Genomic DNA, 286481 nt, shown 5'->3' with positions numbered 1-286481 from the left:
AGTTGCGAATTATATGTTTAGGTAAGCCCAGCTGGGCAGACAAGGTGTGGACCGCTTCCTCGTCTGGGTTGAGGCCCACATCCTTGATGAAACTTTGCAGGATACCGAGGGCATCTCTGGACACATTTAACCCCTGACATTGGACCTCCTTGTAACTTTCTACCTCATTATCTGTCTCTGAACAAACCCCAGCCCTACACTGTTCCTCATTCTTCATGTTGGGCCATTTCACAGACAGCTTCTCCTTAACCTTCCCTTTTTTGCCATCTCCCGTGATGTCATCTATGTCTTCCTTCCCTATATTTCCATCCCATACCTGTTCGCTGTTTTCTGCACCTCTGTCCCTCACGGTTCCAGCACAACCCCAGTCCCCACCTAAACTGTCCCTGTTTTCTCTTCCACCCTCAACCCATTCTTTACTGTCCCCTCTCTCACCATTGCTGCTGCCTCTGCCCTGCAAATGTACTCTCAAGTGCTGCCAGGCACCGCCAGCATCAGACTCGGCTGGCGATGCAGCGCAGGGTTGTGTCGGGGAAAGGTGAGGTCCTGTCTCGGGCTGAAGGGGTTGATGGGGTTGTAGATGGTGTTGCTGTGGCATCAAAGAGCTGCGTTGGTACTGATGAGAGAAATTAGAAGTGATTAGAGCAAAAAGGTTGGTATTTAAATTTTTCTAGTTTTGAGTGTGAGCAGTACTATGTTTGACTTTAAATAGTTGTGAATGAAATAAAGTGAAGTCAACAGAGACTGTTTCGCTCAAGAAATGTCACCTTTTATGTTAAAATGAAACTACAACTTAACATGCACACCCATCCATTGTGTTTTGTTTTTGTGTTTTTTTACCATATCTAATTGAATCTGCAGAGTTTAGACACTGATTTGCTGCTATATGAGCAAAGGCACAGGACACGATGATCTGGGCTGGTGTGAAATCAAGGGTAGTGGAGACCGTTTGATCTTAATCTCCTTAGTGTTCACATGTGAGGTGATCTGCAGTGCAGCCACCCAGAACTGATGTCTGCAAATGCACATCAGGATCTGAATTTGCCCATGTGGTGTTGACTTTTCTTGTCAACACTACATGGGCAATGATGCAATGATATGCTAGGCAGTGGGCTGTATGTTCACAAACAGAAGGGTATGCAACCATTTTATCTTTGAGTTTGTCCTATAATCAAGCCATCAATCCATGCACAAGCAATGGAAGGGAAAGAAAAATAACTAATCAGCCTCACGGATCATTGCTTAATGTGGTAATCATCTTTTTTTTTCTGACATCTCTGGCATTTAGCTGTCATTACTCTGCTGCTTTTCCATTGCACGCCCTAGAGATCTATTGGCATTCAATGTGATGTATTCACTTTCAGATTTCTGATAACTTTTTATCCATAACTTTTTTAAATTACAAAATTAAAGTCAGTACACCTTAGCCTCAAGTGTTTTCTGCCATGTATATAGCTGTTTAAAACTCTAATACATAATAGTTTTCTTCTCAAGCAAGATCTACTGAAGTCAGAGTGTCTGTTGATAATAATGTTTGTCACTTTTGGAAGTCTTACCAATGTATTGTCATTGCTTAGCAGGGTGAACCTGTCAATGCAGTGCTGTTGTGCAGTCATGTTGCTGCTCTCCTGTTCGTAGATGGCATCTCTTTCATTCTGGGACAGGCTGAGGAACCGGCGGATCATGCACAGATTCTCCCACAGCGTCCGGTTCTCTGGACTGGGTTCCTCCTTCCAACGCAGCAGCTCGCACAACCATCCCTACAGGAAATATGTGCATATGCACAAGGTGGCTACAGTTGCTTAACAACTCTTAAAATATCTTAAAAGCACATTCACTAATAAAGGGCAAGGGAATAAGCAGCCTTACATTCAGTTAGAATTGGTTTCAATGTGTTTAGTCATGTCACTGGAAAAATTTCCAGCACAAAGTGCTGCTGTTTTCTCCCCAACGACACACTTAGATCACACAACGTGACCATATCAATATGACTATGCTGTTATGTTTGACAACCCCTTTCAGGCTGTTTATGTCTATTTTAAAATGCTTACAGTACAGTACAGCAGACTGATAAGATAAAAAAAGGTAATTTAAAGGTTGCAGAACATGAGTAAACTCACACATTAAAAAAGAGGCTAAGCTGGGGTTCAGTTTAAGCCTTGTAGACTGCCAGCAGAAATTTGAAGATGCATGTTTAGCGACAGCATTTGCAGCCTTACATTTAATTAGCTTATGTATGTTGGCACCCTATATACAGTGAAAGGGATTGACCAAAGGGGGAAAAAAATGAATTCACAATAACTTTCTCTATACATTGACTCCAAACTGGTTCAGTGTGTTCTCAATATACATACAAAATCAAAAAAAATTTTTTTGGATCTGCCAGATAATCTGAAGATTATAGCAAGATTTTCTTATCAGCATGAATTGTTTGTGTATCATGAAGGAAGAAACTTGTGAGTGACAGATTGGGGAACGTAAAGCCAAGCTAGTTTCAGACTCATGAACTGAGGATGATTATGTTTGCAAGCAAGCTGATATGCTCACACGCGCGCGCGCACACACACACACACCTGGCTGTAGCCCAACTCTAGCACACAATGCCATCCAGATGCACAGTGCAGATAGAACAGGGAGATGCTGCATGGCTCTGCCTGCCAAACAACCGGGTAATACGGGGGGTGGGGTGGGGGATAAAAGATAGAGAGAGTGCGAGAGAATAAAGGGAAACAGGGGTGGGGGTTAAAGAAAGTAAGGTAAAAAAAATGGAGGCCAGTGAAAGAACCTCAGGGGTTTTGGACCACCTGGCTGTACTGGCATGACCGCTGAATGACCTCCAAACATCTTGATGATGAGTAGAAAGAAGAGGGAGTTATATGGGAGAAGAAAGAAAGAAAGAAAAGAAAAAAGAAAGCAAGCAAGAAAGAAGCTAAAAATTGGAGATGTGCTCGAGAGGAAGAGAAAATGAGACAGCTAAAATCCCCCCATTCCATGAAGGGAAATTATCCTCAAAACAAAAGGCAATAACAAGCTTATGGGGCCGCCATAAAAATGAGAACAATAAACACTCAAATCGTGCTTGTGTGTGTGTATTTGTATTAGTGTTGCTGTGTCTCTGTGCGCGCGATCACGTTTTACTTGCATGTGCTCTTACTGTATGTTTGTGTGCACAAGCGAGTGGTGTGTATGTGTGTATGGTGACTATTAAAGCGATAATTTAGGACACAATAGCAGTCTGATGCACTGATGATAGTCCTCTGCAGAGTACAGCTGCTGGTTGATTATCTGGGCTTTCCTCCACACACGGTATCCATCGCTGCTTTAACTGAGGCGATGGAGTCATAAATGAATGCTAAAATTGAGCATTTCATCAAGCGATAGAAACGATTGGGTGGTTTGTATGCTCAGATTTAAACTAACAAGAAGCAAAGTACCTGGCTCTTGGAGGCGGCAACCTTCGCAAACAGCGCCTGAGACACTTTGGCTCTCTTCATCTCATGCTGGATCTCCTCATAGATAGAGGCGCTGACATTGAGAACGCAGCTGTCTGTCCGCAGTCCTCTGTCTGCTGTAACTGGGGACAGTCTTGACTAAAAAGAAGCAAACAAGAAGGAAAACCGGGTTTAAATACAGGCTATGCAAAGTAATGGGCAATAGGAGGACTATGAAACAGATAACAGGCAAAGGTTTTTATGTTTTTTTTATTTGAAAATGCTCCACTTTGAGAGCTAACACAGGCATAGTTGAGCCAAGTGACAGAACTCACACTTGAATATTTCAATGCTGTTTTATGAACAACTTTAACCTTTCACAGCTGGTTTACAAGACTTTTGTTTTCATGTCTTTCAGTCTTTTGCTGGCTGACCTGTGAGGACCTCGGTGGCGTGTTGTTGCAGCTGGGTGTGAATACAGTCAGACTTCTCTCCTTCTCCTCTTGGTATATGCGCTCCCTCTCAGCCTCTGGGAGCTGCAGGAAGCTGTGCATTGCCCGTAGGTTGACCAGCAGAGATTGGGAGGCGTGTTTCGGGTCCTCCTCCTTTCGCAGGATCTCAGAGAGTAGGCCCTGATAAACACACAGAAAAATCACCGTAAGTTGATACTTGTGATGGATTTTTTTCCTTCTTCTATAAGCGGCTCCCTTTAGGGGTCACCACAGCAGACCATCTTCATCTCACCCTATCCTTAGTATCCTCTTCTGTCACACCAACCTTGTGAATGTCCTCTCCTCAGAGGACTTCCTCTTTTCCTCCTGCCTGGAAGTTCAGTATTCAACATCCTTTGTCCATTATATCCTCTATCCCATCTCTGCACATGTCCAAACCATCTCAGCCTTTCCTCTCTAACTTTGTCTCCAAACTGCTCAACCAGAGCTGTCCCTGTGATGCCACCTCCAGCTCAGCCTCCTGTCTTTTTGCTAGTCTCCAAACCATACATCACAGCAGGTCTCGTGACTATCTAGTAAACCTTCCTTTTCACTCTTCCTGCTATCCTTCTGTCACAACCCTGGCACTCATCTCCACCAGAGCCATCCTGCCTACACTTCTTCTCACTTTCTTTTTTGCATTTTCCGTTGCTTTGGATTGTTGACCCCAAGTATTTAAACTCATCTACCTCTAAGTCTGCTCCTTGCATGTTCACCTTTCCACCTGTCTCCCTGTCATTCACTCACGTACTCTCTCTTCCTTGAAAAGTGGTCCCATCACACTTCTTCTCCATCCTTGAGGCATCCTCTCATCCTCCAAGATTGTGTTATACAATCTGGTCAAAAAGTCCACTGCCCTCTCTACCGCACATTGTTACCTCCACAGGATTGCCATCTGGCTTCTCAAGTACATGTTAGTAAATGTCCTAGCAGCACATCCTTTCCAGGTCGATCTATATATAGTAATGTATAACATACATGATGTTAGTGGTATAAAAATGGTTTAAGGGACACCAACTTTGCTTTCTTCATTTTATTCAAAACTCACATAATTTAAAACAAGCGGCAACTTAAGATAATATCTCGACCTTCAAGTGAGAAATGGTTAGCGATGATCACCATATATGATAGAAAAAAAGAAACAAGTCTTCACCAGTGCCGTGATGCTGACCTTTATTCTTCTAGAATTACTTATGGATCATTTCTCATTCTTAACGGTAGATAGACATTTTCTGAAAAGGTTTATGCCAGAAGAACTACTGAGTTAAGATAACAATCAGTAATGCTCTTATCAAATATGATAGCAATACTGATGAGCTCATCTAACTCCAAACTGCAACATTTCTTTGAAGCAGAGGAAAAGTAAGCATTCAGTTGTACAGAGGGATGACAGATATTGTAATTCTGCTTTAAAGCTATATGAACTCATAAACCTGAATTCTTTTCCTTCATGTTGAATGTTCAGCTTTCACAAACAAAATGATTCAGGTCAGGTATTAAAAGCTCCAGTCTCTCAGGAACCACAAATGGAAAAGGTCTCATGAAATATTATGTATTCTTTCACTGTCTTCATTTAAAGATGATAAATGTAAAGTTTCTTGTGAAACTAAAGGAATTCAGCAATAGCCTCGTATCCAACTCTGAATCCTATTCAGTGGCATCTTGACAAAACCTTGCAGTTTAGGGTTTCACAGCCAGCTTCTAGTCAGTGCTTAGCATGCTGCTCGCCTGTACATCTAGCATTATTCTGTCTGTATCTGTCTATACAGGGAAGCGTTCAAACACCACATGCAAATTTCAGGGATTCCTTCCCTGAAAGGAAATCAGATTTCACACTGGCAGAGAAATGGCTTTAGAGGAAACAGCCTTCTTATTCAAATAATAGATTGTGGTTGGAGCTGCCCAGCAAACCCTGCCTTCTGAAGAGATGGAGGCTTGATGTGAGTCGTCAAATGACAAATGCTTCCCTCGCTTTTAGATGACGTTTTGGCATCGTGCCCAACTTGTATGGCTGGCACCAGAGCACCTTGGACTTGGCAACAGGGAAACATGGGGGTGGATAATAACTAACTCTGCTTATTGTGATGAAAATGATAATGAAGGTAATAATAATAATAACAACGGGCTTAGCCGGTCCTTTGAGCCCCATTTCTGTGGGCACACTAGTGAATATAAGATGATGGACACAGACAACAAAGCATTTTAGTGTTAGAGAGGAGGCGATAGTAGAGGGAGATATGGATACAAAATGAAGGAGACCAATGGACAAAGTAAGGGAGAGATTAAATATAGATGGATTGACCATGGGGGTTAGAGATTAAATGAATAGAAGGGCTGCCAGAGTGAAAGGTGGTGAGATGGACAGCGAGATATAGAGGTAGAGAGGGAGGCAGCAGTTCTCTGAGGGGTTGTGATTAGTTGGCCCAGCTGCTGCTTCAGTGCTGGCACCGGCTTTGTGCCGCAGAGAGCTGGCACAAACACACACTCACACACGCATACAAACACACATGCACAAGGGGGAGGAGGCACTACGGCAAAGGCCATGCCAGTGTGCCAACCATCTCACACTCACATATTCACAGAACACACTTAGCTATCACCGCAGCACCAGGGCACGAGCAACCTAATCACCACCAAAGAGTTGAAAACTGCTTTAAAATTCGATTTCAGCATCTTTTATTTTGCTCTCTCCTGCAACCATACCTGGGTCCTGTTAAATGCCACCCGGGCAAAGACGGCTTGGGAGATGCCTGCTCTCTTGAGCTCCTCCCTCACGTTCTGGTAGATGTCAATCGGCACCTCTGATGGTCCAGTGGAAGACGCAGCCAAGGTCTGGTTTTGCAGTCCGGCAGAAGAGCTTCCACCCGGGCCGCACTGCACTTGCTGCAGGGCTTGGGGATCAGGAGCTTTAGAGAAGACCTTGGCAGGAGCCCTCCCTACAGGGGGATGGTTCAGATACTGCTGTGGTGACGATGCCAAACCCTGGCCAGCAAGCATGCGACTAACAGCATACTGCTGGTTTAGAAACTGGGCCATCACCAGCTGCTGGTTGACCATTTGGGAGCTCAGAGGCTGGGTTACCAGCCCAGGAGGGCGCAGACTGAGAGGTGGGCAGTTGGATATGTTGGCAACCGCTCCACGAGGGAAAAGGAGAGTTGAGCTCTGGTCAGCGGGGGTACCAGTGGCTGGCTGGCTGAGGGTCATATGTGAGGACTGGTCAGAAAAGTTGTCAATGTCTGGTAAAGGACAAGGAAAGAAGAGGCAGGACTATTTTTTACTCATTGTTCAAGTGCTAATAACATCTCCAAGTCACAGGATGATTTACATTGTGGCAGGAAAAAGTGGGTGAACCCAGGTTTTCTTCAATATCTGGTCACCAGGTCATATATGATCGCAAGTTTAAGTAAAGAAAAACAAAATAAGCTTCTTCAGGTCATCAACTGGCATCTCTGTTAGGTTTAAGCCTAAGTTTAGACTGGACCAGAAGATAGATTTTCTTCATTTGAAGCCATTTTGTAGCTAGTTAAGCATCTTGATGTATCATAATACTCCCTCCACTGTATTCCACCCATGGGATCATGGTTTCACTTTGGAATACAGTCCACTTTTATTGCCCTAAGTAGTGGTTTGTGTTCTCCATAAACAATTTATTGATTAACTGTCTCTCTGGGCTCTGGTTCTTTTATTGTTGTGCATTTTGTATTTTACTGTTTGTCGTACTGGTAAAACCTCATCCCGAATAAAAAAGAAAAGCCAGTTCTGGGAACTTTGGCAGGTTTGGCAGGTGTGTAAGCCTGTCCCTTCATGGTTACATCACAATCATGTACAATACAGTCATGACACTTTGCAGCTGTGTAGCTGACACCAACATCCTGGCCCCAGATGGTAGATGGGTGTTGTCTGGGAACTGATATGATTCCTGTTCAAGATCATCTTTAATTTATAAGTTAAGTTGTTCTAAGACGTACTCCATTCATATTTCAAGGATTAGACTCCATGTTTACTGAGTCCTTGCTTTAAATAGCATTTGTGGTCATCAGCAAAGATATTCAGAGACTTTTTTTTAATCTGTATTGTACATGTTTAGTAGTTGTGACAGGTGGTTTGTGCGGTTTGCACAAACTGGTCTTGGAGACACCTACAATGGTGGGAAACTTTCACTTTATTAAGTACTAATCTAATAGCATGCAATTTCCTACAACACTTCTATCATAAAGTTTGCTTTCATGCAATATTTTCTTTTTTTTTTGTTGACATTGTTGAACAGTTAATGATTTTTAAGCTAAGATAAGCTAAGATTTTTTGCATTTGAGGAGCAGAAGCCACTGACATCACCCCACCAACTCAACACTGGACAATCTTATCCAAATCCCTTGAGGAGTACTGGTAATAATTCAGCTGTATGTGTAATATTGAGGTTATAGGTAACTGGCAGTGGTATACTGTGCTGAATTATAATAAAGGAGCACTTTTAAATTGCATGTTTTGGTGGATGCCTGCGAACTTTTGTCACCACAGTAATGTCACAAATGTGCAAAGCGCACCGAACTGTGTTTGTGTGTAACCAAGATCAAAGGTTTACTTTGAAGAATACAACTATTTTTGTAAAAGTTCATAAAATAATTGTATCTGTTCATAGTTATAACTTATTCAACGATTTGGCTATCTCTAAAAACAAATTCATACGGCTTATTTTAAAGGGTTCAACAGCTTTTCCTGCTACTGCACTGTAAAATTTCCCTATAAAATGAAAATGGTGAAGCATTCATCTTTTTATTCAAGTTGCTAAAAGTGTATGACGCCTGTTAGTAGGACAAAGCTCATATAATCAGTATCTAGAGTGTATCAGACATGCTGTAATACTTCACAGGTGTGTTTTGAGTTCTCTCACCCTTGAAGCATTTGGACTTCTTGAAGTGCTTGTACCATCGGCCAAACTCATGACACTTGGCAGCTGAGACATTTGCATAGTAAGTGCTATTTACAATAGACGATATCATACTCTGAAACAGAGGGGAAAAGACAATAGAAATTCATTACATTTTCTGAGCTCCTGCTATGGGCGGCTTGGGTGTCTCAGCTGTTCACACATCTGATATTAATGAACTCAGATCTGTGTTATTAAAAAGACCCCCAGGTAAACAGGATAATAAAGACAGATGAGAGTGTCAGTGTGTGAGCTGTGTGGGTATGCATGCATCCATGCATACATGCGTGTGTGAGTGTGCAGTTAAACAAAACACTACAGGTCATCAGAGACTATGCCTCTGTCTCTCATTCACTCACTCTTACACACACACACACACACACACACACACACACACACACACACACACACACACACACACACACACATGGTTTGTCCCTGAAGACTATCCTGTGCAATCTTTACATCTTATTACACCTTTCATCTTCTCATATTTATTTTAATCTGCTTCCCGCAAACAAGAGAGGGGGGTTAAGGTAGTGATAGGAGAGGAAGAGAGATGGGGGAGGAAGGATTTGCTTGTATCAGATTTTAACACGGCAGAGAAGAGAGGAATCTGAGGTAGAGAGAAGACGGTGAACAGTTATCCTCTATCAGACTGTAGATGTCCTACGCCTCGGGCAAAATAATAGATCGACCAGGTTGATAATTATGAATATTCATAAAAAGGCCTTCCCCAAACACTGCGTGATTAATGACAATTATTTCTGCAGTTGTGTCTGTATTTGCTTAATTAAACACACAAGAATTGAAGATATTACATTTAGATTATCGCTGAATCAGTCCAGAGTGCAGAAAAGGCTAAACAGCAAAGGACTGAAAATCAACAGGATCAAGATAGGCAGCAAGCAGGCAGCATGGCTTTTAAGGAGATAACCATCTCTCTTTATCTGTTTCTCCCTCCTGTGCTCTGCCCCCACACCTTATCTATCTCTGCATCTGGACTTCCTGTCTAACTACTGGACCCTTTGCTTACTCTTTGCCACATGTCAAAGAGGGCACAGAAGATTAAATTGCATGCATGTTAAATGCTAATTTTGAATTTTAGTCAAGTTTAGATTATTATCTCTCTTTTGTATACCTGGGACAGTGGGCACTCCTTGGCCAGTGAGCTCTGGTTCATGTCCTTGAGGAGCTCTTTCAGAGCATTTCTCACCGTCGAGTGACTCCACTGCTCGGCTGGCAAGTCCTCCAATTTAGGACAGCTACACAAAGGTCAAAGAAAAAAAAGAACTAGATGATTTTAGTATATTACTGTTTAAAGGTATATTTAAGCTCAGCAGTGTTTTACTTTGACAACAAAGTGAAACACTACTAGACCTTCCATGATGTAACTTAATGGCATATTTCATTAGAATCTCTCAACATGGTTATTTACTGAAAAAGCTCCGGTCAGAGCCAGAGAAGCTCAGTAGTATCCCTTCAAGAAGACACCAACATGGATTGTTGTCTAAATGCTGAAGCACATGTACTGTCTAATGCAATAAAGAAATCACAAGCACACTTAAGCTCAAGAAGCTTCAGATAACAATAATGATATCAGGTCCGTCTTTATTTGCAGTACACTGTTTTCATAGAATATATATATAAAAAAAAAACAATAGGAAAAGTACATTTGGTGTCAAAGTGCTGGTATTGCATATGCTGACTCAGTGTCATTACTAAAACCTATGATTTAACCACTTTAAACTTCATCTGAATGTACATTTGTGCAGCAATGTATAACTCACACAAACAGGACAAAGATATGACCCTGAAGGCAAACATACTGATATGAGTGCTGTCTGCTCTCTACCTGTGCAGCTGAATTTTAAGTGTGATAACGTGGTGAACATCCTGCAGCATGTCTGCCACTGTTGCATCTGGAGCGTCGGTTACGTAGGACAGAGGCACCGGGTTCCACCTACCCACCTGGATCAGACCTGAACACACGCACATACATAGGTGAAAATAAGAAAGATTTAGAGTTTAAGCTGCGCTTTCTTTGCACTGCAAGTGTTTTTACCTTTTGCCTGTGCTGCAGAGCTGTGTGAATATCCCAGTGTCAGCAGGGCCATCTCTATCAGCTGGTTAAACAGCAGATCTCTCTTAACCAACACAAACTCAGCATGCTCTTCTCTCCTCTCTCCTTCCAAAGGGCTTTCCGTGTGCTCCACCACACAGAACACCGGCAGCAGGCTCCCTGCGGTGACAGACATGCATGATGCCATACACCAAACCATTTGGGTAATTAGAAGTAATTCATCAACTTATACAAAGTATTTTTTCATACATGCATTTGCATCAGAACTAGCTGAAATTAAAAAAACACATTTAGGGTTATGAGATAAGCTCAATGAATTTGATAACACAGCTGAGCCATAATCACAGAAGATCCGTGTAAAACTAAAAAAATACATATATGGGTTCAAACCCTAGGCTTCATCTTTTCACCCCATGTACCTCTGCTGTGCCAGCTCTTTCCCTGTGACCTCGCTGTGGTGGGTTTCTGTGCCATGCAGGGGTTTTTGGCCACAGGACTACCTTGTCTGCTCCTCTCCTGGGTCGAGGGTCCCCCCTCATGTTGCTCCACTCGAGCCAGCTTAGCAGGAGGAGGGCGAGGGTCTACAGCAAGATCACAGCCCTCAGCTTTCTTGATTCCATTACACAAGGGATCCATCTGTGGTCTTACACTAATACAGAGATAAAGACGCTTAAACATCAAATACTACACTAGGTAAGCTAATAAAAGTCACTTATACCAGTTCTCCTTAAACTTTTATTGACAAACTTTTTTTTTTATATGTACTCATAGACACCAATTAAATAACTGCAAACTGCTCTAACATTCGCATACATAGTGAACGTCAAGAGAATGTGAGCTGGAAACTGCCACATAAAGTAGCCATAATAAAATATATTTTTAAACACACACACACGTGCACGCAAAGGTTTAAATATCCGTCTCAGCATCGGGGATGACCTTCACCCAGATGCCTCTTTGAGGCTAACCACTGAAATCCCTTATAACAAAAAAGATGCAGTGAATGCTACAGCGCAGTTTCCCCACAATAAACTGCCGTCGCCTCCCGGTGCGCCGCTTGTAAGCGCCGCTGATTCGCTTCAATGTTAGCAGCTAAAAAAAAACAGTCCGACATCTGATTCTGCTGAAGTTTGACTGAGGCGAAACCAACCTGTTTCAGTCTGCACAACGTGCATGCCCGACCCGCTATCGTACATCAGCAGCCCATTCCCGCAGACGGCGTCTGTATCCATATGGTTCTCCCCGCTTCCATAGATCTCTAGTTGGAGAACAGATCCGCTTCTCCCGGCTGTATGTCCCGCGACACGCTCCTGTGCGTCCTATTACTCACAATAACCGTTTACCATCTGAATTTTCTCGTTTTCCCCTTGTGTCAGGAGTAACTATCTCGATCGATCCTCCCTTGTTCCCCGACAGCGCTTTGCTTTCCGATTAAACTAGCCTCAGCACAAGTTGTGAGCGACCTCCCAGCCAGAGCACCGGGGCACGCTGCTTCTGTGGATCAAGCTCCACAAAGAACAATGTGCGCCGAGGAGCTCCTGGAGTATATTTCCTGTCATATATTAGACCACTGACTCAGGGAGAGCAGTTGTTGGTTACACTTCAAAGCGCTGTGCGCACGAGGAGAGAGAGATAGCGAGAGAGAGAGGGTGAGAGAGAGAGAAAGAGAGAGAGAGAGAGGTGGGGAGGGGGAGACCTCCCTACACAGTCTCTAAAATCCACGGACCCAGCTGCATTAACATATGGTGTAATAATGAATTCACTAGCGCGCTCCGTAAATGTATTAAATGTGACAATTGCGCATAAATCTATTTATTATGTTCTGCCGCATGCTGTGCACGCACTTATTATTGTCTTTAGGGTATTGGAGCTCTCCATGGTAACAAAGTGGAGCAGGGCAAGGTGGAACTGGCTCACTGATATTAACTTTTGAACGCTGATGTTGTCACAAGATTATCTAAGGCTCATTTTTAATATGCAGAAGATCACTTTTTTCTACTACAGGAAGAGCAGGAATGAGCTCTATACTAAATTTACAGTAGTGTAGGGTGTTTATACTACAGCTCATATTATATGTGTAAAGGTTATATTAAGCTAAAGTATACAGTAGTTGGTATATTGCTGTACACTCAGAATGGCTGTTTCGCTGTTTTTAATGACTAAATTTCATTTTAAAGTGCTTCAAGGGGCTTCACTTCTTCAGTGTACCTCGAAGTGTTGATATGGCTGCATGAGTTATCATTGGAACCAACTTGTCTTCTGCCCTTTTTGCAGCAACCTTAAGCTGCAGCCGAGCGTAAGCATACCTCCCCCATGCGGTCCACTGCAGAGGAGGTGCACTCCATCTCGGAAGCTGAGATCCTCAGACAGTGCTTGAAATCTCTGTGAGGGTATCACAAAGCAGCGGGCGAAGTGTGCGCTCCGTGCGTGCACGAGAGGGAGACAGAAAGAGATGAAGAGTCAGAGATCACTCATGCTGGCAGACAGTCTGTTTTCCACCGGTTCATTATAGGGTGGATGGTGTGCAGTGGAAGTGTATGTTTGGGGAGCGGGAGTGTGCTCTACTACTTTTTGACTAATTAAACAAAGTGAATTAGCTATCTCCCCAGCCAGAACGAGTCATGGCTGGTTACACATCATTCATCGTGACTAATTCACAGAGAGAGATGTCACTCAGCTGGGCGGAAACGAGTGCGTGCGTATATATGTGTGTGTTTGCAGCATTCCCCTTGCACCTCTGGGTATTTTGCTAAGTAAGGTTCGCAGCAGTGTGTCATCTACTAGTTTGTGTGTGCACGTGCCTTTAAGTTTTTATATGTTGAAATTTCTTCCCCTCTGTTATTCTCTGCTCTACTATTTCATCACTGGCCTGATACGTCATCAATGAGGCTGCCGTGCTAAATGATAATTAAGACCATTACACGCTCACAGAGCGTGCTAGCAGTGCACCGCACAGCTCCCTCAATCGGAGCCTCATCTCAGGGGACACCCTGCTGCTTACACAGTCGCGTATCTCAGCCAAATTAGGTTAGATTTTCACGCCACCTCATTCGCCATAGATGTGATGTGGTTATTATAACCTCATGATGTGGTTAGTGAGGTGGCTGCCGTTACATGGGTGGAGGCAACACGTCAGGGTGTTAAAGGGGAAATGGATTACCGGCACAAAGTATTGCACAGTTTTGTTTCGCCTGCTCCCTGATCTTAAAGCGGACCTATTACGCTTCACATTTTTATTCCGGTACTCCACTAGAGTAGCTTTGTGTGATTCACAGTTCAAAATAATACTCGTTAGTCTTGTACTGCCACTTGGTGCTGTCTGAAAGAAGCAATTTTAGCTCCTCACCCTTTAAGGTCATGCTTATTTTGAGCCAGCTTTCTTCTAATTGGCTGCCCCTTTTAAACGGGAGGTTTGATAGGTGGGGCTCCAATACTCACGGCCAGAGCTGTGTGACGGACATTTCCAAAATATTCACTCTCAGTGACGTCATGCAGACCTAGGATTACAAATACTGACTGAAGCAAGGCATTTAGAGCAGCCTGAAGGCTGAGCTTCTGGCTCATAGGGATTACTTGCGCATACAGTGACCTCAATTTTAGCTCAGATGTTCTGGGTCACATAGAAAGAAAAGCAGTCCTGTTGCTCTCTAAGCAGCCATCGTACCTGTGTATTACAGCGTCCTGTTGTTTTACTTCATCCAGGTTTATCACATGATTACATAACATAAACATTACGTGATTACATCTACATAAATGTAAATAGGTCCTTAATCATTTAGAGAAAAGTCTTCATTATCTTAGCATAGATGAAATCTCTTGTGCTTATCAAAGAAACAATAAATTGGGGGAGTTGCATGTCCAGAATACAATCCCACCCAAAAAGCTTTCTTCATGTGCTTGCTCTAAAGAGTTAAGGGGCCAAAAGGCTACAGACTTCATGCAGCGGGGTGTACTGCTCTTTTCACGAAACATCACATCTCTGAAAACATCAGAGAACTTTTTGCAAAGAGGCCCTATGTGGAAAATTCGACAGCATATTTGAAAATTAATTAATTAATTAATTATTTATTTCCAACATCAATTAATTAGTGAAAGATTTAATAAATTAATTATTTTCTATTTTAATCCATTAATGACAGGTTTATTTATTTATTTTTCCAAATTTGATTAATTAATGACATATTTAATTATTTATTCATTTCCATTTTTAATTAGTTCATGCCGCATTCAATTAATTAATTAATTAATTAATTCAAAGTTCACTGAATTAATAACATAATTAATTCATTATTTATTTCCAATTTTAATTAGTTCCTGACACATTTAACGAATTATTAAAATATGTCACTCTTGGTTCTCTATATTTCTGGGCAGAATTTGATTCGGGGCCCCGCCCCCAGCTAAACTCATCACCAACAGCCTACTTCAGTGCCACCATTATTAACTATATGTTGTCCATGCTTGATCAGTATGCATCTAATAAACCATTATTATGTTTTTCTAGTGTGCTGGAAAGAAATAAAATAAACGAGCAGACAGTGCCCTTTTAAAACAAGTCAATTGTTTTTTTTAAATGTGCAAAAGGGCACAACAAGAGTTTATAATGACCTAAATTTAATTTGTCATTTTTACATGACGAGTGCCACATGACAAATGTAAAACAGACAATATTAAACAAATTAAACAGAAAATAACTAAATAGAGAGCTAGCACTAGATTATTAACTTTAATGCCTGTGGTTTCCATGCAGCATCACCTAAGCTCACTACAACTTGACTGAACCAAAAGCTCTTGTTTAGCTAATGTCACTGTTAGCCAGTCTTAATGATTAACTGCTTATATGTGATTATTCTCAGAAACATACGTTTATCTTCCTTTTTTTTTCCTCTGATTTTTTTCTTTTCTTTTTAGCCCCAGGGGATAAATGATTTTTTAAAACTTACTTGGACACCAATCTTCTTACAAATACTTACACTGTGCATGAGCATGATCCTGGCTCTGACAGTAAAAATGATTATAGCAGTAGCATGAACTTGTACTACTGATATGTCACATGCACAAGAAATACATTTAATCAAACTGTCTTTTGTGACGTTTCAAGCGCTCTTGGGGGCCCCCTGTTGGTGTGGGTTCCCCAGGCACATCTTGCTGACAGACAATTCCTTCAATTCCTATCTTTGTCTAAGGTTTTAAGATGTGGAACAAAAAAAGAAAAAGGTGCTGAGGAGGAGGGGTGGGGCTGCCTGATGTCAAAAGCCTAATATAAATATGGTGGGATAAAAGTAGGAGATTTGTACAAGATAAAAGTGATCTTGATAAAAAAGAAGGCTAGCTATGTTATTTAATTCTATGATATACTCCTAGGACACTTGTTTGCTTACAGCAGGATAATGGTCCTATACACAGCTCCAAACTATTACAAAATATACAACAGCAGAAGCAGCTGGCTGTCTTTGTCCAGTGCAGTGGACAAAAAAAGGAATATCAAACATAGTTAATGGATCTCAGTGTCACTGAACTATTGTGGAAACAAGCTGACCACATGGCCTGTAAGAAGTGTGAGTGAAAAGCATAACCATATTACCTCCATAAGCTTACATCTAGTGTCAAAGGTCATTCAGGCTCTGATGCTGCAAAATTTGATGAAAAGACAAAACGATTGTTTTACTTTGAAAAAAAAACTTTGCTTATATCTTTGCTTATTTACTATCAATGTTACAATTTATTTGATGAATCTGAGCATAAGCTCTCATGTCATTCTCCAAACTTATGAGCCGTTATGTATTTGGCAGCCGTAATTATCAGTCATAAATTAAGATAGCACTTAAAAAAAATGACAGCTGGGATGGGCTGCATGACCCTAAATTGGATAAGCAGTTAATAAACTGAATGGAGGGAGAAAAAAAAAATATGATCAGACGATAAAATTCAGCATATTGCTAAAAGTTCTATTTTTGAGCTGTTTGTTTTTGACTCTGTTACAAATGACCCGTGTCTAGTTTGGGCCCCTTAAATGTATCAACAGATGTTTGTGTGTTGCTATCTTACATGTCCTTGGAGTAAACAACTAGCTACACTTTGATTGACTGACAATCTTTATTGAATTTTTGTTCACATTAAAAGTTTGATGATATAATGTAGAATTACATGTATGTCAGGGGCAATTCTCTGCACAACCAAATCTTTTTGTGTCTAAAATTCCTGTTTTGAATGCAGGGCTTTCTCTTGCAATGGGTTTGGGCTGTGAGTTCCTGGTAATATTACTTCATTCTTATTCAGCCACTGTCGTTATCATTTGCTCTAATATGAAACATCTTTACCAGAAAAAATCTCTCTGCAAACATATTAGATGGCCATACTATAATCTTATCTCTAACATTCATATCATAGCTTGGCTTTAAGGCAACTGTCTCTCCTCAGGTCTCTCCTGATCTGGGGCGTGCACAGGCTCCTCAGTCTGTTAATGTACCAGCATGGGTATCAAACACTGCCTGAAAAACCATAGCCTTGTGTTAAGGTGGCTTTGTTAAATGTATACAAATCAGAAAGTCTCTGAAAAAAAGGTTTGAATTTAGGAGCCTCCAGGTTTCAGATTAGATTGTGAGCTCAGGATCAGATGCGAGATGCTGCCCTACTTACTTGCTTGATTGAAAAATTGATGGGTTTTGTTTTGTGGGAATAATGGAAACAAAGGACAAGAAAGAAAGGACAAAAGATAGGAAGTGTAAGTACTGTTTAGAAGAGGGCAGGTGTGATGTGTCATGTGACATTTCTGTAATTGCCTGTATCATTAGATCCCGTGCAGTGTTGATTGTGAGTGAGGACACCAGTATTGATCTGTGGAAATGGGGCTTTGTACATATTTCATGTAAAATAGCCTGTTGCAAAGGTGTGTGTGTTTCTTTCATTAGGTGTGCCTGCACCGCGCATAGCAAAAAACGTGAAGTTGAAATGCTAGCATTGTGTTGCTTTAATGCCGCAAGGGAATCTTCAGTATAAATGCATGACTGTACATTATACAGACACAAGGTCAGATCTGATTAGGGTCCAACTGTTTATACCAAAATAACACAGAGAGACTCAGAGCTGGAGCTGAGATTACTGTAAAGCAGTACAAATGCATATAGGCGTAATGATCTTCATTACAGTTATTATTATTGTGCACTATTCAAACATCTTAAATTCACTTGTAATTGGTGCATATTAATGGGTTCGTGTACATTTTTAAACCAACATCACCATCCAGCTGAGGGATTAATAAAACGTAACTTTGCCGCCCCCTAGCGGTGCTATCTGACTTAGGGAACGGTGGCTGGAAGAAATCTATCCATTGCACCAAATTTTGACAAGGGTTGTCTAATGTTTTCTGCGACACAAATACACATTGCCCCCCTACCTCCACGTGTCAGGATGTCCACAGACATTCTGAAATGCCATTTCAGGTGTAATGAATAATGTAAACAAAGCCTCGGTCTCAGTAATCAATAACAATGACCCAGTGTGCAGCACTCCGGCACTGACACGTCCAAATGAGAGCCATTTAAAACGTTACACCTGAGCTGAGAAAATATCTGCTGTAAGAGAGGTTTATTTATGTCACCTCATGCAGTAGATTAATAATAAAGTTAGGTGTAAAGTTGCCGTGTTTGCAAGCATTAAAAACAATTTGGACAGATGGGAGGTGGTGTGGAGGGAAATACATTTTTTTTTCTCCCTTTGGGGTAAGGTAAATGTTATAAAAAAGCATGGTGATAGCTCTGCAAATATATTTTTCTTTAATATCCCAAATATTTTTTCTCTAGTGCCTTAAGTGTTGTCACAGCTACAGTGATTGATTGATAATTACGCGGAAGCTTAATTGGCTCTAATCTTTGGAGGTTTAATAACATTTCTGGTGAGGTAACGCTGGAATCCACAGCGACTCACTTTGGCTCGACTGTCACTTTGCTATGAACTTAACTGTGAGGCGCACACACACATGCACGCAAGATGTGTATTTGGTGCAGTGATTAGGATTAAACGATGCATTAAGCATTTAATTACTCAGGTGGAGCATCGCAGTGTGTTGGCTGTCTGTTTTAATTTTATTAGCTGACACATTTATGGAAGAAGCTCTGTGTGCTTAACTACTTGGCTCTGGCTCACCTCGGGGACATGACTCACATATTTCTTTATGTGGATCCTGAATGCATTTGTTTGAATGCGTGTACAGTTCGTGAGCTTGTTTGAAGGCACAGAGGAGGCATATGATTCACATTTCGATGGGCCTGGGAGCGCCTGATGACTACATGTTTTCCACATGACATAAACACTAAAACAGCTGCTTCACTTTTGGGAAAGAGCTGAGTAGGAGGCACTGTTTTTGACTTTTGCTGTTTAGGCCCATGCTGTAGCACTGTAGGTAATGGGACTGACCTAGAATGGAGTTTAGTTATGGCTTTTGTTGAACATGTGTGTATTTGTGGGTTCATGAACTTACAAGATAGGTTTCAAGATATTTCCTAGAGGTATCTTGTACTTGCAGCATGAACCTTGAAATTGAAAACTTGGATGTAGTCCTATTTCTTGATTTACATACTGGAGAAAATAAGGATTTGCAAATTGGGATTTTATTACACGAGGCAGTTTCTTAAACGTCTCTTACTGTTAGCCAATATCTCAGTAACTCTGCTCCTTAGGAGCACCTTGAGCTTATGCTGAAATAAATTGCTTTTTATACTGAATGTTTCCTGTTGAGGAAAGGTTTGCATTTTAGAAGATATTATCATGTGGAAAAGAAGCACATCATGAGAAAAATTACTATTTGAACAATATCCAAACAAGTGAAGCATTTGAAGATCTTTTATTTATTTATTTTCTTTTTTTCTTGAGCTTCAGAAAGTATTTACAGGTGTCCTACTCCCATCCATCATCCATCCATCCTCTTCCACTTATCCTTATCAGGGTTTCCGCAGGACGAGGGAGGGGCGCAACAACAAGCAGTGTGGTGGTTTGTAAGGACAACAGCATTTCCATCAAGTTCCCCTGATCACTAGAGTCAAAACATCAGAGCACAGAGTGGTGATGAGAACCCGCACGAACCCAGAAACCACAAGTGCCCACAGCCAACAGAAAAGACCAAGCGCAGCAGCACAGAATGACTTCGCGTTATCATCTTTTAAACAGTATATAACAGTACATGGATTTAAGAAAAAAGGCAGATTTTAATTAGAAAAGTTATTAATGATGTGGAAAAAGTACAAATTTTACTACTTTAGAACCATAAAATTAGGAATTAGGCTTGCAGATTAAGTACCAATAAATAGAAACTTGTAGGGAAAGTGGAAACTGTCTAATTTAGTCCTCTGCCAGTTCTGGAACTGTCTTACTTCTGAAGTGTGCCGTGTCATCAGGGTCTAAGAAGCTCTCTCAGGTCTTTAGAAAAAGGTTGAGGATGTTTATGAGTCTGGTAGTCTGTGGAAAAAAGAACATCAAATCATTCCACTGCAAGAAAATCATCTACAAGCGGCAGTGATTTCTAATGACTGCCCGTTTCTCCGTGACCTACCGCTCCAGAAAATTCAGCCTAAGAACAAAACTGTTTAATGCACAAAGAAATCTCCAGGATCTGTCGCTAATGTTGTTGTCAAAACCAAATCTGAGCTGCATGGGAGTCGTATCAGGAAAAAGCATTTGCTATCTATAAAGAACATTAGAGCAAAGGTACACGTTACTACTGAACATACCAACGTTTTTTTTTTTTTTTTTTTTTTTGAATAACACATCCTGGATCAGTGAATAAGAGATATCACTGTTTGGCCACAATAACAACAGACATATTTGCTGCAGACCAAAAACAGCTTTTCCAGAGAAGAGCCTCATATCAGCTGGGAAACATGACGGTGGAAATGTTTAGTTTGAGGCTTTCTTGTTGCCTCAGGAGCTGAGCAGTGTGCAGCTATTGATTCAACTATAAATTGTGTATCATATCAAAGAATTTGAAGCAGAATCAGAAGTGGGCCTCTCTACAACATAAGCACAGGAGGAAATTTACTAAAGAGTGCCTCAGAAAGACTAAAGAGTATAGTCTATGTTTGAATCCTATTAAAATAAATGTTAAATGGACTCGTACTTAATAGCAGGTGTTACTACAAGCCTTATTCCCCCCAATCACACACAGATAGATTCATACTAGTGCTTTTTTCCATGCCTAGGAAGCAAATGTCTGACTTCCTGTTGGTAGATGACTCACTATACCTCCTGACCACGGCCATGTTAAGCAATCATATAAACATATAAATGAAAACCCCAAACATCTTGCAACAGAAGGATATTTTGTAATTTCTGCTGCCCTCTTGGTTATAGTCTCTCTTAGAAAAGAGATTTTTATCTCAATGAAGCTTTTAGCTGATAAATGAGTGATACACTAAGGAGTGGTCCACTGTAGCCACAAAAAGGATGCTTGTCCAGATCCCTCAAAAACAAAATACAAACAAACAAACATTTTCATGGGATGTTGCTTTTGAAATATTCGACCGTACTGTTATGACATTGATAAAACTGAGTCTTGCCGTTACAGCTTCTTCAATGTCATTTTCATTGTATGTCTCACTAAACGGTTTAAGTGATTTTTTTAGACAAAGACATAGACTTCATTGACATTGGGGAAATTTACACATTACAGCAGCACAAGGGTCAACAAGACAAAGGGAATGAGAAATATATGAGAAAAAAATAGAAAAATAAGTACCTAAGAAAAAATAGTGGACAAATAATAAAAGCCTCAAAACTCTACCGGTATTTTCTACTATTTACAAATGGTTACTATATACAGTAAATACACTCTGATTATTTTTTTCATATGTACATAAAGTGCAGTGTGAGTAATGTTATATACACATATCTATATAAGAAACTGTAACTAGTTAACGAGCATTTATGTGCTGCACATTTACAGGCTTTATGGAGATCTGTATCTTAGCATCCACAGGATGGCGATGTAGCACAGCGGATCCGAGCTGCGCAGCGCTGTTGTGCAGCTCATGGCAGACTTCAGCCCATCTTTCCGTGCCTTCCATGCAGGCCGTACCTTGATCCTACCACCAGATGTCGCTAAAAACAGTGCGGACACGCTTCCAACACAACGACGTGAATGAGTCGTGCACCTACTTAAGTGACTTATTTGCAGTCTGCACAACTGATGTAGTTTATTGGCTTTATTTTAACACCGCGGCGTCCTTAAGCAGAGCACATGAGCAACGGCATAAGAGAAATTCACGACTCACTTGAGTGACGCGCTAAGTGGGAGGAAACTAATTAAAAAGCTGTAAATCAAAATTTCAATAAAAGTTCAGGAGTCAGCTGTTTTTCTCTGTTGTGATGTCACCGTGTCTCCACGCCGAGAAACTGTCAGATTTGCGGCTTTAATCACAGCTGTTAAGAATGCTCGTCTCTCACCGCTGCACGCTGTGGATAGATGATCGTTGGCTCCAACCGACATAATAATGGAATCGCTGACAGGGAGTGTCACCCTGTCCCTCGCTGTTACCTGAGCAGCACCTGTGGTCTCCCTCTTCTCCTGTCCTTAACACACGCAACAGACGCACGGGTGAGCGCATCACGTGCGCTCCCCCCCAACTAGGAGCTTTTGCGTTGTGCTGAGTTGACTGGATAGCTGCTCGGTCATATAGCCATCAGCACCTTCGATGGGAGCACCTCAAGCGTTTGGACGACTTGCACCATCTCTTCAGTAACTTTGATGGGGAATTCGACATTAAGCAGGGAAAATGCCTGTGATGAAGGGATTACTAGCGCCGCAGAACACGTTTCTGGACACTATAGCCACTCGGTTTGATGGCACTCGTAAGTTTGCTTTTTAATCTCCATATATTTTAAATCATTGACTCATTTAAGGATGTGTAATAGTTTGCGATTTAAGTTCCTTTCCCCCCTCTTCTTTATTTTTGGCCGGCTGGGATTCTCCAGAGAATAAGCTTGCAGGCTGATCCAAAACGCCCAACACCTGTAATAGAGAGAATAGGGAGTTGTCAGCGCCTTTCAGTATGATTGCATGCTTGCTGTCCTCGATACAGATAGCGACATTAGATCACCAGGTATTTCACATTTCTTTCTATTTCTTTTTTCCTTGTCCAAAGAGAGACTTCACTAAAGTTCAAGGTAATCCAAAATTGTTTCCAGTATCAAAAGCAGACAGCGCTGAGGCTTTCAGCACCACAGACAGCGACAAAGGTCCACTCCCAGTTTACAGTAGGGGAGACCGGGGATAGTTGTAACGTGGGTTAGTTGTAACACTTCCAATTTCTCCAATCAGGGCTACGTTTCAAATGATGTGACTCATCCTGTGCATGCCCAATTCAGTTCTGCTATCACATGTGAAAAATCAGCACATTTTGTCAAACACAGACAATTTAACATGAAAAAAAGTAATTTGTATGCCAAAAAGTAAGTTTTTCTACTTTATTTCAATGTTTAATAGCATTATCTGCTTTGCAGTTAAACTCATCAAATTTAAATTATGTTATTTGTATGTCTATGGGGATATATTCTGTGTAAGTCTTTAGTGCTAATGTTTTAGCCGTTGGCTGTAATGTTAGCTAGTTCATGGCTATAGGAGTCTGGGTCAGTTGTAACAGCAACAGTCTGGGTTAGTTGTAACAATAATGCAGATGTTACAACTTACCACACTATTACTTTAAACAAGTTGGGGCAACGACATCAGCAGAGAGAGGTTCACTGGTCACTTTTGTATATGCGGTTAATGCCATTGGCAACACAATTCCTCCACTGTTTGTGTTCCCACACATACACATTCTCACACTGTGTCAGAGATGGACCAGTAGGAAGTACTGGTAGTGGAAATAAATCAGGATGGGTGCAAGAAACAGATTTCCTCATCTTTCTGAAGCACTTTGCAAACCACACCAAGGTAAGCCATGATAAAAAGTAATGGAATTGCGATGCTGGTGAACAACTACATTTTTTCAGCTTCATTGTTATGTTCAAAATTGGTGCAAGAGTTGTAGGTTATAATGCCCACTGAGCCAATGAGGCCAAACTCAAGGAAGACCAACCAAAATTAATGAAATATTCAGTTGCAGAAAATTTCATAATTTGTCTTTTTTGGGGGGTTGGAATATGTTCAAAAGCTAGATTTCTGCATTCTGTCACACACACACACACACAGCTACATAAATGGCTCTAAGTGCATTCATGTGTTGAATAAACAAAGATTACATGTTAATGTTTCGTTAGTACCCTTATTTCATTGTGTTACATTTCACCCCAGGATATGTTACAACTAACCCAGACTATGGGGTTAATTGTAACATTTCACTCTTTGTGTTTGAGACCATACCATGCAATGGGTAATTGTGCTGCAGAGAAAATAGCTGCACTATTTAATAGCAGAGACATGTAAATACTTTGCATTACATTTTGAATCCACTACCTTAAACGAGCTCCAATTTACAGACAGAAATGTCAAAAATGTTACAACTATCCCCGGTCTCCCCTACAGCTTCTCGCCAGGCATTTGGGCAGCATGCACACAACTTGCAACCAGTGTTAATATTTGTGTTTTTGAAAGAAAAAAACACACAGCCCAACTTTCTGTGGCTTTCCACTCTTTTATCTTTACAGTGAAGTTAACCTTTATTATCTGGCTAAGTCCTGCAGACGCCGACTGCAGTCGTTCCTCCCGCCGGTCTGAAAGCAGCGGTCACATTTATCAAACTTAATTGGTCGACGGCGACATTACAGCAAGTCCTTCCCCAGGCGAAGCCCACACAGACGTTTCTTCAACTTTACTCTGAACTCTCTCTCAATAATAACCACGAGGATTCCTAAACACCAAGCACCGTATTTCATAACTATCTCGTGTTTCTCTTTGAGAATTCTTTTTTATTTTATTTTTTTCCAGGAATCATCAGCTGCTCAAATAGAATCAATGCACTGCTCTGCTCTCATTTTCCATTCAGCTTTGTTTCAGCTCTGTTGCTGTTTGTTTTGGGCAACTACTCATGTCCTTAGGCGTGGATTATTATGGACTTTGTGGCTGAATTTTACCGTCTTTGCTCTTTAATACAAATCGTTATATCGTAAAGTAAACAGGAATGAACAAAGGCAATGCTGTATATTGACCATTTTCTTTAAAAACACACACACGAACAGTAGCTTTTTGTGTGATTGGTGATTCAAATTTAAATTTACTAGAAATTGTCATGACAACCTGTCAAAAACTCACTTCTGTCTGTTCTCTCTGTGCCAGTACTTGCCACATTTTATTACATCATAGTGCTTCCTACATTTAGGGCTGATTCAAGCTCCAGTTTAATATATTAGCTCATTGGTATGTGTGCTCCCTGGGATGTTCTACCTTTCCTGTAGCTTGTTCACTTGGAGAATAGCAATAATAACCAGAAACATTTATCATTATTTCTGTCCAAATATCTGCTGGTTGACGACCAGTAAAGGCACACGATGACAATAACTATTAAGCTGCCTTGGCAGGAGGGCTGTCCTAACTAGGGGAATTGGGGTTGTACTGTACCTGTAGCACAAGCAGTTTGTCAAGCTCCCGAGAATGAACTGCTGTCCTTGAGTTGGTGAAGTAAAGGAAATTAATGTTGGATTTCAACTGCAAGACGGGGCAGACTGGAGGTAGCAGAGCCTGACGGGACAAATTAGCTATGATGGCCTGGCCAAGAGCAAATATAAGGGAAGAGGTAGTTTCGCTGCTATGCGATCTCCTATCACATCAACCAAATCCAAGAGCAGGTCAGACCTTTAAACGGTGATAAATGGCTGAAAGCAATAGTGGAAAACTCTTTAAGTTGATCTGATTTGTTCTTGGAGAAATATTTTTACATTTAGTGGTGGTCATTTAAATCAATTTAACTTTTTTCCTGGACAGTAACATTAACTTCTATATTCCAACCAACTGTTATCTGAATTAACTGAATTTGCCCTTTCACAACCAGAGTCTATAGAGAACTGAAAACACTCAGAATTAATTCTATTAACAAATCAAATCAAATCAAATCAAATCACTTTTATTGTCACATCACATGTGCAGGCACACTGGCACAGCACATGCGAGTGAAATTCTTGTGTGCGAGCCCCACAAGCAACAGAGATGTGCAAACACAACAACACAAACGAGCAAAATACAAGAATGGCCAACCTGAAACTAATAAATATATGTACAATATATAATAGTGTATGCATTTCTGGATGTGTATACTAAATATTTTCCTACGTGTGTGTGTGTGTGTGTGTGTGTGTGTGTGTGTGTGTGTGTGTGTGTGTGTGTATACACATTTTTACAAATTAAATAGTAAAAAAAAATAAAATAAAAAATAATAATAATAATAATAAAATATATAAAATATACAGAGTTGAATATGTGCAAAACAAGTGGCATTTATATACAGTGTGGAGTGCATAATGTTGAAGTTCCAGTAGTGAAGCTGAGGTGTCTATGACGTGTTCAGCAGTCTGATGGCCTGATGGAAAAAGCTGTCTCTCAGTCTGCTGGTACGGGACCGGATGCTGCAGAACCTCCTTCCTGATGGAAGCAGTCTGAACAGTTTATGGCTGGGGTGACTGGAGTCCTTGATGATCCTCCCCGCTTTCCTCAGGCAGCGCTTCCTGTAGATGTCTTGGAGGGAGGGAAGCTCACCTCCAATTATCCGTTCAGAGCACCGCACTACTCGCTGGAGAGCTTTGCAGTTGTAGGCGGTGCTGTTGCCATACCAGGTGGTGATGCATCCAGTGAGGATGCTCTCAATGGCACAGTGATAGAAGGTCCTGAGGATGCGGGGGCCGAATCTTTTCAGTCTCCTGAGAAAGAAGAGGCGCTGCTGCACCTTCTTCACTGTTTTGTTTGTGTGTACTGACCACGTAAGATCCTCAGCCAGATGTACACCAAGGAACCTGAAGCTGCTCACTCTCTCCACAGCAGTGCCGTTGATGGTGATGGGGGTGTGTACTTCTCTGCACCTCCAGAAGTCCACTATCAACTCCTTTGTCTTTGCGACGTTGAGGGTGAGATGGTTGTCTTGACACCAGTGGGTCAGGGCGCTGACCTCCTCCCTGTAAGCCGTCTCATCACCGTTGGTGATAAGACCCACCACTGTAGTGTTGTCCGCAAACTTCACAATGATGTTGGAGCTGTTAGTGGCTGTGCAGTCGTAGGTGTAGAGTGAGTACAGGAGAGGGCTCAGTACACACCCCTGTGGAGCACCAGTGTTCAGTGTGATGGGGGATGAGGTGATGCTGCCCAGTCTGACCACCTGGCGTCTGTCAGACAGGAAGCTAAGGATCCAGCTGCAGAGCTTTGAGAGCTTTTTAACAGCTTTGAGAAAACAGGTAATGCCTGTTCAGATGAGCTGTTCAAACGGGGATATGAAATGTTAAATTCAGATTACTCTAAATGCTTCATTCCAGACAATGTTTTCCTCTCTTAGCCTGTATGATGTCACTGAGAGGAGTGACATAAAATACTATCACAGGGGCAAAGCTTTGGCTGTGAAGAAGCCCCACCCACCTGCCGTTGAACTCTTCTGTTTGCAAGAGGCAGCCAGTCAGAAAAAGTTTGGCTTAAATTGTAAAGGCAGGGAAAACAAAGACAGAGTATAAGATAAATAAGGATTATTATGAACCATGAATCATGCAAAGCTACTCTTGTGTGTTCCAGGAATAAAAATGTGCAGGTAGAAATGAGCATAATGTGTTTACTGAAAGTATTTAAAGCATTTTATTACATTTGGTTGAAACTGGTTCACTTCTTACTATGGTAACTCACATTATTACCTTCTCTGCAGCAGGTTATGCTCTATGTTAGAGATCAACAGGTATGAAGTCACTGTCTAGTGATCCTGTAGCTTGGGAGGTATGGTACAGGTCAGGTCATGTACTGATTAGTAGGTTGGCGGTTTGACAACTGACTGCTCCAGCCCGCATGCCAAATATCCTTCAGCAAGATACTAACCCCAAGTTTCTCTCTGATGTTTCCATCAGAGTGTGAATGTAAGATACAATCCACTTCAGCATTATAAAAGCTGCTTGTGTTAATGGGTGAAGGAGGCATGGTGTATAAAGCCCTTTGAGTGCTCAGATAGAGTAGAAAGGTGCTATATAAGAACCAGTCCATTTACCAGTTCTTTGTAAATAGCGTCATCCATTCCTGGAAGATCGCTTGAAACTCTGTGCACGGACAGCAGGATGGTCTAGATTTTTTAATAGCATCTAAAGTCTTTGTGTTTCTTAGATGAGCATCAGTAATTAAAACACATTCTTAGACACAACTTTATTCCATGTTTTTTTTTCTTGTTGGCTACAATCTTCCAAAGTTTTAGTTTTTATGAGCATTAATAAATGATCCTAACAATAATAAATGATACTAACAAGTCTGTTAACTTACACAGTCAGCATTTTTCTTGGCTTTCTTTTCTGGCTTCAGATAGGCTAAACTTTATTAGTAGCTCTTCTGCAGTCTTGCTGACCAAATCATTCACAGCGCTCACACATTCATACACTTTTAATACTGAACTACTATACAGTGCTTTCTCTCTCACACTCACACACACTCGCAGCTTTGTCTGCATGTGTTGCTTTCAGTCTGCACTGTTTTTTTTAACATGTTTATATTTTTATAACGGTTTTATTTTTATTTGTAAAAATCAGCCTATGTGCTGCCAGTACACTTCTCCGTGTTTGTGATTGGCCAGATGTTGCCACTCCTTTCAGATGAACATGCTGGGGAAACCCTGGGTTATGTTAGCAAGTTGATCACCAGTTAGACTAAATGTATCCAGATAATGGAAAGATATCCCTCGATATGATGACGTCTCTTTTTAGTACAGTGCTCATCACTGTTATTTTTGGTCTGTTTGCCCGTGCTGTGATTAAAATAACAGAACATGGCTGTGGCTTATGCTGAGATACCTTCTGTCATCACTACAACCTTACACCATCCAGGTGACTAATCTTACCACCTGTCCAGCACTGGTAGTTAATTATTGTGGGGAGTGGAGTATAGATTTAGTAATAATTTAAAAAGACAAATCTCCAAACTCAATGTGAGAAATTCTAATCATTCAACATCCAAAACTTATTTTTCATTTGGCATAAGATTAATTTTTATTATTTTAGTTATCTTAACTACATTTATCTAAACAGCAGTCACTTAATATATCAATGCTAATGGTAAGGCGGCCTCATCATCAAAAACACAATACTTGCTGCCTTGGCTCTGCAATCTAATGCTGGCCCTCCTTTCGTAAGGAGACCATATTGGGGTGTCCTGCTTCCAAGTTAAGCAGAAGGTCTGGTTGCCTCACAGAGTGTCGCCTTCTTCCCGTGCAGCACTGTTCTTCCAGATTGCTATTTCCTAGCTCTCAGCACAGACTAGTTCCACCTCCACTAGGCACGTAATTACTGTCACGAGCGCTGGTGCCAAGACTTGAAACAGCTGTGTGTTGAGTTGGAACACAACGCCAGTCGTAATGTTTAAGCGTGCATGTGAATGAAAACGAGAGAGAAGGAGAGAGAAGGAGAGAGAGCATGTGTTTAAAAGGAAACAAAGGGAGACCGGAGATCAAGAAGAAGCAGGAGAGTATGCTACATTTTCTGCATTTGGCTGCTTTGTGTCACCGAACTGCCCATGGTGTAGTTCCTGCTCAACTGCCTTTGAACGTGAGGGAAGTAAAACAGAAGTTTCCTCCCTGCTGATTAACGTTCCTTAACGCAGCACACCTAATTACGTGCTTAAGAAGTGGCTGAGGGATCCATATTGTGATTACTACTCGCTGCAAGGTGAATGTTAAAAGAGCCTACTGGAGTTTCTTACACAATAAAGGAAGCTGCCTCCAGTGAGCTGAGTTTATACTGTTGGTGTCTCTACGGCTTTGTCTCAACAGCAACCCCGTGACCTGCAAGAAGACAGAGGAAGCTAATTACCGAGTATAAAAGACCACAGACCGCACACTGACGCACATACAGTACGTTTGAGGAAGGTTTATTAAAGCGAGGAAAGCCTGGACTGTGTGCTGGCATTAACCAAGATTGTATATGTCATATAGTAACAGAAACAAGAGCGAGACTTTAACTTCTCTTAACAGATGCTTATTAATAGATGCAAACTTGTGGAAAAGCCAGCTCCGATATTGTCCTCGGTCAGAGAACGGCTGTGAAAGAAATAATGAGCGCAGTTATGAGACTGTGAGGGAGTAATCAATCATCATTGACTGTTGTGCTGCAGGGTGCAGAGGGGCCCTCACTTATTTGGCAGTGGATTGCCACTACTGTTCCAATTTTCTCCAAAGCCCACTTAATGTTGAGACTCTTACATTTCAGGGCAAACAAAACAAAAAGTAATGGTGCTGTGCTGCACGCTCGGGAGCTCTAAAAAATCCATCATGTTAAAGAGACAGCTGCCTGTTCACACATCCACCAGAAACAAAGCTTTCATTTAAAGTCTTGTTTGTGACCATGCGATGCGTCTGTAACTAGGTCTGTTATTCACTTTCTTAGCTTAATTCTAGCAGAAAACAGCTAAAGTAAAGATTATTGTGTTTACCCACACAGGGTTTGGTGTGCACACTTAAACGCAGGATCCATTAGTTATATTCTAAAATATCCTCTCTCTGATCTGAAGGTGGAATAAGGCCATTCAGACCAGGGTGGAGTTTCTAAACTTCCTGGGTATGTCTAGTGTTTTGGGGAGGTGGGGAAACATCGTTACAGCACAGTATCTCGATATTTTACGTAGCAATATTGTATCAATACAGGTAAACCAAATAAATTAACGCCATCCTGAGATAACGTTAGTTGAGCGAACTTATAAAATCCATCCAACAGCCGACACACACACACACACACACACACACACACACACAAAGCAAACTGATGGCTCAGTCACATAAGTAAAAATAGGAATTGCAACTTGTGCTGGCTAAGTGTTTGCCCAGAGTGCTGCAACTACTTATGAAGGTAAAGCACTTGCACCCCTCTGCAAACAGTCACTGTCTGACTGCAATCACTCTCAGAGAGATTGTCATCTGATTTATGAATGTAGACATACCAACATGTTGCCATCAGTCTGAGTGAGTCTTTGTCAATGAGCACAACTTGAGGGGACTCGGCTCTAACGTCTGATCTAACGTCACAGAAAAGTGGGAAAACCTTTTGTTATTGGATAAAAGAGATACTGATAAAGTTTGACTTTGAGGACATAATTAGCTTTTTAAAAAAATGTGATGGATTGCAATATATGTTATTGCAACAGTCAGCATATTGCAAAATATTAAAAGTTGCGACAATATTGCATCGTGAGTGAACTATTGTGATAATATGGTTTCTAGCACGGGACCTAATTTTGGATTACTCCCAGTAAAGCCTCTTCTGTCCCCTTCCAGCTGTGCCTTTGCAGTGCGTCAAAACACAAATCCTTCCACTTAATTTTTATTTAAAGGAAGTGGACAAATTCACAGGGACTAGAGTGTGTGATGACTGATAATTGTGTTGGTGTGACACCATGTCCCATGCCATAGTTCAGGTCATTTCTGCGGAACATTCTTCATCAGGTGCCTGAGCATGTTGCCATAGAAATCTGCATTGATGGTTTGAATTTTTGGTGACTTATCCAGTAAATGATAAAAAACCATACTTAACAAATCCCTAGCACGGTCGTAACCAGAGACCCAGCTCATCACAAGCAACAATCCTCCAAACAAAAGTTATGCAAGTTTAAAACAGAAGTATTTTGATGACTTTGCATGTCTGTGTTGAAATTACAGAAGAGAGCCGCTGTGCTAGAAGCAGTTCAGAGGTGCACGAGTGGCTGATTTTGAAAGGCAGATTGACAAGATTTTAAAAGAGATGCAGGTTTTGTATCAGCTGCTAGACAACCTGGTTAACCTGTATTATCCCAAACAAGCTGTTTCCTACAACACAGCCAGCTGCATGCTAAAAGCAATGAGATAGAGTGCATCTATCTCCATACTCACTGTAAACCAACTGTGAAAAATCTACATCTCAGTGTCACATTAATAGCAACCCAGCACTATCCACTGGCTTTAATAAGGCTTTGATAAAGTATTCAGTTAAAAAGACACAGCCACCCTCATCAGTACAGACTTAGCTGGGAAATGCTGTCCTCGCTGTAAGGTCACTGGACTTGATTATTACCGTGAGCTTAAAGGAGCGTGAGCCTCTCGTCTGTTCCACCAAACTTCTGGGACTTCTGAGAGCCTCCCCATCACCGTGGACGTTCTGCCTTGTTAAACCTCCTAATTAGCGAGATTCCTCTCCTAATCACCATCCCTAATGGACTGTCCAGAACGATCGACAAACTGGGTTTCACTAGAGGAAGCCTGGGCCAAGTCGGCCATTTTTAGACTCAATTAACTGCGTGAGATTTTGTGAGACGGGGAGGAAAGTTTTTCTTTGTTTTGGGTTTTTTATGCATTTGGAAGAAGAGGGGGAAATAGACAATGGAGCGTGAAAAAGACACTGACTGAGACAGACATGGAAGGAACAGCAGGTGTGCGACCTGCAAATTACAGGAATGTAATGCACAGTGTAATGTTTCATTTGGTGAGAGCTCTGGGGATTGTATGATAAAGGGGCACAGAGGTGATTAAGGCTGTGGATTTGTGTAATGATTTTCCTCCTTCAGTTACAGGGTGTGAGAGGATTACCACTGTTAGAATGGGTGCGAGAGTATGTGCATGCATATACTGTATGAATGTGTACAGAATGCTCCCACTAATAACCGACACACAGTTTGTTGATACAGCACAGAAACTTAATCTCATTATCCCATACAATGACTGACTCGACTTTTAAGACAAACTGTACATGTGTAACCTTGGTTGCCATGGTGTGTGTCAGTGGTTACTGTGGCAACTGTAGAGTGACTTTCTTTTTGGTTATGTAACTGCTGCTCTAGCAGCATTTTCAGAGGCCCACATGAATTTCGTCAAAAAGGTGGTGAGGTCTTTTCCATCCATCTCCCCACTTCCTGACCAATTTTTACCACACTCCATCTCCATCTTTCATCATTCCGCCTCTCACAGCTCCATCTCACTTACTTTCAACTTTCCAAATCACCCCCTCACCTTGTGCCCCTCTAACACCCTCATCTGTCTGCCACAGTGTATTTCTCAACCTCCCCTTCTAGTCCCCTTATCTGTCCACATCCCCCTTCTCTCTCATTCTCTCATCATATTTGCCATCCATCTTTTCTTCTCCCTGCTGTGCAGTGCTGTCCGATTCTACTTCCCTACTTTCTCTCTTCCCTCTCTCTTCCCTCTCGCTGACTCTCCACTGCTTCCTCATGCTCTGTTCCCCATCATAGGAATTGTTGTCGTGACTTAAATAGCTCTGGGGTTGCTTGCAGTGACGGCACAAGGCTGACAACGAGCTGCTCCCGGTGTGTGTGTATGTTTAAAATCCCCAAAACTGGGACAAAACAGTGTGCGGACAAGGTAGCAAAAACACACACTCACCTCTTCTCAAATATACCATCTGTTTAAGGCAGGGGTGCGCAATTCATTTTCCCAAGGGGCTACACGAGAAACTGGGACTGTTGTGGAGGATTGCACCAACAAACTGAACTGATGGTAAGGGCTAATACTGCAATTAGGCAATGAAACACTGGAACAGTCAACATTTTTTCACTATTTTATCAGCATTCACATTTTTCCAGCTAGCCACAGTCTATCCAAGCATGCAGTCACCTCCACAAAGAAATCACTCCCTGTCATAGACCTTTTCACTGAGGGCATTGCTGCCAGTTCCGCCGTAATCTCAAAAGTTTTAGTTAGTCCACAAACAAAGATGTGCATTACAGATATCACAGCTCTCATCCAGAGCCAAGTGTAAAAAGTCAAACTGGATCAGTTTATTTTTCAAATGAAGCTCCAGATTTCCCTCAGTGTTCCCAATCTGTCTTGTTAGGTTTCACCAACAGAGGCGTGCATTCCACCAAACAGTCTTTGATCCCCATCAGAGAGTGGCTTAATGTCACAAAGCTGCTCCATCCCTGGTTGAGCAAAGCGTGGTCAAAAGCTTCTTATACTTTTCACCTTTGAAAGCTAATTTCCCATTGTCTACACACCTTTGGTCAGGTACAACCAAAGGACTGAAACAGATCTGTGGGCTGTATAATGCCAGGGGCTGGTTTAAGAATTGGTGGTGAAAGACTTCACTTTCAGCTTTGCCTCATCTGACCCATCAAAAAATACATTGATCAACTGTAGTAAACCCAACCTGTTTTCTCTTTGCTTATACCAATGCTTTCACAGTCCCGAGGTCATCTGTTGTTTAACTTTTGGATTCCTGTGACCATTATTATTAAAGTCCTGCTGAACTTTGGTTTTGTGATATTTTAAAATTCAGACTCATTTTTGTTCTTGTGTTGTTTTGTGACATATTGAACTTCGGTTGCTGTTTTGATTTTATTTTTCTGCTTCCCCAGCGTTTCCATGTTGCGTTCCTTCGATCTCATTTATGTGTTTGTGTCCTTCACCCCGACTGTTTAGTGTCCAAATGTCGTCTGTCTTTTAATATTTCCCTGTTTTACTTTGTAGAATAATTTGTGGTGTCTGTGGTGTCTCCTTCTACTTTTCCTTTGTGCTAACTATTTTCACCTACTGTTGATGTCTTCATTTAGTCTTCCAAGTAAATATAGCCCTCTGGTTCTTCATTTCCCTGTCAGATTGTCTGCTATTTATTTTGGACTTTCCTTTCTCTGCTTTGTTTTACTTTGTCTGCCTTTGTGTTCTGGATTTGGGTCTCGTCTCCACCACAAATCTTGACAAAATCGACCAACATGATCATTTGACATGGAGCTCCTATAGTGTAAAGCCATGTTTTAAAGCCCCACAGTGTTAAGAATTTAAGTTTCCTTATCCGCTGCTGGTTTATGTTCTCTTTGTTTAAGTTTGTTTATGTTTAAGCCCATAAAACAACTCCGTGTACATGAGACATGCTAGTGCCTCTGTGAGGCTATGCATATTGAATGAAAATGCAAACATGATTGCTGAGATATTTAATATGGACCAGAGTTCAACCAATCCAGTGACCAACCAGAATTTCTATTCCAAGAGCCACACTCCTATGTTCACTAAAACCTGTTTATTAAGGTGAGGAAAACAGTCGTTATTTGTATAATTACGAAGAGCACTTTTCCGTAAAATTTATACCACTGGTTATTTTGTGTGTTTGTCTAAATTCTGTATGTGAGTAAATAGCAAACCAGTTGAAAACAGTCTTTTTAGTATTTTGGTTTTACTATTTACACTAGAAAGTTTAATTGATCACAAATCATTTGCAAATCTTTTGCTCACCACCTTCACTTAACTTTAATTACATAAGTAGTCTCTGTAACCACATGTGTCTTGCTTCTTCTTGCACTTTTTGTTCTTTTCCTGACCTCTTTCCTCTTCTGCCTTCCTGCTCTATCTTTCTTTGTCACTGCCTTTTCTCCTCCCTCTATCCTCTGTGTACCTGTGGGGTTTCACCAGCAGCTGTCATGCAGCAATGTGAGCATGAGGCAAAATGATCTATTGGCTTCCACACTGGAGCAATTAGCCAAAAGAAAATTTAAATGGAGAACACAGAACAACTTGAGGTTATGAAGAGGGTACGACAGAAGGTAAAAGATGCAGAGAAGAAGTAAGAAGGAAAGATGATTGAATTTTAGTTTAGCAGAGATTCAGGGTGCAGAGGAAAGATAAAGTAAACTTAGATAGTTTGTACTTTTTTAGAGGCAGTAAAGAAGGTGGACGTGTGCAGAAATGCAGGGAATAAGCAGATTGGGGTAAGAGGAAGGTGTGATGGAATTCCAAGGCTGGAGAGGAGATGAAGAGTAATTAGGTAGAAAGAGCCAAAAATGGTAGGAGGGACATCATGAAGAGTTGGAGGGCAGAGGAAGGAGAGAGCAAAGGTTGATAGTGGAGTAAAGTTGGAGTGATTGAGAAAGTGGAGGAGCAAGAAAAGGAAGTAAAAGTCTGAAATTTAGGAGGGTAAGAAAAGTATAAAGAAATTTAGTTGAAAAAACAGATTTATTTCATTATTTATTATTTTTTAAAGGTTGAAATTAGTTTTGTGGTGATTACAAACAAGTGTCCAGTTATTACAGTAGTAGATGCAAAATCTATTTGACTGTTTCCAAGTGTAGAATTTGTGATGTTCTTTCTTTTTTGAATTCTTGGTGATAATTAGTCTCTATTTTAATGTTCATGGGCTACTGCTCTTCCTTTTTCAAATGTTTGTTTTACTAATTGTATTACCATGATTATTTTTTGTGAAACATCTTGTAACATGTCTGTGAAGGTTCTCAGTCATCCAGGTCATCGTAGTCAAAGGAGCTTGCAAAGAAAAGCGTCTGGACTTCTTTAAGTTGCTTGAAGACGTTTCACCTCTCATCCGAGAAGCTTCTTCAGTTCTAAGGTCAAATGGTGGAGAGTCCCAGATATAAACCTAGTGGGAGTGTCCCCCCACAGAGGGACAAAAGGACCCCCTGATGATCCTCTAATTGCCTGAGCCAAGGTGTGAAACTGGGCGTGGGTCCCAATCAGCCAGAGTTTTGGGTGAGCTCATTGTGAAACCTGGCCCCACCTTATCATGCGAATTCCTGAGGTCAGATGGCCCAGGATGTGAGTGGGCGTTAAGGCGTCTGGGAAGGGATCTCAAAACTGGATTATAGATGGCAGAGAGTTGGTGTCGTAAACCCCCGCCTCTGTTCAAAGATGGTCGCTCACAGTGGACATAGATGGCTTCTTTCACTCCTCTTTCAAACCATCTGTCCTCTCTGTCCAAAATGTGAACATTGGCATCCTCGAAAGAGTGTCCTTTATCCTTAAGATGCAGATGGACTGCTGAGGCTTGTCCTGTGGAGGTGGCTCTTCTGTGTTGTGCCATGCGCTTGTGAAGTGGCTGTTTGGTCTCTCCAATGTAGAGGTCTGAGCATTCCTCGCTGCACTGTACAGCATACACCACATTGTTAAGTTTGTGTTTTGGCGTTTTGTCTTTCGGGTGAACCAGTTTCTGTCTGAGCGTGTTGCTGGGTCTGAAATACACTGGGATGTCGTGCTTGGAGAAAACTCTCCTGAGTTTCTCTGATACACCGGCTACATAGGGGATGACAATGTTGTTGCGTCTGTCCTTCTTATCCTCCCTCGCTGGTGTCTGGTCTTCTTTTCTGTGCCTCTTTGCTGACTTTAAAGTCAGCACTCACATCCTGGGCCAGCTGACCTCAGGAATTCGCATGATAAGGTGGGGCCAGGTTTCACAATGAGCTCACCCGAAACTCTGGCTGATTGGGACCCACGCCCAGTTTCACACCTTGGCTCAGGCGATTAGAGGATCATCAGGGGGTCCTTTTGTCCCTCTGTGGGGGGTTACTCCCACTAGGTTTATATCTGGGACTCTCCACCATTTGACCTTAGAACTGAAGAAGCTTCTCGGATGAGAGGTGAAACGTCTTCAAGCAACTTAAAGAAGTCCAGACGCTTTTCTTTGCAAGCTCCTTTGACAACATCTTGTAACATTTTTTTGAAATGCACTATATAAAAAAAGTTTCTAATAACCACAACAAAAACAACAAAAATAATAATATTTAGTAGTGGTGGTCGTACTAATGGTAGCACACTTTCATGTAAAGCACTCTATACACTGTACTTAATTACATTACACACAAATTCAAGTGTAAAAGTTAAAAACTGTGACTAAAGCTGTTCTCTTAGCTCCTGCATTTTTGCAAATATTTACAACTGCTGGACCCTCTCACCACACATCTATCTTCTACACAAAAACATGATGATCTAGTTGTTTGTTTGACCTTCCCTTTTTCTAGTGTATCCATTATAATAAGTAAAATTTTATTTCTATAGCACCTTTAAAGATAAACATCACACAAATGCTTCACAACAAAATGCCAGAGGATAAAAACAAAGGTTAAAAAGTCTAAAAATATGACTTTTTAGTTGTTTAGTCCATGGATTTCAAGCTTACAGGGAGATTTCCAGAGTCTGGGGCGCACTGTTGCAAAAGCTCTTGAGACTTAAAATCGATATATAACTGAATGTCATCTGCATAGCAGTGATAACAGATGTCCTTAAAGGTGCTCGCAGTGTGCTGAAGAAAGAGCAGAAATAACTGAAATAACCAAAATAATAAGGGCCCCTAAAATGAACCTTGTGGCACATCATAGGTAAGCAAAGTAAAAGAGGACTGGTACTAAACACTGGTACTAAAAGGCAGCCAGGGAAAAGAATGGTTCAGATAGATGTGATGCAAACCACTCTAAAGCAGCAGACCCAGCAATAAATAATAATTGATGACTAAGAAGTGTGCAGCTATATGCACTTACAACTTGGACCATTATGGGTAGCTTATTGGGCCACTTCTTATAGCCTAACTTGTTGGTATGACTGCTCTTATGTGTTCAAAATAGCAAGTGTAAGTTTGAAGTATGTGTTCTGAGACACAATTATAAGGTGTTTTTAGTCCAGGTCCTTTCTATAGATAACCCAATAGGTTAGGTTAGGTGCATGTCAGAAGTCAGACACAGTCAGACCAGAAATTAACTGGTCGTTAACCTACTAGTTGCATACTGCAAAGCACATGTGAAGTTCAGTTGCACCCATGGAAAAATAGCCCAGGTGATTTTCTGGTGAATTCACAGTGATGAGTGAGTGTCATGTGTCCTGCTTCTCGAACACCAGGCAGCTGCCTAGACAAAACCAAATAGAGAATTTCCAGTAGTGAGAATTTGTCTGAAGCTATTCCCTGCTGTGAGCTGCATGTGAGAAGAAAACTTCATTGCCCTGACCTGATTTTGTTGTGCGAAAGCAACTATAGGCTAAATATAGTTCTTAACATATTGAATTTAACACAGGGCATGAAAGGAGAGTAGAGTTTAATGTACATGCTTAGCTTAATGTTTGCTTTGTTCTAGAGTATGTTCATATTATGTGTTTGATCCTGAGGGGAGGGGAGACAAGGTCATGCCAGGTAAAACAAGTTACCTAAGATGACCTTGTCTCCCCACCATGTGACGCAGTACAAGTATACTGTATGTGCAGACAATATATTGCATACCTGTCAATTCTAAGCAAACAAATTAATCTGCTGTCAAACACAGTAGAGTTTTTTGTCAACACCAACCTCCTGTGCTCTGAGAGCTGCCACGAGATAGGCTGCGGGCCTTTCCTCAGGACTCACGAGTCTCAATCTCCAACAGTCTTGACTGCCTCCCTTTTTCATACCCTCAGCCTCAGGGGCCTCACGCCTGACAGCCAGTCCCAGTGCTAAGACCCACTCTGACCATCTGTCTGGGCCATTCAGGCCAAATACTGCTGCTGACGTAGACACGTTCATATGTGTTTTTCTTTTTCACATATTGGGATCACTGTCAATTAGACTTTTCTGTATGCTAATGAATCCAAAACATTGTTACATTTTGTTTTCCTAGTCATGCTTACCACAGCTCTTGGTAAAAAACCAAAACATTTCAATTTTTCTGTCAATGCAAATGAATTATGCAAGTTTTTGTAAATTACTTGTTTTCCTGTATTGGTATTCAAATAGCCAGAAAGTATTTTAAGACAGATTAAAGAATAGATTATACTCTGTTTTGGACACAGACGACTAGAGACATGATGGTCATATAGTCATTGCTATTATTCTTTGAACTCTTTATTCTTTGAATTTACATCAAACAGACCCAAGCAGACTTGTGGACTTGGAAAGGCTAAAGACTATTTTTGTTTTTATTGGTTATTACAGTTCAAATTGCCACCAAAACTACACTCACCAGCTACTTCATTAGGTACATCTATTCAACTACTTGGAAAGTTCACATATCTAATCAGCCAATCACACAGCAGCAACTCAGTGTATTTAGGCATGGTAAAGAGAACCTGCTGGAGTTCAAACCAAGAATTAGAATGAGGAAAAAAGTTGATTTATGCAACTTTCAACGTGGGATTGTGCTTTGTAGCACATTCGATCAGAACTTGGCATAAACACCATTAAACCGTGGGTAAAACCTAGTACTAGTAAGGTGTAGCTAATAAAGAGGCTAGTGAGTGTCCAAAACAGTTTCCTGTTACTGTTCTGTTTTCCTACATCTTAGCCAATATTAAACAATAAGTAATAGCGATGATGGAAATAGTACTAAAGCTTTAATAAGCAAGTGTGTTTCTGTTATTAAATAACCTAAAAGCATCGGGTATAATGACATTTATATTTTTTTTATAGTGAGCACTGTCAGAGTGCTGAAGCAACTATTGATTTCTTGATGGGATTCGAGAAAAGGAACAAGCTGCTCGTTCCTCTTGTGTCACATACAAGATTTTTGTTCCCTGTAGTTGAATTCCCAGTTCAGATCTAAGGTGTCTGCTTTCAACAAACCCTGACATAAAACATAAAACTATTAATTACCTGGAATGAAGAAAAAAAAGATTTACTGATGCAGAAAATTGATTTTTGCAATGAAACATAATTGAACAAGTCACTTTGCAGGATGTGTCAGCCAGTGATTATAAACAAGCTCGTGTCACTTTGTGGGTTTGTGTTTGGTGTATCGAGTAAAGTGCTTGCAGCTCATTTATTTGCTCTGATTATACAAATGTCTCAAAATTTGTGTGGGTTCTGTATAATTTCTCAATACCAAATGAAGCCATGCATGTATCTGTATTCTTACTTCATCGTGTAATTCATGGACAAGGATTTGCTGGTTTGACTGCTTATCAAATTACAGCAGTGGACACGCAAATACATAGACCTATAGACACTCACGCACTATAGAAACCGTCAAAGCAGCATAGTCAACTGTCGTGTATAATGGGCATTGTACTGTAAACAGTAGCTGTCTGTCAGCACAGCTCAGCATCATTCTGCACAATCCTGCCACTGTGGGTGTTTGTTTGCACACATGGGTGTATGTTTGTGTGCCTTAATAGATGGATTCAGGTAGAAACAGCTGGTCCACTTCAACTGGGTATTTAGAGTTAGACACAAATGGGCTAATTAATTGTGATAGACTTCAGCACAGTGATTCTTTTTTTCACTGTCATCACGTCACGTCTCCCTTAGTGATCCCCTTCTCCAGATTTTTCTCTCACTCTTTACCAAAATTTCTCCTGAGCCCATGGCCTATCTTTAACACGACTCTCACTAAGAGTATTACAAATGAGAAATCAGTGTTTATTAAAGCCAGGGACTTTCAAGGAGTTTCATAGGCATATTTCTTTCTACACAGAAATCACTAATTTATTTAGTTAAATAACCTTTATTTTACCCACACAGGCCTTTATGTGTCTAAGCTAAAAAAACAACAAAACAAAACCCCCATCCTATCAGAATTAGTTTTTCTGTGTTAAAATATCACTGCAGTGGCTAAGTGAGAGCAAGTCATTGACCAGTTGAAAACGATTCCATTTATACTGTTTGAAGTTTCAGAAGTTGGTGGTGATAAAAGCATTTTGGTGTCCCAGTGCTGGCAGTACAGTTTCCACAGATGAGCAGGCCAAATTTCTGTTCATAATGTTCAGCTTTCCAGAAAAAAAGAAATGATGATAGCTAGTTTCTCATTTCAATATGGATGAGATGGCAGTGTGCAATATGAAAGATGTCTCATATTAGGCATTTGGGCCGGTAAAAAAAATAATAAATTGACACCCATTTGCGGTTTTCCTTCTGGCTTTCTGAAGCATGCTGGCATCTGTTAGCAAATTTGGGGTTTGTACACAGACTGTATAAAAAAGACAGCCATACCCACCGTGATGTCATCCACTGGCTTCTGGGCTGCACATTCTGACATCCTTGATGTTAGTGTCTTGACCATTTCCATGTTAGCTTTGGAAACTATGTGGACAAAAGTATGAAGCCACACCTCTTAATTTTTCAGATCAGGTGCAATCGGCCTTTGCAAGCTTTCATTCTAAAGAGCTCACTGAATTTGAGCATGATACTGTAATAGGATGCCAGTGTTGACACTTTGTGTGTGAAATTTGATTATTTGTCAAATTTGTTCCATGTTAACTGTAAGCTGTGTTGTTTTTAAGAATCAGCAACTCTGCCACATAAAATTACAGTGTGGATTCGCTGAGTTCTGAGGTGCATAGTGCATAAAGGTCTGCAACGCTAAGTAACTGCAGAGATCCAAACCTCCTCTGCCATTAACATCAGCACAGAGACTGTGCACTGGAAGCTTCATGGCATTAGTTTCGATGGCCAAACGATTCCTGTAGCCATAAAATGTAGAAGGCCAAGTACTTTTGTCCATATAGCACATAGATGAGAGGATAGAGCACCAAATTATCAGCTAATGCTACCAACCATGGCTAGTAAGCTGCACCCATAAACTGTACTAGTGTACATAGATATCTGCTAAACAGTGCAAAGTAACAGACTCATCAAAGAGCAGAATTTCATTCACAAAAAAACTGAAGCACAAATTTCCTTGTCAGTCATTTTTCAGATAATTCCATTAAAATACTTCAGGAGGCCCCCAAAGGTACAAGCAGTTTTAGAAATAAATTAATTGTCAGGACCCAAAGCAGTCAGTGCAACCACACCCCTAATTATAGGCTTTAACCAAATGGATGAGTTATTTAAAACAAAAAAAGTTCACTAAATTGTACTGTTGTTATAAAACGGGGAAGAATAAAGGCCAAACTGCTTTTTGTACCAGCCTGTAAACATGCTTTTAATACTCTTGAATTCGTCGTAGGAATCTGTTGGGACAGACTCGCCTTTGGAATGAGCTTCAAGTGGCCATTAGAGACACTTTTGCATTGGCCTCATTTTTCAGCAATAAAGGCTGTCTCTTAGTTTCCTTAGTGCTTTGGTTCATCAATGGGTTTTTTTTTCAGACATACAGAACTACTGTTTTCTGTGAAAATGCTCTTAAAACCAGTTGTACACTACTACCCAAGCACCAAGGTAAAGAGGAGAAAAAGAAGAAATGTTAGTAACAATGGTGAATTTAGATGGTGTATTTTTTTGGTTGCTAGGAGATTGGTTCTGGGACCTGAAGGGCCTCTTGAAGCAGCAAAATAAAGAAGAATTAAAATGAAATTTGCTCTTAGAGTTCTGTTTTATATCTGTTTTCGGTCACTGGCCAAATGTAACAGTTTACTCCTTTTCTTTGGAAAGGAGCTATGAATTGAACTAAGCTATCCTGAGCTCTCCATTTATTTCTCCTTTTTAGCAGAAACCTCATAAAAGGCATTCATTATTTCCAGGTAAATAGAAAAAAAGAAACAAAACAAAATTCTACCATAACCTTGATAATAGTCTTTTCTATCTTTTCTTTCTCTTGCAGACAGCAACTTCATCCTGGCCAATGCTCAGGTGTCGAAGGGGTTTCCCATTGTGTACTGCTCCGATGGCTTCTGTGAGCTCACAGGCTTCTCTCGGGCAGAGGTCATGCAGAAGAGCTGCGCCTGTAAGTTCCTGTATGGTCCTGAGACAAGCGAAAGCATCATCCTCAGCATCGACGAGGCTTTGGAGGAGCGCAAAGAGTTTAAGGATGAGATCATGTTCTACAAAAAGACAGGTCAGTCAAATGTCACTTTCCTAGCTGTAGTATTTGAGTTGCGTGCTCAATTATTGTTGGCTCCCTTCATTTATCATTTGTTTTCAGCTCATGCCGAGTCGCTTCACAACGCAGTGCAGAGTCTGAGCCTTTATTTACCATTTGCCAATTAGGTTGTGGAATCATAGATGGTAGGCAGGCTCAGAAAGCTATTAGATACTGCACCATGGGGTACTTTGTCTTTCAGATTTCCACGAATGAATGGCAGTTGTGTGTGGCTATTTCTGAGGAAGGTCAATTTAACCTGGCGTAGATGGGCCAGTCGATAGATGAAGCAATGGCAGAAGGCATGGATGTATTACTTCTTTTATTGAGCCATTCTCATTAAATGGTGATTAAACAAAGCCACCAGTCGGGAATGTCCTACAGTTATTATTGAATTCTGAGACATATTAAACTTTAATAGCTGTCTGCTAGTGACTCCTTAACCCCGTCTCCTTCAATTAAACCGAGACCAGAAACTAGCTGTGGTGCAGTATGGTTCGGTGTGTGATTCGCTGATTAGCGAGCCGGCCAATGAACAAAATGGAGTCAAAATAATGAGATCGTCAGGGTGCCAGCAGATACACACTTGCTGTGATACAAGCTGAGATGGTGCTATGTACCCCTGCATTTAAGAGTTTTTGTTATTTCTTATTGTTTGGGGTTTGTTTTTTTTAACAGATCCAGTTGTGAATCTACAAAATAATTAGAAAAACACGTTTCCACCCAGACAGCCAAATGTTGTATTTTTTAGTGAATACCTCAGCAGTTCCTCTGTCACAATCCAGGAGGAAAGTTATTCATTTTATCAGTTTAGTGTCTCTCTTTCACTTCACATTAGGGCTCATTCGTGAGTTTCCAACTGAGCCTTCAACATGACACATTTGATAAAGTCTGTGGAAACAAAAGAAATCTGTTCTTGTGCAACTGGGCAAAGTCTCTTCCTTGATAATCTGACTGGATTGCTTTATTTTTCACTTTCGGTTGTGGAGATTTCTGTTTTGTTTTGTCCAAACAGATCAGTGGTGAGCAATGAACCTGCCTCGACATTATTTTCTGTTGGCACGGAGATGGAGCCTGCAACAGCTGCTAGAACCGCAAGTTCCAGCAGCTGTTAATGTTTTTAAATCGATCAAATGAGCTTGTCACTTTACGAGCTGTTGTTTCTAAACATTGATTCAAACAAACAGTGTTGGTTCAATGTCTCTAAAGCTGCCATCAATTTACACAGCACTGGGCTCAGCCAGTCTATACTGTAGATGAGGTTACAGCTGAGAGGACCATCATATTACTTTCAATTCAATTCAGTTCCATTTTTTTTTTATAGTGCCAATTCATGACAACTCCTCAAGACACTATATTGAAAGATAAAGACCCAACAATAGTAGAAAGAAATGGTACGGCTCTGTGAGCAAGGACTTGGTGACAGTGGGAAGGAAAAACTCATTTTTAACAGGAAGAAACCGCGAGTAGAACCAGACTCCACCAACACTGGTTGGGTGTGAGAGGAAAGACAGAAAAATATTATAAATAACCAAATTATTGGATGCTAAATCATTATTTTCCATCTTGGTTTTACCGCACACATTTCTTCATCTCCAGAAGAGTAAAAGTCAGCAGTAGAAGTCCAACTTCTCCTTTGACTGATGTTGTACTACCTACATGTTCTGTCACATCTCGAGTCCTGCCCAGAAGGTTATTGTAGTTGGTTAAAAGTAAACTAAAGACTAAAACGAGGTTTGAAAAAAGATTTTAATTAACCAAAAAGAGCTTTTTTTTCTACTTGCTTCCACTAGCTTCCACTTAGGATATGAGTGGAATATTCACCAGTGATGCTCCACCAGTCACAAAAATCTTAAAAACCTGGACAGCTGCAGGAGCCCAAAAGTATATCGACTCAAAACTCACAACATTCATCAAATTCACATCAAAATCAATTAGGCAATACACAGCAGAATCAACCACAGAGGAGATTCTAAAGGCTTCCCGTGTAGATGGGTTGCTAATATAAAAGTCCAATTAGTATCTAGTCATGGGGTAATTGATGTTCCTGCACCCGTGCGTTTGGCAATAAGTAGAACTCAGGTGTGACTGCCGTACTACCTGCTTTGTTTTTTTTTTCACTGCTGTTTATAATAAAGTTTGCATGCACATGCAACATATTTACTGCACTTTAGTGCACGCCTAATAGAGGATGTTCAAAACACACAAATCTGTCTGATATTGCAGAGGACTTAGAAATTGAGAGATCTGCAAACACCATTGTGTGAACTGATCAAAAGCTGTTTGTGATTACGCTGTTTTGACAGCAGCTGTGAAGATGATTTGCCATGCTGCATGCTCTCTCAAAACGAGTAAAACAGAGATGGTGATTCGTGCACATGTCAGATTTTTTAGCATGTTTGCATGTGTTTATTTTTGATTGGCTTTTAAAGCAAATTCAGCAGGTCGTGCAGGGTATACACAGCTTTGCTAATAGCATCACAGATGTGATTTTCTACCCGCATCTTTGTTGTCTTTACCACCATCTCCTTTTCTTTTCACTCAGCCCTTTTGTTACATTTCATCTCTCTCTCTTTCTCTCATGGCAATGCCATTTGTTTCAGTCCCGGTCTTATTACCATCTCCACATTGTTCTTTTGGCACCGCTTTTTCTATGTCTCTGTTCCTTATCTTGCTGCTTCCTCCCCTGCCTCAGCCTTTTTGTGTTGCCTCATCCCTCTCGTTTTCGTCTGTCACAGCAGCGTCCCGAAAGTAAACGCGGCTGATTGACTCAGTTTGTCCTCCATCTGTCTGCCTGAGAAAAGCCAACGCTGCATGATCGCAATCAAGAAGGCTCTTTCTCTCACTGTGTACTTGATAGTGCTGCCTTGTCTTGCAGGCAGACAGATATTCGCACGTACACACGGGGAGACGAAAAATACTGAGATTTAGTTATCATGAGGTGAGGGGGATTTAGTGAGTGGGAGAGATGGGAGGGAACTCCATGGGAAATCCCTCTTGATCAACAACTCATTTCTAATTACTGAGCAGAAAAGCAGTAAAGGTAGAGCAAAGATCTCTACTGTCACAGTGACATTGTGTGCTAAAAAAAGACGAATCCTTTTAAAGAACTAAAATGTTCACCTACCTACCTAGATTAGGTTTATTTAAATATTGTCCTTATTATTTACTGCCAGCCATGCACAATCCCCCAGCTTGATGTGGATTAGGTATAATTTGATGTGATTAAATAATTAACATAAAGAAGACTTCCAGACGGTCCTTAAGGAACACAAACTCGCTTTTAGATACAGCCCTGACTTGATCACTTTTTAAGCTGATGGAGTAAACTCATAAGCAGACAACTGCACATATGCAGATCCAGAGGACACGAAACACGATTTAGTTTCATTTCAAATTTTCAGTCCATCCAAGCCCAATATTTGCTCTTCTTCTCAATCTGCTGTAGTCTCATCAAAATTCTGTGAAAAACATCTGTCCCTTAGCTACTGAATGCTCCACTGTGCTCACTAGCATGCTCCTAATTGTTTGCTGTTCGGTGCTCGGCAGGCAGCGTACAGTGGCTTTTAATGAGAGCTGTAAAAACAGTCCCAAAGTTTTGATCTGTGGAACCAAAACAATGAACTAAAAAGAAATGTTCCACAAAGTTGAGGCAGACGGCAGGCTGGAGATAATTCCACAGTATGCATTTTGTTAACTTTTTGGCTCATCTACAGTACATACAAAAGGATACAATGTGGTCTACTTGTATTTTCTGGATGCACAAATCTGTCTCCTATGACACTTTCCTTTGGTAAATCAATCGTTTAACAAGTGCACAATAACCACAACGAGCACACTCATTCTGATCAGAAACACTGCCCACAATACTGACCTGTAGTCTCTTTGACAAGGAATCTATTTAGCAGGAGATGGGACCTCAGAGATGGGTTCATCTCTTGCTGTGCCTGGAGAAAAGTGGCTTGATCTATTTAAAGTCTCTGCTTCCCCCGAGGGGCATCCAGCTGTAGACAGGCTCACTAATAAGTCTAAATCTTTGGAACTGTTGCTTTTGCATAAACACACCGGTATACGCACAAACTGTAAATCTTGTGTGTGTTTTCCCCTTTCAGCTGTGTTGTTCTGGTGCCTGCTGGACATTGTGCCAATTAAGAACGAAAAAGGCGACGTGGTGCTCTTTCTGGCTTCATTTAAGGACATCACTGACACTAAAGTCAAAGCCATCCAAGAAGACAAGAGGGAAGGTCTGTATGTGCATTTATGTACAGGAAGTTATGTCCTCTAAAGAGAGGTGACCAGAATCCCCAAATATTTAATCTTCATTTTGCATGTGGATTTTTATAATGTAAGCAGCCACAGCTTATCCATCGGATTCAATAGTTAAACTGGTGTTTCATGATGTAGACAAAAACAATCCCCTTAAGCTGTTGCATAAAATATGTGTTGAAGCTGAGTGTATTTGATCTCTCCAATGGAAAGTAGTAAGGTCCCCTTATACTGTTATTCATCTTTCTTTACTGCATACTGTACAAGTTAGGTTTGTGGGGCAAAAGGTTGTAGTGCAAACTAAAGACCAAGAGTTAATATAACATCCATCCATCCATTCAATTCAGCGTCAGGGAGCTAGAGCCTATCCCAGCGGTCAAATTATAATTGCAAGTTTACCACAGAGAACGCACACAAGCATGAGGAAGAACATACAAACCCTAAAAAGGTCCCACATGTCCAGTGGATTCAAATACAAGACCTTGCTGTGAGGCAACAGTGCTAACCACTGTATCAGTCCCTGTCTTTAAATAAATTATGTATAAAGCCTTTACTTGCATTTCAAGACAATAGATCGGTTTTTGTTTTTATTTTTTTAATCTAAAACCAGTCTTTGTTCAGGTGCTTTGGTCAGGATTAGCATGTTCTGTCTGATAGGGAATTTAAAAATGAACTTCAATCAATGTTTCCAGCTTTTGTGATTTTCATCAATACATAAAGAAGCTAAGCTAAAGCCAGAGTCAATGTGTGTGAATCTATGTGCTTGTGAAGTAAGCAAACTCACGTTTCTCATCTCAGACCTTCCTCTTCTGGATTTGCCTAATTACTCTGTAAATAAGGCGGAACTGGAAGCAGAAAGCAAAGTTATTTTTGCCCATATAATGAAATGCTTTTCATAGAAAAGGAAAGAGGCTGATGCTGCATGCCTCTGACACAGACAAACAGCACAGTATAATGGGTTTGAGACCCACTATTAATCATGTGTGTCTTCCTGTGAACTAAGGCAAATGGTAAATGGACTGGTTCTTACATAGTGCTTTTCTACTAGACCTGAGCACTCAAAGTGCTTTATAAAAATTGTCTGATTCACCCATTCATATAAGCACTTTTTTCTATGGTTAATGGCTCTCCAACAGTCACACCCATTCACACTCCCATGGATGATTTGGAGATCAACTTAGGCCATCTAGTATTTTTACCAAAGGATATTTGGCATGCAGACTGGATCGAACCACTGATCTTCCGTTTAGTGATGACCTGAACTTTATGCTTTAACCAAAAACCCAAACAGCCACTACATAAAGATATGACACAACATAGAAGAGCGAGCTCGACAGGACAACACTGTACAAGTGCACCTAAAGGGTAAAGGTCACTCTTCTTTCTTCCGTTCACAAGCACCTTACCCAAATCACAAATCATGTTTCAAGTAACCTCATTAGGTTAGATGATAGGGTGGGGCAAGGTCTGACAGTGGTTTCACCCAAAACCTCTGGTGGTAATGACCCACACCTTTTTTCACACCTTATTTCATGATTAATATTGGTCAACAACCACTTCTCGAGGGACAACTCACCAGGGTTTAAATACGTGGGACCCTCCACCTTTTGCTTTTAGAGCTGAAGAAGCCTCTTGAATGAGAGGTGAAGAGTCTTCAAAAACTTTCAAGCTTAAGACGAGACTCTTGCGTATCTTGTCGATCTCCTGTCATTCCTTTGTTTGTTCTCTTCTTTTATGACAAACATTTTCACCTTTGGCAAAACGGCTTCTCACCTCTACTTGACTTTTTGCATCCTTGAGTACTTTTTTCACAACTGCATCCCTCCATGAGTTTCTCATCTATTCCATCTGATTTTACAATCTGTCCACGGCTTCCCCTACTTATGCACAACATCCACCCCTCCCTACCTGTGTGCCCCCTCTACCCACACAAGAATGGCTTTAAACGTGGAGGGAAATTCATTAGATCTAAAAATAAGAATGTCTCTGCCTCTGTGCTCCTGCCGTGTCGCGTCCCCCAAGGCTGCACCGTGTTATGGATGAGCCCTGTCTTTTCTCCTTGTCTGTGGTCTACACGCGCACACACCCACAACACACACCAGAGAACTCATATACTTTCCAAAGGACACTCAGAAGCAGTTATCACTTCTATTCTGCAGCTTTGTTATCGTTGTTATCCCCTTTCAAGCCAATCTAGCCTTAGTCCTTTGCTGTGGGTGCGCAGCGGTGAGAATGAGGCCCAGAACCCAGCAGCAATAAAGTGCCTTCTCCCATTACCCAACTCCTCAGTCTGAACACATCACTCCTGCACTATCCTGCACTATTTACTTTATCTGCTACACACAGTCCCACACCAGTAGCAATTTACCACAGAAAATATACCTTACTGAACTGCCTCTTTGCCCCAGTGGCGACTTATCAAAGCTGAAAATTGCACTGTTTTGTTCGAGATGGTACTTACACAATAAGACATTATCAGTCAACGGGTTTGTCCAGTACAGCGGATGAAAGCATAATAAATGTTTTTTGACCAAACAAAAGGCCAAAGGACTGTAAATATCATTCACTATCTTTGCATTTCTGATCAAATAACACAGTTTGCTTAGAAATGAATTATTCCCACTGCTGCATATTCATGTTTTCCTATTCAAGGCAGAATATTATGTATTTCATCAAGTATAATGGCTGGTTCAGTCATCAGTTAACCTTGGGGGGTAAAGTGTTGTAGAGCGGTGTGTACTAATTTTTCCCTGTGTGCATTTCCAGAGCGACGGCGCGGCAGGGTGAAAACAGGCTCTCCTTTCAGCTCGGCTCGTCTGCGGAGCAGTACCGTACTTTACCACATCTCTGGGCACCTACACAGCAGAGAGAAGAGCAAGATTAAACTCAACAAGGTATCATCATATCATCAGCCTCTTCAAACAATGGGACAGGATGCACTGTGATGAAGGATTCATTTAAAAAGTGGATGGGGACAGATTGTGCAATTTGGGAATTAAGAAGATAACTGCTGTTAGTGAAGCACAATGGACACACTCAAGGGCTAGGAGCAAATATCTCTCACAAACAGTGAATTTACAACAATATGAATAGTTTGAGTAATTTCATTCCTGTATTAATAATGTGATTATTTATTTAACAAAAAATCAAGTCAAATGCAAAAGCAGTGTGGTAAAAAGAGGGTCTAATGTACTTGATTAACTGAATATTAGCAAGTGTGAGCACCTCTATGAAAGAAGAGGTTCTGGCAGTTTGTTGGTCTGCAGAATTCAGGTGTGTGTTGCATAATGCCAAGAAGGAAAGTCATCAGCAATGATCTTAGAGAAATTGTTGCTGCCTATGAGGCCGTTTCTAAACCATCTGAAGTCCATCATTCTACAGTGAAATAGATTCACAAGTAGAAAATATTCAAGACAATTGCCAGCATGATGTCCCATCACATCCACCCCGAGGTCAGACTGTGCAATGCTCAGAGTATTGCAAAAAGTCCAAGAGCTACATCTCAAAGTCTACATGTTAAAGTTAAAGACAATAGGAATAAGACAGAACAATGACAGCGTGTGTGGAAGAGCTGTCAGAAGAAACCCTCTTCTCACTAAACTGAACACTGCAGAAACAATGTGCTTTGGACAGATGAGACCAAAGCAGAGATATTTGGCAATAATGTGCAACACCACACTCGGTGAAAGCCAAACTCATACCAACCTTTAGCACGGTGATGGGGGGTAAAGACTAAGAAATTCAGCTACAGGAGCTGGATACTTTGGAGACCATGAACCCCTCTGTATACCAAAATATTTCAGAGTCATAAATGAAGACATTAGCAGTCAAACAGCTAACATTTGGCCCAAATTGGGACATGCAACAGGATGTTGAACAGAATTTCTGAAAAGAAAATTATCAAAGTGCTACAATGGCCCAGTACATCAACCTGATTGAAAGTTGGAACATTATGAGAGCTGTGCATTAATAAATGCTGTCAAACCTTCATGACCTGAATAATTAAAAGAAGGCGTGCTTTCTTTTTCGCTTGACTGTAGATGGAAATAGGTGGATAAACTGGCTTTTTCCCCCTTATATTGTCCCATCCAGAATGTGTTTGGCGACCTACCTGCTCTGCCCGAGTATAAGGTAGCAGATGCCAAGAAATCCAAATTCATCTTACTACACTACAGCACATTCAAAGCAGGATGGGACTGGTTGATTCTGCTCGCCACGTTCTACGTTGCCGTGACGGTGCCCTATAACGTGTGCTTCATCGGTAACGATGACGACCTGACCCGCAGCACAACCGTCAGTGACATTGCCGTGGAGATATTGTTCATCATAGGTCGGTTGCTGTCTTAAAACTGTTTTATTGTCACTTGTAAATAATTGAGTCTTCATAATAAGCACCAAGCCTGTGTGTGTCTTTTTTCTTCAACTGCCAGACATCGTTTTCAATTTTCGTACCACTTATGTCAGCAAGTCAGGCCAGGTGGTCTTCGACGCACGACAGATATGCATCCACTACCTGACCACGTGGTTTATCATCGACTTGGTGGCCGCGTTGCCCTTTGACCTGCTCTACGCCGTGAAAGTCAGCGTGGTGAGTAGCAACTGGCTCGATGCCTAACACCGCAACATAATTTGGTTTCCAGAGCTCTTTCAGTGTCTCTTTGGGATATTAATTACGTGCACTGAGCAAGCACTGACAAAACTATCACATCTGCATCATTAAAACTTTTTTTTCTGTTGCTTTAGTAAAATACATATCCCCCTAAAGAACAATTGAGAGGAGGAAGAAACAGAGATCTGGAGCAATTAGGTAGACTGTGTTGTCTTGTCCCCGGATGAATGATGTCACTGAGTTGAAGCATTGCACTTTAGGGAGGTTTTGATTGGTTGCTTATAGAACTTTTTGTTCTCTGGTCTCTAATTTAGAGAATGGGATGCTTTGACTGTGCTGAATATCACTGTTTGCTCACTCAGCTGCTGTAGAGTGGATCAAAAGCTCAATACGGAGTACTGGATGGATGCACACAAGCATCCAGTCTCAAATAGGTGCGTGTTTGACTAAATGCTCAGAACAGAACAGGTATTAAAGAGCAGGAAGAAAGTGTACAGATCTGTGTTATGAAAGGAGACGGTTAATAGAAGAATTCGGCCGCTGTTTGAAAAAAATCAGCAAAATGAAAAAAAATATTTACTTTCAAGGTAAGGAGGGAGGGAAAGGATGCGAGTAGTAAAAGGCTGCTGCAGGCAGTGGTACCGGTTTGATACAAGACTCTATTAATGGAAATACCACATGCTCAGTAGGCCAGGATTTGTGTGTAGGGGTACCAGGCCATGAGTTCCTCCATTTCCCCGCTGGGATCAGCAGGAATGGCTAGTAATTGAGGAACGTTCTGCGTGAAGTCTCCTCTAAGGACAGGAGCATTCATGCTGATGTCCCTTTTGAGAACAGAAGCCATCTTTCACCGAAATGAGCCATGGGGCCTCAGCGGTGTTCCTCTCTTTTGTTTCCCTGTTGTTTTTGTCATATGTCTCAGTCATTTCTGTTTTTAGTGTGTTTCGCATTCTATCTTGTGACTTTTCTGTTGTTTTGTGTCACTTGCACTTTCTTGCTCTTTTTCATAGTCTCTATAATGCTCTCATTTTCCATGATCATTGCTCTGTGTATTATAAAATGCAGATAATGTTTGTACATATTTCACGAGTTTAGGAAACAGAAGGGGACAGAGGGAAAAGTATAGAATTAAGCAAAAGCAAGTCTATGATTCTGGGTGCTGTAATTTGTATGTATATATTGGGTGTCTATACACTGGTTATCGCTGAAAGTGTATATATGAAAAGGTTTATGTGCATCATTTTGTTACCTGCAGATTGTCACAAAAACACATAATTTTACCCAAATTTTATAGCTGAATGCACAAAAAATGCAAAACATAACAGAGTTGGCAGACATAAAATAGTATTTTTGCACCAACAAAGTGATTCCCAAAGAAATGTGAACTTAAAACTGGAAGCGTATCTCGATATTGTCTGGAGTAAGTCATTAAAGCAGAGTGATCAAAAAACAAAAATAAAAATAACGATAAACAGTATTTGAAAGTTGTTTTCTTAAGGAAAAGGGGAAAATTTCAGCAAAGACCTGACACAGGACCTAAGAGATGCATCTGGTTCTTCAGCTGATCCAGCTACTGTTCACTGAAGCTTCATGAGAAATTGTGCCAGTGAAAGGGTGGCTGTCAGGAAGCCATTTTTAATGAAGGGAAACAGGTATGGTATTCAAAATTAAATTAAGAACTGGCCTGAAAATTAGTGGTAACAGGAGTGATGAATCCAATTTTGAAATTTTTGGTTCAAAAAGTCAATATGTACAGATGAGGTCAGGAGAGATGTATAACAGCAAGTGTCTACAGCCATCTGTAAAACATGGTGGAGGCTCTGTCATGGGTTTGGGCTGCATTTCAATCAGCAGTGTTGGAGAGCTTATCAACACTGATGAAATTATGAACACAGAAAAGTACCATCACATTTTGATCCTCTACACAGAGTTTCATTGGGAGCAGCTTCATTTTTCAGCATGACTGATTTTTGATATATATAGATTATATTATCATTTATGCTTGCACTTGTTTCACTGCATCGCACCTATTTTGCATTTTCCTACAAAATTAAAAAGATATGAGGGGTAGCTCAAGACTTTAGCACAATGCTGTACTCTTACTGTGAGGGAATAAAGGAACAGAAGAAATATGTAATTAAATAATATAAAAAAAAAAACACTGTTTATATGAACAGCAAGCTCCAGGCAGGTTACCAATACTCACCGATTAGTCCTTTTCCTTGGATATATTCCTTTTTATTGGGTGTTTTCAATACTCTTCCCTTTTTCTCTGTACTTTGGACCAGACCTCTATTTATCATCTCCAGTTGGTCCAAAATGCAGCTGTTCATCTGCTGACTAGTTCAAAACAGAAGGAGCGTATAACCCAGAGTTGGCCTCTCTACACTGGTTTCCTGTTCCTTACAGGATCCAATTTAAAACTTTACTCTTTCAGAGCCTTCTCTGTGACAGGTCCCAGACTCTGGAATAGTCTGCCTCTAAATATTAGATCTGCACAAACACTCGAACATTTTAAATCTTTACCGAAAACACATTTTTATCCACTGGCTTTTAGCACATGTTGGCCTGAACATTTTTTGTTTTAACAGCCCCATTAACATCATTGTTGTGCATTTTACTTATTTTAGTTGCCTTTTAGTTTACAAAGCACTTTGTCCAGCATGAGCTGTTGTAAATGTGCTTTATAAATAAACTTGACCTTGACCTTGAAATTTTGTGTGCATTTCCATGCACAACTGTACATTTTAGTTCCCACAGAAATTTTGCTTTTATCTGCTTGACTGAAATATTTTTTCAAGAAAATAACACAGGAGGTCCAAAAACGTGTCCTGAGCGGAAATTTGAATAGCATTTCTTCACTTGAAAATGTTTACCACCAATGTACATTTCATTCACTTCTTACTTCTTTCTTAAATGAAAAGTGTGCTGAGATTATCTGGCTTTTTACTGATATGAACATTTTTTTCAGCAGTACATAGTTGATGCAAACAGAAACCTCCGCTTGATTTAGCTGCTGTGAGTAGGTCTCCTGGGTCTGTATGGCTGGATGCCCTGTTGGCATTAGGGAACAATGTTATTCATGCTTATTGGGCCGATACCGTGGCATTAATAAAATAAATAAATAAATAAATAAACATGCATGACTGGCCATGCTGTTGTGATAGGCGTGCAGGGCTAAAGGCGTGGCTACAGGGGGAGAAATAATGAGCATTTCTGCAACCTTATGGTCTCACGCGCACAAAAAGCAGAAGTAAGCAATCAGGCTGCAAAGCATATATATTTCACACCTGATAAGCAGAGGAAATGAAAATGTGAATGGCAGGGGTGAGATGGAAGTGACAGGAGGAAAAGTTAAAGGAAAAAGTAGCAGGTGGTGCACATATGCATTGCTGGCTACATTATATTGCTTACCACTCATGGCGCTGGAGAGAACGGGACGTGGCGCAGCCTGCTCGCTCCATAGGTGGGATGTGGGGTGGTGATAGATAGTGGAGGGGAGATGGTGCCTCTCCCCTGGGCTCAGTAGGAGGCTTCATTACGCCTCGTGCTGCACCAGCTCTCTATTTCTCATGGCGATAGGACAAGCTACCATAAAACTGGAGAAGCTCTGATAAGGACAGTCCACATATCTCCTCCTCTTAGCTTTGTTCAAGCACTGTAATTCCCTCCTTTACCTCCTTGTCCCCTCACATGCACCCATGTACACACAAACAACCCTTGATATATTCTAGTTATTACTACATGAAATAGTTATACGGTGCCCTGCTGATAATCAGCACAGAGCCTGAGAAAATATCTGAGTCTGCACATCAAATGTAACCCAGGGGCCAGAGAAACAAATTGTCCCAAAGAAAAGACACTCTTTATTACATATGTTAAATAATGCATGTGCTGTGGACACAGATGTTGGACATCCATCCACACAGATTTTGTGTTGTTATGGTGTGGTTAGCTTTGCATACAATGTGTGGATTATATGCAGCGGTGTGTCAGCACATGGTACTCTAATGGACCCTGGTTTAGCTTCTCTGTCTGCATAAGCTTAGCATTCAGAGATGTACCCTGACAACACCACACCACAGTCAATGCATTGCACATCTATGCAAGGTTAAAGTGACCGTCTAGACGTGAGACTGACCTATGCAATACTGAGAAATGTTTTATCTACAATTGGCAGTTTATGCTTTTTCTTTGACATTTTCCTTGAAGTCTTGATTGCGCTGACTAGTCAGCGACTTTTCTGGGTGCATGACAGAGGCTGTTTGTAGTGTGACAGACTGATTAATCTCACTGTACTAATCTGGCCACCTTTGATGGGCCCCATCTTCAATGCATAGGGTTCCTCACTCTGACTCTCTATAATTTCCCAGCCTCTACAGTTTTAAAGACAAACCCTCTGGGTCCGGTACCACATACTTTGGGGCTAGCTTTGCAATGTTTGCAATGTGATGTTTGTTATCTTGCCTTGAATGTTTAGTTGAGACATTAAACACTGTGCACAGAATATATCATGTTACCTGGGTCGTGCAAGGCCTAACTAGCATGACCTCTTTGGTCCCAGTGTTCCTGCACACTATTTTTATCATTCTAATGTGTCACTCTTCTCTTGATGCTTTGTTCCATTTGCTCAGCATAGAGGACCCTAAGGTGCTGCTGGAAGCACTTGCAGGAGACCATTTTTATCAGCAGTGTTGGTGATTTGGCCCCGTTATACACAGCTGATGGAGAATTCCTTTTCTTTAAGGAAGTTTATCTAATCACTGTGTTTTGTTTTCTCTTAGATGGCCTAAACTACTTCAGTGACTAATTGCTACTGCACAGAGAAATCCAAAACCAAGTCCTTATTTTTTTTAAATATAGTGACGTGATCTTGAGATCTCCTGTTTTTCTTCTCCTTAAATTGATATGAACAGGATCATAATCCCTTTTAAGGACATTTCTTGATTAGAATATCACAGCTGAATGATTTATTGTATTTATTTATTTATTTATTTTTGTGGAAGTGAAGATAACTGTCTGGATGCTTTGACTACACCCTATCTTTATATACAGTATTTTTTTGGCCTACTTTCCCACCCAATTTTCCCTGCTTCCTCTCCTCGCTACACAAATACACATGTAACATGTATCACATGTCCTCTTTGTCCTACATCTTTCTTAATAATACCTGGTGTGTACATCTCCTGTGGGGAAAGATGACAGCAAGTCCCAAATGATAGACTGTTCGCGCAGTTTGCCTGAGGAGCAGGTGCAAGTCAGAGGAGGGCTCAGAAGACATGGGCCAAAATTTAAGTGGTTACAGAATGAAGGAAAACAGAAAAGGCATAAAAAGTCCAGAGAAGCAAACTCGGCTGAAGGTGGGAATTTTAAGTTAAGACACAAAACCAACACACAGGCTGATTTCTCTTGCATTCAAGGTTATCAGCAAATCTTGATACAGATCACATTATAGAGTCAGAGAGCAACTGAGTAACTAATGCTTCTTTTTTCCTATAATTAGTGCTGCATGTGCACAAAAGTGGCTTAATCAAATATTATTAACATAGTCGGTGGCTATTATTTGATATGCCTCCCATAAATATCATAGTGGGGAGCTTCTTAACACCAGTTGGCTGGTTAATTTGAGAAAACTGAAAATACATTTAATGTTTTAGTTCTTCGACACTTCTTTTTATATCTCTTGAGAAGAATTTGTTGGTTAGACTACTGTTAATAACTGACAATCATTTAAAGTTCATGCTGGCTTTGAAATTTAGTACAGAATGTCAGTTTTATGTGTTTTTTTAAACTCTTTGATAATAAGAACCATTTTAAAGAAGATTCAATGTATCCTTGTCCATATAATTAAAAATACATCTATCAATCCAAAATGTGAATTCCACTTCACTTTAATGTGAAAGTTCTTAACAGTAAAACTTGTATGTAACCAGTTACTTCATTATCTACAAATAGATTCACCTTGGTTTATTGTTTACCTACAGGTGTCAGTGGTGCACCTGTTGAAGACAGTGCGTTTAATTCGACTGCTGAGGCTGCTCCAAAAGATGGACCGCTACTCGCAGCACAGCACTGTGGTTCTGACCCTACTGATGTCCATGTTTGCCCTTCTGGCTCACTGGATGGCCTGCATCTGGTACATCATCGGCAAGAAGGAAATGGAGGACAACACGAACAACTGGGATATTGGTCAGTGGCGGGGGAAATCTTAACCGCAAATCTTCAAACTCTTCTTCTTCTTTGAGCTGCTTCCTTTAGGGTTTGCCACAGTGGATCATCTGCTTCCTACCATCACTACCATCTTGTAAACCTTCTCTTTCACTCTTGCTGCTATCCTTCTGTCACGAATTCCTCCTGACACTCTTCACCCTCTCTATTCTGCCTGCACTCTCTTCTTCACCTCTCACGTGTACTGTCCGTTGTGTTGGATGGTTCACCCCATTTATTTTACCTCTGCTCCTTGCACCTTCACCTTTCCACTTGTTTCCGTCTCATTCACACACACATAGTTCCTGTTTTTCATTCCTCTTCTCTCCAGAGGATACCTCCATATTTTTTATCCATCTGCTCCCTGCTCTCACTGCTGATCTCAGTGTCGTCACAACATCCTAGTCCAAGGAGACTCCTGCCTGACCTCATCTGTCCCCTTGCAAACAAGAAAAGGATCAGAGCAGATCACCGATGGAATCTCACTTCCATCTTAAAGCCATCTGTCATTCCTACCTCGACACTGTCTATCTGTCCTCATACATGTCCTGCACCACCCTAACATACTTCTCTGCCGCTTCTGACTTCCTCTTGCAGTACCAGAGCTCCTCCTTTGGCACCATATCATATGCTTTCTCTAGATTCACAAAGACACAGTGCCACTTTTTTCGACCTTTTCTATACTTCTCCATCAACAGTCTCACATAAAACATTGCATCTGTAGTGTTCTTCCTTCGAAGCGCCTTTGAAATCCTATGATGTCAAAACAAACAACGACTTGTAACCGAGACCTTTTTTTTCAGCATAGCACCGGTGCTACTGGGCACTTTGCCAGTATCAGTTGTAGCATCTTCAGGCGCTGTTGGTGCTTGGATTAGTAATGTAATACAATCTTCCCACCCCCTATCATTCGCAGGAAGACATTGAATGTGCTGATTCACCACAAATGTTGCTAGAATATCACAGAGAACCAGACAAAGAAAGAAAAAGATTTGTTGCTGTGTTTTGTACCAAAAATTAATTGAATTCATTATATTGTAGCCATGTGAAAATAAATTAATTAATAAGTCTCAGAGCTACCCACCACTGTGGTAACAGTGTACATGTAATGTGATGTGTGCCTGCAGAGATTTGTTATCAACTTTGTTACAGGATGCTAATGGAAAACTGACTCCGGTGACATCAAATGCTGGGACAAAATGTGGGGCTAAAAAAACAGCCTCAGTTTCTGTTCTAGCTGAAGGAGTCATTATCTAGTTTTGTCAGACTCAGTATAAAAGAAACGTTGAGCTTCTATGGGCCAAAATCTGTGCAATAAACAGACTCATACAAAGGCTATAATAAAGGCTAGTATAATAAAAGACACAGACAGACAGACAGACTAGACTGTATCCCTAAAGGCCAAAAACATTAACTCGTTTAAAATTGGCCCTTTCAGCTTGACCTTCATGTTGACCTCTGGACTGCTTCCAGTGCTAGCTGCAATTGATAGATTGTTCTCCGGAGAGTCCTGTTCAGTGCACCTGCAAATTGTGCATCTATGCTGCATGTAGGGTCTACTCCACTGTGTCAGAACGGTTAGCCTTTAACTATTATTATGGAGAAGTGGACAAATTCAAAGAGAGTGAAATATGCTTAATTGGATTTGTGGTGAGTAAAGATTGTGCTGTTCTGGCTCATGAATGTTCTCCCTGTGACAACACTGGACATCCCCAAAACTCAGCAACTTCAAAGTCATGTTCATTTTTATGCTTCACACCTGATGCACTACCTGCAGGCTCGCTGGCTGCAGGTTTTGGGGGTTTTTTTTGGTTTAAAAAAAAAAAAAAAGCTTTCATCACCAATAGTGTAGAGGTGCACAAGAAGACAAACTTGAACAGGACAGAAGTCATATTTAAATTTCTGAAGTGCCGTTAAAACCAGAGATACAGGGTTTTTTCTGCAAGTGAGATCTTATATTTACCTGTATATGCATTTGTCATCAGGGTCTTCATATAGGATTTTAAGCCTTTACGGTAGAGCCGTAAAAAAAGGTGGGTGCAACAACTGCATCACTTATGTGTGTGTGCATTGTAAAATCAGTGCAAAATGTGTTAATTCTTCTCATACCGAAACACAAGGCTTCCCCTTTAGTCCTCAGGTCACTTATGTATAACGAGGCCTGTTGGGCTGATTTTTGGTTAGCATCGATAAGCTGTGCTGTTCACAATTACCTTGTTCTTGCATCTTCATAACTGGATCCCGGTCAATATCCAGTGGGTCATGAGAACAATGCAGATTTCTTTTCACCAATTACTGCATAGGATTTCATGATAACCAGTAAAAATGAAGGCTGGTAATTTTGTGGAAATTTTGTTACAAGTCGAGTTGAATTTTTATATTAACTGCTGTTATGAAATTGAAACAAATTTAACGTTTCTGTCTGACCATCCGTTTGCTGTTTACACTATATTAAAACAGGATGGCTCCATGAACTGGGAAAGCGTCTGGAGTCGCCGTACTATCCCACAGGAGGTGTTAATGGTTCTGGCAGTGGTCCCTCCATCCGAAGCGTCTACATCTCTTCACTCTACTTCACACTCAGCAGTCTCACCAGCGTGGGCTTCGGCAATGTGTCAGCCAACACTGACGCTGAGAAGATCTTCTCCGTTTGTGTCATGCTTATAGGAGGTACACGAACAAACGATCAGTCGTGAGATATCGTCACATTAACTTGAGTGCACACGTGTTTTGGAAATGATGGAAATGCTTACATTTATCATGAGATCAGATTGAGACAACAGTGTGTGGAATTATACTTACCTGTACAAATGACCCTTACCTGAAATCGGATACGCAGTGAAGCAGGATAGACGGATGGATGGAACATCAACAAAATCTGATCCTGGTCCATCATTTGTTTCACTGTAAGCTGTTATATTTCACTGGCAGACAACTGCAGGAAGGTCTGATCCAGTTTAAACTGGCTTGTTACACTACATTTGTGTTTTGGGGATGAGGAGAGGTCACCGTGGTGGGGGTTTTCCCTGTGGACACTCCCAATTCTGGTTCAGCTAAATGCTAAATGTCCCTGGCTGCCTGGGGCAGTAGCAGTAGCTGTCACAGACACACCACACAAACATGTGCTTACACAAACACACACACACACGCTATCCCTGTTGGGTTTACACGAAATAAAAACTTGAACCAAGCACCTGTTCATATTTATATGGAAACATAGGCCAAACTGGATGGGTGGAATTGAATTAAATCATTTTATTCCATCATTCAATGCAAACATGAATAACAATATGACTAAATGACCTTACAACAGTGTAAAACATAAAATGTAATTAGTTTTCAGTGGTGAAGCTTAAAGCTCAGTTTTCTTTCATTAATGGCTCATGCCACAATCAGTAATCGCTGTCACAGCAGTCCCACTTTCCCGTCTTGCAGCATGCGACACAGCTGCAGCACCGCTGAAAAGTGGATGAGCTTAGGTGAACAGGACAGGTATCTGTCATCCCAATCAAATATGACCCTGCCAGACCTAATCCTGATGTTCCTGTGTTCTAGGAGTAGAGCTGCAGGATATGCATGTGTATATTTAGTTGATTTGATGTTTATTTGATCATAGAAATCAAGTGGAGGCAGAACTGTTGTATTCCTGCCTTATTCCTGTTGCTTATTTAATATTTTAGAAATATGACAGAGTTCCTGTTTCTAGATGTTTCTCTCTGACCTGCTTTGAGCAACTTATGATCTGAGTCCAATTCCATGTTTTTCTACTGTTATTGTGCTGCACTTGTAACACTTGTGCTGATGTTTCTGTCACGATCCTGGGTCTTATGACCCAGTGTTTTGAGTTTTAGTTCATTTTGATGTTTTAGTTTATGTAAGCCCTTCAGGTTCCTAAGTTCATTTGTTATCATGCTTAAGTGTTTCTAGTTCTTATTATTTCCCCCTCGTGTTTCCAACTATGGTAAATCTCCCCTGCTTTTCATGTGTTTCATGTCTGTGTCTTACATTGTGAAGTTTGGGTTGTCATGTCTACGTCTCATTATGTTTCCTGTTTTATTGTGAAGAGGTCTGGTGTTTCTGTGTTCATCGTGTTCAGTTTTACTCTTCCCCTGTGGCGTTGTTATGTTCATGTTGATCTACTGTGCCTTTCTGTTCCATGTTTCAGATCCCTATGTTCTGTCTCCCCCAGTCTGTTAAGTCCACATGTCTTGAGTTCCGTCAGTGTGTTTCCTGTTTTACTTTCACAGTCTGTTCTATGTTAATGTTTCTAGTTTTGCTTCCCTTGCCTCGTCCTGCTTAATTACTCTCAGCTGTGCTCTCCTCCTGTGGCTCATTCCCCCTCGTTATCCCTCAGTGTATTTAAGCCCCATGTTTCTCTTTGTCAGTGTTGCGTCCTCCATCATAGCTGTGTGATTTTTCCCTGTGGCTCCTTGTGCTTTAGTTTTTCCCAGTTTAGTTTATTTTGTATTGTTTTTCGTGTCCCACTCCACGCCAGCAATAAAGCTGTGTTTTTTGAGTTTAACTTTTGACTCTGTGAGTTTGCGTTTGGGTCCTTCTCCTGCCTGCCACACAGCCGAACTGTGACAGTTTCTCTTTGGTTTACTGTGAGATACAAAACCAGTCTAGAAAAGAGTTTAGTCAGGTTTCCTATTTTTGTTCCCTGTCTTGACAATTCACTGTCAGCACATTTTTCACTGTATGTCATCCATGCTTACTGTCCACTTCATTAACTCTCCTTCTTCATCTCTTCTTACCTGCAGCACTGATGCACGCTTTGGTCTTTGGTAATGTGACAGCCATTATCCAGAGGATGTACTCACGCTGGTCTCTGTACCACACCAAAACCAAAGATCTCAAGGACTTCATACGTGTCCATCATCTGCCGCAGAGCCTCAAGCAGCGAATGCTGGAGTACTTTCAAACAACCTGGTCGGTCAACAATGGCATCGACTGTAACGAGGTATGAAAGGAAGACGACTTGATTGGTTTTTGCTAAACTGAAATTGGAAGTGTCTTTGCATTGACGATATCCCAACATCAGCATCAAATACAGTAATTACTTCAGTTGGTATTAACCCTTTCCCTACTTGGTCTGTTCACTTGTACTTTAAATGTCCAACAGCACAGCCCACAGGGACCGATAACTCATTTGAAAGTTCACATACTCCTTACATGTCAGCCACATTTAGGCTCACGGTAGAGGTGAAAATACAATCAATGGTACTATGATTACCCACAGTGAATGCAGGTGTGTTTAGCCCTGAGCACTGACTCACAGGGAGAAGAAGACATGACTTTTTTGTCTATGCATGATGATATTTAGAGGACAAGCTCTCGGCCTTCAGTTTCAAAAATGATGATTCGAGGCTGGTTTTCAAAACCAGATTTTGTTTTTGTTGAAGACAACATCAGGTGAAAGGAAACGTGCAAACAGATCTAAGTGTGCAAATGTGGCTTCAGGACCATGTAGAGAAAACACACAGTAAGACAGGGTGAACAACACCTCTGCTTGATAAGCTCAGGGAAACGGAGGCAACCAGTCAGCAGTATAGTAGCAACTCGTCCCTCTAGGCTGTGAATGCCTGCAAGACAGCTGTCAGAAAACAGAGCAGGGAGTGGAGGGAGTGATGATGATGAAACCCAGACAAATGAATTATAGATGGGCCTGTTGATTAAAGTAAGCCTGGCTCTGATGACTCATTGATCAGCTGTGATGCTGCTGAGCTGCAGATCTTTGTCCCGCTGAGGGGATGGACAGATAGATGATGTGCAAATGACAGCGTTTCTCCAAATTCTCACCTTATATTGTCTGTGTTGCAGCCACAGGTGTTGCATTGGTTGGTAATGGTGTATAAAGGTAATTATTACTACATAATGATAGTAATAATAATATCTTTTAACTTTAGGTACATGTGTTTTTTTTTTCTTACAATTACAAGTGTCATGCTGCTCACATCCTTCTCTGATTTCTATTTCCCCCCCCATCTCTACAGCTGCTGAAGGACTTCCCAGATGAGCTGCGATCTGACATCACCATGCACCTTAACAAGGAGATCCTGGAGCTGTCGCTGTTTGCCTCTGCCAGTCGCGGCTGCCTGCGCTCCCTGTCACTGCACATCAAGACCTCTTTCTGTGCTCCAGGAGAGTACCTCCTTCGACAGGGTGACGCTCTCCAGGCCATCTTCTTTGTCTGCTCAGGATCCATGGAAGTGCTGAAAGATGGCATGGTGCTGGCCATTCTGGGTATGATAAAAGGGAGAAGGAAGGGGCTCGGGGGTGGGAAGACGGAAGGAAAACAGATCTTTTCTAATTTTAACAAGGAAACAGCAAGCTTAATAACGAAGCTCTGCGTGGCTCTTTGTGTAAAAGCCCATCCTGAAAATAGGCTAATTGTTTTGAATTTGAAGGATTACATTGTCCTAGAGGCTATTGTGCATTTTCAGTGAATTATTATTAAGCTCTTGTTAAAAAGTCAACTCACTGGCCTCAGCAGAGATTCCTCTGAAGTTATTATCACTCTGATGCTGCAGATTTGTCGACTGCATATCCATGATGTGAATCTTCCAACACATTGCAAAAGGTGCTCTATTGGATTGAGATCTAGTGGTTGTGTAGTCCATTTAAGTACACTGAACTTATTGTCATGTTCAAGAAACCAGTTTGTGATGATTTGAGCTTTGTGGCATGGTGTGTTATCCTGCTGGAAGCATCCATCAGATAATGGTGCAGGGTCATAGGTCAGCAACAATATTCAGGCTGTGGTTAAGCTCAGTTAGGCAACAATGCTCATTTGGTTGTAACAATTTACACAAACAAGGTGGGATGGATCCGTGCATATTTAAAAATTCATTCGAATTTTGCAGCAGAAATTGAGAATCGTCAGACCAGGCAACATTGTAGCCTAAGTATCCTGTTCTTGTGCCACCTGGTGTGGTCTTCTGCAGCAGTAGCACATCTGTTGTACATTCTTCTGCAGCCTTCCAATCAGCTAGAAGCATGTCTTGGGGGTTCCTTTTTGTCTGTATTAGATTGTGCAGTGAAGATGAGACAACAAGCCTTGGATCTGAGTCAGACCCGGGATACAGCATTTAGCCCTCCAGCACATGCAGCATATTGCCTGCTCAACTTGGAAGCCAAACAGGCACCCTGGGAACTGCCATTGACTGGACATTTTCTCCTTTTCTGACCATTCTCTGATAACCCTAGAGATTGTCGTGTGGGAAAGTCCCAGTAGATCAGCAGTGTTTGAAATTCTCAAACCAGCCAACGGCCAACAACAATGGCATGTTTGAAGTCTCCTATATCACCTTTCTTTCTCATTCTGACAATCATTTTGAACTTGGGCAGGTCGCCTTGACCATGTCTACAGGCCTATATTGATGGAGCTGGATGGATGAAGCTGCCGTGTGATTGGCTGATTAGATATTTGAGTTAAAGAGCGGTTGAAAATGTACCAAATGCAGTGACCAGTGAGTGTAAATGCCATTTTTGAGCAATCTCCTTTTGCAGTAGGCAAAGAAGGACTTGTCAATTTGTGCACATAATATGAAGGAGCTGCATTCTTCTTTAAGCTGGGCTGCATGTTTTAGTGATGTCTTGAAGCCCATAGAGGATGAGCGGTGTCACGATCTGGTACAGGGATTCAACGCAGAGCGGTAAGGTATCTCTAAGGTGTGGTTTATTTACAGTGCAGTGCAATATATGTACAGTGAAGGGATCCAAAAACTCCGGGGGGAATCACAGGGTAACTCGCTCACGTCTTCTCCGCTCACACTCACACACTTTCCCGTAGCAGGGAGGTCGCAGGTCCGGGGGGGGGGGGGGGGGGGGGGGGGGGGAGATCTGAAGCAGACGAGAAGGCAGGTCACCAACAAATCACAAGTCACGGATATGAAGCACAAGAGCTGTGAGAACACTAACGTTAGGGGTACAATCATCCAGCGACGAGAGGATCTGTGTTCCAGCCTCAAATAGTGCTCCCGGTGATGATGGGTGAGTGTTGTCAGGTGTGTGTGTGGGCCAAGGGCGGGAGCCCACAGTGAGCTCCGCCCAGGCAGAGAGGGAGAAAACAGCAACAGCAATTGTAGCCTTGTGGGGCCGACCGGGCAGGCACGGAGACCATGACAGTACCCCCCCCTCAACGGGAGCCTCCCGGTGACCCACCAGGCTTACCTGGATGCCTGTGGTGGAAGTCCCGGAGCATGGCAACATCCAGGACAGCAGCTCAAGGCACCCAGGAGCGTTCCTCTATCCCGTAGCCCTCCCAGTCAACCAGGTACTGAAAACCCCGACCCCGGCGCCGGGAGTCCATGATGCGGGTGATATTGTAGACCAGCTGACCATCCACGAGCCGGGGGGGCGGCGGGGCCCTGGAGGGAGGGCACAACGGGCTGGAGAGCACCGGCTTGACCTGAGACACATGAAAGACATTGTGAATGCGCATGTTGCGCGGCAGCTTGAGGCGGACAGACACAGGGTTCACAATGGCCTCAACGGGAAAAGGGCCAATAAACTGAGGAGACAGCTTCTTCGACTCAGTCCGTAGCGGCACAAAACGGGTAGCCAGCCATACTTGTTGACCGATGGTGTACACGGGGGCCGGTGTCCGGCGACGGTCAGCGAGGGTCTTGTTCCGCTCCTTAGTACGGAGCAGGGCAGCCCGAGTCGTCCGCCAGGCACGACGGCACCCGCGGAGGTGAGCCTGTACAGAAGGAACGGAGTGCTCACCTTCGATGGCCGGGAGCAAAGGTGGTTGATAGCCCAGGGACGCTTCGAAGGGAGACTTGCCCGTGGCGGAGGATGTGTGGCTGTTGTGGGCGTATTCGATCCATGGAAGCTGTTCACTCCAGGTCGATTGGTTGTGCGAAGTGACACAGCAGAGGGCAGCTTCCAGCTCCTGGTTGGCCCGCTCCGATTGCCCGTTACTCTGTGGATGGAAACCGGAAGACAGACTGACCTTGGCCCCCAGTGCGGAGCAGAACTCCCTCCAAACACGGGACGTGAATTGCGGCCCCCTATCCGAGACGATGTCCTCGGGGATCCCGTGAAGACGGAACACATGGGAGGTGAGGAGCCGGGCCGTCTCCAAGGCCGAGGGGAGCTTCGGGAGGGCGACGAAGTGTGCAGCTTTGGAGAAACGATCGATAATGGTAAGTATGGTGGTGTTACCAGCGGAGGGCGGCAGGCCCGTGACAAAGTCCAAAGAAACATGGGACCATGGTCGAGCTGGTGTAGGGAGAGGCTGCAAAAGACCCGGTGGAGGGCGGTTCGAAAGCTTATTCCGGGCGCAGGTCGAACAGGCGGCTACATACTCCTTGGCATCCCTAGTCATAGCAGGCCACCAGAAGTAACGTCGGAGGAACGAGCAGGTGCGGAGGACCCCAGGATGGCATGAAAAGCGGGCGGTGTGAGCCCACTGGAGAACCTGAGAGCGGACGGCTGAAGGAACGAAGAGGCGACCAGGTGGACCAGTGCCAGGATCCGGTTCGGTCTCCAGCGCCTCTTGGATGAGCCCCTCGATCTCCCAGGAGATGGCTCCAATTACACAGGCGGCCGGGAGGACAGGCTCAGGGTCCGAGTCCTCCCCAGTGATGGAGAATTGCCTGGACAGGGCGTCTGGCTTTACGTTCCGTGTTCCTGGCCTGTAGGTGATAGTGAAGTCAAAACGAGCGAAAAACAGTGCCCACCTGGCTTGCCGGGAATTGAGACGTCTAGCCGAGCGCAGGTACTCCAGATTCTTGTGATCCGTCCAGACGATGAATGGTTGTGCTGCTCCCTCCAACCAATGTCTCCACTCCTCCAGGGCCAGCTTGACGGCCAGAAGCTCCCGGTCCCCGATGTCATAGTTACACTCTGCTGGGGAGAGACGGCGAGAATAAAAGGCATACGGGTGCAGCTTACCGTCCATCTGTTGCGACAGAACTGCCCCAACCCCGGAGTCCGACGCGTCCACTTCCACAACGAACTGCCGTGTAAGGTCCGGTTGCCGGAGTATGGGAGCGGTGATGAACCTGTCCTTGAGCAGGGCGAAGGCTCGCTGAGCGGCAGAATCCCACTGGAAGGGAACCTTGGGAGAGGTGAGTTTAGTGAGAGGGAGAGCGATTCTGCTGAAATCACGAATGAACCGTCTGTAAAAGTTGGCGAATCCCAAAAAACGTTGCACTTGGCGGCGATCAGGAGGAGTAGGCCATTCCACCACAGCTCGCACTTTCTCCGGATCTGTCCACAAGTCCCCCTTCTCGATAATGTGGCCCAGAAAACTCACAGACGACACGTGGAAGTCGCACTTCTCCCCCTTCACAAAGAGCCGGTTCTCCAGAAGGCGTAGCAGGACCTGCCGGACATGGACCTTGTGCTCCTCGAGCGTCTTAGAAAAGACCAAGATGTCATCTAAGTACACAAACACACAACGGTTAACAAAATCACGAAGGACATCATTAACCATCGCCTGAAACACCGCGGGGGCGTTAGTCAGCCCAAACGGCATCACGAGATACTCAAAGTGGCCCCGATGCGTATTGAACGCGGTCTTCCACTCATCCCCCTCCCTGATGCGCACCAGGTGGTAAGCGTTGCGCAGATCCAGCTTGGTAAAGACGGTCATGCCCTGAAGCAGTTCAAAGGCGGAGAAAAGCAACGGCAAAGGGTATTTGTTCTTAACAGTGATCTGATTAAGGCCCCGAAAGTCAATACACGGCCGCAGCGAACCATCCTTCTTATCCACAAAAAAAACCCCAGCCGCGACAGGGGAAGAGGAGGGGCGAATCAACCCCGCCGCCAGCGACTCCGAGATGTAGCGCTCCATAGCATCCCTAGCTGTACAGGCGGCTAGACGGCAGCGGAGCTCCAGGAAGAAGATCGACGGCACAATCGTACGGGCGGTGCGGGGGAAGGGACCGCGCCCGATCCTTACAAAAAACATCCCGCAGATCATGATAAACCCGCGGAACCATCGAGAGGTCCGGGGCGTCCGACGGCGAGGCCGTGGGTGGGAGCGAAACGGGGGAAGCCGCAGCCCGGAGGCAGTTCATATGGCAGGCCACACTCCAACCTAGTACGGCACCCTTCTCCCAGTCGATATGCGGGTTGTGGAGGACAAGCCAGGGGTGACCCAGAACCAGCGGAGTGAGAGGAGCCTTAAACGAAAAAAAACAAATCCTTTCTGTGTGATTGCCAGAGAGAGATAATGAAAGGAATTCAGAAACATGAGTGATGTCAGTCAGGCGCTGGCCCGACAGTGCGTGAACGCGGAGGGGGCGTGACAGAGGCTCCAAGGTGATGTTCAGTTTGGCGGCGAGTGAGGTGTCAATAAAGTTCTGCTCAGCCCCAGAGTCAATGAGAACGGAGAGAGAATGAGAAACAGTCCGAACACGCAGAGTAGCCGGTAAAAGAAGTCTGGGGAGAGGGCTTTCACTCGACAGATCGCCCACCAGCACCCTCACGATCACTGGTGAGCGCGCCCTTTTGCCAGCGTTGGGCAGGAGGAGACAGAGTGGCCTTTACGGCTGCAGTAAACGCACTCACCGGAGGCAAGGCGGCGCTGGCGCTCCGCGGGCGACAGCCGCGAGCGCCCAAGCTGCATGGGCTCTTCCCCATCCCCGGCGTCGGCGTCAGACAACCCATGGGCCGCAGTAGGGGTCCCACAAAAGTCCAGCGGGGCATGCCCCGAACGCGCGCGTGCGCTCCGATGTGCGCGCACCTGATCGTCCACCCGCATACACAAAACCAAAAGCGCATCCAGGGAGGAAGGTAGTTCTCGGAGCATAAGTTCATTCCTTATTTCCTCATTAATATTAGTGAGCAATGCACTTTTAAGGGCCTCTTCCCCCCATTTCGCCTGTTCAGCCAAGGTAGAAAAGTCAATAGAAAAATCAGCCATGCTGCGTTTACCTTGTTTAAGCGCAAGCAAGCGCTGGCCGGCGGTGGCAGTTGTGGCTTTCCTGTCAAACACACCTTTAAACTTAGTCAGAAAGTCAGAAAAGGTGATGTCCGGCTCCGCCTGAAGCGCAGCTTGAGCCCAGGTTAGAGCACGGTCCTGGAGTAACTGGACGATATAAGCGATTTTAGCACCATCAGTAGAAAAGGCTTGCGGTTGCTGGCGAAACTGAAGGGTACACTGAGTGAGAAAACCAGCACATTTATCAATCTCTCCCGTGAAAGCCCTGGGAGTAGGGAGGAATCTGTCAACGTGAACAGGTGAGGGAACAGGTGGCGCGACACTTACAGCTGGAACTGGCGCCTCCAACGGAGGAGCGGCGACCAGAGGAGCGGCCGGTAGCGGTGTTAGCTGAGCCACGGCCTGTGTGAGGTTCGCGAGCTCTGCTCGAAGGTGAATGAACATCTGCTCGTGGCGTGCCAGCATCGCGGCCAAAGTGGCGAGGGTGGGAGTCGAGACCGCTGGGTCTGCTGAATCCATTTCCGTGGCTGGATGATTCTGTCACGATCTGGTACAGGGATTCAACGCAGAGCGGTAAGGTATCTCCAAGGTGTGGTTTATTTACAGTGCAGTGCAATATATGTACAGTGAAGGGATCCAAAAACTCCGGGGGGAATCACAGGGTAACTCGCTCACGTCTTCTCCGCTCACACTCACACACTTTCCCGTAGCAGGGAGGTCGCAGGTCCGGGGGGGGGGATCTGAAGCAGACGAGAAGGCAGGTCACCAACAAATCACAAGTCACGGATATGAAGCACAAGAGCTGTGAGAACACTAACGTTAGGGGTACAATCATCCAGCGACGAGAGGATCTGTGTTCCAGCCTCAAATAGTGCTCCCGGTGATGATGGGTGAGTGTTGTCAGGTGTGTGTGTGGGCCAAGGGCGGGAGCCCACAGTGAGCTCCGCCCAGGCAGAGAGGGAGAAAACAGCAACAGCAATTGTAGCCTTGTGGGGCCGACCGGGCAGGCACGGAGACCATGACAAGCGGAGCTGACTGGCAGGTGATGAAAGAGACATTCAACCTTTGCCGATTGTTTTATATCATATACCAGTGATCCATTCGATCCATAATTGTCCAATTCCATCCAGGCTAAACTATTGCAATCCAGTTATGTCCAGCTGAGCATTCATCATATCTTTTCCACAGAAGTGTAATTCAGTCTTCTGTCATCTTTAATCTGTGCTGTCCAGTTGAGTCTAGCACATTTAATCAGTCCAATTCACAGAGTTAGGTCATTTTAGTTTCTTCTAGTCTTGATCGTTTTAATGCTGCTCATCCCAGTTCCTCGTTGCTTGCTGAAGTAGGTCTCTATGTGACACCCCAGGCCAAATTCATTTGCTTTTTCACTTTCAGTTTTAAATCGATATTTGATTTGCTAAAGCAGCAGCTAATTACAGCATCTGAAGCCAGAACTGACTCCTGTGTTTTCTACAACAGAAACAGAAAAATACAAAAAACAGTCTATTTCAGTAGGTGGATCCCCCCGATTCAGCAATTCCAAAGGAAGCCGCGTGCTAAAATAGAAACAGGCTTCTCATTAACGGTTCCACAACGTGCTCAAAAGCTGCGAGTCAGCTTGAACCGAGAAAAAATATCGCTGTCTTTGTTCATGAAATTACAATAATTATTTAAAAAGGACTGTTTTGTTTATACAGCAGAAGTCTTGGTGAAATACAAATGAAAGAAAAAGTAAATGAAAAAGGTTAAAATAAAGCATAAAGGAAAATAAAGCTTGATAAAGATAAAAGCCATCACAGCCAGTAGTGTCTCCTGAGAAGAACAAATTAGATAAAACAGAGAAACGTGTGCTGCAGACGTTTCATATTTATGAAGTTGCATTTCACTTTAGCAAAGTCTCTTTGTCCTTATTATTCATTTTTATTATGCATTTGCCTGATTAAAAACATCTCACGTATTGCAAGTATCAAATGGTCATCTTAAACTGGCAGATCCCAATCAAAAGGCTCTGTGCAACATGTCAAACTGTGAGGGCCTCTCTATAGAATCGGTAGTCTTAATAAGAGTTTGTTAGACATTTTTTGTTTTTGTTTGGGGGTTTTTTGTTACTTGAGAATAGATCATATTTATTTAGTTTCTTAAGAAATGGTTGTTCTTGTGCGACCTTAAACATGCAACACTGAACAAACCATATTAAGCTTGTAATCCATGTATAATAGATTTGTTACTATGAAGAAGCAGTTAAGTACATTTTTGAGGGAAAGCACTTAGTTAATGAGCTTGCAGTTGTAAAACACAGCCAAGCAGAATAAATCATTATGCTTTCCAATGACTTATAAAGCGATAGTAAGCAACTAATATTCATGGGAACTTAAATATAAAGTGCAAATCTGCTCTCTCTCCACCCACATGTCTTGTCTGTATCTTCATTGCCACTATTAATACCAAAGCTGAATAACAGGGTAGAATGATAGAATGATAAAAGAACAAAAGAGTCACAAAATCTGCTCCTAAAACGACTTTAACACATTAAACATGGTTATAAAGGTAATCATTCAACTTCTTCAGTGCTCAATACTTAATACTCAATACGTAATGGACTATTTTTTTAAGTAAGATTTAAAAAAAAAAACTCCAGTATGTTCAGCTTAGAGATGAAGAATTTTCTGAAAGTTCATAAAATGATGCCCATCTTTGTGTGCAGAACAAATCGAGATGTAGACTCACTCGAGCTGTATCTGCAAGCATGCACATCTGCTGTGCGATGCAACCTCTTGCCCTAAGTGACCATACTGGCTTTTGCTTTCTGACCTTCATGACACAGGAATACACTCTATCTGTCACAAGTGCGTGTGACAGAGAATAGAAGACAGCCAGATGGTTCAAGAAACTCCATCTGTCATGGTTTTTTCCTCTTTTGGCATTGTTATCTTTGTGTGTGTATCTAGTTGTTTGTAGAAACAACACCTGCATGCCTTTTCTCCTGTTAAAAAAGAGGGAAAAAAAGGTTTCTGTGTTTTCCTGTTTGTGTGTATCGAGTAGGCGGAATTGTTTTCTGCTGTTTTCTGCTGAATGGCATGTGTTTGTGTGCGTGTGTGTGTGGGTGGGTGCATATGTGTATGTAGGCTTGACAGGCGGAGAGCGTTGTCTCTGTGCTTGTGTGCTGAAGGTCAGGCTAACTTCGAGTGTCTGAAGAAAAAAAAAAGGTTCTCTCTCTCTCTCAGCATGTGTCTCTCGTCTCTCTCTATCACCCCCTTCCTTGCCACACAGCGAGTCCATAGCCACAGCTCAGTACCACATAACAGACAGAAGACCAAAAACAGGAAGAGTGAGAGGATGAGGAGAAACTTTGGGAAGATGGAGAGAACGTGTGCTGAAAGAGGGAGGGCAAAAAAGGAAGCAGAAGAGTGTAAAACAAGAGGAATCAAATGAGATGAAGTAAATGAAAACGGATGGGGCTTAAGATGAGAGAAAGTGATGAGAAAAGAAAAAAGGAAAGAGAAGAAGAAGAAGTGATGAGAGTAAAAGTGAGCCAAGCTGAGGTCCAGATTGGTGAGTGAAGGGAGAAAGGAAGGAACATAAGGAAGAAGGAATCAAAAGTTAACAAGACAGAAAGATAAGCAGAAAGAAAAATTAAAAGAAAAGGAAAAATGAATAAAAAGAAAGAAAACACAAAATGGAGAAGACAGAGAAACTCAGAAAGAAGTAAAACATGGCAGATAAAAAGGTTAGAAGGCAAACAGGAGATGGAGGCAGAGGGGAAGCATCTAGTGAGCTGAAAAGGAAGAGGAGAATTTAAAAAAGGAAGATGGGGATGACAGGAATGAAAGAAACCTAGAAAGAGACAGATACAAAAAAAGATAAGAAAGACAGCAAAGAAGAAAGAAAGAAGTAAATAGGAAGACAAAAAAGCAAATTAAAAACCAGAATGATGCAACAAAAGCTAAAATGTTAAGAATAAAATGGAAGTTTGGGAAACACAAAGTAGCAGACGAATAGCGGACAGGAAACACAAAGCAGGAAACAAGAAGTGAAACAAAGAAGCAAGAAAAGAAAAAGAGGAAATGGAGGAGAAGGAAGATGATGGAAAAGAAAGAAAAGTCAGTGACAAAGGGTTTTGATATAGCTGAACCAGTTGGATCTCTAAAAACAGAGGGAGCGAATGAAAGAGGAGAGGAATAATAACCGGGGTGAGAAGGAGTGGGTTGAGAAAGCGACAGAGAAGGAGAACATGAACAGTCATGACTGCCACTCCATCAGCTGTGGTGTAATTTAGCCGCGTTCACACCACGAAATGACCATAATGAATAATTTATCTCTGCTTAAGGGATATTAACTCTAAAGGGGCACTTATCTTCATCCTGTATGGAGAGGAACAGCTGTCACAGCCACTTCACCCAAACTGTAAAACTGACTAAAAGCAGTGGAAGTGATTTATAAATAATAATTATAGACCAAAACAACGCTGCAATATTCTGTTTATTCTCTCTCTCATTAAGCTTGTTTCCTATTTGGTATTACTTGGTCATTAGTGTTTAGCTTTTTAAACAGTATTACTTGAAGCTTTCCCGTTAATAGAGTGCTCAGTTTTTGGTCTTGCAGATGCATTTGCAGTTGCCTCTTTATGCTCTTCATACTTTAACATCTAAGAAGTCAGTGGCAAACGTTAATTAGCAAAAGACGTTTGGGTAATAAACAAATAAAGAATTTCAGGCTGCCTTTCTTTTTTCGATAGAGGTGGAGTTTGGTGGTATGTGGCTCTGTCATGGTATAGCAGCCTCAAGGCTCCAGGTACACAGTTGAACAGGTGGAAATTACAACACACATGACATCGATTAAGTCAGACACCACGTGAGAAGGAGAAGCTGAGGTGGAGGTGGGTTCCAAAGAAGCTTGCAGAGGCAGCAGCAATTATATGTAGTCCAAGGTTCCTTAGTAGTGCACCCTTAATAAAATTTACTATGAGGATTTGTAAAAGTGTGTTAGCTGAGCTATCACCTTTGGGGGCTTGCAGTGAGATCAGCTGTTTTCAGCTTTACCAAGCTGAGTGTGTCTTCCTTCCCTGCCTTAACCAACACTGTGCTCAGTACTTAGTGTAATAATAGAAGACATACAGTCTATAATAGTGACAAAGTTACTAATTAGAATTCAGAAGAAGTTATATTCTGAGTCTTGAATAAATGAATAATCCTCTTAATGTCTAAGCATTACTCTGCTCCAGGACCTCTCCACCCTCCAAGCTTATAAACTTTTCAGTTATCGCTGATGTGTCCCGATGCGTCTGCAGAAAAGATTACTGAGTCTGTGCCTCTAACACCCTTTACCACAGTGTACATTATGCTGTCACCTCTTTTTCTGACCATCTCACTCTCTCTCTGCCTGAACAGGTAAAGGTGACCTGATCGGAGCAAACCTGTCCTTGGATAACCGGGTAATAAAAACCAATGCAGATGTGAAAGCCCTGACCTACTGTGACCTGCAGTGTATCAACCTGAAAGGACTCTATGAGGTGTTGGACCTCTATCCTGAGTACTCTCACCACTTCGTCCAGGACATCCAGCAGGACCTCACGTACAACCTGAGAGAGGGACACGAGGCACACGTGAGTCCATCCAAGTATTGGTGTATTGATTCCACATATAATTGGCTAACTTATAAAGCGAGGGAAATTAGTACAAACAGTTTGTAATCTTCGTGGTAGTTTCATTTTAAAGGAGAGAGTTACATCATTTACAGTTACATCATCAACAATAGCTCTCAGTCTGGAGCTTCTTAAAGCTTATCTCATGAGATTATTTTACATTGTGGAAAGCATATCCAAGCAAAATAAATGAGGAAAGTTACAAATTTAGCACGGGATCAAATCATGTTTTCCTTGGAAGGAGATTTAAACTGATTTTTAACTATACATCCCCCATGGACCGTTTTTTGATTGTGATGCCAAAAGAAGGAACTATGAAAAGAAAGAAAGATGTGAGAAGACATGCGTTAGGTGCTAATTTTGCTAAAGCAATAGCAATGAAATAATAAACTAAATAAGCAAAATAAATTTGGGGATCCCAAAGCCAAACACCAAATCAAATCTTTCATTTGTTTTAATTATCTCCATACACCCTTAATAGATCCTGATTTTTTAATATTTTTTAATTAATGATGCCTGGGTATTACCCACAGCAGTGCAAGAGAAGCAATTAATGTGCTCTCGCCAATTTCTCGGTGAAATGAATCACGATACTGTACTAATGTGTGAGAATGACTGATGAGTTTAGAGACGGCAAAGCAAGAAGGGTCTGGAAACTTTAAAATTACAGAGAGAGAGAGCTAGCTGAGCCGACTTGGAGAAGCTGAACTGCTGTAATTACAGTCAGGTGTTTTTGTCTCGCCTGCCCAAACGCCGCTGGCCCACTTACACGCGCACACACATCATTAACACACACACACCCGCACTCACTCGGACTGCATGCCGCAGGGCTTTTAGGTGAGGCTAATGTGCAGAGGGGCAGCCCAAATCTCAGGGCTCAATAGACTTTAAATGAAGACAGGAGATGGAGGGGTGTTTTGCGGCTGAAATGTTGAGATTGCTTTTTTTTTTTGGTCTTACTATCCTGCATTTACCACTACAGTACTACTATATCAAGGTCATTAGGGTATTTGTCATTATCATCTATTCTATTCTTATACTGGCTTTAGAAAATAATTTACTGTATAACCTTGTGAACTGACTCACCTGTAAATTAAAAGAAAGAAAAGAAAGATGGCAGCTTAATTGCTCTTATCTGCAGTTCATTTACTGTGTTTCCTCTTTGGCTTTCTTCCAGGTTAAGGCCAGACTGTCCACAACAGCTCTAGAGACGCAGGTACCCAAATTCTCACTCTCACAAGCAGAAGCTAAACAGCTTTTAGACAGGTGCCATTAATTTAAAAGACTTGTCCGATCAGTTCATGTTGTTTGTTAACAGCCATCACCGAATTTTTCATCAGCTCTCACTAAGAAATTTGATGCTTCTGCACTCTGAAAACTTTGTTGGGTGACTCAGCGGAAGGCTTCAGTCACCGATAATGGGCACAATCATTGTTTGAGACTTGATGAAGGACGAAATAGATCACTTCTGCACAAAATTAGTTGCAGTCATTAGATCATGGTGGCACCAGAATAGAAGGCGATAAGATGCTCTATATACTGTCAAGCTGTTCCAATATTTTACAGAAGAGTCTATCTCTCTCGATGAGACATTAATCTCACGCTGGTGGTATTTTTGTCAGAGGAAGATGGTTCAGTAGGCGACTGTGGTCTTTACTTCTGCTATTATCAGGCTGAGACCTCATCTTGTAGCTGAAGGCTCATTGCAGACCACTAATGATAGACGCAGCTCTCTGTGTTCAATGAGACAGGTGTCAGGTGTTGCATTTACTGTTCTGCAGGACACATCTGCAACCTAAACTGTTGATCTGACCTTTTATCCAACTGAGTGGGCAACTCATTGCACTTACAAGTCATTAGTACATTTTGTTTACTTAAAAAAAATAAAGAACCATTTTATTAACTTTGCAGAGGAAAAAGTGAAATGGCCATGATGAGCCACAGATGAGCCAAAGTGATTTTAGATTTTAATTTAATTTTGCTTTTTTTTCAGTCAGAGGTGAAGAGGAACGGGCGAGTGGTTCAGGGCTATCCACCTATCACAGAGGCACAGGAGGAACATGAGGAAGATGCGGAGCTGGAGGAGCTGGAGGAGCAAGAGGAGCAAGAGGCCGTGACCGTATCTTTGTTATCACAGCAGAAACGAGCAGTGAACCTCAGGGGGACTGGTGAGAAGTCTCCAATGTGCGGACCCAGCCAGAAGAGCGTGGCACAAAACTCTAGCAGGTCTCGGAGGAAGATCCAGGAAATTACTCTCAACACTTTAGATCCTTCCAATCTCAGCCCCAGGTGAGTTTGTTCTCCACTGATTGGTCTTACTTCCTGTCTAGGCCTGTTTCCCTGTGAATCCAAGCTATGCCTATTTTTATATTTCTTTGGAAGAGTGCATATGCCGCAAACTAGAAATGACTCAAAAGTGTCATCAGTGACAAACAGTATGTGTATTTACTAAACCCTGTGACAGACTAATGGAAGTCTAATCCTCTTAATTTCTATTATGTGATCTATCAGTGAGGGTATACAGAAAAGGTTTCACACCCTGAAACGTGCAGTTTTTACAGAAACTGCAAAATGGAAGAAATATATCTCGGACTCCAACGACCTCAGTCAGCATATTAAATGTTACATTTATAATATACATGACAGCACAATCAGAAAACGACTAAATAAGTATGGCTTGTTTGGAAAGACAGCACAAAGAAAGCCTCTTCTTTCTAAAGAGAACATGGCAGCACAGGTTAGGTTTGCAGAGTTGCATCTGAGCAAACCACAAGGCTTCTGGAACAATGTCCTTTTGACAGATGAGACCAAAGTGAAGCTATTTGGCTATACAGCAACATGTTTGGTAAAATCCAAAAACAGCATATGAGCAGAATCACAGGTCATTTGGTTGTTTTGCAACCACATGACCTGGATGCCTTGCAGTCACTGAGCTGACCATGAACACCTTTGTAAACCAAAGTATTCTAGAGTCAAATATGAGGTTATTTGTCCAGCAGCTAAAGCTACAACAGACCCCTACGATCCTCTAAGATCATGTGGCAGGAACGTAAAGGAGCTGTGCATACATGACACCTCTATGAACTGAAGCAACATTGTAAAGCAGAGTGGGACAAAATTCCTCCACAATGCTATGAGTTATTGATAAAGTCATACAGAAAACCTTCACTGCAAGTTACTGCTGCTAAAAGTGGTTCTGTAAGCTATTGAATCATGGGAGGCATTTCGTTTCTCACAGCACTGAATAGAGTCGTGTTAAAACTTTCTCTAATGACACACACATGAATGAATCATTATGGAAAGGAGGAACCAACTGCATTAATTAATTCCTGATGAGAGACCTCCATGCACTTTCACTCATGTACATGGAAAGCAGAAGTCAGGGAACAGCAGCAAGATCCCAGAACGAACAGAGCAGACATCAGAAGACGTGGTATTAGTTAAGTCAGACATTATATATAAAGAAAGACTGAGGTGAAGGTGGGTTGCAAAGTGGCTTGCATCTTCACAGCAACTGTGGACAGGCTGGAGAAGCTTAAGTAGGAATCACATGACTCATTTGCCAGTTGAATGTGTGGAAGTGAAGCAGATGAACGTGGGTTCATATCATACTCACATTCACCCTTTGTCCAACACACACTATTGTATGACATGTGTTGGACAAAGGGTTAAATAGAGGGTTTAAAATGTATTATAAGAGACATTTCTGTATTTTTAAAGATGTAACCCCATTTCCAGTCTTTATGCTCATCATGGTTTAGACTGGATCATTTTAATTTAGCCAACATAATAAACTGAATGGGATGAATATTTGTCAGTGACATAGAGTATAAATCAAACAAGCTGGTTATTCGTATATAACTTATATAACTATCTTATATAGAAATAAAAATAACTGGCTAAATACACAAAATCTGTTGTAATATATATAGAATTCAGCTACATATTTTTTAAATTGCCGTTTATATTCACAAATATGCTTCACATTGAATTAAATACTGTGTTGATGTTAAAACTATGAATTTCAAATATATGGAAAATTTTGGTTTGTTTTTAAACACATAATCTTATATTTCTGGCCTAAAATATTTTAGGGAATAGCACCATAATGCAATAACCAAAATGTGTACATTGTGTAGTGTTATTGCACAATAATATAATAATATCTCTCTGCAGGATAGTGGATGGTACTGAAGACAGTCAGGGGACAGAGAGCTCCCTGGCCTTCTCCTTCTCTAACCAAGGCCATCCTGTCAGTGAACCAACCAGTGCCTCAGCACCAACCACAGGTATTCTCTTCATGTAGCGCAACTCACAGACATGAACCTATGTCATTTACTGTCCCAGATGCAAAAACACTTTGTAGACAGAGTGCTTAATGGCTGTATAATGGCTGTAGTGCAATCAACTGTGGGGTGTATATTGGTCCTTGATTGAAGGGAATTATACATTTCTTATTTGTTACAGATATGCTGCGCATAAGCACAGCCGAATTAGCAGCTAAAGCGGAGGAGACCAGAGGACAACTGCGACACCTCGATCAACAGGTGGGATCTTGCGTGCGTTTATAGGGACCTCGTCTCCTTTTGGATTACAAAAAGCAAGTTCACACAATATTAAATGATTCGATTTTAAGTTAAAAAATTAGTTTATGGTAAGAGCAAGAATTAAGAGGAGTTTGTTATCTTAGATTAAGTTTAATGCTCTCATAGAAACATGACTGTGGTGAGACAGAGAGTGATAGAGATAGAGAGACAGGGCTCAAGTAAGCACAAACCATATGGCTGTATCAGCATGTCAGCCACAAGACAGATGAAAGGACTGAGGGAAGTAATGAAGCAAAAACGACAAACAAATAAGCATTTTAAACCCTATTAGTTCGTTTCGTTTACTTAATCTTTCTCTATTTGTATTTTTTCACATTAACATACAGTTGAAATGCTGAAGATTTTAGTCATATTTTTATTTTTAATTCTCGTGGTGCTCTGTCAAACTTAAAATGTCCACACATACACGCAAACAGACTGCCGTGCTGTTTCCTATGGTTTTGATTGGCGGGCGGCTAAATTGACATTAGACCCCTTGGCAGGTGAGGAGGAGTGTTCGCCTCCTCCTGTTAAGCCTTGGTGTGTATCATATGGGATGACTGAGGTAGAGAGAAAAGAGAAAGAGATAACCTGTAAAAAAATAGACAAATAAATGAGATCCTCTGGACTTTTTTTTTTTTTTTTTTGCTGTTGTTGCTAGTAGAAACATGATGTGTGTAAAGCATGAGTAATGAAAGAAATCTATAAAAGAGAGGAAAGACAATGGCACAGCCTTTTCACAGTTATGCACACTGGCTCTGTGCCTCCTCTGTCTCTGTGGGTGACCGGTGGTTAACAGGAAGGACCTCAGCATGGTCTTGTAGGCTGTTAATCCACACTTGGATCCATTCAAAGCGATCACCATAGGAGATGAAAAGGGCCGTTTGATTTGAACCCTATCAGCTCCCCATGCAAACGTACACTAGTCCAACAAAAGCACGACAAAGGAGACAAAAAAATCATTTATAGGCAAAAAGAAATTACATTTATTTTAAGCTATGCTAGCACTGGCTGATTTATTCAGCATTAGTGAGATACCCAATTTTGTCATTTTTAATCAAAATCAGAAGAGGTTCCTGTTGAGATGATAATCCAAGGGGGTAATTTTCACTTCTTGTTTCTGCCTTTATTCAAAGGAGTCACTACCACTGAATAACAAAGCTCGAACTTTATTTTTTCAAAATTCAGTAAGGCCATCTGAGCCAAAGGCTTACAAGGTTAACATCATTCAGACCTATACCACATTCTCACCATGTTAACTCCAGATTTTTCTTCATGCTGCTACAAGACATACTTCTTGCTCTTTGGCCTCTTACACTTGCCCTGCGACTTGGCGCCATGACAGGACCGTTTATTTATCCAGTGGGAGAAATTCAAATTCAAATGAGGCCTAGCATGGTGACCTCTGTACTACGCCAAGGAAATCATCATGTGCATAGGAGAGCAGGAGCAATGGGAGCATTACCTAAACAGCTTGAGTAATTAGATGCATAATTACTAAAAGAGGCTGCTAGAAAGACATGAAACAACACAATAGGCATGCCTGCTCATCAGTAGCGACCCACTTTTGAACACAATGAACAATAAGAAACAAAGAAAAAGTCAGGTACTTGAAACTAAGGCATGAATACAGCAGAAGTTTTAAGCAGATGATAGAATTAAATCAGTCTGTCATATAAGAGAAATTTAAATAATCCTGTCTTAAATTAAACTAAAATGAGTACATATCAATCATATGTATGTCATGCAATAAGCTAAACAGTAAGCAAAGGGAAGCACTGTGAATTTATTCACTGCATGATCTCCCAGGCGGCATAGAGAGCAATCAGGATTTTAGTATTCATGCAATTTCCTGCTGTTGTTTAATATGTTGGATTACTATATTTATGCACTGCAGCACTACAGCTCAACACTTTTAAAACACTCATGGATAAGTAAACATCAGCTTTGTTTGGTCTAACTATGCTCTTACTGACTTTGAGGGTACCTGTCGCTGCATCGCTGCTGTTTCTCTAACCCGTCTATCTCTGACGTGGGCGTACTAGAATCACGTTGACAGCGTGTCAGATTGGACTGGACCGCCACTCTTGGCTTTTCTATTTTTATCAGAGTCAGAGTTTAGACCCGGCCACATGTGAGAGGGAGAGATTGAAAAAGGGGGGATGTTTTTCTATGGTAAAAGCAAAAGTAGGATTTTGGTCAGGGTTTCGTGATGCTGATCAAAGTTTAACAACCTCAATGCTGTAAGACGCTAAAAATCCTGCCTAAAAACGACTGAGCCAGGTAATCACTTTGGACAACATTCGCCTAGGCGGCAACATAACAATGTGAGCTGAGAGAGGAAATGGAAGTTCCCAGCCTGATTAGGTCTGTCGTGATCACAATATACTTGAGTGCTCATCCTCATCACCTCTTGACATATTCATGCAGCGACCAGAGCAATTCCCACCTGGAGTTGTGTGTCCCGCTGGGGGCTGATGTGCATCCAGTTGCGCTGGCGTGCATGATTGGCCTGATGAATGGTCATGAGTGCTTTGACTGGCAGAAGCAGATGGCACATTGGCAGCACTTCATAGTCGTGCCTTCTGTGGACACGCCACGTGCAGAGAGCTACTAATCAGCAACCCCCCTCATCAGTGTAATGACCAATTATAGCAGCTTGAAGTTACATGCAAAACGGCAGGCACGAAATAGATATTTGACCTGGAAGGGCTGACCTGAAAAAAACAAATTCATAATCTGTGGCTTTTTGTTGATTAGCAGTGTCTCCTCACAAGTTTGTGTCATATATTCAGAAAAATCAATTTGATGGTAATGACTGGAATGTGAGAGTTATAGTCAAATTTGTTAAGCAAAATATAGCAAATGCAGTCTTGTAGATTGTAGCTATAAACCTCCAGAACTGCAAAATGAAGCCCACGTTCAAGTTCTAAAAACTGCAGTTCCTCCAGTGGCCACTTGAGGCTGGATCTGAATCAGTCCCCATAAACTGAAATGGCCAACCTTACTGGTTTGCAGTCTAGTAAAAGTTTTGGGGTTATGTGTCTAATTTCTTCCTTCATTATAATTCTACATGGATTTGCTGAACTGGGCCTCCACATGGTTCTGGTGCTGTTTGTGCTTTTGGAGCATATTAATGGAATAATTTGGCTTGCTTTGTTGTATGTGAAGGTTCTCAGTGATCCAAGTCATCATAGTCTAAGGAGTTTAGAAAGAAAAGCATCTTTCCACGCTCCTTAGACTACGCCGTACACTTTGGGAGGAACACCTTTCAATTGCTGAGGGAGTATGAAAGTAATCAAGGAAATTAGCGGATTATAGGAACCATCTCCGCTTGGTTTATTGCGCCGCCTGTAGAGGAAGTTAGTTCTTCGGTTTTCCCTAAAATATCTTCATATTATTAAAAAAAAGAAGTGCAATTTCAACAGAATGTCTCAGTCTTTCTTCGTGATATATGTGTAAAATTACAGAAAAGGTTCTGGTAGCTCAGCGCCCAGACAGACATAACATTTTTGTTGATTGATGAAAATGTTCTTTTTTCTATTTAAAATAGAATTTCTATAATAGACAGTGGAAAAATAGTAATTTTCATGTCATTATCTGTCACTTAACTACTTTGGTGGAGTGTGAATAGCTGCTCCAAAAACTTATGTCCTCCTTCATATTTTCCAAAGCTGACCCAGGCCTTAAATTTGACACTCATCCTCTAGACAATAAAGCCAGTATTGCTGTTAGATGGACAACATTAGTGGCATATTTTTTTTATAACACAGCCAAAAAGCATTGTCTAAAGTCAGCCGTAACAATTTTCAGCCATGTTCTGATTTCGTGGAGCAGAGAGTGTGATCTGTATTCAGCAGCCTGAGGAATTTTGGTACCCTGGTGGGAGGTGTGCAGTTTGTTTGGTATGCAGTACTTTTTCACAGCTCACTGTGGATCCTCGTTATTGCACTACTTTCCTGCAAAGTCTAACAAAACGATCCACTGACAAAAACAACTTAAATGGTTGTCTAATTGTAGTCGGCGCACTAACCGCTGGGACAAACAAACCAAGCCAACCTTTTTTTTCCCTTTTTTTTTTTTTTACATTTGAATGCCTTTAGTGTGAACCAGTAGCAGCAGTAGGACTGTTAAAAATGAACATACAGTGGGAAGGGTGGGATAAAGATGCACTTTATTGTGTACATTTTCTATAAATATGCATATGAATCTAGGACGGTAGCTGCAGATTCCAGTAAAAGCTACCACACAGGGACTTAAAATAAATTACAAGCTTGCTTCCGCAAAAACAAAAACAAAAAAAACATTGTAACCCATATGACACCAACACAATATTTTTTTTTATTTTCAATACTTGTGGAGTGCTTTGGATGATGTATACCAGCCATAGTTACAGGCAGATTGTCTCTTGATTCTTGTTTGTTTCTGCAGGTGAGCACCCTTCGGAGAGAAGTGGCCGACCTGGGGCAGGTCATGAAGAGAATGGCTCAACTCATGGAGACCCTCATGACGTCAGTGCCACAACCTGCAGTAGTCTGCCCCACACATTACTCCCCAGCACGCCACACATACCTACACCATTCCCCCTCCCGTCAGACTTTCCCTTCACCATTCCCCTCTCAGACTGCCACAGTGTGGACAGAAACACCCATGTCGTTACCTTCCTCCCCCCTCATCATGTCCCAGCAGCATAGCACATTGTGCCACTCCCTCATACACAAAACCCAAGACCTCCTTTTGGGGGACATAGGTATTCCCAGCTCAACTCCATCTCCAACTGCCAGCTCATTGGCCCTTCAAGTGCAGCCATCCTCTGTGATCTCAGAGCCACACATGCCTTTGTCGCACCTCAGCTCTCCAGAGTTTCCCCACTGCAGAGGCAGGGCTTCTAGCTCCATTAGGCCAGGTGCACACAGTCCACCTCCGCAGGACGGAGGACATGAGGGTCTTATTCAGAGCTCTGGTGGTTCTCCTCAAACTGGACTCGGGGATGTCAACCACAACCCAACCAAGGATTTGTAGCAGACCTTAATCACAAATGTCTTGGAGTCTGCAGGACTTTCTCAAGAACACTTTTTGGGATATTTTCCTAAACTCAAGCTAAGACTGATAAACTGGGGTCCCCTCTACCACTGGAAAATGTTTACAGGGACACAACTCAGATGTTTTTCTTCTTTTTGTTTAAAGGCACGTGTTTCAAATCCCCATTGCATGAAAACAAGTACAGAAGGTTTAAGTGTGTTAGCTTTAACTTATAGAAACTACGTGTTGTTAGAGGCTTGGGTCGGTTGTGGAGCTCTGGTCTTTCTGGTCCGTAGCGGCAACTATCAGCTTACCTCCAGTACCTTCCCCCACAGCAAGCCTGTGCCATAATGTAGGATGGAGGAGAAAAAGAAGATTTTTTTTTTTGCTTTTGACTGAAAATGGTTTCATGCTGGAGGAGGAGAAAGCACTGGGAGTGCTGGGTTTAGAACAAGCGGTGAGGGTGTGTTGTGGAGGGCAACCCTCTCTTTTAACCCCTTTTTCCTTGCTCATTCAACCAGTGTCAGATGCTCTGGATTTCATGGAACAGTGACTGGTTGGACTTGGAGCACAGAACGGCGTGAGTAGAGAGATGGGAAGTATTGTGCTCTTCACCGCTGGCCCTCGGGAAAGTGTGGGAGGTGGGGGTGGAAGAAGACAGTTAAGGAGGTGGTGGTAGGGTATGGTGTGCCTCAGGCACCACAGCCCCTGCTGTTGTCTGTCACTAAGAGCACAGGGACTTTCTTTCTCCCTCTCCGTTTCCCCTTTCCAGTGTTTCTCACCATACACCTCTCTCTCTTTCTCCTTCCTTCCTTTCTCTCTCTCTCTGCATGCCTATCCGAGCCTTTTGAGTAGTGCCTGTAGACAAACATTAACATGCTGCATGTCACCCTGTGGAAATCCAGCTTGCCATTTATCTATCTATTTAAAGGAAACACAGTTCAGTCTTTAATAGCTGAACCTGGCATTTTACTGATGCATATTTATTGGATGTGGGCTTAGTTAAAAAAAAATCTGATTAATTTAGCACAAGATAGTCGCCCATGTTGTGAAAAGGCCTGGAGCAAATATTACCGATGCTAAATTGGTTTATGATCCGCAATGTAGACTTTTTCTCCAGGGTCATCAATCCTGAGATCCACTTTCTCAACTGCTCAGAAAGAAGGCAATATCCTCACATAAAAGCACAATAAGGACATAAAGACGCTTTTATATTTCTATGAATGTATCGATACTAAAGCTGTATTTTTTTACCTCAGAAATTGCACGAGTGTGGGATGGCAGTAAATGATGCTACTGTATATAAAAAAGTTATGGCAGTGCTGTTTGCTGGTATCAGCTGATGCAATCCTAAACCAGGAAAAGGTCATAACTCTCATCCCGACAGATCTACTGTTCTCTTTTGGATTCATGTAGGTTTGACTCTGCTTCTCTGCAAATGGAATGTACTGTAATCAAACTTTTATCCCTAACATTTTGATATTTATTAGATAAAAAAAATGTTATGCTAATAAACAGCAATTATGACTGTTACCTACTATGTTTTTTGTTGTTTTTTTTGTTTAGTAAAACATTCAAGAACTGAAAAGAGGTTATTCAAGGGCACAACATCCAAGGAGCTACAATTTCCTGTGCAAAAGTGTTGAGCCACTCCTCATTTCTATTTTCCTTACAAGGAGCCATACTTGTATCTTCAGAAATTTTGTTATCATAATTTGCTTACATTTTTCAAGTTGATTCTGTAAAAAATGATGAGGAAAAATAGTTTGACAGGACTGAAATAGTATTTTTGCACCAACAAGATGATTCACTAAGAACAAACTGTCCCGTTTGGCTCTTTTGCCATCAGAATTGTTGTCTAAAGGCAAAGAAAGATGCCCAACGGATTTACTTTACCAAACTGACCATCCCAGCCTTGCCGTAATGGTCCATTTGATTCACCTTTTATTGTTTATTTTATTTTCACTTACTGAATACGGGACAGACTTGACTGGGGGAAAGAAGGGGAGAAAGAAAGAGGGAAAGAGAAACAGCTGAGAAGAGGGACGGGGGAGAAGGGCAAAAGACAAAAACCAACAGAATGGGCAGAGAAAAAAAATGCATATATCAATCACCTGGATCACCTGCTGAGAAAGAAAAAAGAAAGCAAGCAGAAGAGAACAAGAGTAATAGAATAAACAACATCACAATGATATATGGGAATATGACAGTAAATACTAAATATTAAACATTATTGTGCAGCACATAAGATCAACAGAACACAGTGTGCTTTGAGGTAGGAGCCAAAAAGGGTGTAGTTTGTGGGTGTGATCACCCGTGTGTACACCTGTGAGCATGGACGCGCTTGTTTTTTGTTTTTTTAAAAGGTTCCTTCATGTAATAATCTGCTAGAGGGTGTGGGGGGGCCACAGCCCCGTCCTCCAGGGCATGAAGCAGGTGTGGAGGAGATCAAAACTCCAGACATCCAGAGGCCCCCAGAACACAAGAGACCAAGGAAGACCAACAGAGGGGCAGCCGCGCCACTGTCCCAGAAAGAGCTGAGGAGAGTCCCAGATGAGGGCTCACTCAGCAGCCGCGGAGCAGAAGCCAGGGGGAGTTGCAGTGACGCGCCCGTGAGCTCCGCCGGCAGCCAGCTGCGCCTGAGTGACCGAGCCCCAGGCCGAGAGGCCGGGGGCACCCCACCTCCGAAGTGGCCCGAACGAGCCCCAGGCTCCAGGCCCCGATAAGCGGCCGCCAAGGAGTGAGCCGGTGTGTACCTGGACGCCCATCCCCGGACACAAAGAACCACCAACGCACCGATGTCTGAGGGGGTCCGCCACTGGCAGGGGAAGTGGTGGTAGGGGGAGATAGGCCTCCAAACCTTGGAGGGCCTGAGATGTCCCCAGAGAGGTGGCGCCTGACACCCAACCTGACATATAGACACAGACATACAGGCACACACAGATACAAACATCCATTCCCACCCTCATGCTCTCATATGCACTTACTCCACACTCAACCAACGTGGAGACAGACATAAAGAGACGTTGTACACACGATCACACTCCCCAAGCGTACTCTACAAACCGGGTCTAGGTGCCCCCGCCCCTGGAGGGGGGAACTGCACCCAGACCCAGGTGGTGTTTCCCTTTTCCCTGCGGTGGGGGGAGGCAGACCGCCCCGACTCCGCAGCAGCAGGAAGGCTCCACACTCCAGACCGCAGTCGGACGGCCAACTCCTCCTCCTAGTCCTAGCCCCCCTGCTCCAGCAGGTCGCAGAGAATGGGGGTGAGAGAAGACTCCAAACCTCCCTCCACCCGCTCATTGTAGTGTTGATGCATGTGTGTTCTAAGGTGCATTTAAAACCCAGGAGGGCTTGGAGCTACCTGCCAGGGAGCAGCAGGTAAGCGCATGGTCCCTCCTGCTAGCCCTCAATGTCTACGTGTATTTAAAATTGAGAGGTGGGCAACGATGCCAGGGGTGGGGTGTATACCCTGATGGTACTTTGGACTCCGTGTATCGTGCCCACCCCCAAGATCCTATATGTATGTGTAATGAGAGTGTGAGTAATGTGAATGTCTAAGTTGTGGGATAAAATTGAGGCAGAGGCAGCCAGAAGGGGACAGAGGGGGGGGTAGCCTCCTCTGCACCCTGGTGACATACCCCTACTCCAAGGCCCTGCATGTGTGGGTGGTTGTGGTGGAGCGGGAAGAGGGAGGCAGCTGGAGATGGGGAGGGAAGGAAGGGAGGGGCAAGTGACCCCTCCCTGGGGCCAGCTCCCCCGCTGACCCCAGTAGGCACCCCCATACTCCGCGACCCGCCAGGGAAAGGGGGCCCAGGCCCATCCAGACCGGGGCCCAGTGCAGCAGCGCCGCCCGGCCCCACAGAGCCCGGGACAGTCCACCCAACCCCACCACAGAGAAAACTGCACCCACCCCACCATCCACTCATCTTCCAGACTACATAAGACAATAAACACCCAGGCTGAGATCTTCCTCCACCTCTCCTGTATCTCCCCCTCCTGCAGAGGGAGCTCCTGAGGAGAGGAAAGCTCCTGCAAGATGTGACAATCTCCCCCACCAGTTGAAGAGCCCCCCAGGTGGCTCGACGCACCGGCGGCACCCTGCTCCAGGGCTGGGCCCCCATGCACCCATCCGCCCACAACCCCGGCAACACACCAACCAGGACCCAAGCCCCCGAGGCCCGATCCGGGTCCCAGCCCAGAGACGGAGCGCCCCCAGAACCTCACGCCCATCCCGGACCCACCCAGGGGCAGCCAGGCTACCAGGTCAGTAACCCACGTCCGTCAGCACAGACCCTCCCCTAGCCCCGCTGCACGCAGCCGCGAGGAAACAGTCACCTGAGAGCCACCAGAGCCCCTAACCGGACATGACCGCTACCCCGGGTTGAGCCCCCCAAGGAAGATGCCTCCGGGGAACCCCCCGACGCCCTAAGCCTGTCCCTACCCCCACACCAATCACAACAGTGAAGGCGGGACCAAACTATGACCCCCCACCCCCACTAGGTGATGGAGCTGATCAAAGGAGCCCAGAGCAATTGATCTGATGTGGTGGCAGAGGCTGTATCAAGACTAATGTAATCTAATAGATAATTTCTATATTGGTTAGAATTAAGATTATTTTTATTTTTCCAGTTCATGAGGACTGTTTTCTTGGCTATGCATAGGGCAGTGAAAACCATATGGGCGATATTCTTTTCTGAAGTGACATTATCTAAGCTGCCCAACAAACACACTAAGGGGGAAGTTGGAATGTTACATTTCAGACACTTCGATAAGTCTTCACATATCTCGCGCCAAAACTTCTGAACTGGTGGACAGAACCAAAGAGCGTGGATATAATTGTCCGGTGAATTGGTTTGGCAGTGTGAGCTGTTGTTGGTAGACGTAAAGCCCATCTTGAACATCAGATGACCTGTATAGTGCACTCTATGTAATATTTTGTATTGAATTAATTGAAGACTGGGATTTATAATTAGATGAAAGGTTTTTAAGCAAATCTGAGACCAGAAGTTTAGGTCTAAGTTAACTGATAAATCCGCTTCCCATTTTGCAATAGGAAGTGATATTGATTCATCTGTTTTAGAAAGCATTCTGTATATTTTGGATAGTAATTTGGGGGTTTTAAGAGTAAGAAATTGAACCACACTTGGTGGTGTTTGTAGTTCAACTTGACCCGGTTTAAATTTCTTTTTTACTATGGATTTAATTTGTTGATATTCTAAAAATCTTTTCTTGTTGATCCCATATTGTGTAACTAGTCCGTCAAATGAAATAAATTCTGTTCCTTCTAGTATATGTTCTAAATATTTGATTCCTTTATCACTCCAATCTGAAAAGTTTATCATATTATTGTTTTGTAATATGTCAGGGTTGTTCCAGATAGGTGTACGTTTGCATGGGATTAATGAAGACGCCGTCAATTTTAGAAACTCCCACCATGCTGTCAGAGAAGAGCTGATGTTGATGCTTTTAAAGCATTCATGTCGTTGGATGTTTGAGCTGATAAATGGTAGGTCTGAGATCTCTAGATTATTGCAGAGTGCTTGTTCTACATCTAGCCAAGGTTCATCTAAGAGGGTATGTTTTAGCCATCCTGAGATAAACTGAAGCCTGTTGGCTAAGAAGTAGTGCTGAAAGTTAGGCAGTTCTAGTCCTCCTTTATCCTTGGTCTTTTGTAGTGTTTTTAAGCTTATACGTGGGGGTTTATTTTTCCAAAGGAATTTGGACATACATGAATCTAGAGATCTGAACCAATCTTGTGGCGGTTTAGTTGGGATCATTGAGAATAAATAATTTATTTTTGGTAAGACCATCATTTTTATAGCGGCAACCCTTCCCATGAGTGATATGGGTAGACATTTCCATCTAGCCAGATCATCTTCTACCTTCTTTAAAAGTGGGATATGGTTTAATTTAGTTAGATCTGCAAGCTTGGGAGAAACATTAATACCTAAATATTTTATATTTCCCGATTGCAGTGGTGTAGAAGAGGGATTATGGAAGGAGCAATTAATCGGTAGGACTGTAGATTTTGACCAGTTAATTGAGTAATCTGATATTCTTGCAAAAGAGTTTATCAATTCAATCACCCCAGAGATATTGGTTTGTGAATTTTGGAGAAAGAGTAACACATCATCCGCATAAAGGCTGATTTTATGTTCCACGTTCTTGCATTTTATGCCCTTAATTACTGAATTCTGTCTAATTGCTGCTGCTAGTGGTTCAATAAAAATTGCAAATAGTGAAGGGGAGAGTGGGCATCCCTGCCTGGTGCCCCTCAAGAGACAGAAGCTGGAGGATGTCTGGTCATTTGTTCTAACACAAGCTGTTGGGGAATTATATAATATTTTTAACCAGTTTATGAAAGAGGATCCAAAACCAAATTTGTGTAAAGTTGCAAATAGAAATTTCCAGTTAACTCTGTCAAATGCTTTTTCTGCGTCTAAAGAGAATATTGTAGTTTCTAGGTTTTTACTGTATGAGTAGTCTATCAAATTAAGTAATCTACGTGTATTTGTTGATGAGTGCCTACCTTTTATGAAACCAGTTTGGTCAGGATGAATTAAGAGGGGGGTTATTTTCTCCAGTCTCTTTGAGAGAGCTTTGCAGATTATTTTAAGGTCTACATTTATAAGGGATATTGGACGATAGCTTGAGGGATATACAGGGTCTTTGCCTGGTTTTAGCAGGAGATTAATGTTTGCAGAATTCATATTTGATGGAAGTCTGCCCTTTTCTTTAATTTCCAACAACGTTCTGTAGAAAACTGGTGCTAGAATCGACCAGAATTCTTTGTAGAATTCTGCAGGAAAGCCATCTGGACCTGGAGCCTTATTATTGTGCATACTTATCAGGGCTTCCTGGAGTTCACCTGGTGTCAGTGGTGAATCCAGTGCCATTGCTTGAGTGTCCAATAATTTTGGAAGAGTTATGTTGTCCAAAAACTGATCAATTTCTTTTTTAGATGGGTTTATTTGTGGTGAATACAACGTTTTATAGAAATCCCTGAAAATGTTGTTTATTTGTATCGGTTCATATAATGTGTTCCCAGATGAATCTTGAACAGCACATATAGTTGTTTTTTATTTATTTATTTTTAGCTGGTTTGCTAGAAATTGACCGGATTTATTACCATGTTCATAATTTTGTAGGCGTAGTCTTTGTACTAAGAATTTAGTTTTTTTATCAATTATCTCATTTAATTCTAGTTTTGTTTTGCGTATTTTGTTCAATGTTTCCTGATCTTGGTCGCACGCGTAGGCTTCTTCTAGTGATTTGATGTTTTTTTCTAATTCCTGAATATTTTTGTTTTCTTTTTTCTTTTTATGTGATGAGAAAGAAATTATTTTACCTCTCATCACAGCTTTCCCTGCTTCCCATAGAACAGAAGCTGATGTTTCGGGAGTGTCATTATAGTCCAAATATGAAGTCCACTCTTTTTTAAAATATTTAATAAAGTCTTCATCTTTAAGTAGTGATATATTAAATCTCCAGTTTTTTCTTGGCGTATTATTATTCTTGTGCATTAGTGTTAAAGATACAGGACCATGATCGCTGACAGCTATAGGGTGAAGCTCAGTGTCTGAAATGTCGTTCAGCAGTGAGCTGCTGACCAAAAAATAATCCAGACGAGAGTAGGAGTGATGGACATGTGAGAAAAAAGTATATTCCTTACTGGTGGGGTGAAGGGAGCGCCATGCATCGCAAAGACCAAAGTCGCTCATATACTGTTTGATTATATTTGTGGACTGCCAATTACGCTGAGTTCCCGCTGTATTGAGCCTATCCATGTCTTCATTTAGTCCAAGGTTGAGGTCACCTCCAAGAACAAGTGTGCCATCTAAGTGTTCAGAGAGTGCACTGAAAAAACCGTGAAAGAATGAGGGATCATCAACATTTGGACCATATACACTTGCAATACATAGCTTTTTATCACGTATAGATAGTTTAATGATTAAGAATCTACCCTCTGGATCTATAACTGTATCGAGTACTGTGAAATTAATATTTTTATGTATTAAAATTGCTGCTCCCCTTTGTCTAGAATTATAACAAGCTGAGAACACATTGGGAAACTCAGGTGTTTTAAGTTCATTCGGACCTCTAAGAGGTCTGTGGGTCTCTTGTAATAGGACAACATCCGCCTGTAGTTTTTTGAGTTGGTTAAATATTTTTAACCTCTTTTCTCTGGAGCCAGCTCCATTTATATTCCATGTAATGAACCTCAGTGTACCCATAGATGTTTGGTATTAGTGAAAGCATCATCATCGTATGCAGCATTTGGATAAATGGATGACAAAAGAAAAAGTGCCAGAAATAGGGCATTAGGACATGAGGAAAGCATCTCTCAGTGGAAAAATGGCTGTGAAGAAGTCATTCATAAGGAAGAAAAACAGGGAGAAATGCTACTAACCTGAACTGAAAATCAGTGGCAACAGGTCTTATGGCCTGATGATCCATATTTGAAATTTCTGGTTCAAATTGTCACTAGTATGTATCTAGAAGGTCAGTGAGTGTCTACAGCCATCTGTAAAACACAGTGGAAGCTCTTTCATGCATTTCAGCTTGTCAAAACTGACTGATAGATTTTATTTTTATTTTTTTATCCACCATGCAAAACCATCTGGAAAGCATATGATTGCCAGCAGCTTATTTTCTTGAGCATGATAATGATCCCAAAACGCTGCCAATGGAGCAAAAGTATGCCTGGATAGAAAAATGCACCGACTGGCGTCCTCAGAGCCCCGACCTCAACATTACTGAAGGAGTGTGGGATCATCTCGACAGCGAATGCTACAAAGGGGTACTAAGATAGTTCAGACTGTGTTGAAAATGTACCAAATATTGACATGAACAACACATGACAGTACTGAAATGTTGGTGCTTAGCCTTGTCCAAGTACAACTGTGATGATGTGAATCATCACAGGGGGATTGTTACATCCATCTGCAGTAATTTGTATCTGATGGCATGACTTTGTTCTGGGGCCTTCTCGTCCTTCTAAGTGCATAAAGGAGAGAGGAAAGGACAGCAGCAAAATCCCAGTACAGTACTGAGCAGTCATCAGTATCAAAATGATCCATATCAAGTCAGATATAGCACAAAGTGGAGAAGGTGGGATTGCAAAGTAGCTTGCAGACTATTTAAATGAATCGGATGTGTGGAAGGAGATCAGCTGATCTGCCATGAGTGCCTGAGCTTAGCTCCTTAGCGCCAATAAACACAGAAGTGTGCAGGTTTATTGAACTTAAACAACCCAGAGGATAATAATAAATACCAACTTTCATTGCATTTTATCAAAAAGCTGTTGAAGCATTTTGTTGTCAAATGTCAACCTCATGGCAGGACAAAGAAGTTCACAGAATCTCCAAAATGAATAGGATTCATTCCCTAAGGAACGTGAATGAAACAAAAAAAAATGTAAGAACAACAACAAAAAAACAACAACAACAAGGTTGCATCAAAATTACTAAAATATGTTTTGTTGTACGGCACACAATGAAAAATATTAGGACTTTGTGAATCATTTGACACCTTTTTATGATCATGAATCTGATCTGAGATAATCTTATTATTTTGAGCTTTATTTGATCTGCAGCTAATATGTTTTGTTCCTGGACTTGAAGACAGAATTTCTGTTATGCAACATGAGGTACTTTGATTTGTTTATAATACTAATGTACCTTTTCTTTGTGTACTCATGTGTTCGCCCTTTGTTAGCTGTGTAACGCTTCATCTGAAGTGAAACCACCGGGTCCCACCAGTGACGTAGGCTGGGGGTGAAACCTGAGCAAGTATGCGTGCCGGGGATCACGCTGACACACCTGTTCAAAGATCCAGCTGCTCTTACCTGGTGAGGTGCCGCTCCAGTGTGTTTGCTTGGTTTTGTATATCTTTAAAAAAGTGTTTTTTCCGGGGAATACTGGATCTATCTGAATCAGAAACACACTCAGTAGAGATGATGGAGACACCAGAGCCATCATGTCGAGATGTGTGTTGATGGGTGAAGCATTTTTAGAATCAAAACAAAGATGTTGGGTCAAAACGCTCCCCTCCCCACCAGAAAGTGTCATGTTTTTCCCGTACCAGACAAGCCGGTAAGTGGTGGTGTGTTTGCACTGTGAACGGTTACTTGTGTACTTAGCAGCACCTCCGGCACATCTGTGGGAATGCTATCATTTAGCCCAGGGTCTTGGAGACCCATCCATATTTAATGGTGTGCAGACAATCCTCTGACTATTTATGCATCATTTTATCCACCTGGTAGGAAAACTCATCTTTTATTCACCGCTTTTCCACTTTATCTGTCATTAGCAAACTGAGGCCCATCTGGCTTCCTGCTTTGCATCCTTCCTTTCATCTTTTTTCTTTTCACTTACAATTTTCAATGAAAGTTGGGTTTTATTTAGAGGGATGGACGGAATAGGAAATGGCTCTAAAGAAATGCTTTAAAAAAGGAGTTAAAAGAGGTTCTACGTGCACTGATTTAATGCATGGTTCTTCATTTTTAAACTTACTATACAATGAACTTTGTGTTTAATATCCTTTCTATTGCTGTGTGTCTGTATATGTGCATGTGTGTGCGAGTGTGTGTTTTCTATCCACTCGATTCACATTGTTTGATGATGGCCCTGACCCAAATACAGCAACTATTCATCCCTGTCCACCCTTTTCATCGGAAACACACACAGAAATACAGCGTGGGTGTGCGCACACACATTCACTCTTCCATTCAAATGAGCACTTTATCCCAGTTAAAAGAGCCACTTCACTTGTCCCTCACCCCAGATTTCAGCACTCAAACACCCCATCACTGTGCGGGAGGTGAGAACTAATGAAAAACAGGTAACAGGGGGAAAAACAGTTAATTTCTCCCCTTTCGTCTCAGCAGTCATAATGGAGATATATATAAATCTGCCAGATGGTTATGGTTTGGTCTTTTCATTCAAGCCTTACAGAGCTTTATCTGAAAGGGAAAAAAAAAAAAAAGCTAGACTGCCAAATGAAGAACACATTATGTTTGTATCTCATTGTCGTGTGTCATTCTTTGACTTGTACGTGTGTGTGTTTGTGTGTGGTGCTGCCTTTTTGTTGCTTGGACCTCTATGAGAGCACACAAACACATGTAAATAGAGCGGCTCTCTGTACAAGAGCTTTACATTTATCTGTTCCACTCTGAGATGGTGGCTGCTGTTGCACAACCAAATACTTATATTTGGATTTGGATAAAGCGGGGAGGGGCGGTTTCATCTTTGTGTTTGATAAATGAGTCTGAGCTTCTCCTCTGGGTGCTACGGTATAAGTGGTGGTAGGGGTAGCAGCGGAACAATGAGCATGTGAGATGTAGAGATTAATGGTTGCTTCTTCTTTTAGGGATGTAGGTCTGGCTGGGCCCATCAGCGGAGGAGAGGAGATGGCTGCTAAATTACCTCTTTTGCCGCTCACCTGTCGAGCAGTAGTCTGGTATTTTTAAATGCAAGATAGAAGGATCATCAGCATGAAGAGCTCTTAGTAAATTGTGGTCTTCCCTTGTGTGGTGAAAGGGTCCCTGTTGAAAAGTCTGGTCAAAAATGTTTAGACATTTAAGTGAGAAGGAAGAAAGCTTTAGTCTGTCGGTAAATGTAATGCCGAGGAGCATTTTATTCTTTGAAGCACTTTAAAACTGTCAGACAGCCATATATGGAGTGCCTTTAGATTCTTTTGTGTGGTTGTGTGTTTTGTTAAGGATAACTAGCCAAAATTAACATTTAAAAAAAAAAAAGATACCTGCAGTTTTTCTCTTTTAGCCATCCAAGCTGAGACTATTTCATAGCCTGAGATGCCAGCTGAAACATTAAACTGATAGGATAAATAATAAGGCTCTTGTCTCAGCATGGGTTTCTTAGCTCTGAGCCCTAATTAGTTTTCTGGCCATTTTTTTGTCACCTTAAAGTAACTATACCTATTATTAGGTGTTTTTCAGGGCTGGTATTTGAAGTAGTCTATCTATCTATCTATCTATCTATCTATCTATCTATCTATCTATCTATCTATCTATCTATCTATCTATCTAATCTTCACAAACATTCACACCTACAGGCAATTTAACATCACCAGTTAACCTAACCCCACTAACTGCATTTTTCAGGACTGTGGTAGGAGGAAGAAATGATCCATACATACACAGGGGAGCATGCAAACTCGATACAGAAAGGCCAGGTGGAGGATTTGAACCCATCACCTTCTTGAGGCAACAGTGCTAACATATATAGCACAATTGGTGGTTAGATTGTATGTATAGATAGATAGACAGATCAATAATTTGTCTACTGTGGCACTGAATCAGATTTTAAAGCAGATTTTCTGTTGTTCAGGAGCCTGAATTATCACTTTTCTCAAAATCCCCCTGTGTATTCACAACCATTTATCACACATTTTTTCTTTCTTTATTTGGAGTAACGCTTTGCTCGGATGACAGCTCTGGGCTTTAATATGACTAATACACTATTTTTTTTACTAGAAAAACTGTGTATTAAATGACAATGTGAAAACAATGTGAAAGCTGTTTCTTGCAGCACTCAGCTGAGGTCTTCTCTCAGGAGTACAGACCAGAGGCAGAACTAAAAGAGAATGAATTTTTGACCTGTATTCACCAGATGACCAAAAACGCATCTTCAGATGAGCTAAAATTGAGTGCAGTGCTAGTTCTGTGTACCTCAGCCACAGTCAGCAGATTAGCTGATGCAACTGGGATACTCTCATATAGGGCATGCTATTTTCAGCTGTTTTAGTCTGCCTATGGTTAGAAAACACTGCAAGCCACTTTGCAACAAACCTCCACCTTTTACACATCTTTTGTCACTAATGCCCGCTCTCTTCCATCATTCCAGCTTTGCAAGTATGCACATGGAGGGGAGGTTCCATAACAGTTGTCTGTGTGGAAAACTGGACTTGTAGGGCGAATGAGGAAGACTGCAACAATTTGTTTTCTTCTCATTAGGGTCATTTTTGAGTGTTTTGAGAACCAGCAGTTTCCAGGATTTAGAATGGTACAATTATATAGGTATTGCTGTGAAACTGAATCTACAGGGTGTGAGTAAAAAGTGTTTGCATCTCACGCGAACTTTCTAAATGATACATTCAAAAGCTGTTTTTGTCTTTGACCTTAATTGGTGTCACAAGCCCAGTTTTTGTCACATTTTAATGCACTTAATCTTCGCTTTGTGTCAGCCCCGCTCCTGAGGCCCATGCACATCAACCTAATTGTGCTTTATGAATCACTGGAAACAACAGTGTCTCTGTAAAAAAAGACCCAAGGCTCTTTGAGGGTTGCACAGTACAGTAGAGCCACCCTGGTCCTGGGTGAAATAGCCCCATAGATCTTCATAAAGACACCACAGCTTCCTCCATCGCAGCAGCTGAGATCCATCTGAGTCACGCAGGTTCGCTGCAGTGTGTGTGTGTGTGTGTGTGTGTGTGTGTGTGTGTGTGTGTGTGTGTGTGTGTGTGTGTGTGTGTGTGTGTGTGTGTGTGTGTGTGTGTGTTTAAAAAAAACATAGCAGAAACAAAGAGGCTGGTGAGATTGTGACATGCCCAGCAGCAATCAGCGTTTGATGTGGGAGTCTACTGTATTCATCACACTCACCTCAGCGTGGAGAAGAGATGGAAGACGCTGTGTAAGGAAGACAGAGGGGAGGGAAAAGGTCACATACAGCATCAGACGAGGATAAGAAGAGTCCTCCGGAGAAGGAGAATTTCAATCTTACTGTCTAAATCAGCACAAACAACTTATAATGGTACTAATACAACAATATAATGCCAGGATTTTTTTTTTCACATGTCTTACGCTGCAGTGGAAATGGAATTTAGAGCTATGATGAACCATCAGGCTTGTCCAGTAATAAAGTCAACACCGGGATCACCCAGTCCCCCACCAGCACAAGTCCTACATGTGTGGCAGTCTGTGGTTACTGTGTGGGCTTCTCTTATGGAAGGTCTAAGTACCCTTAAACCAGAGATTTTTGAATGAATCTGAATGATCTATTGGAAATTTATTTTCCCAACTCTTTGAAATCAAACACTTTCTAACTGAAAGAAGACTGTTATTAGGGACACTTTTCATAGACCTCACAGTAACCCTGTGAGGTCTATGAGAAGTGTCCCTGAGCCACGGGGCGACCGTGGCTCAGGGGATTGGGAAGCGTATCTGTAACCGGAAGGTTGCCGGTTCGATCCCCGGGCTCTCTGTCCTGGTCGTTGTGTCCTTGGGTAGGACACTTCACCCTACTTGCCTACTGGTGTTGGCCAGAGGGGCCGATGGCGCGATATGGCAGCCTTGCTTCTATCAGTCTGCCCCAGGGCAGCTGTGGTTACAACTGTAGCTTGCCTCCACCAGTGTGTGAATGTGAGAGTGAATGAATAGTGGCATTGTAAAGCGCTTTGGGTGCCTTGAAAAGCGCTATATAAATCCAATCCATTATTATTATTATTATCACGTGGAAAGGTAATTACATCTCATTCTTTTCTTCTTTTTTTATGCTATTTTTAGACCAGTAAAGATCTTCTCCTTACTGATTACATCACTACAAAGCCATAAGGAAAACTAGCTTTTTCAGTCATTTATTAACAAAAAAAGGAGACACACACTAAGAGCAAGCAGAAAAAGTAAGCTTGGCATCAGGGTGTAGTTAATGGAAGCAAAACATTGGCTTGAATGGTGGAGGGGTTTTCTTGCATGTAATTCACTTTTAATACTGTGTCCCTTAAAGCTGTCTTTGGTGTGCACCAAGCATGTTTACCATGACTCTGTCATTGTCTTTCCATTCAATGGCAAACCGAAGCTTTGCTCTAATGTTGTGTTTGGACAGCAAAGGTTTTGTACCTGGTGCTGCTCTCATGTAGGTCAAATGCTTTCTGATTGTGAATGCATGCAGTTTCTGTGTCTGTGGAGAGGTCATCACAAGAGTTAGCTAGTAAATTAGACTTTATCAAGTAACTGAAGTGAAATTCAAAGTACCAAGTATCTGTACTCTCTATCAAAAAAGAAGTGGGTACTGATACTTGTGTGGTTGTTCCCTGGGAGAACACCCTGGACAGGTCACCAATCTATCACACAGAGACAGACAGCCATTCATGTTCAAATTCAAACCAATTTAAGCATGAATTTTCAAATCAGTGTGAAGGCAATTCATCACCATTTAACCTGACCCCATGCTTGTCTTTGAGAGAGATCCTGGAGGAACCCATGAAGAATCCACACAGAAAAGACCAGACTGGACTCGAACCCAGGACCTTCTTGCTGCGACGGGACTGTGCTAACCACTGCTTCACAAAAACAAAACAATTAAATAATAACATTTAAAAAAATATTATTGGATAGATCAATAGACGGATAATGATGATTTTAAAATATAAAAAATATATAGATGTATGCTAAAGTGTAAGCACAACAGCTATAGAAAGCACATATATTATTGGGGGTTTTTTTGTATTTTTCAATGGGAATCGATGTAAATACAGCCATGCAATTTCGACCATTTAGAATCAACAGCAGCTGTTTACTTCTGATAGAGAAGCAAACAGCTTCCATACGATAGCCCTAGCCCATCTCTGAAAACCCACTGCAACAGAAATATGTTGCACTTCCTTTGCAACAGCTCAGTAGGTGCATAACTAAGAAAGACATACTAAGAGGTTACCATATGATTTTATTTATTTTTTATTCAGAAGGTGCTGTGAAGTTCACTGGGCTAAGTGGAGCATGGGTTAAGAAGAGCATTATTTTGAGGCTGAGTATTGGGGGTTATTAGAACTCATTGCCTTGAGGCCAAGATAGAGACACTGAGAACCAGTTTAGAGTCCATCCTATTCTTAAGCTCCATGGCCTAAAGAAAATCTGGTTTATTAGACTGTGAGTTAATACCTAGAAACAAAACCAAATTTTCCTGTTGTCGAGCAAATCCACTTCTCTCAGACGGATGGACGTCACTGTCACATCCGTTAGGTTAGCCCTAATGACAGAAATGCATATAAGAACATGTTATATATATTATAATAAATGACTAGAATGGAGGGAGGGGTGCTATTTGTGTTTAACAATACCAAAATAAGGAGTTTGGCTTTTAGAAATGATTCTGAAGGCTGATGGCTCCCTCTGCTGTTGATATATAATATCCAGGCACTCTCCATGCTGCACACACTCTTTCAGCAGTTTGGACACTTCAACAAGATGCAGCCATTTTAATGTTATCATAACACCTCTGTTCTTCCTGATATGAGAAAATAAACTCTTTGTAGTTTTTGCTTAGATGTGGTGTACGTGAAGGCCAGCATAATGGCAAAACTGTCCTGAATTCAGAGCTGTGGTGGTGTTTTGTCTGCCGGTTAAATATTTTAGAAATGTACACAAACAGATCACAAATTCACGGAACCATTTACTGACACAAAAATAATTTAATATACAGTTTTTATAATAATATATATGATGAAATATTCATAAAGACAACAGGTACTGAAACTGACATTATCATTAGTTAATACAGTTAATACAGGTAATGATAATTGCAATCCTTAAAACAGGAGCAAAAAGTTGCAAAATACATGTGTGTGTGTGTGTGTGTGTGTGTGTGTGTGTGTGTGTGTGTGTGTGTGTGTGTGTGTGTGTGTGTGTGTGTGTGTGTGTGTAATATAAATATATGTATGACACTACAAATATGTGATATGATGATAGATTTGCCTGGGATTTATATCTTGCTAAAGCTAGTCCCTCTATCAGGCACCTTTGGGAGCCACTAGTTGTTCAAAGTGCCACTGTTGTCTGGGGTGGTGGGTGCACTGGCGCAGGAAAAGACCTCCTGTGCTGCGCTTGTTGTCGCCTTCCTCTTTTACAGCCTCCAGACATAACTGAGACAGTTGGTGGAGGAGCTGGCCGCTCAGCTGTGGAAAAGTGGAAAACATATGCAGAGAGTCAGCTAAATGCCCCGGGTAGTCATAAAAACTGCCTGTCGCTCAATTCTTCGTCTTGCCTTTATGAACTTCCACTGGAGTGTGCCGGGGGTCAATCGGTGGCTGGCGCAAGGAGAGAGGACCGCCCTCTCTCCCTCAGTATCCAAGCACAAAGTTCCCGTGGGACCCCATCGCACTTCACCCTCAGAGTTTAGATCACAGTGCTACAACAGCAAGAGATCAGCTTCACTGATGTCTCACTTACCTGTTGTTATCATCAAGTAATCTGTAATCATGGTTACCTGGCTACCTGTCCCAGTGCACGGTGCCACATCCATGGCCCCACCCTGCAGTCCCCGACCTTGGGGATAGTCTACACATCTGCCAGTACCAACACTGTACAGCTGCAAGCAGATACAGACATGATGCCTCACAGTCCATCCATACACAACTTGTTCATATATTCGTGTGCATGTATGAGCATGTGAGAGCTTGTGATACCTCTCCTGACAGTGCAGTTCTGTCCTGGGGGATATAAAGCTGTGGGTAGACTGTAGTTAGGAACCAGTGAAAGTTCCTACAGCCCAGACTCCTCTTCAGCCGCAGACGCTCCGTGATGTTCGGGTTTTCAGACTGGACAAAGAAAGAAAGTTTCATTTTTTTGTATGTGGTGCACACTCACCAGACAATCTCTTGACCAGATGTGTTGACTCACACACGCACACACACATACACACAAACACCTGTCTGATGAAATGAGCAAGCGTGTCCCTTCTGTAGTAGATTTTCTTGTACGTGTCCATCCAGGTTTCAGCAATCCGGATCTTGTTCCTCTGAAGCAAGTCCTGATCTGGGAAGCGATACGGCAGGTGGCGGCGAGTGAGGTGGCCCACGCGGGAGCAAGGTACCACCTCCATGGAGCCGCCGCATGACCACACCTATAAGAATGTAGTTGTATTTCAGTAATAAAGAATATAATTGTTTTCTGTGTTTCTTTTTTTTTTTAATTCCCCGTTTGTTAGTCATATTGTTTCATATTTTAATGGTCATCCCAGGCAGACAAGTTGATTTATAACATTTTTGCTCTCACACTGGTACATTCATCAGTGGGCCAGGACATTCCCAGACCACTATCCAAGCTGAAATTTCCATTTGCAAAAGGCATCATCTCATAGCACAGCAATCCTAAAGCACTAACAGAAGGCAACCGAATCACTCAGGCAAAGTATTGCTAAAATACCTTACATGGCTTAAAATAAAAAGCAAATGCAGTCTGTCATCTCTCTGTCTGGTGTGTGTGCACTGGAGGATTTAGCAGGAAAGTTGACATCAAATGAGCTTTCCTTTACCCGGATTGACAGCTCAATTTGCTCTGCACCCCATAGCACCATCCCAGGGTCATAGGCTCCCACGCTCTGGAAGAAATGTCGGTCGATAGCCACAACTCCACCTCCTAACGCTGGGCTCCTGTCACAATCAGAACCAGCATCATTTTTTTTTAAAAAGAACTGCATGGATGTGTTGGTATCTCTGGAGTAGAGTGACATAATGAACTTCAGGATGTTAAAGTCTGGGTTTGCAACACAAGGACAAACAGCTCCACATGTATGGTCCTTAGTTTTTATACTTCTGTATTCTAATTGGTCATATTTTCGAGACTTTTCAAAGGCAAAGGTCAGTTATGCACTTACACATACCGTGTAAAATTACATCTGATCCGTCTTTCTTAATATGGTTCATTTAGCATTGTTATCATGCAAATAAGAACTCATTAAATCTAACTTGCACCCCTTAACAGCTGCACACTTACTGCAGAGGTTGGACAGCCATCTCTGGGTCTTTATCTTGCAACTCTGGATTTGATTCCCAAAAGAAGTCAAGTCTCCAGTCGAACACCCCCCTAATTGGCCACTGGGTGGCATTGTACCGAAAGGACTGCCAGTCTATCACATCCATGATGGGGGACACCACTCTGGTCCTAAGAAGACACCACATTCTGGATCTCAGCAGCTCTTTTTATTTGCATTTATTAAGTGTGGTGAATTAGACTACTTTGGATGTAAAGCATGCCACTACTAGTCAAGTTATAGCTAATAACTCCTTGACTACGTTTACATTTACTAATCTGTGCACAACTAGGTAAAATAGACACTGCGTTTTCATTTCTGTATGCATGTGTTTGTAATTGCAAACGCCGGCTGTGTCACAGGAAGTTCAGAAACATGTACTGTCCTTTGTCGAGGAATGTTTTGGCTCCCCATGTGTGCTGTTTGAAATATCCATGCCAAATGATCATGTGTGGCGTGATGCTTTAAGGAAATGAAAAGATCAAAAAGGGAATTGAGAAAAAATGGGAGAGGGGTCAAACATGTGGCCGAGAGAGCCGAATGGTTGCAGATTCCAAGCCCGAGCTCTCAGCTTAATTACCTAGTCTAATTAGAGCCACGCTGCAGGCAGCCTGAGACATAAGACGAGAGCCAAATCATGGGAGCTCAGTGCTCGATACACACACATACACCTCATGCATCGCCCTGCTTTGCTAATGAGTAAGGGCGAATGATAAGTCTGAACCCTTCATCTCCTCACAAGTGTTTCTGTCCAAAGGCTGAACTCATTAGAGAAAGTTAAAAAAAAATCTGGCACAGTAACTGTTTATATTTTGACATGTCACCCATTTAAGAACTTGCATTTGGAATCCTGTTAGTATGCAGCATACTAACAGGAGCTTTCTCGCCGTAAAATATGAAAATAGATTTTTAATTGGAATAATTTTAAAAAAGTACCTGTCCTGGGCAATTCTCTCCAACAGCGGTTCCAGCCAGCCCTTTTGGCATTCACAGTGGGAGTCCATGAACACCAGCACCTCCCCAACAGCCCTGGTAGCACCTAATGTCCGGCAACCTCCAACCCCGAGGCGTTTGGTGCTGCGAATCAAACGCACTCCATCCAGATGAGACACGTACTCACTCAGCCCAGTCTTCAGGTGACCTAGGAGGAGCATAGAGAAAAGGCGGAACAAGCTGTCAGCACACTGAATTAATGGATGGATGGATGGATGGATGGATGGATGGATGGATGGATGGATGGATGGATGGATGGATGGATGGATGGATGGATAATTTCACCCTGTTGACTTAGGTCGTCCACCAGCAGGACCTCCTGCAGATACTGTTTAGGTGCAGTGTCGAGGACACTGTGTACTGTGCGTAGGAGAGTGGACCAAGCCTCGTCATTAAAACAGATAACAACACTGGCCGATGGCAGAGACTCGATGTGTTGCTCCCCCAAACACCTGTTGATGGGAGGGGGACAAATTGTGAAAGCAGTAACAACTACACTAACTTTTAGCACTTGTTGAACTCCAGTATGGGGTAACTTTTGGTTTATATTTTCAATCGTGCGCTTTGTTCACTCACTCTGGATGGCGCGCCTCTGGCAGCCTGCGATGCAGAGAAATCCTTTCGCTCACTACCTCATTGAAACCGTACTGCTGCAAAGCCCTGAGCTCCATATCCCTCTCCAAACCCTCCAGATGAAGGCGCACTGCTTTCCCCATTTCACCGTGCGTAGGTGGCCCGCGTACGGTGGTATCTTTACTTGCTCCGGGAAGGAGCATCTTGTAACTCCGCTTTTTCTGTGGCGAGCTCTTGGTGCCATGTATGGATGGGACGAATAACAGCTGGTCTTCTTGCAGAGATTTCAGAGGAGTCAAATCGGCGCCTAGCTCGAAAGCAGGGTCATGGGAGTCCACGATGACCTCTAGATCCGGAGGACTGGCGATCCGCTGGAGGGGCTGGCGGGGAGGGCCGGGTTTGTGAAGATTGCGGTCGCTGTCCCGATTAAAGAGATCTGAGAGCGCCAGCGCAACCAGAGCGAATCCGATGAGCAGCAGCCAGAGGCAGAGCATCTTCCTCCGGATGGCGCTCCTCCGCCTCATGCTGAGCAACGGCGCAGGAGGCGTGAGACTGTGCTCAGAAGGCGGCCCGGTGCTGTTTTGAATTGCAGATGTGTTTGTTTTGCTTCATCTTGACGAGCACTGCATTTCATCAGCGTGATGCAACTAGAATGATTCAAGAAATAAATAGATCGCACACGAATCCCCTGAAGAAGAGTAGAGGCGCATTCATTGAGTACCAGAGCTGGGACAAGAGTGACATACAGTGCAGGTTTGAGACAAGTTCTCAACTTTGAGATGATGGAGTTTCGCTGACTTTGTCTTTCATCCAGCTCCTCCCGCGGTCCTAGAGCCTGTGCAAAATTTTTTGCGTCATGTAAATCATGTAAAGGTCGTCACTTCCTGTATCCACCTGTTACTCAACCTGCTCAGGTCTTCGTCTCTACTTCATAACAAGAAGGATTAAAAGATAATTTTAGAAAAAATATAATTAAGAAAATTCTCCAGAACGCACAGAGTAGTATACACTTATTGCTTTTCACTTTCCATCGCAATAAAAATACAATGTTTAAAGTTTAGGAAGTCTACTTGGCTCAGACGCCGTATTAGTATTGTCTTCTTGTCATCTTATTATTCCTGAAACGCCTTGTGGGGAATCCCAAAATACTCTAAATTAAGTGGTAAAAGCCATAATTAGCCATTTCAAAACACATTTTTACTAGCTCAGTTATAAATAAGTCCGCACTGCAGTGGAAAGACACAATGTTTTTACATTTCCTCCAGTCTGTGTGTGAGAGTCTGCTTGTAGCAGGCGTCTCCCTCCGGGCGTCACACATCAAAGACGCTTCCTCTGGCCAGCTGGCTTCGGGCCTCCGGGTCCCATGACCGTCTGTTGGTGCCGGGAAGCGGGGCGTTCACGGCTTCGATCTCCTTGGTTCTCTGTGGAGATCTTGGCAGCCAGTCTTAAAGAAAGTAAAGACCGAATGACTTGGGTCCGCGTGTTTATTTTACTGTTTTCTTTTTCGACAAGTGGAAATGTGCATGCTTGTGTGTTGTCATAAACTTGTTTTTGGTATTCTATGAATGGAATTTCCCACACCACAAAACTGAACTGCTGAAGAAAAAGAAAAACACTCGGAGCATGCCCATATATCATGTAAAGGTTTGAGTGGAAAATTGGCAAAAACTAAAGCCTAATAATTTCCTAATACATTATGATAATGGCATTAGAAGGTCAGACTGTGCACATCACAAACCCTTCTGCGTCTTCTGCGCCATGGCAGCTTCTCTGCTTCTGCTCTGTATTGTGGCTAACATCTGCGAGAAAGACCTCCATACAAGCTGGCAGGAAAGCCTGAGGAGCTTTAAGAGCTTAGGTCGGCTGCACTGAGAGACCAGTTCACTGTCCTGGTGGCAGTGGCTCTCTTAAAGCTCCATTGCAGGCTTAATGAGTGTGTTATAGACCACACAAGGACACTTCACGTCTCCCGGACAACAGCGTAGAGTGCCTTCTGATAATTATGATTATAGTTTCAAGAACTGGGACAGAGCACCTGGAGAGACAGGCTGACAAGTTGAAAGGCCAAAAGAGAGAGAGAAGGGGTGTGTGTGTGTGTGTGTGGGGGGGGGGGGGGGGGGGGGGGGGGGGGGGGGGGGGTTGAAGAGAGAAATCGAAGATGAGAAAGAGCGGTGACCGGGTCCTGACTCCAGTGTTCTGGTGGGAATGTGTTTACGCGCCTCGGGGTTGGAAAAGAAAGAATGTCTCTGTGTAGCTCCAGCTCTGCGCAGTGAACAGTCTCATATGTTCCACTGTGCGGCCAAAACACACGCCGAATTAAAGTTTCCACCGCCAGCACGTTTTCAGACAAGCGTGCAAACACCAAAGGATCACACGCACACGCGCGAGCGCGCACACAGACACATTGAAGATCCTGTCCACATTCCCAGGAATGTTTCTGCATTCCTCCATCCAGTCCACTAGCTAGAAGCCAGAGCTGTAAATGAGACGGCACGACAGTGAGAGAGAAAGGGGAAGGGGGGGGGGGGGGGGGGGGGGGGATAAAGGGACTGCTGGCTGCACAGTTGGCTTGTTTTTCAATCATATTTCTGTCTTTTACAACCTGGAGCACTTTTTATTCTCTGGGCTGCATAGAAGACAAGCAGACAGAGACATATTTTTGTGCCGGTGTTGTGCCAAAAAGTGATTGTCTGCCAAAAACTGATTTCCAGTGTTTCTGTGTATTTTTTATGTGTAATATCTTTACGTATGTTCGTAAATAGACTTCAGTGAACAGGGGATACAAAGGGGTTACATAAAGAATTAAAAAATTATCTGTTTTTTAAGTATCTTTACAACTTGTACTTACATTATAACCAACCCGGTCCTTTATCCCCACTTAAAATATTTTTACAGAACTATTGTAATATTTGCTGCCGTTTCTGCTGTCCTGTTGGGCAACTTACTCTTACAAAATACATTTTTAATGTTAATGAGATTTTTTTTACTGCATAAATAAAGGTTATATAAAAGTCGCTGCCAAAAACTGATTGCGGCTTGTATCTTGTTACACGAATGTTGTTTGTGGCTCAAGATGACTTTATGTCATCCATAAGGGATGCATTTGACATATGTTTAACATATTATAGCCCAACAAGTTACTTATAGCACTTTAAATATGAGCAATCGCTTTTTGGCAAATACCGGAAATCACTTTTTGGCACAACACCGGCTGGACAAATAATACACATTTGGGTTACTTTTAAAAGTTGAACCATCGATAATTAACGTGTTCCAGCTTTACCGTTTTCTGTAAATAAACTGCATTTGTCGGGGGTTTGAACTTGAGGATATAAAAACATTTCAGAATTTCATTAAAATTGATTTTTTTTTTTTTTTATAGCAAAGGACTTGAATGAATGTAGAAACTAATCAGGAGGTTCATTAATAATGAAAACAACATATGCAGAATCAGAATAAACACTTAATTTTTAGTGTTCAGTAACGTTTTACTGAACCCTGGAAATGATCAAGAGTTGATCTGATTCGAGAGGAATGGGGTTTAGTAACAGGCTGCATGAGAAGCTGCGGAGGGGTGCTTCCCTCTACTGGAGAAAGTCGGTATTGCAAGTAATGGATGTTTCCCCTACACTTGGTTGATTAAAAAAAAGAAGAATCTAAGGATCCGCACTGTAGTGTCATTTTAAGAAAAGTCGTGATAAATGAATTTTAACACAACAAGTGTAAAAAAAAAAGCACAAATTTTAATTTCAGAATTTCAAAACAAAGCATGTTGGATCAAAGAAATATAACATGTTACGTGCCGTTTTTAAACATCTGCTCTAATAATGTTTTCTTCAAGAGCTTCTGTCAGATCCCGTGGTCTTGATCAGTGGCCATCAGTGTTTCGTTTATCAATGCAGCTTTTCCAAGCTGCTGAATGTCTGGTGGCTTTATTCTAACATGTGACAGCAATTAACCGCCACAATGACTTTCTTCCTTTTTTATTTATTCAAATTGTGGTGTCCTCGGACCAATAATGGTCCCTAGGTGAGTGGCAAACAAGCATATGGGAATCCCGAGGACACCACAAAGGTTTTAATGAATTAAAACACAGATTTCACTCGAATGCCAACAGATTCTGAAGCTCGATATCTAAAACATGCAAAGCAGATCTCAGAGCTTTAAAGGAGCTATTGGAGCTCTCCCAACAACTGAACCGATTAAAATTCGCAAAATTGCAGGCGACCACGCCTGTCGGCCGGGGGGATTTGTCACAATCAACACCCCGGATTTTTAGATCTAAGTTTTTTTGTTTCTATTTATTTGTTTATTTCTTGTGTTGTTATTTATTTATTTATTTATTTATTTATTTATTTATTTATTTTAAAAACGTAATTCGTTAGAAACCTTGTCTGCTGACATTGCTTTGCTTTTCTATGCTTGAAATCGCACGACCCAGCAAGGACACACAATTTATTCAAGCTCCTTCTCTTTTGTTTCTGCTTTTATTTATTTAAATAGAGACGAATAATTGCTTTATTTTCAGTATTTTGTCCATTAATACCATTGCTAGAAATATTCCGCGTGAGCTATTTGTTCGTTCAGACTCCGCTGACTTTTGAACCCAGTTTTAAGAAATCTGTTTGCACGCGAGGATCCCTTTGTAACCCTTTTCCAAACTCTCTTGTGACAGCAGCTGCAGCAGCAGACCTGCCGTCAACAGTGACTTTCATCACATGGTGGATGGTGTCGAAAGCGAACACGACGCAGAAGGAACATTAGGCATCCCTTCTGCTTTTTTAGGATTCATCTGTGGCGCAACCTCCACGCGCGGAGTGAGGTGTCTCAGCATGATTCCGATTCATCGTGTCAAACATTTCAGTCATGTGTGCACAGCTCTGCACGCTTGGACTTTATCTGTTATCGGACTTCCGTGGCAGAACTTAAGGAAAATATAATATTATAAGAAGATATCCAGGCTTCCTAATGTAATTATATAATTACATGATCCGACTAAATCACACACAAAACCCTCTTTTTATATATTTAAGAAAAACATTGTTTGATCAAAATTTTATTATCTAATAAAGTTAATAAAACTTCTCAAATTTGAGAACAAAGAAGGGACAAGAAAACGATATAATTGAAATATATTTATTGTGGACAATGTGCTGCCGTGTTAATTAACAATTAAAAAATCGACTACATTAAACAATAAAAAACAGAAATGATAAACTGGGGAAAAAATAAAATAAACAGATTAACACGAAAGGGAATAACACTTCTAAAAAACGCAAGAGTATGAAAGATTGAGCAGATTAAAAGTCACTGAACTTTTTGTCAAATGGGAGAGAAAGAAGAGGATGAGCATGCGCACGGTGCAGTCCGCGCGCATCTCGTCTCTCATGAGTTTCCTGAGTTTGGGGGACTAATGAGTGATGAGATGTGTCTCGTTAGGAAACATCACATGTTTGTGCGCTCAGCGGAGCCACTTTAAATTAGTGGACAGCGGGACAAACGGAGGGGTAGTACTGGCAAATCCGGACGAGGAGAAAGAGGGACACGCTGTGTCGGCGCACAGAGACACTATTCGTGGGTACTTAAAGCTGCAGAGACGACTGTTTTTACCCCCCACGGACGAGTGAAAATGAAAGCCTGGCAGTGTGTTTCCCTCCTGGCTTGTGCCTGCTTTCTTTATCAAGCTGATGGACGCAAAAGTAAGTGGCGCTACTTTGGAATAGTTTGAAGTGAAAGAGTTGTGGCTGTGGTTTAAAAATGTTGGTTTATTGATTTCAGATTTTTAATTTAATGTCTTTACGTGAATTGAATAATTTTGGTGTTTGATGTTTATCTCCTAGGGTTGTTTGTTTATTCATTTGTTTATTTAACTCGTCCTGCCATCCGCTCTCTACAGTCAGAGTCCCATGAGACTGATTAAGGCGTGTGCTCCGTTAAGACTGCTACTCACTCCACAAACAGACAATTCTCTACATCCAGAAAAAACGGAGAAATCGTAGCTTTCTCTAATTTGTTATCATAACCAGATGGAATCCCGTAAAAAGTTTTAACAATCTTTTTCCTCCGGTATCATAAAAAAAGCAAATGTGACATTAATTTAATAAATGCAAATTTAAAATCACCTTTCCCCCTCTATTTTCACGCCATGCGCTCTCTTGGCTGAATAAATTTCTGTTTGCGTACAGACGTTCCAGATGTTTGGATCGTTTTTTTCTTCGCCTTTAAGCAGATTACACAGATTGAATTTGTTTTTGCGCTGAAAAATATGTCACTCAGGCTAGATGACGAGAAAGCAGAAAACAAGGGCGTGGAGATCCGAATAAAAAAAATAAATAAGTAAGATTGTGGAGATGAAAGATCAAAAACTAGGTCATCTTACTAAAAATGTATAAATCCAATATCTTTTTTGTATAACAATAAACATTTTATTTATGCCTAACGTTCCAAACGCTTTCCTCCTGTTTTATTGGGCTTAGTTAAATGTAGTCTGTTGTACAGCCCTCAATCATTTCATCGTTTCAGTCATGGGAGCTTTTAGTAAAATATTTTTACTAAAGGTGGAAACCAGGTACTGGAAGCAGATTTTTCCATGTCAGGAAATAAACATGATTTTGGTCATTATGCGGGTATTTTGGGGCTACACTGTTACTTAACATTTAATTACATTTTAAAGGAGCCTAATGAAATCCAAGTAGGTTTCTCTTTTCACAAGTAAGGAAAGAAACATTTAACCTCTAAATGGATTCAAGTAAATGACAGAAGCTCTTTAGTGAGGGACTCACATCAAACCAAAATACATTTTAAGGTTCCTTGTCCTTGTCTCTCTGCTTTATCTCTCCCCAGCATACAGGGATGTATTCCCACACAAGCACTCATTATCAGGGAAGTTTCCATTTCCAATCCCACCGATCCCTGGCTGGCTTCCCGACACCAACCCATGGGATGATTACATCTACCCACCACTAAACATAAAGTTAAATGATTTTATGCACCACAGAGGTGGGTAATTTGTTTTCTGGGTGTTTTTTTTTTCACCATTGAAACATTTGCGTAGGTATTTCAGGTCATTCACCTGGAAAGTCCACCTCTCTGCAGGTAAACCCAAAGTCCGTTTGACCAGTGACAGTCCAGCTCTGAATGGCTCTTCCATCACCTTCACTGCAAAGCTGGAGTATCCTCCCTGCCAGAAGGAGGATGCCAATGGGAACCTGATCTGGGATGAGCACTGTGAGGATGGTACGGAGCTGGAGGCGTCAGGTGCTGCCAAGAAAGCCAGGCCGGGCCAGGCCATGAACCTGCACACACATAGCATCACACCACCACAAAGCATCATGGGGCCATATAGACTGATCAGCCACAACATTATAACCACTGACAGGTGAAGTGAAAACACTGATCACGAGGAGTCAATCAAATGGCCTGTACTTGATGGGTCAGAGCAGTTTTATCCACATGAGAGACCAGCACAGCTGGCAGGTGGTTTAAATGTTGTGGTTGATTTATGTAAGCCCACCAAAGAGCAAATTAAATTGTACACTGTTGTAAAAAGATGGCCCACTAGGAGTAACCCTTGAGTCTTGAAAAAATCTGGAACATAATCTGATGGTCATCAAACCACATGTTTATTGATACATATTGAGATGTCAAAACATGTTATTAAGGGCACAGGGGGTGTCAAAACACGTCATTATGAGGGAAAGAGTTAAAGCAGGCTCCCCCTTAAGATAAAAACCAGAACAAGCTGCTGATAAACACTAAAATAGACAAATTACGCCTCAATGAACCTGGCTACTCATTGTCTTTAGTTATCATAGTATAGTTATCTTAGCATTTGTAGCTACCAGCCATGTGTAATCGCTGAACAGATTTATCATGCAAAATCAGTTCATTTTTATTTTTTTAAAATTAAAGCTTTTACATCACTTTATTTTCTGTCAAACAGCCAATGGGCAGGTTCGCTCTGGCTACGTGTACAACTGGACTTCCTGGTTGGATGACTATGGCTTTGGAAAATGTATAGACAAGGCAAAATGCAACATGTTCCCAGATGGGAGACCCTTCCCTCAGAGCAATGACTGGAGACGAAAGAGCTACGTCTATGTTTGGCACACAATGGGTGAGATACAAGTTTACAAGTTTGCATGTACACAGGATACGAAAGGAAAAAGAAGAACATCCAAACCAACTCAGTTTGTCTCTTCTTTTTGTCCCAGGCCAGTACTTTGAGACGTGTGACGGCTCTTCCTCCAGTGTGACCATCAATACCACCAACATCCCTCTGGGGGCAGAGGTCATGGAAGTCATGGTCTACAGGAAACGCGAGCGCAGGAAGTACAGCCCCCTCTCTACCGACAACGCCGTCTTCTTTGTCACAGGTGGGAACAACAAATATTCTGCTTATACAGTTTTATCTGCCTACATGTTTCAGCCAAACAGAGATACAAACAGGCAGAAACCTAATACGTCATTTACATTATTCTTACGCACTCCCTTAGATAAAATTCCAGTGGCGGTCGACATCTCTCAGAAGGGTGCAGTCAACCAATCTGAGAATATCTTCATCCGTGGTGAGGATGTGGTTTTCAAAGTCCACCTCCATGACCCCAGCGGCTACCTGAAAACTGCTGCCTCCATTGACTACATCTGGGATTTTCGAGACGGCAATCAGCTGGTAACGCATCGCAACGTAACCACGCACGCCTACAGTAAGCTGGGGACCATGACTGTGAAGCTGGTGGTCGAGGCAGCGTTTCCAGTTGAATGTCCACCTTCTGCCAACACCCCGACCTCGACCACGTCCACAGGTTCTGTCACAAGTAGTCACAAAGATATAGACATGACAAAACAAGCAAAGTATTATCTGAAGACTTGTTAACTTTTTATACAAACCTTATAACCAGATGGAGATAGCCAGCACACTGTCATGTGTCACTATCTTGGTGTTTTGAAACCAGAGGGGTAGCTCTGACTGAGAACCCAAGGATACTGCACACTTACATAACAGACAAGTCTTTGCCATCAATTTCTCTGCAATTGGGAAAAAAAGAGGAGAAAATGTATAATATTGATTAAGATCTTAAACAAGCAATTGAGACCATAAACTAATGAGGAATGTTTTCACTGAAGTCATCAATAAAATGAAAATTGGGTCATTTTCTCAAATGTGTCTATACAATTAGATATCTCCTTGCAACCAAGAGGAGCTGCCCCCTGCTGGCCATTAGAAAAACTGCATCTCTGCTTTCGATTGACTTTTTCGACCTTGAGACTATGGCTTATTTTATATACAGTCTTTCAGTCTTTTTTAATTAATATAATTGGAATGCCAAAATATAAACTTTAAAAAGGGAAATGTGAGCCACACAAAGTAAGTTATCTCTCTTCACTTTGGGGATATGAAGCAACTGCTACTTAAACAGTTATGTTATGAAGAATGTAAAAACAAAAAATACATGTAAAACTTTAAAAGACAGAATCATTATCTGCAAGTGCCTACAGTTTCTTCGGAGCGTAAAAAGAAGGTGACTGCACTTCTTTAAGTTTCTTGAAGAAGTTTCACCTCTCATCCAAGAGGTGAGAGGTGATCTAAAACCAAAGAGGGAGAGTCTCGGGTATTTACACATCTTCAATTAACTTTAAAAAAGTTTTTTAAAGCTCGCAGGACTACCATGACGTCACTGAGAACCTACACAGACAAGTATCTGTTTAAAAACAACAACAACAAAAAGACGGGGAATCAGTGCTAATGGAAAAACATGTTTCTCCCGTGTCTTTTCCTCAGAGGCTCCTACAACTCCACTTGCTACTCATGCGATTACAGCCAAGATGGAGACAACACAGGGTGAGGCTTTTACAGCTAAATGTGTATTATGATTGTGATTATGTAGGAATATCGAATGCAGAGGGTGAATCATATCATGTGAGGAAGTTAAAATACCAGCGTGCATCACTATGCAGAGCCCATTTGCTTCATATTACAGTGCCGCCCAGCACCAGCCTGCCCTCGACCACCTCCTCTTTTGCTTCCACGGATCTCCCCACCACAGAGCCCCTCCCTTCCACTGTTTCCCCAGAATCCAACCCCACCACCCCGCTGTGGCTCCGCACCAGGCGTCGCAACAGCAACCAGTGCTTCCGCTACGCCTACGGGACCTTCACAGGCAATATCACTGTCGTTGGTAGGTGGGAGTGTGCGGGATCCTTCAAGTTATGTTGTATACCACTGAGTCTTTTTCATGAACCATTGTACAGAAGCCATGGTGTAGCAGTTTAAAAAACTAAACGCGAGGGCACATTTTCCAATATACTTTAATGGCTTTAATGCTAATGAAAGTGGGTATGATTTTAAAAGCTTTCCAACAAAAACCATTTTGTCACATTTATCATAATAACATACAAGAAACCAGCCCACATTTCATCCCAGAATTGCTTCACTTTCATCACGAACTATGGACTTAGGGATGGGGCTCGTACTTGTGTGGCGTAACCACCCCTGATAATGAAAAGGAAACACTCTTCCATTTAAACTGCATTAAATCCTGATTGTTGCGATCCAGTTTCTCTCTACAAACTTGTATTCAAGCAACCTCATGCTATGATTCTTTGACTGGTTCCTTCATCATATTATTATTTAGGGGGAAGAGGATTACACATCCAAAACCCACAAAATAATTAATCTGTTCCCCACAGAGCCCAAGCACCCACTGAACACCCTGCCAAGCAGTCGGATTTTGGAAGTGTCAGCCCACAGAGTCACCAACACTGACATCAACTTCCTGGTGAAATGTCTGGGCAGGTATGCATTTATTATATACTTTGTTTAAATTTATGTAAAAAAAAAACAAAAAAAAAACACTGTAGATAATTTTTTAAACATTCAAAGAGGAAATCACAGTAACCTTTGGAGTTTATCAACTTTATTTTTGATGATCTTCTCCCTGCACATCCAATTTAGTCACTTAGGTGCAATGGCACCCCCCCACAAACCTATACATTTTAGATAAAGAAACAGGTTTGATTTATCCTTCATCCCTTATCCGCAGCATCCCCACTTCAGCCTGTACCATCGTGTCAGACCCCAGCTGCACTCAGGTACGCAACATCATGTGCAACGATGTGCCGCCTCTCTCGGAGTGCAAAGTGCATCTGACGCGAAGATTTCTGGAACCGGGCACCTACTGTGTGAACATCACTTTGGAGAACTCCAGCAGCTTGACCCTCACCAGCACCACCATCACCATCAACAAGTCCCAGGACACACCTGGTTAGCTACACAAACACATACAACAGGATATTTCTTGAAATCAGCTTTGTAGAAACTGTTGCCTGGTGTGTTGTAGTTTCCGGTCTGTTTTACACTCTCTTCACTGCCCTTTGTACCCATCAGTGTCCACAACCTCTCACACTGCCCAAGTCGTTCTCTCCTCAAGTGCTGTTCTGGGGGCCATTTTTGCATTCATTGCCTATGTGGTCTACAAGTGAGTAGTCTTCAGATGCAGCAGCATTCCTTCAGTAAATGTGTGAAGACCTGAATATATGATGCAGAAAGATTTTAATGCACAACTTTGCCTTTTACTGCCACATTAAAAAGCATTTACACATGCACACAAAGCCACTTTGATTCTCACTGAATTTCCAGTTGATTACTACCCTGCTCGTAAAACACCTCGTATTCTTTTTCCAACTCTTGCCGCTCACATCCAGTTAGTGTCATTACCCTCCCATCATATTTTTGTGTCCTGCATCTTTCTTCCAGGCGTTACAAGGTGTACCGGCCCATTCGCAGGTCACTGGTGGAGGATCCCCATGCTGGGGTTGGAGGTCACATGATTCGCCTGAAGGAGGCACTCTTCCCCTCCAGTGAGGAGAGCCGTCACCTGCTGACTGAGAGAAACCCCCTGTAGGCTTTGTTGAGCTGCATCATCACTTAAAATAAAAAACACCTAAAGCATGTGATTGTCAGATATGAATCTAATCAAAAGTTTAAGCATTAAAGTGCAAAAATAGCAGGAATACCATATTTGTAAAAGAAACTAATATTTTGCTTGTTTTAATTGTTTGATTGTGCTCCAGAAAACTGCTACTGCTACAGCAGCTGCTGATTGGTGTGATGATTTTCTACTGAAGAGGCTGTCGAATATGTGATTGAGGCACTCATTTTGATTGCAACATAGGGTGTAGTAGCTGCTATAAAATGAATTAGGCTCAAGCAATGGCTGTTTTTGATGAAAAGTGCTTTTGTACCGTTTGTCATGGATTGCTTTAGAATACTGTATATTAATGTACGGGTAAAAATCCTACTAGTAGTGATACATGCATGGTTTTCCTCAAATGAGTTATAATTTAATTTCTTTAACTCCAAGATTTAAACATAGCCATAATCAAGGAGGATGAAAGGCTGATAAATAAGTCTGTCACTAAATAAAGGCTGTGAACTAACCACTTATGTTTTGAAGACACTGGAATCTGTCTTTGTATGGAGCTGGAAAAAAATGTATTTAACGTTAGATGAACTGATTTTTAGTGTTCTATTAATTTGTTTGTTCGTGTGTGGTGTTAAATCTGTTTTAAAACTGTTTCACACAATCACATTAACTGCAGAAAATTCATGGTTTAGTGAAAAACTGGATTTTAACCATTAGCACTATCGTTTGGGGCTTTTAAAACAAGCAAGGAAGTCACCACTTTCCTGTAACCCAACACAATCCTGTATATTATTGTGATCAAAACAAACACTGCAAATCAAATGCAATCAAATCACACGTTGCCGATTTTAAAGCAGGTAGTTCACACAACATACTTAATGCTTTTACTGTACAGTACACTAAACTGCACAGAGGCAAATTGTTAAACTTAAAGTTTTTAATACCGTACTATTACACATTTTTCACTCCTTTAGCAAAGTTTACCAAGTGACTTTAAATATTTCTCTAATGCAGCACTACCTAACGTATGTTGCTTTGGAATTTGGGGCATTGTCAACTCATTACATGTGGAACTCGTATCAACTTCATACACGACTTCAATCATGTGGAAAATGTTTTCACAGGACTCTCTGCATCCCTGTGTAAAGTACACCCTGTGATTCAGGTGCCGACTGGGCCATTGCAACATGTTCTCTTTAACCAGTCAGTTCTAGATTTTGTGCCATCCATGGCATCATTGTCCTATTGCATGACTTGACTCACATTTCACTTTGGGATACTTTGGTATACAGAGAAATTCATGGTCAATACTTCACTGCAAAGTGCCCAGGTCCTGTGGCTGCACAATTAGCCCAAATTGTTACCCCTCCGCCACAGACCTAGACAGTTGGGCTGAGCCTGTGTGGATACACCGTTTGGTTTCTGCTAAATGTAGCACTGCGTATTGTGTAAACATTGTTTCAGATGCAACTTCAAACCTAAGCCATGGGGTAATGCTCTTAGAGACTCCTGGGAACCCTTCCAAACAAATCATAGTTGATCAGCGTGTCTCCAGGCCTCGAGAGTACAAGACATGGCTCTAATTCTGGAGGCCTCTGGGCATTACATGCTCTGTCCTTGGGGTGAATTTGCTGGGACCTCACTCCTGAGAAAATTGTGGCATTGTGTTATATCTCTCACACACACACACACACACACACACACACACACACACACACACACACACACACACACACACCTAAATAGCACCCTGCCAAGACCGCTGCTTTTATAGAGGTGCTCACATTTTGATGATCACCTAATCAAGTTGATCAAAAACAAGATTGGTGGGTCTTTGCTGAAACCTCATGATAATGTTTGGTTTTCCTTTTCTTACAAGCAACTTCCCACAGCTTCTTTTAGTGTTATTCATAGAAAATAGAGCAGGTGAGTCCATTTTTCTCTTTAACCTATTGTGATAAATAAAGACCATGTTTGACAGGGTCAGTCAACCCAATTATAAAGGCCATTTGTCACATATCCAGTTTAACCAAGGACCTAACACCCATGAGCAGGTCTGAAAAACTCCAGCTACAGAGTCAGCAGAGGCTGACTTTTACACACTATGCACCGCAGGACTTTTTCTAGTTGGGGTTCCCAAACACTTTGTAATATCATACTTAACTGTAAAAGTTAAAGCATCCCAGTCATCTTAGAAGAAAATGCATTTGTGTCAAATGTTTTTCTCCATTTTGTTTTTCTTTATTTAGAGGCATTTGACAAGTGGAGTTGTGTGTGAGGGGGAGGTGAAGGGGCACAAGCATTGTTGCAGAGGAGAGAATATCAAGCTGAAGTTTGATCACTTTTACAAAAACTCAGGCCCGGTCCCTCATCTGTCCCATACCAAGGAGGATGTTCCACGTTACACAGCCAAGAAATGCTAACAGAACAAAACAGCTACCGAATCAGCGAGTGTAACATCTGAGAAAGACAAAAGGGGAAGAAAAGAAAAGTCCTGTATTTTTTTCTTTTATCTGTCTTGAAGTCTTACAAATCAGAAACAATAGGCAGGCCCTTTATCAAAAAAAAAAACAAAAAAACAACTGTATTGTCTTGTTTTAGCTACTGAATGCAAAAAGAAAAATTCAAGCAAAAGTTCACATGGAAGCCACACCACCAAAAATAGAGAGCAGAAGGAAATAACTATTGTTTCGAGGATTTCAATTAAAGTCAAGACATGTATATATTTATAAACACTGGGAAAAAAAAAAAATCACTTGATTCTTCTCAATTCTAAAGAGTTCATGATCTTAGTTTTTAATCTTATCTGGGGGAGGGGAGCGTAGAGGTGTGGAGAAGGGTTAAATTCTGACAAATAGAAGAATGCCTCTACTTCAAATACATTTCTAAAGAGGTAGATCAAAAATAAACTGGAGGAAGGGGGAAGTTGTGGGAAGGGTGGGTTGGCAGGGAGATGGGAGATGTTAGGGACTTTTTTTTTTTTTAAAGTATCACTTGTGCCCCTCAGTTAAGCACGGTGTTAGGAAGGCGCGCCCAAATAGAAAGTGTTTGGGGGACTGAGGTATCAGTGCGCGCTGGCGCTCAGTGGGGGCAGGGCTGGGTGCCTAGTGCCACAACAACCCCCCGCCCCCTCAGCTGAGGTAGACGGCGTTCTACTGTGGAAGCATGGATACACTCAAGCACTTTTACCACAATCAACATATTTACATTCGGCATGGAAAAAAAATAAAATAACTATCTTTATGTTTTTGGATTCCTTTCCTTTTTTTCCCTAAAATAAACGCCAGTCAGGGTTCACCCAGTATGGTCTGTGCGCCTATCCTGGCTCGTTATTCCCTGTAAGCATAACTAAATGAAACATCAAGTACATTTGCGGGTTACAGAGACATCCTTTTGTTTAAATCATTTTCCTTTAAACTTAAAAAAAAAAAATAAAAAAAAGTTACGTTTGCATCTATCAGTGTGACTCCCCCTACCCTCACCAGGCAGTTAACGACATCGACTTGATGGCCTTGCTACAAGGGCCACTCTGAAATGACAAAGCTCGCTCTATATGAAATTAAACCTAGTGGGGGCTTTGACCTCGCTAAGACACTCGCCAACAAAGGTGGCAGGAGGCCTGGGAACAGAACAGACCACAAACACATGCTCTGCTGACTTGAGGGCAGCTACAGGAAGGACCCCATTACAGTATTCTCTGCAGCACCCTGACCACAGCCCTCAAATAGGAAGGTGAAAGGAAATTTTGACAAATTAAAGTACCATTATCATTAACTATGGTAATCCCCCCCCCAAAAAAAAAAAAAAATTTAAAAAGAAAAATTGCATTGCTGCAGTCATGTACGGTTGGCATTATTTGCATGTCGTAGTTGTTTTGCACTTCTTTCTGAAGATGGTGGACCCTCAGGGGAAAAACTGAGGCGATTTTCTCTATACTTCTGTCAGCCGCCAGCTGAGGGGGCGCCAACTCTTGCTCCGGGGCTGCTATGTACAAACAGACTTTATGTACAGGGTCATCTTAAGTCACACATACACATGTACAATGCCACCTAAAGCACCAGAGTTGAAGGCAAGGTCAGTTGGCAGCTGACCAAAATTTTAAATTTTCTTAAAAAAATAAAAATGTTCAAAGACTATCAGCTTTATAAAGTATACAAAACACCACAAAGCAAAATAAAAAAAGAAAGGAACAATTTTTTTTCATATATATAATATCTTTTCTCTTCTGAGGTACTAGATCCTGAGGTAGTTAAGTAAAAATGCATATTTAATTGGTTTTCCTGGGCAGCAGCAGTTCGGCACCATTTCCCTGTGTCAGTCGTGGCGCTGCCCTCAACTCTAAATATATATATATTTTTAATATAATTCTTTTTTGTTTATAGGTCTATCTGTAAAATGCATCCCAATTTATAAAATGCCACTTATCACAAGGGCAGGACGCCCCATATAATTCACCCTTTCAGGGGTCCTGTCCTAAAACAACCCCCCCTTAAACATGACCCACACAATCTGAGCCAACCCCCCTCCCCACGCCCCCTCCCCAAATAAATCTTTCAGGTGGTCCAAACAGGACCTTGATAGCAATGCCTTTTTCCATTCCAGAGAAAACTCATAAGAAAGCTTCACCAACCAATTAAACATCAAGAAAAAAAATATATATATATAGACCAGGTGTTCGCTAAATCTGAAGTCAACCAAAACATCTTGTCATGTTTAAAGTACAACACCAAGGCGGTGATAGGAGGGGGCGGGGGTCCTTATTTCTTTGCGTTTCTAGTGTAAAAAGAAAACAAAAAAATACAAGTTTAAACACATCCTTTGGGGATGAGTAGAGCGGTTGAGGGGTGCGCACTTGTGAGGGCAGGTGACGACGGTGGGAGCCCTCAGGAGTACATTCTCGCAGAGATGCAGAGAGGCGGAGTGGGTGGAACTTTTAGAGGCGCAGGGTCTTTCTTTTTTTTCTTAAATCAGCTACGCAGTCCCAAGTAAGACGAGGGGAGGATGTTTGGTTGGGCTCCAACAACCTTTAACCCCTGAGATGAGCATTAGGACCCACTGCCGTCATCGTCTTCTCCCCTTCCTGGACTCTGCTGCATCTGTCCTTCTGTCGAGTCTTCTTGCAAGATTCGGTCACCGTTCCTCCAGGTCCGCTGGATGTTTATTTCCTGCGTGGCATTGGAGGTTGGGGTCCAGATGCAGGCTTAAGCTGCTGCTGCTGTTGCTGCTGCTGCTGCCTCCTCACCTGGGCTAGGATCTCCTGAATCTTCCTCTGGGCCAGCTAGGTGACAAGAGGAACAAGTGTTAAGCTAAAACTGCCGAGCAAAGCATAAAATGAAGTGAGAATGCTGACCTCCTGTGCAAAATGTTAGACAAATAGCCAAATTTAGTTTTTTTTTTTTTTTTTTAAATCAATTTTGGAAGCATCTCAGCGTGCATAACGTTGTTCTTGTTATAAATGGAAACTAACTGTATGGCTACAGTGAAAGGCAAAGAATATATAGCAGTTTATTCAGTGTCAGAAAAACATGCCCAGAGCACTTTTCTTTTATGCAACTCACCTGGCATGCAAAGAAGTGTCCGCTGATCTTGACTATAACCTGGTCGTTCTCATCAGGCGTCTGGTCCCGGGGCACCACCACTTCTGCACAGGTCAAGTTCTGCAGTTCGTTTACCTGCACACACAGATCAAAATTAACTCAAAACATTTATTGGGGGCAAAAATATAAACTGAATATAATTCGGGCATGAAAGAATCTAGATTACCGTTTTCCCGCCCTTCCCAATAACTCGTCCAGCAGCAAAGGCGGGAACCTTGATATGCGCCTCCAGCTTCACCTCTTCCTTAGGTCCAAAGAAATTCTCTTCTTTTAACTTGCCAAAGATTCGACACTGAGCCTGCAGTCAGATGTGTTCAAGCACAGGTTAATCCTACCGAATTAGGTAAAAACTTCTTTCAGAAATACTTCTGCTCCACTAACACGCGAATAAATAAAATCAAGATAAATGCAAACTTCCGCTATGATTAAATAAAGTGACATCTTAATTTTTAATCTTAGCATGAGAGTTTAATGCATTTATTTGGCTGTGAACGTGCAACACCTTAAACTGAGCCTCTGGTGGTCCGACAATGATGACCATCCTCTGCTTCGCATCCATTCCTTCTGCAGGGGCGATCTGAAAGAGGTCATTAAGAAAAAGAAACTTCACTTATGCTCCAGTTCCCATCAAATGAAAACGGGAAGACGGCAAGCATCAAAATGTTATCATTGACATTCAGAGTCTCTACCCTCCTGTCAATCACTCACCTTGATTGAGGCTCCGGCAAAGTGTGACAGTTGTTTGATGTGTTGACCCTGTTTTCCAATGATGGCGCCCACTGCAAGTGCAGGAATGAACAGGTGAACAGTCTCCGATTCTGGGTGTCCCTGCTGGATATAAACAGCTTAGTACTACTGCGACTAGGAGAAGATCGCACGCACAGACCTCCCCCCCCAGAACATTTGCTCAACTTTCAAACACCAACGCGCAAATGCCAACAGTCGATCTTGTGGAAGCTGTTAAACTCATTAAGTGTCATCGGCGCTTACACCCTCTGCTTGAAATCACTGGTTGATCAGAAGAGGCATGTTTGCCCCCGCAGCAGTAAACGCAGATGCTACCGTTATTGTCCAGTGGGGTTCCTACTCATTACTGATCAGCATGTTCCCAAAATCGTTGGGTGTTTTTGGGAACGTGCTGCATGCTCAGATTGGTGTTAAAACATTTGGCAAACAGTTGCACACCGATTCTGTTTACAGAAGCTATAGTCCGAGTTGGCTTAATGCAAAGGTTTACCGTTAGATGGAACTTGTTAATTTTTGCTAAGGAAAAAAAATAAAAATCTCAAGTGGACAGTAATGTTTAAATAAGCTATTACACTATGGAGCCTTAATGCAAACTGGACCAGGAAATCACCAGTCTCTAGTGCGGCTGACTCAAGATCTGAAAGGGAGGTGGTTGCACTGTCTCCCCCCCCCCCAAACAAAAAAAACAAAAAACAAAAAAAAAAAACAAAAAAAAAAAACAGAAGAAGTAGTACTTGTTGGTTTTGGAGCGAGTCCAATTTTCCAGTCCATGTGCCAGCTGAGGGCACACTAACAAGTTGCTTTGGCAGGCTACAAAATGTGGAGAAGGGCTGTTGATTCAGAGGATGAACTTGCCGTTCAAACCTTCACCTTCCCTGACAACTCAAATGTCATTTAGCAGAAACAATCTCCTGAAACTGATCAGAGAAAGACAGCCTCCCTATTCACTTCACAAACACACTAGGAGCTGCCTAAATGTCACAAGAGGACAAAGTGGATGCAACCCCCCTAAAAAAATAAATAAAAATAAATAAACTCAAAACAAAACCCCACAGCAAGCAGCCATAAGCCGTGCAAAGCACTTTGGGGATGGGCAACTTACAGCAAGGGACTGGCTACTCGCTGACAGCATAGGAGCCCAAAATGGCCCTTCACCCCCATAAGGACTGCACTAAAGGGGAAAAAAACAAACATGATACCGAGTGGCTAAAGACAAAGTCTCTACTCTAACAGATTTCACCAACCTGACCCAAGGAACCAGCACACCAAGCGTAACAATTAAACATGGGCTGCCCTGGATTTGTGTAATGTAGTGTATGCAGTAAGCACATATCTGCAAGAGTGTCTCACTTACTCCAAATGATGAGCATCCACTATGGGCTCCGGGAGGTGTGATATTGGACATGGAGGGACCCATGCCTGTTGCTGTAGTGGGGAACAAACCTAAAGCATTCAGATTCAAGCCTGGAATCAAGTTGGATTGGAGCTGCAAAGAAAGGACAGCTCTGTTAGCAATTCACATCACCACCACATGGATTATCTAACCAACACTGCTATCACACATGATCTCTGGACAAAGGGAAAATACACACACACACCCCCCAGGAAAGAAAAAACAAAAACAAAAACAAAAAAACCCTCAAGCTTTAAGTTTAATTTCTCACAGCAGGAAACTGTCTCCTTTAGATATGCCTGCACTACTGGAAATGCTGCTTGCAGCCTGGAGGCAGCACACTTCACGCCCACTCACTAGCTGAGCTGAAAGATGCACTGGACAATTAACCACGCTACATCACAGAATTTCTACTACTGAAGTGGACAAGTAAAGACTTCCAACAACAGCTGCCATCAAATCATATTCGTGTCTGCACATGCACCACTTTAGGTAAAGAAAACTTAAAAAAAAAAAAAAAAACTGACAATTTTCTGAATTAAACATCAACTCCCGAAGCAAAAAACAGCTCGACTTCAGCTGGGACTTTTGCAAACCCTGGACAAGCAAAATGAATCAAATTGTGAGCCTGAAGCATATTTTCTAGGACAGTCAGAAAATCTCAAATGAGGCATTGTCCACTTGGTAAACAACCGCACAGTGCAGCTTCTCAAGCTTTTTTCACATTCCTTGTAAACTCAGTTTCAACAGCTAAGAAGGAAGACTAATGGTACAGTCCCTCGCCACAATTTTATGGGGTTTTCCCCTCCCCAATTTTGATGGAAAATATATAAATAAAGGCCAAGGAAAGATATGAAGGGGGGAAAAAAAGAAAATCAGTTTAAGTGTGCTAAAAGATTGACTTCACTTATTGGTATTATTTTGATATAGCTCAGTCTTCATGTACAGAGCTTAACTGGAATAAATGTATAATTAATGAGATCATAGAAGGCAACTTTACACGCAGATTTAAAAAACAAAACAAAAAGAAAATCACAGCAGTGTAAGAATCACCTGTGGTTTAAAACCTGCTGGCGAAGGCTCAAAATATCAAGTGCGGTTTCCCATTTGATTGCCATGACCCATTAGTTTACATTTACATGACCTGCACCTCTTCCCAGTTACGTTGACAGTTTGTTTTTCATGAATTGAATCGTGAGATGGGATTTCCTCCTCTTCCTTTCAGAAAAAGGGAGGTCCAGCTGATCCCATGCTAAAAGGAAGCAGTGATGCACCTTTCCTTAGCCTTCAAGGGAATTTCCTGGAGCTGTTATGATTTCCACAGACACATTGGGGGTTAGTGAGCTCTGCTAGGAAACTAAGAAAAATTTCCTCTTCACCCACAGGAGTAGCAAAAAATAAAATAAAATAAAAAAAATAAAAGTATTCCTTTCTACTGATTTCACAATACCTGACATGTGGAAGTGTCTTTTGTATTGAAGACTTAATACATAAACAAATAATAAAACACTAAAAATATACACGTATCTTTACAAGAAAACTGAGGATGAAAGAGTGCCATTACACCATGGTAGTTTCAGATCACTCCCGTACATGTAAACGTCACTGTTCCAGTTCCTTGGCAGATTAATTTGTTATCTGATTTCTTGATTTTATGTAAACCCTAATCACAGAAAGTATCCTGGTGACTCTAAGACCTGCCAGAAAATCCCCACCTCCCCCACCCGGGGCCTGTTTAATGGCCATGTCTGGCCAGTGTACTTGAAAGCCAAGAACATTAACAGACCATCTACGTCACTTTTAAAGAAACCGGTCACATTTATATTTACTGGAACAAAGTTACTTCAGATTTCCCCTTTGAAAAAGTGATTCATTCAAATTTTAATTTTTTTTTTTTAAATTGCTTACATTCATAGCAGCCATGTCACTCTCATAGGATTCCCTGATCTTCTTCATCACTTCCTCCTCAGCTTTTGCACATGCCTCAATGGAGCCCTTTACTGTTATGGTCCGTTCTGGGTTGTACAGGGTTAGGTCCTGAAGACTGGACAGAATAAAGGTTGGAGGTGCATTAGAACTTATTGTTCTAAGTGTGGTGTAATTTTATAAACCAACCTCACAGACTGCAAACTGTCAATAGGTAGAGTTTCAATGAACTCTTTGCAACTTACGGTGAGATTGTGATCTTGGTCCCCGTTTCCTGCTCAATTTTCTTCAGGTTGCGTCCTTCTTTACCTATTAATCTTCCCACAAAGCTGTTGTGTGCAAGGATCTTTAGTGGGATCTCCTCAGTACTGTGGGAAAAAGAGGTTGCGAAGTCAAATGAAAAACAAAATCTGATACAATCAGTTCTATTACTTTTCCTACATGCTGCAAACAGACAGGGCTGATATATTTTTAAGCAAAGCCAAGATATGACGTCTGAACTCATAAGAAGTTAAAAATGGGAGCCATTATAGGGGCGTGGAAAGCTGTTTTTATGAAGCAGCTTTGATACGATTTGTCAAAGTGATTTATTTATAAAATTATAAATAACAGCATCACAGTTTGCAGTTATACCCTCATTTTAGTTCAGTGTAACAGTAGATTCAGCCAAAGGTTAATAGGTGACAAAACTGAACTAAGGTACACATTTACTTATTTTGTTATAAACTCACAACTTTGTGTCAAGGGCTTCCTTCTGCATGATGTCCATGATGGTTTTGCAAGCGTTCGAACAGCCTTCAGGGGTTGAGTGAATAGTGATGGGTTTCTCTGCAGCACCTGCATTCTCTTTTCTGTGGATGTCAATCCTGACACAAAGAAAAGGCGCTCATCATATCGCTGCTCAACGGCCAGCAGTGCAGAAAAGGAAAGGAGGACACCGCTGACGTGCGATGCCGAGTATAATTCCTGACCTCCGTGTACGTACTTTGAGTGGGTCTGTTTGGTGATGTTGCGGATAGTCGCGCCCTCCTTGCCAATGATCGCCCCTACAAACTGCGTGGGAACCAGCATGCGTAGCGGGATGTCTGACTGCACTTTAGGCCGGGCGCCCAAACCCGGAGAGCCAGACCGAGGGGGTCCGCGGGCATTAAAGCCTCTCCGGCCCCCTGCTGGAGGACCCTCTGGTGCCGCCGTCTCATCAGGGATGTAGGACACTTTCAAGGTATAGTTCTCCATCATAGATCCATTCAGCTTCTCCATTGCCCTGAAAAGAATTAAAGATGTTGGCATGTTAACCTCTCGATTGCGACCACCGAACGTTTAATTTAAGAGCAAAAGGCTTGCAGACATGGAGTAAAAAAAAAATAAAAAAAAACTACACAAAGCTTCAAGTTTGACTCTTCATTAATTGAAGAAACCAAAAAGCAGGTAGGGACATTTAAACAAAGAGGTTTTAATGTAAATTATTTGTGTCTTAAGAACAAGGTCCAAACTCAACATTCCCAGCAGGTACTGGGGATCTGGCCAAACGCCACCTTACAGTCATCCTGTCAGCACTCACTCCTCATTAGCCTCAAGGATTTAGATTTTTAATGAACTGATCGATTATTCCAAGAGACTCTTCCAACCACTCTTGCAGAGTAGTATGATACATGTACACCAGGGGGCACCAGATGGCCAATTTAACCCCCTCCATCTCCAACACACACACACACAGCCCCAGTTATCATTGCATGTCAAATTAAACTAGACTGGGTGTTGGAAGGAGGAAATCAGGTGCACTGTAAGAACACTTGACAGAGGAACTTGATGTGGTGTCGAACACAATGTGGGGGGGGAGGAGAAAAAAAAAAAAGGGGGGGGGGGGGGGAGCTTGAGCAGATTCATGTCAGAGGCATCAAGACAGATGAGATAGAGGTTAATGACGTGAACACTGTGTGTGCGTACTCACAGCCTCGCCTGGTCCTTGGTAGCATACCGAACATTGACAACTGCAGTCTCTGTATCAGTGTTTACTGTGAGAATACACAAAGTCAGCACACATCCAACAATGACGGTGAAAGTTGACCAACCTGGGTTACTCTAAAATTTCATTAGGAAGCTAATAAAGCATTTACTTGAAAACAATTGTACAGTAAGGAAGGATTTGGAAAAACTGATTTCAGTGCAGGGTGTGTCTTGTAACACTAGGCTTAATCAACAGCATATTTACCTTGTTCACAGCTCTGTACTGCACCATACTGAGCAAGCATACCATCCAAAACCTGAGGGGAGAGGGAAGAAAAAAATTAAATAAAATGAATAAATAAAAAATGAGTACATTGTGTCTAAAGGATTTGATCTGAACCCACTGGTGAACAGAAGATCATCCAGAAGAACAGGCCTAGCCCACTGCCAGGACATACTCCACCAATTCTGGACCCAAGTTCAAAGATGAGTTACACTGATAAATTCGCTGCTTCTTGTAAAAGCTTGTCAACTCAAATTATGACACTCCCTGTGGGAAGCTGGTGCCTTTCATTCTTTATTTTTAATTGGTTTTTTTTTTTTGTTTTTTTTAAATAAAACATTTTAAATAGAAAATCTTAGAAACGCTGTAAAAGGCGGACAAAAGCATAAATTGCATAATGAAGGACTTGTTTGTGGGATTTATTTGAATAGTGGCAAATGCACCAGATTAAGATCATCAGCATGTTGAATCCACACATAGAAGAGGCGTGTTGGGAGAAACCTTAGCATATGCACATAACAGAAAACCCCACCAAGACCACGGCACTTCGTTTCACAGATGTGATCAAATGTGAGCGAGAGGAGGAGGGGGGAGCGAGCCGGCTCCCATCTGAGCTAAGACCTCCACCATGCTTGAACCCATGGCCACACCCTCAGGAGCTCAACCCCACTTTCTAGCCAACAGGACCGCATCCCCGCCTGTCCCACCTCGCACCCCAACCCTACCAACCAGACTGCCTCCCGCCTCTCTGCCATCTCCACTCTCCATCATTGGCTGCTCCAGCACCGATACGAGTTCCCTGAAGCTAGGAGTTACTGGCTGCTGGCTGGCTACTCTGCCTGTCCATCTACAGAGTCTGGCCAATGGGAATCCAGGCCATTCAGGAAAGGGTGGGGTACATTCCAGCAGGAAACAGCAGCAGCTGGGGGAGGGGTGTGAGTTCATGCTACACATTCTGTGAATCAGCGCACATGGAAGGGAAGGGGAAACAGTCCAGGCCCACCCACTCACTACAGCTCGTGAACACGCTGCTACTCTTGCCACCATTCTCTAGCTGGAAGGTTTTTACACACACAAAATATGACCCGTTTGTCTTATCTACCTGATAAGATACAAACAAGGCCTTTGCATCAAAAGACCTCTTTCTATTCAGTTCCTCCATTCTTCTAAATCACCTCCCCCCTCGCTTTTGAGGGGAGAGGAATCTCCATGTCACCTTTAGAGAAAGCTGCCTCGCTACATAGGTACATACATACATGGGTGTATCTGGAGCTGGAGTTTAGGAACATGCGTAGGCAAAGCGAGCCCACCATTACTTACACAAAACACAAAACCCTGAGCGTGTCCATAGCCATTTGATCATACTGACTGAAGCAGGCTGAAATCTAAAGTCATGCATTAACCTTTACACTCTTGTAGTTCAGAACAGTGTGGAACAATTGTGCAATTGAACATGAATTCTCTTGTTTGGCTTCCATGGTCTTGACAAAGCAGATTTTTTATTATTCCTTTTTTTTTTTTTTTAATATATAAATTGCGGTGCAAGCACACACCAAGACAGCTAAACCTCTGCAGTGGAGGTGATGTAGCTGGGGGGAGGGAGTCACGTAAAGCCGTGTTAAAGCTGCCACATTCCACATGCAAGTGCGTAATTTTGACTTTAGATAAATTGCAACATTTTAAAGCTTTTAAAAAAAAAAAAAAAATCACTGCCAAAGTTCAAAATTTTGCAATTTAAGCTCACATAAAAAATTTTAGGTGTTCCCAACAGATTAGTGTGTAAGAACGTGGAGCAGACACCAGTTTGTGTTTTGTTTTTTTAAATGCGGGGGGGGGGGGGGAGAAACAAAAAACAAAAAAAAACAAAAAAAAGGTGCTACGCATGACACACACACATACTGTTGCTCAACAGACCATTTCTTTCCCCTACTAATCGGGCAACGGCCTTGAAGTCCTGACCATGTCAAAGCTCAACATTTCTATTGGTATTCATCCCACCCCCCATTTCACGTGTAGCTTTTGTGCAAATTAATTACGTCAGCTTAGTTTAAACCCGTCAGAATACTCACTTCTTAACCTCATGAACTTATACATCTGAGAACAATTTTGTAAAATTTAAAAATCAGTTTTCTGAAGAATTTACAGAAGAGAAAATTTGTTTGGGGTTTTTTTGGAAGGGGGGTGTCTAATATATCAAGGTACACTATGAAACTCAAAAATCAAGTCAAATAATACACCCTGTTAAATACTACTTTATGTAGCAGCTGTCATTTTGGAGCTGAATAGCAAACACTAAGTCTTGAACTGTTATTTCAGACAATGCTTAAAATACAGGGTTTTTTTTTTTTTACAGTTTAATGCAACAGCGTAATAAGCCTCAAATTGTGCATTGCGTAAAATGTGTCCAGCAAATTAAGATCCACCTCACTTCCATGTGAGCTTGCACCACTAACCATCTCACAAACCTGACAAAAGCATTACAGATGTGTCTGTTGCAGTGGTCTGCATACAATTGAGCAAGGGCTGATTTTATTTTGCCACCTTTCTCAATGTCAGGTACTGATACCTGTAGCAAATAATAAAACTACCAATACCCACATGCATTGTATGTTTTAGACAAAGAAAAATTCACAAGTATCAAACAAGTAAAATGACAATTTAAAGGAAAAAAATAATGCACTGCCATACACTAAAGGAGGACTTAAAGCCAGGCCAACCCCTGGGTTGCATGAATCTTTCACAACCCTTCAGACAACACTGATTTATTTTTAATTCATTTCCACTTTTTTGTGCAAGAACACACATTGAAAGTGAAAGCCTCATCACACACACACACACACACACACACAAACAAGCCCATGTGATCAGTGGTGAAGGACACCATGGCAAAACAATCAACTCACGTTTCCCCATTTAAAAACATCAGCATGCAGCTTTTTTGTTTTACAAGTCTCTGCGAGCAGCAAACGCATGTAGATCCAGTGCTACAAACATACTCCTGCCTGAGCCCGTCAGCATCATCTGGAGAGTCTACCCTCATTAAATCTTTTTTTTCCCTAAAAAGCCAAAACACCACAACACTCAAAGGTAGTGAAAATTTAATAAAAACAAATTAAAATCTCTAATCCCGACTGTCAACTGCCTAGTGACATTAGTAAGAGTCCCCCACCCTCCTTACCCACCGATACCGGTCAGTATGTTGCACTAAGCTACAGCAGCCAAAGTCAAACTAATCATCAAGTGCATGCTCAATTGAAACCCAAAAGGAGGCAAGGTAACTCCAGAGGCCACTAAACGAGAGCCCAGTTGGGCTGCCCCATGGTGCCCCGCCCTGGAAGCGGTTAGCAGCCTGTTAGCACTCACCTCCCACTGCATGTGAGGCGGGATGTTCCTGATCTGCAGCTTACAGCTCCTGGAGAGAGAACAAGAGGGAAAGAGGGTGAGGGGTGAATGGATAAAGAAAGTGAAGGTAGATGGGACAAAAGATGGAAGAGAAAGCAACAGCTAGTTAATAAGTGACAATACCAAGGATAATACAGAAGAGGTTTGTGTTTTGTTTTGTTTTTTGTTTTTGTTTTTTAAAAACCCCAAAGGACTTATTTCTCAGTAAGATGGACACTGACAGAAGGTCTTTAATTCCACTCTAAACTCAGGTGTACTGAAACAGCCTGCATGAAATAGAAAGGAGAGAAAAAAAAAAAAAAAAAAAAAAAAGTGGGGTAGTTTAGTTTCGAGTTTCCCAAAATTCAAATTAATGTAACACACGCACACAATCACATACACCACGCCCTTCTCCCAAATTACCAGCTGTGTTACAGAGAGCAAAGAGTGACAAGGGGAAGAAGGGGACAAGAGGGGGGGAAAAAGTAAATCCAACAGATGGTGGTAGTAGTAAGATGCATCACGAAGAAAGCTGGGGGGGGGGGGGGGGGGGGAAGAAAACACATCTACGCAACCTGACTCTAGCATGCATCCTATAGTACAGAATCATGAGATTTTAACAACTTCAAGTCTCAGACCCATTGGGTTTTTTTGGGTTGTTCCCCCCTCATCTCTTCTTACATCACACTACATAGGAAGACTCCAAAAAAAAAAAAAAAAAAAAGGCACTTGCTCAGAGTGTGCATGCAGAAGACGCAAGTGAAGACAAACAGTTGAGTTTTGCATTGTTGCATAGGAAGGAATAATTGAGACAGAATTATTGCTTATGGCTCCCACTTTCATTATGTTTACAGCTGCATAAGTGTAGTGGTTATGTGTGGAGGTCATGCAGACAGTAGGCCTTCTGAATCAGTTACTCTAAGTTTCATAAGGGTCTGTCTGCATGTTGTGTAAAAATGTGAGAAAAGTACAAGCCACTCCAAAGTCCACTGCCTGTTGACACACACACCTAAAGAAAAGGCGTACATATGGCTTGGAGCTGAGGCATGCGCGCACACACACACGACGTGGAATGAAACCTTGACCCCAGACCAGTTCCACATCGCCTTTACATGCACATTATACACACGTCGCACATTATACACACACACACACACAGTTCCGTGCAGTCAGTTTAGCATTACGTGCACATTTTTGCCCCTTGTGTAAAGTCTAGAATTTCACTACATATTTTCACCCCCTTTTCTCTCAAATGTCCCCGAGCGCCTCTGGATCTACATGTACAGGGCAGATTTATTTTTTCTTTTCTTCTAAAAAGACCATTAACAGTGTGGTAGTTTGCACAAGATGGCACCTTTCAACATGCAGCATTGATGAACTCCCCTTTTACACAGTGAACTTAATTTTTAAGATCAAGATTCACTACACAAATTTGAAACTTTCCATACATGAATGTGCGCACACTAAAAATTGTACTGCATGTGTACAATAAGGCAGCGGTCCCCAACCCCCGGGCCTCGGACCGGTACGTGAGTCGTTTGGTACCGGGCCGCGAGAGTTGAGGCTCAGGTGTGAAATGTATGGTTTTCAGGGTTTTTAAAATCGGTTTTCAGCGTTATTTTGTTATCGTTTTGATCATTAACTCGGATTTCCTGGGTCTTTTCACGTGTGTTATGAATAAATCTTTTTTTCGGTACCAGTTTTATTTTGTTGTATTTATCCGCGACACATTAAAGGCCGGTCCGTGAAAAATATTGTCGGGCATAAACCGGTCTGTGGCGCAAAAAAGGTTGGAGACCGCTGCAATAAGGGCCATAAAGCTGAAATTACTCAACTTAGCCACTAGGACTACAGTCACACTTATAGGGGTACAATATATTTAGTACCACGCATTAAAGAAACTACTTAACTCTAAATGGGCAAATTGTAAAGAAAACTTCCCAAATAACTCCCACCAGGAATTTCAGCCCTTTCCGGCCCACTGTGCCATTCCTGGCTGATCTTGCAGCATCTCCCCACACATTTGGTATGCTCTGCATTGCGGTGGGAACGCCATGCGAAATGTGCAAATGCACAAAGCACTTCCAGTTGGATTAACCTATACCCACCCACCCACACACACAAGAAGTCAGCCAGGGTATGTGGTGGGGTGGGGGGGTGTGGGTGGTATACATTCCCCAGTCCCAGTCTTTGATTTGGGGAGGGGTGGGTGTGTGTGAGGCTGTGTGAGTGGGGTGTGGTATGGGGGGGGATAGCCCAGTTTCAAGCAAGGGTAACAAGGGCCCTCTCTGCCCCGTGGGGGTGGGGCCCCGTTGCCATGGACACGGACAAGTCCACTGACAGGAACATGTAGAGCAGGGTTAAAAGTGGGAGGGGGAGGAAAGGAGGGAGGGCCAAGAGTGACTAGGGTTGGCTCGTCATGTGATGGCCAGGAGGAGGCCGAGCACCTTATTTACTTTCAAACGGACCAACATTCTACACATTCGTCCCCATTCTTGGAGCCCAGCTGAGACCTGTGGCCTCCTGATGGGAGACCGTGCATACAGGTGGTTTCAATAGACACGTATACACAAGCATGCAAATGTATACTACAACAGCGTTCATAAGTTGAGCAGAATAATGCTACATGATACCTGTAGTCATCTCCATTTCTTTTCCTCACTCATCCCGCCCCCATAATGAAGCACTGTACGTCAACACCATTGTTGACAGAGAGAAACACACGAGGTCTGTGCTCAACGCCCATCCACAGCCACTGCTTATTCAGAAGGCAGAGGTTCTGAATGACTGAACTCCACACAGTCTGGTTTCCACTGCCCTCACAGGCCTTACGTGCATGCAAACCATGAACCCAATAAACTACATTAATGCATTTGGATATATTGAAATTCTTGGCAGTTCCAGAGTTGAACAGTTAGAGCTTGCCATATGCGAAAAGCCATTATGCACCGATGTCTTTACCTCCAGATCTTACAGAACAGGTTTAAGAACAAGCTATAAGTGCAATGCCAGTCTGATTTGAGTCTAGACTGAGGGAGAGTTAGCATTTGCCTGCAGTCCAAGTAAAACAAGGGGCCACATTCATAATTCTCTGGCACCCCAACTCATCTTTTTCTTTTTTTTTTGGAGGGGGGGGGTGCAGGTGGGGCCCCACGCTGACCCTGTGACCAAGAATTCTTACACTAGGAGTGATTTCTATAAGCAACCATGAGAAGTTTGAGTACTGTCTCAATTTAATTTACAATTTAAACCCAGCTTTAGAAACAAAATCACCAGTACTAAAATGTTACTAAAGAACTGAGTTTAAAGGAAGTTGTGTACATTTAAACATGCGTGTTTGATGTCGGTCTTCCTCTCAAATACACATACCCCACCCCCTTACAACCATGCCATTTTCTTTCTTCCAGTACATGTGCACATATGTGCACGTGGGAATGGGCAAGTTGCATTTTTTTACGTTGTTGGAAAAAAATAAAAAATAAAAATATCCAAGTAGCGAGTAGAATTCAACCCTATACACCACCTCAATTTGGGTTTACCTGTGGTGCAATTGCATCATAGGAGATTTTTAAAACCATTTATTTATTAGTTGTTTTTTGGGGTTTTTTTATGTCTACGTACACAAATACATGAAAATATGAAACTAGGTCAGCTTTACACAACTGAATTTTTAAGCTGAAGAAAAATTACAGGCTTTCCACAGAACAATCGTATAAAGGAGATATTGGCGAGAATAAGTGAATGTTATCTTTAAAATGGCGGATTTTTTTTGCTTCAAAAGACTTTAACACTTTTTTTTTTTAGGAAAAGGTCACGCAACGTAAAAAGCAAACGTTCATAAATTAACTCAAAGTTAAATAACCAAAAGCGCCGTGTATGTGCAGAAAATGAGTTTCCAATTAAATAATTACGTTGCGTTATACTGTTAATGCCTACAGCCCATTTTTTAAGACTCCTTAAGACAAACCCAATGTTACACCAAATGCATAGATCATAATTTTGGTGCCCCTTTGGTCACACGCGTGATAGAGGCATGAGAATACGCACAAAATTATTATTATTTTTTTTTAATGTAATTGGGCTCTAACCTGGTTCGCTTGAAACTATAAAAATACCACATCCCCACAAACCATGTCATCGTATTCAGTGGAATCTGTATGAACTCCAAACTATAGCCACCCCACCCTTGATCCTCGTCTGCTCTAGCACTTCCCCCTTAATAGGTTCAAAGGTGATTGGCCAAGCCCCCCCCAGTTCATATTTTCAAGCTGGAGTGCAAAGAGGGGCCCCAGTGTCCGTGTGTGTGTTTGGTGTGTATGCGCGTGTGTGTAGCGTATACTCAGAATACTGTTCCCATTGACTGTGTTCCATGTAGCAAAGGAAGGGCACGTTTTTTTACCTTTCTGAAATGTGGCGCAAACTCGACTCGGTGTGCACAAAAACACAATCACCACAGCGTTTAGAGGGGACGTCTGAAGATCTGACGCAAATTCTCATTTAAGTACACCTGGTTTATTTAACCAAGCTACAATTTAGACCAACAGCCCACCGGGAAATGCTTCTGTGATGTCCACGTGGAAAATACATTTCATGTAAAGGTCTCGCGAATTCTGCGTTTGCTCCATTTTATATCCAAAACGCTTTAAATAAATACAAGTCACGGGGAGCAGTTTTTTTTTTTAATGCCAACGTGTTTCAGCAGGAATTTGTAATTTCAAGTGTGACCCATTTCTTTACATAAGAGCAGATCAGTTAAACGTTGAGAGCAAACAATGCAAACCTGCAATACTAGTCAGAAATTGCCGCAACTATCATCAACCAAAAGCAATTTAATTCAGGAAAATGCTAATTTTTCACCAAACAGCATCGCCACCAAATAATATAAGAATACACACACCATGTCAAAAATGGCCCTTTTTAAGTCCACTGCACATATTCCGAGAACCACACAAAAAAAAATATTGTGCACCTTTGGAAATCATACACCGTACCGCCCAGTGTGGTTACGGGCGTCTAACTCTGAAACCATAGGGTTTTCGTGACTTGGGTCCCAAACCTCCCATTCCACTCGCGTTTGGAGTCCATCTCATGCAACAGCAGCACAATGTGCTGAGGAGGGCGGAAGCGTAGGGCAAACAAGGGAGAATGACGAGCAGATCATTCTCAAATGGACGACTTCACAAGGCCTGTACGCCTCAAATCCAGCCTGCACTCACTCAGCACACATTTCAGCCTGCACACTTTGGTACTCGCCCTGAGCTTTGTGCTTTAATATCGCCAAGAACTGCACATATACACTAAACACATACACACGAGGGAATGGAGCAAGCGAGGAGAAGACAACCATGAGGTGGTTTAACTCAAATGCACGACGGTTTTGGGAGCACCCCCTCAGTCATGGCGAGAGGAAGGAACAGAGCGCCATACGCCCCTTTTATTTGACCCCAAAAAGCATTCAGGGAAAAAAGAAAGAGGGGGGGGGGGTGATGGGCGTACGTATTTTAACTAAAATAAATATGTAAAGCTTGGCAACAAACACACATGCAGCATTATTAAAACACACTCGCACAGACACACACGAGGTCAGAGTAAAATTAAAAAAAAAAAAAAAAAAAAAAAAAAAGAGTGTGACGAGGAAGAGAGGGTGACTACAATTTAAAAATATGTGGGGCTTCTACGAGTTTAACCAAGCACTATTTAATAAAAACCCACGTACCTTTGACGTTTAGGGACCGAGTGCTCCACTTCGAGAACTTTTCCGTGAAGTTCAACTTTACCTTAAAAAGAAAAGAGAAATTTAAATTAGCAAAATACAGCTACGTTAATTTCATTAACCACATGACATCTCGTGTAGGCCTCCATACTGCTGAGTAAACAACCACCCCCCAAAAAAAGAAAACAGGGGTTAATGTTTACTACTAAAAATCCAGAGAAGCATACATAAGCATGACTGCGAGCTGGATATTTCTCGCATAGGAGCACAAATTGTTCAAAGTGTGCGAGCCACTGGTAGCACGAGGACAAATGAGCCTGACATTAGCACTATTCGTAAAAATAGTGAACGAGTTTAGCTCAGCTGTTACGTGTTCTGTAGGTGCACGCTTAACTTGAAATTAGACAACAAGCCGTGAAGGGTTGGAGTGATTAATGTACAAAAAAAAAAGCTAAATGTGGATTGCCTGCCTGAGTTTGTGTTGGCCAAATGTAGGCCAACAGAATTAAACCACCTGGTGTGTCAGCATGGACGAAATGGCTTCACAGTATAGCGAGTGGAGGCTGTTGGAGAAGGCCTGTATTTTGAAACCTGGAGAAGAGTGAAAGTTCCAGTAGAAACTGGTGAAAGCGACGACACATTACTCTTCAATCGTGCCAAGCTGGGGCTGTGTGATAGAGCTCACAATAAGGGTTCACTTCACGGCTTCCACAACCCCTGCTCGCTGCCCTGAACGGACATAACGCGCATTGCTCACACTGAGCAGTTTACTCTAGCATTTTACCAAGCCACACTCAGTCAAATTACAAGGGCAGAATTTCACTCAAACCTGGGGGAAGCCATTTGTGTGAGCCCCACGGTGTCAAAAGGCCAAGTAAAGGTTGTGTGAGAGAAAGAAACGCTTGGATACACCCCCACCCTACAGGACTACATGCGTTTCTCATAGGGTACCCCCCACCACCAACACCAGAAGTAAAGCAATCTTCACACAATTGCAGCAGTTTGGGATAATTTCCTAATAGCACCTTTTTGCCCCAGATTGTCTCACCTGAAAGAACATCGATGGCCTTCATTGCTGCCTTCTCGTCCGGGCAATCCACAAACGCATAGCCAGTTTTGACAAGAAATGGACCACTGTGCGGAATCTTCCACTGCTCAAAGATAGTTTCGAAGTCCTCCTCGCTCGCCTCTGCGCTTACGTTGCCAATGTATAGCTTATTCATGTTCTGCGCCGAAAGGGACAATCTTTACGCTGAGGGAGAGATAGTTATTTGCTCTCGCGGATGTGCAGTGTTTGGAGTAGCCTAAATCGCCTTTACTACTACGGAGTGGCTGTAGCGTGCTTCCCGGTCGTTCAAGCCACAGATAGATTTAAACTGGCAGCCTCACGGTGCGTTTGCGCTCCCTCGCCCCTCTGTCTCTATCGCGCAATAAATAAATGCTCAATTATTAATCTCGTGTCTCCGAACGATGGCGGGCTGGGTGAAAAGGAGGAGAAACTACTTTGTGTCTTCCTCCAAACCCCTTGGCAAAGAGACAGAGAATGTCACACACGGTAAGGCTGGCGCCCGCCTCTAAGTCTAGAACCTAGAATAAGAAGAAGAAGAAGGGGGGAGAGAAAAAAAATCCTCAGCTATTCCGGCTTTTTTGAATGAGCCACGTGTTCAAACTACAAATCAGCCCACACGTGAGGAATCCCAATTGCTCAATTAAGTGTTTGGGATTGGGGAAAATTGCACGGGAGTCTGGGGTGGGGACAGCAAAGGGGAGTGAAGAAAAAAAGGAGGGGAAGAGTGGATTGGTGTTGGGAAAAAACCTGGCGAGCTTTGTGCGTAAAGGGATTCCGTGAGAAACTAGTGTATCTTTACTAGAATCACATTCGTGTGCCTTTCTCTGCACAGCCTCGACTCTCATTGGTCAAATGAGGAATAGTAAAAACGGCGGTGCGCGCACGCACGCCCATAGCAGGGAGACGCTGATATTGCGAGGGCTTGTGCGCACGGCTGTGCTAAGTGCGCACAACGGATGGAAAAGGGGGTGGGGCCACTCATAAATGATTTTTTTTTGACACCATATTGTCAAATTGCATATAGAGCGCATTCAGTTGTACGTATTTTGAGTGGGGAAAGGTCCTGTGAAACTCCTTGGGCCCTCACGCATTGTGGGAATGACACGTAGGCTACTACTCTCCATGACGGCATCCATCTTCTGAGTGGAGTGGAGCCATGCCCTCTCTGATCCACAACTCAAAGTCCAACAGCAGGCCCCATTTGTTCTTGGTCACGTCGAGGGGGTATCTTTGGGCGAAATGAGTGCAGCCACGCCATTTGTTTTGTCGTCTTTCGGGCTGTTTGGCACAACTACGAAGCGTTGGCCATGTGGAGCGAATCACACATGGCGAATCCTCTCTGCTATACCCCAGCATGGATTTGAATTTACTGAAAGAGGGAGGGGTCTCCCACACCAATGTGCCCCTAGCGTACTATGTAAAGCAAAGCCCAGTTCAATCACGTGTGGAATACGTGTCTTAAAACATTACACAACTGTCTGTAAGATTTTGTAAACCATAGGCAGAGGTCGACAGTTTACGAACGGGTCGCTCCACGGGTCATTTCTGCATGCACAGGACTAATTGGCAGATTAATCCATGCCTGGCGATGTCAATAGGATGATATATTGTCAGGGCACAAAGTTTCAAAACACTAATGATCCCCCAAAGCGTAAATTTATAAGCACATGTACAGTCAAGTACCACAATAAATTCTGCCTTTGTGCAGGGTATAGTTTGCAGTGTTGCTGAACGTTACTGCAATATACGGAGAGCATAATTCAGCCGCAGTGTCTGCCAAAATGACTATAAAATTGAATCCGTGCCCCTTTAAAGCAGTTTGAGAGAAGAGCTAAGTAGAAAACTTTTATGAAGGTAGCATTCATTTTATAGCATTAGTTTCAGATTTATGCACCAAACAAGCTGGCACCCAAATGCATCTCTCTCTGCATTATAATATTAAAGTTCAGCTTTAAACCCAGCACCTTTAAAGCGAGGCTTAAACTTCATCACGTGTTCAGGAGACGCGACACAGTATACTTTAGATATGTGCTGCATGGATCTATTTTCTTTTCAGGATCGTGTGTGGGGATACAGGAGGGCACGCTTTCATTCATAAAATTGTGTTAGATGAATCGGCGTGACGGGTTAGTTAGAAGTAGCCAGAGAGCAACAATGTCAACTACAAAAAAAAGTTACACAATAGCAGTAACTTTCATCTCATTCTCCTTTAAATGCATGGTGTTTTTATTATTATTATTATTATTATTATTCTTTTATTTTAACTCATTGTAAGCCCGTGTTTGACTTGTGGTCGTCTTATTTTGAAAAGTATTTTAAGAAAGAGTTAGAAACGTGAGTGCAGGTGGGTGTAGTCGTCTCTGCAGCCCTGCAAGTGGCATTACAAAAAAAGAGAAGGGAACAAAAGCTTTTCTCTGGAGCTGAGATGATGGCACCGCGTCTCTGCAGCGTCTGCTAATGAACAGGCCAAGGTGTGCGTGTCCATGTAAAGCAGGTTACAAAGGGAGTGTTGGCCCTTCAGCAACTGGCTCACAGACCGGGGCCATGGCTGACTCGGTGGGTCTACTTCTCTGCTGCTGCTGAACAAACACACCGAGCTGTCTGATTGGTCGAGAAGGCTGTCCAATCGGAGGGCCGCAAACCTGCTCCGCACTACTCCTGCTGGCTCGGCCTCAACGCGCTCATTCATTGGTTCCCCGGCTCGACTATTCTATATGAATCAGCGCGCCAATCACGCATTTCTCCCCATGTTTGCCCAGTTTGGCTTTTGTCATGGGTTGAAGCATGAAGATGTAACGAAACACGCCAGTGATTCAATCCGAGGCGCCTTGCATAAAAAAAAAATACCCTCTTTAAAACTTTCCGAGAACTTTATGTTGTATTTGGATTTATAGGGCAACCCTTAAATAGGTTAAACGATAAAGGCGTGAAATAGGGTTTAAAATTCAACTTTAGGGCAACTTTCTATCGACTTTTAATCGTTTCATAATTTGTTACAAGACCTGCTCCCCGAAAAGTTTCTTATTAACTTATTAGTGAGTGCTTAGATCTCTGTAGTCTTTCTCCTGTATGGATCTATATGAGGGTTATTTAAAACCAGGGAGCTTTCCGTCGGCCTAGTTAAACTCATACAATTTTTTAAAACCCCGTTTATTAGTCGTTAACCATTTCCACTCCTCATGAAATAACGAAACGCACACGGATGGGGGTCGGTGTGAATGCCAGCTCTGCCAGCTGGGCAGTGTCTCAGAGCTGGTAGTCTCACAGGCTGAATGTATAGAGACAGCAGTCATGTTAAGTTGCTCTCCAGTCTCTGTCGGTTTAAATGAGCCAATGCATGGCTGCAGTCCGCGCGCGCGCGTGTGTGCGTGTGTGTGTGTGGCTGCAGGCTCTGCAAGAGGAGTAGTGAATGTATCGCTGAGGAATGTACAGAAAGTCTCCCCGCCCCCAGCTTCAGGGCTCCTCGCTATGGACAAATTCCATAGGGGGCAAAACTGACATAAAGTTTCAGACTAGACTGCATCCTATGTGGGAAGATTTTCTGCGGTTAATGTCGGTGTAGGAAAAGAACTGACAAAATCGATCTGTTTAATCACAGTGTAGGACATTTCTAGAGGGAAAGTCAAGGAGGGAAAGAAGGGAGGGAGATTGTTTAGGTTAAAAAAAACAGAGAGAGCTTATAGCCCAACTTTGAGCTGGCCTCGCTCCAAGATATAGTCTACGTCGCCAAGCGCAAGGCTCTTTCACAATCCTATTTAGGCTACAGAGAATCAAGGATTCTGTTTTCCGGTGAGATTGCTTTATTATGTTTTTATTTATTTATTTGTTGCGAGGCGATTCGCATCTTTGACAACATTGTCGTTCCACGTGAGTTTTAACCATTTAATCCAGTTGCTGACCGCTTCGGACAAGAGTCAGGGAAGACTGTGGTGAACGCCATGTTGAGAAGAATCTAGAGCCTTACAGTATCATTAACTAAAAGCAAACAATGTCCTTAACGATGTTAATGCAACTGCGTTTTTCTTTTTTTTCCTTTTTCTGCTCCATACATGTGTTTTCTATTGTCATCAAGTGCTTTCATGTAGGCTCCAAAAACCCTTAAAAAGGGCATGTTTATTCCACAGATTCTGCTTTGAGATGACACCCTTCATCTCATTAGAAAATGGCGGTTTGTGCCCCCTAAAGCACATGCCAAGGAATATTTCTTGCAGCAGTTAAATGGGGATAGCCATAGTCTGCTGGCAAATTAGCAAATATTCCAGAAAATATCTCTGTTATGTTCTTTTAAAAAGACGAATAATCCCAGAAAATAATCTGCTCTCTTTTTTTTCTCGCTTTCTTGTCTTACACACCCTTTCCCCCCCCCCCCATACACAACTTAAATCTTGGGAATTTGTGTGGAAAAGTTTCTTCTTCCTATGCCATCAGTAGATGATAGTACTGCTTATATATGCTGTTGTTTTAAATGAAATAATCATTCATTTGTTTTTTGCTGGAAGAGGAGGGGAGGTTTAAAAAGCGGCCAAACGTAGCTGCCGTCACACGATTGTTTTGTTTCAGTTGGCAGCAACTGTTCCTTTATTAATTGATCTATTTTTGTAATTAAAATATTTACCAAGTAGCTGATCATTTGGTTATATTTTGAGCTTAGTGCACACCCTTCAAAGCATGGCGTTTGTAGCAGCTGTAATTAGGAATACTTATCTCTTCTTCTTTTTTCTCTTTTTAAAAATTGAACATCAAATGGACAAAAATGCACTTTGACGTCATAAACATTTGTTGATTTTTGTGTGTTTCATGTGAACTGAAGATCACTGCATTTTTTTAGTCTATTGTTGTGGAGCCTTTGTGTAGGTTAGCAGCACATGTTGATGCAGCAGGAAAAGTTTTCACGCAGAGTCACATGAACATTTGCAGACTTTGGTATATATTGCAGCTATACTGAACATGCTTTAGCATGTGGCTTTGTCTCTCTTATAGGAAACCTTCCCCTCTGGCAGCTGTTGTTTACTGGTTTCAGCACCTTGATTGATTAGTTACAGTGTGCTACGTGTTAAGAACAATTCCTTCCTTAACGCCAACCCCCCCTCCAAAAAGCAATGACTTGTTTTCTGAAAGAAGATGGAAACATGATTTGCTGTTATTTGGAGTTTTAACACTTTGCAATTTTGCAATGGGCTTGTGTTTGTTGTGCGAGAAAGTACGTGACTTGATGAATCTTAAGCAGAGTAAGTTGTCCGTTTCCTCTGATTAGAAATGCAGGTGTGACTTGAAAGCATGTGAATATTGAATATTTAAAATAAAGTGATGTGATGAGCATCTGTGACTTTGAATATTTTTGTTCATTAATTTAAGTGTTTAAAAAACAAATCGTTTATGGGCATTTTCTTCAACCATCTAGCTTTTAAATATTATAGATAATAATTAACTTTTTAATTAGTGTGTGGATTCCCATTTGGGTTTAGCAGTCAGGTATAGATGCATGCAAAACATTAAAATGTTTTAAAATGGCTATTTAATTATTTTAACATGTTAATACAAATTAGACTAGTGTTTGTAAAGCAATAAAATACACTCCTAGTGTAATAAAATGTTGTTTATCTGCTGAATTTGTGGAAATCTCTTTAAAGTATGAATAGAAAAATGAATTTAACTTTCAGAAATGTAATTTTTGAAAGCATCTGCTGACTAAGATTAAGAATTTGAGATAATGGTCCAAATGAAAACAATTAAAAGAGGCCGGCGGTATTTATGTAAGACCCCAATTTCCTTAAGAACAGAGCTCACAGAAAAATAGAAATTTTTAGGTAATCAACCACTGTTAATGTATGTTATTCCAAGTAGAAGCCCAAGCTTATTGGTTAAATGCGAAGAATTCAGAAGTACCCCCATCAGTGTTCCTGCTGCCTCTTAACCTTCAGACGGTGTCCTGTACGCTGCAAGCGTCTCCTCCCAGTTTTAATCTAATCACAAAGGCATGTTAAAGCTACAGGTTGCACCTGGTGTAAACCTTGGTCTTGTTTGGTTCAGTTTTATAAAAATGAAACAGTTAAAGTATGCGTGAAGGTTCATGGAAAATTCAGAAAGTTCTACATTTTATGTAGAATCAGTGTGCTGCAATGATTTTGTTATCTTTCTCTCAAAAAAATCTGTGTAGTGTATGTGTTTAATTCTTCGTCTAAACACACTATGTTACTCTGAAGCTAGGTATATAGGTGTAATTTATGGAATCCCAATAATATCTCGCTAACCCTTAAACATATTTCCTTCTGGTTCTCGACCCCTGCCATGACACCTGGGTCATAGGACAATTTCAGTGACTGAAAAAAAACCCCCACAACTGCACATGTAACTATACAATCTAGAAAATGTCCTGGATTCTCTCATTTCCCTGCACCTGCTCTCTACGCTGAATGCTAATTTGGCTACCACAGGAGTCCGATCAGGAAACAACTTTGTAATTTGCTTCATCAATCAAATGTTTATAGGAACAAGTGTACGTACAAGTGCAAGTTCACTCATGAAAATGTGAAAGTGAATGCTCAGGCACACTTAGAGATGATATAGACGACGATAAAGTGTTGAGTTTTTGACCCTTGTGTCCTTCGAGCTAGTAGTTACCTTGAAATCATAAGAATTATGTGAATGACTAGGAATGAATGCATAACTCTGAGGGGCCCCATGACATGTCAGCAGTGATTATTAACCCCATTTGAATGAAGTGCCTTGTTATTGGTCCCATGGTCTACAGATAAAGGACCCTTCATTCCTTCAGGTTTACTTTTGTGATTATCCGCTGTGTCAAAATCCCATTTCCTCTCAATCTTTTCAAATTTTAGCTGTCTTTGTGGGGGACAGAGTGAGTGATCATGGTGGTTTCATGCATTCTGCAGGGTTGTTGTACCTGTGGCTGGTAACACCATTGTATGCAAAACAAATCTAATCATGTTGTCTCCTTTTCATTATGTAATATCCACTGTCACAACGGTGAAGAAGTTAGTGCATTTTAATGTATTACCCCTCCATGTGAACTTTGTATTTTATTAACTCAGTCGAATAAAAGTCTTGCTAAAAGCCGTTGTGTTTATTTTCCTTGGTGTCATCTTAATGAAAGTAAACTGAATGTATATTGAGGATACACTGTATTTTCAACACAAGAATACAGCAGGCGACTTTAAGTTTGTGTCGATATCTTATCGTGCACACCACCTTGGAATTCATCTTGTTGTGTGAATCTCTTGCTTTCCCACCTCACCCACTCAACTTACAGCATTCACTCCCACCTGTACAACTAAATCCCAACTTCAATTTCATGAACATTAAGTCAGAAAAACACCTTAAACTTTCCGCGGTTTTCATAAATTTGTATTTTCCATACAAAGAAACAACAAAAATAAAACAAATTGCAAAACATGATATTAAAACTCTCTGAAAACTTAAACAATGACTTCTTGACTGGGGGAAAAAAAAAAAAAATTTAACTTCTGATGTTGGTAGCACTTCATTTTAACCACCTGATTTAGTTACCATTAAAGTTATTTAGTGTCAAAATTAACACTCGCATTAATTTGTTATCTTTATACACACAGAGTGCATCATTAACACAGGCTGCAAAATCCAGTGTCATTTTTCTTTCCCCATTTTTTATACAAAGTTAACAGTGATGAGTACAAGAAATCTGATCAACCATAAGTGAGCAAAACACGTGATCCGAGCTCCAGAAAATGGAGGAAGGAAAGATGGAGGTCTAATAATGAGGCAAGAGTAAGCCACAGGTGCTGATTTCTGTGCTCAAACTCAACACGGATGCATCCAAAGGTCTAAAAATTAAGACATTTCATGTAAACAAGAACTACTTTAAAACTCAAGAGTTCTGCAGATATAGACATGCTTAATCAAAATGTTTCCCTCTGAAACACTTTGATGTACCACACGCAAACACACACACACACACACATCAGTTATTGGAGGGATGCTGAATGTTGAAAGAAGCAACTCAGTAACGGCCTGCAAAAGACAAGAAACAACAAACATTTGTGTTAATAAATGGCTGAAGTCTGAAGTGCAAAAAGACTGATCATCATTTGACCAGAGAGTTAAGCACAAGAGATGTGTTCGAACAAGTGCAATAACCAGCTTTTTGTGCGCCACTTCTCTTCACACTTACGTGGGCTGTAGGAGCGAGACCGTGAGCGAGACCTGTATCGACTGTAGTACGGTGATGGAGAGCGCCTGCGACTGCAAAAAGACAAAAGGAACTTGAAATGCGTCTTCTGCCATATAATACTACAACACTTTGTACTCAGAAAAATTAGCGCTCACCTATATCTGTAGTCGTACTCATCATATCTGTCGTAGCGATCATAGCCGCGGTCATAATATGACTCTCTTCCCCTTCTGCTGCTGCTGCCGCCACCACCGCCGCCACCGCCGCCACCACCATTGCTGTAAAAATGTAAAAAAGTTAAATTAAAAAAATAAATACATAAAAAAAAAGTAAAATGACTTCTGAGAAACTTGAGGGGGAAAAAAGCACCATGTTAAGCACAGACAATACTGCATTTAATCAGTATGACTCAGAGGTGCATTTAAGCTTCATGGAGCTTTTAAATGGAGCTCCAGTGTCATGCAGTAGGTTAAGGAAACGGGTATCTAAGATTTGACACAAATGCTGATCTTACTGTGTAGGTCGGCCCATGTAGATTCCTGGTGTAGGGGTATGGGGACGTTTAGTAATGGAATAATCCACTCTGATGCGCCTCCCATCCAGCTCCATGCCATTGGCTCGCTCCATTGCCTGGGAACACAAAAGGGAGGAGAATACAAAGATATTGTCAGACCACTGTAAGCTCTTTGGTAAAAATGTATTTAAATAATGAAGGCCCACCAATATTGCACACTGAAACCATCTATATTAGACCCCATGATTGGGTGGTGAGAGAATGTAAAGAAAGGCTGACACCTAGTGGCATATTCAAGTAATCACACCCAATTTTTAAGAGAAAAAAAAAAAAAAAAAAAAAAAAAAAAAAACAACTCTCTGAAGAAGCAAATCTAAACAACTGGTAACAAAAATGGAGAACTGCCTCTTTTTGGACTTTTTGTTTTATTGGGGTAACTGTGAAATAGTCCAGAAACATTAGGAACTGTAGCCAAAACTATTTTCATTTTATGGGGTAAACATTTTTTCTTCTGGCAATTTTGATAATGTTTGTTGATATAACGAGCCTATTTCTGCCAACAATGTTTTTGTTTTAATCATTTCCATTCTTAACTCAAAATTGAGATAGATTTCAAAAATTGTCAGTCAGATATCTAAATAACATTTTTAAAGATTTAAAATAGTAAATAAAATAAAAAAAACGAGATAACCTGAAAATACAATATTACAATAAAAATAAGTTGCTTGCATCAAGTCTGAAGACCACTGGGCATCTGATCCATAAATAACACCCTAAATATTTTTCATACCTCTTTAGAGTCTTCAAGCCTCTCAAAGTAAACAAAGGCAAATCCACGGGAGCGACCTGTGCGCTGGTCATACACCACGTTGACTCCAGCCAAAGGACCGTAGCGTGAAAACACCTCTCTCAGGTCACGCTCAGTCGTGTACAGGCTCAAACCAAACACCCCCAAACACGTGCTCGGATCAGGGTTCGCCTGGAAAGGTCAGCGATAGGGGTAAGAGTTGATGACGTAGCTTACCACATCGACCCTTGTAATGGTTTGCATACAGAATATATTTAATGAATTTATGATGCCCCCCCTCACCCTCCACCACATACACACAGGATCACTTTACATACTTTATGCACAGATGCTAGAAAAAGGTCTTTCCCTAAAACCCAGCACAGAAAATAATCACTAATAAAATACACTAAATCAATTAATTTATAACTGATGCAGCTGATGCTTAATAGTTGCTTTGGACCAGTTTTGCAGCTTATGGACAAAATACTGTTTCACCTACACTGGATACATGCTCTCACATTGTGACTTTTGACTTATAACTGAGGCAGTTATTGAGTTGCTTTGAAGGATATAATCCATATAATTTATGTTTGTATAATGGGGTAACAAAAGATGATGAAACAGTAGCACAATAAATTCTCAGTGGGTAAACTATGACAGCTTTAATAACCCCTTAAACTGCTTTCAAAAATATGTCACAGGGAGAGCTATGTATACACACGTGCTATAAAACCTTTTCACTTGCCTCATGCTTGCTCTGTTTTGTATTATTATATGGCCCACATAAAGCAGCTGTACCCTACAAATATTGAGCTTAAGAAAGCTAGTCAAACTAGTTAAACATGGTGCTGCAAGCACATGTCAGCAGATGAGGAACCACTGAAACACATTACTTTTAGTGCATATGGCATAAATATATACAATATCTTTTTACTGATCTTTTTACTTTACCAGGATTTTACATTTGAATCTTTAAAGTCACTTTAAAAAAAAAAAAAAAAAAAAAAAAAAAAAAAAAAAGGCAGGGCACTTAGTATATCATTTGATCTGCTCAAAAATTACTGTCAAACACATATAGCACATTGTACTTTATATGCATTAAAACTGCACACACATCAGAAATCATCAATTACTGGAGCAACAAAATAAACATACAGTAAAGAAATAGTGACAGCATTTTTTTTAAGTACTTAAATGTTAGTTGAGGCCTCTTTTCCACTGGAGTTTCAAAATATAACTTGATTTATTAGGTGACCTAATACTTATTGTAGATAATAAAGGTGACGCTGGTTGCAAACCAGCCACAGTGTCCACATACATCAAGTTATTTGTATTTTTAAAAATTTCCCTATGATTATTTATGCATTTATACCTCATGCAGCACTGCAATGAGAGTGGTAACTTTGACCCACACACAACATTACTTCACCCCCCAAAATATGTCAGAAGGTCCACATACCCTAACATCAGCACCACCGCCATGACTGTATGCTTCTTTTGTGAAGTCATGGCTCTGTTGATATAATGAAATGGAGGGAAGGTTTATCAAAGGGATTATTAAATGTCATGTCAAAGCGGATTCCCACCGCATTTACCACAATCAACTGATAACATAAAACATATTTTACACAACAATATATTTTTATAACATAACGCAATGAGAACACTTCTCTGGACTGTAAAGACTTTTAATTAAACACTTCCTGTTAAAACAGTTGTAATTCCTAATAACAATTTAAAACAAACAAACAAACAAACATACATAATATACATACTGAAAAAATAAACCAAAATGACAAAACTGTTTTGTTGAGATTAGCCTGAAGCCTCTGGAAACATGTAGGTGCGCTAAATAAAAATGTGTCATGTGTTGAGTGAAATGTGGTGTGAAATTCACTTACAGGCATGGCCTCCTTTAAAAATAACCCCCCCAAGCATTTTGAGCATATAAATTTTCACTTTAAGTATATCGTGCAGTATATATTCATGTCCTCACTACTTACTAGCTATGACACACAATAACTCAGTCTTTACAAGTCTGATTGTGAATGTATACGTTCTTTACCTTTCCTTCCACAACATCTTGAGTTACACTTACCCTACTGCCGGTGTGACGGCGCCGGTTTGACATGGGGGACGTGCTCTGGCTCTTCTTGCGCCGGTATTCAGGGCTGTAGGAACGAGAACGGGACTTCCTCCGGTGGGAATAGGACCGAGAGCGTGAACGGCTGTACCGGCGGTTTGAGTGCCGTCTAGAACGAGATCTAAAAATGAAGAAGTAGTAGTGAATTCAACACAAGAGAAGATGGCAACATTTAGGATAATCAGAGTGTGTGTATGTGTGTGTGTGTGTTTTGGGAAGGGTGGGGGCCAAGCTTACCTGGATTTTGACCGAGACCGTGATCTGGACTCGGAGTGTTTGGAGACCCGGGATGGGCTCGGAGAGCGAGACCTGCTCTCCGACTTGACCCGAGCTGGACTCCCACGATCCGATTTAGATGGGGAGCGTGACCCCTATTGCCATAGCAGTATGTTAACAACCTTTACTCATTCAAAATTTATTTATTTATACAAATCACAATAAGCAGTCAAATAAAATGGAAGTATCACACAGAGTACACTTATCTAAAATGTGCAGCCTATATACTGCGGGAAAAAGGGTTAGTAATCATGTAATTTCAATAAATGAACCTCTGTGTGGCATATTATTAAAATATCAATATTTTAAAAAATGTACATGTTCACCTGGACTATTAACACGGGAAAAAAAAAACATGCATTTTCTTATGTTACAGAAACGGAGCATGATAAAGAAAAGACATTTTGACACAAACAATATATTTACTTAACCTAGGGACACATTCATTCTTCCAGATTCTTTACACGCTACTCCCTTCTCTGAGGATTTCTATCCTTCTTCATTCTTCTTTTTTCAGTTTTCTCATTTTCTGATTCCAGGTCTGTTTCATTTTAGCCATTACACTGCAAGCGCGTCTATCTGACACCATTCTTCCGGTACACTTCCTCCCTTTCCAGCTCTATGTTCTGTTCTGTATATGTTTTCATTAGCCTTCTTTTATCTTGAAAATTTTCTTCATCATTCTTGGATAAAACTCTTCAAATCCTTCAGGTTCAATAACCTTAATGAAAAAAGAACATTCAATGAAATTAAGATCAGAGTGTTTTAGCAAAGGAGAATATCGTGAATGAAATGAAAAGGAAAACTGAATGCATCATTACATTTACAGTGCTGCTTCATTAGGTTTGAATAACCCAGAATTTATGCAAATGAGCAGAACAATGTAACATATGTGGGAATAAAAAGAGCTTAAATGAATTTTCTAGCAATGTTTCAACCTGATAAACCAGAGAATGAACGCTGAGAACGAAGAGTGGCTTAGGACTAACCCTCATACCCTGACACAAAGCAGTACTACAGACAAAAAAAAACCAAAAAAAAAAACGTAAGTGTGCAGAGCTATCCGCACAAAAGGACGCTAGCATAACGTAAGAGATAACTTGTGATTCCTTTCATTAACGAATGAGTCAGGTGCACTCAATTAAACTCACACTGCATGAAGCCAATTTGCACACACCAGTGTTTTAACACTGGTTATTATTTTAAGCCAACTAGCTTGCTAGCTAGCGCCTGTTAGAAGCAGCCTTGCTAGCAGAGCATTAACCTTTCACATTAAAACAGGTATTAGCATAGTTTTCTTCCGTTAACTTGAGGCATTTCTCTGCCTCTGTCTGAAAACTGTAACGCAAGCCGATGAAGCGTTGCAGGTTATTTAGAGTTAGCACACATTACCATTGGCTAGTAGTTAGTGTATCCTAACAATGTTCTTTACTGAAAGCCACACGGAAGAGAAAGGGAAGAAAGGAAGATGTCACCGATATCATTCGACGGGAACTACTTACCCGCCCTTCATAGTTTCCTTCCTCGAGGTCACTCATTGCTCGGTATAGCTAATAAAAGCAGTTATTTGGACAAAAAATAAGCAAGTGGGCTTATATGCTACGTATATTTTCTGGTCAGTAGCTAGAAGATGGCGCGTAACGTAGGTTGCTGATATGCTTATGAGCCGCAGGATCTGACGTCATCTCCCACGCCCCCCTCCTCCCCCCCCCTTTCGACATAAAAAAACATGGCGAACACACGGAGAAGTTGTAATGTTCTTTCACGGACCATTAGTGTCGCGGAGAAACATTAAGATGTTGTAGTACAAAGCAACGCTGCCACACAGGATAAAGTAATTTATTGTCAAGGAGAGCAAAATTTCTCATTGTAGAGAGTGAGAGTTAAGATCGTTGGAGGCAGAGTAGAGGCTACAGTCACGTGAAGAAACATGATTTTAAAAAAAACATTTAAATGTTCAAGAAGGACCTGCTTTGTATTTCAGTGCTGTGCTTCTCTTTATGTCAGAGGACAGGACAAAAACTTACTGGTGATCTTTTTTTTAAATCATGATGTTAATTTGCAGGTGAATTACACTTCCGCGTCAGATGTACACCATAATCGGAACCCCATTTTAACCTTACGCCGGAACCTTCTGTATAACCTGACGTACTCCTCACGACAAACGTAACTACAGGTCAACGACTTCAATGGCGACAAAGGTTGCGGTGTAGGTATTAGGAGCTCCCGGTTGCAAAGTCAGTTGTGCCAGATTTTCCGCAGAAGTCTAAATCACACTTTACAACCCCATTTCCTAAAAAAGAAAAAAAAAAGCTCCACCAAATACAAGTTACAAAAAAGACAAACGTCCAGCTGCAGTTAAATATTAAGCAACTTTATTCCTGCAGTGTGACACTTTAGCTTGAGGTCATAAAATAAAGTCCACGGGTTAGCAACAAAGTTGTTTTCTACATTATGCTCCTGGAGTTGTCTTCTTTCCTTCTTCATACACATTGGAAGATGGTGAAGTTTTTATTCTACTTCTCAATAAAAACATGAACAAATAGTAGTGCTCTTTTTGTTGTATTTAAATAAAGATTCCCAGACATGCATTATACCTAGTACTGGACTAAACTGCATTTTTCTTTTAGTGTTGGACTAGGCTTTCTGGGAAGCATGCTGCTACTGCTTAAATTTTTTTTTTTTTTTTTTTAAATCAGTTATTTTACAGTTTGGGTTTTTTTTTGTTTTTTTGGAAAATAGGGTTGTGTGAGTAAAGACATCTCCCATCAGGTCACCACCTTATCATTTTTACTTCATTGCATCATGTAGCAAATTAAGGTCGCGCCACTACTCGATTATTTAGTCCTGTGATCGCCACATACTGTTAAGCTGAAACAAAGCTGCTTTAACTGCCTTATTTTTCCTCACTTTTATTCTGCCACTCATGCTGTGTTTTGTATAATCCCCCTCCTGCCAAAAAAAAGGAAGAAATGTTGATAAAAATGTTGCAAATCCAATATAACGACCAACAAGTTTTTCTTTCTTGGTGGACAAACCAGTGTTAACTATGCTAAGAGCACAGGTCCAATGCAGATGATTTAATTTTAAAAGGTTTCTATAATCACAGTGCACCATGAATATGTGTAAGCAGTGAGTCACTTATCCTAACAGCATTAGTGGGCTAAAAACTCACTGCATATACATTCAGTCTCTTTGAGCTACTGGATTTGAAGTGAGACAGAGCAAGCACACACACTCGCACGCATTTACAGCGGCAAATAGGCATCATCCCATGATATTCTCCATACGTCTCACAGCAACAGCACATACACATTTATATTGCCTTCACATGGAGTGCAAATAATATTCTTTGGATTTTTTGTTACAAGAAAACTACCTAGTTAATTTTGCCTTAAAACCTCATTAGCTGTAAGCTAAAGGAAGAATCTTCAAGTTCTTTAGTTCTTAGCAATCGTGGCAGCAAAAAACTAAAACTGTATTCTAAGCTATCATACATGTACAGCATTTTGATATGTTGAAGTAGTACTGTAACTTGTTGGCGATGGGAGCATTTTAAGCTGGTTTTATGATTAAGCATTTAGAATTCAGGAACAGTTTCAAGCATCTGCTTTTGGCATATACTTAAACAGTCACCTTACATTTGAAAAAAATAGGCATAATAGTTTCAGCAATGGAAATACAAAACAAGAAAAAGATGTGCTGGAAGTATTGGTACAAAAAAATGAAATAAATATCAGCATTGAGAGACTAAAGAGGTCCTCTTTCTTCTGAGTTGGATGAATATTTCTGAGACACATTCCATAACTTAAGCTTCTGGGCATCCATAAGAATCCCTGCAGCTCTTTATTTATCTGATGTTGCTTCATTAGCAATGAAAGATGTAAAACTTGGTGTGCTTATTTAACAAAAAAAAAAAAAAAAAAAAAAAAAAGATATAATATTTGGCCTTCTTAATGTGGTCGGGCCCTATTAGGTATGTGTGGATGAAGGCGATATGTCCCTGGGTGACTTCCAGGTTTCTCCTGCTGCTTCACAGGTTTCTGCAGGGCTACAGGAGCAGATGCAAGCAGGCCCCCTGCTGTGTGGGAGCTGTTTGTAGAGGAGGAATTGACCACCAGTTCAATTTTCCCCTCCAGTTTTACAAGCCGTGTCAGAATGTCATCCAGTAACACAGCTATAGTCCTCTTCAGGTCAGCTATTTGAGTAAAGTACAGAGAAAAAGACAGAAGGGGGAAAAAAATCAGTCCTTGAGGCTGCTTTTCTTGCAACTATGAGACACACTTGTCATGTAGGTATTAGTAAAATATGGTGCAATATCATCATACTTTCCATTTAAAAAGTATGGTAATATTGCACCACTTCTGAATTTTTCTAAATTCTTACCATATCCTGCCATGGAGGTTCCTTGTGGCCCACCTGGTGCATTCTGGTTCTCTTCTGTCAGCACTTTGACATATCGCCGGCTTAGCTCCAGTATCTTCTCACGCAACTCTGCACTGCTCTGATGGCGAGGCTGCTGCACAGTGTACCTCAGCAGCATAAGTCCCCATGCCAGGCCAAATGCCAGGAGTAGCATACTCAGCTTCTGAGACATGTTCCTACGCAGTAGTGCAGCCAGCATGGTACTGTGGTGAAGGGGAAAGGTGGCTATGAATGCCCGGTCTGAGGCTGAAGGTCTTGAGTTCTTTGAATTTTTAAACAATCAGCTTGACAACGTAGCAGTTCCTGCAGGAAACAAATCCTGCTGTCCTTAGTCAAACAGAGGTCAAAGCTGTCAAAGTCTGCTGCACATCCTGCTCATCATGAGGGGATATGAAGAAGTCTGGAGTAACAGCAGAAGCCAAGAAGTGTAGCCACAGACATCGGCACTCAGGGGTGTTTGGAAAGGTGCTTGGGTTGCAAGATGTGTGAGACCAAATCACCAATGCAGACTGGGTTTTTAGGCAGGGGATCAGCAGACATGGCTGAAAATGCTTTAAAAACAAACAAGAACAAGAAAAAGAAGACAACAGACAGAAATAACAACATTAATATAGAAGGAAAAACATGCTTACATTAGGGATGCAATGAAAAATCTGACAAAACAATTACTTTAAACACTGCAGCAAAACTCCCTCCCACAATCCAAAGACATGCAGTTAGTGAGATAAGGTTAACTTGTGATTCTAAATTATACACAGGTGTTAATGTGAGTGTGACTGATTCTCTCTCTCTCTCTGTGTGTTAGCCTTGCTTCAGACTGGCGACCTCCCCAGGGTGTACACCATCTCATGCCCTATGGTAGCTGGAATAGCCTCCAGCCCCCCACGACCCTAATAAGGATGAGCAGAAGAAAATGGATGAGATGGATTTTTTTTTTTTTGCAGTGCTGCAATGTCATGATTAAAAGAAAAAAAGCTTAAACCCATTGCAGTCTCATTTTTGTTCATCCTCTAAATTTGTAAGGGCTCACAATGTTTTTAAACACAGAATGAGTATTTCTGGGTGAGTTAATGAAAGCACAACCTCATGTGAATTATCACATCTATCTTATCATTAATAGCAAGGTTTCCTGAAATACCTTGTTGTTACTAGTGACATTTTCCCCCTTTTACTGCTTTTGGTTACAAACACTAAGCTACAAATCTCTTTCAGCCCTCTTAGCCCAGAAACCTGATTACTAGTTTAGATTTCACCGTACCTACTTTGCAGCTCCAAATAGGGGAGAGAGAAACAGACAGAGGGCATTCATACCCCAATCCCACAATGGGCACAATAGTGACAAATAATCTGCAAGCGCACTGTGCACAGTCAAAGCACATTAGACAATTTCTCAGCTTTCACAACTTTGTCACCAGGTTCATTTTCTGAAAAATCTCTTGGGTGAGGGAGTGTCACTTCTTTTTGTGAGGCTGGAGAGGAGATGGTGATTGAGCAGATAAATTATGAAAAGATGAGTAACACAATCTGTTAAGTGATGCTTCTCATACACGCAAACATGTCCTTTCTGTGACCTGGGCAAAACCAGTTATCAGCAAATACAAACTCAACTAGGAAGAAATTCTTAAAGTAACGGTATAAGTAAGTCAGGAAGTGAGACTCTTGTCATGACCGGACCATAATTTCATGGAAACACAAACGTTTCAGACAAATAATCTTCCACCTGGTTAGAGGACTGTTTAACACAGCGTGCCTAATCGGGCGCATGGCTTATCGGACTCCTTACCAGCCATTCACATCTATCCCAGAAGTTAAATATTGACCACAACAGCTGTCGCATGTCATCTGCACAGGCAAACAACTGGCAGGGTCAGCGAATGGTTCAATTGGGCGACAGGTGCGCAATACCGAACTGTCAACAGTGCTTGGGTTTTACAAAAAAACAAAATACAGAACTTACTGAACCTGTTTATCACCTAGCAGAATATAAAATAAACATGTTTAAAGTAGATTATCCAACCCAGCACTGAAAACGAATCCAAACCACACGTGTGCTTCGTTTCTGATAGGCATTTCGGGACATTTGTTTTTAACTACTTAACAGTCACTGAAGCGGTTTCCAACTCTGTCGATATTTCACGTTAGCTCGACATTTCTGCTCGCCAGCACTGAAACCATACAGTCAACAGCGAAAAGGGAAGGTAAACCTTTTTCGTGTCCCAAAACCTTTCAAAAAACACACATTTCAACCCACCGTGTTATCTGGGAAACTAACTTGAACTGAAGCGGAAATTTGCAGGCTGCAGATAGGCAGTGACGAGGCGACTGTGAGCTCCAGCGGCTACCGGTGGCTGACACTGAATGATGCTTGTTGTTTGGCAACCCAGGGGTGTTGTTGCTGTGTTGTGAACGGCACCCTCCCTTTGTTTCCGTTAACGAAAAGTTAGCTACCGAACTTCGAGTGAAGGTGTCTTTTCCGGCTCAAAGTCATTCCGCCGCCTTCCGACACAGCCTCGAAAAACCGACGGGGTCTCTGTATGCAAAAGTCGGCAGCTAAATTCCAAGCATGCAACTGCGCTGAATGTCATGGTTCCACTGGACGTCTCGTGCATGCGTCAGTGCTATTGAATTATGGGAAATGTATTCATACCCTACTTATCGTGGTTTATCGCCTCTAACCAAATATTTTATTGAATTACTTTCGTTTATCTACGAGTATTATTTAAGGGGAAACCTTTAAGTAACAATGAGTTTATTCCGTAAAAAAGAAATCATACGGCATATTGTAACGTTCACGACGATAGCAAGCCACAAATCCGTCATTGCTTTGTGTGCGCGTGTGTGTAGTTCACCCTGCGCCCATTAGAGGGAAGTCTAAAACCATCTCCATGGCAATTTTAAAACTGGTTGTAAACACAAAGAGTAGCTACTGTGCAAGGAGCGAGCTACAGCTACAAGTTAAACCCTCTAACAACATGGAGAAAATAGATCTCGATCAATCCGCTTTAAAAGCAGTTGATGACTACTGGGAATACAGAAGGTTTGTTTGGCGAGTGTCTTTTGACTGATGGTTTTGGGTTTTCAGTCACCGTCACGTGACAGCTTTTGCCAAAGTTAACATAGCGACTATGCTATTACACTTAGATAAGCTCGTATTATAGGAAAACAAGGAATATAAATAGATTTAACTGTATGTAATATTATTCCTATTGGTGGTTCGTCTTCTGAAGGATTGTGGGTGATGATGATGGAGAAAAGCTCTTCACTCCAGAGCAATATGAGGAATACAGGAAGAAGATGTTTTCTCAGCGACTTAAAAACCGGTTATATGTGAGCTATGGAGTGCCTGGGGGTATTGACTGTAAGCTGATTGGCCCAGAAACACAGTGCTTCTGTGCACATAGGTAACACATTCCTTTATAACTCACACACTCAGACATCCTTCTCTCTTGCACATGCTCAGTAATGAAATGTAATCCAGGTACAAGCAACATAAAACAGACTGGGAAGTGGTTCCCTCTGAGCGACCCCTGGCCTTACCATGCAGAGTCAAGGGATGCTGCTGCCCTGCCTACGAGTACGTCCCTCGGCTTGGACCAAACCCTGTGCGCTGCAGGTGTAAACACTTACCTCAACATCACAGTGAAGCAGCAGGCCACTTGTGCAAGTCTTGTGAGTCTGAAATCACTACATTTTAAAACTGTATTACAGGTTTACTCCACTCAGTGTGAACTCCAGCACCTATGTGGACTCTTGTTCTGCTGACTTTTTTATCAGGCAGTTCTTGTTCTGGATTCCAGAGTCCCTACACCTGTGGGTGTGGCCAGCCCAGCTCTGAACACCAGACTCTGGTAAGACAACTCAAACATCAAACATGTTTTCTTCTTGTTAAAGAAGCAGATGCTAGATCTAGATTTCTATTACTCTGCATAATTTCAAATAAAACTTTATTGTGTTTGCTCTATCTTCTTGGCAGGTTGAGACAAAACTGGAGAGGCAGGCACGCGGTCAGCCTGTGGGCAGGGATGTCCCTTATGCTGCCATGGGTGGGCTGACAGGGTTCAGCTCCTTGATTGATGGTTACCTAGCTTTGGAAATCAGTGGCTCAGGTAAGACTATAACTGCATATAACCTTTTTGTCTTTCTTCCAAGGGAAGCAAAAGTAGAGATCCGTTTTTACACATGTATGGTTTAACACCAACACCCTATAAGCACTAAGACCATTAAAGCCCTTTTTTTTTTTTTATCTCAGGCTCTTTGAATTATAGAGTGAGGGATTTGGTGATCCAGCCTTTGCTAGGGTGTTTTTGGATGCATTCAACTGTATGTACTGTTAGTTCCATTAAAGCACATAGGAGGGCAGCAAAGTGCAGTGGAGTGTCAGTGTTGAAATGAAGAAACCTGCAGTGCTGCGATTTGTTCATGAAAAGTGAAAAGTGTAGAGTAAAGACTGTGTGTGGTTATCTCGATTTGGAGTACAGCTGTGTGGACACAAAAATATATGTCTTTCTTTTGATTATAGTACAGTGTGTAAAAAAGATTCAAACTTTATGCAGTGGACTGATTACTCCATAATTTTGCATATATTTTGCAATGACACCTCCTTCCATACATGATTTCCATACTCTCTGCTGTATTTTTTTTTAGATCAAGAAAGCCCTCAGCAGAGCTGCTCGGCATTAAAGACCAACCAAACATCAGCTAAAGCATCAAGGTTTGCTCTCTGTAAGAGAGGGACCAACAAACAATAAAATACAACATCGGTTTGTGTGTATCCATAGGATAATGAATATGAAATACTCAATACATACATATTTGGACAATGCTGGGAGATTTTAGATAAAAGAAAAAAGCTTTAATTCAAGGGTTTAACAAAAGTCCTGCATTGACTGTTTAAGAATTACAGCTGTATAACTAAATGGGGGTGTGGCGAAATGCAGATTGTATGTGGATTGCAGGCAGTGAGTAAGCATTGTAAGAATTACAGCCATTTTTATACACTATCCCCCATTTACAGAGGCGTAATTAGATAAACCTGTTATGAAACGACTGTATGCAGGCAGGAAAAGGACCCAAAGTGCAGACTCCGGAGACAAACGTTCAGCACAGCTTTAATGCTGAACTCAAAAGTGTAACAAAACTGAGACTACAAAATACACCTACGCCGACAGCACACACAGCGAGATACGAGTAGATCATGACACTGACAAACTGAAACACAGGGCTTAAATACATAGAGGGAGCAATCAGGGAATGGGCAACAGGAGGGAAACACAGCTGGGGCAAATCAGGCCTAACGAGACAAGGGGAAGCAAAACCAGACACATTAACATGAGACATGGACTTTCAAAGTAAAACAGGAAACATAACACAGACTCACAGGCAAGCACTATAACAAAGGGAACAGAGACGTGGGACCAGGGCAGACACAGACACTGACTGGACGTGGGGATACTGCAGACAGGGGAGACAGCAACTATGGAACACAGACAGAAAACCAGAACACTAAAACTCTAACCAAACCCCACCCAGAGAACCTAAACTAAGAATAATCCTAAAACCCATAAAGCAAAGCTAGAATATAATGAAATAACAAAATCAAAGAACCAAGAACACAAAACACTGGGTCGACGACCCAGGGACCCTAACAAAACCAGCATAATTTGAAATAGGTTATTTTTAATACTTCTGTGAAAATCCTGCGCAGTCAGTGACTGCCTGAAGTCTAGAACCCATGGAGATCATCAAATGCTCTTTTTCCTGCATGAGATGCTCAGTGACCTTCTGTTGCTGCTTTTGGGTGTATGTGCTTTGAGTTTGGTCTTCAGAAACTATAAAACACACTCTGTTGGGCTCAGATTGGATGACTGGCTTAGTCATTGAAGAATATCCCATTTCTGTGCATTGTGAAACTCTTCGGTTGCTCTTGCAGTATTCTTTGGGTCATTATCCATTTGCACTTTGACATGGTGTTCCAGTTTTGCAGTATTTGGCTGCATCTGTGCACACAGTATAGTCCTGTAGAAAGCTACTTTAAGCTGCAGTCTTATTCACAAGAGGTCGCCACAGGGGTAGCTCGCATGTTTGATTCGGCAGATTTTTTACCGTAGGTTGGCCTTCCTGATGTAACCCCAAAGGGATTTGTGTCTCCCCTTGGGATCGAACCAGAGATTTCCCGCTTATTAGGTGAATGTGTAAACCGCTTACTGCTATATTTAGATTAAGGAATCCACAGGCTATGTTTGCAGCCTGCACTGTGCATACTATCTGCATACAGTCACACCCTCATTTCTCTGCATATGCTATGGCTGTAATTTACAATCAGTTGATGCACTACTTTTGTTAAACCCCCTGAATTAAAAATCTGAAACTTCGAAAATCTGCACATCACATGTTGATTGTTTGATTTAAAATCTACCATGTGTGCAGAAGCAAGACTAAGGTTAAAAAAATGTCATTGGACTGCAAAGGTATGCCTTTTTCAGAGTTGAAGAACAAGCAGCTTGGTTCAAAGTGAAATCATTTCAGCTTTCACTGAAAAGTATGTCTTTGTCAGTGTCGTGACAAAGTGATATAATCAGCTGTCAGCAAAAGCTGTGACTAAATCCCACCATGCAACTGAACAATTACTGACAATACAGTATATCGGTTCAGTCAAAGAGCTGAGTGGGGGAACCACTGGCAACATTATTACGATGATCCAGATTTTGACACTGTTTTTGTGAACTTTTAAGAAGACGAAACAATGCTTTATCAAGTAGATGTTGTCTGTTTTATAATGCTGTTTGTGCTGCCATGATGCATAAACCACGGTCCTCTTTATTTGGCGTCTCTGCTGAAACTCACAAGTGTGACTATGATGGTAAAAATTAAGATATGATGTATAATAATGGATTGCATTTATATAGCGCTTTTCGAGACCCTCAAAGTGCTTTACAATTCCACTATTCATTCACTCTCACACTGGTGGAGGCAAGCTACAGTTGTAGCCACAGCTCCCCTGGGGCAGACTGACAGAAGCGAGGCTGCCATATCAGCCCCTCTGGCCATCACCAGTAGACGGTAGGTGAAGTGCCTTGCACACAATGACCGAGACGGTCCGAGCCGGGGCTCGAACCGGCAACCTTCCGATTACAAGACGAACTCTTGAGCCACAATCGCCCTGAATGACTAAATTATTTATTTAGTCATCTTCAGTTGAATTATTATTAAAGTTATTTAAACTCAAATTAATCCAAAGGTCAACCTTTTTAAAGTATATAAGACTACAATTTTCCTAAAGTCTGTGTGTAATTGTATTAAACAACTGTGATCTCAGCAGTGGGCAAAATAAGTGCTATTAAGTTTTGTTTTGTTTTTTCCATAATCAAGCAGCCCTGGCAGCTTTCTCAAGAGCCACTCATCATCTACACGAGTGAGAGACTGAAGACATTTGTAACAGCAAACCAAAGATGAAAAATACAAGACTAAATTAAAACCTGCTCAGCTATCATTTTGAGTTTTACTCAATCACCATCATAACATTTTTCTAAGATTTGGAACCTGTTCACCAGCTATCTTTTTTCCTAAACTTTTCCACCCGTCTATCTTCTTCCAGTTTTCCTATTCAGGGTCATGGGGGCCTAAAACCTATGCCAGCTGTCATAAGAGGAAAGGAAGGATGCACCCTGGACAGGTCGCTGATCTATCACAGGGCCAACAAGTTGAGGGTTACGACCATTCTTGCTCACATTCACATCTATAGCCATTTTATAGTCATGTGAAAAAGAAAGTTTTCTCATGGGTGGTTCTTCTTTGTTTGAAGAATTTAAGGTCATTGTTTTCTGTGTGTCTTGATTGCTCTCTTAAATTGTGCCTTACAATGTTGCTTCAGCTCAAGGAGGTTTATGGACATTTGTATATACATAGCTCTTTCAAGGTCCAATGCATTTCACTCAGGTTCAGACCTGAACTTTTTACTGGACTACTGCAGGATCTTGACTTTTCCCCCCCCATTCATTCTGTTGTAGATTTGCAGCTGTACTTGGGATCATTGTCCATTTTCTTTAGCTATGGCCTTTTTAGTATACAGAGGAGTTCATGGTCAACTCAGGGATAACAAGCTGCCAAGGTCCCGTGGCTGCAAAACAAGCCAAAGTCATCTTCCCTCCACCACCGTGCTGACAGTAGGTGTGTTTGGTTTTCTCCAAAGTGACACAAAGGCCAAAGATTATTGTCACAAATGTTAGCATCTAATTGAGAGCTGTAGAGTCTGAGCTCGAGCACTTGGATTTTCTTTTAAAATTTTTCTGAGCGTTGCATGGTTGGCCCTTGGGGTGAATTTCCTGGGATGTTCAGTTCTGGGAAGATTGGAAGTTATATTGAATGTTTTCCACTTCCAGAAATATATTTTCTATGAACTAGTGGTCCTTAAAGTTTAATTCCTAAAAATCTTATGGCAATGAATAGTCACTCTAACATTTAGTTATAAAACTGGTCAGTTTACGCATGTGAGCCATTTATGACTGACGTTTTCTTGTTGCGAAGAAGCCACTCACTCAACACATCACTAAAATAACAGCAGAATCACGGCGCTACGTGCTCACTGATGAGCGCAGTTTTTAATTTGCAGATAGATGTACTGTCTCCGATTGATTAATCCCATTCCTCACGGTAGATCAGGAATGATGAGAGTTGATTTAATCCATCCAGTGAATGACGATAGAAGCGGGTCATGTATTCTTCACTGACAGCCCACTTTCAAACGTCTTCAACCTAGAAACACAATTAATGAGGCTCCAAATGAGGATTTACTCCCACACAGATGTTCCTACTCTGATGATCGCAAGTCAAACTGGATCAGCATCCACATTGGCGGTGCCCAGTGAATTTCAAGTCACCTGTGTTGTAATGTTGGCATTACCTGAGGGAACTTGGCATGTGTTTGTGCGAGTTAGTGAGCTGAGCAGGTGGTCGTGGGGGAAAGAATGTTGGTCTGTGCTCGAAGGACGACATGGATGCACCTGGGTCTCAGCGGGCGAGTGTTTAAAAAGGAACCAAGAGGAATCTGAAATCTCAAAGCTGAAACTTCAGATTCAGAGTAAACAATGCCCATGGTATCAGGCTAAATAAAGCATGCACAGCTGTTTACACACTTCAAAATATTAATCGTGTTTCTCCTTTGCTACTTAGAAGAGAATCAAGCATTCTTAGAAAAACTTTACCTATTTACAGTGTTTGCTTATCGCAGAGTGGGATGGGGTGAGGCAGAGCAAGAGGTGAAAAACCTATTAATTTAAGAGGTAAAGGCCTGACGAATTAGTCTGGCACGATTACTATTTAGTGTAATTGCCTTTCCATAGCAACCTCGTTAAGGAGGCCACAGGTAATTTAGTTCAGAAACCTGTTGAGGGGAATGACTACTACACTTGACTCATCCCCATGGAAACCACGCCCTGCTTGACTGACAGATTCGACGCAACAAATCAAGAGACAAGAACGGAAGATTAAATTGGCAATTACTGCGCAAGAAGACACTTAATTACCCGTGTGACAGTTATCGTAAACAAAGACTGAATTAACTGGAGGTAAAGAACTCTTCCTGCAATTTCCCCACAGACAGAGGGGTAAAAAATATTCATGCAGAGGCACAGAGAAACACAACAGATAGGTTCTGACACATCATTAAAAAAAAACACTTACATGCTAAGTTAGAATCTAGGGATACAATTTTGAAGAGAATTCCCAAAATGATGCTAAGAACTCAGAGAGAGTCTATTATAACCACTTTACAAAGGGTGTAAAACAGTACCGTGCAAAATATTTGGGAAAATTAATTAATGTGGCATGTTTTCAAATTATTGCAATGGATATTTCTTATTTAACTTGCTGCATAGAAAGTGCATGACCTGCACTTTTAGCAGGAAAGAAATCTCTGGCAGAACCAGGCTTAGGAAGGCCAGCCATCTGCCACAATCAGTTGAGGATGAAAGGAGGAAGACAGCCTATGTGTACTGCTATTTATTAGCTAAAATCATGGCTTTTTGACATAAACAATAAATTGAATGAATGCACGTGTATATCCAAGGTTGCGTCTTGGCTCTTCCTGTGTTGACTTTCAGAAAAACCAGAGGTGACCAGAGGTAATAAAAGAAACAAATACTGTCAAGATCTGGCTGAGAAACTGCAGGATGTAAGGGCACACCTATACATTAGCATCTTGGCAATCATACTAGTAATTAGTATGCTGGCACGAATGACCTGCTTTATTACCTGTTTTACTTTACATTTACTCAATGAATATCACATCATGTTGTGGAAGATTTTAAACTAGTGATTGGAACTATAAACTCATTATGAGATACTTACTGAACACAAATCAAATGAGCAGTAAGGTGATTTTCTCATAGACTTCCACATAACCAGGATTTTTGTAACAGAAGAGTTGCCCCCTGCTGGCCATTAGTAAAAATGCAGGTTTAAAGCTTTTTCAAAGTGGCTTCATGTTACAGACCAGGGGCTACTTCTACCTTTCACACACAGTTTATGGTTTTGTAACTATACTGGCCTTCTGGCTTTGAGGCTAACCACCACACCATTGTGCTGCCCAAAACTGAAGAGAAAAATGCTAAATCATAACATAAGTATTTCAATTTCAGTTTGTTTATTTATTTAAAAGGTACAGTGCAGTTCACTTCCAATACAGAGCATGGAAATGATTTTCACTTGTTCCACTTTTGCATCCACAATGCACAAACAAGATTTACATTGTTCAATTACATATTAAATATATTTATATAATAAATAATATATAATTCATGAGTAAATGATTAACATAATGGTCCTCCTTATCTAGCATGTGACAATTTACTCTCACCAAATCTAATGGTTGGAATGTCCCATAATGTGAGAGTCCAATTTAATGTAGACCTACTACTACACAAACATACAGTATTATTAGTATGATATTATGTTTATAGATATGTAGTGAGATCTATAGTTCCCTAGTTTACCATTTTAGTTATTCATTAATAATCTGATTACTAAATTATTTTCTAACATCTTCAACCCAAGACTTTCAGTGTGGCAGGCCAGTCTTTTTCCATGAATCCTCTCCTGATTACCAAAAGAATCTGAAGAGCTTTTTTCTGTTCTTACTTGAAGAAAACAGAGTAATGTGTAAGAGGAATGAAAAAAAAAATCAGAATTTCATGAATCTAAGGCATAGATGTGTGTGTTTCCTCTCTTTTTTGGTAGAAACAGTGGGAAATTGACTTCATAGATGCTGTGCTTCGATCTCCTCCTGTGTCGACAGACTCGGGAGGGGGGTGGCGAGTGAGGTGAGAGAAATGGATTTTGCTTTTTCGTAAGACACTGTGATAACAGAGTCAAAGGTATTGTATAACTAATGATTGTTTGGCTAGCACGTGTTTACACACAAGCAGCTACACACACCCACACACTCATTCATAAATATATGAACACTGATGGAGTTCATATGAGTTTAAACAAATACACAAAGTAGCCAGTGATAGAGATGAATTAGTGTTACTAGTGTTGCTGTTATTGATTCAACCTAGCAATGAGGCACTTATAAATGCTAGGATACCATGAAAGCTATAAGTCAATGATAAAGGACAGTAGGGTTTCCACAATTTGTTTTTCAGTAACAATGTAAAGTAACAGGAGGCCCAGAATATAAAATATCTAAAATTATAGCTGTCAAGGCAGGACAGAGCCTAAGGTTCGCTGTAGACTCACTCTTGTCCTTTCTCTTGATTGAGAGTTTCCACAAAACTGTAGCTCTTTTTTCTCTTAAAGTCAGGTAAATTATACACGCACAAAAAGAAAATCCATTGACTTTACACTGTTTGTGTTTATATAGCACTTAATAAAAGTAAATAAAAGTTACAAAGCGCCTAATAATAATAAAAGCAACAAATATGCATTTTTAAAGTTCAGATTTGAAAGAGGTTACAGAGTTTGCCCACCTAAGATCTGCCTCCAGAATATTCCACATCTGTGGGGCCTGAACTTCAAATGCTCCAAGACTTTTAGTTGGGACCAGTGCAGGTTTATGTCAGCATCTCACAGATATAGGCTGGAGTCTGAACCTGTAGCACTTAATAAAAGCAGCAGTAAAATCTTGAAATCAATTCTAAAACTAACAGTTAACTGGCCTGCATGGACTGATGTAATGTAGTTACTCCTTTTGCTGCATGTTAAAAGCCTAGCAGCAGATTTTGACAACTTAACTGATGCCTATATATATGAATTTATTTATTTTAAAGGGACAGCGTAAAGTTAATATGCGAGAAAACCAAAAACCTACTTTTTGTCTGTACTCCCTGGCAGGTCAGACAAAAACAATAATAAATTTAATAAACCATCAGGTAATGTACAACAATTTGGTCCAAAAACCAAATACATATTTACAACAGTACATAAAATTACAGCATGAAATTTCATAGTACAATAAGAAAACACAAAACAACAAAATATCAAAAAATAAAAACATGAAAGACAGCATATATATTAGCATGCAATTAACGATCACAAATCTAAAATCTGTGTCAGATGATTGAATCTAGTCTTAATTTTAAAGATAGTACGCAGAGAATACATTTCAATTTTGGGAAATGTCCCATTTATCCTCAGATCTCTCAGTTAAGTATAGGGTTGCCTTGCATCAGCTAATTAGCTTAGCATAAAAACTAGGAAGACTGGAAAACACCTATCTGACACGCTGATGAATTACTAGTGATTGTATTTTCTCTTGTAAAATGTTTCTTGACCTTGTTATTGGTGTGAATCCACCCTTTTTGGCCATTTGTAATCATCTTAAACAACCAATGTAACAACTATGTTAAACATTAGCTGTACACTGGCTAACAACAAGTGCTGTGACCCTCTCTGTGGGCCTGTGCTTGTGTGTTTGTGCTCAGCTCAAACTCTGCATATACAGTAAAACACTCTTTAATTAAATAAATGAGATATAATGGGTTAATTAGTGAGCTTTAGTGGATTTGCTGCCTTTGAACAGAGACTAAGCTAAGCTAACCAGCCTAGCTTTACATGGATTTACATTTAATAGACAGCTGTGGGATCTTCCTATTTAAGAAGCAACAAAGGAAACAAGCATGTTTCCCGCAGCAGTTCATTTTAAAGCACATTACGCATTTGCCATTATAAGAGGTCAAAACATTTAGCCTAGATGAGAATAATATCTCCCTTGTCTTAAGACTTAGCCCAATTTTAAGCCTCTTAAAGTGCAGTACTATTTTGTATCATTAATCCTAAGTAAATAAATTATGCAAGAAACAGCACTTAAACTCAAACATCTTTATAAGCAGTTTTACTTATAATATTGCACTTGTTGTAAAAAAAATTCCCACTGTTTTAGTGTGAACATCTGTATTCACAGTAGCCTAACCATGCATTATGCTACCCTAATAATAACATTAAATCTGCAGATGCTTTTAATGTACAAAATAAGTATCGGGGCATAGTCAGTGGCTGATTCACAGTGAATGTGAACGTCATGAATGCAGCACATTCTCTTGATGCTTTGCCTACTAATGCATTGTTTACACACTATTACCAGGCGTCTTCTATATGGTATCTAATAAGTTGGTAAAATATTTTAACATATATTTACAGCTACAGTATAATAAATGGATGGATAAGTACTGTCAATGTATTCAGTAGACATACTAATATGTTAAATAGTTATGATTTGGAAATTGTGACGTCATTCATTTGATTGTGTGTCTTGTGTTTAAATACATACGTTTTAAAAGAATTAAAAGAATCAATTTTAATTGTTGTTTAAGGTTATTTTTTGTCACTCTGCCACTCAAAAAAAAATTAAAACCTCGCCAAAATGACTCAGATAAATTCAATTCAATGTGACAGCAGACATAACAGTGACGCACACAGACTGCCGTGGTCTTACACAGGTCGTAACATTTATTAAACTAAAGTTTAGGGCCCTTTGACGTGTTACAGGTTTCATCAGGTTTCCTAATATAAAAGCTCAGGACTCCCACCTGCACACCTGAGCCGAACCAACCTGTCACAGCTTGCTAGCGTGACCTTCTGTTCATCTGTCTCTCAAAAGACCTTATATGATGCTTCTCTTGACATGACACTGGTGCTGCTTTCACCCCAGAAGCAGATGAGACACACTTGCAAACACCCATACAGATACAGACGCATACTCACACAGATCAGAGGAGACAGCAAGGAGCGCTGACAGACAAGGTTAAGACAGGTAAATTAAAATGAGTGAAAGCAGTTTGACTCTTAAAGCAGTGGGTGTTTAATAAGGAGAAGAAGAAATGAATAAACAGAAGAAGAAATTAATGTTTCCTCTATGAGGGTTGTCAGTATTGTATTTTCTGTGATCTGAAAGTAGAGGAGAAGCTTAGGTTTCTTTGAGATGTTGCATAATTGCCTACAAAGACTGTCAGTTAATGTCAAAGCCAAGACAAAGAAGAACCATTTGTGGATATGCTTCTATGAAGTTTGTTCAGCAGAAATCTTTCTGTAAAACTATTGTTAACTTAAATGTCACCTAATGTAAGTCAATTGTTATTATGATGAAGCAGAGCTATATAAGCAACAATCAGACTTTGTTAAAGTCGCTAATCCAGTGCCTTGGTTTATTTAATCGATGACAAACCACAATCCTCTGCAATGGCGCTCAAATCACCTTCAGTTTGCAGCTAAACCGGGAGCTGCCGTGCCCTATCTAAGTAATAGTAGTGCTTGCTTACCACAAGTCACCATTGCACAATAGTGTAGTCAAAAGCAGCAATTTAGATGTCAGAGTTGTATGTAAAAATGCCGTTATAGCCAAAGAAAGCACAAAGCTGCAATGGGATTTGGCCTGTTTGCATGCAACTGCCTGACAGAGACGACGTACATAGCCTGCTTGTCTCTGTTTCCTCGTGCGCTCATACACACTGTAAATTTGAAAAGTGTCATTCAGAGCAGCCGAAAATTGCGAGCCTTTTCATCTCTACAAATCCCGGGAGAGAACTTATTGTACAAACCAGGAGGCTGATGAGAGGAGGAGAAAACAAATTTGCATTTAAACAGCTTGCTCTCTGAAGGAGTCGGTCTCCACAGAGCCGATTTCTGATAATGCCAGCTCTTCATTAAATTATTTTCTGCAGCGGTTACCTTAAAGGTGCTGCATTGATACGTCATTGTTAACTTAATTGCAGGTATTTTTTTAATTTGTCTAATTAGCCAGCATAACTGGGACTGTATTAGGCTGATTGGTAGCCATCTTTCTAATAGCACTGATATTATTAGTGCTGATGCTAACATAAAAGAATGATCACATTTCCCCTGAACTCTCTTAGCCCTGTCACTTAACCATTTTTCTCCCCCTGAGTTTGAAGAACGGTGCCCTCGTCCTCTTCCTTTTCCTCTTTTGTGATGTACAGAAATTCACCAGATTTCCTCCAATATCTGACCTGGTTGTCAGAGCTTTTTTAATTATAGATCATGATGTAAATATTTAATGAACAGAACACTGGATGAGACTGTTATAACCCCAAGCACAGACTAATCCTCTGTATGTGCAGTAAGAAAGAAGCCGCAAATAAGCAAAGATGTCACTGGCAAAATGTCTCCTAATTGCATACTTGTTAGCTAATTATTTTTGATCCCCTGTCTCACCTTAGATGTAAAATGATAAGGCTGGTGGTGTTATATATTGTTCTTACTGTTAAAAAAAATAGTCTTTAAATAATGAATTAAAGACATAGCCCTTTTGTTTTTTTAAATGGATATCTAGAAGAAAAGTTCAAGCAGGACTAAGTGCATTTGTTGGGGACTATTTTCACCTGTGTATTAATAAATACTTTTGACAGTGATTTACAATAGCACCCTTTTACACCCATCAAACCTGTCCAGTGTGAATTGCACTGCAGAGTTTTCTCACAATTAATGTCTCTGATTCACTTAAACTGCATTGCATTTCCATCCAGCTTTCAATCAAGCAGCAGAGGGGGACTTCATGTAGTGGTGTGCTATTCGCCACTTGTTATATTTTCCCTGAGTTTATCTACCGAGCTTCTCTTTCTATATGTCTAAAGGCTCTTTGACTCTTGCTGGCAAGGATGCGTGCTGTTTCAAAAGCTCAAAGGTATCCCTAAAGACACCGATTTGTCTGCGCGTGTCTCCTAATCCACTGTCTGACAGGCATATTTAGTTTGGGATTCATCCACTGCCTCAAAGGAAGTTCTTTGGGTTCAAATTTTAGGCCTGCATAGGAATATTTTTGAGTTGCTGTTTAATGCTCTCAAAAATATAAGCCACACTAAAAGTCAATTTCTGTCCCTAGAGGAACAATCCACATGAATATTCCCCCCTGATTGGACCTAAAGGTAACTACATGTACCTTTCTAAGGGCCAAACAAGACTAAGAAATGCTTTACAAAATGCCAATCCTGTTCTGAATTAATCAAAAAGCTAAACTAATGGAAGCCCATGTACCTCATTAAGAAATAAGAGAATAAAATAGAAAAATGTCACCTGAAGACCAAGACTTCTCTCTGTAAAAACTAAACCATACAAATAACTACACCCTGTCCAGGGTACAACAGCAGTACCTCACATGGTATGACCCCAGAGACCTCTAAAAGTACAATATAGTACAGGAGCAAATGCTGAATGCTCCACATCTTTGTATGGAAATGTACTGATTGGCTCTAATTCACTTTGGTGCAAACTGAAAGATCTCAACAACATTGCATCCAGTGAATTCATGATCACACAGTCATGTTTCCCAGTGGATGAGTGATCCCATGACTTCATCTGTAAGCATCGCCAGGAAGCCTGCGTTTTCTCTTCGGAGCTGTACACTTTCTAAACACCTGCTGGATGGATCAGCAAACTTTTTCACAGGCATGCACGGATCCTAGATGACTAATCTCTATCAAGGTGATGCCCTGGCTTTTTCCTTTAGTGCCACCATTAGCGGTGAGATGTTTTAGTTCCTTTAACGTTTTATCTAGTGCCATTATCGGGTCAAAAACTTAAAAGTCCACCCCCCGCCTTTTTAATCAAGCAGACACTATTTGACCTCTCAACTTTGTCGGAGTGCTTTAGACATCTGCTCCACTCACACAAGTCAGACACCTACGTATACGTGCAAGCTGTTTCCTTGAAAACGTTGTTATACCTGATGAAGTGCTCTCTTTGCGCGCACGCATGCCCTGAGGAGGACTGAAAGTTCTCATTCCTGCCTGCGATCATGACGATTTGGTCATGACTCTGTGCTCCACACTCTCTCACTTGTGCCCCATCCCTCATCTCCCCTCTTAGCATCCTGTGTTACACAAAAACCTCTTAACGCATCCTCTGCGCAACTTAAAAAAGCAGCACTGCTGAAGAATACTGATTTTGACAGATTATACGGCTGCGGGCTGGTATACAAAAGGATTATGAATGGGAGGTAAATGAAGCACTCGGTGATACAGATTCATTTGAAGTGCTATTTGGGTTTTCTTATTAAGTGGGTTCCTTGGAGATTGGGCTCTTCTTTGGCTGACGTGTCGTGACATTCACACTTAGGGCTTTTGTTCACGTTGAGAGTCACAGTCTCATTTCATCTGAGGGAATAACGGCAAAATGAAATTAGTGGACTGATTCAGTCAAATGGCGCTCATGCACATGTGAGTCGGTTTGAGGTCTTTTTATTCCAGATCAGCCGAGGGCGCCGTCACAGGAGTTTCTTTCGTGAGGAGGCCTTCTATAGAGGAATCATTTGAAGTTCGCCCACAGTGTTGCATTACTGCCACTCTTTTGTGACTTCAAATGGGATTATTGATCTCATTATGTAGAAGAATCACTACTTGATTGTGAAATTGTTTACCTTCTTCCTCCACAGAGGAGCTGACGTGTGTATCAGCCTGTCTGTGTGACAGTGTGTGTTTAAATGCAGCTGTGTGTGTGTGTGTGCGTGCGTGCGTGCGTGCGTGTGTGTGTGCAATAAAAATATTGTTACATTAATAACAAGTCAAGATAATCCAAGCATATTTCCAATAGGAAAATTGTCCATTAGATGCGTAACTGTGCACTTGCTGTGGACCTTTTAGAATTTAATTATCCTGTACCAATAATTATGTTATGCTCCTTCATAGACATGACTTGTCTTAATTGGTTTGGATTATAAAATACCATCGTATCACCAGGGTTGGCTAAAGTCTGGAAAAACCATCCCTAAAACTGCTTGTTATTAACGCACTCTGTTTCTACTTTCCGTTGTTATTTTGCATCTATTAAACTAATGGGAAGAGCTTCAAATACTCAATATAAAAAAACACTCGCGCTAATGACAGCATCAGCGGTGACGTTCACGCGAAGAAAGGCAAAGATAGCGCTGCTCTGACGCGCTTTTCTGCAACGCGTCTGGCGCACACATATAAACCGCCGCGCGCACCAAGCGCTCAGAAGAGAAAAGGAGACGCCACAGGACAGCGCGCAGATCTCGCTCTAACCCTTGGGGAAAGTAAGTATGTAAATATTAGGTTGACATGATATTATTTCAGCTTTTTAAAGTCTCTCCGTAGCACTTCTAATGCGTATCTACTGGGTATGCCATGAAAGTCCTGGTTTCTGGAATACTAACCTTGTTTGCAGTAAAAAAAATAAATAAAAAAATGCTTTGTTTGTTTTCAGAAAGAAATTTATCCAGAATAAATGACAAATCCAAGAAATTTACAGCACAGCATAACAGGTGTCCACTGATGTTAATTAACTGTTCTGTACTTCACTCTGCCAGATGCATCCTAACTTGGTAAGCTGGCTGGGGACTCTGGGGTTCCTGCTGTGGGCGCTGGTCTGCTTGGGCGCCTTGACGGAGGCATACCCGGTGAAACCAGAGAACCCCGGGGAGGACGCCCCCGCGGAGGAGCTGGCCAAGTACTACTCAGCCCTGAGACATTACATCAACCTCATTACAAGACAGAGGTGGGCGGACTAATTAAACCTCCCAATAGAATAGAATTGAACATAACAGAGTACTTATTGTTTACTCATTATTTCTTTCCTCTTCAAATGCTGCCCCCACTGTTCTTTTATTTTTTATAAAATAATTTTTAATAAATCTATTTTAGTGGGACTATTTCATTTTATCTCAAAACGTTGTTATACCCTGGGCTGAAATGCCATAAGTTACACGGGTAAAGGCAATAACACGTCTTTTTTTTTCTTCTATTTCTCTGGTATCTTCCAACTGGTCAAACTGATCAGTAAGGAAACTGACTTTTTCTGACAGTGCTTGTCATGTCATTCAAAGCCAGGAGGCTATAAGCTGGCAGTCCGGTGGAATTTTACTTGTTGGAGTTATCTGAACCTTGCAGGTCTTGTAGATTATTCGTTCTCTCTTGTGACAGAGCAGATATCGCCTGCTGCCCATTTACCACTGATTTTTTTTTTAAGAAAGGAAGGAAGAAAGAAAGAAAAAGAAAAGAAAGTCCAGACTGTCACCGTGCAGTGGCAAGTCACCCGCTGTTCTTGGCTTTCAGCTGTCAGTGGGCTGGATACCTCTGCAGGCGTTAAGCCACCCAGAGGGACAAATGCGCCGTCACGTCTTATCTTTTCAGGCAAATGTGACCACCTGCGATGGAACTCCTATCTGAGCCTGCTGGGTCTGATTCTGCACAGATTTCTCTCAGCTCATGACTGGACATATGACTCAAGGACACAGCGAGATATGACTTAGAGTTGTTCGCTCGTAATTGGACAAAGAAATTTATATTTATTGTTATTCATTTTTAAGCTCGCCCTTTTTAATTCCTTCTTTCCATCTCGCTCTGCTCCAGGTATGGGAAGAGATCCAGTCCTGAGATTCTGGACACACTGGTCTCAGAGCTGCTGCTGAAGGAAAGCACAGACACGCTTCCACAGTCAAGGTATGCGTTTAAAGGCGCAACTTTTCTGTCGTTGTATTTGTATCTCGATCTTTACACCTCTCTGTCTCTCTCTTTCTCCGTGTCTCCAGATATGACCCATCACTGTGGTGATGCTGCCATCCCTCTCGTCTCGCTCACTGCTGTCCCGCCAGCGCTGACATTCTGACCTCTACATGTCCGTCACTTACGTCCTACACCAAACGAACACCACGCCTCTGCCCTCCTTTCGCCTCCATGAGCCGCAACGTATATATCCAACCCCTCTTCCTTACGCATCAGCCACACCCAACACTGCTTGAAGTCTGTGCCATAAAACTGTAAATACTTGATTCTGAGTCGTCATCTGTGCAACATGATCGTAAAGTGGAGGAGGGGGGGTCTGCTGATTGTATTGTATATTTGTGCTATTAAAGATTCACTGTTTGAACAAAGGCATCCCCTGGTATCTGTTTGACGAGTGACACGATGACAGTGTTGTATATTATTTGCAAAAAGTAATCAGAGGGCTTTAATGAGGGCTTTAAGGGAGGTCTTGTTTTCAAAGCTGATCATCAGAAACTGTTTGTCACCCATGAAGAGATCGGGTTCGGACTTGCTGTGCCACACCTTGTCTTCCAGTTACTGTAGCAGCTGGTGAAGCTCTATGAGACAGGGTAATTGGGCAGGGAAGCGAGTTAAACCGAGTTAAGCACGCACAGTCCAGTTGAATTCAAAATTGAATGGCTAATGGCGCTCTCTTGTGGCCGCACATATAAGTACATCATCTCAAACTACATAGTGGAGGTGGTGTTGTGTTGTGTGTGTGTGGGGGGGGGGGGGGGGGGGGGGGGTAATTTCCAGGAGCACTATTGCAATTATCCGAGCGGTTAGGTGCCACAGCCTGACACCCAATCAGATCTGAGAGTACAAATTAAGTCGTGAAGAGCCACTGCAGATACGCAATCTTCTGAAATACACCGAAGGAGGGGAGGGGGAACTGTTCAAACAGGACCAGCGAGTGAGTTCAGTTCAGAGTGGTTGCTCAACATTTCAAAACATTTCAAAACTAGTTTTTCACCAGTTAGCAGCAGGCCTCAGAGTGAAGACGTTAAATCTACGCCCTGCTTTCTCTCACTCGTACTTTCCGCGCAAAGACAAAATGAAGAATAAATGCGGTGCACACCTGTAGGGCGCAAAGCAGCTGTGCTTTCCTTTAAAAATAGCGAAATGAAGGTCAACAGGACGGCACCGGCCATCTCTAGTTATTTTCTACTACATAACGCACATTACGTTAGAAATGCGATGCCCGCACAGTCTGAGCTGGACTTGCCTCACGTAATATCCATACGTGAATGGATGAGCGCATCACAATGTGACGAAAAGAAAATACTATCTACATTGTTTCCACTTCAGCGAGGGCCGGGCCGCAGCTTTCATTGGTCTGTGTGTCCTGACGTCAGGGAGGAGGCCGGGCGTGTCGGTTTGATTGACGTCGTGTGCTCTGGTAGTCTGCTGCGGGACCGGGACAGACAGCTGAGGGGGGTCTGAATGTCCAACCGGGACGATCGGCGGACTACCGCGAAGTCGCACGCGCCATCCACAGGTAAGTCACTGCTCGTGATCATATCCGAAACGTGGATGTTGGGAATTCATTCATCAACTGGCACTATAAATGGGAGACAAAGACACTTAGCTGTGTGTGTGTGTTTGAGGTACAGCAGTGGAGTTTGACAGAAGAAGGAGAGGTTCGTCCCCTCTGCTTGTCAGAACAAGCTCCACTCACACGTAACAGCTCGCTGTGGGCGCTTACTGTGAACCCGGACGCGTCCTTTCCTCCCCCCTTTACTCCTGCCTATCGTGACGAGGAATACATGGGATGGGTTGTAGTCGTAAGTGTGCTTACGCCACAATGGCTCGGATGGGTAACAAAAAAATGGCCGCACGTGTGGCGAGATGGTTGAGCGCACGGTTGTCCGGTCAGCCAAAGCGGCTCAGGCGTTTGGCACGGGATGTGGCACACTTGTTCGAGCGCGCGGATCCGTGCGCCAGATCCGTGCGCCGATTCCAGGAAGATAAGAGGAAAGAGCTGCGGGTTGTTGCGCTGACAGGATGAGAAGGCTGGAACACGCGTACGTCCCAGTGTGACTGACTGACTGCAACATCCACCAGCAAAGGAGGGTGGGCTCAAGGAAAGGACAGAGAGCGAGAAAGATAGATTTTTTACTCTGTCATCAGACCAAATTAAAACTCTTTTATTTCTTTTATTTTGTTGACTAGACAAAAACTTTACCAGCGAGCATCAGCACACTGAGCTAAAGCTGAATGAAAACACAGCAGACCCTTGGCTTGGCACAAACTGGCCAACCAGAGGTACAGCTAGACGACTGCATTGATTTTTATTTTCTGTCCTCCACTGGAAATGAATGAGTGCACCATCCCATAATAATCTCCTTACATGATGTCAGAACCACTTTATACTGCCACTTAATCGAAACATAAAACCAGGGAGACTTCCTTGCTCAGAGGAACACAGCACAGGGTCACTGGGCAAGCTTTATAAGCAGTTTAGCATCGTGCACGTGACGGGGGAAGCCCATGCACATACACAACATCACTGTGGATCTGTCCAGAGGTGCTACACAGGCTATGCAGACCCCTGAGAGGAATAGATGTATCTTGTTGCATCTTAACAGGCGCTTATGGGTGTTTCTCTGTTCATGTCAATGATCTAATCAGATTTAGTGACTCTCTTAGTGTAAACAAAAGGAGGAAAGAAAGGAGACTGAGTTAGTTAAGCACATCAGAGCAAGTCTGTAGTGGCTGCTGGGGATGTCCTTTAAGACTTCTGAGTCATGATTCAGGATGACCTTTATTGTTCTGCTGAAGTAAGACTTCTCAGCCCAGCTATGCATTTCCCCCTTGTGTCATCTCGGAGTTAAACATATGCCCCCGGTCAGTGAGCCATGCTGAACCCCAAATCCAACCCTCCGAAGCTTCGTCGTTTCTATTATTAATTATCATGTGTGGGAGATAGGAGGGAGGGTAGAGACATAGAGCAATGGACTGGGGAAAGTGGAATGACTCAGGCCTCCCAGCTATGAACAACACATGTATGAGAAAGCTGTTATCTACATAATAATCCCTCCCTGCCCTCCACCAGGCTGCACCTCCCTGTTGTTAACGTGTAACTGACACCATAGTAACTGTTATCATGAGCAAACGGCATCTCTGCGAACACCAAACTAAGCCTCAAGTGCAAAGGAACATTATTTTGAAAAGAACCTTGTGTCAGAATCGCTGCCAGGCAAATGTCTGGCAGTTTTTGCTGCAGCCTATACTGCTGATTCACCAGATTTTATCCATCACAGAGGCCTTAAAGAAGCATGCCACTACAAACCAGCAATAAAACAAGCTGTTTGCCAAAAAAGACGGCCTGGTTTTACATGTCTTTCTTGCTCAAATTGGTAAATAAAAGGTTGAATCTCCTTTACAAACTCCACAAAAACTGAGTGATGAAAATAGGGAAGATGATAGAATAAATATCTAAGATCAACAGCTTCCTCTTTTTTTCTTTCTGGAAGCTTATTTGCATTGAGATGATGTAAGGCCATCGTTAGCGCATACCAGATCAAAGTCTCGGTCCATTTCCTGGAGGAGGCTCAGCTAGCAGGATACTGCAGGCTGTAGTTTTAGACAGAGGCTAAATCTGATTGCAGTATTTGGCAAAAAATAATTTTAAAAATCCAAATATGAAATAAGACAAAATCCTTCATTTTCCCATCTCTTCTCGCCTTTTTACCACCCCACACCGCTCATCAGGTTTCTCATCTTTAAACTTTTGCTGTCATTTTTAAGCACTGTTGCATCACCTCTCCCCACTCCATCCCCTCCCTCTCTCTTCCTTAACACTAACGATCACTAGCAGGAGGCTGGGAACGCGGAAAGGCTGCAAAGATGCAGGCATGGCCATGTGGCGGGTTAGATTATGTCAGGAGGGTACTCGTTATTAAGATGATGCGCGCTGGGCGCTGAGAGTTTCTGACGAGCTGTGTAATTATATCCTCCCAAGCTGTGAGGCAAAGCGCAGACATCCCACCAGCTGGAACCTCACCAGAGAGGAAATTGAGGTCATTTCTTGGTGATGTGTGGAAATCGCTCCAGTGCAGAAATTTATTGCCTTGAAAATGGTGGTGATTTGAGCATCAGGTGATGAGCAGAGGTAAGCGTGAATCAGCACAAGGATGGAGCGGTTTGCTCATCGTAGAGGTGGATCGGGAGAAACTGAGGTGGCTTAATCAACATCCTGCAGCTGCAGTCATAAAATGATGACTGTTTGGGAAACATGGTTATGGTTAAAAAAATTAAGCATACACTGATCTGCTAAGATAGCCATCTTAGGGGGTCGCAGTGTAATCCTCTTATTGAGCAGCTGGAGTGACCTACATAGGGTTTGTCTGGAGGCAGAAGGTGATGGGTGAGAGGCACGACAGCATGGATGGCTATGTGATTGGAGTTGTTGCATGAATAGCCAGTTATTACACACTCATGTACATTTTCAAATACACACTGTTCTTATGAGTCTGCCACTGCAGCTCAAGGTTAAAGGAAGTTTACAAATTGCCCTGTAAACTTCCCCTGGAACCAGCCAGTGAAGTGACATCTTGACCTGAAGGCAGGACAGAGCTCACTGGCCTCTTTTGTGATTCTCAAGTCACTGAGAGGAACTAAGAGTGACGGCTGCTCTCAGAGCCCAGTTCTCCGCAGAGCCTGGGGCACAGGAGGATACAGAATAGGGGTGGACAGAATATACAAACATCAGCTGAATAGTTCTCATGGGATGGATGCCTTATGGGGCAGGTTCTGAGTGTGCATTTGTGCTTCACAATCTCAAGGGGCGTAGCACTGTTCACCGTAGACTATAAACTTGCAAAATGTGCTCACTCCCACACAGCAGGTCTCGGGTAGAGTTCAGATTTCCTGCTAGTGTGACCAGAACTGGAGGAATTAAAACCACACATCCCGCTGATGTTCGCCTGCGCCTTTAATAGCATGCATATGCACATGCACACGCACGCATGTTTACATGAGTGAAGCGGCAGTGATGTTTTGTACAAGAACAAACCCTCTGATCCTCTCCATAATCCCTCTTCCATGAGCCGTCCATCATCTGAGTGCTTGGCAACGGGGAGGAACTCGGAGGGCTCGTTCTTTCATACGGACCAGCCAATGGCAGCCAGGAATGCAAATCACCATTTTCTGTGATTTTCCGTCCTGAGAGTTGGAAAAGAGGATCAGACTGCAGAGGTGTTGAGACATCAGAGGAGTTCTGAGCACAGGACATGCTGAGTGAAAAGGGGAAATTATGGTTCAGCGGGGTTAGCGTGTTGGCAGTCCTTCTACCTGTAGAGAGCGTCTGTTTTTAGATGGGGGTAGTGTCAAAAATAAGTTGTATAACCAGTCTGTGGGCTACTCTTGCTTGTGCTGTTGTTGACCCTAGCTAGCCAAAGAGAAGAGTAAAGTTATAACATACAAAGAGCTGAAGTGCACCAAAGAAAAGTGTCCACTGGCAGCCACTGTCTGTACTTTTCATGCTGTATTTGTGATTTTTTGAATGTTTTTTGTTTTTGTTTTTTATATTTCTCCCATTTTTATGAACTCTGATGTCACACACTTCCCTGTTGCAGTCCACTATTCAACCAATCAGCATTCACCCGATGCACAGCATCATCCAACTCAAGCAATGTTTAGTTGGGATTTTGAACAACTGCACAGAAACATGTTTACATTGCTCAAAACCCCTCGCCATAGGGCCAGTGCAGGCAAATGAAGTCTGGCAATTCATCTCTACCAATTCTGCCAATGAAAGTGGTCAAATATCCAGCCAGAATGAATTCAGAAGCTTGTTGATGGCTACAAAAGGAGCATTAAACCAAATATTAATAGTAGTGTATGTATATATATTCGAGCCTGACTTTAGGCCCTGTTTGGATTAGAGAAAAACCAAAATAAATCCAAACATGTGCAGCCAATTCTTCTTGTTTTTGCTTAAAAGTCATTAAAGATGTATTCGTACAAACAATACACCTCATTAAAAAAAACAGTTTAAAGAAATCATTAAAAGCCTGAATTTATCATGATATTCACGCCCATGATGAGTGTGTGTGAACTTCTGACTGCAACATATGCAAACAGACACATTTGTGGAACCATAAATTCAACATAAGACAGATCAACCTGGTCACTGAGGAGCTTTGTGCAGAAAAAATAAGCTAAGCAAATATCCATCAGATTTTTATGGACCTTTAATTACAATTACGTTCCTGTGCTTATAGCTAGACAAGGTTATTTGGTAGGTTCTTGAAAAAGTGAAAGGGCGTTCAGCAACCACTCTTCTCTGTTCTCCCTCTAGACTCTCATGTTTTCTCTCTCCTCCTCTGAACTTCCCAAGACTTGAGAGGCTTTCCCCACAACCTTGTCTAATCTTTAAAGGATTGTTCTTTCTTTTTTTCTTCAAGACTCCTAATGTGCCTTTTATCTGGTCCTTATTGTCATGCTCTAAATCTCTCTCCTGCTCGGCTCGTCTGACATTCTCTCACTCCCTTTTACACACTCCTCGAAGGGCCAGATTGTGACCCTTGCTGTTTTTTTCTTTCTTCCCATCTAATGGTTTAGTTTTTAGGGGGACAGATATAATATTAATACAGATAGTGCATTCACTAAGGCACTGTATGGATGTGTATATGAAATGGTGAGTGCTAAATAACTACCAGTCCAACTAACCATGAAGACTCTACTGCTTTGTGTTTCTACTCTGTGTTGCAGACAATCCTGGAAGTACTGTGAACAGTAGCGCTCGATCTGCTTTGATCAGCATTATTTCACAACGGCTCCTTTGCATTTTCTTCTGCATAATATTAAACAAATAAAAGGTTTTTATACTGACCAACATATACCAATACTGAAATACCTGGAAAGGTCCGATATCAGCCAAATGATATATCATAGGGCTCTGTCTCTTTGCTCCTCCCTCCTCATTTGGCCCCTTCGATTGGTCCATCTTGGCTCCCTGCCCCTCGATGCGGATGATTAGGCGAGGAACTGCCTAGTGACTTTGCCTCTATTAACATTCTTCCAGGGGATATCTTTCACTTCCAGTGAGCGTGCAGAACCTGATTTTAATCTGTGTTGTATAATGAACTGACCCCTGTACTCTCCCTCTTGTAATAGTAGGTGACCAGTTAGCTCTGGTACGACTGGGTGAAAAAATACTGCCACAGAAATAAGAGATAACTGCTAACAAGTGATGGGTGGAGGTTCCTCTGTGTTGTCATCGCCTTTTTGTTAATTTTCTGTAGAGTGATTTTGCAGGAGGGTACTTGTTACCTAGGGAGCAGCTTAAGACCAAGATGTACCTGCGATGTGTGTGTTAGGGGAGTATATAAAAGAAGATTACTTTCTTGATTTGAGAGGTCTTCCAGATCATTTCTCATAATAAATAAGCAGACATAACTTGCAACTTTTATTAGACTATTGAAAGCCTTGACTGCTTGAGGTGAGAAAAATAAAGGGAACGTGAAAAAGGCTGAATGCAGTGATCATGCAGCTATCAGTTATATGGAATAACAGCATTTCAAAGCAGGTTTTTCTTCTTTATGCTGGCTTGCATTTTGTAACGGTCCATTTCACAATGGCTCTTAAGGGCAGCGTGAATGTGTTTAACTCTGCCAGACTTTGCAGTTTTATTAGACACAATTAAATATCATACAGCGGGGCAGGGCATGTTGCTGGAAGGAGCAGTGCTTTCTGCCTGCATTCACAGTTTAGACAGAAAAGAAAAAGAAGCGAGGATGTGGTGTTTGAAATGGCTTTTATGTGGCTGATGCAAAAATCCTCTTTGTGTGTGTATAAAGCTAATTCTGACTACTTAGACCTGAAGGTTCATTCTTGACAAGGAAAACAGGATAAAACATTTTCCTTCATATATGAAAGTCATCAGCAGACTTAAAACGCCCATGTTCTGAATACCTCATGTGCTTAGAGAGTCCTTCAAAGTAGGTGGGAATGTAGGATATAAGACAAAAACAGGGTTTGTACAATTCTAACAAGTTAATATGGTATGATCAACTTCATTCTTCAACACAGCCTGAACTCTCTTATCCTTTTTGTATTTTCTTTAAGTAGTCTTCAGGAATAGTTCTTCAAGCTTCTTGAAGGACATTCAAAACTCTTTTTTGGATGTTTGGATCTTCTCTGGCTGCTTTTTCTTTTGTTCTATAACAAGATGATCCCACACTGCTTCAATAATGCTATGGTTCACACCTTGCAGAGCTCGATCCATGACTGACAGTGTACCATTGTGTGTTTTTCTATCCTTGTATGCTTTTATGGTTTAGGAACATTGTCATGCTGAAACGTAAGCTGTTGCCAATGAGACTCTTTCCAGATGGTTTGTATGGTGGTTCAAAATCTGCCAGTACTTTCTGTTTCATAAGTTGATCAATTTTGGTAATATTCCCAATAGTACTGGTTAAAATGCAGCCCAAAACCATGGTAGAGTCTGCACCATGCACCATGTTTTACAGATGGCTGCAGACACTCACTGTTGTGTCTTTCTCTTGACCTGCTTCGTACCTATTGATGAAGGTTTGAACCATAAATTTCCCAATTGGAGTCCCTCCACCATCAGACCTGTTCCCACTGATTTTCAGTCCAGTTCTTGTTTAATTTGGCATACCTCAGCATTTTCTCCACGTTTCCCCTCTTTAAGAATGGCTCCTTGACAGCCATGCTTCCACTGAGACTGTCTTTACTGTATTTTCATCTGTTTCTTAAGGACATGACTTTCAGATACTGTTTATCTTCTTTAAATTGTTTTGTTAGGTCTGCCCCCTTTTTCCCATAGATTCGATTAAAAAAATGTGAGCAAATTATGTGTTTTTGCGACAGGCTACTAGTAACAAAGTCCTCAAAGATACAATTTAAAACTGAGAAATGCACAGCTTTAGTAACACTCCATCTTTTCTGTACAGTTTCTTTCTTAAATATCAACTGTGCTGGATAAACAGTGAAAGAATGACTGTATCTGCATTACAGTGTTCAACAGCACGCTGAGACAGAAAAATCTGTAATACGACACCTCAGATGCTGGCAAACCTCTGCATGAGACTCAGACAGGTTTGCAAGTCAAAATGAGAAGAGAGGTTTACTGGGTGTGAATGCATACCGCTTCGTCATTACTTTCAGAGAATAGTGGCCATTTCCCATACAATGCCAGCTGATGATGCGGGCATCGTTGAATAGCTAAAGACATTAAATTGTCAGGGATTTCTGTCAAAAGGCATCCCACGAGAGGAAGGGATGACATAGACAGATACAAGTAATAATTCACAGGGAGACTAGAGTTATTAGGTGGGACTGGTAAGCACGACTGTGTATCTGAATCCTCAAGTGAGTTTATGTGAGGAATGATGAAAACTGGCGAGCAGCAAAGCAAACAGGACTGAATATTCATGGCTCATATGGATGATCCTCACAAACTTTCACACATCTCCCACCCTTCCCCTGTCTTTTCAGGTCTTCACAGTTGACTGATGAGCAGCCAGTAGGACTGGGCTTGGGCTACACCGACTGGCATAGGTAAACACAACTTTCTCAACCCACCGGAGATGTTGAAATGTGTTTTTTTTCTTGCATGCTGACATGATTTTGTTGGTTCGCTGGGAGACCTGCCAGCCAGAACTGTGTTGGTCCGGAAATCTTTACTTTTAAAGATTTACTTTTGAATAAGTAAGGAAGCAGCTGGTTTTCTTTTAAGTGTGTGTGTTTGTGCTTGTGTACCCGTGTGGATTTCACTTTTGACAGCACTTCCTCTGTACTTGAAAGGGCCATGCTGATGTTAAACTAAAAGCGTGGGATTAAAGCATCAGTTTTATATAACCAAACTCTGTATATATTTATTTAGCGTCCCCAAATCTTACCTGACTGTGACTGGCAGAAAGTACAGCTTTTGCATTACTGGCTATTATTAGATGTCATTGTATTTTCGATAGAATACGCAAAAGCTTCTCTCTCTCTCTTCGCCTTTTAAAGTACCAGCATGCATTCTTTTATATATACACAAATTTTCTCATTTCTGAATAATAGAACAATTGCTTTAATAATTTATAGCACAGTCTTGCTTTGCTCATTACAGATCTGGCGCTTGTGGATCAGTTGTTTGTTTGTTTTTTAAGTCTGTGCAGACTTCCCAGGGTGCTTTCTTATGGCACGGTGCTTTAGTTCTTCTCATGCAGCTGCTCTGCCTAAGTTAAATTCTGCACTCAGAGTCGTTGCCAGTGTGTTGCAGTGCGTCGCTAAAGGCCATTTCAGCCCTTGCCAAGCACAGCTATGTAGCATACTTCAGCCCTGTGGACATGTTTGAACACCAGATATGGCGAAAGAGGGAGAGAGAGATTCTGTAATCCAGTGCTTTCGTGGCAGGATTAAAATCCCGCGTCCTGAGTTGGGGGAGGGGTTGACTGGTATTGCTGAGGATGGGGTGGAGGGAGAGGCGGGGTGGATTAAAGCCTACAGATTTGCTTCTTGCACAGCTGTGACGCTCTGGGAGGAGCCTGATGGGGGGCAGTGGGAGGAGCTTGTTCTAGATTATTCTCATTTTTGCTTCCATGACTTTGGTCTTGATACAGAAATGGAGATTTGAATCTCAGGTTAAATCACAGCATATCCTTCGCGTCTTATAGAGCGCCATGGTTGCACTAATTCAGGGGGTCTCAAGCTGACTGTTGTTTCTTGCATAGCTGTAAAAATTGAAATGTCTGTCATTAGTTAGCCAGTCCAGCACCTGCTCACTTAGTGCTCCTTTACATGGTGACCAAAGCACATCGTCACATGTGTTATACAAGCGCAATTGACCTGCTTGTAGCTGCTTTCTGCAATCCAGTTAAGTACTCTTGATGACAGCAGTGCAGAGTTGGCTAGCTGCCATACTTTACAGTAGTGTCACTGCTGACATGATATTATAAGTTGTGTGGTTCTTGTGTGGTTGATGCTAATCTTTTACGTAACGTCATGCTAGAGCTAAACGCACCAGAGCATTCAGCCAATGTTTGCGCCCTGTCATCATAATGGTAAATGGTAAATGGCCTGCATTTGTATAGCGCTTTTCTAGTCCATAGGACCCCAAAGCGCTTTACACTACATTCAGTCATTCACCCATTCACACACGCATTCACACACTGGCGATAGCAAGCTACATTGTAGCCACAGCTGCCCTGGGGCGCACTGACAGAGGCGAGGCTGCCGGACACAGGCGCCACCGGGCCCTCTGACCACCATCATAACATCTAAGTCACATTTGTATGCACAATGTATTTATTGTGATTATACTTTTTATGTTATTATTCATAGAGTAATGGCCCATAGGCTGGCCTCCTACAAAAATGGTCTAATTGGACTGTGCTGACATGGTCAGGCAGCTGTTTGTCTCTTTGTTTGTCTCTAAACCAAGTCGTAATCAGATGACAGACTAGGGGAGAACTTCCAAAATATGGAGTCAATAATGTGTTTGGTATCACATCTGCTAATGCTAGCACTGCTTAACCAGCAAGATTCCTTGTGATATTAAATGGAATGCTAATTTTGCCTGATAAAAAAATAGGCTTTATCAAGTACTTACTGAAGAAAAGGAAGAGCCAATACTTTAAAGCAGGGGTAAGCAATGGATTTTTCCAAGGGGCCACATGAGGAACTGGGACTGTTGTTGGGGGCCGCACCACTAAGGTGAACTGAATTCTGGTCAGTTCCTAATTTTATCCCTATATAAGCTTATCAACTGCCCTTTAGTATTCACTTTAAAGCATGTAATTTAAACATGTGAGCTGTACTGAACTTTATGATTATGAGCTTTTATTTAGCTCTTAGCAACTTTATGCCGCATAGCCTCAAAGAGTTCTTAGTAAGTATAGCAACATAACTTGCCTTTTATTTCCAAGAGAGCCTTGCTGTGATGTGTTAAAGCATTCTTTGTGAAATGTTACTTATTATCCTCAATATAAATCAGGACAGACAGGGTCAAACGGTTATTAAGATAATATTTCTGTTAAGAAACAGTCATGCAGCCAGCAGCTTGTGCAGACGTACTTAGGCAAAAGGCAGAAACAAGAAAAACTGCAGTCCAAAAAAATGTGCATAATCCTGTCAGCACCTCGAGTCTACTCATTTAATGAGATGTAAGGTGGTGAGAGGCACATTCATTTTAGGGGGGGGAAGCAAAAAATTAAAGAGAAAAAGCTCCCGTTGGGCTGAGGAAGAATCAAAGAGTTGGACGACCACTGAGGGAATTCGTGCGAGCACAGTGTGCACAAACAGAGTTTCTGGCTTTGAGCAGAATAAGTGTGAATGGGAGCAAGAAGGAGGACAAGAATGGGAATGTAGGGTCAGGCCCTCTTTAGTAGCACTTATGTAAGATTACTTACATAATGACACATTCAACTAGTGTGTGTGAGTGTGTGTGCCTTTGTCTAGACAAGAGGGTTAACTTGACTTTGGGTGGGGTCAGGGATACAAGAGGAGGGGTACTCAAGCAGGCCTGGTAAAGGAGGATCGTGGGATTATGTGTGTGTGTGTTTATGTGTGTTATCAAAAGAGGCGGGGGTGGTAGTATGAGAAGGTATTAAAGTCAGAGTACAGGGAGGGAACTAGCAGGCACTGAATGCATGTCCACATCTGTGAGTGCTATCCAGCTTTCTGCCCCTCTCCGTCTCATTTCACGCCTGTCTTTGCAAACTCGTCCAACCATCAGCCTCTTTTCCTTTCTCTTTTTAAAAAAATATCTTCCTTCAGCTTTCCTACTTCTCTTCACTCCCCTATCATTCCTCGTCTCTTAAAATCCTCTGATATTAATCCCATTCTACTGTCGCTGTCTTTGTGTCTCTTCTCTCATTATTCGCCCTCAATCCCCTCTGTCTCTCTTGCTCCTATCTCCCCTTTCTGCATTTTTTTTTTGAAGTGTGGAGGGTCAGCAGTGCCAGAAAAGACAAGACAGAAGACATATTGGCAGAGCTACTGGTGGTTTACTCGTGGTTAGCCTTAGCATACTTGTGGCAACAGAGAGGAAGAGCTTGGCGATGGTCACAGCAATGGAGGATTCCTGTCCCAATGGGGCACAGGAAGAGGAGGAGGTGAGACCCCTGGGACAGCATGCCGTGGAGGGGCCCCCGGCTGTACGATCCACCCAGGGAGCAGAAACATCTGGAGGTGAGGACAGTAGGAGGAAGAAGGGAGCTTTCAAATATTAGGATGAATAGTGGGATATTGTTATCTTTCATTTAAGATGGAAGGCTTTAGATGGGTAACTCCAGTGGTTTCTTCAGCTTCATGTGGAAAGTCTTTAGAGCGACAGTTCCCAACATTTGTGTCAGATTTGCTTGAGTCCCCTGTGATGGATACCAAGCAATGAATAAATAAAGCCTTGTCCACACAGGACAGCAGTTTGTTAATGTGTGTTTAATGCAGCTAATGATTGGTCGCTACCAGACAGGCTAGGTAACATTAATGTATTTACTATTCTGTCATACGTCAATCAACAGTATCCAGTGCTGTGATTGATTTATCAGTGGGCCAATATCATCATCATTTATAAATGAAGATTTAAAAAAATAAGTAAGTAACAAATACAAAAACTGTGAGCGACGAGGTTGCGCAGTTTGCCCACGAGAGAGCACTCTGCAACTTTCCTGTTGACAGCACATATTTGAAAACCACAACAACCAGTCTATCGGAGCAGATTCAGGCAGAGGGTAAAAAGTAAATAATAACTGCACACAACAAGTGTTTCATATGTCTGAAAGAAGAAAAAATTTTGCCCGATATATACAAAAAAAGTTGAATTTAAAAAAAAAACAGGTTCTATTTTAAACCAGTGCTAGTTTAGATGAAGAATATGTTTTTATAACTAAGGGGACTGAATTTCAGTAGATAAGACAATTTTTAGCATTAGAAATTTTTCCATTTCTAATGCTATTTGAACGTTTATCCAAATCTTTTAGCAGTTATCTGTTACAACCAATAATTTCTCACTCCTTATTAATTCATTTTAGAACTACTTTATTTGACTTTTATTCTGTTCTACTTTGATTAATACATGAATTTGAACCTAAATTAGCCAGTTTTACCTGCAGCTATAAGTTTCAGTGAATTTTTTTAATCCTTTGTCCGTTCTAGCTAACCTTTAGCTAGCTAACCTTTAGCTAGCTAACCTTTAGCTAGCTAACCTTTAGCTAGCTAAAACCTGCTAATAATGTTTAACACACATCAGTTTATTCAGTTCTCTTTTCAACAGTTTATCAAGTAAAAGCCAACTGATTCAGTCATTTATATTATGTATTACTTTAAGTTAGCATTTCAGATATCCTTGATTCTTTCCTAAGCAGTTTAAACATGCTCTCAGTCCTCCCAGTTAGCGCCTTGGTGTTACAGCTGACACAGGATAAGCAAGTGTAATTATGTTTAAAGTAGTTTAGGTAAACAGCAGTATTTCAGCCTACCTTTGGGATCCAGTCGAGCGGTTAAGAAGCGCTGCTTTACAGCAGCTTTAGCTGTGAGAGTCCCAGGAACTGCACTGCACTTCTGAAAAAAGAAAAAAACACCCTCAGATATATTTTGTTATGGATGATGTGTCAGTGGAGTTGCTTCTCTGACAGTCATCTCAGAAGCTAAAAATAAATAAATAAATAATGATACCATGTTTAATACAAGTTGCGAGGTTTTTTCTTTCTCCTGGGATTTCATTCCTTTAGAAACAGAGCAGTGATCTCTGCATCAGCATTCAGTGCACATCATGCTCGTAGGTGTGCATACCGATGCAGTGGTTAGATGTTGCAGACAAAAGTGCCACGGAGGGAGAAATTACAAGGAGGTAAAAGAGAGTGATTCATTATATGTGAATAAATCATCTGGAAAAAAACAACTGTTTGGTGCTGTAATCTCTTAGCATTAACAACTCCTTCAGGCCACAGCATTTGGATCTCTGTGTCATATTTCAAAAGATTATGTAGACTTTAGTTTGAAGGCTTTAGTTCATTTCCCAACTTTTACCGGACAGAAATTTTAACAGGTAATATGCACAGAAGCGTGGACGAGTAAGGGTTCCTGTTGTCGGGGATGTAGTAAGTAGGTAAAGGTCAATGAAGACGACACCGGGATATACAAAAGTTTTCAGCTGTGTGTTATTCTGTGTATGCTTGAGGTTTTCACTCCGGATATGTTCATGTTTTGCAGTAAACGTAGCTTTATTTATTGCATACAAGTCAAAAGTTAGTTGTGCCATGGTAGTGTTAAGTTTCCATATTCGTCTTGTCTGTGTGTGTCTGTGTTTGTGTGTAGATGCCTTTTCCCGAAATGACCGTTGCCCTGTGGAAGATCTGTGTGTGGTTCCCCAAGAAGAAATAAATTATTGTGTCCATATGTCCGTACTGAGTCTTAGATTGTGCTGTTGTGCCTTAAATACACAAAGCTTCATTGATATACAGGTTTGATTGTCTGCAGTGCTGTTTTTAACCTTCTTCCCCCCTATTTGTCCTTCTTAAAGAGGATCATAAATATTTAAGGTCTGTTTTGCACCGAGCCTGTTGTTTATGCAGTCTCCCTGCGCTCCTGTGGTTATCAGACGCTGTAGAGCTCGAGTTGAACCGTGACTGTTTCAGTACAGCAAACCAGAGAAAGCAGAATTTAAACAGTGATTAAACTGAGATCTAAATCACAGAGAGGCATTCATTTGGATAGAAATGAGCAACCAGAAGGAAACGTGTGTTACACAAGAGATGCTACTTTTTTCGGTAATATTTTACAACTCTCCCACATGGTGTGATGCTGCAATTTATCTTGGTTAAAATGCATTCCAAACTTTTAATGCCTGTGCCTCTTTTACATAAGGAAAAGCTGATTAAACATTTTTAAAGTGCACGTCAGCAGAGCTGCGCTGTGGTCAAGTGGTAAAGGGTCATATCGCATTTGTATAAATGTCCTGAGCGGCTCCTCAGTCCAATACGACTTCGATTCCTTTCTTTCTCTATTTTTCATCTTTTTGTTACTGTTTCTTTTAAATAAAAGCTAAATGTCCAATATTTTTTAATAGGTATACATGCCAGATTGCAAAACCTACCAAAAATATAATATATAGACGTCAGCATTTCATAATCTGTATTTTCAAAGCAGCGATTTGGTATGGGGCACTTTATTCTAAAGAAGGGGCTGAAGTCATAGACTATAGCTTGACTTGATGACATGGAACATGTCTCAGGGTTTAAGAGTAATAATGGGTTAGTGAAGCAAAACGCAGAGTGAAATCATAGAGTGAATCAACTGTATACAAGTGCTGACCGGACATAGTTATTACCCACATAGGTGTAAAATGACACACACATACACATACATTTCCAGGGATTTAAATGGCTAAAATGTGCTTAGATTGGCTTTAAGACACTGGCATTAGGGCGTTCAGCTAGCTGATACCTACAGTCCACACCTCTCCCTGTCTCTGTTTATGTTAACAGCATAGAGGCTGACTGCATCTGAATCCAGGAGCCTTTAGTTGAATGTTTAGGGCCTTGAGGGAATCTGGAAAAAAAAGCACTTTGAAGCTTTAAAGTTAAGCTTTTTTAAAGTGAATATACACAACTGTGCACACTCTGTGCAGACCAGGCTTAATATTCTGGGGTGCTTGTCTGTGTATACAAAGTATGTGTATCCAAAACTCTCCCAGAGAACAATACATGGTGTCTGTCGGCCAAATCAGCTCTTGACTGACAGCGCTGACTCAGGGTAAGACTGGCTGCCTTGACTCAAAGACCATTTGCCAGCTGTGTTGTGACATTTGGGTGAAAGCTGGCCCAGACAATACTTACTGTAACATGTTTCAAGCCCAACTCGTGACTTTTGGGCCACATCTGGCACACACTGCACTTACCATATTGGACCATCTTATGCTGTCTAGGCCACACATCATTTTCAGTGCTGTAATTAGTACCAAAAGCATCTCAGATTAGATCCAGATGTTATCCTGGCTGTGGAGTTTAAACTGAGTGAAAGCATGCCCGTTCACTGCATCTGAAACATTTGGGTCTTCTTTTGCACTGGAGTGTGAGCAGATCTCTTTTTGCTGTTGCTTTGCCTTCAACAGTGTCATGGATGTTTACACTCTGAATGACTTTCAGGCCTGGCTAACTTGGCTTTTCTCTTTTTCTCTCTGTCTCTGTTTCTCTGGATCTTTGTGTCTCGTCCCATCCGTCCAGCCATGCAGCAGGTGTTGGATAATGTGGGTGAGCTGCCCACCTCTGCCGGAGCCAAAGACATCGACCTGCTCTTCCTGCGCGGCATCATGGAAAGTCCCATTGTACGCTCCTTGGCTAAGGTAGCACACACACATAGCTCAGGGCAAGCAGCAGGGAGCAGACAAACCACTAGCCAGCTTCAAACTCCCCCACATGTTGCTCTCAGCAATGCTTTGCTTGCTCTGGCTGAGGCGTTGAAGTACAGTAAGGCTTTGATTAACACACAGTGCTATGTGCATCAGACCTAATGCATAATGACGTAAGAAAATTGTGCAGCTTTGCATTTCTGTGCCTTTTTTATTGACAGTGCATGCACCTACGAACACGCCTTCACTGCTGTTTGAAGTCTAGTGTGCAGTGAGTTCAGTTTAACCACAGCTGTAGCTCCTCCATACAGGGTCTTGTCATGTTGCGCTTTTTCAAATGCTCCCTGTAGAGCACCATATCATATCTACAATCACGGCTACTGAGCAAGTCTCACTTTCTGTCATTCACTCTTTGCACATCCAAATAAATACCAACAAAACCAGGAAGGTTATGAAAGGCAACCGCCATCTTTCCACTTTTCCTGAGCTTCTTTGTCTCACCCAGGCTCAAGAGCAGCTGGAGGAAGTGAAGCTGGAAGCGGTGCAGGACAATAACGTCGAGCTGGTGACAGAGATCCTGGGCGACATCAACAACCTCAAGGTTAAAGACGACAGCACGGCTGAGTTGTCTCGAATCCTCCAGGAGCCGCACTTCCAGGTGAGCCAGAGCAAGAGCGAGCACAGTTAGGTAGGCTAGAACAGACGCCGTTAACACAAGCACTGGTTATTAACTTAGCTTATGAGGTAATATGTGGCAACCCAAAACACTATGATAAACCAGATGCTGTTTTACAGCACTGTACTTATAATGTTATGTCATAATCAATACATAAATTCTGGTGTTGCTGCTCTCTGTTGGCAGCAATAAAACTTTCACTGTCTCTTAAAAGCAAAGCGAATATTGACTCTGAATCTGGGAACAGTGTCTCCCTGTGGGCCTCATGAGGAATAAGACTTGTGTTTTATCTAAAGCGCTCTTGTTTAAATAGGTCTTAAAAATTGTATCCTATCATATTGGTTTTGGCTTTGCTGACTCTTCTGCTTCATTGCTAAATGTCCTCTTATGGCTTCTCTCTATTCTATATTTCTTCATTTAGCTGTTATGTATTGACCCTCCATACGTTTGTTGAGTGGCACATTGTATGTTTTCATCCTCTTTTCTATTTCTACATCAACATTCATTTCTTGATGCTCCCTGAGAAAAAGTGGTTAGCTTGATAAGAATACAGCTTTTTAAATGCAATCATTTCAAATAATTATTGAATTTATATATTTCCAAGTGATGCACACTTTTTTCCACCTTATTCTACTTTTTATTATTAGCAGTAGTTGTTGTAATGTTACTGCACGTTTGTGAAATGGGGACTGCTTTTCATCTGAACAGTATGTCGTACTCTAAATGTTACAACACTAGCTACAGTGGCACAGATCAGATGTTTTGGAGCCTGCGCTCATGCATCAGTAGAACACTAACCTCTGTGCCTGAACTTAGCAGGGGCTTTATGCAGGCAGGGCCAATAGGAGGTAGATTTCTGAGCCGAGCGAAGCCCCTGCACCAATCAGAGCTCTTTGTGCCTTTAGCTGAAAGATAAGACTCTGTTGACCTACTGAGCAATAGAGATACGGAGGGCGGAGGGGGGAAAGCAGGCTAGGTGGGAAAAGGAAAACAGATATTACATCACAAACTGAGTGTTTGATTTTACAGACTTTTTGTATTCTTCACCAGTGAGTGGTTGGTGGTGATTTGGAACCAGTAATAATATATGGGGAAAAAGCAACTTGAATGAAAGCTGTTGGAGGGATACTCACGAATCAGACATTAAGTGATTAGATTTGGGTGGTTATCCATATTTGGGATTTTATCCATTAGATGATTGCTTTTTAAGCCACACCTAAATTATTAATATGCTAGTTGGCTGTTTGGAGGTATAACTGTCCCGTTTCACTGTTATAACGTCTGCCAACAGAGCTTTTCTATTCACTTGAAACATCAAGTCACAGTTTTGTTATTAATATTACTGTGAGGAAGACTAAATTTCCAATGTGGTCACAAGTGACATTTACAATAAAACTACTGAGGGAATGGAACTCAGTAATGTATCGACTTTACTTTTGTGAAAGTGTAATTGTGCTTCTTCCTCTACAATAAGATGTAGTTAAGCCTTAGCACTCGCCTACCCTCTCCTTTTTTTTTCCTTTCTCTCAGTCTCTTTTAGAGGCTCATGACATGGTAGCCTCAAAATGCTACGAAGCCCCGCCTCCGACTGAGACAGCCAATGACGCAGCGGTGAACAGCGCTCTTATGCAGGCCGATGCCGTGCGCATGATTGGCATTCGAAAGAAGGCCGGGGAGCCACTGGTGAGAGGAGACTGCACGCTGACTGAATGTGTTTGCATGAGTGTGCCACATTATTTATCCATGGGGTGGCTGTAGCTCAGGTGGCAGAGCAGGTCAGCCACTAATCAGAACGTCGGTGGTTCGATCCCAGGCTGCACCCTGGCTGCATGCCAAATATCCTTGGGCAAGATACTAACCCCGTATTTGCCTACTGGTGGTGGTCAGAGGGCCCGGTGGCGCCTGTGTCCGGCAGCCTCGCCTCTGTCAGTGCGCCCCAGGGCAGCTGTGGCTACAATGTAGCTTGCTATCGCCAGTGTGTGAATGGGTGAATGACTGAATGTAGTGTAAAGCGCTTTGGGGTCCTATGGACTAGAAAAGCGCTATACAAATGCAGGCCATTTACCATATTTGTTTTATAATTCCATTTAAAATGCTCCAAAAGCTGCCAACACTACAAACATGGTCGATAGGTTACTAAAATTAACAGGGGTGAGGCTTAGCACAAACCCCAAGAATCAGACGAACCCTCCCTCGAGCCAGCACCTGGTGACAGTGGGAAGAAAAAACTCCCTTTTAAGAGGAAGAAACCTCTGGCAGAGGCTCCAGGCGCAGGGAGGGGGTGAGTGTGAGTGCGCAGGAATCAGAGGTAATAAAACATCCCTCTTCTTCCTCTCAGGGTGTGACATTTCGTGTGGAGAAAGACGACTTGGTGATCGCCAGAATCCTTCACGGAGGCATGATTGACAGACAGGGTCTGCTCCACGTGGGCGACATCATTAAGGAAGTAAACGGGAAAGACGTTGGCAATAATCCCACTGAGCTCCAGGAGATGCTCAAAGACTGCAGCGGAGGGATCACCTTGAAAATACTCCCGAGCTACAGAGACGCTCCTGCTCCTCCACAGGTGAGCACGTACAAGCACAGGCATGCACTCTCCTGCTTATGTAACCGGTGGCAGATGTTGGGTGGTGGCACCATCCTGACGATATGTCCTACGGCCTTCCCACAATCCCTCGCGCAGGAATTTGAACTCTGGGAGTCCTATTAATAACACTCCAGATGCTATCTAGGTCACACTAGCAGTTTCTGTGTCATGCACGCACTCCAAATACACGCACATGTGTTTGGAGTAATTTCATGCTCTCTGACATGCAGAGTACAGTAGTGTGTGACGCTGTTGTACAGTTCCCCTCAGACACGCTCCAGTAATGTCTTCTGTGTAAAAAAAAACAAAAAAAAACACACACATATATATATATACCTTGAATCTTGGAACACATAAACCTGGAAATGCTTATAAACTGAATGAAGGGCAGTAAAAGTGAATGAGACGTAATGCAAAATCACTTCCTGCTCTGTGGCTCAGAGCGCGCTGCACAGTATATTTCACTGGCTTGTTTTATTGCTTCCTCTGGCTGCTTGTTTAATCTAATGCTCTGGCCAAAGCACTTACCCTTTCTAGCAAAAGCCCATGCAGCGTGTTGACGCAGCATGAAGAGCTGTGTCGGCTGCGGCTGTGGGAAACGGGCCGTAATGGGTGTGAAAGAGCTGCCGTCACCATGCCGACGTGTGAGAAGCCATGCTGAGTTAAAGCTGCTTTGTCTTTCTTGTTGCTTTGTGAACGGCCATCTTCCTCTTCAATCCTAATTTAAGCGCTTCAGGAGCTCACACCTGTTCCTCTGTTCCTCACAGGTATATGTCCGGCCATACTTTGACTATGATCCCGCCAATGACAGCTTGATCCCCTGTCGGGAGGCAGGTATGGCCTTCAAGAAAGGTGATATTCTTCAGATTGTAAACAGAGAAGATCCCAACTGGTGGCAGGTGAGCCATCCTTCACAGACTGTCTTTGACCGAACTTTAAACTTTCAATTTTCTAAATTTAACTTTGAACTGATCCACGCCAGGCATGTCACGTAGTGGGTGGTGCCACGGGTCTGATCCCCAGTCAGTTCTTGGAGGAGAAGAGGAAAGCTTTTGTTCCCAGAGACTTGGATGGATCAGGTGAGTACCCTACCTGTACTTCTTGGCAGTGATGCCAGACCTTTGTGTAAACACTTTGTGAAAGATTCCTGAGCTAAAACTCACCCAAGTTCTTAATGTTTCTCTTAAGCCGAGGCTGTTTTTGAAGGGATGGAGTGGCCTGTGAACTGGTTTACTGCCAGACCTCTATCACTTGTAAAGCTTTTAGCTGATTGATGGCAAAAAAAAATAAATAAAATAATGGGTAGTTAGTATTTTCAGTGCATGCCTGCCCCCGTCTGGCCAAATGCTGTAACAGCAAAGATATAAACGTGCATATTTGTCTTGCAGGAATTCTTTGTGGCACCTTGGCTGGAAAAAAGAAGAAGAAGATGATGTATCTAACAGCCAAGAACGCAGGTCAGAATATTCTTCATGGTCTAGATGTTTGGTTAATGTCTTCATTGTCTTTCTCTACAAGTGGCTAACAGCTTTGAAATGTCTTTGAACAGAGTTCGATAGACATGAACTGCAGATCTATGAGGAAGTGGCAAAGGTTCCTGCTTTCCAGAGGAAGACGCTGGTTCTGATAGGTGCCCAAGGAGTGGGCCGACGCAGCCTCAAGAACCGATTGATGGTCCTCCATCCCACGCGTTTTGGCACCACTATACCATGTATGCCACACTTGGGTTTCTAACCGCTTTTCTCAAATTTTGCTACAACAGTGCAACATTTACCTGATTCATGTCTTCTGTCAGACACCTCACGGAGACCCCGTGATGAGGAGCTAGGCGGCAACTCCTACCACTTTACCTCAAGGACAGAGATGGAGGCTGATGTGAAGGCCGGCCGCTTCCTGGAGCACGGCGAGTACGACGGCAACCTGTACGGCACAAAGATTGATAGCATTCACGAGGTGGTCGCAATGGGACGCACCTGCATCCTGGATGTCAACCCGCAGGTATGAGAGGGGTCCAAAGCGAGCGAATGTCAGTGGCAGGGTTATTTTCATGCAGTGAAGGGTGGCTTTGACATGCAGCATTTACTCACTGTGTTTGACCTTTAGTGAGAACATTGGAGAGTTTTATTAGGTGAAGTTTGGACCAGCGGGACTTTGTTTCAGTTGAGTTTGCATTGTTTCAGAAAGTTTACTTTCAGTTGAGTTTTTATTAGTTCCACTTTTAGGTTTAGTCTTTTTAATTAATCTAATATTGGTGGATGTTTGTCAGGGGAAAAGTTCAGAAATGACATCATATATCAGAGTCATGTAGACTTGCCAAGTCTTAGTGCACCAAAGCCTTATGAGACAGTGTGGTTTTCAATTGCAATTTCAGATCTACTTTTAAACTATAATAACCTTGTGTTAAAGGATTTGAAAAAATATGCTACTCAAAAGCACTTAAAGGAACACATTAATCAGTATAGCAGTATAGCATCAAGTCAATTAAACTTCTATGATATCGATCTGATCAGTTAAGTAGCAGAGGCGGTATTTAATGTTTCTTGATTGTTTTTTCACTAGTTTTCCATTTAGCTAAGGCCAGTCTCACTACTGTTATTATGAGGTGATACTTGGGCCCCATAGAGGTTGGACAAAAGGTCTAACTCCTCCAAGATGGCACATCAACTCATGCCACTACCAGAAGGTTTGCTGTGTCTCCCAGCATTGTCTCAAAAGCAGTCGGGCAGTTACTCTAGGAGAGCTGGTGAGGCCTGAGAAAGGTCCTTAACCCGTCAACCATTAGTCAGTAGGATCGGTATCAGCCCCTTTGTGCAAGAAGGATGAGCACTGCTGAAGCTACAAAATTACCTGCAGTAGGACACTGATGTGACTATGTTTGACCATACAATCAGAAACAGACTTCATGAGGATGGTCTAAGGACGCCTAAGCGTCTTGTGGTCTCTATATTCACTGCCCCGACCATGGAGTCTGATTGGCGTTACCTGTAGAATACCAGAATTGGCAGGTCCACCACTGCCATTAGTTATCAGGATGAAATCCTTGGACCCATTGCCAGACCCTAGGCTGATGCGGTGGGTCCTGGGTTCCTCCTGGTGCACGAGAATGCCCGGCCTCGTGTGCAAAGAGTATGTAGGCAGTTCCTGGAAGAGAAGAACTCTGGGATATTATATAGATGGGCCTCCATCTATCCAACTTCCCCAGGGCCAGGTCCCTGTTCCAGATCTAGGAGGAGACCCCCAAGGACACCAGCCAGTCTCTCATAAAAAGCATGTCCCAACATTGTGAGGCATGCATACAAACTATTGCTGCAATGAAAGTTTGCCAAAATGTGTCATTTTTTTCACTTTGATTTGTGGGGTGTCTTTGAATTCAGACCTCTGTAGGTTGACAATTATTATTTCAAATAATGTGGCATCCTTTCATTCCTAACACATTACCTGGTCCGTGTAAGTATAGTATAATGAAAACATCTTTGTCTCTCTTCAGGCTCTGAAGGTACTGAAAACAGCAGAGTTCATGCCTTATGTGGTGTTCATTGGAGCACCAGATTTTGATACTCTTAAGGCCATGCACAAAGCTGTGGTGGATGCAGGCCTCACAACTAAGCAGCTCACGGTAGGTTAACAACACCCATGCGTAACAATGGGATGAAGTAAACACACACAAACAACCATGCTCTCTCTCACACACACACACACGCATACATAGTGATATGCTTGCATTATCTGTCACTGTTTTTTGACATTTGAGCCCTCACTTACATATCATGGGGATAACTGTGCAATATTTTATGTCAACTGTAGTCAGTCACAAAAACTATGACTGATTCACTGAGATAAAAGACACACTAAAGACATTTGAAAAAAAGGTGTGGTGGTAACTGGTGGCCAGTTTGCCTCTCATTGTTTAAGATTTTGTTCTCCCTCTGGTTTAATGTTTTTAACACTTTTAAGATTAAATCACCCTCATATGCTTTCTATGTGGGCCTTACTAAAAATAGACTGAGGGACAGGGTGGCTAAATATAAGTATGCCGATTTGAATGACCCTGTGGCCAAAACACTGCCTGGAAGCAGATCATGTTACTTGCTGGTCAAACAAAATCCTTCTAAAAGTACCTTAAATTACATACAGTCGTGGTGAAAATAAAGTACACCGTCTATCATCTCTATCATTGTGCATATCAGAACAAAAAAATCTGAGATGAACAACAGCATACAACATATTATGCTATGTTCTTAAAGCCAAAATGCAGAAGCGTCATGTTAAAAGTGACATAAACCCCTTGATTTAGTAGAAGCACCTTTAGCAGCAATAACTTGAAGTATGACTTCAGTAGTCTCGCACATCGTTGAGGAGGAATTTTGCTCTACTCTTCTTTACGACGTTGTTTGAACTCATTTGTTCTCGGAAGCTCCCACCAAACCATTTGAATCAATCTGAGGTCTAACATTTTGACTGGCCCATTGCAGCAACTTGATTCTTTTCTTTTTCAGTCATTCTGTTGTAGATTTGCTGCTTTGTTTGGGATCATTGTCCTGTTGCATGACCCAAGTTTTAGCTGTTGGACAGATAGCTTTATATGTGGCTCTAGTGGAGTTTGGTATACAGAGGAGTTCATGGTCAACTCCATGACTGCAAGCTGCTCGTTTCCTCTGGCTGCATATCATCACGCCTCAAACACAGTGCTTGGCAGTTGATATGAAAGTGTTTGTACTGATGTGCTGTGTTTGGTTGCTGTGTGTTATGGCCAAACGTCTCCACGTTGTTTTCATCTGTCCAAAGGACATTTTTCCAGATGTTTTGTGGTTTGTTCAGATGCAACTTTTTAAACTTAAGCATTGCTGCCATTTTCTTTCTAGAGAGAAGAGCATTTCTCCTGGAAACCCTTCTAAACGAGTTCGTTTTTTCCCTAATTGAATCATCATGAACTTTCACATTTATCGTGCTGAGGCCTGTAACCGGTCTGACCTTGAGGTGAATGTGTTTGGAAGTTCATTCCTGGGAAGACTGGCAACTGTCATGAATGCTTTCCACTTGAATGCTCCAGACCAGCAAGCTGGCAAAGGTTCTGCCTTTATGGAGGTCCTTACATTTGTTGATCATCAGTTAATCAGGCGATTTTGAATTGATTGACAGCACCTGGCCTCTTTTAGCAGCACCATATCAGCTGCACATTGCTGCTAATACGGAAGAAGTAAGGGTGTAGTTTTTGTCTTTGTCGTACTGTTTCTGCATTTTTGGCTTAGTTTTTGTAAGACACAGTCTGTTGTGTTATATTTTGTTCTTCTGTTCTTGAAAGACCAGGTTATTTTTTACTGTAACCTGAAAGGTAAAACCTTAGAATTGACAGAGGGTCTACTTTCTTTTTACCATGACTATAAATATCCATACACTCATCATTTGTCCACCTGTCCTGGTCTTCACTGTTATGTGCTGGACACTGACACTCATGCATACAACTTGGATTTATCCCCAGAACTGACCCGTCCTTCATGTTTCTGCAGGATGTGGATCTGAGGAAAACGGTGGATGAGAGCGCCCGCATCCAGAGGGCTTACTGCCACTACTTTGACCTGACCATCATTAACGACAACCTGGATAAGGCCTTCGAGACGTTACAGGCAGCCGTGGACAAACTGTGCAGTGAACCCCAGTGGGTCCCAGTGAACTGGGTATACTGAGGACTAGCACCACTCGTTACACTGTCCAGTCTACGTGGGCCTCAGTGACCCACCAACATGTATGCGTGTATGTGTGCTTGTGATCACAAAGGCCAAAGAAGACGAAGGGCAGAGATACTACTGCAAGTAATCAATGAAATCTCATCGCTCTTTCTCCTCTCGGGCCTGCAACTTTTTTCTACTCGAAACTCAAAGGGAAAGAGTGCTTATTTATTTTATAACTTTTTATGAAAGATCTTTCTATTCAGTGTGGGATTACGGTGAGAATGAAACAAACCAACCATGAGAAAAAAGAAAGAAAGTCGTGTCACGTGCTCGGGCCATACTTTTTTGCATTAATTTATTGTTGTAGTGTCGCTTTGTAGTCGTTTTCCTTCATTTTTAAATACTTCTATCAGTCTTCCCTCGCTGACACGGAGGATTCACGGTCGCCACCCGAACTCCAAAACAAAGACGAGGACAAGGCGATCGATGACAAGAACTTGAAGCCGTCATTGTCCAAGAAATCTCACGGTGTGGCACATGTTGAACATCATTGCTCTGTTTTCTTTTCACCTTCATTTACTTGAATCCTTAATGTTATTTTTTTTAATGTCGTCGGCCCCAAAATCCTCAATCGGTTTTCTCCATGAGCGAGGGGCTAAAAAGCTCATCCGGTATATAAAAGAAAAACAATGTTATGACGTACTTTTTAAAAGATCAAACACCATGTCTGTTCATTTTCTCTAGTTTTGTTTTGTTTTTGCTATTTTTTTTTAATCAGCGTGATGATTAGTAGAGTGTAGCATTCAATCGTTTGCTTCTATCGTCTGTTTGTCTGCAGTATGAGTGTCACAGTGTCACTGGCCATCATCTTTACCTGCTACAATGTGTTAATGTTTTATTTTTTGTGAATGTGGCTCAAACCCACTCGCTCCTTAATGATCCTCATCTTCAGTGTTGCGGTTATGCCAAAGCCCTTGTGATCATGCTCTGAATCAAATATTAAATTCACAGTTCTTAAATCAGATACAGAATTGAGAAAAACCTGAAATCTGTCCTGGACTTCGTGACTTCAGGATAAAATGAGTATTAAATCACTTTAGGTGGATATTCGTTGCAATGTACAGTGAATACCATTTCAAAATGCTGAGGGTATTCTGTGACAGCCCTGCTGCCTGTTCAAGTGTTTCCACATCAACCTCATGTCTTCTTTTTACATTTTTATCAGCAAACTTGTGATGAATAAAATTTGATAAACCTCATAAACTAGTTTCTTGTTAAATTATGTGTGCAACATTTCCATTTATACCTCGTAAGATTCATTTCCGTCAAATCCAGACACACAAAAACAAAATATCAGACCTCAATACTTTGAAAAAAACTGCATTCAAGCAAAGTCATTGTGTCTAAAAACAACATGTAAACGTATTTGTGTTAGTAACCTCATACAAAGCGGATGCTTTATTAAGTACACCTCTTCTTCAAATGTTTATTGCAAATGTCTAATCAGCCAATCAACTCAGTGCGTTTAGGTGCATAGACATGGGCACGTTGATTTGATGAAGAGAATGATCAGACTCCTAGCTGATAGGAATGCAACAGTAACTCAAAAAAACACTTATTCCAATGAAGGTGTGCAGAAGAGCATCTCTGAATGCAGTACGCTGAAACTTGAAGCAGATGGGCTACAGCAGCAGAAGACCACACCAGGTGCCACTCATGTCAGCTCAGAACAGGAAACTGGGGTTACAATTCTCACAGGATCATCAAAATTGGACAACAGACAACTGGAAACATTTCTTCTGCAACATTCAGATAGTAGGACCAGAAAAAACACGAATGCATGAATCCATCCTGCGTCTCAACGGTTCAGACTGTTGGTGTAATGGTGTGGAGGATATGTTGTTGGCACAGTTTGGGCTCAGATATGAGTCTATGTACATTTCTGGCCTTAGCTGCTGTATAGTGGATCTTTTGGAATGAGGAGTTTCATTAATTTACTGTTACTATTAGAAAGTATAAAAAATAAGAAAAAATGCCCTGCAAAGTAATTATGACCTACAAGTTTGTACTTAATAAATGACAAGCTATTATAAGTTTAAGAAACGGTTTGTTTTCTGCAATTTGTCGTTTGACACAAACAAGAAGAAGAGCAGCAGCGCCCCCTGCAGTTTGTGTAAGTGAAAAAGCTTACAGCACCTGGTATTCCCAGGCGGTCTCCCATCCAAGTACTGACCAGGCCCGACCCTGCTTAGCTTCCGAGATCAGACGAGATCGGGCGTGTTCAGGGTGGTATGGCCGTAAGCGAAAGAAGTGCACACAAACTGACCTTTTATACATGCCAAATACCACTTTTTTCGCCAATTAAGATTCTGAACACGTTTTCCATCCAATGATGAAACATTTATTCCTACGGTAAACTTTTCACTTCAGCATAGAAAGCTGTTTAGAGTAACACGTCACTGATCTTAGATCGGAATAGCGTGCAGTTGGCTCTTAAAATCACCGCATTTATTTAAGTAACAAAACAAACTGTTTGGAGACGATCTGCAAGACAAAAGTCTGAGAAGTGCTCCTGAAGCATTAATAAAAGGGGTGTTTGTCGTTTAGGGTGTCGCTTACGGCCATACCACCCTGAACACGCCCGATCTCGTCTGATCTCGGAAGCTAAGCAGGGTCGGGCCTGGTCAGTACTTGGATGGGAGACCGCCTGGGAATACCAGGTGCTGTAAGCTTTTTCACTTACACAAACTGCAGGGGGCGCTGCTCGTCTTCAGTGGACATGTGGAGCATTTTGCTTCCTGGTCAATCGTTGAAGTTCAAGGCCCTTTAAAATGTATATTCTTTACATTCAATCTTTTTAATATAAACCATAAAATATTTATGTGAAAAATTCTGTTATCTTCATTTTTCTTGTCTTGAGTTTTAAGTTGATATTTAGGGTTCATTTCCACTGGTTTTCTTAGGACTCAAATATGACAGGGGCGGGTGTTATGTGGGCCAGATGTGGCCCCAATTGTTACACCATCTGGCCCATAGATATTGGAGGCCGAGTAGAGGCAGCCAGACTCAAAATGAGTCAGTGCCAGAAGAGCAATGCAGATACGGAGCATGCCTGCCTGCTTCAAGTCCTCTACCATAATCCCTGTCCCCAAGAAACCTAGGATCACTGGACTAAATGACTACAGACCCGTGGCTCTGACATCTGTGGTCATGAAGTCATTTGAGCGCCTAGTTCTCTCCCATCTCAAGACCCTCACGGCCCCCCTCCTGGACCCCCTGCAGTTTGCATATAGAGCCAACAGGTCTGTAGACGACGCCATCAACATGGCCCTACACTTCATCCTGCAGCATCTGGACTCCCCAGGAACCTACGCCAGGATCCTGTTTGTGGACTTCAGCTCTGCCTTCAACACCATCCTTCCAGACCATCTCCGAGGCAAGCTTTCCCAGATGAATGTGCCTGATCCCATCTGCCGGTGGATCACTGACTTCCTGACGGACAGGAAGCAGCATGTGAGGCTGGGGAAGAATGTCTCGGACTCCCGGACCATCAGCACCGGCTCCCCTCAGGGCTGTGTTCTTTCTCCTCTGCTCTTCTCCCTGTACACCAACTGCTGCACCTCCACCCACCAGTCTGTCAAGCTAATCAAGTTCGCAGATGACACCACCGTCATTGGGCTCATCTCTGACGGGGATGAGTCTGCCTACAGGAGGGAGGTTGAACATCTGGTGTCTTGGTGCAGCCACAACAACCTGGTGCTGAATGCCCAGAAGACAGTGGAGATTATTGTGGACTTCAGGAAGCACACAGCCCCACTCCCCCCCATCATCCTGACTGACACCCCCATCACCTCTGTGGACTCATTCCGCTTCCTGGGTACCACCATCACCCAGGACCTGAAGTGGGAGCCCACCATCACCTCCGTCATCAAGAAAGCCCAGCAGAGGATGTACTTCCTGAGGCAGCTGAAGAAATTCAACCTGCCAACACGGACGATGATGCAATTCTACACTGCAATCATCGAGTCCATCCTCACCACCTCCATCACCGTGTGGTACGCTGGAGCCACTATCAGGGACAAACAGAGACTGCAGCGTGTTGTGCGCTCTGCTGAGAAGGTGATTGGCTGCAGACTCCCATCTCTGCAGGACCTGTACACCTCCAGGACACTGCGGCGTGCAGCCCGGATCTCAGCTGACCCTTCTCACCCTGGACACAGTCTGTTTGACCTGCTCCCCTCAGGCAGGAGGCTCCGGTCCATTCGCACCAGAACCTCTCGCCATAAGAACAGTTTCTTCCCCTCTGCTGTTGGACACATGAACAATAACCACATGACTGTCCCCGCCACTAACACATGACCCTACGCTGTGTCACTGCATCATTTCATGTCTGGCACTGATCACCACCTGCACTCATGTATATATCTTTCTACGTAGCACTCATAATTCTTATTCTCATGTATATCTCATGCACATATCTTTCTTTCTACATAGCACTTTAATTCTTATTGTCTGCACTGAAGCACCGCAGCAATTTCCTAATGTTGTAAACCTCAACATCTGGCAATAAACCCATTCTGATTCTGATTCTGATTCTGATTCTGATAGGGCCACACATTCATGGCCCCCTACTTATTGTGCACTTAAAAAACAAAAACAACAAAACAAACAAACAAACAAAAACAAGGCAGCCAGTTTAGATTCACACAGTTGACCTCATGCAAGAACCACCTGGAAAGGGATTTATTCTTAGAGTATGAATAAAGATGTTCCATTCATTGGTTTTATTTATTATTTGGAGTGGTCCTTTCTTTTAATGCATATTGTGCTTTGATACTTTAATTAAATTAAGTAAATAAAACAATCCTGACTCAGCTGATGTGATATTTTTTGTTGTGTTGCTTGTTCTACTGGCACATAATCATCTTCACAGACAGTGTTGATAGTGTAGTCATCTTGTTTCAGTCTACAGGTATCTGAATCAGGCCTTCTCCCCTCTGATGTGAACTTCTACTTCCTCTCTGGTAACAGTTCAGCAAAACTGGACAGGATATGAAAATACAGGAATGAAAACATCAAGTGACAACGCAGCAGAAAACCTTTTTCAAACATTTTTATTAATTAATGCAATTTACAGTCAAGCCAAAGAGCGAACTATATTAAGTGATACGTATTCACATTATGTCCTAACAGGGTTTACAGCATATCTTGTGTTCTGTAAGCATAATTGTTACAAAAAGAAAAAAAAAAGAAAACGTATAAGAGAAATCAAAGCTTACAATAACAAGAACAAGGAGCTTAGCAGTGGATTTGAAACATATGAAATGAGCAAAAGACCCTCACCAGAACAGGAATGACAGCAAATTCAGTTTTGGCATGTTGTGGTTTAAATAAGGGAGTAAAAGAGATAGAGAAACTAAAATATATGCAAAATATAAGTGAGCTCAAAATGACAGGAGGAAAGGGAGGTTTGAATTCACGCGGCTTTGCAGGGCTACCTCTGCCAAGAGACTTTGGTCACTTTGCTTCTCTGTCATGGCTTATAATTATAAGAAAGAAAAGAAAAAAAAAGGAGTGTCCTGGTATTAGTTCTGAGTTAATTTTGTATCAATTTTGATTATCTTCTGTCAGAAAACAACAACAAAAAAGTTTTGTAGTCAACTGCAACTCCAGGACAGACTGTACATTCTCAGGAGGTAGATAACATGAAGTCTTAAAAGAAAGCGTGTCTAAATTGGAATCGAGCTCTTTGTCAAGTCTGTGAAACTGTAGTGCATAATTTGTTTAAGGCCAAATAGGAACCTCACTTGTAGATCTAAGGCTATTTTAAGACAAAGGGTGTCAGGGTGGAGGAGGGAAGTGCACGGGATGGGATGGAGGGGTGGAGGACAGGGTGAGCAGATACAGCCCTTACATGTCAGTGCCTGAGTCAACAGTCGCGCTTTACCACAGCTGCTCGGTGCACGTCAACCCTTGGTTAACTGAACCCAATCTTTTTTTTTCCTTTTTGGCTACACACATGCAGGGAAGATGCCAAAAAAAAAGGATAAAATAAAATAGAAAAGGACGCAGAAATGAGACGAGGAATATTCTGATTGACATTATGACTTGCATAAATGACACGTTATTTGGCCACATGGTGTAACATGTTACAAGAAGAGCTATCAGCGTGGGCACAGCCTGAAGTGACATTCAAACCTCCCCTAGAGGGGAAAATTATGTTACTGGACAATATGAAGCACACTAAAAGAACAAAACAAAAAAAAAAAAAAAAAAAGGTCAATGCAGCATATATCAGGCTTATGAGGTACTTCATGAATATATAGATATATCAACGTTTTTAGAAAAGCTCCTCCGAGTCATATTATTCCTTATAATTCCTATTGATAGCGTAAAATACCTCGTCAGTTTTATTCTTATTATCAGCCCAATCTCAGATGGGCCTCCTTTTTTTTTTTTTTCTTTTTCTTGAGACCGCTTTGAAAGTGCAAAACACAAATACTGATCGTTCTATGCAGCATCTACACACGAGGTTGCATGGTAGTTAAAACTTTTTTTTCTTTTTTACTTTTTATGCGGCATGACAGATTTTAGTCAAAACTTTATTTTGAAAGGACTCACAAAACCCGAGAGAGAGAGAGAGAGAGAGAGAGAGAGAGAGAGATCCGACAAAAGGCTACGACCTGTACTCAACAACCACACACGACCTCGCGTGTGCCTTCCGTCGGATTTCAATTCTTTTTCTTTGTGTGAAGTGTATTCAGATGTGGATTTTCCCTTTGTTAATGAAAAATAATAATAATAATAATAATAATAAAAAATAATGGCATTGAGTGTGGCGAGTACCAGATGGGGAAATCCACTCTGGATTTTATTGCAGTTTGGGTTGAAAAAAAATGTAGGCATGTGATAACAGCGTGGCTCTGTTCACTAAGAAGCCTTGATATTTCTAAACTTGCTGGCAAAACAAAAACTGAAAAAGAAGCTGGTTCCATAAATTGAGACTAAGTTTGTCTGATCTCACAGGCATTTGTCTTGCCAACTAAAAGCCTGCCCACAGTGGACAGACTGGTTTAAAAAGAAAAAGAAAAAACACCAACAATCTGCAGCCCACGCTCAGGAAATTTATTGCTGTGCATACATCTTTTCCACAAACCTTCGTCGCCACTACAAACGTCTTTTTAAAATCAACAGGTTTTGCTGGATTATCAACATGTCATGAATTAGCAATTACGATGGCACCTTTTAAAAGATCCAGACATCTTTTATAGTTAGCATTACACGTGAACGAGTCCTAGATTGTGCTTGGCTGTCTTCATCGACTCACATTAAAAACAATGAGACTCCCGATAGTAAAAAAATTTGGTCCGGTAAAATGTAACCAACTAAAGCAACCAACCAGTCCATGCAGGATTACTTATTAAGGGTGAAAACCCCCCAAAACAGACAGTGCTTTGATGTGATATTGGCTTTCATTGGTTTGGTCACTACAATTTCTTCATTTTGTTGTCACTCATAAATTAGGGATAATATTAGCTAGCACCCGACACTGCTCTGAGGTAGTTTTATCCAAGTCAGTAAATAAAAAGCCAAGTCGTTCACAAGACTAAAAATGCTTGGAAAAATACAAATAAAAAATACCCACAAGTCTTGCATGATTGGATTCATATAGTTCAGCTTAATGGTGATGGCTTGGTTAAGTTCTGTAACGGCTCTCCTCAGTCTAGATCTGATTTACTACGTCATCCAGCCTAACCCTGAATAGCCACCTGGATGCAGATGTGTCACCTGTCAATGCCACAGCTGCCAGATTACTGTGTGCTTTTCTGCACCCTGCTGGTTGCCAGAGGAGCTTAGAAGTTCACTTGTGAATGCACATAAATAGCTATATTCAATTAGAATTTATAGACAAGAAATTAGGATAAAATGGCATCCAGCAGGCAATGATTTAAAAAAGTGCAGTTCGAGCATACCAAACCATCTACTTGACATTAAAATATTCCGTGGATAAAGAAAATTCAAGTGCTAACAAAATGACTGGGATTGATCCTTTTATGATCAAGACATTTTCCTGGCCATTTTTCCACTAGATGTTTAATTAGAAACAAAGTAGTACGGCCAACACTGTAATCTTGCATTCCCGTTTCTTTGGCTTCAGTCACACAGGTCTAGAGAGTGGTTGGCAATCCCTGGAAACCTCAAGTGGCCAGGGAACAATGTTTATTCCTAACTAGTTGTTAAGTGGTTGCTGGAAGTTCCTGGCTGTCACCAAAACCTTTCTAGTGAATAGTTTGGTTGCCTATATTTTGCATGGAACATTCCAACTTGTCTGCAAACACTTGCCAATTAACCACTGAGTAGTAGTGAAACTGTGAAAAGTGCAATGCAAAACAAAAACTGTCATAGTAAAAGTGAAATTTTAGCTGAAACCAACACGTTTTAAAAGTCACATCTTTTGCTTTGATGGCAAACCAGCACCATTTCCAGTTTGTGTCGCACTTTTCACAGTTTCACTACTGCTTGGTGGTGGTTGCTAAGTGTTTGCAGACAAGTTGGCATCTCCCATGCAAACTAGAAGCGACCATGGAAATGTGCTAGCAACCAAAACAAGGAGAATTTTGGCTTAGCGCTGTATACCCCTTTGCAGCCAACTTGACCTAGTGACCGCAAAAAACAAAACAAAAAACAAAGAAAAAGAAACTTCCAGCAACCACATTGAAAAATGGTTGCCAGGCAGTCCCCAACTGGTCTCTAGGCCTGTGTGACTGATGTCTTAAACACATCCAAGGTAAAGTGAATGAAACAGCTGCATCCAATGGAATTGAACAGGTCTTTCCTTATTGGTACACCACTGGAATTTATACTAATTGTTGACACTTGTAGCTAAAACAAGAATACAGGCAAACTTTATGGATACCAAACTGGCAGCAAATGGTTACAGATAATTGAGTGGACATTGGCATAACTGTCAGAGACAAAAAGTGATGCTTATTTAGAAAAAAAAAAATCTATGTCACACAGGAACGGGATGTTATGTATATGCCATGTATATATAGGTCAGTTATAGATCTAAAAACAAAAAACAAAAAACAACAACTAAAAAACTAAACAAAACAAAAAACCCAGCTGTGTAGCAATACAAATGAAAAAAGGAACAGAAGTAACACTTAAAAAAAGCTTCTCTGCATTTATGTGGCACTGCACTAATTAATGTAATAATTCAGGGAGGATTTTACAAGACAGCTCTGTAGGGGCTGGACAGGAATACGAGACCCGAGGGCTTAAGCATACGTTTAAAATCGAACAGCAAATGAGATCACACACCTACGCAAACCACCTAATATACACACAAAGCGCTTATGTTTTAGCACCTCACACAAGTATGATGCCAGGACTCAAAGGATGGCTACTCTTTGCACCAGTGTGAAACATATGTCTCCTAAAAGTACAGTAGCCAACATCCAGAGAAAGACAGCACAACTGTGAAATTACTACTTTCATTTCATATCAGAAAGAATAAAAATAAAAAGATTATATGGTCTGTGACATGAGCAATATTTAAATGACTGAGAAGAAGAAAACAATACTTTCTGGAATTAATAAAGCCTATAAATAAAGAGAAGAAAACAGAAAGAAAAGGCTGTACATAAGATGCAAAGATGAGTATAAATGTACTGGATGGATAGCCTATACAACATTACAAACCACGCAGGTTCTAATTACATTCATTTTTAATATATGGAGCTAGGAAAATAGGATCTACTCTACAAGAGATCTCTTTATAACAGCAAGATTTTCTCCACAAGAGACAGATAAGCGACAGAAAGAGGAGACATTACTATACAGAGGGTAATGGTATGGAATTAATTCATGTAAGGGGACTGCTTCATTAGAAAGCCGGCTTTAATTTTGTACTCCATGACCATTAAAAAAAATGAAAATAAATTAAAAAGAATACTATTAATAAAAACAAACAAACAAAAACGCAAAGGCTGATGGTTACCATTTGGAGAAATGTTATCATTACCTCTTAAAAACTAAAGAAAATTATGAGAAAATAATTTGCTGATTAAAATAGCTTATGATATGCCATTTAGTTTACGAAAAAGCTATTTCTAAAACTTGCTTTATCCGCGTTTTGGCCGCTCCGAAAGATAATGGGAAAACAGCCAAAGTGAGGTGAATGTGTGCATTTAATTGCCTTGTTTGAGAATGTTTTTATGGGCAGCACTACAGCTGTTCTGAAAGCCTCACTGCTCCACTTTACTTGAAAAGCATTGCCACATTCATCCAGGCTACAAGTATTGGTCTGTTAAACATTCTTGACTGAGCTCATACTGTATTTCATTGTTCTTGTAACAGTCACAATAAAGTATTCTGTTCTATTGTGACGAAGATGATTTATGTGAAAAAGGAAAAGCCTCTTCTGAGTTGTGATATGTGTAGTTTGTAGCAATTTTAGAGAAAAAGAGGCCTTACTAAGAACAACTTAATGTACACATGGCTGTCACAGCCGTGTCAAACCTTAATACTCAAACACTGTGGCATTGATGCGCCGGCTACAAACCCCCCGCAAATCTCCTGCCTATGATTGGCGACACTTGTTGACTGTGCATCTTTTATTTTGAAAAGCCACCAAAATCCAAAAATCCAGGCTGCCAGCCTGCCCCCTGATAAACACTCTCAATACATGACTAGCTCTAAGTCCTTTGTTTAGTGCAAAGAAAAACAAAACAAAACACACTGTCGAATATTGTTTGTTAAGTATAGGGAGAAAAAAGCCATTTTGACCAGGTTTTATAAGGTGCTGGTGTAGGTAATGTAAAACGTAAAGAAGCGGAAACAAGTTCAAAGTCATCTCTTAAAAAACATAGACAGCTTAAAGTTACAAGCCAGTCAGTTTCTGATGTTTGTGCTGTTACAGGAAACAATGATTCAATCTGTCAACAATACATGACGGTTAACTTCTAGAGAATGACTTCCAACTATTACACTATATTCCGACGCGTCCCTTTGAGGAACAGTCTAAGAACTGAACATTCGAGTAAGTGAAGATAGCTGTGGTCGCGTTACAAAGGCCTGCAATCACACAGGAACAAAGACATTCACATTTCCAAGTACAGAGCCAAAGATGGGCTTCTCCTGATTAATTCATCTGTTCTGATCCACCTACTCTGACCGAGATGACTGGATCAAAACAAACCTAAAGCTTAAATAAGGACTTAAATGCATGATTGTACATAGAAATAAATGCTCTGGGGTGAAATTTGACATAAATCTTCGGCTGTGTCATTTTCATACAGATATCAACAAGTACTATGTGATAGTTTTCAGGCTCTATCAATCTATCCGTGGGCAGTCTTTTCTAGATTACTTCCCTAGTCTGACACACAGCACCAACTGGGTACATTTACTTTGTACCTTCTACTTTTGAATAATGAAATAAAATTATCAGACCAAATATGGGTGACATACTTGATGGCATACTGCTCAACTGAAAAGCAAAGGAGTTATTATTCAATATAGAAATAAAATAAAAAAAAAATGCTGCTTCTTATTGGTGCATAGAATAAAAGGAAAGAAAGCAGGGAAATCTGTGTGTAGGTACAAACACAGTTCAGGAATTTGGTCGTACAGCTCAACACTCAAAACACACATTCTCTCATCAGTCTGAGCAAAACTATGAGGGTGAAAAATTAAAAAAGTTAAAAAATAAATCGCTTAACCACAAACTGAGAAAGCACGTTCACCATCAAGCACAGCAAACGTTTAAAACCTATTCTGTCAAGATGCAAGACTCAAACAGCGCCAATTAGATAGATTGCAGGGGTAATTATACAGAAATGGCCAGCAGTGTGATGTTACCATAACACTTAAAACAGGTAACAAGAGGTAGTACACACGGCCATTTCCACACAATTACGCCGGCGTCACGCAAAACGGCCGAGCCTCTCGCTTCAATTGATTATCTATAAAAGTCACACCATTGCTATCAAAAGTGCATCCAAATTTACATGTTGTGAGACCAGCACCGATAAGAACAATATTGACATCATAACAGTAAATATCAAGTACAGAATTTTCAGAATGCCCCACAAACACAGTCAGTCGGATTTCTAGTTGCTTTTACAGGTCATGAGTACAAAGGGAACCATAGAGAGGTCATCAAAGGGAGAGAAAAGATCCAAAACATTATGATGCTTACTTGTTTTTTAGCATGCAACTACGGAGACTTGTGGACCAGTCCAGTGAGGATTTAAGGTGTTTTACAGTGAAAACATCTAGCACCTAGAATCGAGATGTCCTTTTGTGCTTTCATATAATTATATATATATATATATATATATATATATATATATATATATATATATATATATATATATATATATATATATATTTCTTTTTTTAATATTCATCATGTAAAAGTTCATAATCTTGTTTGGCTAGGAAAGACTGTGTGTTACAAAGGATCCACCCAATTTATAGGCTATAAAATCTACAATGTTACAAATGACCACATAAATACTTCATCCTATTAGAAAGGTATGAAGACGTTGATAAGCACTAAGAAACGCTACTAAATGCAATATGCTAAAAACAACATAAAAAGCCCTGATTATCTACCTCTAGAAATGACTCCAATTCATGTGAGATACCCACTGCTAAATCTCTTGGTTAAAAATGATGCATAGTTAGAAAAGATAAACTACTCGCCTCCACTCAAGACTATGTCAACATTCGCCTGCTTATAGCATTAGTAAAACTTAGGTGGGATATTATTATATAATAATGTTATTAGTAAGACATGACAGTCTTAAAAGGCCATATATTTGCATTTATCTGCATACAAAGACAATATTAATTTAGACAATTTTTTTAACACGTGGGCCAGTTTTTTAAAAAAGAAAAAAAAAAACTATAATCTTTCAGCAGCTTCCACTGAAGGCTTATTCAAAATATACCTTATTACCAACATTACTAAATAGTATAAAGACTCACAAAAAAGTCATTTGCATAAAACCCAAGCTTTTGTGCGATGACAGCCCCTAGTTCTTGGAGCAAACACTACGTTAAAGAAGTTTTAAGGAATTTCAATCAGTTAAACTCTAAAATGTTGCAGCTTTGACTCCACTGTACCGAATGCCTGGTTACCGACAAGCCACACAAATGACACAGCAGAATACATGATCCTGTGTTATATACATTAAAAAAATAGAAGTAGGGTTGATGTGTATAAAGGGAGAAATAAACAATCATCACAAATGCCTAAAATGTCTAAAACATGAGCCAGCTACATGCATATCCATTGGAGAAGTTATTCAAATTTTAAAAAGTCTGTAAGAACAGATGGGAATCACACAGATTTTAACATGTTCCCCACTATGGTGACTTCCTAATCAAGTGTCTTTTGTCAACATGGCTCAGAATACATTAGAAATGTGTCCTTACTGGGAACCAGTCCCAATATATTACATCTCAGGTCACTGGTTTGTCAGTTCAGACTTAACAGTGGGGCAAAGGAGGAAAAAAAAAAATGTTTGTCCCCCCCCCAAATTTCTAAATACAAAAAGAGCTTCATTAAAAAAAAATAAATTAAAAAGTGTAGATTCAGGGGTTAAACAAATCTGATGTCAAGATCATTAACTGTCAACAGAGTTGGCATAATAAGATCATCAGTGTCAAGAGGACAAATACTGGAAGAAAAATTCATTGTTTTACATAGAAGTGGCAAAAAAAAAAGAAAAAAGAAAGAAGATACTCTTAAATGGCACTTTTCATCACATAGTGCCCTATGTGGGGGAAAACGAACACAAACAACCCTCAATATATATATATATATATATATATATATAAGTACTTTTGTCCTGATTGAAGCGCTCATCCTGGTCAGTGCACTTTGCTTTGATAGGCTGATAAATAATGTCTGTGGGGAGGACTAAATCATTAGGCATATAACAGTTAATGGACCCCCACATCTTTTGATTTTTGCCTTCTCCCTTCAAGCACCAAGAGCCTAATAACAAAACAAAAGGAGAAGGAGGGCGACTGGCTTCTTCGAAATGTGAAACCACCCCACTGTATACTGTTTTCGCCTGCTAGTAAAAAAAAAAAGAAAGAAAGAAAATTCTTCTATTAACATACAAACTCTGCCTTGTCTTTTCATAATTTTCACCCTTTTTTTAAACAGATAACAAGTACAAATACAACTAATGCACGACATGTAAATAAAGCCTCTTCCAGCTCAATCCTCAAGAAAGAATGACTCTTTTGCATGTTACAGTCTAATTGCTGGAATGGTTTTGGTGGGTTTAAGTACAATTGTAGACATTTGGGTTACTGACATGTTTGTCTGGTAGGGAGATCACAATGTGAAACCACTGTAATGTTATCTACAGCTGACAGTGAGACAGCGGAGGGTAGTGCGTTCCATCAGTGATGTCTCACCCACGCCTTCCTGGGAGTTGGGTGCTCTCAGGCAAAGTACATGGTGCGCAAGGTGTCCTGGTGGACCTGAACAGCTTTGGCCAAGGCCTGGTGGTCACGCCCATTGCTTTGACCTGATGTGTGACTGCCCTCGGCACTGAAAGAGAAAAAAGTTGCAGAACTGTCAGTTTTTCCAACAAGGAGACAAACATCTGCAAACTAAGAGATTTTAATTTCTTCACCTGTCATGCTCTTTGTCCACCAAGTGATAGCGAGCCCGGAAAGCCACCAAATGGGCATAGTAAGCTGGTGCTGGGATGGACACTGACCGGGTGCAGCGCACATAAGTGTGACAAAGCTGGTAGGTAAGGACCTGCAGTTCATCTGATGAGAAGTGGTTGTCGTCCCAGAGCACGTGATAGTGAGACGGCCTGCTGGTTCCCTGTCCGGAAGTAAAGCGGATGTCAGGTATAATGGGTTGTTTTTAACTCACAATCTGCTTTCATTAGAAAACACAGTGGAAGACGCCTTTATCAATACATCTTATCCAACTTGACTTTTACCTGAATGCCAGCATGACTGCAAAGGTAGAAGTCAAACTCTGATGGGTGAGTTATTTTGGTGTCCACTGTGGTGCCTGCCGGAATGTTGCCGCTCTTCCCAACCTATAAAAAAAATATCCATGGAAATGTCTGTGAAGGTTCTCAGTCATCCAGGTCATTGTAGTCAAAGGAGCTTGCCTTTCTTTGCAAGCTCCTTTGACATCCATGGAAATGCTTGTTAAGCTGGAATTGCTTAAGTGCACTCTGACCCAACAAGCCTACATTACTTTGAAACCTCCCAAGCTGGTGAATATAAAAGAAAAAGCACGCACGCACACACACACGCACGCACGCACACACATACATACATACATACATACAAGAGTTTGCCAAATTTCTCAACTATGAAAATATCCAAACCATGAAACACAACAAGAAAATCCCCACAGTGACTAAAGAAAAGAAAAACAACAAGAATAGAGTTGCAGCACGATAGGAGATAAAGTCAAAGGTGCCACACTCTACTTGCAGCCACCACAAAGGTTTAGATCACCTCTATTTTTATGCCTGGATCATGGAACATACAGGAGCATCTGGTTGGTTGGCTTTAGAGCTCTAACCTGATTATGATAAAGCAAGAGTTCAGCTAATTAATGTACCGCCAGTCCATTTAAAACCTTGAAGGATCATAAACATTTTAATAGACAAGAAGTTAGCGTGTCAAGGTGTTTTATTATCCCAGTTATTGTTTTTAGTTTTTGTTATAAGACAAGTTGTTGCATTTCATAGTGACTGCATATGATGATGGGATACTTAAAAATCTTTGAAACTTCCTCTGAAGCATTATTAGGGACACTGGTGAGAGCATCTTACATCACTCTATTCCTAAACTTGTATGCACTCAGTTAATAATTGACCCAGATCATTCATAAATTCCCAGCACTAGCAGTGACAGAGTACTAACCCTCTCATTTCTGTCCATACAGAACAGTCTCGTGTGGTGTCTCTTCTGAACAACCACAAAGGTAATACCAGGCTGGTAGTCCTTCTCTAGTTTGATGCAGGCCTCCCGGATTGCCAGCAGCTCATGCTGAAGAACCTGCACGCAACAAAGTCGTAAGATCTTAAAGGTAACCCATAAAACAATATATGTACAACAAAAGCATGATTAACATTTAACAGCAACTTCTGCCAGCTCAATTAATTTCCTACAACAGCACAAGTGCATAAGGAAAATCAATCACTTTTCCTGTTTGTTATAGTTTATTCTGTGTGGTCCTGGATATATGGATCACCTGGTTGAACTGGCCCTCAGAGATGCCATCCCGATAGTAGATGATTCTGGTGGGCTTGAAGCGGGTGGACTTGTAGAACTGGATCAGCAGCTCCCTCACCATGGTAGCCAGGTCCTGAATGATTTCCTGGCGGTGCTGCTGCACCCGTACTGTCGCACAGTACCGGCTGGGATGGGCATCCATGCTACCAACCACCTAAAATGAAAAGAAAGAATGAACAGGTATGACCACATTAAAAAGGATTTACTGAGAATGACAAATGATAGTGATAGATGCTTCATCCTTTTGATGTCCCGTCCAACATAGTTTTTTACAATGAAAACAAACAAGCAAAAAAACAAAAAAAACAAAAACAAAAACATGACAGACAACTGGACTTTCTCAGTCTATCACATTTTGATGACACTTTGATTAGGATGAGCTTGGAGGTCAAACAGTTTTCTTTCTTGTTTTTGAGGCAGTGATGTCACTGTCCTGTTGCATAATATGTGAAGTGTGTGTTTAAGCTAGAACACAGTATCTTGTTACTCTGTGTCAGTCCACACACACACACACAAAAATATAACATATTGTGAAGGGTAGGTCGTAATGTGTTGTTGCTTACTGCAGCGATAGAGGGCTTTTTTCCATCTCCTGCAGGTGGATGTGTCACATCTGCACCAAGGAAGATCACTGGCTGCTGAAACACCACCGGCCTAGAACAGTAGATGTACATAAAAAAGTTTAACACAATGGCATAGCTTTCATGTGTTGAAAAAATATAAAAGCAACTCATTAGTTTCATGATAAGAATTCACCAGAATTTCCACTAACCTGCCCTGTGGGAGGAGGATGTTGTTAACACCGCCCAGCTTGACATTAATCTTCAAACACAGGTTGGAAAGAGTTTGAGGCGTCGTCTTTTGAACGTTCTTCACTTGCACGCACTGTGTGGCCATGCCAAGAACCGTGTCCCCAACACGTTTCACCTCAGCTAAAAACACATCAGGACAAGGGGGAGATATAATTTGATCTGCTATAATAAAAAAAAAAAAAATGGAGTGTTGCACAATCTGCCCCAGACGATTTAGTGCACATAAGTAAGCTGACTAAAAGTATTTTCTACGTAAAGGATAAATGTCTGTTTTATTCATTTATGCACAAATGACTTAAAATAACTAACTTGAAGCTCAAAAATGAAGCGGAGTATATAACTTTTTCTGTAATTTCTTGTGGTTTACTTCTAAAGCAGATACAGAAGCAGTAAAACTTGTTGAGCAGGCAATAGCGCAGCAGCATGTTCAGATACACTAGAAGTGGGGAGTCGTCTTTGAAGTTGCAGCAGAATGCGGTTGGAGTGGTAGGGACTAATTAAAGACCCCCTTCAGGTTCAAGGAGAGTTATAAATAACATGAATAAAACTGTTCCCTGATTTCTGTTCTTTATAAAAGGTTAATGCTTCAGTTATTAATAAGAGTTTAATTATCAAAATGAGATACTTTTGTACAAGTACATGATGCCTAACTTTACCCAAACTCAATCACTTTAACCAACTCTCATTCTCTACAAAGCAGGCTTATACTTTTCACATCTGTTTGTGATGTCACAACTTTAACCACTTAACCTAGATTTAAAGGGAACTCAGAGAAACTCTGAAAACAGCCCTTGAGTGTCAAATTGTTTTACAGAGCTAAATGCAAGCATCCAGGCGAAGCAACAATGACCATACTTGTTTCTGAGTGAAGAGCCACACCAGCGGCTTTTAAAATGGTAAATTTAAACTGCGCCTGGCTGGAGAAGCCACAGTGTTTGTTTGTTTGGAAACAATCAAACAAAAATAAATTTCTCAGACAAAATAAATACCATAGTAAAAGAAGATCCCTCACCATAAACGGGTGTCTTCCCTGGTAGGATCACTACCACCAGTTGGAGGCCCTGGTAGGTGTATTTGAGGTGCCTGAACATGGGCTCGACGCTGTCAGCTCCCTGGGCATATTTACAAAAGCAAGGTTGACCTTGGATAGGCATTCCTGCATCTCGAGAGATCTTCCTCAGCTGATCTGTGAAAGCTCTGACAGGTGGAGATCTTGTTAATTTAAAGATAAACGGGTTAAGACACAGTCCTAGTTTAGGTTAGATGACATTTGAGAGCTGCCTGCCTGCCTTAGATACATTGTATGAAGTTTTCAAATTATCCCATTGGACTGCTTTTCCTAACATTTATTTTTAAATTACAGTGAAAGTTTGGTTTTCCAGACTTCAATTAAAAAGGAGCTGGTCAGTCTTGGTGAGTGCCATGAAAAGTCAGGACATACTGACTTGCTTAAATACAAAAATAACATGAATGCAGTAAACAAAGCCTGGCTTACACACTGTAAATACACAGCACAGCTGTATGTAGTTGGCACGTGCTTTTACACAGAACTATATTTGCACAGTAAACTTGGTCAACATTTAACAGAAAAAACAAAAAGGACTGTGTGACTGTGTTTACGCACTTCTGTACAGGACCTACGCTCTGCTTTACAACTTTTTAAACACACCCGGCACCATAAGCCTTAAGCTGTCTACTATCAAACAATAACACGCACACACGATGGCATGACATACATCTGCATATGATAGATAACATACGTTCAATGTATCGCGCTTACTTAAGTAGGAGTTCGGTGCACTGTCTCTGTGGCGCAAAGCAGGCAATGGCCCACACTTTGATCTCAATACCAGTGTGGAACTGCTTGTTCCTCATGTCCCACACTCCCTGGATTGGTGTGGCTATTGCTTTGTTCTGCAAATTGCAATGAGAGCAACATCATAAGTGCTAATCACACCATCCACGATGAAGTTACTTGAATAAAAACGAATAAAGTAATTCATGCATTAAAAGCACATTAACACATACCCTGCCTCCATACAGTATGGAAGGAGCTTGTAGGACACGGCCATTCACTTCCGTCATCTCATCCCGAACCATCACTCCGAACTCACGAACGTAAGGGTCAGCGTTGAAGTTGGCACTCCTCATCTGAATAAACACACACACACACTCATTAGCATAATACAGCAAACTTTAAGATTTTAGTCAAGTTATTTATTTTCTTTTATTCATGTTTATTCATTTCATATTAAAGGTAATCTGTATTGTTATTAATGATAATCATAATATTATGTAGGGCTGCTCGATTATGGCAAAAATGATAATCACGATTATTTTCACTGAAATTGAGATCACGATTATTTGACGATATTTATTTAACCCTTTAAGACCTACCATAGAACCAAGTCCACCAGAGCTTATATTATTATTTTTTTTTACATGTTGTAGTGCCATTTGTGGGAGCATTTCAAGTTGCTATACATCAATACAACTGTTATAGCCCATATTTTAATAATATGTATGCATTAAGTCCATAGTAATTACATAAATTGCAAAAAAGTGCAATAAACTACAAAAAAAATTGAAAATCGCTTTTGTTTTGTTTACATATATTTCTACTTGGAGAAATTTAAGAGGCTTATCCCTCAAAACTTTAAATACAATAAAGTTGCAAAAAAATAGTTTCCCACCACAGGAAATTTATTTTGAGTGTCTTCATAGTTTTATTTTGGAGATACACCAATTTTTATATACTGCAGGAAAAACAAAAAACAATCCTATGATGCAAATTTGCAAAGAAAACAGCATGTGCATCATTTCACTGTGGGAAGTGTTACGAACAGCTGATAGGAACGGCAAAGCGTGTTTCTGGAATATTATGTTTTTGTTCCTGCAAGCGCTTTTTATGCAATTTTTGCAAAGCTATATGTGGAACGAAACCGTGACCGAGGACAAGCTGATGGCATCAGATGTAAGTACAACTCCTCCGGTTTCATATGCAAAACAAATTATTGCGCTAGCTTACACGGTTCAGGTTCTACAGGGATTTAAAAATAGTTACGCAAAACGGAGCGTGCTGCTCTGACCGGCTTTAAAGGGTTAACAATAACTTTAAAAAAATAATGTAAAATGGTGTGCAACACCACTGAAGTTTTTTTTTTTTTTTAAACTCTCTTTTCAACCAACGGCAGTCACTCTCCAAATAACTTCTGCTTAGCTTTCCGAGCTTCCCTCGGGTCCTCTTAATCAGCGGTCTCCACCCTTTTTTGCGCCACGGACCGGTTTATGCCCGACAATATTTTCACAGACGGCCTTTAAGGTGTCGCGGATAAATGAGGGAGGGGCTACTAATCGGCTCAGTCATTTTTAATGATCGTTGAAAGCCCAGATCGTAATCGTGATTAAAATTCGATTAATTGAGCAGCCCTAATATTATGGACTATGATTGTAAACATTCTATACCAATGAGCAAATTCATCAGCAGTTCACTACAACCATCAATCTCAAAGACTTTTGTTGTCTTTATTAGCAGTCCTTCCAGCACTGGCCTCACTGAACCCATTAATTTTTAAGTTTATCATGTTGGCAGTGCTTGCTATTGGCCTTAGAACTCTGGGCAAACATCAGTGATGAATCACTTGAGTGTAGCCGTTGGCACAATGTAAACATTCTCTGTTTTCCTTCACTTGTTGTTGCAGGAATGGTGTCAAACTTGTGAAAACTTAAGTTTTAAAAACAGTGTCTGTTACAGTTCATATAACTCACCAGTTTACTAATCTCATCCTGACGATCTGGTGCCGATCTGGCTGTGGCACGGATCATAGTGGAGGTCTGATTGTCTGTCAGCTTTTTGATGCAGCGCTGTCCTGCCACTATGTTACACACCTGGGGCGGACACGCGCAAATCATTTAGAAGAACAAAAAAACAAAAATCTCAAGTCACCTAGCTGGTGAACAAGAGGTTGATGATGCTTACCTCTAGAGGCAGGTAGGTGTGTTTCTGCTCCTGCCCCACCTGTAAACATGGCAGGTGGGGGTATCGCAGGATGAGCTTGTACTTGTCTTTGAAGTACTGAGCTACTGTGCACTCTATAGTTTGGCCATTCTCCTGTTGCAGAGGGAACCTAAAGATTTCCCAAAAAAAAAAAAAAAAAAGCATTCAACATGTGAAACCTTTTAAATCTACAGTCAGCAGGAATATTCTTAGACCAGTGTTTCCAAATTTGTACTACTTATAATCATGACAAGTCATCTAGACAGAAAGTTTGGTTTTAAATAGTATTTTGCAGTTAATCTAACAGGGCTAAATGCAGTTGTAGGTGATTTTTTTGTTGTTGCTGTTGTAAACCTTTAGCAAACCTGATATTTGAATTTTAAGCATGCTATTTATCTTGTTTTTAAAATTTAATTGAAAAATGATATTTTTAAAAAAGCATTCTTACGTTTGGTGGCTGGCTGGTCTTCTTGTCACGTTGCACACTCTGTACTTCCTCTTCATCTGCCCACAGTGAGTAATCTCAACCTTCAGGCCTGAATAAAGCAATCACAATAAAAGGAAACAAAGGTTGAACATAAACATTTTTGTTAAATAAAATTAAGGGAAAATTCATAACAGCAAACCTAACCAGTCATTTAAATCACCTTCAGCCAACTGAACATGGACACTTTAAAGAAGCTAACAATGGACAAGTAGCTAAAGGCAGCAGCCTCAGTTTGAGCAAAGCAGAAGAGAAGAGAATAATTTTCCTGTTATCTGGTGAAGTTATAAACATACTAGAAAATGATTCAAGTACATTTGTTTGAGCCTGCTTTTTTTGTAAGGTAAACTATGGCTACTTTTAACTGAACCTTCGATCACCTCTTGTACCCTTCCTCAATAATGAATCTTAACACTACATTCACACCGCACGCAAAAGCGCATCAAATACGACTTTTTTGACCTTATGCGACCCATATCCGATCATGGTATGACAGTGTGAACAGCACAAATGCGATATTTTCAAATCCGACCGGGGTCACTTTCGTACGTGGTACTGAATCCGATACATATCTGATGTTTTAGAAAGTGATCGCATTAAATCCGTCTTTTACGTCACTGACACAAGACAGACGCCAATTATCAGCGCTGGAGAAGCGCCCGAGAAGACATCGCGAACGCCTCCTGGCCATCCAGTGTAGATGTTAGTGAAACTGTTGGGAAGACAACGTTGGAGAAACGTGAACATTTTATTTGTACTGTATAATCTGCAGATTCTGACAGAAATCTGCAACTATCCTTTGAAGCACTGCTCCGCTCTAAAACAGCAATAAGAATAATTATTAGGCCATATGTAAATAACAAAATAACTTTATAACTTAAAGCAAAATTGGGAAACGTAAAGTGCAAAACAAGTCTTTATATTAAGGGCCATCAGTGAAACAATACTGTTTGGTCTGGCTCTAAGCAGAGTGCATTGTGTGTGCCATCTTCTTTGGCACATGCGGGTCACTTTGAGGGTTCACACTAGAGCGCGTTTGCTGTCACATTTTATTTGCAGTGCGAACAGGCAGACGAAAAAATTGGATTTGATCAAAAAAAATTTGAATTGAGCATTAAGACCTGCAGTGTAAACGTAGCCTATGTGAGCTAAAAGGTGTTTGGACAGTAACTAATTTCCACTCAAATATTTGCACCTCTTTACTGTAGCAGAATACTTTAATATGTATGCTGTCAGTTATAGTTGCTAAAAAGAAAATCAGCAGCAGGTCACGCTTAGAGAAAAACCAAAATTGGGAAAAAAAAAAACTATTTACAACCTGTATCTGAAGAAAATTGATGAGAAAATAATCTAAAAAAGTATCAGATAAGAATCTGAACTCACAAATAAATGTTTTTTTATACATCAAAGCTCCCAAAATCATTAAAAATATGAGCTCCTACGTTTATCTTACCTTTGATTTCTTTTGTAAATTTCACTCGTTGAGAGTCTGTCAAGGGTTTCTGCTGTTCTTCTATGCTTTTGAAATCCAAGACCTCGCACATAAACTCAATTACAGGTTGGGCTTTGTAGAACGCAGTGGCCGAAACTGAAAGTAATTAGACACAGAGTTTCAGCTTATGGAAAAAACTCAACTTTAGACACATTTTGCATGAGAAATGAATCTTATTGTGAAAATTACCATCGATGTTGAGCATCATTTTCCAAAGGGACGGCCTGACAGACTGGTGGAAACCAAACCACACCTCTCTCCCTCCACCAAGAGGGTTTGAGCATCCCTCTGAAGGAGTGAAGAAAGAGCGTCCCACTGGGGTATACCTGCAGAAGAAAAGCACCAGCAGAAAGCCAACAGTATTATAAAAGGATAAAATAAAGAGTCAAAACTATAACTGACAATGACAGAAATTCTGATGTACCTCATAGAAGGCAAATGTCTCATGACCACATCCAAGGCTTGAATAGTCTCAAAAGGGACGCTGGGTAGCCGTCCTGACAGTGCCTCATGCAGAGCTTGCAGGCTAACGCAGGACACCCACTTGATGGCTACTTTGAAGCTGCGGTCTTTCCCTTCACCAGGAATAGTTACCTCAAGCTCCACCTGTGTGATCAGTTGGGAGGAAATGAAGAGATACAATGCAGTCATATTGCAGAAATACTCATACTTTTTTTGTTTTGTACTCAAAATAGAGCTTTTACTGTTACAGGTTGATGTGTGGAATACATACTTTGTCTCTGCCTATTGGCAAGGGCATGGCAGTGTAAAGGTTCTTCCTTCCATCATACACCGGCTTTCGATCACCAAAGATCTGTGTTTTAAAGTGCTGGACCATGTGCTCCACAATTTCCCTGAAAAGAAAATGAAATGGACAAATTACCAGCAATGCCCCAGGTAATTATCTGCTGAACGATAATGAAATATCAACAAGGATATACCGATTGACCCTCCGGGGGCATTTTTCAGGCTTGATGTCAATGTCATAATGATAGACCTCCAATTTGGGGATTTCCATCTCAAAAAAGTTAGCCTGGAGCTTGATTGTCCTGCCCATGGTGCCAAAGTCTGGCCGTGATGGTGGCTTGAACACATATTCTGGCACTGGGGAAGATGGGGGATCTAAAACATGTGAATCAAATGAAGCAACAAAATAAATGGTAAGAATGGCATCAAAAAGACCTTTAAGACCCAACCAGCAATAAACTGCCTTATAAACAAAGAGTTGTGGTTGCACATGTAAACGAATTGGAGCATGTTTCACTGATCTAAATCAAACGTAAAACAAAAATCTGCTGTTGGTTTGCATTGCAATTAGTGGTGCAACGGATCACAGTTGATCCCTAATCCGAACCGATCCCACTCCACGGTTCGGGACGCACGTGATCTGAAGATTCGAAAAAAGAAGAAAAAAAAGTATGTGTATGGTGCGCGTGGTCGGTCTGTCAAGCGATAGTTATGGCCAGTGCTAGCAGTCCAAGTGGAGGAGCAGAGGAAATTGCGGTATTTAAGCAGTCCTTTCCTGCCCAGTCTGACCGGGCTAAAGCTATTACAAAAGCTATTGGGGTGTTTAGCTGCAGACGGGAGGCCGTATTCCCTTGTGCAAAACAAGGGGTTTAAACTATGATGAACGTGCTTGAGCCACACTATAATATCCTGTTGCGCGTCCACTTTAGTGGCAAGATCGTTCCAAGCATGTATGAGCAGGAAAAGTTTAAAGTTATGGCTGAACTGTCCCAGGCATCTTCTGTTGCCCTACTACTACAAATGAGTGGACCTCCAGGGCAACGGAAAGCTACGTGACCATGACAGCTCATTATATCACAGCGGAGTGCGATATAATGAGCGGTATGTATTATTGTAGGGTCTACCTTACAATATAAAGCGCCTTGAGGCGACTGTTTTTGTGATTTGGTGCTTTATAAATAAAACTGAATTGAATTGGGTGGTAGATACAAAGCCCTATACTGCCCTATATTGAACCATAATTTTTTTGTTTTTTAATAATTGCGTGGAATGAGTCTTGAGTTGAATGTTTTTAACAGGCAAAAAATACTTCAATAAGTGAATAAGTAAATGTTAATTTTTTGTCTTTTTTCTTTTTTTGCTGATCTGAAAATTGATCCGATACGTGACTTAAAACCGTGATCCGATCCGAACCGTGAGATTTTTGATCCGTTGCACCACTAATTGGAATACACATAATAATGCCTAATAGTGGGTTAGGGTTAGGAAAGAAACAATTGAAAAAATTCTCAGAGATTAGCCATACATAAGCAGTAATAACAGTGTGCATAATGCAGTATGATCATTTTAATCAAGTGATCAAGATGTACTGTAGGGGTAAATAGGTTTTTTGTTTTGTTTTTAAAGTCAGGAGCATCACGAATGTGCACTAACAATATGACTTACCCATCAGCTCTAACTGGCATCATTTCAAGGATATTATATATGCGCTATTTGGAAAATATTATACTAATATTATAATAAAACAGAATGACTCAATTTATAATTTAAACAACACCACATGGTTTTGCAGCTCCACGACACTGACTTAATTATCCAAATACACTGAATAATCCTCCGAATGTTTGTAGCTTTGCTTCCATCAATTACACTAGGAAAACTAAAAGTGTCACCTGTTGATAAACAGTATCGTAGTATTTGGACCTCCCCAGCTCCAAATCAGAACCAATCTGTTCTTCCTATGCTAGGGCTGCAGCAAATTCAAGTGTGTGCATCTCAATTGATTCAGCATAAAAGGTTCTGTATAAAACTTCTTCCATCTGGTACAACATGTCAGCTGATTTCAGTACTTTCACAAATGGGTACACACCAAAGCTATGTCCACGTGTGCATGGGATTTTTTTTTAACCCTGGAGAACCCATGGGGTCAAATTTGACCCCATGGGTTCTCCAGGGTTAAACGAGGATTTCCCCCATGAAATATAACAAAGTGACATCAAGCGCTGTGATGAACATGCCTAAGCAACATGTGATGATGTAGCCCTAACTGTACAGGAACGCTGGCCAGTTACATACAATAACACGCTTCACAGTCTGATGTCAAAAAACAAAACCGAGGCATGTTGAGAATGTAAGACAAAATGTCAGTTTTCCTCGTCAACACACAAACACAGAAGCACAGTATCTGTGAATCTTCACCCCTGGAAGCAGCAAAGGCTGCTTTGGGTGATCTGAAACAACGTTTACATGTGGACGAAAGTCCAAAACACACAGAAAAACAAATCTATGTTTACAAAACTGTATGTTTGTGAACAGTGGCTGAGGATGGGGGGCAGTGGAGGGGATCTGGGTGACATCTGATACTTTTGCTACTATTAGCAGCTGCAGGATTCAGTGTTTCAGAGAAGTCAAACAAAATTATAAATAATTTATCTGACATCCGCTAACTCTTCATCACACCATCTCTGACCTAGAACCTGACTCATGTAGGGTTTTGAAGACTGAAGCCAATATTGGGGTATTTTAAACTCAAATATATGACTGGTATTTTCATTCTTTCAAACACACAAAAAATTTGTATGTATATTTATTTATTTGCTAGTTTATGCTTTGCCTGACTCTGCTCAGATCAGCTCCTTCTTTCATTTATGGTGACCCAAACACTGTTGCAGGGAAGCTGCAGAGTACCCACTAGCGGACAAGCTATACACCATCAACATTCAGAACGTGTTTGAAAGGGTGTTTCTCTCGCCTGTTCTGTAACTTATCTGATTTTATAATTGCTGATACTGAAAGTTGGCAAATAGCTAAAATTGGCTGAGCAATCGGTTGGACTCTGCTTTAAACATTTAGCCATCACAAAATCAGCCACTGTAAATTTGTGCCTCATCTGCTAACAATCTGTCTAAAACAGTGATAATGGGTGACTTTTCACAAATGTGTTCAGGCTGTCCTAGAAAAATGAAAAAGCACAAGCTGCAGCTGTCATTTTGAACAAGTTTTAGTCAACAGACCGCACAGTTGTGGATGTAGAGCTCATACGGAGTATAAATACACCACTGAATAAATTCTTCAGAGAACTTCAATTAAAATTTTTTTCAATGTAACTGAAATTACAAAGAAAAAAGACAAAAAAAGGCAACTTGTATAATTTCTTTTTCAAACTTGATTAAAATGCTCAGATTATTTTTCTCATTCATAATTTGACTGTTTTAACTTATCTGCAGTAAGCCTTCTGGGGAATTTAATATTTACTTTTTTAAACAAATTGAGAAAAAAATGTTTCTTCATATTTTCTGATTTCTTTGTTGGAACAAAAATAATAAATAATACAGCTACTTTTCACCTGTGCCTTTATTCACAACAAGTCACCACAGCAGGCAGCTTAACATGTTTGATTTGTCACCTTTTCTTTTTAAATTATGTTTTTGTTTTTTACACTGGATACCCCTTCCTGGCCCATCCCCAAAGGGGTTCTTTTTTTCCAAATCAGTAAACCACTACACTATGTAGCCACACTGACAATAATATACAAGTTGATATAAGAAAAACGTTTTTTAATCTCACATTTGTAATTATTTTGATACAGTAGTTGAATTATTCTTATTAATATTAACAACAACAACATTAACACATGTACCAAATCTACATCAAATCACTATATTATACCCTGAAAGATGATTTTAAATGTTAACATTTTTGCAACTTATTGTAGGAGATGCACACAGCTCTCATTATTGCTGGACAAGCTCGGCAATATCTGCAACTTCAGTTATTTCAGTCAGGACACACTCCATTCCCTTCAGTGCATTATCTTTTAGCTCCAGCGCTGTTCATTCAAACAGAAAACCTTTAATAAAGCCTAGCAATATATGGTGGATTTTAATAAGTGCCCTTTAGTTAAGTGCTCTGCACATAAGCGCACAAAATGAGGTGTACTAGTGCTGACTAGTTGAAGAGAAAAGCATCTTCTGTAGACTCTCACTTACAGAATCAAAATACCTATATGCTTTTTGCTGGATGGTGTCACTATCAGGTCCTGTTGTTTTTCAGATGAGTACATATTGTGATGCTTGAAGGATGTGCGAGAAAAAAAATGTTGCCACTTACACTGGACCACTACTAGGGTCAATTTAAAGTGTTAAAGCCCGAATATGGGAAAAGCTTACCAGAGCTTACTGACCCAGTAGAACGAGGTCCCTCAAGCATCTCAGCAGCTACAGAGAACAAAAATAACATGTTATAAATGCTCAAAGATCCGCTCAGTCTGATACACACTGTATTTTAAAATAAAGAGTGACAAATGTGTACACCTAATAACATAGTACAGCCCAGAAACCAAAGATTCCTGCTTAACATAACAAAACCATTTGTTTATGTAGTAAGCAGTAAGAGAGCGCTGCTCATTTATTACACTAGATACATCCCAGCAGGCCTTTCTTATCACTTCCACAGGAGTCTTATCAATAGACACGCAAAAAGTATTGAGCAGCTGGCAATCTAACGGATGAAGCCACCCCTTCCCCCTAGAAATAAACTGCTTCAACACACAGAGTCGTGTTTTGGTTGAACAAAACATCCTCGTTAAAATAACTGCAAGTGGGGAAAAAATTATCCAACATAGTGTTGATGTCGCCTGTACTCTCTTTCATTCCGCCAAAAAAAGCCAGCTGCCAAAAACCCCGAAACGCACACATGAAATACGCATGTATGCAAATCTACACACACAAACACAGCGTCTGTCTGACTAACGACAGGCGGCTCAGTCGCTTAACTATCACTCTACCTAACGTCAAACTTAATCAGACTTCTCCTATATCGTTTAGTGTCTTAAAGCCGGTGTTACACTGAAAATACGATCCGGTGGCGTTAGTGCGTTTATACAGCTGGTGTATTAATGTGACATATGTAAATGTGGCGATTTCAACTGTCAGGCTAATCGTATCCCAGACTGGTGATGAGATTAGGTCGGCCTCGAAATATTGCTTCAACTAGTGTGTTTAGCGCTTCAGTTCGAGAAAATGAATGATATGCGTTTACGTTCGTGTGATTTGTTAAGAAAACATAAGCCAGCCAACCCCCACTTGGTGAAAGTGCAGTGAGTTAACTAAAAACAAGTTCGGGAAACCAGGTGCCGTTGAAGCTAGCGTGGCTAGCGGCAGCTTGTTGTTGGAAGCTAGCTAAGCTTGCCTCTAGTACTAAAACACTTAAAACTGGGACGACACGTTCCTCGTCAAAGCCGTTGTTGAGTTTTATCGTAACGAGTTGGGTGAAGCCGGAACATAGCAAGCACTTCATCGATGCAGCACAGAAAAATGCCGCTCCGTTATCGTCAGTTTTCTTTGGCCGCATCACGTAGCCGATGCTAACGTTAGCCGCAGCACTTACCTCCAGCAGAGGAATACATTTTGTCGACTTTTTTTAAGCGTGTGTCGTGGACGCACAAACACTCCACTTAGTTTTTCGCAGAATTCCACCAAAACTCATCCGTAGTCGAAGTGTATTTATATGTCCAAGTGCAAGGAAGGAAACTCGGTTCTAAAAACAGATATTTAGTTAGCCAAGTGGTAAATATTTGAAGTCTCTCATCCTCGGCTCGGCCCCATCCCCCCAACACGCAAAACGAGAGCCGAGAGAAAAGAGAGCGCAGGGTAAAGAACCACGCGCTTCAAGATGATTCCTTCTCATTCCTTCCGCCTTTGGTCACTTTACTTTAGGTAGTGTATATATTTACATTTGGACTTCTTTTTTTAATCACCCTTTTTTTTTTACAAGATATATGTATTCATCCCATCAGTGTAGTCATGAATGTGGTCAAAAAGCTAGTATCCGCATCAGTCCACGAAATTTGATTCTTTTTTAAAATAAATAAAACACATACTATATAACACATACGTACACACAATATAACACAATTTAGAAAAATCACGTTTCCTATCAGATTTAGTATTTTATTAGCCAAAGTTAACATTTTACACGGTTGCAAACATTTCAAATACGGTTATTTCGACTTGAGGGGAAATATTAACGGTTAGATTTATGCAAAGTGGGGAACTATCTTGCTTTTCGGTGACGTCAGACGCACGCTGCGCGGTCTCAGTAGTGATGCTAATTCAAATCTTTAAAAAAAACCACCACAGAGATCGCTTACCTGGCTTAAAAAACAACATGACTTTTTATAACCTGGCTAAAATACAGGTCTGGTTTAAATACGTACATATATATGTATATAGCCACGAATCTCGGTTTTTAAAAATGTCAACAAGCACAGCAACATACCAAGTAGTTTGTTTCTTCGGCGGAGGAAGCATTTCCGGGGTACCAAAGTTTTTTGTTTTGTTTTTTTATAATACCCATAGCTAGTGCATGGTAATGGATCCACAAAGAAATTCCAACGTTATAGTTCATTATAATATAACGACGGTACATACAGAAGATTTATCAAGCCATGTGATTTTATATTACACGTTGAATTTTACTTATGCTAAAAATTACTTAAACTTTAATTAAGCGGAATGAATGAAATAAAATTAGATGTACACGCTCAAGAAGTGAATTATTGTCTATAGTAACAAAAAAGCTGAAGACGATACACACAGGTAGGTTGTTTCTATTGAATGTTTTTGAATGTGTATGTTTATTTATTATTTGCTCATCCAGATTCCCCATTTTACATCTGACTGGGGTGAAAGAAAAACAATAATAAGAGGGATCCTTCTTCATTGGTCTCTTTAGTGATTGCCACAACCGCCATCTCTTCCTATCCCTTATTTAGCACCCTTTGCCCAGTATATCTACTATCCCTCCACTGCACATGTCCAAACCATCTCAGCCTCGCCTCTTTCTAATTGACTCATTTCTAATCCTGTCCATCCATGGGACATTTAGAGGGTCTATTTAAAATGATATGACTGACATGGAGGGGTGTCACTGTGTAAGCCATTTGTTTATTAATGTGTAGTTATGTATTTATGTCACATTAAATGAATCTGCGTTATTGTTTTCGGGTGCTCTTTCTCTTTCTGTTTTCGGAGAGTAGATAGTGCTGCATGTCTCTTTAACTGTGAGCCTGGTTTCGCGTAGCTGATGCCGTTTAAATTAAATTATTTATTGTATGAGTTGCAGATTTGAGTTATGAAACATGCAGAATGTTTCCGCATGTGTGCATCCAGTTAGCAGCACCTGCTGAAACGCCCATGTAGTCTTCCAAAACTTTGAAACAGTTGCAGGCTCTTTTATCAGATTAAACTGTTACCAGTGTCACGTGATTCCCCTTTCCCCGTTAATTTAATCTAATGGGTATATTTTTAATCTGGGCGTCTGGGTTGTGTCAAATTTGAGTGCATTTATTTTATGTTGTGTTGTGGGTTTGCCAAGGTGAACGACGTGCAGCCCCTCGCTTTGTCCTCTTGTCGGCGCTGTTTACCACTGAATGTGTGGGCTGACGGCCGGAGCTCTGGTTTGTGTGCTCGGCAGCATGCTTCAGGAGGGAATAACATGGATTAATATTTAATGAGCCGTTTATTGATGCCGAGCTGTGTAAACAGACCGTGTTTGATTTGCCGATGATGTACAGAATATTTGGCATCATTCATTTGATGCAAGAAAAGCTTTTTTGAAATTTCCATGGGGGTTAGGCTATGTGCCTCTTAAAACGAAAATGAGAATATATATATGTATGTATAAAAAACCCGAGCTCATTGGCTTAAGCTGCTCAGTTTCATGTCTTTGCGATTTTCTTTTATTATTAGATTATTAAATTTGATTCCATGTTTCCATGCGTGACTAGAGCAGCTAGTGAATTCTGTTCTGATAAAAACGCGTAAATAAAGATTAATAAAGACAAGCGTGATAATCGGTGGCTCTTGCAGCACGGGCCTTTTTGGTAATAGGATTTGTCCTTCTAATTTATCCTTCTGATGAATTGGCGACACTTTAATTGCTGCCATTGATTGATAGTATAAAAACACAACAATGCAGCCAACATGCAGCCCGGGTGGCTTCCCCCCTTATAAGAAAGCTGGCGGAGTGAATTGGGTGTAGCTGTGTCTGTGTGCGCCTTGGCCAATGGAACCAGATCCTCCCTGCAGTGCGTAAGAGCGCGATTTAGGATTTAACCAAGTCTTTGCTGCGGGGCTGGCTGCAGTCTTCACCAGAGCCCGACGGCCTGAGAGCCTTTCAACAATGCCAGTGTAGTTTTTTTTCTACACCGCTCTGGAGACAGACGCTCTCGGTTTTTATTATTGATTTTTTTTTCTTTCGTGTTTTTTTCCCCTGCTGATTAAATAAAAACGAACCCACGCGCTCTCTCTCGAAGTATGACCGGAGTTTTTGACCGGAGGATCCCGAGTGTGAAATCTGCAGACTTTGAGAGCTCCTTTCAACTCTCCAGCATGCACCATCCGTCTCAGGAATCTCCTACTTTACCCGAATCCTCCGCCACGGATTCTGGCTACTACAGTCCCGCTGGAGGAGTCGCTCACGGCTACTGCTCGCCCAGCTCCACCTCTTACGGGAAGCCTCTGAATGCCTATCAGTACCAGTACCCGGGTGTAAACGGATCTGCTGGAAATTACTCGACAAAATCCTACACAGATTACAGCTCCTACACGACCCCCTCCTACCACCAGTATGCTGGGACTTACAGCAGAGTGCAAGCCCAGCCGAGTCCACAAGGTACGGGCCTAACATTTTATATTTTAATAAAAGCAGATTGTTAGAGGGTTATGAAGAAAAAATAAATATATGGTTGGTTTTTTAAATTTTTTATCCAGGTTTACCATTTCGTCGACTGCTGATTTGCACTAAAGGTCTATAAATGTGTAATTAAAAGAAAAAATGCAAATGCATGCTTCAAATTATTTCATTTAAGTCCATTTAAAGGAACCACTTACTTTCCTTTTAGTTGGACTGAAATGCATCTGGTCCATAAAAATGTATGTTTTTTTTGTTATTACTGTTATTTTAATACATCTGAACGATGACACACACACGTAATAGATAAATTCCGATAATGCGGTTTTGGGGGAAATGGATACATGGTTATACACGGTTTTGTTTTTTTGTTTTTTAATAGAAAAAGAGATAAGCGAGCCTGAGGTGAGGATGGTGAATGGCAAGCCGAAGAAAGTGAGAAAACCCCGGACAATCTACTCCAGCTTCCAGCTGGCCGCCTTGCAGAGGCGGTTTCAGAACACACAGTACCTGGCGCTGCCGGAGAGAGCCGAACTGGCCGCCTCGCTGGGGCTAACGCAAACACAGGTGGGATTTTCGATGAAAAATACATCTCAGATCTCTCAAATCACTTTTAATTTGGAAGAAATTATCGTGTTTTAAGTGTTTCAAATGTTGAGAATAAAATAATGATTTTGCGATGTTTTCTGGCTTTCTTTGTGCGCTTTTACGCAAGGAGCGTTTTTTAAGCTCCATTTGTTTTTGAGGTGATTTCGGAAGTAATCATAATAATAATGCGATTTTTGGCTCCTTACAGGTGAAAATTTGGTTCCAAAACAGAAGATCAAAGATGAAGAAGATCATGAAAAACGGCGAGCTTCCCCCGGAACACAGCCCCAGCTCCAGCGACCCCATGGCCTGCAACTCTCCACAGTCCCCGGCCGTCTGGGACACACAGGGTCCCTCCAGGCCGCACAGTCTACAGCCACAAAGCATCAACACGACGGCTTCTAACTTTTTGGAAAACACGGGGTCATGGTACACCTCAGCCGGCAGCTCCATGACTTCCCACCTGCAGACCCCTAACTCAATACAGCATTCGTTGGCTCTTGGAGCGGGGACGTTATATTGAAAAAAAAGAAAAGAAAGAAAACTACACTAAACAAAAAACAAACCTATTGTTGATTTCATTTCCCCCTCCTTCTATGGGACTCGTGTTCAAATTTCAGAGGAATATGCAATGTATTTGATGGCAGTCATAGAAGAAACGTGTAAAATGTGTAAATGTGTGCATGTAATTTATTGCATTTTGGAAGACTATTAAACGTTTAAATGGACAATGGAACTTTGAACCCCACCCCCCTGCCTCCCTGCAGTCTCTTGTTATTTTAAACCCTCAGTTATTTTCTCTGAAAATCACGACAAAAGCTCGCAGACAGCCTCAGGTGACATTTTTTTGTTGTTTGCTTCCACAAGGTTGTAAATCACGGCTGCGAGGTACGTCGAGCTGAACGATCAGCATCAAATCTTAATGGTTTTCATGTGCAATTACGGCCTAGGAGTGCGTCGTTTGGGGTTTTTTTATGTTTTATATTTACTAAAAAATGGTATTTGTCTGAAAAGATTTTTGCAGGTAAAATTTAGTCTATTTTTTTCCTAAGAAATGACAATTAAAAAAAAACATATTTGAATGAAGGCAGTTTATCCATTTGCGATGAATGCAAAATCGGAAAAATTAAAGGGCAAATTTCTGACTGAGCTTACATCAAGCAAACATTTGTCAAGATAAATACCTGTAAAAGGAACGGTACAGGCAATGGTAAGCGTCAGCCGACCACACCAATCACATTTTACTGAATCGAGCTGGGTGTATTTGTTCTGTAATATTGCATCTATTATTGCTACAGTAAGTCGGCAGTAGCTTATCTTCTTAATGTCATTTTTAATTTTATCAGACAAATGGTAACATGATAGGATTTGCTCATGATACAGTAATAATTCATATTTTTCAGTCAGTCCCCGTATTCTTCTTCATATTTTTATTCTTATTATTATTGCACCTGATTGAGTCTTTAAGATAGTCTGTAAGGGAAGTGCCCGCTTCTTCCTGCAGACGGTCTGCAGCCTTTCTCACTTCTTTGTGTCCCCTACAATTAGTCGCTTTGAATGGCAAGAGAGGAGGCGAGGGGGGCGGCACGGAGATCTGAGACAATCCGCATTCCTGTGGGGGTAGACCGGCTCCAGAGCTCTGCCACTCCCGGCCGCCGTACACAGCCCACCTTCCTGCTTAAAAAATGCAAGAACTGAAAAGAAAAAGGAAGAAAATCCTACACAGTTTGAACATGTCATTAGCAGCCGATAATACCAGCTCTGCCAGTGGGGGTTAAAAAAAATCCATTAAACAAACCGTGCCACTGTGACAAACTTAAGAGAATTGATCTAACTGAATCTGCCCGACCATATGCGCCAAGATCACATAAGTGAGTTTTTACAAATGTTGCACACAAAATGCCTCCCCTTCTCTCTCTCTCTCTCTCTCTCTCTCACTTTATCTCTCTCTCTCTCTCACACAACATACACTAAACAATGCTGCATCTGACCCACACACTGACCCATGCAAGTTACCATTTCCACCTGACACAGAACCCTCTTCCTGATTGCAGCCCACTGAATAGACTTCACACACACACACACACACACACACACACACACACACACACACACACACACACACACACACACACACACACACACACACACAGCTATAGGAAACGCTGTCCCTAAAGCACTGGCAGCTCTGCTGCTTTAAGCACGATTTCTGCTGTGAACGAAACTGCAGAGCGGTCACTGCGATGCTAGTGTGTCACTCCAGAAATGTAAAAATTTAACAGGGCACGTGCACGTGATCAAGAACACTTTGGCGCGCGAACAGACGGGCACACACGGGTTTATATGTCTCCTACACATACAAACACACACATACACACACAGACACACACACACAAAGACACACACCTTTCTCTCTCTCTCTCTCTCTCTCTCTCTCTCACACACACACACACACACACTTGTGGTGCCATTATATCGAGAGCCTCCGTTTATTTCCCAACCGAACATTTTCCACTCAGCTAGTTTTCCCCCCGTTTTGCAAATCGAGTCTAAATAATGACAGTTAGCTTTACTGGACAGCTTCAACTGTAACACTCCACAATAATTATTCTCCAGGATTAGGGCCTCCATTATCATAATCTGGACATTGACAATTACCTATAATTTGCAAAGATGCGCTTGGTTCTTGATTGCAGAGGGCTTTTTTTTTTTCAAGCTCGCCATCACTAAACAGTGACAGTAATAACAGCTAATTTTGCAGGCAATATATAAGAGCTTACCGGGGTGTGCAAACACTTTTCCACCTGGATTTGCTTATTCAACCACCAGCAGTAAAAACCGTGCAGCGCTTTTTTGGGGGGTTTAGTCTATGTTAGAGAAGCGGAGGAAGGTAAGGATGAGTCTTATATTTTCTGTCACAGCTTCCATTCTTAGATAAGGTGCGACGACACCCTTCACCCTTCACTTTACTTTATTATATAGATTTAGACAAAGAAATCTAAAATCTGATTTACGTTATATATATATATATATATATATATATATATATATATATATATATATATATATATATATATATATATATATATATATATATATATTCTTTTAAAGAGAGGCTGTTTGGATTGTGGAAGCCTTTTCGAGATTTAATGTGGTACAATTTGTATGAAAATTTGTATGAAATGTTGTCCAGTGCTTGCAGCTTTTATGTGAGAAGTGTGAGCATCGCAGAGCAAGTGACACATCTCTCACTCCCCACCCCCATCTACTGTAGCTCTATCTATCTATCTATCTATCTATCTATCTATCTATCTATCTATCTATCTATCTATCTATCTATCTATCTGAAACTCATCAAAGCCATTAAAAATCGTCATTTTCTGGTGCTGAATATGCGCGACTGCGTATTTATGAGCTCTGTTGATGTTTACTCGACTGCTGCTTTCGGCTCCCTGCAGCCCGATCATGGCCCAGGAGCAGATAGGCCCCAGCCTGGGGGCCCAGGTATGCTGAATGTGCGCCAGTGGGACATCCGCGACTTGACAGCTGCATGAAGCTTTTCAGCGTTGTAATTTCAGATAATATCCCGAGCGCTCACTCTTCTCAGCAATTTGTATATGAATAACCGAATAATTTTCCCTTTTGTTCCATCTGTGCTACCTCAAATCCAAATAAAGATGCCTTTTAGTATTAAAAGTGGTAGAAAATTACAGGTAATTATCTTTGACGGTAAAAACGCTGTAATCAGCGGGCTACATCAAAAATTACCCTAATTATGTCTGCATTTATGAGAATGGGGGAGAGAGAAAAAAAGCCTCACTTGGATAAAAACCCACAAATTGTCCCAAATATCTCCTTCATATTGAACGCCGCTGCAGCTGGCTGCTTTGTTCAGCATCGATCCCGCGGAGCTTGGCATTTAACGGCCTGCATTAGGACGGAGAGAAGGGAGAAAACATTTTGTCAATACTTCTAATAATTGAGGGTGAAAATGACAAGATAAGCTGGACCTGGAGCAAATGTCTTTCGAGGTGAATGTAGGCAGCGGCGGGTTGAGGGTAAGTTAATTTCCTCTGGTGCTGAGTGCGTTTGATAAATCTATATACTGTGGAGTTTTTCATTCATTGGATTTATTTAAAATGTTTACTCTAGTGAAATGGGCTTTTCAGTGAGCACCGTGTCATTAACTTATGCTCGTGTTGTCTGCTCTGAGCTTGCACACACCAGGGAGACGGGAAATAGGCCCTTTTTTGGACGTGATGTTGGCCCAATATGACGCACAAAAAGGCCTAGATTAAAATGAATATCTTTTTCTTCTTCCCCCCACCCCCACCCATTTCTTCTTCTTCTTTTTTTTTTTTGAAATCATGGAACAGCAGGAGTCTGTTTTTGAGTCACCGTTTACTCAATCTGACAAAACATAAAAAGTGTATGTACAACTAAAATCGCAGATTATATTTACAGACAGACAATTTGCTTGGTTTTGCATGTTGGAGAAACAATCAGGGAGGGAAAAAAATTGAAGGAAGAAAATTTTGAAAAAAAAAGCAGTCCACCATGGCAAAAGAAAAAAAAGGTTTCTGGGCGCCACAGCAGCGCATAGAGAGTGTGAGCAGTCTTTGTCCAAAGTGGCTAAAATGTCACTGATAATATTTGGTATATTGACGGTTCAGATGGTGACAAGAATGAAAGCATAACAAATGCGAGCCCACTGAACAGCCATGTACGCTAAAAATGGTTAGTTCCCTTGTTTGTGTCATCATCATCACACACCGAGGCTTGGCTGTGTCTCATCCTTCAGCAAAGGAGTGGAAGAGAGAGGGGGCTTTTTTTCGTTGTTGTTGTTGTTGTTGTTGCCTGCTCCTCTCCAGCATCCAGTTTCTGAGCTGACACAAATTGTAGGCTACGTTGGAAACTGCATTGCCGAGATCCGGAGGCCTCTCCAAGACAGGCTCCCTGACCTTGCTTTCGTCGTCAGTCTATCTCTGCATTGAGTCTTGATGTGGGGAGGAATACCAGTGAGAGTAGCCGGGCATGTAGCTGTTGGCCGGCATGTTTACTCCTTTGGATGAGGCCGACACGTCCCAGATTGGGGGGATGCTCGGAGAGCGCGGGGACAGGGACATGGAGCCCGGGATGGGCTCGCTCTCGTGCGGGTTACCGCCTTGCTTCAGCAGCTTCTTGAACTTTGACCTTTTATTCTGAAACCAAATTTTTACCTGCGGGAGAGGACGAGAGGGGCGCGCGCCGTTAGTTAAGGATAAAGATCCCACATGGAGGTCAGTTGTATTTACGCAACATTTCGTCTTTTAATATAATTAATATACAAAATATAGAAGCACACAAGATTAATAAAGTGAGAAATCAAAATACAACGTTTATTAAAATTACCAAACTGATACAGTATATTTTGTTTCTGGAGGCAGTGTTAAAATGTAAAGCAGTGCGCGTTTCTCCTCATACCTGTGTTTGCGTCAGTCCTAGAGAGGCGGCCAGCTCGGCGCGCTCCGGTAAAGCGAGGTACTGTGTTTGCTGGAAACGGTGGTTCAGTGCTTGAAGCTGCAAACTGGAATAAATTGTCCGAGGTTTGCGAATCTTCTTGCCTTTGCCGTTAAAACGAATCTCCCCGTTTTCGATCACTGTCGTCTTCTGCTGCTCTGCAACAAAAACAAGCAAACGTTATTATTATTGTTCAAGCCCACAGGCACGCTGTACGCGTTCATTTGTGTGCAGGAAGCACGCTGAAAAAATATATATAGTTGCGGTAAAGAGTAAATCGAGGGGGGACAAACAATGTGAGAAAAAAAACAATGAAAATTCTGGCTGATAAACGCTGACATCTCTCTCTCCCTCGTTGGCTTTAAGCGCCGAGGCAGCCCGCAATCCTCATACGCTGTCATATTTAGGATATTGCTGGTAATGACATGTCAATTAAATGCTAATTACAACATTCAAGGCGTGCGGGCCTAATTTCCACGAGTAGTTGGTGAGGATTGCACGGTCGACATGATCACACCCCGGGCATTTGAAGCAGATTTTGTGGGGGAACCGAAGGGAGTGCTAGGAGGGGACGGCGGAGGAAGAAAAAGAAGGCTGGATCTTGAATTATCCGGTGCCATTTACGCACAATTTTCGCGATCGCCCGCCTACGCTCGAAAGATAATTCCCGAATTTGGAGCGGCCGTGCGGTGATTTGGGCATGACACCACGAGGCTGGCATGGAGAAATGTTCGATCCCCACTGTGGACCACCCGCACTAAAAAAAAGAAAAGAAAAGAAAACGAAGAAGAAGGAGGTATGCTCTAATGGCACTGTCGAGCACGCTGTGGTGCATTTTCCATTTGGCTGGCGAAAAACGCGGGTCTCTTACCTGTGCCGTCTAACCTTGTCTGTCCTCCCATGTTGTTGTGATAGGACGGCAGGTACGGGCTGTGGTGTGGATGGCTCACGTAAGGGTAAGGTAACGACCTGTTGTAGGTGTTGCTCCCGGGGTACGGGGTGTTGTCGTGCTGGTGGTGAGAGTGTGAGCCGGAGTGGAGACAGTGCAGCGGGTAGTGGCCGCTGCCCATCGATGGGGAGCTCTGCTGTGAGTGCGACTGCTGTCCAAACTCCATGAAAGCAGACTTGGACGAGTCCTGAGCCTCCAGACCGTCAGCCATCGTAGTCATGGTCATCATCGAATTTTCTGCCTTGAGAGCACTCACCCCCCTCTCTCTCAAGACCAAATCGGTTTTTTCTCTCTCGCTGTGCTGTTGTCTCTCTCCCCTCTCTCCACCGCGAGCAGATATTGTCCTATTAACACCCGATTTTTCCAGAGGCGTCTTTATTTCCCCCCCTTGTCCTGTGATATTCTCACTCAAAGTGGTGGAAGGTAGGCATAAGTTAAGGGAGAGATTTTAAGGTGGATTCTGTTAAAATTGAGCCCTTGCTTCCAGACTTGATGCAGACACTACAAGTAAAATGGTTTGTCTCCAAAGGGCAGCGCCTCCCGATTGGTCATCCAACCCAACGTCATCACTGCTCTGCGCTTCACGGAGACTTGAGCTGGAGTTAACCCACCTTACCAGCTCCCACCACAACTATGGGGGAAATAATATGTGGTGGGAAAGACGCCTAATTCCTACAGACAAGCCCCACACGTTTAAAAAAAAGGGAGAGAGAAAAAAAAAACCTCCGCTCTTTTGGAAACTGCCGAGTCGATTTTGTTTTTTAACCCAAACTCCAAATTACGCGCGACGCGCAACATATAGCGTGCACTTTGATTTAATCTGAAGCGGGCAGTCTTTACGTTTCCCCTATTTACTTTTCTGGCTTTAGGTCCTCATTTGCTGAGGAAGTAATTGCATATAGGAAAGCATCACACAAACACGTGTTCGGGAATAGCTGAATCGATTTCAAACCGAAACTGAATTATTTTACCCTACATTAAAAAAATATAATACTATTAACACCAATCTCCTCAAACCAGCAATAATTTTATTTGAAAAAGGATTTTTCAGTCAAATTTATAAAAGAGTAAAGAATAATCCCAGCTGCACTATGTGGCTCTTTTAAGGTTTTTACATTTTGTGACACTTAAAATATTAATGCCTATAGCGGGAGAGTGACGCGTTTAATGCCAAGGAAACACCTGGAACAGGTGGAGTAGATCTGGAAGTGAGCGAAAGTTTATCTTAGACTTGAATTGTTATTCTTAATTTCATTTAACTTTTTCATTTTTATTTTTTATCTTGACAGCCTATTTGATAAGAAAAACACTTTTTTTGTTGTTTTTTGCAGTGTAGTATTTGCTTTGATGTTTGCCTAATGAGCTGTCCCCCTCTTCAAACCCCACCCTCTTCTGCTCTGAAAGTAACATATATTATAACTGTTCATTTTTTCCCGGGGCTACTGACCATATGATTAAGGATCCTCAGACAATTCAAAATACCGTACATGTGACACATCAAATAACAATATGCCTGAGGTACAATAGGTTATTTTGCAGATAGAAGGGTGGATACCCGGATAAACTGACAGTGTCTTTTATCCCTGTTGCAATATGAGGCCTGATAGGGTCCTCAATATATGTAAATTATACAGTTTGTCTCCAAGGGCTGCCATGTTCGAGTAGCAAATAAGAATAAAATGCTATTTACGCTTATAATAATGCAATAGGTATTCAAATCATGTTTTGCACCACTTTCAGCATTTTTTTCCACGCAATGTGGCATTTAGCGATTTAACAAAAAAAAAAAAGGCGACGCAAAATAATTATGGTTGCAATCAAGTTACTACGAAAACCTATTTGATTAGCGGCCACACTTTACTCAAATTGCAGCTATAAAATTAAGAACAATTCGCCTGTAATGATTATGGACTGGATTTATTTTGGGAGGGTGGAATAAAAGTGGATATAGCATAAATTATCCCCTAATTATACGCCAGTGTGGCCTCAATTATCCTCTTATCAAAAATGGTTGTCTAAATGCAGCGTTTAGTTTCAATTTTCTCCTTTTCTGTAACAAGAACTTGGTACCTTGCTATTATCGTCAGCTACGGTTGTTATTTACTTTGTGGGATTTAAAAGTGCACAACCCAGCCGGATAATCATTTTACAGCAGCGGAGCAAGGAGGGGAGCACAGAGGCAGGGATGTGTTGCAGCCGAAGGCATCCACATGGATTTGTTTTATTCCTGCAGAGTCCTTTAGATTAAGCGAGTCTGATTCAGATTAATCAGAGTTGCTCTTTTGTCGTCGGGAGGGCTGCAGGTAAGAGCTTCTTTTGCTGACATTGACGAATGATTTTATTGCCTCTTGTAATTCGCTATTTTAAGCAAAGAGTGTGGCCTCGCAGACCTGGAATGAGTCAGCCCACCTTGGTCACCCCTCAGTGATCTAGCATAGTGGCCAATTCCCCTGCCCGTGTTCCACTTGGACACGCAGAGGAGAAACCAGATCCGATAGCTTTTCTAATCGCCTTTGAGTCCTACTACAAACACGAACATGCTTTGCAGTGATGTTAGCCGCTTCCCCGCGGACTTAAAACCCCAGCCTTCGTTATATGAGACATCTTCATTCCCCAGGTTTTGTTGTTGTTGTTTTGTTTTGTTTTTTTGCAGCATCACAAGCGCGCCACCGTCGGAATTATTAAGATTAAGATGACTGTGCGGGTAATGTCAAAGTCTCGACGTCCCTGCAGGCGTGTTTCTGTGCACACCGAGATTAAGTGAAGTGGTGAAAGGACGGATTTGCTTGAATGGAGAGAACATGACATACTCGACCTTGGTGTTTTTGAAATGTTTAAGATCTGGGCTTTTTGCACGCGTGCTGACAGCCGTGTCTGATTGCAAACAGCGACCCATATAACATGTAATCAGTGGACTGTTTAAAAAAACTTTAATTGTACTTTATTACTAAAAAGAACAGAAGCAAAAACAATTATCCTATAAAAATTATATATTTTAAAAATGACACCCTTGAGTCATTCTTTACCTGCTGTATCATGTCTCCGGTTAATCTTGGATTATACAAGTTCATGGCCTTATTCTGGAGAAAAATTATTTTATATTTCAGCTCGACAAAATGTCAATCACAAAATGAGCAGCGTTCAGCTGCAAATCTAGAAATCACTTTGTCCCTAAGTAGATGATTGACCTTCAGCACAATCAATGGCCGTGCTGGTTTAACAGAAGTGGTCTTTATTTCCTGCTGTCTTATAAACGCTGATGAATGACTCTTTAAAATCACTCCAATATCCAAACGCCGGGTCTGTATCAGGCCTGGGATTTCCCCTAACATCCACTGTCTGTGACGGCAGTACATGGAAACTGAGAAGATTTGCACGCCTGCATTTACAGGTGGAACTTAACGGCATATTGTGGTTAACACAGCCGATAGGACATAACCTAAATTGGTAATATCAGCACGCTTGTGGATAAGGTGATCTATACATGCGTAAATGTGATCTCCCCACCTCTTTCTGAATGCGTGTCACTGCCTGTTTTAGCACCGCGTGTCTTTTTCAGTCTATCTGGCCACACGTGTTAATCGTATCTGAGCGTTAACACAGAGTTCCAACAGAACATAGGTCATAACTGTAAATGAGAGGCTGGGTGTTTGCGGTCGGTCCCACTAACAGCTATTGACTGGCTCCCATGGAAAGCCACTTCTTTGGCTTCCCAGGGACTAGGAGCGGTTGAGGACGCTGAGGCAAGTCACTGCAGAAAGACACCGGGAGGCACTTAAACAACATGTCTCCCTTCTCCACAGCGCAAAGCCACTGGCGCTTCACAGACAGCCAGGCGTCGACTGCTCTCCATCTCTGCCGTGCGAAGGGCGGGAAGTGGCAAAAGAGAAGCGCAGATGCATGCCACACACAGCTGTCAGCATAACGTGGTTCATTGTAACTGGATTCACTGGAGCAAACCGCCCTCACACACACACACACACACACACACACACACACACACACACACACACACACACACACACACACACACCGCCCGAAAACGATCACCGATCAGTACAGTTCATCCGTGTCCAAATGGCGGCTCGACGCTTTTACGCACGCAAATTGCGCACAGCGCACTAATGCAAACTCGCTTACGCCAGGCTTTGATGTGATTTGTAAAAACGTGCAACTACACCGAGAAAAATGAGTGTGGTTTTGCTATAAAGATAACCAAGCGCTGCCAGGCAGACGACTGTTTACCATAACTTTTGCATCATAAATTAGGATTGCATTATCTCTCGGTTAAATAGCAAAATTGGCACATGCATGGATGGCCCCCAGGTGCAGGCAACGGCCTTCAGATGGACCCATCGTAGTTGAGCTAAATGACCACAAATAAGCACAGGCTTGCATCACTGAGTCTTCACAGCCTCTCGTAGACTAATGGATTTAATTTGGCACGACTGAAGCTGCACTGGACCCACTTAGGGCCCATGTTCTAATTAAGACCGCTTGTTTCTTTTGTCGCCTTCCTATATTGAATGTTTAGGTCCACCTGAGTGATTGCATTGCTTAGTTTCCTGCACCAGTCATATGGTGTTTATATTTGCTCGTTTGCTTCTGAAATGGTGGCAAAATACGAAGGCAAACGAGCTGGTGAAGCGTAACTGGATTAATGAAAACGGCCTCAAAGCCACTGAATTTGATAACGCGATGAAAGTAAAATAATAATAATAATAATGATAATAATAATAATAATAAGGAAGACTGCAGAAGGCTGCTTAGGGCATTTGTTGCGAAGAATTAACAATATAGCAGTTTGTTTTATTTTAGGCTGTTACGCTATAACTCGGCGAGCACACGCCTAACTCACTGTTCCTGTACAAAGGAGTAAATAACAAAGGAGCTACATACAAAAAGTTGATCTGAATTTAATGTTGGTGACAAATAAGACTAGTGAGAACCGGGGGTGCATGTAGTCCCCCCTTTCCCCCCTCTCTCGACTTAATACGCGACATTATTAGGTCTGACAGCACAGTGGTCGGTCTTGAAGGAGAGGATTTGGTCGGTAGATGACAGACAGGAAGGCCAGCAATCATGGGCTTTTTTTCTTTCTTTCCTTTTTTTTTTTTATCAGAATGTACTGTTCGATGCCGTTTATCCCTGATGATAGAAAATTGCTCTGTTGCCAGGACGCTGCCGCCGAAATAGAGGGCAGGAGCAACATTTCCATTTTCCAGTTTGAAAGCCATTGAAATGAATTAGTAAAAATGAAAAAAAGGGGGGGAAATGAGAAAGAATCCCCTGATAAACAAAGGGGAGCAAACAAAGATACCATTTTCTTTTGCCGAGAAGCCACCCTCCTCATTTTTCCTTTTTTTTTTTCTGTAGCAGAGTGAAGGTTTTACTTCAACAGTTGCAAATCACATGCTTGGCTTCTAATGTAGTCCAAGGCCCGGGCCTACTTCAAAGACAATCATTTATTTCCCAACCTTCTGGAATAATCAGAGCGCCTTTTCATCTGTCGTGACAGAGAGGAGAAAGGGGGAAAAAAGAATGAAAGACAGAAATTAGTAAAGAAAACTTGACAACGAGGAGCATTAAGCAAACTCCTGAAATGTTTGGCCATTAGGCACAAATGAAGAGCAAACTTTACAGAAAAAAAGATGCAGATTAAAGAGCGAAATATAATTATATACACGTTCCTTAAATTGGTAGCTATATATTTATATACAGCATGTATGGAAAATATATCTTATCTTATCTTATTATTATTAATAATAACATTTATGCTGCTGCTACTATTATCGTCACGGTCCTCGTCATTATTATCACGTTAATCACTTCTGCAGTTCATATAGTAGGTATTCTACTGCGCCTGATCTAAAAAATAATATGAATCTAAATAACGTGCTACAAACTTAATTAAATCATTTTCGTTGAGGTGATATAATTAAATGTATGCTTTACGTGTCAGTGTTTGAGGGGCCAGCGGTGCAGGAGGAGGGTTTAGTGTCTGTGTCTGAGGAGGCAGGTGGTTTTTGCAACCTCCACAGAGTCTGAGCGCGCCACCGGTGCGCGTCATATGTGGCATGCAGTCTGATGGATGGAGAAATGTCACACGGATTATGGTGAACCTTTAGGAAGGGGTATCATAAATTGTTCGTGGACACTAAACATCCCATCACAACTTGGTCCGTCCTTGCAGGAGTTCTCTAGTACGATAAAATTAAAATTAAAATAAAAAAGGCTGTAGCACACAGCAGTATTGTTGTTTGGGAAATAATCATTAAAATGGTTGGCTTCTTAATAAAGTGTGGCCACTTAGGGAACCTAATCTCATTTACAGATGTGAGGGATGAAAAGGATGTTTTAGCCACAGAATGGAGAAAGAAATTTAAATCTGTGTGTCTAAACTGTGGATCACAACACACATGTGTCCAATAATGCTCAGATTTAGAGCACAGGCAGGCCAAATGAAGGGATTTTAAGCATTTAAAATCCCACTAACATATAAGATAAGCTTCATCTGCTTGGGAAATAAGATGAATCTAACAAAAGGAATATTTAAAATATGTTTTTGTTATATTAGACTACAAATATGCACATATGCACATATATTTAGTCTTTTACAGGATTCAACTTTGTAAGAAATAAGAAAATGAGCCTCATTTTTTTTTTTAATCCTGTTGTTGGGGCTATACATGCAGATAAAACTGCTCCTTAGAAAACACCCACAACACATATCCCCAATGCACACGGTGCAAACTAATAACCAAATAGCGTGCCCTCAAACAGGAAAGTCCTGGCTCACGTATAGAGATGAATGCCCCGCTGAAGGAGGTGCTGCTCACAATAGCCGACACCGACTGCAAAATAAAAGAGCGTGAAATTTAAGAGCACAGTGTGAGCTGAAGTGGAAGGAAAGTGAGGAGAAAGGGAGTCACACCTGGTGAAATCTAGTGCGCTGGCAGAGCCCGTCTCATTCTCTGCTGCTTCTTAGCAGGAGCCTGTCAGGTGATAGGTGGTGCGCACCTTTGCTGAACCTTTGGACACTCCTACCTGAAACCTGCTGCTCTCGTAGGCCTTGGGGTTTTTTTTTAAGGTTTTGTGCTCACAGAGAGTTTGTGTAACTCAGTGGATTAAGTGTAGCTTTATTGTTATTATTATTAAGAAATATGGTCGTGTTCCTGCAAGAAACACACAGGCTTCCTCGGATGAGGTGAATGTGGATAAAAGTGTAAAATCTTTTAAAAAATCTGTAAAAAATCTGCTTTTTTTTCATTTGCAGAAATTATTCCTGAAATATAGTTTTAAAGCTAAAACCTTTATAAAGATTTTGCTTTTATTTAGATAAAATGTTACATATTTTATATACATATATATATATATAAATCAAACATCCCTATAATCATTATCAGACCCTTTGTGCATATCTTGGCCCTCCTGGGTTTGTTATTATTGCTACACTCAGCGATACAGCCATTGCATTAATCTCAAGCTTCTCTAAATTACTCTGAAGCCAATTATTTAATATGTAATTATATCTAACACACACAAAAACAAAAAACAAAAATAATGAAACACACAAACTCCTTAAAATATGGAGCAGGCACATGGATGCAAAGCCCACCCCAACAACGCCATGCATTTACACTGCTGTGAAATACTAGTGAGCAGTGTCCAGTGTCCTCTGAGTTAACAAAAACCACAGACCACAGATCAACTTAATAATCTGGCCAGGAGATCATGGTTATAGCCAGCCTCATAATATCACAGCTATTAATTCATCGCCTGGTAAACCTTCGCAGGCTTTATTTTCATTTGCAATGAACTGTCAGATTTGAGTGGAGACATTTTTAGGACTTTGTCCATTTTGGTGAAGTGAAGGTAGCCAATTATTGTCATCATTGCCCTTGAAAATGCATTACGCCTCACCTGAGGGCTCACTCAATCAAAGAGACTGAAGGGGCGATTAACAGATGACTTCTGACCTCAACCCATCGCAAACAAAAAAAAAGATTACCCAAAAAAAATGGGCAGACAGCAATCAACATTTCTCATTCAGCTTTGTGTTTCGTGCAAACTTTCTTATTGTTGACATCTAACCTTGGGGCATCCGGATGGCAGCTCTGGCATTGGGACCTTGAACATTGACTTTTATGATCACTGCTTGCAAACATATCTGACACTGTCAGGGGGGTTATTAAAAAATGTATCACATTTTATGATTTAAGTGTCAGCTCTAAGGTTACCATATGAGCCACTGATTTGCAGTATGTTTGTAAAAGACTGTAATACAATTTTAAGTAGATATAAATACGATTAAGTGTTGCTAATGAACAACAAAAGCTCAAACTTATGGGTTTTCTGGTTATAGAAGATTTATTGAAATGCTTAAAATCAAAAATAATATATAAAGAGTGACAAATAATGAAGTGTTATTGCTTAAGGATAATACAGATCTCAGTGCTTTCCTTAAGCACTGAGACTTTACAATCAACGCTAAAACGACCTGATAGGCTGGAGTTTTCATTCAATTTAAAACAGACAATCGTTCTTTGTGCTTAACCTTTTCAGTGCGTAAGTGCAGCTTCCTCACCTGGAAGTTGAAAGATGATTATGGGTCAGACTGAAAAATTAAAACGGGCATAAATATACGGTGGCATGTTTTTCATTTCAACTTTTGGCAAAAGTGAGATTGATTTTTTTTTTTAAGGAAGATAAATACCTGTGAATAACTTTGTCTCTCTTTGTGTCCCCCACCCCCTTTCAGTTCCTCTTATGTTCTCCAACCCCCACACCACCATCACCACCCCCCAATCCATGTCCAGCCACTGTCTCCATCTCTTCTCCATCCTGCCCCCTTCTCTCCTCTCCATTTCTCTCTTCATGCCCACTCTACCCCTCTCTCCCTTTCCCCTTCAACCTCTCCCCCCGCACCCCCCCACCCCTTTTTTCTTTCACTCACCTCCCTCCCTCCCACACCCTTCATCCAATAGGTACGCCTCCATCCCCTCTTGGCAGCTCCATCTCCTCCTCGCCTCCCCCTGTCTCTCCACCCTCTCCCTGGTTGGTTTCCACAGCTGTGGTGAGTGAGGGGCAGATGACCGGAGAATTGGCCCCTGGGAGAGCGCTGAGCCATCCTGGTGCTATTAGGCTCGTGGCTAATAATAGGTGTTTCAGACCGGGGGAAGATCAATCAGGGGGAATCATGGGGAATGTTCAGAGCAGCGCTTTTTACACATCGGCCCAGATGGATGAAATTACACTTGTCAGTTTTTAGTTGCATTACTCACAAATTGGTTGTCTACTCTCCCCCCCCCCACCCTCCCTCTCTCTCCCTCCCTCACTCCCTCTTCTCTCCTTTCTCTCTCTTTTGCCCCCATTCATGTGTCAGTGGCCCGCTAAAAGGATTCGGTGGTGAAATCCCTGTCATTTTTGTCTTTTCCCTGTTTAGCCCTCAGCCAGCATCTCTTCTGCCTGCATGTATGCACTTAGGAGAAATCAGCGGAAGATCTCGCCTCGGCCACTTTCAGTGCTGACGTGCGCACAACTGACATTCTGTTCGAATCCTGCATGTATAATACAAAAAAACCCCCCCAAAAAACCATTTAATTGGAAAGAGATCAACTGACAGAAAACGAATGATAATAAATGTCAGTGATTTTCCTTTCCTTTCCACTGTGAGGGTGTTCGGATTTTTATGTTTCCCACTGTATGTATGCAATATGAAAGTCTTTTCTTAGTTAAGATCTATCACACTAACTGTTGTCAGTTCAAAGATTACATAAGAATCTACCCTGTATTTTATATTTCAGAGTAAAAATTTGGGCTTTTGAATCATGCATTGCATATTTACATAAATTCTGTAGCTAAACCAAATTGCTAAATGTGTGAAATTCAATAATTATATTGTTACTTATGAATAATCCTGTATAATTGCAATGTAATTAAACCTGTCAAGTGCAAATGAGACATTCGGGGTGTATCTCACTGTTCGAAAGTGAATAAAATTCTCCATGCAATATTCAGTGTCTCTGCTGTTTATTTTAAACATTCACCGGCCTATACACTGGATTTTCTGCAGAAAACTTAAAGGGGAAGCACGGGAGCAAAACGCTTTTCAGCTGGAGTGAGACTTAATATTGGAAAAGAATGAAATCAAAACTTTGAGCAGCACGGTGCATCTTGACTATTGTCACCCCCATATTCTTTTGGTGACTGATTGATACGGACTGATTTTTTACTTTTTGGGGGGAAAATGTTTTACCAGCAAAAGCAGCTGAGAATATGATTGCAGAGTCAGAGATGTGGTAATTGAATGACCTGAGCGTTTCTGTGCAATTGCAGGGAGAGAGAAGCGGCTCAGTTGAGGTGAAAGGGGGTTTATGCATGGCAGTGGATGCGAGCCAAAGAACACATCATCTAAAACTAAGCTCCTGATGTGTTAGCCTACATGATAACTAGCACAGTCGGAAAGGTGGCCGTGGAGACTGAGAGGGGTCATTTCGAAGGCAGCCACACAACAGCTATTTGTGTCAGTGATTTCCACTTCTGGCTCGGCGCTGACAGACTGAAATGTTTAGTGTTTACAATGCTTTCCTTGCAACTTGTCCTCACATTAGCTCCCCCCCCCCCCCCCCCTTTCTTGATGTGGCTATGTCTTTGGCACAGAAGGGGTGGGGGGGTGGGGGGGTCGGGGGTATAGCACTGATATATTAAAGTGCTTGTCTGTGCGAGACAAGCGGCTACTACACCCTGGTATCAAAACACAAGCATGACAATCACAGCCAGGAGAAGACTGGCTGAAAGTAGCGGCTCTGAATAGCTCACTGGGGAGACATCAATACAGCCCCCCCAGATGTTGGGGTCTCCCGGTCCAGCCTGATGGAGAGATGTTCCTCAGTCTGATTGCACAACTGGAGAGGGCTGGAAACAGAAAGGCTTCTTTGAAACAGAGAGCGGCTGAAAGCTCGGTGGCCATGGGGGAGGGAAGCAGGCCCTCTGTGAGAGAGTTTCCTTAGCAACAGAAAGAATGACATCCTGACTTCCCAGCAAAACTCGTCTCAGGGCTTCTGCTGGATATTTCCATGTGGTGAGCATTAAAAAAAAATGTTCAAAAGCCGATATAAAGACACACACTCCCTGCTTCTTCCATTTATATTGAAATGAGTTTTTCCCCCCTCTGCTCGGCTTGTGTGTAGTGAATACAGAGAGTCCTAATGTATGTATTTTGCTCATTTTACTGTGTCTGGCGTTTCCGCGCCTCTCCTCTGTGACTCTGTGTTTGCCTCCTGCTGTGGTAAACACAACATTGCTATGATAGCACATGCATTTCAGAAAGCTCAAAACACCGCCGAGGAGCCGAAACATTCTCTCTCTCCCTCTTCTCTGTGTCTCTAAATTTCTTCCCCCTCTCCCTCTGCCTCTGTCAGTCCTCTCTCTCACTTCCAGCCAAGGTATTCAGCTCCCATGATTGCAAACACGCATAATGACAGCATCTCCCGGGGGCCAGCGGAGGTACCCCACTGATGCTGAGAGACTCTATCCTGTCGTCACATTGCAGGAAATTTCTCGGCAGTGCGCACTGGAACCTGGTGAGCTTTGGCAAGGCATCACCAGAAGCTGGGCTGGCTATGTTTTTTTTTTTTTTGTTAATAAAATGAAGTGCAAATTGTGGCAGGCTCGCATGCATTGGAACAGCTCACTGCTTCCTCCCATTACGAGGCCAGGGCGAGCGCCATGGAAGCATAAGCGTGAATACATTATAAAGTAATGAGGAAACATCCAGGAGAGGGTCACGGGGGGCGTCAAGCGGCTCCAGGGGCCTTACGAAGAGCTTTCAGTGTGCTCCGTGATGGATTAGTCATTCGCGTTTGAAGAGCGAGCGAGAGGTGGAGTTCAACAATGTTACACACAGCAACAGTTGCTAAGAGTTGCAGCGAGCGAGGCCTATTCAGTCTGTGAATATGTACAGTTGGTGCTGAGCAGGAATATAGGTGAATAGAGATAGAGCTGTTTTGTGTATCAATGATGATGATTGTGACATTTCCAACAATGCAGCATAATATTCATGAACACCGAAAAACAGCTAGGAATCATGGGTACTGGAGAGGATGATAATGTAAACCATTCATGCCTTAGCAGCATGAGAGTGGCTAAGACAAAATGTCACTGATATTTGGTATTTGAGGCAAATCTTTGTGGATGTGAAAATGACATCCTAATCCCTGCCATGGCTGCAGCTGGAGCACATCGCTGTGAAGAATCAACCCAAAGTGAAGCCCACAGGCTACAGCCTGGTGGGGAGAAATCATACCCATCACTGCTCACCAGCAAATGATTACACTTTAGGAAATTTCTGTAAAAGTACGGGAGATTTAAAACAGTAATGCAACAGTTCTTAGTGATTACAGCTGGATCCTGTAGAAGCCCACTGCACATTATAATAGTATAGTATAAAAATGTATTTTTTCTTTGATAAGAACAAAGACTCATGGGACTGTGAATCATTAATTAAAACATTTTGATTGTTTTTGATGAGTGATGTGGTTTAAAGTGAGCGAGAACAGTGAGCAATCAACAGTTCACTATAACGAAAACTAGCAGGTGAACTAGGTCATCCTAGTGTTTGATGGGTTATATCGTACAGTAAACCCTTTGGGTGAGATTAGCACCAGAAAGCTAAAATAACTGTGCCATGGCAACCAAACATCACACAGTAAAATACTAGGGCCTGACTGAAATAGTATTTTTAAAACCGATACCAATACCAATATTTGGTGATTTAAAAAGCTGACTTTTTTCTTTCAAATACAAGAATCATAAACAGATTTCCCAAACATTTAACATATCTCGGTATTCATGAGTCATTACTAAGATAGTAGAAAAACGTAGTTTTAAAATCTCAGATTATTTGTGTGCGCTGCTCTAAACAGGGATGCTGCTGATTGGCCTGGTGGACAACGATGCAGCGTCAGGGCTGATAACATGGTTGAAATGTGTTTCTTCAATATTTTCTTCACATTTTTATATTTCTATTTATTGGCTGTTATAAATGCCGATATCAGTACGCTGGCAAACAGCTAATATCGGCCAACATATCGAGCATGCTCTATAAAATACTGCAAAGCTAAACAAAAATAAGATGAAAAGAAATGAAAATTGTTTCATAATTTGAAATAAATAAATCTAAATGAAAATGAGCTTTGGAAACTAATTAAGAGAATATTGAAAAATAAATAAATATTCAATAAAAGGTTCAGTATTTGTTAATTTGGTAAATTTTGTTATCGCAATTTGCCCGACAGGCCTTTGCTGGATCTGTTTATTCATTCTGGGCATTTTTACAAATCTATGAGTCAGCTGCTTTCAAAGAGTTCTGTGTTTTTACTGTAACACCTGTACTGATTTTACTCAAATTTACCTCTGGCATATGCCCTCCATACTGTAAAACAGGACTGAAACTAATAAAGTTTTAAAATAATAATAACTAAACAGAAACAAGCAAACTCACTTTTAAAACTAAAATCAATACAATGAAATTCAAATCAATACAATTTTATTTATAAAGCACCAAATCGCAACAGCAGCCACCTAAAGGCGCTTTATGTTGTAACGTAAAGATCATACAATATTATTTATATGAAAATGATATAAAATAAAATGAAAAATATGTATTTAAAAAATACAAACTATAAGGTATGGAACTTGCAGTGGGCACACTGTAAAATAACAGTTAGATGCTGGCAAATCCAGTTGCAGCACTTTACTGTATTTTAACTGTATTTTCTTACAGCGTATCAGGAATTATCAAGCCTTGTTTTAAATCCAGCTCTGTGATCTGTGTCAGTAAGCATTGAACTGACATACTTAACCGAGAAAGCCAGCAATGAGTGCCTTACTACAAACTGTCCCTGCCAATCATACGTCACGCAAACGGGCCCTCATTCTATGCATTCCTGTAGGGTGGGACGGGTGGGTGGGTGCAGACTGGTTTGAGCCCACTTTAGAGCCGCTTTCTCCACAGCGAAAACGCCCTCCCTTTGGCATTCAGTCACCGATGAGTCCGTTGAGCCACAATGGAGTCGGCTGATGGAACGCCATGGCAACGACCAACACCTGGCAAGAGTTCATCCCACCTCTTCTCTCTCTCTTTCCACCATCATCCCTCTTTTTCCCTCCCACTGCCCCCCCCCCCCCCCACCCCCCCCACTAGATGCTGGAACATATTTCCCTCAGGCTGACTGAAAGCCCCTGTGAACAAATAATGGGTGCACGCCAGTCTAAATAAAGTGCGGTTTATGAGTTGTGGTCAGAAATGTCTCCCCCCCCCCCCCCCCACCATCCCCACCCCCTCTCTCTTGCTCTCTTTTTAATGCTCTGCACAAAAAACAGTTGCCAACATTTTTTCCTTTTTTTTTCAGGTCATATGGCTGGTTGGTGATTATACAAAGCCATTTTTTCCTTTCTCGCAGTGAAGCACAAAGTCAAATAAAAGAGAGTGGCTCCACACTAGTAGTCTGCAAACCCATTTTTGTAGAATGGAACAAGTCTCCCAAGCCAAAACAAACCAACATGTCCCTTTGCCATTTTTCAACTCCAGCTTTTCAATAATATGTTAGACCTTGGCGTTGAATAAATCCTCTGTAGTAAGCTTCAGCTGTAGGCTGTGTTATCAATTAATCAAATTAATCAAGACTGGTGGGAGTTGCACAAGATCCTTGCAACTGACTGAAAGGCTGCTTAAACGGTTAAGTAAACCACGGTTTGATAGAAACCCCAGAAATATCAATCACAGACAATGAACTTAGTGATGATGGAAGATCCTGCAGTGTTTTTTCAGACTTATTTGCACTGAGATCAGGTTCAAGAGTTGAATTAACATATAATTAAATGAGTAATTGAACATTTGGGGAATCACCAAGAGGGACCTGAGTAGACTGATAAATTCCATGGCTTTTACAGACCTGAACTCAAAACATCCTCAACTGTAGTCACGACTGGAATCCAAAGTGAAAAATAACCCTACTACAAGCTGACACTTATACCAATTAAACTGTAAGTAAAATGTAAGACGAATAGTGGAGTTGGGGGAACTACTGTATGTGCTAATTTAGGACGACTAACAAAAAAAGAAGAATCTTGCGTGAGTGAATCAAAGCATCTGAGAAGTATTGTGTGATTGTAGTTTGAATTTGACAGCACACATGGAAACATTTGCAGATTACGGTGTGGCTGTTTGCTAAGTTTGTAACAGTATCGTTAGCTTACCCAAGCTAGGCAGCCAAATATTTCTCTCTTAATGAGCTTGTTGCTATATAGATGATGGAGGGGATGCCGCCAATATGAACATAAAGTTCAACAGGATAAACTCTGTCTGAACATTACAGGTCTTCATTTTACTTTCCACAGGACATAAAACTGTAACTGTTTTAGTGGCAGTAATCTTGTAATGTAGCATCCATCTACAGCTTCTATGAAGCCAGTCAAGAGACACAGTCCCTTCAGCGTGCCTCGGGTTTGCTATGGGACGTCTTCCCAGTGGGACATGCTCGAAACACCTCACCTACGAGGCATTCAGGAGGCATCCTAGTCCCAGCCAACCTTCAGAGAAAGCTAATCATCATTTGTATCTCTTGTCTTGTTCTTTTGGTGACTACTCTCAGCTTGTGACCACAGGTGAGTAACAAGTTCCTTTTAAAAGTCGTGTTAAGTTTAAAAGCAGTGTTTAAAAGTAAAAAAGAAGCAGAAGCATTGCAAGTTTATGTTAACTGACTATTTTCACTTAGTCTCCTGGTGATTTTGTACATTCATAAATACACAAGCTATCAAGGCTTGGTCTAGCAGCCTGTGATTAGTGGCTTGGTCAGTGCCATGGTTTGGTAAAGAGCTTAGTCTTTGTTTTTTTTGGGCCTGCCAGCTGTACTATACCTCATTTAGTCCCCCTAAAACCAATTTGATGACGCCAAGTCATGCCAGCAGAAAAATCAAGATGGCTGTTGCTGTAAAATGTTAAAAAAAAACCAAAAAACTTTGAGGTTTTAGCACAGAGAACTGTACAATGGACTATATTTTCTACCAGAAATTATGTCTTCCATTTCAACAACTCCTTGTTAGATTAAGTTTCCAGCACACAGAGCTTTCCTCGCATCTTTCTAATGTTTCCGCAGTGAAGCATGTGGCCATCACGAAATTATTTATGCTAAATTGCCAAAACTATAGGAGGTATGGAGTAAAAGTGGAAAAGAGAAAACTGTGGAGAGACGCTGATGGTGGCTCGTAAAACTGAGAGACAGAGTAATAATTTTAAGTAGTGTAATAGAGCTATGTTTAATTCCAGTAGGTGATCATGCTGTTCTCACCGTAGTCACATTTATGCATGCACGCAAGGTGGAAAATACCTATTTCTACGTCAATTACAATAGTACATGCACTAACAATCACTGCATGAGACATACAGCTCTCAGCAGCTTGAAGGAAAACTTTGCAGAACAAATCGTGCATTGGCACATTTTTTAAAAGGTGTGGCAAACTTGATTGTAATGTCACAAAAGAAACATTCTAATAAGTGGTATTAGAAATATAACTAGCAGCATATAAATTCTATTTATGGAGGCTTGAGTGTGCTTTGGACAATGTCTACATTAGGTTTTACTCTGAGGCACAAAAAACCCACTCAGGGGTGTCGGAGTGATGTAGACTCTTCGATACATGTTCTACCCGAGGTATTGCATGTTAGCTAGCACGTTCAGTATATAAATCAAGGAATGAGGAGAGCTGCGTGTGTTAATGAGCATTAAAAAGCTCTTAAAGTGTAATCATCTTCATGGACCCTCCACATGGCCTCTTTTTTGCCCTATCACTCCTAACCACAACCTCCTCCGGGCCAGCAATCACGAAACCAGAACTCTTGACTCACCAGGCTCACATTACAAAGTTATTGGAGCTTTCAGAGAGAAGCTGTGTGGAAGTGGGGGAAACAGAAGCAGCTATGATATTATTGCATTTAGTACAACAACTTCAAGACAGACTACCCTCAGACACTGTAGAAGAACACAAGAGTTAGCTGTCCCTGAACCTGCCTTTGCGGGAACAATGACAAAGTAGAGTGTCTTTTGTGTAAACTGGACAATCACACATTTGTTCATTCACTGGGGAAAGCTGCGCATTTCACAGGAGAATACAACCCTCCCTTCACGCTCCTGAGATAGATGAGAATGACAGGTGTGAAGTGGGCAAAATACTTCATACACAGCCTAAAACAATAGCCTTTGTGCTCATGACGGAAGAAAAAAAGGTGACAATGAGTTTGTGCATGCGAGCTACTTCAATGTGACTTTGAAGGATTTGGAGAAAAAAGTGACATATGTTTGTTTTGGTTACCTGAAATTCCACTTAAGGAGGAATTGTGTTTTATATCAAGTAAAAGGTCACTGAATTGCGAGTGAAAAAGAGGAATGTTGTTTTTTGTTAAATAGGAAATATTTGGTTTTGTGTTGTAGAGATTTGAAGCATTTTATAACTGAAGGGCAGGATTGTGGGACAGGATGACTCAAGGATATCTGCTGAGTTACTGTGGGACAGCTGGCTTGATTCCCAGTTTCTGAGTCAATGGAGAAAACCAACATTGCCATTAAGTTAAGAAACTATAGAGAGATATTTAAAGAAGCCGTTCCATTTATAAAAGTCCTTTCTATGAGTTAATGAGATGTGATAAGAGAGGATTAGCAGAGAGGACATAGTTGGGGTTAGAGAAAAGGTGTAATTCAAAGTGGGAAGCACAAATCCCACTAGCTTTAGTTAGCACAATAGCTTTTTATTCTGCACGCAGCGGAGCTGTTTTGTGTCACAAATGGCAAACATTCCAAATGTTGTCACTGGAAAATGTTCCACATAAATAAACTAAAACTTAATTTCAGCTATTAGCCTCTCCTGACATTCAAGAGCTCAGTTTGTCTCTGTGTGTTTTAATCTTGCTTTTGTTTGAGACTGATCAATGCTAGTCTAAATGATAGTTGTACAGCTGGAATAAGGGGGTTTACCTGATAGTGTAAAAACTTGAGTTCATATGTACACAATTTTTGTAATTTTTCCGTCTGTACACCACCACAGTAGTTTTAAATCAAACAGTCCAGATGTAACTGAAGTGCAGACTTTCAGCTTTAATTCAGGTGGTTTAAGAAAAATAACTGTTTATAAATTACAGCTATTTCTATATACATCCCCAATATTTAGAGCCTCAAAAATAATTAGACAGTTGACTGGAGAGTTGAAGTTAATTCTAAGCACTGAACTTGCATTTGGTAGATGTTCACTGGAAGTCTAAATATGAGGTCCAATGGGCTGAGCAACACCAAAAGGACTGAAAGTCCATAGAAGACGACTACAGAATTATTTCCATGGTTAAGAAAACAACTTCACAACCAGTAGTAAAGTAATGAACACTCTTGAAGGGGTAGGTGTATTATTTATTATGAAGGCAATAGGCAGAGTGTTACAGGCATAGCCCTAAAGAATGTAGCCTCATGGGCAGTGTAGCCCAGTTGCGAGTAAGTTATTAACTCTTGACTATTAAGACTCGACTGTACACTGTGTTCGTGTTTTCCTCCGAAACAATAAGTTCGGTTGGAGCAGCCTTTCAACGCCTCTCTCTGTCTCTCGCTAGAAAAGTTGACCCAGACAACAAAGTAAAGCTAGTTTTCGGCTACGAGCACTGAACCCGACGTATTAGCCAGAGGTCCCTTTACTACAGTTCGGAGCCGCGGACCTGTTTTATATACGCGTGAAACAGTTTTCTATACGCGATTGCTGCAAAAAGTGCAGCCTTACCTAATGTCCACCCTACTGTTATTCATTTTATATTAAGATTTAAAAATCTATTTGATATTTGTATGGCCAGTAGCCTTCAGTAATAGTAACAAATCACACAGCAATAGTACATTCATGTAGTTGTAAAAAGCTTGATAATATATTAAGTAATCCAAAGTATTCAGAATACGTTACTCTCATTGAGTAACGTGACAAAATACTTTACAAAATACATTTTGGGGCATGTATTCTGTAATCTGTAGTGGAATACATTTTAAAAGTAACCTTCCCAACACTGTCTACAATCAACAGATGGGGTTTAGAACAAGGTGCAAACCGCTGGTTACTCTCAAGAACAGGAAAGTACAGATTAGACTTTGCCATAAAATGACTAACTGTACCAGAATGAAGTGAATATAAATGTTGGAGGAGACCTCAGAACAGATCGTGATTGAAGCACATCGCATCATCTGTCAAACATGGTGAAGACGATGTTATGACATGGGCACGTATGGCTGCCAGTAGAACTGGGTCACTTGTGTTTATTGATGATGGGACTGCTGATAGAAGCGGGATTAACTGTGAACAGGACAAGGCTATAATCTCTACTCAACTTCAACCTAATGCTGCAAAACTGATCTGACAGTGCTTCATGATGCATGTGGATAATGTTCACAGCATACTGCAAAAGCAGCCCAAGACTTTCCCAAGGCAAAAAAAAATGGGATATTCTTTGAGTCAGTCACCTGATCTCAACCCAACAGAGCGGCCTTTTCAGTTACTACGTAGGTGTCTGTAGATGCATGTTGCATGATAACTCAGCCCATCAGCTTCTCATGCAAATATAATCACTTTTTGCTCACCAAAAAACAAAATAATGGAATACTATAAACTTCAAAACATCAGCTTTTATATTCAATCTTGCCTGTGGATTATCAGTGGGAATGATCCCACCCCACTGTGGGAGGGCTTTTCAGCTAGGTAGAGATGCCTCAGCATAGCGACATAGCACAGACATAGAGACACAACATAATAATAAGATATTTTATGAAAGGGTAGGATGAGTACCACATATTGTTCAGCTGAATAGTTAATTGACTAGTTTACATAAAGTTTTTTTTTTCTAAATACCACAAACATCCAAATATGAAGTGCCACCCTATTTAGAAATTCTCTTCTATAGTGGTAGGTAATAACAATGAGTAATGATTTTTTCTTTTTTATTTAATGCAACCTTGATTATAAACAGGAAATCTATCCATACCATGGCCAGCCACACACTCTACCCCTCAGATGAAATAAATGAGTGTAGGGGAATATATAATTTCACTGCATGTCCAGAATACATGAACACAAGTGACTGTAACACTAACTCATTCCAGCTCTGGGATTTATTAGCTTTCAGTGCAAAATTAAACAAATCTGCTTCGACATAACCACCTTAAAATGGCCGTCGTAAATGATCTCACATTAGCAGTCGCTTCTGGTGCATAAAAATGTTGTAGTTCAGTTATAAGAAGACCGGTGTATAGCAAGAACGGGACAAACATTGCTCTGTGCACTTGATTACAACAAATAAATACTACTGCGAGAGGGATACATCTTCCATGAGAGAGTACGCTTAATAGAGTGCAGCACCGGGATGTATTTATGAAGTGGAGCAAAGAAATCCAAAATGCCAATCTTTTCACGAGCAGCAGGGATGGGATGGTCGGTTACAGAAAATTTTCTGACTGACTCATTCAAACTGTGTTTTACAGCACCGACACGCACCCGTGACACGCAGCTAAAACGCTGCCTAATAAATATCGCCTCCGTTTTTATGCCTGCTTTGAGGTAGCCCCAATTAACCAGGCTCTACACGCACTCCCCAGTGACATATGTCCCAGCTGGAGCCAAAAATAACACTACCATGGCGGAGGATGGAGGATGAAGGAGGAGAAGGTTGTGTGTCTAAGTCGCACGCTTAAGTATCAAAGCCTTGCATACCGTGCTGTGCGTTTACAGGGGAAAACGTTCTGAGGGCTGCAGTCGTTCAGATTTTCAGTTCAAGTGTGGCTGCACATTTGCATTAAGAGTGTAGCTGGGCCTGCGGTGGAATCTCCCAGAGGAGCGCTTCAGAGGCCGAGGCCCGGGGCAATGAGAAGAGCCTGCTTCTATGTGAGTGAGGTCAGGGCAGAGCCACCTGTGAGGAGGTGGAGGATGAAAGGTGGGAGCAAGAGATAGTGTGTGCGTGTGTGTGTGTGTGGGAGGAATGCATATGATGATGAATGAAATAAAGAAAGAGGAGACCAGGAAAAGCTAAGTCACCTGGGGTAAAAGTGTTAGTGTCACTGGAGTTTGCAGAGGTGGAGGTGAAGAGAGGTAAACTGTGGAGGATTGATCAGAGTCTAAAAACACAAACAGCTGTGCAGCAAAGTGAGGAAACAAGCCATATGCTACAGCACAGGCTTCTGCAGCGTGGAGCCCGCGCATAAAGACGGATACGTGTTTCTGCACACCTGGAAGACCTTTTACCTGAAGAATCCAGCCAACACATAAACCTAAAGCACTTTGACCTTGTGCTTATACATTTTCTATTTATCCAACAAAAAATACAAAAAGCAGAAAAACTAATTAAAATGTTGTTGCTGCAAGTGTGTTAGCAGACCTTAATTACACATCCTCCAGACACCGACTCATGTTTTTGCTGAAGTTAGATCCAATACTTACTCTCCTCTTAGCTCTGCTTTTGGTCTTGCTCGATGACTAAGAGAAGTATCTGGCTCTTCAATGGCTAAGCTCTGCTACACTATAGGAACAAAAGTACTGAGTCACAGCACTTAATGTTTGAATTCAGCTGTTTTCAGTCCCATTGCCACAGGTGTGCAAAATCAAGCACCTAGCCATGCAGTCTGCCTTTACAAACATTTGTTAAAGAAAGGGTTGTTTCCAAAGAGCTCAATGAATGTGAGTGTGGTGCTGTAATATAATGCTATGTTTGCAACAACTCAATTCGTGAAATTGTCCACAATCAAGTGTAAGTGGTATTATCCCAATGTGGAAACATTTAGGAGCCACAACAACTGAGTCACTAGGAGTAGGGTAAAAAAAAAGCAATACATTATAGTATCGTGATTTTTTTGTGTGGTGATATATCAATACAGGGACACCAAATATTGATATTTTATTAAGTTAAAATGCTCTGGGAATACTACAAACAAGAGGGCTCAATTAATCCATCACAATCCTTAAGTAACGTTACCAAACTTGCAGCAAATCAGCTTAAATCGAAAACCATCCAACACACTCGTTTTGCCAAAGCTAGCTTCTAATTCAGAATAAGCTGAAGTCTCAGTCACATGAGTTAAAATAGGATAGGACCTTCCTTGCATCTATAAAAACAAATTGAAAAAATAATAAATCTGTAAGCACAACTCAAGGGGACCCATCTAAATTGGCTACGAGCTGGTTGCATTCTGGTTATATTCCTATAGAACATACTTGTTAAAAATTGCAATAATTTCACATCGTGGAGTGTCTGGTGAGTCCCACCTCAATCAACCACCCAGTAGTAGACCAGCGTAACATTACAGAGCAGGGTCACTAACTGTTACGGTGACTAGTCAATTCAATCAAATTTTATTTATAGCACTAAGCACATGAACGTGCATAAAACCTGCTAACTTTCTGTTGATTCAATAACTCCAAACCTCCTCTGGCATTAACATCAGCACAAAAGCTGTGCACCGGGTGCTTCGTGGCATTGATTTCATGTAAGTTGCTCAATACTTTTGTTCATAATAGTCTATATAGACTACCAGCTAGTCTCTATCTATTTACAAAGCTGAAAACAGTGGGTTGTTCTGTAGCGCTGAACGTACCTCAGAATAAATTACGGTACACAGAACTCACCAGTGTGTACAGTAGCTGTGTAAGAGTGTCTGCTGCTAACTTTCCTTCAGCTTTATGAACTGTGATACTTTTATGTAACTACTGTTTGCAATAAATCTGGTAGCAGTGACATAAATGCTCACTGGTAAATGCTTGAACGTAGACGTGAAATGTACCACAACTCATTGTAACTATGTTTGATTAGTACGGCGCTGTGCTGCGAAATCCAAACCCATGAATCTAAGAGCCAAGAGCGGAAGAGCTAATCCTTTTAATGCAACACTTGTAATTTGTTTCTCGAATCTTGATGCAATTGTGGTTTTAAGGCATTTCCAATTGTGAAAAGCAAACCTTAGCACCTACACACGCTGCTTAATTTATTTGCCAGATTCAAAACTTCAGATCCCAAACATGAGCTGCTTTTTTGAAGCCAACAGCTAATTGATATTTTTCCACAAACAGCATCCAGTAAAGTTCTCTAATGGCCTGAAATCTTAATCACAGCCTCGACTAGACATGACATCATGGCAACAGGTAGCCCATTTTGTTCCACGGGTCTTTAATCATCAAGATTACCATCATAACGGGTAAGTGGACCACCGGTTCAAAAAAGAAGGCTTCTCTGTGTGGAGAACTCAGATAAGGTATGTCTGTGCTGCAAATAGCCTGGAAACAGAAAGGAGAACACTGTGTTCCTTTATTTTGATGATCTCAGCTAAAGTGCTTTTTTTGGTTTTTAAATGGAAGTTACAATAATCAACAAAGATTTGATACACAAGTGAAGATGCTTTATAACTATGGCGCAAGAGAATGGATTGAACAACTGCAAATGGCTTTCAGACTTTAGATTCCCCAGATAATCAACAGTTATAGATTCAAACCATCACCAATAAGCAGACCCCTGCCAAAACACAATCAGCTCCCTGTCAACACATTCACTGCACTCCTTCCTCTCTCCTCTTCTCCTTAGCCCTGCATGTTGGATGCCTCGGTGTCAGCCACACCAGTTATTCCCTTAATCCTAAACAGATTGGCTTCCGCCACAGAAGAAAACCCTCAGTCTGGCCGTCTCCTTGGCGCTTGCTCCGCAGAAACCCCATTAATCGGCAGCACATGGCGATAGGTTATGGAATGGATTACGGGCCCTGCAACGTATGTGGTCCACGAGCTGCTCTGATGGTTACATGGTGGCGTTCAGAGACACACTCTCTAACAAGGAGACAGAATTGATCGGCACTGTTCTCACTTTTACAGCCTTCCAGACCAAAGGGGGAGGGGGACAGTTGTCAGTCATTCCTAATAGTTGCTACCCTCAACAGCGGAGTCAATGGCTTTCTCCCTGATGTGAACAGTGCATAGAAACTCATGCGGCGTGCTGAACGTGTAATTATCAAACTTGGAGCTGCTTATTAAGATGAGAAAGAGGACAAGGCGATTGTGTTTCTTTTATTTTTTGTTTCTCAGCACAATGGAGTAAGTGGAGGTCTGTGAAACCATGGTGAGGAAGAAGGATCTGAGAGGAGGAGGACAAGAGAGGGAGGAGGCAGGGAGCGAGAGAGAGAGACATGGGGAGAAAGAGATAAAGGAGGAAGAGACAATCAAGCACACACATACATGAACACACACACACACACAGAGTCAGAGAACATAATAGTGAGGTAACCACAGTGTTCTTTTTTTTTCCTGCCGCTGTATCAGTAGGTGGTATGTGCGAACAAGTGCGGGTGTGTATGTGGGCCTATAGTGTGTACCTCTTAAGGGGTGGATGAGGTGTCACGAACACAGCTGCAAGGCCTGCTCTGGCTCTATCGTTTGCACTGCACTCGTCTTCCAAGAGTGAAAAGTGACCAAAATTATCCGAACATTCAGGGTGAACGGTATGTGTGTGTGTGCAGGGTAGGAGGTGTCCTGATTCAGGAGGAAAGGGTGAAAATTACACCTTTGCACACATGTCCTGAGAGTGGATCATACGCTGGGTAGGTGAAAAGAAACCTGAAAATAAAGTGTAAACTATGCATGTGTTTGGTTTGCCCACACAACATCTCGGACTCAGACCTAATGACTCATCTTCGCAGAGCCTTTATCAACCACCGGGCATGAAAAATGTGGGACAGCTGAAAGCTGCAGTTCCTCTAGTGGCCACTTGAGGCTAGCTCCAAAAGTGAGTCAATCCCCACAGACTTCCACATTAAAATGCCAAGCGTCAGAGCTGAACTTAAACTGTTTAATTCTCGGTACAAAAAGCGATCCAATTCTTGACAGCGACACACACTTCGGTGTGGGGTGTGATTTTTCTTTTATGCTGAAAGCTTGGAGCAAAACTGCTTTGACCGACTGAGGCGAACATGCGTAGCCGAAAGCAGTCTGCTACACCTCACCTCTGCTAACTAAAGTCACTGAGCTAAACCTCTTCAACATGTTTGTGCTATTCGTAGCTTTTGGAACATTTTAATTGAATTATCTGAAAAAATTATTTGGCTTGTGCTAGCTGATGATCCAACTCATCGCCCTGCTCGGTTAGCGTGTTTTTATTGGGTGTCGGACTCTTGTCTCCAATTCTGTTTTGGATTTTCATGGGCAGAATCTAGAGGCGTAGCCGGGGTGAGGAGGAGGGTATCCGCTGATTTGGGAACCTCGGAGTAGCATCCCTGCTGTTTGCGGATGATGTGGTTCTCTTGGCTTCATTAGAGCGTGACCTTCAGCACGCAACTGAGTGTGCAAAGGGTGGGATGAGAGTCAGTACTTCCAAGTCTGAGGCCATGGTTCTCTGCCAGAAAACAGTGCAATGCTCCTTCTGGGTTGGGGGAGAGAGGTTTTTTCAGGCAAGGGATCAAGTATCTTGGGCTCTTAATCACGAGGTGGACGTGATAGAAAAGTGGAGCAAGAGTTTTATCGGTGAATTGTGTGACATTAGCGCTAATGTGAGAGTTGTACAAGATTGTTATGATGAAGAGAGCTTTCAATTTACCAGTCCATGTAAATCTAACCCTCATCTATGGTGATGAAATCTGGGTAATGACTGAAAGCGTGGCTGAAACGAGTTTCCTGTAAAGGGTGCCTGGGCTCAGCTGTAGAGACAGAGCGAGGAGCTCGGAGATGGGGAGGGATCTCAGAATAGAGCTTCTGCTCCTGCGTGTCAAAAGGAAACAATTGAGGTTAGGTTAGGTTGCCTCCTGGGCATCTCCCTTTGGAGGTTTTCCAGACACGCTGGACTGGGATGAGACCCTGAGGTTAAACCAAACGTTGTTGGAGGAATTATATATCTCATGTGGCCTGGAAACACCTCGGGATCCCACAGGAGAACTGAAGTGTGGCTGGACGGGAGGATGTCTGGGATAGCCTGCTTAACTCAGAAAGGATGGATTGATTGTGTCAATACGTCAGAAAATGGTGGGCAACAACATGCTGGCTATGTTTCTTTCATATACAGTCAATGAGCTCCACATTCCACATGCAGATTAAAAAATATCAGTCAGATTAAGGGGACGATTTGCAGCTCTATTTCCTACAAAAGCTGTCTGTACTGTTTTAGGTGGTGGATAAAGTATCTTGTGTCTGCAGCTTGAGAAGTTATTCCACTTGTAGCAGCGAAAGCTAAGTGTGTAAAATGCCTGATTCATTCATCGCATACAAATGGTGAAGAAATATATCTCACTAACTGAGACTTGACAGTGTTTTCAGGCGTCTCACTGTATGAGCAAGCGCACGTGACTGGGCATTAGGTCTGACTGTGTGTGTAGGCCTGTGTCTGTGCATGGAAGGCTGAAAACAATGAGTTTGGTTCATGGACGCCACTAGAAGAAGCCCAAGGCCAGAATGATATCGGCCAAACAACAGCTCACACAGACGACTCCCTGGACCGATGCCCGTTATCTTCCTCCAGCCGGCCAGCTATGTTCTCTAGCCTTTTATGAGAACTAATAAACAGACTTGCCAGCAAAACTTGAGGATGCCTTACTGGCCGTTTCGAAATGGACTGCCTACTCTCTAAGTTAATAGTTCGAATTAGATATGTCCTTACACCTTCTGGTAGCAGCTGACAATATACAACATGTTGGATTTGATTGACGGAAAAGATGTTGTCTTTCACGGCACATAAAATAAAAGATGTCAACATTTCAAGCTTCCAGAATAAAAGATTGGTGGCATCACTCACCTCCATGCCATTTAGTGTGAAGCCAAATAAGACATAATTCAATATTCTGCTATTTAATATCGCTCCAAATCAGTCTGATTTTATTTCACTGCTGCTAAGAGCTAACCCGAATAACACTGCACATCGTACACAGCAGCAGCTTGTAGAGTTACTGCTGATATGGACAGGTATGTTTTTATATGCTTATTATTCTAGACTGAAAATGTTCACATAATGGAAGAGAAGAGGTGTTTCACTGAACAGGTCAACTCAAAGTTACATCATTCTAAACTCTTTATCATCTCTTCACAGAGTAAAAAGCATTTAAAACGTGCACTTTAACAGCATGAGGGGATTTTTTTTTGGGAGGGGGGGACTACTATAAAACACCTGCGTGCACATGGCTGTGTTTGAGTTTTAATTGATTTGATAGTTTCATAAAAGAAACTGTAATAATAAAATAACACTGAATTTCATTTCAGGAGCATTTAGATATATGGTAGTTGGTTTTTTTTTCCTTTAGAAAAATTTAGAGAAAGTCACTGATGTCATTACAAACAGTGTGCTGACTTTGGATTAAATCATCAAAAGGCGGGTCCCATCAACTTTCTGAGTAATGAACTACAATCTTACTTTCTAATGACTTCAAAACAGTTTGAAGTTTTTCAGAAAATCTCCTTCTCTTCTGCAGTGACGGTGGCCTGTGTTTGCCCTTTGCATGCGTTGAGATCTGAGAACACAATCCCAGACTGCCTTGCTTTTGATCAAAGGTGCCGTGTGTTTTTTCATTGAGCTGAAAGTATGATAAAGGGGCTGCTGTTACAATTAGCGGGAAGTTGTGCTTTTTTTCCACCCTCCCCAAGCCTCGTCTCATAAGCACGTCGGTCAGACGACTGCGGACATGACTGCTGGCTCTGACCTCTGCTCGACGGTAATGATCGCACCTTCACCCCAGGCTTTTTCTTCCTTCAAGAGATGATGACCCTGCATGTATGTTCTTGAGATATGACTAAGCCAGATGCCTGGGTGAGGGTGATATGATACACAACGCGCCATTTGTACTCCACCGATACGCTCATTATACTGCTCGATGAACGAGACGTCTTCAAACATACACTCTTCATATTTACTGTGTTTTCCTGTCTTAACTTTACCACAGAAGAACTGCAGGATTTAGTTTGAAATGCTCATATACCATATACATGCATGGGAACGTGTCCTTTTCCCCCTGCAGCCCCCCTCCCTCGCCCGCGTATTCCCCCATCCACTTCCTGCTATCTCCGGGGCCAATCTAAAGCTGCGCTATTACGAGTCCTGTACTCAGCGTGTTGGCGGCCGATTTAGAACATCAACACCATCAATCAACTCGCCGATGGGGCCAACCAGCTGGCTGAACCGTCCTGTCCCAATGCCGGACAATTTGTCATCCGAGGCCAACTTGCGTTCAAACTAAAACCAAACCTTTCTCCACCCCTCGATAAAAACCTCTTTTGATTACTTTTAGACTCGCCCTTTCAACTGCCTTGTTAAGCCTTGATGTCTCAACTCACAACTGCATCTTTACCAAAAGCTTTGCAATTGTTTTCTTTCAGTCTCTCTGCATGAGGATAATTGAACTTATAGGCTGCTGAGTAAGGGTGCAGCAGTCTGTTCAAGTCACTATTTTGCTGGAAATGTGCATTGGCCATTTCTAATACTTTCCCTCAGCTCACTGAGGTGCCCCGTTATAGCCAACAAATAAACATGCAGTGGAGAAATCATGCGTCACAGTTCAATAAAACACTAGCTATACACACATAAACTAAGCAAATATTTGTTTTTATGTATGCTTCCTGTATACTTCAGCGATAATGATAGAGTACAACAGACTTTATATGTCCATAAAAGTCATAGACACACTTGATAAAAAAAAAAAGGGTTTCCCTAAACTAATAAAACAGAAATGGGGTTTGTGTTCCAATTTATGCCATCTACTGATATGCCAAAGAGGGAGACACTGCAGCTTTTTAAGATACTGTTAAATTTTTTTGGCATAATGGGAAATCAGATTTACTGCAGCTGAACATGTGACAAATGGCTTTCATAAATCCACTCTAACAATGATGTCATGGATTCCCCATCACCACACACACACATACACGTGCATGCTAGCACACTTGCAGACACACACCCTATTAACTGCTCAGCCTTCACAGTCTTGCCTCATGTCTTCTTTGCTCGCTCTCTCCAGGCCAGCTGAGAGGCCCCCGGGGGCACGGAGGGGGCCTTGGAGTTGTCCAAACACCCCAAATGAAGGTCTGGGGAAGTTCCTTGCTCTTTTGTCTCTACCCGTCTATGTCAGGGGAACAAGTGCAACACAGTGTGCAGACTTGGGAGTGCGTCTAGCGGGGTCACGATGTGGCTGCTCGGCAGTCGCTCACAGTCACGCTACCACGGCTTACCCCTTACCGCCCCACTACCCTGGGCTGCCAGACACTCGTCCCCAGCTGCACAACTGGCTGCCCTTTACCAGTTCAATCAGCCAAGGTCACCAACAATCAACCAGTGATGATGCACATCTGTGTGTGTGGGCAGGAAGGTATGCAGCGAGGCTCCTCTGAATTCTCCCACCAGCACACACACACGAATGAGAAACTGTACCACGCACTGCACACACACACACACACCAACAAGCAGAATGCAGAAAGCAAAAACCTGCAGAAAATCCAGATGATTCACTTTCGAGACTGTGCAAGGGATTAACAAGAGTCTGCAGCAAATCACAGTCGACATGTCCAAATTTTGCAGCGAAAATGATTTGTGCTAAACAGAACCATACAACAGAACTGGGCGGCATTTTACGCGGTCGCACGCAACTTTATTTGCCTGTAAATAATTTTCCAACATCCCGTTCAAGAACTGGAGCATTTGATTTTGGTTTTATGAGGGCATGTTTTACAAATCCTGCTCAGGCCAAGAGAAACTGTACCTGGCAGTCACAGCGAAAAAAGGGCTTTTCCTCACCTTCTCTCTGTATTAATGAGTCCAGAAAACAGCTCAGATTCGAAGCCAAAATAGATTACATTCAGGAGCGAGGGAGCCGCCAAGTATACAGCATGACAAAGTGCTAAAAGGATGCACAGCTTCAGTTCATCACGTTAAACGGGGCATAACGGTTACTGTTAAAAGTAAGTGCTGTTACTTTGATTAATTAACAATACGAGAGGGAAACTTTTTTTTTCTTTATGCAACATTATAAAAACATTTCTGCATTAAATCAAACACTTCCAGTTGCAGCTTGTGTGGTGTTTTTTTGGAAAACTGGAAGAAGAATGTGTTTAGGGGGCATGAGGGAGCGTTCGGGTGAAATTATAACAAGCATAAATTGGACCCTTGGCATCGGCCTTTCTTTGAAAAGTCTTAATGACAAATCCCCACTTTCCCTTTCACCTCCTAGTGTTTCATCTGGGCTCTACCCAGGGTGCTCTGCTCCGATCCCACAGCACCGAGCTGCTTAAGCATTGCTCATGGCCATTTTCTCCAGAAAGCATTTTTGGTTTTACGCCTGCCTGGACTTCAGTGCTAAACGCGCTTTTTACTGTTACTCTTACTGCAATTTGAAAAACTGCTGTGTTTTTGTATCATCGTGCACAGGTACTTTGGGATATATGACTATGCATCAAGCTAAATAGAATAAAATACATGCGAAGTGTATTGTGTTCTGCTTTCATTTCTTTTATCCTTTCTTCTCTGAAACCTGTGATTGAAAAAAAAAATGCTGTAAATCTTGATGTAAAAATTAACTGAAGAACAAATAAAGAAAAAGTCAAAACTTCACCTGGATTATAACGGCTACTCCAGCTTGCTTTCTCTTTCTTTTTGTATCAAAAACACAAAATAATAACACCTTTACAGTTAATTAAAGAAAATACTTGAATTTTAAGGCACTGCTCAACTGCAAGCCTCTGTGGATAATGTTGGGGCATTATAATGCAAATGAACAGGATATAGCGCTAATAAAGACAGCCTTTTAGGCTGAACAAACACAGAAACCTTCACCTCAGCACAAAAGAGAGGCTTGTGTCCCATTCACAACACGAGACCACAATCAGTCCTCTAGACCTGACTGATAGCTGAGGGATACCAAAGCTAAATCCAAACCCAGGTGACCACCAGCAATCCCTGTCTGCAGCCTCGTCTTGACGGTCTAACTACTTAATAAGTGGCTGTCCCGGGTTTCCTGGACATAGTCCAGACCCACAGAGGCCCCGCTGGAATGGACGCCCAAAAGCATAAGAAGGGCTTCATTTATCAATCAGACCAATCACAGACTTTTCCGGCGCTATGGACGGACACATGTTGGGGATTAGTCTTGTGGAAATCAGTACAACTAAACTGTGGAGACTCAGTTGCTCAGAGATTACAGCAAATCAACAGAGTTACATTAAACTTCAGCTGCAGCGGGATCGATGCACCGTCAATGTAAATTCTGTGTAGCCTTAGGCGTAGATACAAATAATAAATGCAAACCTGCTCAGGTAGATAAGAATCTGAATGCAGTGACAAATCCTCCAATTGAAATAAAAAGGGTTTCTGATTCACTCTATATATTTTTGCTTTAAGCCTCCGTGATCTTGTGTGTCTGGCTTAAATAATTCCATATGTAGTTTAGGATTATGTGCAGACAGACATGCATCCTTACATGATGCTGCAGCATGTCCACAGCATTGCATCTCTCAGTCTAAGCGCTGTGACATCACTGCATTATAAATGAGGTTCTGAAAGCTCGGAGTAGATAATTATTGTTAGCCAGCCAGCACACGCTGCGAGCTACGCAACTGATTTAGAAGCTGATGGAAAGAGGTAAGCCGTCACCGTCACCTCTGGCATGTTGTGTCATTCCTGCTCATTTCCATCTCTGCACACAGACGACAGATGAGGCTCTGACAGGTGTCAGAGAAGAGCAGAGCAGGTCTTGTCAGTCACTCGCCGAACCCCCCGCTGTGTGGGACACGCACACTTTGACATACCGCGACTGTAACTGGAGGGAGAGGGAGGTGTGTCTGTTTCTGTGTGTGATGGATAGAGAAATAGAAAATGACTGGGGAAAGTGGGAGAAAAGAGAGACATGAGTGATGATAGATATGGGTGCAACAAACAATATGTAATGATCCTCTTAAAATATCAAGCAGGCAAAAAAAAAAAAAATGTCCAGCATATAAAGAGAAGGGGGGATATATTTGGTCGGCACTTTGCCAGAGGACTACATTTTTATTTTTTTCTGTAGGCAAAGGGGTTAGAAATCCAGGTAGCCAGCATTTCTTCATGGACATGTGACATGTGTCATCTCTCACAAAGCCCTTTTGTGATGCTGATCTTGGGACACGTCACAGCACAATAGATGCACTTCAGGCCTAAATCAGCCAAGGCTCAATAAGCATGAAGGAGAGAGAACATTTATCATTTGACTTTCGTGTCAAACGTGGTCCAAATTAAAAGAACTGTGCCATTATTTATCTGCTAACAGAGCCATTCATGAAAAATTCTATCACATATATTGTACATTAATTATTAATAGTATTAATCATATATTCCCACCTAATTTACCTATAATTAATTTGCAGCAATCAATGACAAAAAATATTTCAGTCTACCATGCACCAAAGCTAAAGAAATTAACAGATTTTACACAGAGGACAGCTTAAGCTAATGACTTAGTGTCAGCGTGAGGATAGACTTTGCAGATAATGGGTACTTCCAATAAGAGTGCTTTTCACAGAGGGGGTTATCACCTATGGTAAGAGTGTCTGAGTGCTTTTCACATACAGTATAGGTCCACGGCGTTGGACCACGGACACAGAGGTAGTACACTATTAGCGCACATTACTGGAAATAAATTAGCATGTAATTTTATGATTTTATTAAATGATATTTTGGGGGTCCAAAAGTAAAGCTGCTGTAATTGAAAGTGTTTTTGAGTGGCGGGATTATCATGCATTTATGCAAAGGAATTTAAAATCTAAAATTGTTTGCAAAAAAAGAAGCGTCAGAGTGGAATTTGCACCACATCCGTGTTGGCAAAACTAGGACACAGAACGTGAAGTTATGGGAGTTGTTTTGGTGCTGTTTAGTCCTACAGACAGTCCAGATTCACCTATAGAGATGTCATTGTTCTTCAACTCGAGGGGCTTGGGCAAAATGGAGCTAGACCCCCCATATTTCATTTCTCCCTCGCTGATAGCATTTATCAGCAGTGTCCTGATAAAAACAAAATATGCAACTTAAGCCTGAGCAGGGCTTAGCCGCCGAGGTGGACAGGATTACCTGGAGGCTAGCCGGGACAGGCATCAGATTGTACTGTCATAAAGGGCCATTAGCCTCTTGGCAAACTGTACCTCAAGCCCAAGATGACAGAGCTTTTCAAGACAGACAGGGGGGAAAATATGAAACTTAAATTCGCAATGACAGACATCTCACTGAATGAGCCCGCCAGAAAATGGGTTTGTAAAACAAATCTCACATTAAAAAAGGTCCTTTGTTTTTCACTTTTATCCATATTTGACACCTGTGAGCGTTTAATTGGTTTTATTACCAAGTTTATGCATGAAATAATGAATTTTCACTGCTCTCTACTTGATGTAAGTATTTATATGAACAGAGAGATGGGGTTTCCACACAACGCACAATGGAGTAGACTTACTTACTGGCTGGGATTAAATTTAATACAGGATCTTGACAGACATATCCTGGAAGCATATTGCTTTCTGTGGAGATTTCCTCAGAGCAACGCTTACAATTTTTTTTTTCTTTTTTTTTGAATTGATAGGTTTTGGGGGGATTTGCCTGATTAATTGGTTGGTTAAGTCTCTTTAATCCATGATGATCACTTCCTTGCATGTCTCACGGTATTTCTTTAAGATAATATTTGCACTAATGCTCCACATATCCGCAAACTCAAAGACAGCTTCAGTTTCTAAGATATGTACTCATTCAGTTTTGAGTGGCACTGCAGGAAGTCTCCACTTTAAGGTAAGGAAAAGTCACAATATGAAGTATAATTGCAAGGAAGGGGTGCTCTAGACAAAGTATCCACAGGTAAAGCAAGTACCACCAGCTGGTTATCTCCACAGCCGTCAGCCAGCATGTCAAAGAAAGTTCTGTCACTTTCTTTGACATGCTGGAAAAATAGATCATGCGTGTTATCTTCAGGAGGTGATCTGGATTATTTGGTAACATGCATATTGCTCTTTTCTTGTAAATCTCCATCTGTTTCCATCCACACACCTTTCACTGTGCAGTGCCTAAAGGTCATATCATAAGCCAAGCCTGTAATAAAGAATCAGGGAGCACTTCTGTCTGCTCTGTCTCTTTCAGTGTGCTTATAGCGGCTGCCGACCTGTCCTTTCCCAGAGGGCTTTGTGAAAGGACAGAAATGTGATGCTGCTACTCAGACACAAGTCGTGGTGGAGTCTGTCTGGGGAGGCCACGCTGTGTCTCCCTTCTATGACCCCCCACAACCCCACCTCCTCCCATTTTTCCTGAGCACAGAGACTTTAGGCGCCAGGCTCGCTGTAACTGCAGTCTCAGGTATGCTGGGCGGATGCTGTGGCCACTTCCCAGGACTTCACCTGCACCTGAGATTGAGTGACACGGGAGCCAGAATCCACTATACCTCAGGGAGAGCAGCTCAGAGTGCTCTATAACTGAAAGGTGAATGAACCTGTGTCTTCATTCGCTGATTGTAGCTGAAGTAAATTTGATCCATCAATCTTCTAGGTATTTAAAATAAGCATAGGGACACAAACGTTTGGTAGAAATATTACTCAGATTCTATCGTGGAACAGGTTTCTTGCAGCTGTTTTTATAATTTGGGAATTTATTACTTCTAGCACAAATGTCAAGATCTGTTAGTTCAAATATGATGACTGGCAGCTTTTCTTTTTTTCTTACATGCTTGTAAATTGGGCTTTGGGCTCAGGAATTTCCAAACAGGAAATTTTCTGTGCAGCAAATTTTAACAAGAACCGGTTTCAGCAACCAAGGATCGGTCTGCCAAAGTCAAAGGCTTTGACTGAGCAGCGCCAGACCCATACCCTGGCCCAGACCTCGTTAGTCCTCAGGCCTGAGCTCGACCCAATCCCATGAGCTAAAGCCAGGCCACCAGACACTGCCTGACAAACACTCCCCTGGACAAGGTTCAACCCCAGTCTGGGCAAGGCCGCATGCTCCATACATTTCCAGTCCACAGAGATCTTCTGACTCACTCTTGGTCTGGCACTTAACTGAGGAATTACCTTACTTACATTAGAAGACTCTGCCAGGGACAAGTTCCTCCTGATAATATAGCTCCTGGGATCTCTAGGGCATACAGATCCCTGGCATGGGTTTGCTTCAGACATGTGACAAAGATGTCTCAGAGGTAAGCCATTTTGAAGATGTTCAACAGGGAGGAGGCCTCGAGATAGAACTAGGACACACTGGAGAGTTTTGGTTGGCTTGGGTAAGCCTCGGTGTCCCCCTGGAAGACTTGGCTGGGGAGACGGAGATCTGGGTGTCTCTTTTCCCTCACAACCAACACTCAGATAAGCAGCAGAAAACGGATAGATGGATGGATATTTTAACAACTTTTAACTGATTGGTAATAAAAAAAAACGAGTTCCAGCCCTACCAGGATAAATAAGAAAGTCCTTCTGTTCATTATTTCACGTGACAGTAGTGGTTAAATGTTACTGACCTTGTTCTCGTCGTGTGTGCGGGCTTGATGTTTTCTTTTTCAGCACCTACAACTTGTTTTTTATGAATGCATTTTTACTACTAACTGGTGGGAAACTATTTAAACAAACAGCATTAGCTTCCTACACTTGCCAGTGTCTTATTCCTCTTTCTTCTGAGTGTTGTGGCATTGTCATGTGTAAAGGCTTAGGATGATTACAAAATAATTTGAAAATAGAATAAGTGCGCAGAGCTTAAGTTGAGGTTTGTTCCATCTGTCAACATATGACAGCTGGAGAGCAATTTTCATTGTGGTACAAGTGGTTTTGTGGTAAATGTGCGCTCTCATTTATCTAAAATACATCCTAAGCTGTGGCTGCTGCATCATTATTTGAGCGGGCCGCATGGGTTACAATGTGCATTTGTTCCCAAATGAAAAACCTTTGACAAAATTTGAGTGACTTGAGTGCATATGTTTTGAGGAAAGAGGGCTTTTGTGGTGGCCTGGAAGCGAAATGTGTTTCTGGGAGAGAGGGAAGCATGCAGGGAGGAATTCAAGAAAACAAGATTTCTAAAATATTTGATTTTTGGGACTGATGGTATCGGTGATATTTGGGGGGATGGAAAATACAGATATAAAGCAAATGTTAAGAGTTATACTGAAAAAAATGTGAAGCCATTTCAGAGTTACCTCGAGCATTCTGCTTTCTGCATTCTGCTTTAAAATGTTTTTATATTGTGAAATATGCTGAAACATAAACAGCATACCAAAACTTCTTTTTTTTCTTCCAGCTGTTCCTTTTAGGGTTGCCACAGCGAATCACCCAGCTCCATCTCTATCCCTGACATCCTCCTCTGTCTCACAAACCCTCTGTATCTCTTCCTTCACCACGTCCATGGATCATCTCTGGGGTTTTCCTCCTGTCTGGCAGCTATATTCAACACCGTTTGTCCAGTATATCCACTATCCCTCCTCTGCACATGTCTCTTTTTGATGTATTCATTTCTAATCCTGTCCATGCTGCTCAGTCCCAAGGCAAATCTCATCCTTGGTGTTTTTGAAAACATTTTATGTTGGATACCCATCTTCACACAGCTCATTCCATTCATTAGGGTTTGGATTGAGTGCTAGGAGTACACTGGCTTATAATAAATTAATTAATAATAAATGAATTTTAAAGAGTAAAGAAAGCAGTAATACAAGAGTCATAATAAAACACACCTTCTACAAGCCAGGTGACACGTGCAGAGAACATGCTCCTCACACCTTTAAGTAAAATGTACCGTCTGAAAAAAATAACAGGCCATTAATAATAATAAAAAACATAATAACAATACTCAGAAGTAGAGCCAGTACCCTGATAGGAGGAGTGAAACGAATGGATGGATGAGCATCCTAAATACATAAGCAATATTCCCCAACACATGAAACACTTTGCAGGGAATAAAGTGTCACTGTGACTGAAATGGATAACAATGTGAAATAAATATTCTTTACACCAAAACTTATTTTGGACATTTTTTTCTGCACAGCAAACATGTTAACAGAGCTGATGAAGCTGTACCTGTAATACTGGATAGGTACTGGTAATGTTAAAAATCAAATTTGAAAAACATATTTACTCTAAGTGTGATAAGAAGACAAAACAAAAAGCGTTCAAACTTGAAATTAAGGATTTTCCTTAAAATACTTCGTTTATTTATCTTAAACAGGTTAGACTCACTGCTTTAATTAAACCTGTTAGAAAAATCTCATCGGATATATCGACCTGTTTCTCTTACTGCACTGGTCTTTGCTTTCTATTTGAGGGCAGAGAGCTGGTTCTTAACTGCCTGTGTGTGCGTTTGTAAATCACATTGAATTTAATTACATCGAGTGTTTCTTGAGTAAACCTGCCTTACCTCGCTTTGCTGTGGCTCACAGTTCCTCCTGCGCTCCCCTGTGCAGTCATCGTGCCATCCATGCGTGCACTTCGCGCAGCCGCAACCGGCTCGATCAACTTTAACTTCCCACAATTCCTGCGTGAAGAGGCTTCATTAACAAACAGCAACACACCGACGGAGCTAACATGTCAGACAAGAAGCAGACCGTAGATCTGGGCTTGCTGGAGGAGGATGATGAGTTTGAAGAATTCCCAGCCGAGGGTGAGTAGTTCACATGTTATCTGAGGTGTTGTTGTTCTTGTTTCTCTCTTCATTATTTGTTGGAGTCCGTTACGTTTTTCTTTGCTGTGTCCTGCTGCAGTGACTCAGCTAGCCTAGCCTATTAGCTTTAGCATTAGCTAGCGAGCTAGCTGGAAGAAAAACGCCACAATTGTTCCGATTTAACCAAACACACCACTTCACCGAGCTCCCAGTAGTTTAATTCACCACTAAAATTTACTTACTGACTGCGCTTAGCTGTTTAAATATTATGTATACTTGAAGTAATTGTCTTACACCGCCAATGTAGCTAAACCAACAAGCTAAAGTGTTCAGAACTGGTGAGCAGATACTTTTATATTAAGGTTTTATTGCAAGCTTACAGCTGTAATGTTTCCCAGACTGGACAGGGCTGGATGAAGACGAAGACGCTCATGTTTGGGAAGACAACTGGGACGATGATAACGTAGAAGATGATTTCTCAAATCAGCTGAGGTAATCTGATCAGTCAGAAATTGTTCATTAAATAAAACTTTTTTTAAAAAAATCTCACAAATCACTTAAAAGCTAATGAAAACTGTCCGATGACAAACAAAGACGTTTGCATAATCAGAATCGTTTTTGCACATTTCAGAATGCCAGTTTATGAAGTCCTTACTGTCTACTTTCTTGCCTTAATCTCATACTATATCTCCATCTTTATGCTTACATTTATTTGATCAAGTTTAGGGTCAAGCAACAAAAATACTCTCCGTTTTGAATGAAAATCTTTCTGTTTTAGCACATGTGGGACACAGTCTTTCTATTTATTTTAAATGGAACAAACCAACATTTGATCCACAGATGTTTCATATTTAATAATTCAGTCATCTGCTCTGCGTTTGTAGGTCATTGACGTGTTAACATTTGAATTTCTGTTGCTCTAAAAGCAGGGGTGCGTTTTTGTAACTGCTGTTGTGCACCTTTTTTTGATTTTGTTTCAAATGCCTGCCTAAATTAAAAGCTAGTTCATTTCAAACCACACCTTTATGTTAAACACCTTTCACCTGGTTTATATCGATCTCACATGTTTGGCAAGCCGGCTGTGTGCAAATAGCTAAGCAATACCTGATCAAAAACAATAGGACTTGCTAATATTTCCCGTGTTTGTTATCTTAACTTCTCTTTCTGCAAATGTTTCTCAAAACTGTGTCAGAAAAATGTAGATCATTGAGCAATTTCTGATGCATAAACTACAAATAAACAGTGCACTACTTTGGCCCAAAACCTCGTCCAGTAAATCTCTTGGCTGTCGAGAAAAACCACATACAGTATATAATGTAATCGGTCATGAAGAGCCTGATGGGTTATGCAGAGAGAAACTCCTATCAAACAATTAACATTTTTATTTATATGCTGTCCATATGTAGCACATGGTGAGTAATTTTCCCTGATATAACATATTGCCTTTGCACACCACCAGAATGCCTTTTAGGAGCCGTGCATGCAATTCAGTCGTTGATCTAAATGCAGCATGGAAGATGCAGTAACCAATAATGAACTTGCCTGGTGAGATTTGTACCAGTTTTGTGGCCTAGATCACCTTTTTTGACAGCAGGGCTCGTTTATATTTCACATATGTAGAAAAATATAAACGCCTCTAAAACGCAACAGACGAACAACATTTGTAACGTGCAAAAGTACCTTAGGTATGTTGAGTTTAGCAGAAATGTAATGGAGTTGGCAAATCTATGAGCAATCAGTATCCACTGATAGATAAATGGCTGCTTTGTTTTTATTTGAGTACCCTTTAGACAGTTATATGCTATTGTTTTATTTAGGCCAATTACGATAGCCATATTATTAAGTTGTTTCTTAAAGATATCATTATTGTTAAAGGCCACAGTTGCTATATGTCTATATATGTAATCATCAAATCCATAGCTGTATGCATTATGCAGTATTTATATATTTTTTTTCTTCTCATCTCCTAATGGTTCTTACAATCAATAGCAGAGGGTACTTATGCCTCAACCACCCACCTGTAATCATCTCTGCTGACTTGATCTTTCTATTTTTCTTTTCCTCCCTGCAGAGCGGAGCTTGAAAAACATGGTTACAAGATGGAGACATCATAGTGGCTGACAAGGCCTTTCAGTATTCGGAGACATTGGATATGGACATTTATAATTGAAAATTACTGGCTGACCACATACTGCAAGAAGAGCTCAGAAGATGTTAATTTGTTGCCCTTTTTTATAATTGAAGTTGATGGAAGTAAAGTGTTTGGAAGAAAGTGTTCCTTTGAGTGTTTTTCCTTTAATGTTTATGCTACAAATGTTTAGGTGACAGTTAAAGATAATTTCTGCATTACATTTGTGTTAATTTTATATTTGTGTGTAATGCAATCTGTAGACTGGTCCTAGCTCCTCAGCCTGAAGAAACCAGTTGGTTTTGAGTAATCATTAAAATATTGCTGAAATTCAATAGGCTGTAATAACTGCAGTCCCTGTAATCGAGGAAGAAAAGCCAGTGGCCAACAGTGATGCTTGAGCAAACATTCAGCCGGGGGTCTTTGGTTTCGGCTTGTCCTTGGGCAGCTCTTATTTTGTACAGGCACTAAAATCCATTTTTCTAGTTGGTATAGAAGATGACTCAGGGTTTGGCTAAAATAACTGCAAATTACAGTCTTTGTAAGAACTGTTGATCTCCTCAGACGCACACCTGCCAAGTCAACACAATCTACCTGTAATGGGCAGCTTGTTATTGCCCTCTGACACTTAGTGCATTTATTTTGGACTGCATGAATTTTGCATGATCTTACTCAGGTTCAAGTACTCAACAGATATTCGGGATCATTTTGCTTCAACTGTACTTTTTTAAAGGAAAATATTTTATGAAAGGCTCTGTTTATTGAAACTGTCAAAGCGATGTCTGCACGATAGAGGAAGAGTGAACAAAGTGTGCATGAGGGGAAAAAAATAGAGCTGCATAGGCTGTGCACGGTGGAAGTACACACAATGCAAACAAGTGTAAGTGCGCTTGTGGTGCATGCTACACACATACAGAGGCAGTTCCTTTGCACTGTGCTGTATAACAGCCCCCTTCCCTCTCAGCCCCACAGCGCTGGGCTGAGTCCCTGAAGGAGAGATTATCCACTGCCGTGTTTGTCAGAGACAGGGAGGGGGTCTCAGCATGGGGCCTCCCAGCTTGCCTTGCCTGGGCCTGCCCCTACTGCCAGCCAGGCCCTTCTCTTCCGCTTGGCACAGCGGGGACTCTTGTACTGAACCAGAGGCCAATTTATCCCCGCCACACTCCCCCGGCAAAATGATTTCTCTGTGTTTTGTCGACTCTCGGTCCCAGGGTCCTAATGAGGTGAAATGGATGCCAGTAAGACCGAGGCTGCAAGAGCCGCTTTCATCCTGAAAACAATATCCATCCTCCTACATGAGTGGAAAGTAACTTGGAAACATTTACACAAGCACTGTATTTACATACATTTTTTTCTGTACTGTGGTGTATTTGCATTTTGTGTAACGTGACGTTCACATACTCTTAAAAGATCTTAAATGTGTTTAATGACACAAATTATCTCTGAGTCTGGATGAATGATAAAAACAGGACACATTAGAAAAATATTTTTCACGTCTGTGGAAAAAAATTGCATTCCATGGAAATTGTTGGCTTTTTTGAAGCAATTATTAGGTCTGATTTGAAGCAGCCCCTATTAGAAAAACATGATCAAACAAGTCAAAGGTCACACGCCCCAAAAAAACGTAAACTGCTTAATTTATCACACTTTAAGATTCATAAAACTAGAATTACAGTTTCCAGATTAAGGGCTAAAGATTAGACTTCTCACTGCAGTTTTCTTTTGTATTTTTTGAACCAGAGATATTTTCTTTACAATATAAAAGCATGTGGTGCCAAGATCTAAAGAGCTTTCCGAGTCCTCCAGAAAGAAAAATATTTGAAATCACAGATTCCAGTGTAAGTAAAATTAAATACAAGTGCTTCTAACCACTACCATCTTTTCCAGTGCTGGTTAGTCTAAGCAAATAAGGTTTGAGTAATGAGATATGTTTGATTCCAAAAGAAGTCTCCAAGAATCCTCCGCCCCTCGAAAGAAAAAAGATCACATGACCTGCAGGTAATGGACAGAGCGCCTCTGGGACTGAAGTCACAGATTTGTGAATCTCATCAGTTTCATGGTTTGGGGGACAGTTATATAAAAAACTTTTTTTTTTAACAGAAGAAAATTGAAAACAAATTTTCTCTGTCACGATGACGTCCCCATCTCCACCTTCCACCACCTTTAAGATAGCAAATTTCTATTGGATTAATAGATATTTTTTTTTTCATTCTTAAATTTATCATTAATTAAAGCTTTAAATTTCACCTAAACAGATTTGGACGTTGTTATTCTTTTATCTAATACCACTCAAGTATGGACGAAATAGCTACATTATAAATCTTATAACCGAACACTTCTAAATTACAGATGCTTACACACAAATTTAAATGCTTACAGACTTTCAATATTAAAACTGGAATAGCGCTGATTATTTATGGTACAGGTCAGTTCAACCATCACTAATAAATTCTTATAATTGGTATCTAATTATGTCATTAGGTTGGGTAATATAAAACATACTTAAATTATGTATTGTGTCAGAAACAATTGGCGCGTATACGTTTTTAATGCACAGCGTCATACATTTGCGAGTAATTTTCAAACGAAAGAATTGTCGTTTTGTAGGGGAGGTTTCATTATTGATCAGTGAGCTCGTTATCATTCCTGACACCATATGCTGCTGTTTTAACGAAGCTCCTTGCATCTCAGAGCTACACAAAGGTGCTCTTTATTTATCCCACTACTGCCTCATTACACGCTCTATAAATGAAACAATCTCTCGCAAACATCGGTTACAACCATAAATCAGCCTTCCGGATATTGTTCCCAGGTCTGTTTACCAAATAAGTGGAAGTCAGTCAGTAAACATCAGTAATTATTATTTAACTGTTTATTAACAGTACAAGACTTATTACTGAAGTAAGTATTCTAAAGTATTGTGAAGATTATTATTTTTCTAGCACCCTCTGCAGGAAATAAAGCAAGGTATCATGTTCCATAAGCTTGGACTCAAACATGCGGGATGCCCCAATCTGTTTATGCCCATAAGGGCTCTGGGCCACATGATTATTCTAAGGGCTGGGAAGTCAGTGAAGTGAGAGAATCGGTAAGTGAGAGCAACAGAGGACGACTTGTGACCATTTTGTTTGTGCTGAGAGCGTAAGATTGGTCCCTTGTGTTTGGCGCGGTGAGAGGGCCTCCGTGGGCCCTCGATATTCAACCTCACATAGATCATCAGGCTTTTCAGCGTCTCTGTTCTGGTTCCTCTGTGATCTTTTTTAATGATGACTTTAATTTGCGCCAGCATTTCTTTTTAAAATTTTTGTTGTTGTTGTTCCTTTGTGACCCACATTCACCTTGACACTGTGGCTGATATTGACTGATGTGGGGTAGAAGTGAATAACAATCTGCTTGAAAGGATTGCATTTGAAATCTTCTGAACTGTAAAAGACCATTACTGTCTTTGCTTCTTTATATGGATATCCTCATAAGGAGTAGGCTAATACTTTAAAGAGATTCAAACCAACAACCGAATGCAAGAAATTCTGCGAACAGAATTTTGCGAACAGTCTTTTCCAATGCCTAGATTCTTCGTAAAGCTTTTTTCCCCCTTATCTGCAAATTGTTTTCCCTCAGCCCACGCAGTTCTGAGACCACATGCAAGAGAGCAGCCAATGGAACTGTGGTGAGGACTATTTCATAACGCTTCATGTTGTGAGATGGCAGATCCATTGTTCTCAAGGCCCACAAGTCTGTGGGCGAGAGTCCCCGCTGTGTCTACACTGAAGAAACACACCAGCCTCCCAGGGTATATTTTCCTCGCTTTTCTGCAGACACCGGAGGCTACTGTGACCATTCCAGCTCTCTCTCTCCCACTGCTACAGGCCCTGCACTCCTCTCTTCGCTCCCTTCACTAACCAGCCGGGGTGAAGACGAAGCTGTCGCTGCACAGCTAGGAAGCATGCAGCTGCTACTATAATAGCCCTAATTGCATGTTTCTTTTGTTGGGCTGAAATTAGCAGTGGGGCTACAAAACTACTACTAAAACCCCCCAAAAACCTCCAAGTAAAGATGGCGGGGTGTGTGTTAAAAAAAATACACAAAAAAAAAGACACTTGGGGGTGCGCTCACCACTGAGAATGCCAACCCATTGCAGAATGGCCCACACCTGTATGCTCGCACCCCCGCTAAAGTAAACACAGATAATAAGGTATAATTACTTTAGAAAATAATAATGAGTAGCAACCCTCAAGACCCCCCTCCTCTCAGTGACAAAGGACTGCCTGTTTTTTGTGGGGGGTGAAACAACCCCAAAGGACGCTGGCG

General features: G+C 41.6%; 14 protein-coding genes, 2 long non-coding RNA genes and 2 other non-coding genes across 32 annotated transcripts in view; 9 read left to right on the top strand and 9 right to left on the bottom strand.

Annotated features, from left to right (window-relative positions):
* Window positions 1-12549, bottom strand: part of satb1a (SATB homeobox 1a) — a 13651-nt gene extending 1102 nt beyond the window's left edge. Inside the window, exons 1-11 of one of the 2 annotated variants that reach the window (XM_004547879.2) lie at window positions 12083-12549; window positions 11352-11581; window positions 10915-11091; window positions 10705-10831; window positions 9991-10114; window positions 8814-8925; window positions 6626-7158; window positions 3866-4063; window positions 3435-3590; window positions 1557-1760; window positions 1-616 (exon numbers count right to left, since the gene is read on the bottom strand). The exon at window positions 1-616 is cut by the window's left edge and continues 1102 nt beyond it. In XM_004547879.2, the coding sequence (XP_004547936.2) occupies window positions 1-616; window positions 1557-1760; window positions 3435-3590; window positions 3866-4063; window positions 6626-7158; window positions 8814-8925; window positions 9991-10114; window positions 10705-10831; window positions 10915-11091; window positions 11352-11568 (2464 nt within the window). In that variant the 5' untranslated portion in view covers window positions 11569-11581; window positions 12083-12549. The remainder of the gene's footprint in view (window positions 617-1556; window positions 1761-3434; window positions 3591-3865; window positions 4064-6625; window positions 7159-8813; window positions 8926-9990; window positions 10115-10704; window positions 10832-10914; window positions 11092-11351; window positions 11582-12082) is intronic. The other variant, XM_076879382.1, reaches the window with a different exon arrangement.
* Window positions 12550-22625: 10076 nt separating this feature from the next.
* kcnh8 (potassium voltage-gated channel, subfamily H (eag-related), member 8) lies at window positions 22626-87221 on the top strand. Its single transcript, XM_076879380.1, has 16 exons — window positions 22626-22773; window positions 43274-43507; window positions 47644-47775; window positions 50564-50691; window positions 51890-52127; window positions 52228-52385; window positions 58391-58595; window positions 61074-61283; window positions 63374-63573; window positions 64607-64856; window positions 75897-76111; window positions 77328-77366; window positions 78144-78439; window positions 80327-80439; window positions 80618-80697; window positions 85168-87221. Exons 1-16 carry the CDS (start codon window positions 22698-22700, stop codon window positions 85756-85758), a joined length of 3165 nt encoding a protein of 1054 aa, XP_076735495.1. The 5' UTR covers window positions 22626-22697; the 3' UTR covers window positions 85759-87221.
* Window positions 87222-102204: 14983 nt separating this feature from the next.
* Window positions 102205-106831, bottom strand: LOC101476701 (polypeptide N-acetylgalactosaminyltransferase 15). Its single transcript, XM_004547881.5, has 10 exons — window positions 106098-106831; window positions 105807-105973; window positions 105465-105669; window positions 104492-104659; window positions 104031-104148; window positions 103425-103619; window positions 103183-103314; window positions 102984-103085; window positions 102762-102905; window positions 102205-102672 (listed from the first exon to the last, which is right to left on the bottom strand). The coding sequence occupies exons 1-10, from the start codon at window positions 106616-106618 to the stop codon at window positions 102508-102510; spliced, it is 1917 nt and encodes a 638-aa protein (XP_004547938.2). The 5' UTR covers window positions 106619-106831; the 3' UTR covers window positions 102205-102507.
* Window positions 106832-111510: 4679 nt separating this feature from the next.
* Window positions 111511-118537, top strand: gpnmb (glycoprotein (transmembrane) nmb). Of its 2 annotated transcripts, none has more exons than XM_004547882.4 (12): window positions 111511-111793; window positions 112938-113093; window positions 113190-113351; window positions 114037-114210; window positions 114308-114469; window positions 114590-114898; window positions 115876-115935; window positions 116075-116272; window positions 116784-116889; window positions 117137-117357; window positions 117481-117571; window positions 117850-118537. In XM_004547882.4, exons 1-12 carry the CDS (start codon window positions 111724-111726, stop codon window positions 117995-117997), a joined length of 1857 nt encoding a protein of 618 aa, XP_004547939.2. In that variant the 5' UTR covers window positions 111511-111723; the 3' UTR covers window positions 117998-118537. The 2 variants fall into 2 exon arrangements, with proteins under 2 accessions (XP_004547939.2, XP_004547940.2); XM_004547883.4 differs by having other exon boundaries at window positions 111512-111793; window positions 113190-113330.
* A 1698-nt stretch (window positions 118538-120235) lies between these two features.
* Window positions 120236-140852, bottom strand: igf2bp3 (insulin-like growth factor 2 mRNA binding protein 3). Of its 3 annotated transcripts, none has more exons than XM_012918320.4 (15): window positions 140054-140852; window positions 139009-139069; window positions 133275-133323; window positions 129894-129945; window positions 129633-129696; window positions 128667-128945; window positions 128413-128547; window positions 127927-128049; window positions 127664-127799; window positions 125717-125848; window positions 124324-124446; window positions 124118-124192; window positions 123782-123913; window positions 123577-123690; window positions 120236-123296 (listed from the first exon to the last, which is right to left on the bottom strand). In XM_012918320.4, the coding sequence occupies exons 1-15, from the start codon at window positions 140226-140228 to the stop codon at window positions 123177-123179; spliced, it is 1770 nt and encodes a 589-aa protein (XP_012773774.3). In that variant the 5' UTR covers window positions 140229-140852; the 3' UTR covers window positions 120236-123176. The 3 variants fall into 3 exon arrangements, with proteins under 3 accessions (XP_012773774.3, XP_076735212.1, XP_076735213.1); XM_076879097.1 differs by having other exon boundaries at window positions 124324-124443; XM_076879098.1 differs by lacking the exon at window positions 140054-140852 and adding an exon at window positions 139233-139323.
* Window positions 140853-147137: 6285 nt separating this feature from the next.
* On the bottom strand, window positions 147138-153641 carry tra2a (transformer 2 alpha homolog). The gene is made up of 9 exons (XM_012918311.4): window positions 153467-153641; window positions 151926-152059; window positions 151644-151809; window positions 151005-151058; window positions 149546-149734; window positions 148756-148871; window positions 148397-148519; window positions 148242-148312; window positions 147138-148081 (listed from the first exon to the last, which is right to left on the bottom strand). Exons 1-9 carry the CDS (start codon window positions 153500-153502, stop codon window positions 148071-148073), a joined length of 900 nt encoding a protein of 299 aa, XP_012773765.2. The 5' UTR covers window positions 153503-153641; the 3' UTR covers window positions 147138-148070.
* A 146-nt stretch (window positions 153642-153787) lies between these two features.
* ccdc126 (coiled-coil domain containing 126) lies at window positions 153788-158803 on the bottom strand. Of its 5 annotated transcripts, none has more exons than XM_076878903.1 (4): window positions 158641-158803; window positions 157201-157279; window positions 156351-156940; window positions 153788-156162 (listed from the first exon to the last, which is right to left on the bottom strand). In XM_076878903.1, exons 3-4 carry the CDS (start codon window positions 156586-156588, stop codon window positions 155918-155920), a joined length of 483 nt encoding a protein of 160 aa, XP_076735018.1. In that variant the 5' UTR covers window positions 156589-156940; window positions 157201-157279; window positions 158641-158803; the 3' UTR covers window positions 153788-155917. The 5 variants fall into 5 exon arrangements, with proteins under 5 accessions (XP_076735018.1, XP_076735019.1, XP_004547945.1 ...); XM_076878904.1 differs by having other exon boundaries at window positions 158662-158803; XM_004547888.5 differs by lacking the exon at window positions 157201-157279.
* Window positions 158804-158877: 74 nt separating this feature from the next.
* On the top strand, window positions 158878-174363 carry fam221a (family with sequence similarity 221 member A). Of its 3 annotated transcripts, none has more exons than XM_012918315.3 (6): window positions 158878-159000; window positions 159617-159790; window positions 159868-160058; window positions 160164-160237; window positions 160363-160495; window positions 161034-161152. In XM_012918315.3, the coding sequence occupies exons 1-6, from the start codon at window positions 158924-158926 to the stop codon at window positions 161135-161137; spliced, it is 753 nt and encodes a 250-aa protein (XP_012773769.1). In that variant the 5' UTR covers window positions 158878-158923; the 3' UTR covers window positions 161138-161152. The 3 variants fall into 3 exon arrangements, with proteins under 3 accessions (XP_012773769.1, XP_076735017.1, XP_004547948.1); XM_076878902.1 differs by lacking the exons at window positions 158878-159000; window positions 161034-161152 and adding exons at window positions 159041-159426; window positions 167622-174363; XM_004547891.5 differs by lacking the exon at window positions 158878-159000 and adding an exon at window positions 159044-159426.
* Window positions 174364-174753: 390 nt separating this feature from the next.
* Window positions 174754-176727, top strand: npy (neuropeptide Y). The gene is made up of 4 exons (XM_004547892.5): window positions 174754-174891; window positions 175165-175352; window positions 176207-176296; window positions 176386-176727. Exons 2-4 carry the CDS (start codon window positions 175165-175167, stop codon window positions 176405-176407), a joined length of 300 nt encoding a protein of 99 aa, XP_004547949.1. The 5' UTR covers window positions 174754-174891; the 3' UTR covers window positions 176408-176727.
* Window positions 176728-177743: 1016 nt separating this feature from the next.
* On the top strand, window positions 177744-203883 carry pals2b (protein associated with LIN7 2, MAGUK p55 family member b). 4 transcript variants are annotated; one of them, XM_004547896.3, is made up of 13 exons: window positions 177744-177878; window positions 185849-185911; window positions 193564-193682; window positions 194194-194346; window positions 195895-196047; window positions 196703-196930; window positions 197719-197850; window positions 197934-198030; window positions 198340-198408; window positions 198501-198662; window positions 198747-198949; window positions 200439-200567; window positions 202459-203883. In XM_004547896.3, the coding sequence occupies exons 3-13, from the start codon at window positions 193566-193568 to the stop codon at window positions 202633-202635; spliced, it is 1620 nt and encodes a 539-aa protein (XP_004547953.1). In that variant the 5' UTR covers window positions 177744-177878; window positions 185849-185911; window positions 193564-193565; the 3' UTR covers window positions 202636-203883. The 4 variants fall into 4 exon arrangements, with proteins under 4 accessions (XP_004547953.1, XP_076735053.1, XP_076735052.1 ...); XM_076878938.1 differs by having other exon boundaries at window positions 177745-177878; window positions 193564-193664; XM_076878937.1 differs by lacking the exons at window positions 177744-177878; window positions 185849-185911 and adding an exon at window positions 189400-189529 and having other exon boundaries at window positions 193564-193664.
* LOC105940854 (uncharacterized) lies at window positions 189326-191160 on the bottom strand. Its single transcript, XR_001167501.2, has 3 exons — window positions 191015-191160; window positions 190819-190900; window positions 189326-189523 (listed from the first exon to the last, which is right to left on the bottom strand). It is a non-coding gene; the product is annotated as an uncharacterized LOC105940854 (long non-coding RNA).
* Window positions 203884-204804: 921 nt separating the features above from the next.
* LOC111500505 (5S ribosomal RNA) lies at window positions 204805-204923 on the bottom strand. The gene has a single exon (XR_002721139.1). It is a non-coding gene; the product is annotated as a 5S ribosomal RNA (ribosomal RNA).
* Window positions 204924-205233: 310 nt separating this feature from the next.
* On the top strand, window positions 205234-205352 carry LOC111500506 (5S ribosomal RNA). Its single transcript, XR_002721140.1, has one exon. It is a non-coding gene; the product is annotated as a 5S ribosomal RNA (ribosomal RNA).
* A 2364-nt stretch (window positions 205353-207716) lies between these two features.
* Window positions 207717-232314, bottom strand: ago2 (argonaute RISC catalytic component 2). The gene is made up of 20 exons (XM_004547897.6): window positions 232062-232314; window positions 230843-230890; window positions 226649-226829; window positions 226441-226561; window positions 226132-226313; window positions 225897-226033; window positions 225669-225803; window positions 224180-224267; window positions 223714-223861; window positions 223503-223622; window positions 221763-221885; window positions 221515-221648; window positions 220747-220931; window positions 219695-219854; window positions 219486-219576; window positions 218882-219076; window positions 218551-218685; window positions 217608-217709; window positions 217287-217486; window positions 207717-217201 (listed from the first exon to the last, which is right to left on the bottom strand). The coding sequence occupies exons 1-20, from the start codon at window positions 232078-232080 to the stop codon at window positions 217093-217095; spliced, it is 2613 nt and encodes an 870-aa protein (XP_004547954.1). The 5' UTR covers window positions 232081-232314; the 3' UTR covers window positions 207717-217092.
* A 2414-nt stretch (window positions 232315-234728) lies between these two features.
* dlx5a (distal-less homeobox 5a) lies at window positions 234729-236703 on the top strand. The gene is made up of 3 exons (XM_004547898.2): window positions 234729-235349; window positions 235750-235934; window positions 236164-236703. The coding sequence occupies exons 1-3, from the start codon at window positions 234992-234994 to the stop codon at window positions 236476-236478; spliced, it is 858 nt and encodes a 285-aa protein (XP_004547955.1). The 5' UTR covers window positions 234729-234991; the 3' UTR covers window positions 236479-236703.
* Window positions 236704-240343: 3640 nt separating this feature from the next.
* dlx6a (distal-less homeobox 6a) lies at window positions 240344-242632 on the bottom strand. The gene is made up of 3 exons (XM_004547909.2): window positions 242326-242632; window positions 241419-241612; window positions 240344-241174 (listed from the first exon to the last, which is right to left on the bottom strand). Exons 1-3 carry the CDS (start codon window positions 242630-242632, stop codon window positions 240935-240937), a joined length of 741 nt encoding a protein of 246 aa, XP_004547966.1. The 3' UTR covers window positions 240344-240934.
* LOC143414676 (uncharacterized) lies at window positions 241793-252416 on the top strand. 2 transcript variants are annotated; one of them, XR_013095355.1, is made up of 3 exons: window positions 241793-242250; window positions 242370-244706; window positions 251165-252416. It is a non-coding gene; the product is annotated as an uncharacterized LOC143414676 (long non-coding RNA). The 2 variants fall into 2 exon arrangements; XR_013095354.1 differs by having other exon boundaries at window positions 242370-252416.
* A 27475-nt stretch (window positions 252417-279891) lies between these two features.
* On the top strand, window positions 279892-282320 carry sem1 (SEM1 26S proteasome subunit). The gene is made up of 3 exons (XM_004547908.5): window positions 279892-280045; window positions 280444-280537; window positions 282117-282320. The coding sequence occupies exons 1-3, from the start codon at window positions 279970-279972 to the stop codon at window positions 282157-282159; spliced, it is 213 nt and encodes a 70-aa protein (XP_004547965.1). The 5' UTR covers window positions 279892-279969; the 3' UTR covers window positions 282160-282320.
* The last annotated feature ends 4161 nt before the right edge of the window (window positions 282321-286481 follow it).

The sequence above is a fragment of the Maylandia zebra genome, linkage group LG22, assembly GCF_041146795.1.
Source record: "Maylandia zebra isolate NMK-2024a linkage group LG22, Mzebra_GT3a, whole genome shotgun sequence".
Classification (NCBI taxonomy): domain Eukaryota; kingdom Metazoa; phylum Chordata; class Actinopteri; order Cichliformes; family Cichlidae; genus Maylandia; species Maylandia zebra.
This window is presented reverse-complemented; position numbering and strand designations above follow the sequence as displayed.

Excerpts from the sequence above, each read along its gene's own strand:
- kcnh8 (XM_076879380.1), top strand. The coding sequence starts at position 22,698 with ATGCCTGTGATGAAGGGATTACTAGCGCCGCAGAACACGTTTCTGGAC. Across the intron at positions 47,776-50,563 it reads CCAAGAAGACAAGAGGGAAG|AGCGACGGCGCGGCAGGGTG; the intron begins GTCTGTATGTGC and ends GTGCATTTCCAG. Across the intron at positions 76,112-77,327 it reads GAGAGGGACACGAGGCACAC|GTTAAGGCCAGACTGTCCAC; the intron begins GTGAGTCCATCC and ends GCTTTCTTCCAG.
- LOC101476701 (XM_004547881.5), bottom strand. The coding sequence starts at position 106,618 with ATGAGGCGGAGGAGCGCCATCCGGAGGAAGATGCTCTGCCTCTGGCTG. Across the intron at positions 104,149-104,491 it reads ATGGCTGTCCAACCTCTGCA|GAGCCCAGCGTTAGGAGGTG; the intron begins GTAAGTGTGCAG and ends TGATTGTGACAG. Across the intron at positions 103,620-104,030 it reads AAATTGAGCTGTCAATCCGG|GTGTGGTCATGCGGCGGCTC; the intron begins GTAAAGGAAAGC and ends ACATTCTTATAG.
- gpnmb (XM_004547882.4), top strand. The coding sequence starts at position 111,724 with ATGAAAGCCTGGCAGTGTGTTTCCCTCCTGGCTTGTGCCTGCTTTCTT. Across the intron at positions 115,936-116,074 it reads CAAGATGGAGACAACACAGG|TGCCGCCCAGCACCAGCCTG; the intron begins GTGAGGCTTTTA and ends TTCATATTACAG. Across the intron at positions 116,273-116,783 it reads AGGCAATATCACTGTCGTTG|AGCCCAAGCACCCACTGAAC; the intron begins GTAGGTGGGAGT and ends TGTTCCCCACAG.
- igf2bp3 (XM_012918320.4), bottom strand. The coding sequence starts at position 140,228 with ATGAATAAGCTATACATTGGCAACGTAAGCGCAGAGGCGAGCGAGGAG. Across the intron at positions 128,946-129,632 it reads ACCAAGGACCAGGCGAGGCT|GGCAATGGAGAAGCTGAATG; the intron begins GTGAGTACGCAC and ends AATTCTTTTCAG. Across the intron at positions 128,548-128,666 it reads ACCAAACAGACCCACTCAAA|GATTGACATCCACAGAAAAG; the intron begins GTACGTACACGG and ends TCTTTGTGTCAG.
- tra2a (XM_012918311.4), bottom strand. The coding sequence starts at position 153,502 with ATGAGTGACCTCGAGGAAGGAAACTATGAAGGGCGG. Across the intron at positions 148,872-149,545 it reads GGCTTGAAGACTCTAAAGAG|GCAATGGAGCGAGCCAATGG; the intron begins GTATGAAAAATA and ends TTGTGTTCCCAG. Across the intron at positions 148,313-148,396 it reads GAGTACGACTACAGATATAG|TCGCAGGCGCTCTCCATCAC; the intron begins GTGAGCGCTAAT and ends GTCTTTTTGCAG.
- ccdc126 (XM_076878903.1), bottom strand. The coding sequence starts at position 156,588 with ATGCTGGCTGCACTACTGCGTAGGAACATGTCTCAGAAGCTGAGTATG. Across the intron at positions 156,163-156,350 it reads AACCTCCATGGCAGGATATG|CTGACCTGAAGAGGACTATA; the intron begins GTAAGAATTTAG and ends TTACTCAAATAG.
- fam221a (XM_004547891.5), top strand. The coding sequence starts at position 159,275 with ATGGCAATTTTAAAACTGGTTGTAAACACAAAGAGTAGCTACTGTGCA. Across the intron at positions 159,791-159,867 it reads CAGTGCTTCTGTGCACATAG|GTACAAGCAACATAAAACAG; the intron begins GTAACACATTCC and ends AATGTAATCCAG. Across the intron at positions 160,238-160,362 it reads GCTCTGAACACCAGACTCTG|GTTGAGACAAAACTGGAGAG; the intron begins GTAAGACAACTC and ends TCTTCTTGGCAG.
- npy (XM_004547892.5), top strand. The coding sequence starts at position 175,165 with ATGCATCCTAACTTGGTAAGCTGGCTGGGGACTCTGGGGTTCCTGCTG. Across the intron at positions 175,353-176,206 it reads AACCTCATTACAAGACAGAG|GTATGGGAAGAGATCCAGTC; the intron begins GTGGGCGGACTA and ends GCTCTGCTCCAG. Across the intron at positions 176,297-176,385 it reads GACACGCTTCCACAGTCAAG|ATATGACCCATCACTGTGGT; the intron begins GTATGCGTTTAA and ends CCGTGTCTCCAG.
- pals2b (XM_076878936.1), top strand. The coding sequence starts at position 189,400 with ATGGTCACAGCAATGGAGGATTCCTGTCCCAATGGGGCACAGGAAGAG. Across the intron at positions 189,530-193,563 it reads GGGAGCAGAAACATCTGGAG|CCATGCAGCAGGTGTTGGAT; the intron begins GTGAGGACAGTA and ends CCATCCGTCCAG. Across the intron at positions 198,031-198,339 it reads CAGAGACTTGGATGGATCAG|GAATTCTTTGTGGCACCTTG; the intron begins GTGAGTACCCTA and ends TTTGTCTTGCAG.
- ago2 (XM_004547897.6), bottom strand. Across the intron at positions 219,577-219,694 it reads ATCCTCCTCCCACAGGGCAG|GCCGGTGGTGTTTCAGCAGC; the intron begins GTTAGTGGAAAT and ends CTACTGTTCTAG. Across the intron at positions 217,710-218,550 it reads GTATGGACAGAAATGAGAGG|GTTGGGAAGAGCGGCAACAT; the intron begins GTTAGTACTCTG and ends TTTTTTTTATAG.
- dlx5a (XM_004547898.2), top strand. The coding sequence starts at position 234,992 with ATGACCGGAGTTTTTGACCGGAGGATCCCGAGTGTGAAATCTGCAGAC. Across the intron at positions 235,350-235,749 it reads AGCCCAGCCGAGTCCACAAG|AAAAAGAGATAAGCGAGCCT; the intron begins GTACGGGCCTAA and ends GTTTTTTAATAG. Across the intron at positions 235,935-236,163 it reads TGGGGCTAACGCAAACACAG|GTGAAAATTTGGTTCCAAAA; the intron begins GTGGGATTTTCG and ends GGCTCCTTACAG.
- dlx6a (XM_004547909.2), bottom strand. The coding sequence starts at position 242,632 with ATGATGACCATGACTACGATGGCTGACGGTCTGGAGGCTCAGGACTCG. Across the intron at positions 241,613-242,325 it reads GACAAGGTTAGACGGCACAG|AGCAGCAGAAGACGACAGTG; the intron begins GTAAGAGACCCG and ends TTTTTGTTGCAG. Across the intron at positions 241,175-241,418 it reads TAGGACTGACGCAAACACAG|GTAAAAATTTGGTTTCAGAA; the intron begins GTATGAGGAGAA and ends CCTCTCCCGCAG.
- sem1 (XM_004547908.5), top strand. The coding sequence starts at position 279,970 with ATGTCAGACAAGAAGCAGACCGTAGATCTGGGCTTGCTGGAGGAGGAT. Across the intron at positions 280,046-280,443 it reads TGAAGAATTCCCAGCCGAGG|ACTGGACAGGGCTGGATGAA; the intron begins GTGAGTAGTTCA and ends AATGTTTCCCAG. Across the intron at positions 280,538-282,116 it reads GATTTCTCAAATCAGCTGAG|AGCGGAGCTTGAAAAACATG; the intron begins GTAATCTGATCA and ends TCCTCCCTGCAG.